The sequence below is a fragment of the Ochlerotatus camptorhynchus genome, unplaced genomic scaffold (assembly GCF_037179485.1).
Source record: "Ochlerotatus camptorhynchus isolate MF236.1 unplaced genomic scaffold, CSIRO-AGI_Acam_v1.1 ptg000060l, whole genome shotgun sequence".
NCBI lineage: Eukaryota > Metazoa > Arthropoda > Insecta > Diptera > Culicidae > Ochlerotatus > Ochlerotatus camptorhynchus.
Genome location: NW_027040550.1, coordinates 262,673 through 506,465, shown reverse-complemented (window position 1 = coordinate 506,465; position 243,793 = coordinate 262,673). Strand labels below are relative to the sequence as shown.

Genomic DNA, 243,793 nt, shown 5'->3' with positions numbered 1-243,793 from the left:
ATATTCGCACCTCTATCATCGAGGCCCTTGGTGTGGAGGTGGAGTCGTCGACTGGATACGTCCAGTTCATCGCCGTCTACTGCCCTCGACAGTGTGCCGCCAGCAGTGGACTAGCGGCTAAATTTAAGAAGGACCTGTCCACCATCACCCGTACCGGTTCCCGCTTCGTTGTTGGAGGAGATCTGAATGCTCGTCATGAGGCATGGCGGAACTACCAGCAGAACCAGAACGGTCGTCTGCTGTTCGACCATTCGCAGCATGGGCTGTACTCCGTTTGGTTCTCGGACGAGCCAACATTCATCTCACCGGCAGGCAACCCATCGACGCTAGACCTGTTTCTTTCAAATACCGGCTTGTCCAAGCCGGTAGCCTTAAACGAACTCAGCTCCGACCATCAACCGGTGGTGGCTGAACTGGGATACAACGTAGCTGCTGCTCCAAGCCTGCGCAAGGACTACCATCGCGTAAACTGGGCCCAGTTTGGACGCGTGGTAGACAGGCACATCATCGACAACCCGCCGCTTGACTCCGTGGAGGACATCGACCGAGCGTTGGAAGTACTCCACCAAGCCATAACCGTGGCTGACGAGGCGTGCGTCCGACGAGTTCCTGTGAGGGGTAAGTTTATTGCTATTGATTCCCACACCCAACTCTTAATTCGCCTGAGAAATGTTCGTAGACGCCAGTTTCAGAGGACTGGAGATCTAGCGAGGAAACGTGAAATGGCCAATCTGAACAAGGAGATTGCTTCCAGAATGGTCTCACTCCGGAACGAAAGTTTCGGGCGGCTTGTCCAGAATCTGGACGACCGCTCCAGACCATTCTGGAAAGTTGCCAAGGTCTTAAAGACGCACCCTAAACCCATTCCGCCACTAAAAGATGAAAATGATGACGATCGGCTCATAATCACCCCTCAGGAGAAAGCAAATGCGATTGGTGAGCATATTGCCAAATCGCACTTGTTTGGCTCCAACATCCAAAGTCCGCTCGAAGTTCAGGTTGAGCAATGCGTACTCAACCTTGATTCCTCCCCTTGTGCCATCCCTCCGGAGGATAGAATCACAGTGGAACAGATTTGCTCAGCGCTGAAATGCACCAAAAACATGAAGGCCCCCGGGTTTGACGGAATATTCAACCTAGTGTTGAAAAATCTCAGCATGAAGGTTCACTCTCTGCTGGCTGCTGTCTTCAACAGATGCTTGGAACTGCACTACTTTCCAAGTATCTGGAAGACAGCGAAAATCATACCTATCCGCAAACCCGGGAAGGACCCAACGCTAGCTTCAAGCTACAGACCAATCAGCCTCCTTTCAGCGCTGAGCAAATTGTTCGAGAAACTCATTCTCAATTGTTTGCTCAAGTTTGTCGAGGAAAATAACATTCTCCTTCCGGAACAGTTTGGGTTCAGAAAGGGGCACTCCACCAATCACCAGCTAGTGCGGGTGATGAATAACATCCGAAGTAACAAAGCTGTATCCAAGTCCACAGCCATGGCATTGTTAGACGTTGAGAAAGCGTTTGATAATGTCTGGCACAATGGGCTTGTATACAAGCTTTGTAACTTCAACTTTCCATTACATCTGGTTAAAATCACCCGTAGCTACCTCCAGCAAAGGTCGTTTAAGGTATCGTTGAATGGTTGTCTTTCCGACACGTTTTCCATCCCAGCAGGAGTCCCGCAAGGCAGTTTGCTGGGCCCCTTGCTTTACAGCATTTATACTTCCGACATTCCTCCCCTTGGAGACGGTTGCGTGTTTTTCCTGTTCGCAGATGATACCGCAATAGCCGTCAAAGGAAGGATGCCTCGCGAAATAACGAACAAACTTCAACGATGCCTTAACGCCTTTGCTGATTATGCCACCACGTGGAAAATCAAAATCAATGCTTCCAAAACACAAACAATCATGTTCCTCCATCGGCAATCACCCAAACTAAAACCGGCTCCCTCTTGTACTGTAATCATGGATGGCACAAGGGTTGAGTGGTCCGCCGAAGTAACCTATCTCGGGATGTTGTTTGACGAAAAGCTCCTATTCCGCTCGCATGTGGAGAAAACCGTAGTCAAGTGTTCCGCCTTGGTTAGGAGTCTGTATCCGCTGATTTGCCGCAGATCCCGCCTCTCAAGGGTGAACAAACTGGCCGTCTACAAACAAATCATAGCACCTGCGATCCTCTACGCAGCTCCGGTGTGGGAATCATGTGCACAGACTCACAGGAACAAAATCCAGGTCGCTCAGAATAGAGTGCTGAGGATGGTTCTTGATCGTCCTTTCGACACTAGAATAACAAATTTACATGAAGAGGCAGGCATTGCCAAAATAGATTCCAAAATTAACGAAATTAAGACTAAATTTACACAAAAATGTAATTTATCAGAACATGCTTTGATAAGCAATTTGTATATAGTAGGTTAGGTGTACATAGTAGTTGTAGGTTAGTTGTAGTTGTAAATAGTAGTTATAAGTAGTCTCCCTTTTCCAATTCAAATCAAACCAATCCCACCAAGGTGGTCATACTTTAAAATAGGCCTGATAGGACTAGGAACTGTAAATAATAATTAAAATCTCAAATGTACTAAAGTTGAAAAGACGCATCTGTGTCACTTAACAAATTCATACATGTAAACCACACAATCACAAGAAATAAAGATCATTTAAATGGCAAAAAAAAAAAAAAAAAAAAAATCACTTGCACCCCTGCTTCCAAGTTTGGTTACAAGATTACAACTCTGGAGAGCATTTTGTGTGGTCGTTGGGGGCTGCTTGTGGTTCTGAATATGGACAAACAAGCACAGATAAATTCTATTCCAACTCTTTACTGATGTAAGCTTGATGGCCCTGAAAAGGGCCGTTTTATTGAAGAGAACATCCATGGCCACTTACGCTTGGCGTGTTTAGTGTAGGTGTCAGCATCACGAACCTCATTTTCCAGGAACACATTCAGCACACCTCGTACATCAGACCGGAGCTACGTTTGACACCACAACGGCAAGCCAGACGACCGATGGCGGTTATCTCGAAGAACTTTGCTGTTCACCACGCCGTCCGAAGCGAAAATGAGCTAATGCCATACAGCAGCGCTCTTTTATATCTTTTTATGTTAAAGCAGAATGATGTGCAACCAAGTGGTATAAAAGCTACAAAGACTCCTCCCATTATGAGTAGTTTGCTATCAAGTAGCGACACTGGCTCTTTTCCTTTTGCGTACACGGCAAATGAGAACGACCCAAATTTGAGGTTAGTTCACTCATAATCGCCAAAAGTGCAGGAACTCAGCGATGAGTAAATTTGTCTCATGGTTTCCTATGAAAAACCTAAAATATCTGCCAGAAAAAATGAGGAAATTGACGAAAATTTTATTCAGTCTCGGAGTAGTACCAATAGACTGAGTGAATCCAATCTTTACTTTTCTCAAATTCGGGAATTTTTCCCTAGAAAATCCTGGAAAACCTGGGAAAACATGAGGCAAATTTACTCATCGCTGAGTTCCTGCACTTTATTTCTTATTTCTAAACTCAAATTTGGGTCGATCTCATTCGCCGTGATATCACCTTGAAAGATATCGGCGCCGGTGGTTAGCGTGATTACCTCTCACCCCAACAGGCCCGAGAGCAGGCCTGGGTCCAATCTCAGTCGGCACCACCGGCATGTTCTAAGGCATAACATCTCTGATCACGCCTTCCTTCGGGAAGTAAAGCCGTTGGTCCCCGGTTGAGTTGATGGGTCGATTGGTAGGGTCCAGGTGTGGGAGCTGCCTTCCTGGCGTCGGTAGCATTGGAGCTCAGTACGGAAAACAAATCTCGCGTCACTTTTCAATAGGTGCTATCTACATTGATCGATTCTCTTCTCGACACTCTCTTTCGTAAATAACTCGGCTTCGGCGAACAATACTCGGCGGAACATGGCAACTGGCGGCGTCGCATGAATCACGAGTTGTAACAAGTGTATAGCGGTACGGATATAGTGAAGCTTATAAACACGGCAGTCTATGGTGTGCTGGGCATGTAGTGCGGATGCCAGAAGAACGACAAACAAAGTTTATATTCAGCAGAGAACCCGGTAGAGGTCGTCGACTCTGGGGTAGACCTCGATCATTAATCGAATAATTAGACTTTTAGGCATCCCTAGAAAATAGTATAATTTCATGTAAAATAAAACAGCAAAAAAGGGTTATCTTCCATTTAATTCCAATACGTATTTCGACTACAATGTGCAGTATTCATCAGTGTAATTCCCCCTAAAGATTTATCAAAAACCAAGTCTTTAGTGGGAATGACACTGATGAAGACTGCACATTGTAGTCGAAATACGTTTCTGTCATGGATACCAAAATTATTTAAGTGCAATTAAATGGAAGATAACCCTTTTTTGCTGTTTTATTTAAGCATTCATTACTTCAGTATTTTCATGTGTTTTGGTGGTCCTTCAAAAATATCGAACAGCAGAATTGCAACCAGCAAGTGTTACTCAAGAACAACAAACGTATTAATGAATATTTTTGCCGTCGAGTAATTAACAAAACAGAAAGTCGATGAAGAGAATCGATCAAAATCACTTGCACCCCTACTTCCAAGTTTGGTTACAAGATTACAACTCTGGAGAGTATTGTATGGTTCTGAATATGGCGATGAGTGTGCAAAATGTTATGCAATTGCATCCTCCCTATTCGCACACGCCCGAAGATTGGAGGCGAACGCCACTTCGACTTGTTTCGTCTACTAACGACTCTCTGATGACTGTGTTGGGGAAGCAGCATATGCTGGTACGTAAATGGTAGATTTATTAGTTATTTCGAAACTTTTACACAATGTTTGACATTTACCACTTTTCCATAGTTTATTGTTGAAAATCAACAGTCGGAAGATGCGTAGACATATTTATGCTCGATTTGTGATAAAATTATTGAAATTGGTCCAAGGGAAGCTAAGTTATTAACGTTCAAAATCTTTCATAATTTCGTTACATGTTCCATTTTTGGTTTTCACAAAGTGTACCCCCATATAGAAATCACAGACGCAGTCCTACGTAAAAAAAGTAGACGACCCTATTTTCAATATTTTGCAATCAAAATTACCTTCAAATCCTAGGAATTCTAGTGGAACCACATTTTTTTGGGATTCATCAAGAAATGGCTAAGCTGTGTCAATGCACACTTGTGGCTTTCGAAGGCATCGTGTTCGGAGTGTTAAACGCATAAGTTACCGGGAATTTGATAAACTTTTAAGTTCGTAAAATTACAAGAATGTGAAAATGAGTGCATTCACTCGACCCCTGCTATGCCCATGAATAACCCAGTTTGGGCCTTCCCAGTCTGCTGAAATAGAATTTATGGATTTTCTTTCGGAACAAACGAAATCTTTTCTGATTGTAATGTTGTTTAATCAACTTCTCTCCTGCAGATTGATGACACGTTCTGATTTTATTTTTATCTTTGATGCTCGCGATCATAATTCTACCTTCATATGCTGGCTGCCACAAAACCCCGGCTGATCTTATGTTAGCTTAAATATTAGTCGAATACCTACTGATCGTTCACTGTGCGCTCCATTAATCGAGTAAATATCAGCCATCTCCAATTATGAGGACCGTCGAGAGGCATCGCAGCACTTTAACATTAAAAAGCGAGCAATAATAAATTTAAAAACACATGTAAAAAAATTGCCTTCTTTATTGGAAAATTTTGAAGGTGTTCTATTGCACAATTTTTAATTTTTTTGATGCTTATTTTTTAGTTTTTCATTGCTACTGCTAGAGTTTTAATTGGAAATTCATCAACTATTCATGGATCATTCATGTTTTTTGGATCATTGCTATTTTTGAATTTTCTGTTGCAACTTTTCATTTTACTGTTGCTTATTTTCGCAGTTTTACCAGTGAAACATATATTTTCTATTACTACTATCCACTTGTCTAGTGCTCATTTTCAAAGCTAATTACTCCTGACCAAGGTTTTTTGGACATTTTAAATGCAAGATGTGCATTCTTTAGGTGTCGTTTGTATTTTGTCTCGCTTTTTCCTAGTTCCAGTTCTTCAAATATTGTCTACGCTCTTGATCATAAAATTTTTTTGAGTACTCAAATTTAGGAAAATATCCTAGCCTGTGATCGTGAAATCAGAATTTAGTTTAGAATTCTAATTTATATTTATTGGGGTAAGATCTAAAAACAGTTTAGCATTTTGATATTTTTGATAAATTGCGAAACATTCATAATTTTCAAATTCAATATCCTTTCTCAGATAAAGGTCCTGAAAAAATCACAAAGTTACACTTCCAAGAAAAACTAATTTCAATCTTTCACGTTTCAAAATTCGCCCTAATGACTACATGGGCGTAAAAATGTATATCTTCATTAGGGTGCCAATGAATGTGTAGGGGAAATGTTTATTACCTCGAAAAAAAAAGACGCTGTGCGATATTTGGGCTCAATCGGACGTGATTTTAGTTGGCGCAAAATCGTTATTTTCTTTTACTATTCGGCCCGGAACTGTTTGTTATGATGAATGATATTTTAATCTAGGTTTAAAACTTTAGATTTATCGGTGAAATGAACGAAGTGCTCGTGTCCAAATTTTGTACGTGGGTATTACATAGTTGTATCTGATGAATCATCACCGGGTCACACAAATAACGCTTTGAACAATATGGGTGAGTGGCGATAGCATGAATTTCAGAGGTATTGCAAAACCTCAAGGTGCTAGTGATGCACGGAGCCAGTGTTGAGAAAATGAAAAAAAAAATCACCAATGCCCAAGATTACGCTTGATATTCGTAGACAAAAATCAACAAGCAAACATCTGCGGTTGATTTTGCACGCTCGGAATATCAACACGGCGAATGAGAACGACCCAAATTTGAGTTTAGTCAACTCATAATCGCCAAAAGCGCAGGTACTCAGCGATGAGTAAAATTTGTCTCATGTTTTCCCAGGTTTTTCCAGGATTTTTGTGGGAAAAATTCCCGAATTTGAGAAAAGTAAAGATTGGATTCACTCAGTCTATTGGTACTATTTCGAGACTGAATAAAATTTTCGTCAATTTCCTCATTTTCTGACAGATTTTTTAGGTTTTCCACAGGAAACCATGAGACAAATTTACTCATCGCTGAGTTCCTGCACTTTTGGTGATAATGAGTGAACTAAATTAAAATGTGGGTCGTTCTCATTGGCCGTGAAGCCAGCAAAACTCACCAGCTGCAAATCTGTGGAGAGATCGAGTTTCATGATTATTGCTTTACACCCGAACGCAACCGAAGCTTCCATAACGTCGGTGAAGAGTGAAAAGAGATAGCAAACTATACTTTCTCTTTCTAAGAAAACGATGTGCAACGGCATCATTTTAGTGTCGAGTCAACTTTCAGCTTGATTTTTTGCACGTTGTGAAGGAGCTTGTAAAATCATTATGAAGCATGATATTTTGTTCCAATATCACGCGTGATGTTGAGAGCGTATGAGAGCGGAAAAATGTAATTTCGTTCTCTTCCACAACCCCACCATTTTCCTCTTCATCCGTATATATCCGTATATATATATATGGGTATTGATTATGCTCTGCTAAGAGCTTTCAAGATACCTCGCGAATGCTTCTCGTTGACGGGCTGAGAGTACGTGTGGATCCTACTCCTGCGGTAGTCTAATCAGGCCCTGAAGACCTCTAAAGGTGAAATATGAGTTTGATAAATTTGTTTTTCTTTTATTTAACTGTATTCAAACGAAATTCCTATAACATGGAAATTTATGAACTCGAAATTTTCTGATTTAAACGAATCGAAACATGAAACAAAAATTCCGTTAAATTCCGATTCGAAGCGAAATGCACGGTATAACTCGATATATTGGGGCCTCCCTTAGCTCAGTCGGTAAAGGCGCAGCTACAAAGCAAGACCATGCTGGAGGTGGCTGGGTTCAATTCCCGGTCCGGTCTAGGAATTTTTCGGGTCGGAAAATTTCTCGACTTCCCTGGGCATAGAAGAATGATTGGACTTGCCACACAATTATACCAATGCAAAAATGGTACAGGCATCGAAAGCTCTCAATTAATAACTGTGGAAGTGCATCTAGAACACTAAGTTGAGAGCACGCAATAAGCTAATATGCGATATGCAATAAGCTTGAAATACGAAGAAGAAGAAGAAGAAGAAGAAGAAGAAGAACTCGATATACCGCATGCCCTTACAATACAGCCATTTTTGAACTTCTTTATCGAATCACCATGAAATTGAATGTTAAATTCGTGCGAACAGAAAATCTTTTCACGGTTTTATGCGAATTTTATACGGTTTTTTATACTCAAGAGATTATTGGCGTTGTCTTGAGCTGCGTAGTGAAGGGGTCTCGATCCGGATGAATCTTGTGCATCTATTTTGGAAGTTGATTGGGGAGAATTTTTGCTATTTCTAAATGCTCCCGTTCAATACCATCGTTATTTACCATGCTGGAATGCAGTTAATAAAAAATCATGAATATATTGTGGTGACCAATAGCCACTTTCACAGTTGAGAGGTGTTCTTTATTCGTCATTCTGATAAAGTTTAACCATTGCTAGATGCCCATTTTCACCTGCACCTACACATGTGTATAGTGGAGAGCTGTTTTATTATTTTTATCCAGATGATCCACAATGAACGTTGGCAGATCGATCGAGGAGAAGTTCAACAATTTATAGACGCCGCCTTTTACTTGCTATGTGGAAAGGTGTTCCTTTTACTTCATCCTGATGATCCACGTTGGCAGATCGATCGCGGAGAAGTTTAACAATTTCTAGATGCCCACTTTCACTTGCATAGTGGAGAGGTGTTTTATTATCTTCATCCTGATGATCCACCTTGGCAGATCGATCGAGGAGAAGTTTAACAATTTCTAGAAGCCCATTTTTACTTGCATAGTGGAGAGGTGTTCTATTATATTTATCCTGATGATCCACCTTGGCAGATCGATCGAGGAGAAGTTTAACAATTTCTAGATGCCTACTTTCACTTGCATAGTGGAGAGGTGTTTTATTATCTTCATCCTGATGATCCACCTTGGCAGATCGATCGAGGAGAAGTTTAACAATTTCTAGATGCCCATTTTTACTTGCATAGTGGAGAGGTGTTTTATTACCTTCATCCTGATGATCCACCTTGGCAGATCGATCGAGGAGAAGTTTAGCAATTTTTAAACACCCCCAGTCACTTGCATAGTGGAGAGGTGTTCTATTATATTTATCCTGATGATCCACCTTGGCAGATCGATCGAGGAGAAGTTTAACAATTTCTAGATGCCCATTTTTACTTGCATAGTGGAGAGGTGTTCTATTATATTTATCCTGATGATCCACCTTGGCAGATCGATCGAGGAGAAGTTTAACAATTTCTAGATGCCCACTTTCACTTGCATAGTGGAGAGGTGTTTTATTATCTTCATCCTGATGATCCACCTTGGCAGATCGATCGAGGAGAAGTTTAGCAATTTCTAAACACCCCCAGTCACTTGCATAGTGGAGAGGTGTTTTATTATCTTCATCCTGATGATCCACCTTGGCAGATCGATCGAGGAGAAGTTTAGCAATTTCTAAACACCTCCAGTCACTTGCATAGTGGAGAGGTGTTTTATTAAATCTATCCGGAAGATCCACCTTGGCAGATCGACCGAGGAGAAGTTTAACAATTTCTAGATGCCCACTTTCACTTGCATAGTGGAGAGGTGTTTTATTATATGTATCCTGATGATCCACCTTGGCAGATCGATCGAGGAGAAGTTTTAAAATGACTAGACGCCCCCTTTCGCTTGCATAGTGGAGAGGTGTTTTATTAAATCTATCCGGAAGATCCACCTTGGCAGATCGATCGAGGAGAAGTTTAACAATTTCTAGATGCCCACTTTCACTTGCATAGTGGAGAGGTGTTTTATTATCTTCATCCTGAAGATCCACCTTGGCAGATCGACCGAGGAGAAGTTTAGCAATTTCTAGATGTCCCCTTCGAATTGCACAGTGGAGAGGTGTTTTATTAAACATATCCGGAAGATCCACCTGGGCAGATCGATCGAGGAGAAGTTTAACAATTTCTAGATGTCCCATTCGAATTGCATAGTGGAGAGGTGTTTTATTAAACATATCCGGAAGATCCACCTGGGCAGATCGATCGAGGAGAAGTTTAACAATTTCTAGATGTCCCCTTCGAATTGCATAGTGGAGAGGTGTTTTATTACCTTCATTCTGATGATCCACCTTGGCAGATCGATCGAAGATAAGTTTTGCAATTTCTAGATTCCCCAATTCACTTGCATAGTGGAGAGGTGTGTTATTATAACTATCCGGAAGATTCACTTTGGCAGATCGATCGAGGAGAAGTTTAACAATTTCTAGACGCCCCCTTTCACTTGCATAGTGGAGAGGTGTTTTATTATCTTCATCCTGAAGATCCACCTTGGCAGATCGATCGAGGAGAAGTTTAACCATTTCTAGATTACCCAAGTCACTAGCCACGTGCAGCGGACTTTTATTTTTAACCATGGCCATCAAACTCACATCTATGCCATAATCAAGTAGAAGTAAAACCATCTCATAATGACCAGCACGCGTCGCAGTGTGCAATAACGATCCATATTTTTTGAGTGTTTTAGTTTTGTAATCATTCTTTTGTAGTAGCCCCTTTACTACTTTTACAAAGTTTGCTTTACATGCCCAGAATGCAACTTCAGGTTTTTTTTTACAAATATTGCTTAGAGCAATCATTTGCTCTGATTGTTCTGAAAACTGTTCTTCAAATAGCATAAAGAAAAATCTTCGAACTGTTTCATTATTATGAAGTGTTTCGTACAAAATTGCTTTGCATTTTTGGATATGATCATATAGATACGTTGCAACGAAAAATTCGGCATAGGATCGGTGTACGAATCTAAGCTCGCCTTTGGAGAATGTAAGCTGGCTAATTTTCAATAGAGGAGAATGCTCTTTCCCGTCTTTGATTCGTTTTTGGAGTTCTTCGTAAAGTGTTTCATATTCACCCGATGCGATTATTTCCTTATGTTTATCCGCAAAAAGCTCGTGCCAAGCAGCTATTTGATGCTCAATAGTAAAGTATTTCAACTGCCAGCGCTCTTCGTCATCACTTGACATGTCAATATTTCGGTAAGCATCTTGGTCTCTTTTTTTCTTCCATTTGATTTGACACGAAAATTCTACAAACTTTTTAAACAATGAGACAACATTAAATTTTTCTTTCGGGAAAATATCTGGTGCACGTTTATCTGGAACGGTATTTAAATATTGTTGGAAATCATCAGAATATACTTCCGCCAACAATCGAATTAAAAGTGGAATACCAAAGAATTCAGTGTGATAGCTATTTATGTCCGAGTAGAATTTTTCGAGCAATTGAGTTGAATAAATTTTAAATTCCCTTGAATCATCGGAAGCTTTCCATGAATTTTTCAAAACCATAATTTGTTCATTGTTTTTAAATGGAATCAATCTGATTGCCCATGTTTTAAATTTTTGTTCAAGAATATCTTTGACATGATATCTACCACTAACAATCACTTGAATATTCTCCTTTGACAATAATTGCCTAAATACGGCGATTGCCTCGTTATGAAAAGTGATCTCATCGAACCCATCAAACAGGATTATAGTTCGATTTGCGTTGCTTTCTAGATTGTTTCTCAATATTTTCCGGCTTGTTTCTGAAAGAGTCGATTGCAGAATTTTGAAAACCGCTTCAGAGTTTTCACAGCCTGATTTGAGCACTTCCTTTAAGTTATTCAAATATATCAAGAACACATCAATATCGGATTTCTTTTGAACTTCGAAGGCAATGTGTTGGAGGATAGTTGTTTTTCCCATACCAGGTTCTCCGATGAAGAGAGAAAATTTGTTTTCTGCTGGGTCGTCTATTAATTGTTTGATGAAATCATGGTCGCTAACAAAATCATAGTACTCAATTAATGTTCTTTCTATGTACGAGCTTCCAATATATTTACGTTGTGAAAAATTACTACTCAGCTCCCTCGTTATTTCTTCGACACAAGAGCGTCCCTCTTTATAAGATAAGTAACTCTTTTCTGGCTTATTGTTTTTTGTATCCTTGTAACTATTAGAATTGATCCAATTTTTAAAAAATTTATTAAATTTAAAGAAAGGCAGTTCTAATTGTGCTTTTCCAAGATCGTCCGGTGGAATCCAATCTCTCATCCATGAGCGAAGATCATTCTCGATGGTTTTTATAAGATCACTTGGTTGGTTAACACAGAAAGTTAGATGCTGAAAGAACTTGCTCACGCTATCTTCATTTAAATACGTTGGTAGTTGGGTGTTCCTAGATTTACCTTTAATAAATGATTGAATCTCTGGATTTTTTGCTATTAATTTTTCATCAATATCCTTTAGTAGCTCATTGTACAACCATTCATGGGTGAGACCACCGTCCTTGGAGAGCTTTAGATTTCCATTTGAAACTTCCAGGATCTTCTGCAACGGTGTTTTGTAGCCGATTAGTATTTCCGAAACTTTTCCACTTTTGAAGAGTTCAATGATCGCATCCCTAATGGCATTTAGTTCGGTGTTCATCAACTTCCGTAAATCTTCAATTTTATCCTTTTTTGGTCTGAATCTTTTGTAGCAATCGTTCGATTCAGCAAACTTCATTATTGGGTTCACTTCACCTTGTTCACAGTTCTCGATGTCCACCAACTCTTTAAGCTGACTATTACTATCGTCTAATGATTTATTGGTTAAGATAAAAAATCGCATCTTCAACTCCTTGAACTCATCTTTTTGAATAACGTCTAAATACGACTGTATGTACTTGATAATAGCAAAATCATTATTACCTTTACACGTCTTCGGAAACAAATTGTCGAACGATATTTTTTTTGTACCATCTGAGCTGTCTTCGTGTTTGGCTTGGAAAAACCACACTTCCTTCCGTTTTTCGAAAATTATGACCACATCATCGAATTTTCCAGCGTCCTTCATTTCTGAGGCCAGTATGAATTCAGATTTCTGCAAAGATGCTCGCTCAAACAGCGCAAATGCTAAATCTTCTTCGTATTTGTTGCCATGATTGCCAGTATTGCCACCCCATGCATAGCAGCGACTGACATCCTTGGTGTGCTCCATTATTTTCCCTAAAATAAAAAAAGCAAAATCTATTAGTAACATTTATCATTAGCATTTCATGTCTATTGATTCAAACAAATCTGAAGGCTGCTCAACTGGAGTTGCTCTTCTAGACACAGGAAAAGCATTCGACAGTGTTTGGCATGAAAAAGTTTCAGAGTTGGTTGGAAATGCTATCTAACATGAAGCTTTAGTGTGATAATTGATTAGCTAGCGAATAGTCTTTAGAAGAGAGTAGGTAGATAGTTCCGTTAGAGTACGGCAATATGGAAATTGAATAGAAGTTGAAAATGAGCGAAGGGCCTTTAGCTATTCCACAGCCGCAGACATTAATGAGCAACGGCAGTCGCACACTTTTTGCCTGTAGATTTGAAGACATACTTCAAATCTCCGCGTACTTCGTACGGGCTAGGCAAAGAGTGTGCGTTTGACTTTGTACTGTCGCATTAATGGCCCTTCACTCATTTCAACTTCTATTCAATTTTCATATTGCCGTACTCTAACGGAACTATCTACCGACCCTCTTCTAAAGACCATTATCTAGCTAATAAATTATCACACTAAAGCTTCATGTTCGATAGCATTTCCAACCAACTCTGAACATCGCAAACTTCGCGTATGAAGTAACATAAAAACACTTTGAATGAAAAAGTTTATTTTTCCACTCAATATTATGAAATTAATTTTTTGGTTTACGGTTTAGCGACTTGCAGTCAATTTAATTGTTTGTAACAAAGTTTGAACATACTGAGACGTAAGCACATATCATCGGTAAAAGACGTGTGTGTGAGAAAATTTGCGAAAAATCTAAGGGCACCGGTGGGATTCGAACCCACAATTCCCATTCAGTACACGGATGCATTACCAATTATACAACGGTGGACCTATATGGTCTATGGATGTATTTGTCTGATGAAATTTGAGTTTCGAATCCGTTTCCCACCCTAGTTTTTTTTTTGCGCAAGCGTTCTCTAATACACAACAAATGTCTATTATCGACGATATGTGCTTGTACCGCAACCACTCAGTATCAGTCGATGTGAACAAATACAGCTCTTTTTTGTTGTACCTACATCCTTACAAGTTTGGATATTTTCTCTTCTTATTTAAAAAAAAATGGAAGATTTTTCCCAACGCTTTCAAAACTCAGCTTATAATATTCCCATTTAATTTCTTGGTCATGTCAAGTGAAATATCTTGGATTAGTGCTTGACCAAAGATCACAGGGCATTATAAACCCCGGAAATCAAAACTCTGCCCGAAGAATAAACTAATAATATTTAATCAGGTTTTTAGTTAGACAAGGACAAAATCACCTCAAAGGATTCAGACTAAAGCTCTGAATTTGATTTTGAAGTTGCCTTCATGGTTCACTACTGCCGAAAAATCTAGAATTGATTGTCAATCCTCAATTGCAATGATTAATTCCCTTTACAATTAAGGCCTGTACTCGAAAAAAATGCACCAGACAAAAGTGTTCGCCAAAAATTTATTTTAAGTCGGATTTTCTTGAAACTTTCAGGGAATGAACTAATGGACACATGGATAATGTTTTGGCATAATTAATTTTTTAAATTTCCTTTCCATCGCTGAAAGCCCGCACCTTTCCCTTAAGACCCCCATTACATTTTGTGCAATGGTGGAGCCGACCTTTTTGGTCACTTTCATCCATTATTTCTTCAACTCCAGCTCGTTCTTAAGCACCTTGGACGATTTTCGAACTTTGGCCTTCATTATGGCCCAAAATCTTTCCACCGGACGAATCTGTGGTGAATTTGGGGGGGTTGGAGGTTTTTGGTACAAAAACAACGTTATTGTCTCTGTACCAATCCAACGTCGATCGCGCGTAATGGCATGATGCCAGGTCCGGCCAAAATAATGTTTCGTCTCCGTGGGATCGCAGGAAGGGCAACAGACGCTTCTGGAGGCACTCGGTGCGGTAAATTTCACTGTTGATGGTACCCATTGTGATGTACGGTTTACTCAATTTACCGCATTGGCATATGGCCTTCCAGAGCAAGTATTTTTTGGCGAGTTTGTCCACTTTCTTCTTCCTTATGTCTTCCGGAACATCACACCGTGATTTGGCAACGTAGAACTCCAGCCCCGGTATCTGCTTTGCGTCTGCCTTGATGTAGGTTTCGTCATCCATAACCACACACATCGGTTTCGTTAACCACTCTCGATACAGCTTCCTTGCGCGGGATTTGGCCGCCGTGTTTTGTTGATCACGCCGGTTCGGTGCCTTCCGGACTTTGAATACACGAAGCCCAGCTCGTTTCATGGTTTGCTGAACGAACCAGGCGAAACACTTTGCCTTCAGAGCCGCGGTTCGGATTACGCTTGAAATAATCCAACACCTTCCGGGCCTTCACAGGGTCAGCTGTCTTCGATTTTCTTCCACTTCCAGCCCGCCGCTCGGTCGTCTGGGACTTCTTAAACGATTTTACCACCCGAGAAACAGTTGTATGGGTGAATCCTAGTTGTCTTCCGATCCATCTCATGGTCGCAGTCGGATTTTCCATGACGGCGCGCAAAATTCTCCAGCGATTTTCTTCTTGTTTCGATAACCACTGAACCGATTGTTATGAAATTTTGCACATGTAAACAATTCACTCCAAACTAGTTATACCCAGATTTTCATTAATTTTTACCCACGGATAAAAAAGTTACACACGGATAAAAATGGTGCATTTTTTTCGAGTACAAGCCTTAGATAAGTTTTAGTTTTAGCTTTCAGTTTTAAGATTTCAATTGTTATACTGACATGCAGGTTTAGAAAACCTGTTTAAAACACTGAATTGCCAAAGCAGGAACAATGTAAATACACATAGCTATATATCAGAACAATTAAGGCTGGTAAGTTACTTTAGTAGCTGGAGCACCTAAAGGGTGATACGGTCAAAATTTGGTCAAGGGAAAACGCGTGTAAATCGGTGAAATCGTTTATTTAAAAAATCAAATTAAATTTCTTTTTCAAGTTCAATTAGTATAAAATTCAGGAAAAATATTCAGTTAGGCTTCCGCTTTTCCAAATCCGAATTGCCGAGCCTTACGCTTGACCCCTACCATCTGATTTTGTACAGCCACCTTGTCCACCTTCTTCGCCGCAGAAAGCCAGTTTGCCTTGAACTGCTGCTCGCCCTTAGCAGTTTTTTTGGTCTTCTTTAGGTTCCGCTTGACAATAGCCCAGTATTTCTCAATTGGGTGGAGCTCTGGCGTGTTTGGAGGGTTCTTGTCCTTGGGAACCACCTGAACGTTGTTGGCGGCGTACCACTCCATGGCCTTTTTACCGTAATGGCAAGATGCCAAATCCGGCCAAAACAGTACGGAACAACCGTGTTTCTTCAGGAAAGGCAGCAGACGTTTATTCAAACACTCTTTCACGTAAATTTTTTGGTTGACAGTCCCGGAAGCTATGAAAATGCTGCTTTTCAAGCCACAGGTACAGATGGCTTGCCAAACCAGATATTTCTTTGCGAACTTTGACAGTTTCAAGTGCTTGAAAACATCTGCTACCTTTCCCCTTCCTTTTGCCGTATAAAACTCCTGTCCCGGAAGCTGCTTGTAGCCGGCTTTGACGTAGGTTTCGTCGTCCATTACCACGCAGTCAAACTTCGTCAGCATCGTCGTGTACAGCCTCCGGGATCGCGCTTTGGCCGTCGTATTTTGTTTATCATCGCGATTTGGAGTCACTACCTTCTTGTAAGTCGATAGTCCGGCTCGTTTTTTGGCTCGATGCACGGTTGTAGACGATACACCCAGCTTATTTGCGGCATCTCGGAGAGAGAGGTTAGGGTTTCGCTTGAAACTACCGGCAACTCTCTTTGTCGTCTCAGCGGCTTCCGGTTTTCGATTTCCCCCCGATCCAGACTTCCTGGCTGTCGACAAACGTTCCCCGAACACTTTAATTACATTTGTAACGGTTGATTTGGCAACTTTTAGCGATTTTGCCAACTTTGTGTGCGAGTAGCTCGGATTTTCGCGATGCGCGAGCAAAATTTTGATACGCTGCTCTTCTTGCTTGGACGGCATTTTGACAACTGAAGAGTGAATTGCAAAATCAAAATAGGAGCAACATTCTACACACACACACCTTCAAAATGAGGGGTGTTCAGGTTTTTTAAATGCAAAATTGAAAGAAATACGTCAAGTTGATATTGACCAAATTTTGACCGTATCACCCTTTATATGAAAATGATATGTAATTAAAGAGTAATTTTCATTAAGAGGGAAAATGCCAACCGTCGATTAATTTCAGAGTGATTTATTAATAAATGTTTGGCGGCCATAAGGACGATGATGGCGTGACTCTTGGAGTGCGAGAATGGATATTGTTACCGATCCACTTGAAATCGGAACAATAGATGTTCATCTGACTGAATTTCTAGATTTGATTGACATCATTTCCTAGTAAATAGCTTATGCTGGTTCTCATTGAAAACTGCGAGTAGTTTATTCATTATAATAAAAAAAAATTAAAGGGGTAGTGTCCTGTGCATGACCACAGTTTGACGTAGAACCACGCAAAATTGATGTTTGTCATGCATTTTTGACTATTATACTTATTATTATAAATGGGCGGGGCAGAACGTTTCTTTTGTGCAAAATATGAAAAAAGGATGGACTTTGGATGTTAATCTAATTACATATATAGAGGTACCAGATATGTTTTACAGTTAGTTGTTGGTAATTCATCGAATGTATAAGGAGACATAAGCAATTTTTTTTTTGAAAATTTTGGCTCTGCGTGTGAAAAAATATTTTTACTTATAAGGAGCTGTTCACTACGTTGTCTTTTCAGAGTGTTGCTAAGGGGGGTTGGTAGGGTTGTTGTTAGGGGGGAGGGGGTTTTACATACATAATTTTCCAAGTCTCATTCTCATTGTGGTGATCATGGTCACGCCGTGATGCACCTTTAGCCGCTGAATTGGTCCTGCTTGCTGCAGGACCTAGTGACCAGGCTTCCAGTGCGCGTATCATCGCTTGTGAGACGCACGAACAATAATCTCGCTTTCATGGTCGAGTCGTGCACATGAGATGTATTTTTCTCTATATCACGATCATCCAATACGTCGCATCTCACATGCTCATAAAAGTTGTGCGACACACGACTTGGTAGCGCAATACATTTCCTAAAGGGTGTGTTTCATTGTACTAAATCGCATGCGATGTCTCATGGGACGAAGCTCATGAGATTATCTCACAAGATCTTCTCATGTACGTAGTTGTGCGTTGTGCTTTTAGATTTATATGCGAGAACAGTTTTACTTGGGTATGCTGATGGCACTATCATTTCTGATGCGATATTTCATATCTGATACACGATAAGATATCTGATACATGATCGCGTACTTTTTATATTTACGATACATGCAACTAAATAGAGGGTCATGTTTGTGTCCTAATATTATGTTATTTCGATTTATGTTGAGGTCCCCAATGAATGTGCCTAATTTCATGAATTCATGGAAAAATACATGAGAATCAGAATGAAAATAAACTTTTTTTTACCAACAACTTAAACATCACAATAAATTGCATGTAGTTGAGATAGCTATATTGGGAAAACCACGTAAACAAAACATTTTTTTTTTCTACTCTAAAAAAAAGGTTATGATTCATAAAATAAGCAATATCTTCTTCTTCTTCTTCTTCTTCTTCTTCTTCTTCTTCTTCTTTGGCTTTAACATCCCAATCTCAAATGAAGTTACACCTTCTTTGACCAAGCTCTCTACAAATAAATAAGGAAGTGCTTCCTTATTTATTTGTAGAGAGCTTTCTATACCTGTAGGGTAGAACAGGGGATAAATGTACCCCGGGAAAAGCACCCGATTTAGTTTTTCATGGCTATTCCACTCTTAATTCTGGGATTGTTTGTGCAAAAAAAAACTAGTTTAAGCACTAAAATAGCACTGTGACTTGTCAAATTTATGAATTAAAAATTGCCCCGGTGTGCATTTTGGGCTTTTTTCCTGACCATTTTTGCATGCGTATATTGTGTCGTGTGACAGGTATATGATATGATGATACTCTATGCCTGGGGAGTCCAACCCCGAAAAAATCCAAATAAAATTGATCATAGTTCGCCACAATTTGAGTTGTCAGATTGCAGTTTTGTGAAATGGAAGTGGAAAAATGTGCACTCATTGTTTTAAAAGTTTTGTTATTTTCCAACGCTAAAGGTTTTTTGAAGATTAAACCAAAAATTAAGATTCTTTTGGGACCAGTACAACGAAAAACGAAAGTTCAGTTTAAAATAGGATAAGAGTTAGTTACAGTCGTTTCCCAAACTAATGTTAAATTTTCTAGCTTTAGTGATTTTAAATAGCGACAAGCGACATTTGAAGATTCACGTTTTCCAAGGCTTAAAATATTGCATCAGCTGCCCATTAACTGCGAAGACTCCTTTTTTTGCTGTTCTAAATCATCCCTTGCCTCGCGTAGGCAGTTTTTTCGATACCCCATAGTTTTTAGTTTATTAATAGGCCTATACCGTAATCCGGTAAACAAGCCTTTACCCGTGAGACTAGTCCATAAAAAAGCAAAAATTCTCAGTGAATACCTTGTATCTGCAGCCACTTAAGCAGTATTACACGCTCGTCATTGTGTCCGACTTGGATTAAATTTCCTAAGAGTAAAGAACCTATCATCATCGCAGTAAATAAAAATACGATTATAATGGTGGAAAAGCAGCCGACAACAACGAAAAATTCATTGAAGAACTTTTTTCTAACGTGACTCCTTTGGGCCCTCCTGGATCTCAGCGAAAAACTTGCCGAGATTCAGCAAAATTTATCTTTGTTTACTAAGATCTCGGAAAAAATCCCGTTTGTTAGCTGAATCTCTGAGATCCAGCGAAATAAAATGCCGAGCTACTCGGTGGTGCCCATCTCGGCGAAAAAATCTAAGTGTGTAGTATCAAGCATTTGGTATTTTACTCATACGATGTGCAATACGTGACGTGATTCGAGTAGCTATCAATAAGTACTCGAATTACCGTTTTCATTAGTTTTGCAGCAACCAAGCAACTTAATTTGTTTTTGACTGCTTTCTATTACAGGAATCTCCCAAACGGTGGATTGTGCACCATGATGCCACCGTGGATTGGATTGCAAGATAGAATTTATATTTGTTTTAATAGTTAGTCATACGATTATTATATGCACAAAAGAGCACAAGGTTTTTCGTCACGAAGGGCCACTGTGATCAAACGGTATTCAAAGAGCCACTTTCGGTAACATACAATTATATTTGATTCAACGTAGAGAGTTCAAATAGTTATCCCTAAATACTTAAGAATCAGAGTGACAAGCCTGCAAACTATGTACCAATGTTGTGACACAGCACGACTGTTCCTTTTTCCGAGACGCGAGTTTGTGCACAGCATTAACTATCAGTTTGCAGGTTTGGTACTCTGATAGCCATAGAGTTCGGTAAAACGGATCACTGCAAAGAGCCAATGTCCTCTTCTGCCACGCTTAAACAGGGATCTCTAAACCAAATGACGCAATCAAAAAAAAAGAAGAGTTGCATCGCTCTCTGTTTCATAACTGTTTAAAAATTAGTTTGGCAAATAGGGATTTAGAGTAGATTTTTTTTAAATCAAACCTCTGAATGCAATCGGTTTTGTTCATCATCATGAATCTCATATCTTTGTAACTGTTTAAGCCATCCAGTGGTAGGTATTTGGGTTATTTTGATTTATCGTGTTGTTTATACGCAGAATGGAATAAAAATATAAGGGAGGGTGACGTTGGTGGTGTATTTGCCTTATTTTTATTGAAAATGAAGCACATATTAAACGCATGGGGCGTTAACTTTAGATTATCAATATCCCAAACAGCTCTCAAAACTCAGTTATATGCATGTACAGTCAGGAATCCTTATTGCCGGATTCCTTATTGCCGGTATCTCTTATTGCCGGATCCTTATTGCCGGGCTATCCGCGAATAAGGATACCCACAGCTTATGGGATTTTCACTAATGGGGGCTATAGTGGATTATCTCATTTGTTTCAATACATAAAGCTATACTGTCTTCGACAAAGTTACTGTACTGGGTTAGACCAACAAGCTTGTGCCATTGGATTTGGGTTAAATTGAGAACTACGCCGCTAGAGGCGCTTCACTTTTATGTTACTTATGACGGGCGCTATAATATATGGATCATATTTCCAACATAGAATATTTCGTGATCCTGACCATATAGAAAGTTACTGTCATCAGCAAAGTTCGGCAGGTAATCAAGTCCTTTTGGATGGTGGCCATATTAGTTCAGAACTCTCTCACTACGTAGCGCTAGTGTGCATGTGCAATTCTTATATAAACTGTATCTCGAGAGCCTGGCCATATAGAAAGTTGCTGTTTTCAGCAAAGTTGTGCAGGTGAGCAAGTCCTTTCGGATGATGTTCATATTAGTTCAGAACACGCTCACTACGCGTCGCTAGTGTGCAATTTTTTTTTTTTTTTCTTTATTATAGAGATTTTTAGCCATAGGCTAGTTCATCTCTTACTAGTGTGCAAGTGAATTTCCTGTATAAGCTGTATCTCGAGAACCTGGCCATATAGAAGGTTACTGTCTTCAGCACAGTTGTGCAGGTGATCAAGTCCTTTCGGATGATGGTCATATTAGTTCAAAACACGCTCACTACGCGGCGCTAGTGAGGAAGTAAATTTCCTGTATAAGCTGTATCTCGAGAACCTGGCCATATAGAAGGTTACTGTCTTCAGCAAAGTTGTTCAGATGATTAAGTCATTTCGGATGATGGTCATATTATTTCAGAACTCTCACACTACGCGGCGCTAGTGTACACATGAACTTCTTAATATGTTATGTCTCCAAAGCTTGTCCATATAAGATGTTGCTGTGCAATGTGAGAACAGGAACCGGGAAAGGGATGACGTGTAGAGGCCGGAAATCGATGTCAGATGCCATTTTGGAATCCAAGATGGCGGCCATCGGGTCAAGAAAAACTGTCAAATACCCTACAATATGGATATTTTTGGAAAGGAGACGACGTGTAGAGGCCAGAAATCGATGCCAGACGACATTTTGGGATCCAAGATGGTGGCCATCAGTTTAAGAAAAACTGTCAAATACACTACAATTTGGGAATTTCCGAAAATGGACGACGTGTAGCTGCCAGATATAGATTCCAGACGCTATTTCGGAATCCAATATGGCGGCAACATGTTTTCCATGGTCACTAGAGTGTTTCAGCGTTATATGGAAAAAAAAGTCAAAGTCTGGAATTTCAAACGCTACCCTCTGGAATGGTAGTTTGGGGGGTCAGAATCACCCTGCCAAAATTTGAAGTGATTTGGTTCACGGCAACCCCTCGCTCAAACGGCTTGAAGTTTGTATGGGGAAAATCGACAAAATGTATGGGGGAGCGAGCCACTTTCACATTCGCGGCTCTAGGTGGCGCTGTAGTGGGTCGATTTTCTTCGTATACAAAATGTATCACTTTTGGAGTATTGGGAACATCTTGGCTTAAGACCGGATGTGAATCCGAGTTACCCCCGAAAAGTTATTAGCGTTTCAAACGAACACCACCTGCTTTACTTCTGCGCTTGTGCAGTTTTTATTTTTACGAACAGGTATACGAATAGCAATGTTTGCATAGGTATAACTTTTTTGTTTAACCATGAAATTGGTTGAAATTTTCACAGTGAGTAGAAAAATGTTCGAAATTATGGTCTACTAAAAATTGGAAAAAAAATGGCCAAGTGGTTCTGGTTTTATTCCGAGTTTCCGAGAGGCCATCGTGGGGAGAAAAGGTACCAGTCGTCTACAACAAGGTGGTGCTGAAAATCCACAGCAACAGGCATCTATGGGTAGTGCTGATTAATATTTTAACAAAATCAACCCATAACCTGGTTCTAAATACTGAGCGTCCACCGGAAGGCCTTTCGATGACCTGGATCAACCTTAATCTAGATTATTATGTATTTTTGATCAAAGTAGGCCTTTATTTTACTCTGCAACTATGTGGAGTGTAGTAAAATGGTGATTTTAGATACATTAGCTGTTCAATGGCTCTGAGTAGTCACCAGATGGTCCGTGAGAAGATCCGGAACATCCGTAAAATTGTTTTTTGTGTAAATTTTACCAAAGCAGGCAACAACAACAACTGAAACCATCTTGGATTCCAAAATGGCGACTGGCATCGATTTACGGCCTCTGCACGTCGTTCCCTTTCCGGAAATACCCGTATTATAGGGTATTTGACAGTTTTTTCTTGACCCGATGGCCACCATCTTGGATTCCAAACTGACGTCTGACATCGATTTCCGGCCTCTACACGTCATCCCCTTTCCAAAAATATCCATATTGTACGGTATTTGACAGTTTTTCTTGAACCGATGGCCGCCATCTTGGATTCCAAAATGGCATGTGACACCGATTTCCGTCCTCTACACATCATCCTTTTTCCGGTTCCTGTTCTCACATTGCACAGCAACATCTTATATGGACAAGCTTTGGAGTCATAACATATTAAGAAGTTCATGTGCACACTAGCGCCGCGTAGTGTGAGGGTTCTGAAATAATATGACCATCATCCGAAAGGACTTAGTGACCTGAACAACTTTTCTCAAGACAGTAACCTTCTATATGGCCAGGTTCTCGAGATACAGCTTATACAGGAAATTCACTTGCACACTAGTAAGAGATGAACTAGCCTATGGCTAAAAATCTCTATAATAAAGAAAAAAAAAAAAAAAAATTGCACACTAGCGACGCGTAGTGAGCGTGTTCTGAACTAATATGAACATCATCCGAAAGGACTTGCTCACCTGCACAACTTTGCTGAAAACAGCAACTTTCTATATGGCCAGGCTCTCGAGATACAGTTTATATAAGAATTGCACATGCACACTAGCGCTACGTAGTGAGAGAGTTCTGAACTAATATGGCCACCATCCAAAAGGACTTGATTACCTGCCGAACTTTGCTGATGACAGTAACTTTCTATATGGTCAGGATCACGAAATATTCTATGTTGGAAATATGATCCATATATTATAGCGCCCGTCATAAGTAACATAAAAGTGAAGCGCCTCTAGCGGCGTAGTTCTCAATTTAACCCAAATCCAATGGCACAAGCTTGTTGGTCTAACCCAGTACAGTAACTTTGTCGAAGACAGTATAGCTTTATGTATTGAAACAAATGAGATAATCCACTACAGCCCCCATTAGTGAAAATCCCATAAGCTGTGGGTATCCTTATTCGCGGTTCCTTATTCACGCCCCCGTTACCCCGGCAATAAGGATTCCTGACTGTATGTATTTTGCCTCTCTGATTCCTGAAAAGGCCTTTATTAAAAAAAAAAAAAAAAAAAACATCTCATTTGAAGTATAACATTCAGATCATGACACTCATTCAAAGATACGTTTCTTTTTAAGTTTTACTAAAATCAACCTTCTTCAAAAGGTCAGAGTTAAGCCGAATGAGCACACACTTAGATTTTTTGGCCGGTATTTTATTTTGCTGGATCTCAGTGAAATACTTGCCGAGATTCAGTTAACAAATGAGAATTTTGCCGAGATATCAGCTAACAAACAAAAATTTTCCTGAATCTCTGCAAGTTTTTCACTGAAATCCACCAAAATAAAATACCGAGCTGCTCGGTGGTGCCCATCTGGGCAAAAAAAAATCTAAGTGTGTAGAATATTGTTCAGTGTCTCCTCCTTTAATTTAGCTCTAAACTTAGTTAGCACAATCGGCAGAGCACTGAAAGTGTGTTCAACGCTAACTTGCGAGCACGGGATCGCAAGGATGGTGGAAACTAAGGAAAACAAACTTGGTTTGTTAGCTTTCTATCCAAATAAGATAAATCGTTCAGCTCGTCGATTACTTCGGATTCCTCTTTATTGTTGGTTGCATCATCCAAGGATTGCAAATATGCCTCCAATGCATCGTTTGCAACATCTCTCTGTTGAGATGTTGATGCTAATGGAGTTCTACCGGAAAGATCTTGTAAATTGGTCCAGGTTTGCATTAAGAAATCCTATTGAATTGACAAAAGAGCATATTAATCGCAATTAACGTATAATCACATTTCACTTACCACACATAATTTGGGATTAATTTGCTTGGATTAGCATTAGCATTAGCATAAGCATCGAAAAAGTTGCACAATATCGTAAGTGGTACGAATTCAAAACTATTAAGAGCAAGTCGGATATCTATTACTGGATAGATAGTTAGTAGGAAATAATTACTATCTCCCAGATAAAGAAATATCCCGCTCCCACAGTTAAGGATTGTCCTGGCCACGTCCTAACAACTGGGATAGGAAATGTATGTTAGTCTAACATTTACTTAAGAGAGATGCAGAGAACTCTACGACCCCTCATAAATGTAATAAATTTCGGGAATTTAGGCATTATGTTAATAGGGAAGGTAAGCCATAGGATACACCCAGTCAGTGTTGCTGGCAAATGTAGTTTTTATTTTAATAAATGTTGAAATTGCTGTCCAGAGCGTCTGCTGGAAGATAATGTATTGCGTTCAAAACGAAATTCCTATACAAAAAATATTTGTTTGTATGAGAATTTCGTTTCGAACGAAATACAGGATTGGGGTGAAGGTTGCTGAAATAACATGAAGATATAACATAATGAAGTCACAATCGTTGTCACACCCGTAGCTAATTAAAAGGAAGGAATTATGTTGATGTTTTATCATTTTTTATGGATTAAGGGGAAGAGGAGTGAAAATAATTTTACTTCCTCTTCTCCCTGCTTGGATGTGTAAATATTCATTCCCAGGAAATTGAAACTGATTCAGCAACACACGCTTTTTTCAAATGGTAGCCTTGCTGTTTATTTTATTTTATTTGTCATTTCAAAGCCGTATAGAGACGTCGCATTGAGATGTCTCATTTGGATGTCTCACTGAGACGTCTCATTGAGACGTCTCATATATTTATCTCACTATATTCCACATGCATACATTGCGAGGGAAAAGAGATGAGACAAAAACTTGTGAGGTGCACGACAAAAATATGTGCGTGTGACGTGTCCCTCTCACAATAACAGTGTCGCGTCACCTCAGCTTGTGTTGCTCCTGACGAGACAAAGAGAAATGTGACAACCAGTTTCACAGCTCACTGTCGCATACAGTGCTGCCATTTATACAGATTTATCTGTATTATACAGATTTTTTAATCTTAATACAGACCCGATACAGAATACAGATTTATCACAGATTTTTAAATTACAATACCGATTTATACAGATTTTTATAAAATGCTTGAGAAAAAAAAAATTCAAAATTAATAAAAACAAAATAACTCGATTTTATCAGCGTACCCCCTTCTCTCCAAAATTAATTGTTGTGCTAAAAACCATATTTTTTGCAGTGGGATCTGCTCGAGGCGTTGCTGTTTCTTTTATGCTTTTCTCACTCCCTCCAACGGAAAACTCAGTCACGCCCGTCACGGTAGTTTCGTTGTAATACTTAGCTCTCATTTTTGTTCTGTTAGCCATCAACTCCATCAAAATGAAATCAATTTGAGTTATCAGGAATAATGAAAATAACATTATTCTTGTTTTCATTTTGTTCTCACCCTCTGCTCGGGAACCTATCAAATTTCCATCGACAATTAATCATGTTATGGTGTTTTTGACAGCATTGACAACCAGAGGACCAACCGCTTTCGGATGCATATGGAGCTGGTAGTAAACGATTTGAGATTGTATGGGGATTTACAGTATTAATTGAATATTTCCAATATAAGCATGTATGTTAAATACAAGAAAAGTGTTGAGATGGTAAAAATCAGGCAATTTCCTCTGTGTTATTTTTGACAGTGCATACGTTTGAGAGAGAGAGAGAAAGGTGAGCTTTCGCTCAAGAACAGAGAGCTCGGCAACTCAAGCAGCGCGACAAGAGAGCTTTTGCTTGATGGTAGGATTTGAAGAGATATCAATCACTAGTTTAACATGTTGCTTGGCAGTTAGGACGAAGAGAAGAAACATTGTAAAATCATTCTGTATTGGAAAAGCTGATCAATAAATATTGGTGAAAAGTATTGAATCTATTTTGTTCAATAGTGTTTATATCACTAGGTTGTGGTGAGTGTGCTCGGCGTGAGTTTTCACGAGAGTACTGTTCCCTTTGCTTTCCTCGGTTGAGGATTCGGCGTTGTGTTTGTAAGTTGTTTGAAGTCTGAGAGGGAATTCCTCAAGACTGTTCGATTCTCCATTTTGCTCATCTCAATAAAAAGTGCCCGAGCACATTAAAATGGTACAAATACAAGTACTTGTAAACATTTTACTTGCATTGAAAATGTATTTCGTAAGAAATTGCGGATTTTCTGATATTCTCCATACTGCAAAAATGATTTTACCAGCACTGGCGGGGCGACATCTCTCGACTTTTCGGTGTAACTACCACACAAATGATGTAATTAATTGTATTCATCTATATTAAAAATATCAAATAGTAATGAGCTCGTGAACTTTTTTGCAGTTAAAACTGCTTAACAGGAAGATAATGAATAGAAACTTAAATCTCCATACATTTTCAAATGGCTTCATATCACTCTTATAAATAAGTACGGACGATATCACAAATGGCGCAATTATATCCCGTATGGTTAGTACGATAGCCCGAATAGGTGGTTAAGCACTTTTTATGGTTATTTTGTATGCACTGTATTTGTAAAACAACAAAACATGATTAATTAAGAAAAAAAATCGTCAATACAGAAAATACAGATTTTTTAATAGAGTGGATACAGATTTTTTTAAAACCACCTGGCAGCTCTGGTCGCATATATGTGTGCATGAGATTTTCGGAAGCCTGCTAGTGACACGCCGCACGCTATGTCTGAAAGTACTTTTTTTGCAATTTTTATGTACCTCAGTTTTTACTTCACAGGAATTTAGTATTGATCGTAACAATCAAATCTGTGAAGGTTTTAAAATATTTCATCTTGGTTTTTTTGAGAAAAAGTGTTTTGAAGTACACTTAGCCGTTTATTAAGGCGTATATGGACTATTGACTATACAAAACTGTTACGGATAGAAACAAATTCAGCTAAAAATGATTCAAAAGTGATTAAAGTAGTCGAAATACTATGTCTCAACGGTATAGTAAGATTCCTTTTTCGGTACCATAAGATATCGTAGACTTGTTATGATCTCATGTTTAAATTAATAAAATAATTAAACTCTTTCAAAAATCTATGATTTCATATTTAACCATATGGAATTTCGGGGCTACCGGAGGTTTCGATAGATCAACTTTCACAAAAAAAACCTATGCACTCATCCATAAGTTTATCACCGAAACAAGTTCTCATAATAGCATCCATATTGTCCAAAACCTTTAGCTGATTATCAAAATTGCATCCTTCCAAAACTACACATTTATCAAGCAATGGCGTTTATCAAGTACCTACAATGGCAACCAGCGAATCCAAATTGCGCATGCCGAGTTGCATTTGTGGCAGCCACCCAATTTGAAGCGTTATTGGGATCATTTTTGGTCGCGTTGTCTATCCTCATAGCTGATTTGAGGCCTGGCTGGATAGTTATTAAATGCTGACCTTATTAACACTCAGATTAAGATCTCAGGTATAGCTGAGTAATTCTTCGTGAGAAATCTAAAACAAAAATCTGACTGTTTCAATTTTAAACCCACTGGTCTTCCTGCAACGTTTGAAAAACTAGCCTCGGCTTGTTTTTTTGCCTGATAACTGCAGTGGTTCTCAAGCTTTTTTCGATTGCGACCCACTTTTATAAATTGTATAAGCTTGTGACCCACCAATATTAGATGGAGATGTTATTAGGCCAAAATGATGTTTAAAATCCATGATACCCCAAGAGATAAAATGACTAGAATCGACAAATTTGTGGTAAATAGGTAATACCATCCAAACATTATCTGAAGACTCTGAAAGAGCTATCTAAACGCATGAGTAACATATAACATATAACAAGTATAAAACTACAGTCAACTCTCCACAACTCGATGTCCACTAGCTCGATATTGAGTTTTAGAACCATAGTAAACATTAGTTTCATGGCTGTAATACTGTAAAAGCGATTTTGTATGGCATTGTTATTCTATAACTCGATAATTCTATAACTCGATGGTCCCTTGAATTTCGAGCTGTAGAAAGTTCAACGTATTAAGAAAACCACCTCATAGCGATGTTAAAAAACAGAGTCAAGACCTACTTTTAACTTCAGACTGATTATTTAAAAAAAGCCAAAATAAAGGCTTTAAATCCCGAAAAAGGCCTCAAAACGCTAACATGACTTAGAAACGTCAGAACACCAACAAGGCCTCACAATCGCTAAACAAGATCGAAACTACCTAGAATTGCATCATAAACGCTTAATTGCTCTACAAATCTTATCAACAGCCTGAAAATGACAACTCCTATAATAATCATGACACGTTAAAATACCCAAAAATGGTCCAAATAAGTCAAAATGGCCTAGACTTTCCAAACTGGCTGTATTATGCCAAAATGGCTTTTAAATAGATTACCCTGCATAATTTAAAAATCAGAATTATTCTACATGCTTGTTAAAAAAAACCTATGATCAACAATCTGAATTTCTGCAACCCACCTGAGGGTAGCTTGCGACCCACTGATGGGTCGCTACCCATAGTTTGAGAAACGCTGCTATAATGCAAAGTTAACCTTAATTTCGCCAGCCAATTCGGAGATATTCTGAAGCTACCGGTTTTCACTACATACATGCCGTTTCTTAGGAGAAACCTGCGTCAGACATGATTTGCAAATTTCTACACACCTCGGCAGTTAAAATGGTTTGAACTTCGTTAACATCTTTCTTCTCGATATTTGTGAACCTCAATTTTCATATACTTATTGGTTATACAGGTAAACGGCAATGTAACATGCGTGAGCCGTAATCACGATATTGTTTTAGGTGGCGAACTCTCTTTTTTTACACCCTTCCACCCTGCTCATGCCGTTGATCACATTTCATAAGGAAAGCGTAAAAGAGAAAGATATATATCGCAACAAATTCTCTCTATTATACCTGTTTTCAAAGACATTGAGTGGAAATTGTTCCCGATGAGACAGTTTATAGAAGCTACATTCAAATTCAAATCCCTATTAAGAAGTTTTACCTTGAATTCGAAGAACTTCGAAGAAATTCTTCAAACTTTCCTGATGATCTTAGAATTTGTGTGTTGTGTGAGTTTGTCATTTGTTTCCCTGGATTTCTCAGATATTTCTTTAAGTTATTATTATTATTATTTAGCTTTATTAAGGAGGCTTTCAGCCTTGGGCTGGTTCACCTCCAAATTTCTTAAAGTTCACAGTACTTCCTAATGGTAGTAAATTTTCAATGAGCTTCTCTGAAAAATGCTCTGATTTTTTGGAAGAGCTTCTTTAAAGTTTGGAGAACTTTCCTTAAATTCACTACAGTTCCCTATAGTTCGCGGAGTTTCCTAGAAAGTTACTGAACCTTCCTGAAAGTTTCCTTAGACAAAATAAGGGAACTGCAAGAAGCTCTAAAAATTCAGTAGTAATTCAAGATAAGGGCTACTTAAACATACTGGGCAAGAGTAGCTTACCTCGTGTGGGTTTCATTCCTATATTATGAGCATTATCGGTTAAACGATTTTCAAACAAATTTGTCATGGTTACCAGAATTTATTTTCGATCTCGCCGTTGAGTCAAACACCTCTATTTATTTTAAAAAAAAACTAAGCAAATTTTCCACCCGTCCGAATTGCAAACGCCGCCTTCGCCACCTACTGAATACTTTATTGAGCTCCGATAAAAATCTTTCGACAATCGTTACTAAGCGGCATGAATTTTTTTTTGACGGAGTCGCTTTTCCGAAGTACAAAAAGCGAATTCTCTATATTCTTCGTGAACTCTTTTTAATTTTTCCAGATATTCTACACGATAAATCTACAAAAAAAAAAAACACTCGACACAGGACGAAAATCAATGCCTACTATGATTACGTAGATACGATATTATTGGTTCCGGGAGTCACGGAAATCGGTACTGTAGGCAGGTATGGAACATCATTTGCCTTCATTTAGTGCATTCATTTACATTCATTTGCCGCTAACTTTTTTCATCAGCAGAATTTTGCAAAATGATGTATCGAGATTTTGTAGGTTTTGTTATTAGCTACAACTTTTGTAAAACACTCAAATCCGTATCTCTTATGCATGACGATCCAGAGCAGACAGAATCCACTACTGTGTTTCAGTAAATGTATTTTACATTCACTGAAAAACAGTAACGAGTTCTGCCCGCTCTACTTCATGATGCATAAGAGATACAGATTTGAGCTACTGGCAAACATTTTAGTTAATAACAAAACCTACAAAAGCTCTATATTTCATTTTGCGGAATTCTGTTGATGAATAAAGTTAGGGGCAAATGAATGTAAATGAATGCATGAAATGAATGTAAATGATTTTTCATGCCTGACTGTAGGACATAGTAATATCTCAGGCAAAAGTGTCTTGTGGCATGTCAAATCATGGCAAATAGGTAGAATCAATGCCTACTATGATTACGTGGTTGTCTTGGATTGTCCTGCTCGTTTTTTCTTTCTTTTACTCATATGAGGGAAGAGAAATTAAACAAGAAGTTGTTCTAGCAACAAATATTAATTGATTTTGCGCAAACTCGTCATAACCAATACGAATCTTACTTGCGAGTCAAAGAGAGCTTTTTAACGCCATTTGGATTAATTAAATCATCTTTTGAGCCTTGCCTGACTGCATTTGATCAATTCGTAATAGTTTGGTATCGGCAATAGTCAATATACGCTTTCATAGTCGGCATTGTAAACTTCAAAACAGTCTTTCTCAAAAAACCCAAGATGGAATATTTTAAAACCAGCACAGATTTGTTTGTTAGGATCAATACAAACATCCTGTGAAGAAAAAACTGAGGTACATGAATGTTGCAAAAAAAAAGCCTTCAGACATAGCGTGCGCCGTCCGAAGCGGTAATGAGCAGAGTCAGTAGTAGTAAAATTCTTCTTTATTTTGATTTGTTATGTGGTTTACAATTGCTAATACAGGGCAAGAGGTTAGCCAAAAGGGCTTTTCAGCTTTAGTGGACTTTTTAATTTTGTGTTGTACATGTTGTTGTTTACTCTGTAATGTTTTTCAATTTTCTTCTTGTGAAGTATGTTGTTTGAATGTATTAATTTATTATTCTACCTACTTAACCTAACTTAACCTAACGCGCCAGATCCCTGACGATCTGTTGATCGGATCGCCTACAGCAATCTCTGAACCTTTCCAGGATGAATACTCTCCGTTCTTCTAATGTCTGATTTCCAGCCAGGAGGTGGATCTCAGAATTTCTAGTCCGCGGGGGACTGTTTAGGACCATCCTAAGGATCTTGTTCTGGATCGTTTGGAGTTTAAGGTGATGGCATTTGGCACAACTCTCCCAGATTGGTATCCCGTATTCTATTACGGGAAAGATGATTTGTTTATAGACAGAGCAAGCTTATTTTTCAGGGATAGAGTAGACCTCCTGTTGATGAGTGAATACAGTGATGTTACACTTGGTTTCGGTTTTATCAACGTGCTCCCTGAAAATCAGCTTGCTGTCTAGTGTTAAGCCGAGGTAGACTACCTCTTTCGACCATTCCACCACTGTGCCGTTCAGGCAGATCTTGTTATTCTCCGACGGAACAAGTATGGGAGATTTAGAGTGTGGAAAGATAATGACCTGGGTCTTTGCCGCGTTGATACGGATCTTCCAGCTGTTGAAATATTCAGACAGGAAGTCCAGGCCTCTCTATAGTTTGGCAGTCAGAGCTCCGATGACCCTACCCTTGTAGACGATGGATGTGTCATCTGCGAACAGAGACAACGATCCACCATCAGGGAGAGCCGGCATATCGGAGGTGAACAGGTTGAATAGGATGGGGCCAAGGATGCTTCCTTGTGGAACCCCGGCACCGATGTTGAAAGCATCCGATGTGATGCCATTCAGAGAGACTCGGAACGTCCTGTCTGATAGATAGTTGTTTATTATCTTCACTAGGAAGATTGGAAGACCGTACTGCTGCAATTTGAACACTAAGCCATCATGCCAGACTTTGTCGAACGCTTTTTTTACGTCCAACAACGCCATGGCAGATGTTTTCGAAACAGACTTGTTCCGTCTGAGAATGTTTGTTACTCGAGTCAGCTGGTGGACGGTCGAACGACCTTTCCGAAAACTAAACTGTTCCTCGAGTAACAAGTTGTTTTCATCAGCAGATGTTAGGAGCCGGTGGTACACTGCTCTTTCGAACATTTTTGATAACCCTGAGAGAAGGCTGATTGGTCGATAACTTGAAGGAGAGGACGGATCCTTCCCAGGTTTCCGGATGGGTATGACTTTAGCTGACTTCCAACACGAGGGGAAGTTGCCAAGTCTGAGGCATTGATTAAAAATCAGTGCCAGATGGTTGTAGAATCTGGAACTCAAGTGTTTGAGTTCCAGATTCAGGATGTTTTAGAAACCTGGGGCCTTCATGTTTTTAGATGATTTGATATAGGCCAACAGTTCGTCAGTCGTAATCTCGGATTCCTCTGGAAAAATATTAGGAATCTGATGAAGATTGGTTGCATTTTCAGCAACCTTAGATTCATGAGGGCTGACGATGTTTTGTCCGAGATTATGGGAGCTGACGAAGTGTTGACCTATCGCGGCAGCCTTCTCTTCAGGAGTTATCAGATGAACCACTGGGTCGCCGGGACGATCCAGTGGGGTCAGTGGTGGAATAGGTCTTGGCTTATTTTTAAGGATTTTCGTTAGTTTCCAGAAGGGCTTTGCACAATCTGGGAGAGAGTGGATCTTGTTAGCAAAATCTTGATTTCTGAGGTCCACCACCTGACTTGGATGGTTTTTGTAAGACGATTGCAATGGGTCTTCAAGACACGTAAACCAGAACGCTGGTATTGCCTTCGGATGGAGTTACGGAGCCTGATGAGATCTTTGGTAGGGCTGTCAAGGTTCAGAGTATTTTTCATCTGTCTGGATACTGGCACGTATTGTTCCCTGGCCCGGGATATCGCCTCCTCGATGCAACGCAGACACCGGTCAACGTCTTCGGGCGTCTCCGGACACCGTAGTCGACATTGGAGTTGACACAGTGTTGGAACTGCTCCCAGCTGACAGGATGGTAGTTGCGTCGGGAAGCTTGGATTCGGCTGACGAATGAGCCTACTTCGGCCACCACCGGATAGTAGTCCGAACTCAGCTCCTGGTGGGTCACAGGTTGCGAGATGTTGTCTCCCATGTTGCTGATGAAGATGTCTATCGTGGAGTGAACGCCAGACCGGCTCAACCGGGTGGTACAGTCCGGTGCTTATAGGGTGTAGCGAGCCTCTTGCAGTCCGTCGTTCAGGATGGTGCCGTTATGGTTGCGTCGACTGTTGCCCCAAGCCTGGTGTTTGGCGTTCAGGTCGCCAGCGATTATGTACTTTTCGCACCGTCGAGTTAGTCTGATGATATCCCTCCGTAGGTCTGCTGCCGACCCGTCCCTGATGGTGACTTGCTTGGGGCAGTAGGTCGCAATGATGGTGATAGGGCCGACAGGAGTGGAGACTTCTACCCCTAAAAAGCTTCAATGATTTTCAGTTGGAAACTCGGCAGAAGCCGACAGCAGATGTTTCTCCTTACAGCAATGGCCACTCCTCCTCCCCCGGAGCTGGTTCGATCAAGTCTTAGAAGCCGAAAGTCAGGAAGGTAGACGTTTACCTCTGATTTCAGGTGGGTTTCAGTGATGACGGCAATGTCTATGTTACGTTCATTGAGGAAATCAACGAACTCAATGATTTTGCTCTTGAGCGAGCAAGCGTTCCAGTTGGCTATTTTGATGGCTTCACGGTCCATACTTTTGCACGAGGGTCATATCTGCACAAAGCTGTTCAGGTAGTGTCTTGGTGGTGCGCAAGATTATGATCACCTCAGTCACGAGGATCACTAGTTCGTCGCTTGTGAGTGGAGAATTGTCTTCTGACTCACCTGACACAGCACGGGCGTACGATAATCCCGGGGCAGTAGAGCCATAGCTCGGCTGGGCCGCAGCATCAGTGAGGCGTTGATGAACTGAACGGTGGCTGGGACCCACTTGATCTGATGTTGGATTCACAACGGGGGGGCGTTGGTTTAGTGGAAGCGATGCTAGGTTCGGGACCATACGACGAGCCGGAAGTACAGGAAATGTGTCCTTGTTGACAATTGGAGCACGATTATTGCGGTAGCGACCAGGTTGGTTCCTCGTGGAAGCCTGTTGTCGGATCTGGATGAAGGCCGCTCGCTTGGGACAACTCCTATCGCTGCCCAGATGGTTAGAATTACAGTTCACGCATTTAGGTTCAGCTTCTTCATCCTTCTTGCAGGCGGTAGTATTGTGAGCCCCAGCACATTTGCCACAACGAACCTTAATGTGACAATTCTTCGTACCGTGCCCAAATGCCAGACAATTAGTGCACTGTGTCACGTCACGGTGCCGAGGGCGATACTGCTCCCACTGAATCACGATGTTTAACATCGCGCGAATCTGCCGCAGAGCAGCCACACTGGTGGAGTCCTTATCGAAGTGCACCAGGTACAACTGGTCCCGGAATGCACTGGTTTCATCACGTCTCGCAATGAGAAAAATTTTGATTGGCTGCAGATGAAGGAGCTCCAATTCCGCTTTAATCTCCGCAACAGGGAGATTTGGAAGACCACGGATCACCATTTTCAGTGGTTTGCTTCCAGGGACGTCGTGAGTGTAGAACTCAAACCGGTTCAGCTGAAGAAAATTGCCAACAGCATTGTAGTCCACCAGCGTCGAGCACAAGATTTTGATCCCCATGCTGCACAGCTTGAACAGCGGATGGATTTGATTTTTAGCCAGCTCATTCTCACTCAGCTGAGCAACATGAGTTCCTTCATCGAGGTGAACAGTGGGGGCACTTTTTCCCGTTTCTCGACTGGATCTACATCTGCTTCTTCGGGGAGTGCCGAGAACGGAATCAACCTTTCCGTGTGGTTGCTGCCACCAGCTTGCTTGCGAGGCCTTTTCGGGGCATCCACACTTTGGCGACCCATCACCTTTTGTTTTTTCAACGGGTGAGTGGAGGTATTCAATTGTTGCTCCACTACCGCCGATTTAGCGACTGCCACAAGAGAGGCGAGAACTGACGACACGTTGCTAGCCAAAGCGAAAACTCTCGACGGGTACCACGACCGACTTAAAACACTGAACTACTCGAGAGAGCAAACGAAAAGATAACCGGACTGTACAGCTTGATAGTCAAGCAGTGAATCAATAATGAGCAGAGTCAGGAAAGCAGCGCTGTTTTATATCTTTTCAGGTTCAAGCAGAATGATGTGCAACCAAGTGGTATTCGTTTATGATGACTGGGTTTGGGGAAAACGTTTAGTTATTGAAAATAGTGATAAAATTATCATTAGCGCATTTTTCAAAAGTTTTTTGATTAAAAATTGGAAAAGTATTTATTTCAGCAGATTCGTTAAGTAATATCCCATCGATTGGCGTATTTGTTTTTTAATTTCATCTCCAAATGCGTTCAAAACCTAATACTATTTCACCACATGTATTTTTTTATTTGTACCCCAGTATAATCGACAAAGACGTAGTTCTACGTCAAAAAACTAGCATTGTTAACATGAATTTAAAAATAGTTTTATTATTGAGCCACCGCCTAAAAGCAAGTCACATCAACACTGGATCCGGGAGGAAAAAGGAGAGGATGATGTGAGAAAAGAAAAAGGATGGAAGATGGAGGGCTTGGATAGCAGATTACCGAGGGAGCGATGGACACTCGAGTCGGGACTAGGAAACAAACCAGAAGCTAATTAAAACCCTCGCATTAAAAGGTTCGATCGATACGGTGAAGCTCCGAGGAGCAGCATAGTGAGTTGGTGATAAGATTACCCTAAGGAGTAATCCGGTGATTACACCAATAGCCCGAACACGGAAAAGATCGCGATTGTGAGGTCCGTTTTGTACCACACTACACGGTACGAAGTCAAGTAAATTACCGTTTGACTCACGACTCACTTCACCATCCTGTACACTGTTTCCCAGCGTGCCAGCAGGTGAATTTCATCCCGAACACCTCAGCTTGCGATCTACCGCTAACGATCCGCCGAGGTAATCCTTCTTGGATATCGATTTGGAAAATTCCTCTTCGATCCTTCAGATTCTTATAGCTTGGAAGTCGATTTGGATAAAAATTTACTGCCCCCATGGCGCCTAAACGCAAAAGAAAGGGGCAAACTCTTGATCCCCCTTCTGATGATATTAATTTGAGTAATCAATTTGATTTGCTCACGGATGATGAGAATGATCCATTATCCAAGAAAAATTCTAGTAAACTTTCCCGGCTTAATGCCAAGAAGGAAAAGATTGCTCCTATTGTGACCTCCACCTCCGATTTCCATGCTCTTCGCATGGAACTTTTGAACTTCGTGAAAGTTAAGTTTTCACTACAAATTGGACGTCGGGGTGAATGCCGTGTATTGACTGAAACCTTGGACGGATTTAAATGTCTTCTCAAGTATCTTACTGAGAAGCAGCATATTTTTTTTTACTTACAACACCAAAACTGAACGTGTGTTCAAGGTTGTCATGAAAGGACTACCCAGTGGTGAATTCCTGGATCAGATCAAAGATAAACTGGTAAAATTACTTGGAGTTGTGCCACTACAAATAATCAAAATGAAAATGAAATCCCGTCCTGGCGATTCGTGCAACGGAATTTCTAATGATTTTTATTTAGTTCACTTCAAGTCTAGTGAACTAAACAACCTTAAGGCCTTAGAAAAAGCTAGCCTTATGCTCCATGTCCGAGTGAAGTGGGAACACTTCAGGAAGACTGGAGGACATTTCCAAAACCTCACCCAGTGCCGTAAGTGCCAGGGATGGGGTCACGGAACTAAAATTGCTACATGCCAGCTAAATGCATGAATTGTGGTGATTCTTCTCACGCAAAGGACGACTGTCCTGTGCAGGAAGATCCTAAGAAATTTAAATGTTCAAATTGTGGTGAACAGGTACAAATTCCTCTGCTGCTAACAACGGTCAGCGAGAAACAAATTCTACATTCGTACCCGTAGGTACAAATATCACCCCTGCTTCAAATTTTTCATCTGTACCTACTCCCCTCGCTGCTAACAATGTTCAGCGAGTTAATGGAGCTACCTCTGCTGCTATTGCAGCGAGCAGAAATCAAAATACTAACCAACATAATTCTAACGAAAATTTTCACAATTTTGACATTACTGCCCCTAAAATGGAATTTTTACAGAAATCATTAATTGCCATGATTTCTGATATGCTGAAATCTAACTCCAATGCGTAGGCCAGCAAAAGAATTTTCTCAAGGGTGACCTCCAGAAACTTACCCGTCTTAGGTCTAAATTCTTCATTATTGGTGATTTTAATGCAAAGCACCGCTCATGGAATAATGCTCAAAGCAATTCCAATGGTGATATTCTGTTTGATGATTGTTATTACAGAGTATGTCTCCAAGTCTACATACTTCAAGTCTCCGCGTACATCGTACGGGTTAGGCAAAAGATGTGCGTCTTTCTTTAAAAACTGTCGCATTAATGGCCCTTTGCTCATTTTCAACTTCTATTCAATTTTCATACTGCCATACTCTAACGGAACTATCCACCTACCCTCTTCTAAATATCTTTCTCTAGCTAATAAATTATCACACTAAAGCTTCATGTTAGCATTTCCAACCAACTCTGAAAATCGCTAACTTCGCGTATGACGTAACATAAAAAACACTTTGAATGTATTTTTTCTTCTTATTTACAAAAATGGAAGATTTCTCCCAACGCTTCCAAAACTCAACTTATAATATTTCCACATAAGCCTAGAGCTTCGTTTTTGAAACCTAGCAGTAGACACATAGTCACTATGAACGGAGTTTCAATTTCTTGGTCATGTCAAGTGAAATATCTTGGATTAGTGCTTGACCAAAGATCACATTGAGGGCATTCAAGCCAAATGTAACAAATATATAAAATGTTGCCTCCCTGGTACAGTACTACCGAAGTGCATAGAATGTCGAATGTTGAGACTTTAGAACAAATGTCCGACAAAATAATTAATAATTTCAGGCAAAAATTGAGGATTGCAACGATTAATTCTCTTTATACTTAGATAAGATTTACTTTTAGTTTTTAGTTTTAAGATATCAATTGTTATACTGACATGCAGGTTTAAAAAACCTGTTTAAAATATTAAAATACTGAATTGCCAAGACAGGAACAATGTAAAAATACTTAGATATATATCATAACAATTAAGGCTGGTAAGTTACTGTAGTAACTGAAGCACCTAGGTTAAAATGAAATGTAATTTATTTTGAATTTGGAACAAATATAGAGTAAAAAAAAAATCAAGAAATAGGCTTTAATATATGAGTTATCAAACGTATCTCCAACCCTACGTAAGCAATATCATCATATTAGCACCGGCTAAGTCCAAAAGCTAATTGGTCAACACATATCGATCAGCTCACCAGCATATTGCTACATCAACATTTCAAGTGCACCGAGTATCATACTGCAGCATAAACACCTTGCGTGCAGTAAACCCAACGAGGGTATTGACATCATAAACCCATCGAACCATCCACGCATCGAGTCAGCATTCTAACCAGAGCGAAGTCCATCGACCACACGACATCGTTACCAAGGAGGACGGAAACCAGAGTCAGCAGAATGGATCACCACAGCCACGCGCCTTTGATAGGAACCATAGCTTAGCTTAGGGAATATTTCAATTAATAAAATCAGTCTTAATCCATCAGTTACTTGAGTCAGTTCCTTTTTTAAAAACGTATCCGCGGTCCCCTAACTTTTAATTGGCGCAGTCGTACGGAGACGATTATCTCCCAAGTGATAATTTGTTGAATCTTAAACAATTCAAATATTCCCCGAAAAAGGGAGAGTGAGTCTAACTAAATGTGATCAAACCGCTTTGCCAACCGTGATTGAACTGCTTTACTCGAGAAAACAGAAAAAGTGAAGTGAATGCAAGGCAAACAAGTGAACGTGATAAACAACAACTAGCCCTGAAAACCTAATGCAAATCATGTATGGCTAGTGAAATTTATTTGAGACAAAGTAGAAAACCCTTAAATGCACATTGACTAAATGTTCGTGAAATTTCGTGTTAACTCAATCGAAACTGTTGTGATTTCGAAGCCTAGGGCACATCATTAATTGCTAGTGAAAGTTCGTCGCTGTGAAGCTAGAAAACCCTTAAATGTACATTGACTAAATGTTCGTGAAATTTCGTGTTAACTCAATCGAAACTGTTGTGATTTCGAAGCCTAGGGCACATCATTAATTGCTAATGAAAGTTCGTCGCTGTGAAGCTAGAAAACCCTTAAATGCACATTGACTAATTGTTCGTGAAACTTCGTGTTAACTCAATTGATTACAAAGTCAATCATCGACCTTCCTATAAACATCAAACAAATGAACTATATTGTCTAACGAAGTGTCGGAGCATCAACGAAGAAAACAAATTCAACTACCAGCAGCATCGAACAGATTCGATACAGTCGACAGGCAACAAGACGGAAATGCTGCTTGGAATACTACTGTGAGTAACACCCCCTTTTATTCTTACTTTACTCCTTACTTCTTGTAAATAAACTACTCGCCAATGCGAAAATAGAAGATAAGCCAAAACAAAAAATTTAAAACCAATCCACCGGGTTAAAGGTGTAGAACCTAATCGTATAGCAGAGTGCATATCTGTTGTGAATACGATTAGCCCACGGAGAAATTCAATACATGCCACTGGCACAGTGATAAACTGACACAGTGTGCAATCTGATTCGCGTAGCAGAACGAATATCTGTTGTTAGACGTGTTCAGATACGAAAAGTATCCGTTTAAAATCAAAGAAAAACGAATAAACTTTCCCGGAGACCTTGCTCAAACCCAATCCACCGGGGTTACAGGTGTGTAATCGGTTAATGCAGAGCGAATATCTGACAGTGACCAGAACAAAAAGGCATCCGTTTAAAATAAATCAACCAGTCTAAGTGACGGTTTATAAATCATACCCCGACAGAGTGAATATCTGTTTAAATTGAAATAAAAGCAGAGCGCATATCTACATTCAGATTTTAAAGAATAGTCGTGTTTAACAATCCAATACAACTTTTTCTTGTATTTTTGAAGGTTTAATTAGCTTTTATGGACAGATACAGTCCATACAACCTGAGAAATCGAGAGAACATTGAAATGAATAATTCTCCAAATTCCAATCAAAACCCCATTCCACCACCACCTCCTCAACCTAACCCTCTGCCTTTACCGAACAGAAATATAAACATGGAACATGAACGGAATGAAACGGCTAGGCTATTTGACCAAGCCGACAAAATAATGAAGTCCCTTCAAACCCCGCAAGCCGTTAGAGAGCTTCAACCGTTTGACGGAAACCCCGTCAAACTACATAGCTTCATAAGGGCCGTAGAGAACCTAATGCCTTTTATTGAACCTTTAAAGAATACGCCCTTTGAAAAAATTTGGCTTCAAGCCATTAGAGCCAAAATAATTAATGATGCCGATCAAGTTTTAGAAACTTATGGCACAACTCTTGATTGGGACTCAATCAAAACCAATTTAATTGCATACTATAACGACAAACGTGACCCCGTCACGCTTACCAGAGAACTCTTCCAGACACAACAGATAGGGTCCATAGAACAGTTCTTTGGACAAGTACAGAATTTGCTATCCTTACTAATTAACAATACAAATATCTCAGCAAACAATGAACACGTAAAGGAAGACCGTATCCAAACCCATCGGGAAAACGCATTGCAAGTTTTCCTTGCTGGCTTAAAAGAGCCAATTGGGGGTAATGTCCGCGCAAGACAGCCTGTGAACATAAAACAGGCTTTCGACGCAGCCATTGAGGAGAGGAACTTCCAAAGCCGAAACGGGTTAGGAAGGCCAAATCTCTCTACACCTATACGACTTCCCAAACCAATCAACTTTCCCCAACAAGCAAGGCCCGCTCCACAACTCTCTCATCGTCAACCTTTCATACAACCAAGATCACAACCATACATACCTCATCGGTCTTCTCAATTTCAATCATACCCAGTAAGACCAAATTTCATACCCCCGCAACGCCCGAACAATGAAAACTCCAAACAACCTCAAAAAGCGTTACCAGCTCCAGAAAGGAGAGATGGCGACAGATCTATTCAATCTAGATACGTAAACTACGTTAATAGACCGCAATTCCCAAGACACCAATTCTCTCCCACAATTCCACCAAGACCAGCCAGAATAACTGAATTACGTAACATAGAGCAGGACTATGACCCCTTATACGGTCAAGTGTCTTATGACGCTCTGTACTATGATTACCCCATGACAAGTGAATCATATTATGACCATAATGATATGAATGAAAACTATTATGAAATCAATGACCCTGAGTCACAAGCAAATTCCAACCAAGAAACCACTAGGGATGATACCGAACAAGAACATACTGAGAATCCAACTGATAATCTAAATTTTCAGCTGGAAACGTCGATATACTACCAAAGATAGACGACAAAAATTTTATACCTTTTATAAAAATCCCAACTCGTCAGGGATTCGAACTTAAACTTTTAGTTGACACCGGGGCGAATAAAAATTATCTATGCCCTAAATTGGTGAAACATTCCCTGGTACTCCCTAACCCTACTGCCGTATCCAATATTTCTGGTAAGTTCATTATTGATCGGTACGTAGAGTTTAACCCTTTCCCAAATTTAACTGAGAAAAACTTCAAATTTCATGTGTTCGAATTTCATAAGTTCTTCCATGGTTTAATTGGATATGAAACTCTCCAAGAACTGAAAGCGAAAATTGACACAAGTGATAACACCATCACAGTGTTAGACACTAAAATTCAAATGTTTAAGAAATACCCCCAACCATTTTCGAAGGAGGTCTCGGGAGAATCCATTTACAACATGGAAATACCAGTGTCAGAAAAATCTGGCGACTTCTTGTTAGAGAAAAATTTAGAGATCACTTCCAACATTTTTATTCATGCTGGATTATACAAAGCACAAGATCATAAGGCAACAGTCAAAATACAAAACAACTCGACGGAAAATCAGACGTTGGTCTTAGATTATCCATTCGAAGTAACACTTAATAATTTTGAACATATACTAATGGAACATGACCTGAACAACACTGAATGTACGTCAAAACCAGACCGATACAAGAAGCTTGTGGATCAACTTCGTCTGGGACATTTAAATGACGAGGAAAAGGCAAAACTGATAACCGTCATTAAAGAAAATCAGGACATTTTCCATCTTGATAATGAACCACTTACAACGACCAACGTTGTCAAACATAAAATTTCTACACATGACGAAATACCTATGTATCAAAAAAGCTATAGATACCCTCATTGCCATAAAGAAGAGGTCTGTAGACAAATACAAAAAATGTTAAAAGAAAACATTATCCAACCTTCTACTTCTCCGTGGAATTCGCCCATATGGGTAGTGCCCAAGAAGATAGATGCCGCTGGAACACAGAAATGGAGAATTGTCGTGGACTATAGAAAGCTGAATGCAAAAACTATAGACGATAAATTCCCCATTCCAAACATCACAGATATCCTTGATAAATTAGGGAGAAGTAGATACTTCACCACCCTTGATTTAGCATCAGGATTCCATCAGATATTGATGGACGAAAGAGACATTCAGAAGACAGCATTTTCAACAGAAAATGGTCACTATGAATATCTGAGAATGCCGTTCGGGTTGAAAAACGCCCCAGCGACATTTCAAAGAACAATGAACGCGGTTCTTATAGGTCTAGCCGGAGTAATCTGCCTAGTCTATATGGATGACATCATTGTTTTTAGCTATAGCCTACAAGAACATTGCATCAACCTCAGTAAAGTTTTTGAAGCTTTGAAAAAAGCTAATTTAAAGATACAACTCGATAAAAGCGAGTTTTTGAAAAAAGAGGTCTCATTTCTTGGTCACATAGTGAACGAAGAAGGTGTAAAACCTAACCCGGAGAAAATAGAGGCAATTCAAAATTGGCCTATCCCCAACAATGAAAAAGAAATTAAAGCATTCTTAGGGACATTAGGGTACTACAGGAAATTCATTAAAGATTTTAGTAGAATTACCAAACCCTTAACACAATGTCTTCGAAAAGACAAAAAAGTAGTACACACACACGAATTTTTAAAAGCTTTCAACAAGTGTAAACAAATTTTAACTAGCAGTGCTATTTTAGTACATCCAGACTTTGAAAGTCCTTTTATACTGACAACAGATGCGTCAAAATATGCCATAGGAGCAGTATTATCTCAAGGACCTATTGGAAGAGATAAACCTATTGCATTTGCATCTAGAACTTTAAATAAAAGCGAAGAAAATTATTCCACTATAGAAAAGGAATTACTCGCCATTTACTGGGCGACCAAATACTTCCGACCCTATTTGTTTGGAAATAAATTTCTGCTTTTTACAGATCACAAACCACTCACGTGTGCAGTAAATCTAAAGGATCCATCAGGCAAAATTGGTAGATGGATGATAGCGCTACTAGACTACTCATACGATATCCGATACCGAGCAGGGAAACAAAACGTGGTTGCAGACGGTCTCTCCAGAATACCTCATGAGATTAATGCGAATATACAAGAAGATGATTCATCATCAGATGATGTTACTCAACACTCAGCAGACACTGATGACTCAGAATTCATCCCTTGTACGGAAAAACCCGTGAACATGTTTTCCAACCAGATTATTTTAAATATTGGACCCGATGAAAATGAAAATACCGGAGAACAAGTATTTCCTAAAGTTCTGAGGCATACATTCACGAAAATAAATTTTGGAGTGCCTACAATATTAAGAATTTTCAAAGAATTTATGGATCCTAGAAGGGTTAATTGTATCCATTGCCCAGAGAACTTAATAAATTCTATCCAGATGGTTTATAAAAACTATTTTTCACGGATAAAGACGTTTAAAATAGTAATCTCCCAAAAGTTCCTAATTGACCTTAGGACGGAAGCGGAACAAAACGCAGTTATAGAGGAAGTGCATACAAGAGCTCATAGAGGCATTGAAGAAAATTTAATGGTAATAAACCAAAAATATTTCTTCCCGAAATCGAAACACAAAATCAGAAGATATGTCCTATTATGCAAAAATTGCAACAAAGCAAAATATGAGAGACATCCGTATAAGTTAAGTCTAGCTCAAACCCCAATCCCGGAAAAACCACTAGACATAGTGCATATGGACATATTCATATGTAATCAAAATATTTTCTTATCAGCTTTAGATAAACTATCTAAATTTGGCATATTGATCCCTATCAAATCGCGGTCAATCCCTGATATACGATCAGGACTGACCAAGTTTTTTTCAACATACGGAATGCCAAAACTTATAGTGAGCGACAATGAACCCGCTATAAGGTCCATTGAGGTAAGAGGTATGTTGGAAGACTTAGGTGTTGAGATTTATTTCACTCCTTCAAATAAAAGCGAAGTTAATGGAATCGTTGAACGATTCCATTCAACGCTCAGTGAAATATTTCGATGCAACAAAGAGAAATATAATGAGTTAAACCAAAAAGAACTGTTTAGAATCAGTGTTGCTCTCTATAATGACACGGTTCACTCCTGTACAAAGATGAGACCCAAAGAAGTATTCTTTGGAATCAAAGAGGGAGAGGTGAGACCAAATAACATTGCAGAAATTATAGAAAAAAGAAACAAAATCTATGAGGAAGCCACTTTGGCCTTACGAAAGAAACAGAAAAAAGACCTGAATTTCCATAATAAGAATAAAGAAACGGATCCATCCTTAAATACAGACGAGCCTGTGTACATCGCACAACAAGGAGTGAAGAACAAAACCAAAGATAAGTATCGCCGATACCAGGTCATGAGGGACCACTCCAAAACATTCGAAGATCAAACAGGGAGGAAAATCCACAAGACAAAGATAAGAAGACAACGGAAATAATCATGAACCACTTTTCCTCCACAGCATAAATGATTTGTTAGAACAAAACGTAAGCATCTTTTCCATTCCAGATTCGTCCTCAATGGGATGGCAGAAGTAACTATTACGGATGTATCACGCCACGACGGATTCATAGCGTTTAGCGAGAAGGAAGCAAAGATAATTATATCACAACATTTCCACGTTCACATTGTGGACCTGGAAAAATTTGAGAGCAGTTTCCAAAACCTGCAATATACACTACACCAAATCGAACGACATAATACGACACAACCTTTTTTCAAAATGCTAAATATAAGGATGGAACGACTATCCGACAATTTCTACCGACTTAAACCAGTACACCGACAAAAAAGAGGACTTCTTAATCCTCTTGGAACGTTCATTAAATCACTGACTGGAAATTTAGACGACAACGACTTGCTACTCATCCGACAAAGCATGGAAAACTCTAGAACAAAGACTAATTTTCTAATAAATGAAAATAATAGGCAAATAAGAATCAATCAACAGTTTGAAGCAAAGGTCAATAACCTTATAAAACATGTTAATGAACATCAGATGGAAATCCTCAGGAAAATTTCTAGAATGAATAGCAATTCAAACGTTCAGAATGAAAATTACTTGAAAGGTATAGTTCATGATATATTATTCAATATACAATTATTAAATAATCAACTGAAAGACATCTTCGAAGTAGTTCAGTTATCTAGATTAGGGATCGTATCGAAAGCTATTCTTAATTATAACGAAACTAAATCCATATTAACCACACTAGAAGATCAAAATATCTCAATAAGTAGTACAGATCAGATTTATGAATTTTTAAGCATCCAAACCTACCACGAAAAATCAAAAATCGTATTTGTTATAAAAACTCCAATTTTTAAACAAGGGTACTACCAATATGTTAAATTCGAAACTTTACCAAAAGATCGTAAAATTATATCAACATTGTTCAACTCAGCTGTTTTGGGTAAATTTATGACGTTAGGAGTAAATCATGAATGTTCTATCATAGAGAAATATAGGATCTGTAAAGTCCAGGAGCTAACCAATCTAACAGGCGATGGCTGCATCGACAACGCTTTAAGAGGAAACAACGCATCCTGTCCTTACGAAGAGCAACGAGACGAGATGGACATCAAACAGATAAACGAACATACGCTGATAATAAGGAACGCCATCCAACCTATCCTTCTAACCTCGAGCTGCAACATTAAAACTCGAAAAATGACCGGAACTCTACTGATCAGCTACAATAATTGCACTATTTCCATCAACGGAATCAACTACGATGGCAGAAAAACCGTGGATCATCATGACATGAGAATAATCTCAACCATTGGAATAGACTTCCAAGCTACAACCATCCTGAAGAAAACTGACCTACATCAAGTCAACTTGCTAAGAATTGAAAATCTCAACCACATCAGTCAACTGAGAAAGGACCACACAACCCTGGAACACACCACAACTGGACTTCTCACCCTGTTTGCAGTAATAATTATCGGGTTAACTATTTGGAATCTAAGAGGACAATGTGGAACAAACATCAATCTACAAGAACCAACAATAGAGGTAAAATCATGTAAAACATTAAATACGCAATCTTCTTTATCTTCAGACGAAGAACATAAAGAATCCAACCCACCTTCTTTCGAGGGCTCACCAAACTCGATCCAAGTGATATATGAAAAAATTCATCTGGATAACAAACAGCAGCCGAGATTTCAGTTCTAGCATGCACGAATCATCAAAAACGTCAGGAGCACAAATAAGATTCGAGACGAATCTTCTCTAAAAGAAGGTTTAGTTATCAAACGTATCTCCAAATAAGATTCGGGACGAATCTTCTCTAAGGGAAGGTCTAGTTATCAAACGTATCTCCAACCCTACGTAAGCAATATCATCATATTAGCACCGGCTAAGTCCAAAAGCTAATTGGTCAACACATATCGATCAGCTCACCAGCATATTGCTACATCAACATTTCAAGTGCACCGAGTATCATACTGCAGCATAAACACCTTGCGTGCAGTAAACCCAACGAGGGTATTGACATCATAAACCCATCGAACCATCCACGCATCGAGTCAGCATTCTAACCAGAGCGAAGTCCATCGACCACACGACATCGTTACCAAGGAGGACGGAATTAGCGGCGCCGGTGGTGTAGTGGTAAGCGTGATTACTTCTCACCCCAGCAGGCCTGGGTTCAATCCCAGTCGGCGCCGCCGGGATGTTCTGAGGCATAACATCTCTGATCACGCCTTCCTTCGGAAGGGAAGTAAAGCCGTTGGTCCCCGGTTCATGAGTTGATGGGTCGATAGGTAGGGTCCAGGTGTGGGAGCTGCCTTCCTGGCGTCGGTAGCATTGGTGCTCAGCACGGAAAACAAGATCGACGGAAAACAAACCAAGGAAAAAAAAAAAAGGAGGACGGAAACCAGAGTCAGCAGAATGGATCACCACAGCCACGCGCCTTTGATAGGAACCATAGCTTAGCTTAGGGAATATTTCAATTAATAAAATCAGTCTTAATCCATCAGTTACTTGAGTCAGTTCCTTTTTTAAAAACGTATCCGCGGTCCCCTAACTTTTAATTTATGTAATTCAAACTTAAAACATTGCATGATGTCCTAAGTATAACATTGATGGATTCTCTTCGTCGACTCTTTCGTTAATAACTTTCTTGTTGTGTTTGTCGTATTAGATGCTAGATAAAAGCTTCTTTTATCGATCTGTGTTCTGAAAAAAAAACCTTCTTCTTCTTCTTATTCGCATTTCAAGCTTATTGCGTGCTCTTAACTTAGTGTTCTGAACGCACTTCCACAGTTATTAATTGAGAACTTTCGATGCCAATACCAATGCATGAATTTGTATATTGTGTGGCAAGCACAAGCAAGCACCGCGAATCGAACCCACCACCTCCAGCTTGGTAATACCGTGCCTTTACTGACTAGGCTATGAGGCCCACTGGCTGAAAATACCTGGGAATGTATTTACATGGCCGAGGGGATACAAGGAGAAAGTCGACGAAGAGAATCGGTCAATGTTATTTAGGACATAATGCAACGTTCAGCTTGAATTGTTTCGCTTAGCTATAGCAATGTAAAGAGAAAACCAATGAAGAGAACATTGCAACGCTCACTGTCGAATTTCAGTACCTAGCACTGCAAAAAAAAAAAACTCGACGGTACCTCTATTTATGCTAAGAGAATAACATTGTAAGTCCCTCCTACTTGGAGAATTATGCAATTGAACGGCTTGCTATGCCCCGCCTCCATCAACAAAACATCCGGGATTTTATAAACCGTTCTATAGCATAATTTCCCAAGTAGGATAGACTTACATAGCTAATCTAAAAGCATAAATGGAGGTAATGTCTGATAATTTCCATTTAATTATAATTTAATTTGCAAATTTTTATGAATTTCTTTTTTTTCTGTGGTGTTTTCTTCTTACAAATATCCACACACCCGCACAACTTTGACTGTCGAGTTTTGTTTGAATTTCGTGTTAACATCTTTCTGGATATTTGTGAACCTCAATTTTCATAAACTGCTCCCTTTTTATACCGGTAAACGGCAATGTAACATGTGTGAGCCAAACTCACGTTATTTTTTAGGTGGCGAACTTTCATTTTTACAACCTTCCTCCCGTGCTTATACCCTTGATCACATTTCATAAGGGAAGCATAAAAAAGAAAGAGATATCGCAAGAAATTTTCTCTATCATACCTGTTTTGTAAGACATTAAGTGGGAGTTGTTCCACCAATGACCCGATGAGACAGCTTATAGAAGTTACATTTAAATTCAAATCCCTGTTCATAAGTTTTTCCTTGATTTTGTTGAATTTCGATGAAAGTTTTCAAACTTTCCTGATGTTATTTGGACGTCTCTGAGTTTGGCATTTTTTTTCTGAAATTCTCAGATATTTCATAAAGTATACAGTACTTTCCTAATGTTATTTAATTTTCATCAAAAAATTTCTCACGTTTAAAGAATTTTTTGCAGAGCACCATTGAAATTTATATAATTATTATAGTTCACAGAAATCTTTTGAGGTTCGTAGAACCTACCAGAAGGACATTGAACCCCTAAAGCTCACAAAACATCCCTGAAGTATCCAAAAATGTTTCTGAAGTTCAAAGAACTGCTCAGAAGGTCGAATCACATCTTTAAAGTTTGAAGATTTTTTCTGAAGTTTGTAGAATTTCTCTAAAGTTCAATGAACTTCTCTGAAAGTTGTTTAATTTCTCTGCTTCTAACATCCTGTGTAGAAAAATCTGAGGTACATGAATGTTGTCGTGACCATCGAACGTGATACTTCTTACCTGCACGCAAGTGTGAACATTGAGGCTTGCTATATTGCAAACAGAAATTGTTCATACTCTATAGTATGACGCGCTTGACATAGATGACCCACAGCGATTCACGAAGAGCTACTGATTCCGATCAATAGCGGTGCGGCTTCTTCCTCTTTCTATGGATGCTCGTGTGGGGTGCAACTCGCTGCTTACAGGCAGCCTTTCGTTGTGTACTGGAGAACAATGTTCAACGCCATGTGTCAATAGCACTGCTGCTGCTGATGATGATGATGCCGACAACCGGACACCACCACACGCGGTGATTGGAAATGAATCCGATCAGCGGTTGAGGCCAGCCTTTATATCTAGCTGCTTGCGGGGAGCCTTTCATTGTGTACTGGAGAACACCACCACTCACCACGCGGTGATTGAATAAGAACCGTTTGGGGAGATCGGATGGAATTCAACTTCGAAATCTGTGTTAGGAAAATCGCTTTTCGCAGGCAATCGGTGATAATTTTAATTATCATAGCATAAATGGTAAAATCTTGAATTCAACAGATGTATATAAATATTTCTGATCCATCGGTGGTAAAATTATTGAAATTGCTCCAGGGGCAGCTGAGTAATTAACGTTCCAAATCTTTCATAATTTTGTTGCATGTTCCATTTTTGGTTTTCACAAAGTGTACCCCCATATAGAAATCACAGACGTAGTCCTACGTCAAAATTAATGTTTGATTGGGAATTAATCGTTGATCTGTCAATGTCAAAAGAAAAGGCGTTTAATATCCAGAAACTTTCCCAAAGACAACACTAGTCAAAAATACAAGATTCACGAGATAATGACGTTTGCCCGTCTTTGCACACTTCTGGACCACTGTGTGGCGGTGTCCAAATACAGTGCGCAGTGCTCTGTTGTGTTGGACATGCCTGAATTGAACTTTAGACCAGTCATAGCGGATCGATGCCACCTCGTTGATAATTTTGAAATTTGAATACTTTGTCCTCTTGATGTTCTCAATATGTGAATAATATACGATGATAATTTATGAACATGGTTACTCATGAAGACTCGAAAATGTCGAGTCGACATTCTCAAGTTCAGGGATATTACACTTACAGAGGGTCATTGCCACCTCGTTGATTATGTTGCAATTCTAATCCTTCGTTCTTATGAAGTTCACGATATGCAAATATTTGAATATTGCATACATGAGATCTTAAAATTCTTATGCTTCATCCTCATGATGTTCTTGACGTTCTTATTTCATGAATATATTCCTCCCAGAGGACCATTGCCAAATCATTGATATTTTTGAAATTCTAATAATTCGTCCTCACGAAGTTCTCTTTCTTATGTAATACAATGTCGCCCTTATATAGGGTTTTTGTCATACCGATCATTTCTAAATTCTATTGTTTCATCCTGGGGAAGCTCTCGATATGCACAGTTTTTGAAATTGTGACTTACCTGTTATTAATTTACTTTCACAGTACTGGGTGAATCCCCGAGATGAAGATCCTACGAAGGCTCGTTCGTCAATGATCCTGTAGAGCAAAAATGAAAATTAATATCACGTCAAATAGGATGCAGTACAACCGCGTCGAAAATATGGTGCATTTTATAATTTTCCTGTTTTACGATGTTGATGAAATGTTTTTGTAGTAGGAATTGATCGAGAAACCTTTGAATGTGGTTCATTCAGTTTTCCGGTGGATTATTGAAAGTAGCTTTTCGGTATAGCTTAGCTTAGCTTAGACGGACTGCACATATCAATGGTTGCTACTCCGTGATTGATCAGAATCAGTGAAATTGCACACTGAATCGAGAGCCTTAAGTATGCACCGTAAGAATTGATAAAACGATCCATAAAATATTGGAAAAAGTTACATCCAAATGATCCATAAAACATCGGAGAAAATCATTAAAAAATTGTGTATGATCCAGAAAAAAATATCACTTTTATCTATATTTTATGTGAAATTTAGAAACACAATTGTAAAAATGTACTCGTGAGCACTCATGTTTATTTCAGTTACCGTGGGGACACAATTTGTGATTAGCCCCGGTCCCTTTCAAATTGTATCATTATTTATGTACGGTCCTTATTGTGGGATAGAGGAATATCCACCTTTAGTTTATTGCACATCCTATTATGTACTCAACCCTGCGTCAGTACATCCCTGCTGTTCTTGGAGATTAGTGTAGACATTCGGTCAGAGTTGAGCTCGATTATCAGTGACGACTGCTGACTTTACTGGAGGTAAGACGTGTGTGCTATGAGCAATCCCACATTTCCATATGCTGGGTGATTACCGGTGAGAATCTTAAGGACCCACATTGGCGATCCTGCCAGAATCATAATTCTAACGAATAAACGGATTCATTTATACCTAATCTAGTCTGAATCTGAAAAAAAATTAAACTTCCAAGCCCAAGCGGTAATCACTCAGCGGGGAAAATTAAAAGTGAGGTTATATTCTACCGTGAGTAAGCGTATTTGCTGACTGAAAAAGCTACAGCTACGTGTGAAAAAAAAATCAGGTTGACGAAAACTAACTATCGTCAGAAATGCGTGCCTAAGGTGCGTTTCGGGACGAACGTAAGACAGTTTCAAGCATTCCACTAGCAATGTTGGCTATTTAGCGCGCTGGAAGAGCCGCTGAAGCTTGTGTTAATTTACAGGAAGGAAATTGACCACCGCGAAGGGTGGATGCCTAGGGTGTGTTTCGGGACGAACGTACGGCAGTTTTTAATATTTTTCAGTGTATAGATAAGAAATACTCCAGAAAAGAAAAGTGGAGAGTTTCGCTGGCAAAGTTTGTCAGCAAGATGTGGGAGGCTTGGAATAGATAGCATAGCATAGGTTACTTCTACTGTATTTTAAATCAATATCTAGAAAAATGCACGAGAATTTCACTACACAGCTTAACGTAGTCTACGTCAACCACTATTTTTTTTTTTATTTTTTAACTATTTTCACTTTTTGAACTGTACACCATAACATTTGCGATTTATCAGTAAACTGAATACAAATTTGGGTTGTTTTCATTGGCCGTGTAGTATAATAAAATAAGGCGTAGCCCGACGTAAAAAAAAGAACAAACACAAAAATCGCAAAATGCCTACCTTCACTTATCTCGGCACGATCTTGGTAAGCTTAGGATGGTGACGTGGCTGTAAACGGCTTGTTGAAACACTAACACACACTTGATCACTTTTAAACACTAAATGCATTGCTCGAACAAAAAATTCAACTTGCTTGGCCCAACGCTCGACTTAGAATGAATGTAACTAGTTGAAAAACCAAATTTTTTTATTAGACAGACCAGATAAGCTTATCAATTGATATCAGCAGCTTCGCCCAAGTTCGATAACAGTCTTCACACAACATAGACGGCGTTGAGCTCGAGCTACAATTGACCATTTTGTCAAGCAGTTTTGGCGTAACATTCTACCAGCGATTTCACAAAACTGGACCAACTAGAAGAAAAAATCTCAAAATAATGTTTTATTTCAAAGTTCGAGAGGTAGTAAACGTCATTTTAACTGCTCGAATGAAGTGGTTAATTTTTTCAGTGCACGTTCATGGAATGCGCGTGCTACCGTTCGAACTCAGGTGTATTCTGCACATCGAACGTGATACCAACCGGTGAGCACTCTTGTTTATTTCAGTTACCGTGGGGACATAATTTGTGATTAGCCCCGGTCCCTTTCAAATTGTACCATTATTTATGTATGGTCCTTATATTTGAAATGACGTTTCACATTCATCGAAAAATCGATTAATCGATTAACGAACCGAAAAGTAAAATATTTGTAATCGGTTATATCATGCCGATATAAGCATTAATTTCTCCAGAGGATTATCACCCATCGTTTCAAACATGTGCTGAACTCTCATTGGTTAAAAAATGACAGCACAGCGAAAAATACTAATCGATTAGTTGTTGATCGAGTAACTAAAACATAGAACATCTCTGATTTTGGTGTGATTGTTTTGATAAAAAGGTGCGCCAAATTTCATCTCAACCGAGGGGGCAGCAAAACCACAAAATTACCTTGCATACGGGGGGGTATTAATTGGATGAAAGAGACCGTGAAAGAGGGCACTTTAATTTTGGTTGCTTAGGAGTATTGAGGTAAATACATATTCGTTATCTGCATTACAAATGGAACCGAAATCCAAACTTTCATCAATTTTGGTACACTGGAACTATTTTACATAAGTACAATTACATTAGCAAAAATCACCATCTTAGAGCTCCTTGGTGCGAGCGAGCTGTCAACGAATAGATTTAGTGTCAATGGTCAAAAATTTAAATCTTGATTTAAAAATCTAAATGAATGTTTACGGGATCGATAAAAATATCCTTGTGCTCAGAAAACGAAGCTCAATAAGATAATGTATAAAAATCGGTACGCACCTCTCTGTCAGTCAAAATTGGATTCCTTAGCAACAAAATTAAGGAATGACACCGATAATGACCATGCATCAGAACCCTAGACTTAATCCCTTCAAACTAGGGAACAACGAATGGAAGATTAGGAATCACATAGATAAAGACTAACTAGCTCATTTTTTCCTTGTTTCAAGATCATCATCGGTGGGCAAAGCCGAGTCTTGTCACTATCAACAAGGCATAAAAAGTAACAAGGACTAAGATGTGTTCCTTGGTGTAGTGTCGATCATAGCATAATTACCTATACTTGTATTAATCTTGAAGATATTATACCTGAACCAAATAGATACATTGCTTCTACCGCTGAACATACCTTTGTATTAAGAAACCTTGAAGCAGAAATAAAATAGTTTTTGTCGATCCAAGGAACCGGAACGGACGCGTGTATTTATATATTAAAATTCCGATGAACCGAAACCCTACAGTGGCGACTAGGAAAATTTCGTTTACATTCAAGTCGTTAAAGTTGAAAACAGCGATTACCGAAGTGAACATTATTGGAATATTTCAAATTTAGTAATTGGATAAATTTCAAAGTTACACAGTTTAATTGAGTGAGCTGCGGTAAGTGAAATAGAAAAGGAATTGTTGTAAATACTTGCCTTCAAAGTGCTTTGTTCTATGTTTTTTTTTTGAATTGTTAAAATAATGAAAACAGAGAAATAATGGTCGTTTTAGTGAAAATCTGAGCAAAATTGTTGAGCGATGTGATTGCAAAAAACAAAATGGAGTCGTAAAATATTTTAATGAGTAATGAAAACATCGGAAGTTGAATGTGAAATATGGATGCTATGGCTTGTAACGGTGAAAAGCGACCAGCATGTAAATAAAGTACGCCATTCGGAGAAGCCATGGGTAAATGATTGAAGATAAAAGGCTCTTAGATATGGAAGCAGAAGCGCAAAACTGTTACATCATTTAGAAATGTGATACCCTTGAGAATAAATAACATGGCGTCATCGTTCATGAAATTTGGGATCAGAGAGGCAACAGAAAGGGAACGAGATGTAAAAAAAAGAAGGAACCTAAAATCAAAAGGGTACTGAAGAATATTATACGTGGGTCTGTGATGGTTGCCATTTTCACTGGGATGGTTGTGTTAGTTCACGCACAAGCTATGCAGAATGAAGATTCAAACTAGTATTGATGAAAACGAGTTAAATTGGAATAGTGAAAGTAAGAACAAAGCTATAGAGTATGGCTGGATGCTCTTGTGGTAAAAATTCCATGGTTTGGTGCTTGAAATTAAAATGTGTTTGAGCGGAAAATGCTGGTGTATGTGTATGTGTATGGAGAATTTTTTTGATGTTGCTACAGAGTTGAAGAGAAAAAAAAAACGAAAAATGGTTAAATGATAAAGTAAGTAAATGTGCAGCGGGTATATCCAATAAGATTTTCTATTGAATGTAAAATGGTGCAATGAGCGGAAGAAGCACTGTAAATAGGGAAACGGTAGATATTTCTATTATTGGCCAAAGCACATTAAGCCGGATGACAGGGTAAGTCCATTAATTTTCTTTATTTATGCCGTGGTAAAAATGGAAATTGTATTGAGGGTGAAATGGTAAGTTTTTGATTGATTCATGTAAAGTGAAACCAAGAAAGAGGTTTTGGTTCATAATGAGTCAAGGGCCGAGAGCCGGATTCTCAGTTGAAAAGCTTGCGAGAGTAAGGTGTAATGAGCCGAGTTCTGGATTCACCTGGAAATAATAGTACTGCAAAATTACATTGAGTTAATGGGACAACGGGCGAAAGTTTTGGATTGATTACACTAGTTTACAAAACAACATAAAAAGTGTGAACTTTAGTGGTTGACCAACGTTTCTAATGCAAAATCCTATGCTGAATTCAATGCCGTGGTCAGAAAAAAATAAAGTAGAGCCATTTTTGAGATATACAAAAATTTTGATTTTTTGAATTTTGGACAAAAGTACGATTACTAAAATGTCAATATCTTTGGAACTAGTGCACCAATTTTAAATCTTTTCTTATGAAAGTGAAGCGAAATAAATTTGCTATCGTTCACTCGAATATTATGTCTTAACTAAAAATTTAATTTTGAAGTCATTTAAAAATTTACAGCATTTTTTTTTTTATTTTTCCTGTGAATTTTCCTTTAAAATCTTGTTTTAATCAACATTTTTAATGGGATAAAAAGATTCAAAAAATCATTCCATAATTTATTCTTAAAGTCCATTAAAAATTGGGGAAAATGAGCCTTTAATGGATGAAATCGGTTGGAAATTGTCGAAGTTACGAAATTTTTTGTAAAATCATGGAAATTGAATGTTCCAAGATTGGCTGTTGTCTCGCTCCTAGGTTCATGCACCACTTCCAGTAAGCCTTTCTGCGGACGTGTACGCATACGGTGCATTTCACTAACACTACCAGCTGTCGCGCAAAATTAAATGGGATATTTTCAACAATATAATTTACGCTAGTGTTTGTGAGACCGCTCGGCGAGAACCTAACGCAACCAACTCAATTTGACAGCTTTCTTTCTTTAACATTGCTTAACGATGTATACGACAAAACGTGAATTCAAGTGTAAAAATGATCCTCAAAAGTTTTGTTACGCGTGTGGCAACTATATATTTACAAAATCGGTCAATTTCACTGCTTCGTTGCAAACTGCATACAGGCTTTATTTTAAAATTGATCCTGGAGACTTTGACGAACCGTGGATTCCAAAAGTATTATGTAGTTCGTGCAAAACGTGCTTGGCTAGGTGGATGTCAGGCGCAAGGTAAATTGATTTTTTGAATAACTTTCATATAAACAATTTATGTACAGCATGGTAGTGCTTTGTTCTTTCCTGATCGACATTATCTTACTTCATCTATTTTTGATAAGTGTTAATGTCTTACTTACTAACTCACTTATTTGTTATCTGTCAGTCGCTATTTGTCCTTTGACATGCCCACCATATGGCGTCGACCGTTTTGTCATGCAACGGATTGTTATTTCTGCTTGACAAAAGTTAAGCAACAAGGACGTCACAAAACAGTTGAGTATCCACAAGTGGCTTCTATGACAAAACCTGTTCCACATTCAAGTTCGGTCCCGTATCCTGTTTATCCAAAGCGGAAACGACCGCCCTCTGTTGAATCGACCGTTACAAAAAGTGAGGAGGAATTCAAGGAGGAATGCGAGGAAGACTTCGAGGTGGAATTGGAAAGAAACCCAAAACTGTTTACACAATCCGAATTTAATGATTTGGTGCGAGATCCCGACTTATCGAAGGAGAAATCCGAATTGCTGGCATCACGCTTGAAAGAACACAACATGCTGAGCAAGGAGGTCAAAATTTCTTGTCACAGGAATCGTCACAAGAAATTTGACAAATATTATTCTACAAAGGACAAGGCATGTTTTTGCCATGACGTAAACGGCTTGTTTGAAGAGTTTGGTGAGCCATATGATCCAGCTGAATGGCGTTTATTCATCGATAGCAGCAAGTTGAGCTTGAAAGCCGTTTTACTGCATCAAGGGAATGAGAAACCTTCTATTCCATTAGCTCATGCCGTCAATATGAAGGAAACGTATGAATCTATGGCTCTATTGCTCAATTTGATAAATTACAATCAACACAATTGGAAAATTTGTTCCGATCTTAAAATCTTAAAGTGGTTGCCATGTTGACTGGATTGCAACAGGGATACACAAAATATATGTGTTTTTTGTGTAAATGGGACAGTCGAGCTCGTAAGGAACACTACGTCCGAAAAGATTGGCCAAAACGGGATAATTTCACAATTGGTAAAGACAACGTTAAAAATGATCCTCTTGTGGTAAAAGAACGCATAATACTTCCACCACTACATATAAAACTTGGGCTATTCAAAAATTTCGTCAAAGCGTTGCAAAAAGAAGGGCAGGCATTCCAGTACTTGAAATCAGTATTTCCAAATTTATCTGACGCAAAGATAAAGGAAGGTGTATTTGCTGGCCCACAGATCAAAAAACTGCTCAATGATTCCGCATTCAATACAGTTTTGACACCAGATGAGGAAGAAGCGTGGAAATCGTTCCAGCGTGTTGTCACAACCTTTTTAGGAAATTTCAGAAGCCCAGATTATGAGGAAGCCGTCGATGAATTGCTCAAAAATTTTGAGAAAATAGGTATAAATCAAAAATATTGTGTTTGTTACATATAATTAATTTCAAATCCTTTTATTTCACTGAACACAGGTGTGAATATGTCTTTGAAGATACATTTGCTACATTCTCACATGGATTTTTTCCCGGAAAATCTTGGTGACGAGAGTGATGAGCACGGCGAACGTTTTCACCAACAAATGAAGATGATGGAACGTCGTAACCAAGGGTTTTGGGATAAAGCAATGATGGGTGACTATTTTTGTTTTCTGATTCGAGAAACAAGTTCAAAACATCGAAGACAAAGTCATTCGATTCTCAAGCATTTTTAATAAAACCTAAATAAATTTCTTTTGTATCAACTCGGTTTTAAATCCTGATATGCCTTAATCAAATTGATATGTAGAGAAAAGAATCTCCCATGAAAACTTTACATGCGATTTGGATGCTTACAACGACACCTAGAAAAGGAACTCTAAAGCTGTTGTATTTCAGCAACATTTTTAAGTGTTTTACAAAAATGCTCATAACTTCGACAATTTTCAACCGATTTCATCCATTAAAGGCTCATTTTCTCCGGTTTTGAATGGACTTTAAGAATAAATTATGGAATGATTTTTTGAATCTTTTCATCCCATTAAAAATGTTGATTAAAACAAGATTTTAATGGAAAATTCGCAGGAAAAATAAAAAAAAATGCTGTAAATTTTTAAATGACTTCGAAATTAAATTTTTAATTAAGACATAATATCCAAGTGAACGGTAGCAAATTTATTTAGCTTTATTTTCATAAAAAAAGATTTAAAATTAGTGCACTAGTTCAAAAGATATTGACATTTTAGTAATCGTACTTTTGTCCAAAATTCAAAAAATCAAAATTTTTGTATATCTCAAAAATGGCTCTACTTTATTTTTTTCTGACCACGGCATTGAATTCAGCGTAGGATTTTGCATTGGAAATGATCATCACCTTACCGAGTTCAAAAATGCTGTAAACTAGTGTTATATTACTACATTTTGTGTGAAGTAAAACTAAGAATGAAGTTTGGAGTCATGAACAGTCAAGAGTTGAGAACCGGATTCTCGGTAAAAAAAAAAGAAGTTTATGACAGTAAAGGTGAAATGAGTCGAGTTCTGGATTCACCTGGAAATAAGTATAACACAAAATACCTTGGCTAAATGGGACAACGGGTGAACGAAATATCGACTCAAATGTCAAATTGTGTGAAATGAGTTAAGCAAAATGGATTCACATTGGAAGAATTAAATCACAATAATAAGATTTAGATTGAATATGGACCCATAACGAATAGTATCTGGATAGGTATGAGGTCGTGGGTTCGATTCCCACTCTAGTTATGGCTAGACACTGGTACATTGAATGCATGTTGCGAAACTGGTATGTTATTATTTTGAACCACAAATGATCAAGACGGTTACAATCTTAATTTTTTTTTCTATAAACTTAAAGGGTTCGTAGTTCGTGCCTACTGATGAATCAAAAAAAAAAAAAACAGAATATCCAAATGGTTTAGGTATAACGAAAGGGAAATATTATCTGACAAAAATGTATATTATGTACCATAAACATACTTAATCCATATTACAGTGATCACCATTAAAACAGAGAGATAATTGCTTTTGTTTTATATGTTTTGGGGCTGCGGTTTTTTTGTTTAAATAAAAATCCTAATGATTCAACGAATAATGCACTTCCGAAGACAAACTAAAATTAAAAAATTAATGGTATTTTGGGCAAAGTGGCTTATGTTAATATTCTTTTCATAGAGATGGAGGCGTTTGGACCAGTCAAGCAATTTGACACCAAGGTAGACCAATATCAGTTGGCTACAGAATGGCGTAAATGGAAGCGCAGCTTGGAGTACTATTTAGCTGCCAGTGGACCAACGCGAGAAACGGAACCAATTGCTGCACCTCGGTGGACCAGATCTACAGGACATTTTTGACAATTTGCCTGGAGTTAATGACGTCCCTCATGTAACTCCCGACCCACCATTCTACGATGTGGCTGTAAAGCAGTTGGATTTACATTTCCAGCCATGTCGACGACGCACATACGAGAGACATGTTTTTCGGCAAATTTCACAGCAACCAGGAGAACGTTTTGGGGACTTCGTGGTGAAGCTACGGGTACAAGCAAGTCGGTGTGACTTTGACCAGGAAGGAAGCGTGGTTATGGAAAGCATGATTATTGATCAAATTGCAGAAAAGTGTCTCTCCTCGGCACTCCGTAAAAAAATTCTGGAGAAAGACCGGTCTCTAGGTGAAGTGGTAGCTATCGGAAAGACCATTGAAGACGTTGAACAACAATGTAAGGAACTGGTTCAAAAAGAAGGTGAAGTCAGAGCGTCGTCGATCGCGAATAAGGTGCATCAACAGCCTTCGCAGCTTTTGAGAGCTTCATACCAACCTAATACAGAACGCTGGTTCAATCCACGATTCAATCCTCAAGCGCAATTCCGGCGACAAAGCTCCTATGATCAACCACGATTCAAAGCAGAAGCAAAACGTTATTGGGGTATTCCTCGAAACCAAACATTTTCTGGACCTGCTGGAAGTTATCAGCATAACGCCGACAATAGAATTTGTTTTGCGTGCGGTCGTCGTGGACATTGCAAAGGCAGTCCAGCTTGTATCGCTCGAGATGCCCAATGTCTTAAATGTCGGACAGTTGGTTATTTTGCCAAGTGGTGCACGAAAAGGATAAACGAGCATTCTCTTCAAGATTTGACTCCAGCAAAACGCATTAAAACAGTAAATGAATCCACCGAAACGCAACATACCTATCAAGACGTGTCGGGGAAAGATCAAGATATTTGTTTCGTTATGGGAGAAAATGTGTTCCGTTTTAAGGTGGGAGGTATTGAAACCGTCATGACAATTGATTCTAGAGCAGCGGCAAATATAATCGATCTTCGTACTTGGGAAATGTTGCAAAGGTGCAGAGCTAAATTGGAATTTAGCCCTAAGGTTGATGGCACATTGAAAGCCTATGGCTCAACGAACCCGCTGAACATGATTGGAAAGTTTGTAGCAGTGATTGAGGCAGCCGACAATAAGGTGAAAGCAACATTCTACATAACTGAAAATGGAATGCAGAGCCTCCTCGGTGACGAAACAGCTAAAAAGCTGAATGTGCTTAAGATTGGATATAATGTTGGATCACTGCAAGAGATACCCAAAATCAAAGGGGTACTCGTAGAAATTCCTGTGGATCCTAACATCAAACCAGTTCAGCAACCGTACAGACGAGCACCGTTTGCCTTAGAAGATAAAGTTGCAGCGAAGCTCCAATATCTTCTCGACCAGGACATAATCGAACGTGTTCATCATCCGTCTGCGTGGGTGTCTCCCATTGTTCCTGTTTTGAAGGACAATGGGGAGATCCGCCTCTGTGTCGACATACGCAGAGCTAATCAGGCGATCATAAGGGAGACGCATCCGTTACCAATAAATTGAAGAACTTTTTGGTGGTATCAATGGAGCAGTCCGGTTCTCAAAACTGGACATACGTGAGGCGTATCATCAGGTTGAGATTTCCAAGCGTTCAAGAGACATCACAACTTTCATAACTAAACAGGTATTGTACAGGTAAAAAAAATTGTAGCCCGAGTAATTGTATATTCTATAGTATGGGAATGTTTTGTTTCTCTCTATTTAGATGCAAAAGGCTAATGTTTTTTTTTTTTTTTTTTTTTCTTTTTTTTTTTTTTTTTTGACCTTTCAACAGTTGTCATTCGGGTCCTTTAAACTGGATGTTTAATTACAGTTTTGTTTTTGATTTTAACCTCTCTCAGATTGTGTTTAAAAGCTGTATTTCCTCAAGAAATGTCAACACTTTTTTGGCCGTTTCCTCATCATCCGCAAGAGATTCTTTTAAGTTGTCCGTTAGCCCTACTTTTTTCCGCTCCCTTCCTAGGCTAATGTTTGGGATTAGCTGCGCTCCGGAATTGTTCCAAAAGGTAATGGAATCCATCGTTGCTGGTTTGGATGGAGTGGTTGTCTATTTGGACGATATAATGGTCACAGGGCGAACTCAACAGGAACATGCTGACAGATTAAAAGAACTTCTATCTCGCGTACAACAGTACGGAATATTGTTGAATGATGAGAAATGTGTATTCAATGCCTCTCGGATAGAATTTGTAGGTCACGAGTTGTCTAGTTCCGGTATTCGACCAACAGAAAGTAGGATTGCTGCTATTGAAAGATTCAGAGCACCTCGGAACGCTTCCGAACTGCGTAGCTCTCTGGGCTTAATAACATATGTGGGGCGGTTTATACTTTCTTTGGCAGACAAAACAGAGTCACTTCGGAACTTACTTCGTATAGGCGAAAGATTTGTCTGGGGACCGCAGCATTCACATGCATTCGAAGAAATCAAGAAAGCGGTAATTGAATCTGATTTTCTCGGCTATTACGATCCTAAGGATCTGTGTATAGTTATAGCCGATGCTAGTCCAACTGGATTGGGAGCTGTTTTGTTGCAGCAAGGTTCCGATGGACACAGAAGGATTATATCGTTTGCAAGCAAAGCTTTAACAGTAATTGAACAAAAATATTTTCAAACAGAAAAGAAGGCACTTTCTTTGGTGTGGGCGGCTGATAAATTTCAGTTGTATCTGCTGGGCAAACGATTCAAATTGATAACCGACTGTAAACCACTGCTTTTCTTGTTCAAAGAAAGATCTAAACCCTGTGCCCGAATTGAACGTTGGGTTTTGCGTTTGCAGACATACAATTTCGAGGTGATCTACGAACCTGGAGCGAACAATTTGGCTGATGCACTCTCTAGATTGTCGGTTTCCAAACCAGTGACTTTTACAACTAGCACTTACTGGAATTCCGTATGCCGTATCAGTACAGGAGGTTGAAGAAGAATCTTTGAAAGACGATGTTCTCCAAAACGTACTGCAATGTTTGGAAACTGGGATATGGAACGATGTCACCAGAGATTTCAAACCGTTTGCATCGGAACTTTGTCGAGTTGAAAACCTTCTGTTGAGAGGTGACAGATTAGTCATTCCGGTAAAATTAAGACCACGAATTCTAGACATTGCCCATGAAGCGCATCCGGGTATAGTTGTTATGAAAAGGAGGCTTCGACAAAAGGTGTGGTGGCCTCACATGGACATGGAGGTGGAGCTATACGTTAAGAGGTGTAAAAATTGTACTCTGGTTTCATTACCAAACCCGCCAGAACCACTGATTCGAACGAAACTGCCAGACAAAGCATGGGCAGATCTAGCAATCGATTTTGTTGGTCCACTACCATCCGGGCATAATCTACTTGTCATTGTAGACTATTACAGTCGTTTCACGGAAGTGATCATCATGCGGCAAATTACGGCAAGTCTCACTGTGAAGGCATTACACGAAACTTTTTGTCGGTTTGACATGCCGGAATCCATAAAATCTGATAATGGACCCCAATTCATCAGTATCGAGCTTCAAGATTTTTGCAAGCAGTTTGGCATCGAACACAGGAAAACAATACCCTACTGGCCTCAAGCCAATGGGGAAGTGGAAAGAATAAACCGTTCCATTGGGAAGAGATTAAAGATCAGCCAAGAAACGTCGGGATCCGATTGGCAGTGGGATCTCAGAACATTTGTTCTGATGCATAATTCCACACCACATTCTACAACCGGCGTTGCTCCATTCATCCTTATGTTTGGGAGAAAACTTAAAGACAAGCTACCAGGATTGCCAATGAAAGGTTCAAAAACTCTCGAGGAGATCCAAGATCGTGACCATGTACAGAAGGTGAAAGGAGCAGAATATACAGACAACCGACGCAGGGCAAAGCCAAATGATCTGGAGAAAAGTGATATAGGGTTACGGTATGTAATGTGGGTCTAGTCCTTTCATTCGGCCTATCACGCAAATAAATAATTAATTAAGGAATATTACACAAAAAATAAGGAAAATATTGATCACTGATGATTGATAAATGTGTACCACACACAAATCAATTTATATCACAACATTTCAATACATTTTCAGCTCTCGTAAGTAATAAAACTGGTTGAGAATATCACTCTGTTCGGAGTTTTTAGCCGCCATGACTTCTAAGGTTAAGATGGGAAGGTTGCACTGACGATCATCAAATGGCCTGATTATGGCATTTATTGAATGGAATTACCTGATAATACACACTAGACGTAAAACTCACAGTTACTGTTTGAATATTTTATGTTTATTTTAATTGTTTAACAACGTTTTCACAAGTAAATCATGGACCCAACTTTAGGGACACATTTCTTTTCTATGTTCCTAACTTTGGCCCATGAAATTCATTTGACAGCATATAGCAATAAGAGTAACGTCAACAATGTGGTTTGCATTTGGATGATAAGGAACGAACAGGAAGGGAGATTTTTTCTGCCAAATCTGTATAATGAACATCACAATGTTTTGATTTAGATATTCTGCGGTCGAAAGACGATAAGCGAAATTTTTAATTTTTAATTTTTAACTTGAGTGATTTAATGTAGTTTTCGTAAAATTTTCTCTAAGAAATGTTTTGAGGAATGAAGAGTATTAAGTTAACAGTGATAGTGATAAAAAAAATACATAAGAAAACGTTACCAAGAGCGTTTTTTTTGAGAATCAAACAGGATAGGACGAAGTTGCATCCATAAATAGACCCAATTTGGGGACAATAGACCGATATTACATACATTTCCCTGGTGAGTTTTTGTCTTAAAAAAAGTAAGTTTTTCAACTTTTTGCGGTTCCTGATAGCAAACGACATGATAAGCATATCTAAGCATACCATTTAGCAGTAGAATATCGTTTGCAGGTAAATTAATTGATGAGTTATGATTAAAAACGTAATCTATGGCTGCATATTAGACCGAGGTTAGGGACGTATACCCTAGTAGTAACAAAAAGTGTGCATAAAGAAAACAAACTGTCAACTACATTTGATCCTGAAGAATACATTGTTGTTTCTCGTACTGGCTCAGATGTGATTTTGAAGTCAAAGGAAAGTGGGAGGATAATTCACCGTAATGTATCACATCTTAAAAAGCTCGTTTCAGATGGTAACGATGCCACAATTGACTCGGAAACCTTAAACTCAGAAGACCAAAACGATCCATTGGAGTCCACACCTCCAAACACCGACGATGCACCATTAGGGGAGGATGAATCAAACCGATCAAGAATGGATATGGTTAGCCATCGTAATCTTCTGCGGAACAACTCACCAAACACAAGAAGTGAATTTAAATCTCGTCCAAAAAGGGAATTGAAACATCTATCATACTTAAAAGATTATACAGTTAATAACCTTGTTTAGCTTGTAGAAAATGAGGAATGTAGTGTCGATCATAGCATAATTACCTATACTTGTATTAATCTTGAAGATATTATACCTGAACCAAATAGATATATTGCTACTACCGCTGAACATACCGTTGTATTAAGAAACCTTGAAGCAGAAATAAAATAGTTTTTGTCGATCCACGAACCGGAACGGACGCGTGTATTTATGTATTAAAATTCCGATGAACCGAAACCCTGCACTTGGGTTACTGAAAAATCCTGTTACCCTAGTTTGAAGTAGTCAGGACTAGGAATCGGTGGTAGATCTTACATCCCGTAACGTGCCACAAAAAGGTGATCTACCCACGTTACGGGACTAATAATAATTTTTGATCCCCGGTCCCTTTCAAATTGTATCATTATATATGTACGGTCCTTATATTTGAAATGACGTTTCACATGCATCTAGGGATGACCGATTTTCATTCGAATAATCGATTAACCGATTAATCGATTAACGAACCGAAAAGTAAAATATTTGTAATCGGTTATATCATGCCGATATAAGCATTAACTTCTCCAGAGGCTCATCACCCATCGTTTCAATCATGTGCTGTACTCTAATTGGTGGAAAAATGACAGCACAGCGAACAAAAAATAACCGATTAGTTGTTAATCGAGTAGCTAAAAAATAGGACACCTCTGATTTTGGTGTGATTGTTTTGATAAAAAAGAGCGCAAAATTTCATCTCTACCGAGGGGGCACCAAAACCACAAAATTACCTTGAATACGGGGGTTATTCATCGGATGAAAGGGACCGTGAAAGAGGACACTAAAATAGAAAGTTTCTCTTCCGACAGTTTCATCTTAGTATTCATCTTTGGATAAACCTTGATATGAGCAGAAAAGCAGGTATGCTGATAGGGAATATTTCATAGTTTGCTTTGCCTGATTTTTACGTCTTACGGGAAGGTACTGGGGGTAAATCAAAAATCTAAAATTGCGACCATCACGAAAAGGTGTAAGGTTTTGAAAGCTTCTAACATTGTCATTTATAGATGAAATTTAAATACAAATACATCAATCGATAGGAAATAACTCTCGTAAGCTGTTACAATAAACGGTTTTTCAATTTTTCATTAAAAATGTACAACTAAAAAGAGATAATTTTATTACTGTTTTCTTCCCCTTCCCGTTGGTTATGTTGGTTTGCGTGGGCGTGCCTTAAATTTCGAGAAATAATCGATACAAGTCATTGTTAACAAAAGCTGTTACGCCCTAATTCCAGCTCTATCTACAAGTATCGGGAACGCCTTCTTAAGACAGCCTACCGATAACTACCGATAAAAGTTTTGAGAAGCTACCGATAATGAAAAAAAATAATCTGGCCACCCTAATTCCTACAGAGATTACAGTTTTCTGTACCAAGCACTGAAATTCTCAGACGGTACCTCTATTTATGGTTTTAGATTAGCTGGACTAGCTAAGCTCCTACTTGGACAATTATGCTATAGAACGGTTTATACAACCCCAGTTTTTTTGCTGATGGGGGCGAGGCATAGCAAGCCGTTCGATTGCATAATTCTTCAAGTAGGAGGGACTTGCAATGCTTATCTCTTAGCATGCTAGGTTCTGAAATTCGACAGTGAGCGTTCAAAAGGGCCTACTTGTAATGTTCGAATTCATCGATTTTCTGTTTACATTCACTAGCGTGCACAGGAATCTTGTTAAAGAGGGGCAATTTTTTCTTCTATGGTGTATTTATTCTGGGGATAGGGAGTACTCCAAAGTGCGTGGTGGATGGTGCTGTCCACCCACCACTGTTTCCCTACTGTTCAATTTAGCTAATTTTATCTATTTTTTGCTCCGGTGGTGGATCATCTTCTTCAATGCAAACTGCTCTCAGACAGCCCATCACTATCAATAAGCCTGATGACAATCGCCAACTGCTCGTGGTGGCCACAATCGCTCGTCTCATCTGCCATTGGTTTTCCTCGGAAGGTTTTCGCAATGTTCCGCAACAGTACATTACGAGTACGTTGAATTTGGTAATTTTCAGCGAAAATTGTAGTTCTAATTGGCATTGGCATTGCAAAGGCTTAAACAATATGTACAATATGAAACAAAATCACACAAAAGTTATTTTGACCAGCGAGTATAGAAATGTTAACGGATTTACGACTTGTGCGAAGGATTGACCTTGTCTCAAAGTACCGCCAGTCGGGATGACAGGAAATGATGCCGAACATTCAACATGTTGACGAATTTCACGCTAACTCGACAAATGGTTGGCAGCATCCTCTCAGATGTCAATGAAACTTTTTAAGTGTATAGATTTCGTCTACTTAAGCAACTTTGCATACTTATTTTCTTTAAAAAAAAATCTAGACCAACATTTGGAAAGGGCGGAATTTTTTTGTCATCATTTTCTTCAAAAAATTATAACTCATAAAGTCATAACTGAATGTACAGATGCGCATTTGTGAGTCATGCCGTGCATTGGTTCAGCACAATAGATATACATCCAAAAAAACCGCGCTCAGATCTGTGCGATCCACAACCATCCACAAGTGGGTATGAACCACCAACAAGTGATGAACAACCATCAACAAGTGGCCACCAACCAGATGTTATACCAGGTCAGAATACTCAGATCGATAATTTAAATTTACACCCTACAGCCTACAAATAAGGCTAAATAAATACTCGTTTAAATCTTGTACACTTATTAATTCATGTTTTACCTTCCTTGTCTTACAGAAGTACCGTCAATTCCATCATTAGAATCAATTGCATCAGCGGACCAGTTACAAGGACCATATAATGTGAAAATATTCACTAGCATCGTTCACACATTGAATGTTTCACCAATTTCATTAAGGAACATGAGGACCATGGATTCCCGTGTAACAAAATCTGCAAACATCACACAAGCAGTACGATAGAAATTTTGTAACATGGATCCAACAGACATCAGTAAAGCAGAAGCATTCGACGAAATGGTAACACAATTAAAAAATAAGTTTAATTCATCTCCTGATGATAGATATGAGTAGATAAAAGTTTTATCAGTGTTACCGCACTCTTGGTCACTAAACAAAATTGTAGAAGAGTTCAATGCACCGGTATATATGGTAAGACAAATGAAAAAAATAGTGCATGAAGTAGACACGGAATCAGTGAATTAGACAAAAAGACTGTTATAGATTTCTTTTATAGTAATAATATAAGCAGGCCAATGCCTGGAATTAACGATTACGTGTCTGAACTCCGAAATGGCCTAAAATTACGGGTTCAGAAGCGACTTCTTATGATGTCTCCCAAAGAGGCATATACAATATTTGAAGAAACGTATGCGAGTATTAAAACTGGCTTCACCTTATTTACAACGTTGAGACCTAAACATTGTAAGCTGCTTGATAGTAAAGGTACTCATAACGTATGTGTGTGCACAATCCACGAAAATGTAAAATTAATGCTAAATAGTTTAGGAATCGTATCCCAGGAAGAATTAATGGATAAACTACTATGTAATTTTTCTATTAGGACGACAGAGTGTTATTTTCGAGCTTGCAAGAAATGTGCAAGAAGTTGCAGACGAACTTGCTGCACTATTAGAAGAAAGTGGTAATTTTTAAACAGTGGCTAACTACGGATCGTTGTAACTTGGAGAACATTATGAAACCAGCAGATGAGTTTGCCACGTACTTCGTAGATAAAATTGATAAGTTAATCACTCATGACTTTATTTGTAAAGAACAATCTTTATTTCTAAAGAACAAAAAAGATTCTCTAAAAGAAGATGAATTAATTGTAATTTGCGATTTCTCTAAGAACTATTCATTTATTATTCAGAACGCTGCTCAGGGTTACCATTGGAATAACGCTCAGGCAACTATTCACTCTTCTGTGGTTTATTATATGAAGGACAGTAAAATAGAAAACGTTAGTTTTATAATAATATCAGATGTATTGGTCCATGATACAATAGCAGTTCAATTGTTCATTTCAAAACTGATAGAATTCTTGAAACTATCAATAGATTTCTCCAAAATTGTATTTATGTCAGATGGAGCAGCTGGTCCCTTTGATGCTATCGGTGGAACTTTAAAACGAATGGCAAAAAGAGCGGAAATACTATTACAACCCCACGAGAGCTCTACGACTGGGCAGTTAAACAAACAGAGAAAAGCATCACAAAATTGAATTTCTGTTTTATATCGAAAAAATGTCATAAGAACTAGAAGATTTGTTTCACCACGTTAAGACGATATCTTGTACACAAAAATTTCACAGTTTTCAGCCTGTTGCCGATAATCAAATTGCAGCTCAAAAATATTCTAATTCAATGGAGCATCAAAAAAAATTACTTTGTTTGACAAGGATAAGAAATAATATGTTTAAGTTATCTCTAAGTAAGATAAAATAAAAATTTATGAAATAAGAACACCATTTTTTCATACTCTGCCAATTAAACATAACATTAAAATTAAATTTTCTATATCATTCACATTAGGATTGAATACGTCTTCAATATCTTCATTTGTGTACCTTTCATTTGGAGTTTGTTGAGTAAAATCCGGTTGAGTGGTAGGTTTTACATGAGTCTCAACATTCCAATATTTTTCATGTCTACACTAAACAAAAGCATTGATTTTATTCAGTGTGAACACAAAAAAGTTTCTGTCATACAACATTTTTTCTTTAAAAGTGGTCATTTTGAGATATATGAGCGAGTTATAGATAAATGGTCTGCCTATCTGTAGAAAAAATTCCGATTTAAAAAAAAATGTAATTTCAAGAAATCGTTATTTTAAATTAAAAAAAAAAATTCTTCAGTGTAGCAATAATATGCAAGCTCATTTATTTATCTACAAATCATTTTTTGGCAAAATTTTTGTAGGACTTGCCATTATTGAGTTATTATCATTTATTTGGTCTTGAAATTTTCAGAGAAGATTCTAAGATGAAGTCTTAGTAAGACAACAATAGACCAAGGTTAAATGGCAAATTAATACTCACTTTTCAATAACGGAATCCAAAAGTTGTCTTTAAACTTTGTACAGTTGCAAAAAAGTCAATCCTCAGAATTCCTTGAGGTTCTTTTCGAAATTTTATGAACTCTATGAGCTCTTTTTTTTCGCAGAAGTCCTCTGGAATTATTTTTAGAACTCTTCTTGACTTTTACTCAGAACACCTTGCAACTGAAATTCCCTTAGAGTTTCAGAAGAATTACCTCAGTATTTTCTAGAAATTATTCCCGGAATGAGCTAGAAATTATCGGTACTCCCTTGAAATTTTCCTCAAAATCCCTTTGGAATTTTGCTCAAAATTTAATTTTCTCGGTATTCTTTTCGGAATTAGCTTGGGACTATCTGCAGGATTCACTAGAAATTATTCAAAGAATTTTCTTGGAATACTCTCCAGAAATGCTTTGGAACTGTCCTCAGAATTCAGTATGCTTGAGGTTCTTCTCAGATTTTTTTTAGAACTCCTAAGAGCTCTTTTGCAATTCATTCAGAAATTCCTTCAGATAGGGTGGCAAGTGAACCAGGAAAACCAGGAAAACCAGGAAAACCGGGAAAAGTTGGGAGTTTATTTTCACCAGGAAAAACCGAGAAAAACCCAGGAATTTCATAAGTCCACCAGGAAAATAATCTTGTTTGTATAATTTAAAAAGGTTTTAAATTTTATGTATGTCAAAGTTTCTTGTTATAATCAGGTCAAAACTATACATTTTGTTCAAGTTAAATCTTTCACACAACTAAACATTGATGAACAAAATTTACCCTGAGAATTTAGTCAATATATTGTGTATTTATTTTTAATTTAATTTAATATGATTTGTGCTTAATTGAAAGCAGACTTAAGCAGTGCCGACGCGTAACTACTTTGAAGTACCTGTTCAACATGTTCAATAAAAAAGTTCTATTTCTAAAAACTTCAGATAAGGCCTTCGAACTACATGCAAGTTCTACAAAATTCGAGAAAGTCTTACGAACTTCAGGAAAGTCCTTTAATCTTTGGGGAATAACTACGAATTTAACAGAATTTTCTACAGATTTAATGTATCTTCTACGACATTGAGGCATTGCTTAAAACCTAAGGATAATCCTATTAAAGTTATGGATTTTTTCCGAGCTTCAGAGAAGTCTTCAATACTCTTGGGAAGTCCTCTGAACTTAACATAGTTCTCCAAACTCAAAAAAGTTCCTAGAACTTCCAAGAAGTCGATTGAACTACAGGTAGTCCTACAAAATTCATGGGAGCTCTCCAAATTTAGAGTCCTCATATATTCAGTTAAGTCCTTTAAACTTCAGGGAAGTCCTCAGATCTTCGAGAAAGTTCGTTGAACTTGAAGGAAGTCTTACGAACTTCTGAGAATTTCTACGAACTTCGTGGTACTTCTACGATATTAAAGAAATTCCTAAGATCTTAAACAAAAAGTTCAATGAAATTCAGGCAATACATACTTCAATGAACCCTTCAGGAAAGACCTTAACGCTTAAGGGAAGTTTAGGGAGTTTCTATGAACTTCAGCAGTCACTCTTTTTAATAATAAGAGTTATTAAACCAGCGTTGTTTATGAAATCTTTTCATCATATGATTTTGAAATCATGTTGTTATCAAAATTGTTGACAATTTGCGGAAAATTTAAACAAACTGGAAATCCGTAAAATTGTTAGAAGCAATTTCGCAATTTCACCTTGAGATAAACTTGGCTAAAAATCTCAATAATAAAGTTAAAAAATCGCAGTTTCTAAAACAGAAATCTTAAGATTTAGGGACTTATAGATCTCTAAATTTCAGACATTAGATAGGGCTCTGCGCTAGTCCGTCGTATCTCAGCTTTTCTTCGTCATACACCCCTAAAATTGCTCATTTTACGTGTTATCGCAAATGTTTCAGTGTCAATCGTAATTAATCTTATAAGCAAAGATGTTTTTGCAAAAACATGAGTGAAAACGCTTACAATTTTGCTTAAAATCCCCTTTGGAAATTTACTCAAAATTTGATTTTCTCGGTATTATTTTCGAAACTATCTTGGAACTATTTGCAGGTTGCACTGAAAATTATCCACAGAATTTTCTTCGAGCTCTCCCCAGAAATATTTTGGAACTGCTCTAAGAATTCAATATCCTTGAGGTTCTTCTCGGAATATTTTAGAACTTTATTTTTTTCAGAACACTTTGGAGTTGAAATTCCCTTCAAGTTTCAGAAGAATTTACTCTGTATTTTACAAAAATTCTTCCCAGAATGAGCTTGAAATTATCCTCGGAATTCCCTTTAAATTTTCCTCTACATCTACCTGGAATTTTATTCAAAATTTGATTCTCTCGAAATAATCTTGGAACTATCTGCAGGAAATTATTAGCAGAATTTTCATGGAATCATACCCAGAAATATTTTCTTTTGGAACTGTCCTCAGAATTCAATACCCTTGAGGTTCTTCTCGGAAGCCAAGTTTAAGTTGTCCGTCCATTCACCAAAACGTTGTAGTTTTTCTACCAGAAATGTTCAATTCAGCTTGTTCTTCCATGCAGCAGATTGTTGTAAGTTTTACACCAAAAATTTTCAATACAAACTTGCCCTCAGGCAATTTTACACTGAAAATTTCAATTGACCAGAACGATGCAAATTTTCCACCGTTAATGTTCAATAAAAATTGCTTCTCCAATATTCTGATTGGTGCAGAATTCCTTTTCCATTTTCCACCAGAAATTTAAAAATGTCCTATCATCAGAATGTTGCAGGTTTTTCACCAAATTAAGCTTGCGCCTATTCATCATAAATTTTCAGTACAGCAACTTCGCTCCAATCATCAGAATAGTGCACGTTTTACACCAGAAATTATTATTAATTTTTTTCTCTATTCAGCAGAAGGATGCAAATTTAAGACCAAAAAATTTCCGTAAAGCTTGCCCATCCGTTCACCAGAACGGTGCAGATTTGTCACCAGAAATTTTCAATATGGCTTAATTTTAAATAAAGCTTTTATCTTCATTTACCAGACCAGTGCAAGTTTTCCACCGGAAGTTTTCTGTTCATTTCATTTATCATAGCGATGCAAATTTTGCACCAGAGATTTTCAATAAAGCATGCTCCTTCATTCACCAGAACGGTGCACCAAAAATTGTAAGTGAAGTTTGTTTCACCATGCACCTTTGTGGTGCAATTTTCAGGCTTTGCCTCTTCATGCGCCATCATAAATTTTCAATGAAGCTTGCATTCATCAGAATGATGCAAATTAACACCAGAAAAATTAATAAACCTTGCTTCTACATTCACCACAGTGTTGCGAACTTTCCACTAGAAATTTTCAGTTAAATGTGCACCTCCAAATTTTTAGCGTGATTCAATTTTTCCACCAGAGTTATTTATTTTGATTAGTCCTTCCATGCACCACCTTGATGATATTTTTACACCAGAAATATTCAATTAAAAAAAACTTTTTCATTGATTTACCACCACGAAGGTGAATTTTTTCAACCTTAAATTTACCCTCTTCTTTTAACCCTCCATGAACAACCGTGAAAAAAAAAATTAAACCAGAAATTTTTTGACCAAAAAAGTTCATTCAGGTATTGTCCCTACATGCACCTTTGTGGTGCAATTTTCAGGCACTATCTCAAAGGAGTTGACACAATATGCCATTATATTATGAAATAAAGTTATTCTACCTTCAAACCAAGTTATCAAGAAATCAAGTTATTTTATATTATTATTTTGTAAATGTGGAAATAAAAATCTTATTTATAAAGGGGGGGACGATTGCTCCACCTTGCCCTACCCTGTGCACGCTAGTGGTTTACATTGCTAAAGCTAAGCGAAACAATTCAAACTACTATTCCAGCAGACTTATTTCTGACAGACAAGGAATCAATTTTGACAGACGCTTTCTCGAAAATCGGCCGATCGACAACAGAGGGATTTTCGAACATCTTAATTTATTTTCGAAGTGTCAAATCTAAGTGAAAATTTTCCAAATGGAACACAGCCCTTAGTATTTTTTTTTTATTTGATTAATCGGTAGATAAAAGGTGTACCAAGAACTTATTGGAAGGATTCATGGCTAATTGAGATCATCCCGATTAACTATGAAATGTTGCATAACATTGGTGCCAAATTGTGTGTTTTTGTGTGTGCTTTTATTTTTATTTTACTTTTTGAAGTTGAATCGCTGATAAAACCTTATTTCTGATCAATTTCATTACCACATAAAACTTTCAAGAGTCAGATATCAGCTCTCACAAAACTTATAACAAAGAAACTGGAACTTCACGTTTGTTGCAGTCCAGTACACAAGGAGTTTCAATTTCATGAGTGATGTCACAACCGTCCAAGATTTGTGTCCTAGAAATCTTGAAGTGATAGGGAATATCAGCCCTCATGACGGTCATTGTTGGACGCTTCAATGAATCACCTCAAGAAAGCCTTACTCATATCTGATTGCAATTTAGGAACCAAATGTAATAGAATATGTATTCGCATTTTTATGAGGTCCTGAATTTCACCAAGTTCTACAAAGTAGGAAATACACAATATGTACATAGGACCGAAAACATAGGTTACTTCTACTGTATTTCAAATCGATATCTAGAAAATGCACGAGAATTTCACTACACAGCTTAACGTAGTCTACGTTAACCACCATTTATTTTTTTATTTTTTTACTATTTTCACTATTTGAGCTATGCACAAAAAAAAATTTGCGATTTATCAGTAAACTGAATTCAAATTTGGGGTGATTTCATTGGCCGTGTAGTATAGTAAAAAAAGGCGTAGCCCGACGTAAAAAAAGAGAAGAACAAACACAAAAATCGCAAAATGCCTACCTTCACTTATCTCGGCACGCTAGTATACAGCGTGTGGATGGTGGTGACGACGATCTTGGTAAGCTTAGGATGGTGACGTGGCTGTGAACGGCTTGTTGAAACACTTACACTCACTTTATCACTTTTAAACACTAAATGGATTGCTCGAACAAAAAATTCAACTAGTTTGGCCCAACGCTCGACTTAGAATGAATGTAACTAGTTGAAAAACCAATTTTTTTTATTAGACAGACCAGATAAGCTTATCAATTGATATCAGCAGCAAGCATTAGCAACAGCTTCGCCCAAGGCTGATATCAGTCTTCACGAAACATAAACGGCGTTAAGCTTGAGCTACAATTTCTTCAGTGCACGTTCATGGAACGCTGGTGCTACCGCGTGACCATCGAACGTGATACTTCTTACCTGCACGCAAGGATACTCAATAAGGCTTGCTATATTGCAACAGAACGGAACCGAAAATGGAATTTAGTAACAAATTAAGAAAGATTTTGAACGTTAATAACTCAGCTGACCCTGGTCCAATTTCAATAATTTTATCACCAATCGATTAGAAATATGGCTACGCTTCCGAATGTTGAAAACTGGTAAATGACCAGCATTGTCCAAAAGCGTCGAATTAACTAACAAATCCACCAATTACCTACATGCATATGCTGCTTCCCCAGCACAGTCGTCAGAGAGTAGTAAGTAGACGAAACAAGTCGAAATGGCATTCGCCTCCAATCCTCGGGCGCGTGCAAATAGGGAGGATAGAATTACGTAGGGTAATTGATTCTGGTTGGACCTATCCCTAACCTAAAACTGATGATGTTTGGACCTATTTTTTCAATCGCTAGTTTAGTCAATCTTCGCTAATTTTTTATTTTCAAAGATCACTTTACTATCATAAAAACTCTTTTTCTTCAATTTGCATGGGTGTTTTATTGAAAAAAAAACTTCAAAAAAAATGAGTTTCAATGTGTTTTCAAAACAGTTCACTTTCCACGCATTAGCTCGTCATCATGCCTTACTTTCAAACATACAAAAAAGGAATATTTTTACGTTTATTTTTATTTTCATGCAGTAAAATACTACTTTAAAGTTTAAACAACACGTTAGTACGTCATTTATCCATTGGTTTCACTAAAATGTTTGAATAATTGACGAAATTCGAATAGATAAATATGATCATGGTTGGACCTACGCATGATGATGGTTGGACCTATGTGTTTCCGAAGACGGTCGCTAGGTGCGCTTCGGTTTGTCTACATCCTTCATGCGCAGCTGATTTGAAATTCGATTTCGTTTTGGCCGAGTGATCAGTTGCTTCGATTGAAAAAATGGCTAAAGAAAAGAGTTATACAGTCGAAAATCTTCAAGAGGCTGTTATTTTAGTAAGAAATAAATTTACCGCGTATCAGGCACAGGAAAGATACAATAGTATTCCGAAAACGACACTTCACGCAAAAATTAAGGGAAGCCTCGTCAAGAAATATGGAAGGGAAATAGTGTTGAGTGTTGATTTGGAGAACCAGCTAGGGGATTGGGTTTGTATGTGCGCTGCTTCTGGCAGTCCCAAGACGACCAAAAAGATCTTGGAAGCTGCTAAAGACCTTGCGTCACTAGTTGGGCGTAAATTTAAAGGAGGAATCCCATCGTCAGGTTGGCTGAAAGGGTAACCACCGATTTCCGAACTACCACGAAAGCACCGAAAGAATCTGTTAATATGAATTTACCTTAAGCACTTCTCATACACCTTATGTGTGTAAATTAACTTGAAATAAAATGTTAACAAACTAAAAATTGCTAACTGAAACTTATTTCCGAAAAAAAAACTCATAGGAGAAAAAAAAACTATAAAACCGGAATTAAGTTCTGATATTCTGTCAAATTCCCCGGGGGCACCCAAAACATGCCCGGAAGTGGCGAATGTGGTCCAAGGCACTGAATTTTGTTATTGATCTTGTTATCGAATTTGGAAGTAATGTGAAGTGTCGCATGATAGGTTTTATTCCTTCCATGTCAAATTTAGGTCCATGGTCCATATACCCTGGAACTGGTTCTGGCCATATCTTCGGAACCAGTTGACCGATTCCAAAAATATTCGATAACTTTCAATGGGACCACAATACCCATAGTTTTACGTTAAAAAATTTCCAAATCAGGTCAATGATTTCCGAGAAAATGAGCCATGATGAATAGCTAATGCGTGGAAAGTGAACTTTTTTAAAGACGAAGTTAAACTAAAATTTCTTGATTTTTTTAAATAGCAAGTTCATAAAAACTGTATAAAAAGGGGGTTTTTTTTTATGATACCAATAAGCTCTAAACAAAGTTTTTGAACAAATATGAGCTAAACTAGCATTTGCAAAAATAGGTCCAACCATCATCATTTTTTAGGTCCAACCAACATCATAATTCTTTGCTGAATAAAAACGTTTTATAAAATCATTTGTTCATAATATTTAACTTTTTAGGCTATTATTAGAAACAAGAAATGTAGATCTTTTCCCTCATCATGCATTTTTTATAATTATATGTTGAATTCAAAAAAAAAATACGACATGAATGTTCGTGTAAAACCTGCCTAAATAGGTCCAACCATCATCAGTTACCCTAATATTTTGCACACTCATCGCCATACTCAGAACCACACGCTCCCAACGACCACACCACTGTGTGGTGGTGTTCGGTCGTCGAAATTAGTAGCAGCAGTAGCAGCAACAATCAATACGAAACTAACTATTGGTCCCAAGCAAGCGATTAACGTACCCCATTCTGGTTGAAATTCTAGTACTACACTATGTTTGTTTTGATTCGCTATGAAAGTTTGACAGATAAAATGAGGGGTTATTGGTTTCTCCTATGTTTCGAGGGGTGAATCGATTAGCTTGGGACCGAAGAGAGTACCAGAGCTGAGCCAAAAAGTTGAGCACGTTATTTCGGGACCTTCTAGTCTTAGAGTTACCTCTTTGGTAGCAGTGCTTTCGGCGTGTGGCGTTGAAAATTGTTCTCCAGTAACAACGAAGGGCTGCCTGCAAGCAGCGAGCTGCAGAACCCACATAAGCAACCATCAAAGGAGGAAGAAGCTGCACCGCTATGCTATGGATCGGAATCAGTAGCTCTTCGTGAGTCGCTGCGGGTCGGTCATCTATGCCCAGCTTGTCGCCCTCACTCCAAACGACATACAGCTCGACAGCCTCATCCGTGTTGAACACCCAGCTCAGAATTACTCAACCATCACTACAAAACTGTCCTTTTCAGGGCCACCAAAAATTTGTTAAAGAGCATTATTTGGACATTGGTCAAGGTCATCAGTTCCCGCAAGCAGCTAGCTATCAAGGCTCAACCTGTCTATAGGAGGTGTGGAATTGTAGGCCTGAATATATTGGTGCAATTAGTTTTTCCTCGGCTTTCATTCCGCACGATTCGTTTCTTTCGTTTAATCAATCACCCTTGTAGTGACGTCGAAAAGATTGTTTCAATCGGCGCTTACATATGAAATTTAATGTGGATTATAGAATTTTTTGTATGTTACCAAAATTTATGAGATGATGAAGGTAATTTATTGATTATTGGATTACCACACTGTATACCATGAAAAAGCAGCCTGTTTGTGAGTTTTTGCCTGTTTTCAAGTAAGGAGTTATCATCAAAAACAAATCGCCAGCGGGTATTTCGCGGCGACTTAACAAATAAATAAAATCAAACAAAATTTGATACAATTGCTTTCAAGTCTTAAGATATCGTCTCCCGCAAAGGTTACATTTTTTCCTCTACCAACACATACATCAGGGCTAGATAGATCTCCACAGGATCTTTAGAATCCACGCAATTTCAAAAAACTAAAATGCACAGCATTACGAAAAGAAGTCACGTTTCGACCAAAAGCAGATAGATTTTAATTCTAAACAAGCCAAACGATTGGAAATTTATCTACCAATCTGCTAAAATGAACACTTAGTTAATTTTCAATAGGTCACTATTGAAAAATACACAAATGTCCAACTGTTGCAATGGTGATCAAAATTATCACCGAATGTATGAAAACAGCGCATTCCCTAACACAGACGTAAAAATCGAATTCCATGCGGTCCCACTGAACGGTGCTCATTCAATCACCGTAAGTGGTGGTGTCCAGTCCAACAGCAGTAGAAGTAGCAGCAGCAGCAGCAGCAGGAGTGCTTTCAACAACAACAACAACGAAAGGCTTCCTGCAAGCAGCGAGCTGCAGAGCTCATATGAGCAACCATAGGGAAGGAGGAAGAAGTCCCACGGCTAGGATCGGAATCAGTAGCTTGTCGTGCTTAGCTCAGCATTACTCAACCATCACTACAAAACGGTCCAAAACCACCATAAATTTGTTAAGAGTATAATTTGGACATTTGTCAAGGTCATCAGTTCCCGCAAGCAGCTAGCTATCAAGACTCAACCTGGTCTCTATATAAGGTGTGGAATTGTAAGCCCGAATGTATTGGTGAGATTAATCATCGTCCGACCATTTTCCAGAACACACTGGTAGGAAGTGTTAAAAATCCATATAGAATTTGAGAGAAGTAGGAATAATTCGCTTTGGGTGTATATTCAGTCCCCAGAAAGCCAATCAAATCAAATTTGTGAGAAATTTAGTTCAAACGATACTTTCCGCCCCGCCCCATGCATATAATTCGGAAGGAAATCCTGTGAGGGGTGAATTGAATACACTTTAATACCAAAATGCTCAAAACTTAAAAATTCATAAATAACAAAAAATTCAAAATACATCTTTTAAAGTCGGGTAGATGAATCGAAAATATTCAAGTTGACAGTCTCTTGGATTCTCTTCATCAACTTTCTCTTTGAAATAAATACTACAAATTTGATACGCTTACAAATAAAAAAACGGAAAGAGTTATGATGATTGATCAATTAAAAGAACTAAATGTTCACATTTGGCACAGACCCTTCTACTTTTTAACTCCTTATTTGTTCCAAATTCAAAATAAATTACATTTCATTTTAACCTAGGTGCTCCAGTTACTACAGTAACTCACCAGCCTTAATTGTTATGATATATAGCTAAGTGTTTTTACATTGTTACTGCCTTGGCAATTCAGTATTTAAACAGGTATTTTAAACCTGCATGTCATTATAACAATTTAAATCTTAAAACTAAGAACTATAACTAAATCTTATCTAAGTATAAAGGGAATTAATCGTTGCAATTGAGGATTTCAACAATTTTCTATGTCTCAACGTTCGAAATTCTATGTTCCTCGGCAGTACTGTACAAGGGAGGCAACTGATACTGCAACAACTAGACCATATTGGCACAGCGTAAAGCATGGCCGGTCTAAAAACTTGTTTAAATATTAGAAGTTTATTCGTCAGGCAAAGTTTGGATTTCCTGTTTGTGATCTTTAAAAGTTAATTTTTGGTCAAGCACTAATCCAAGATTTTTCACTTGACAAGACCGAGAAATTGAAACTCCGTTAATAGTGACTATGTGACTACTGCTAGGTTTCAAAAACGAAGCTCTAGGCTTATGTGGAAATATTATAAGTTGAGTTTTTTAAGCGTTGGGAGAAATCTTCCATTTTTGTAAATAAGAAGAGAAAATCTCTAAACTTTTCTGCAGTCTACTGGCAAATAACACGAATACTTCTTCCTTTAGCGGAAATGCCTGTGTCATCAGCGAACAAAGATTGGTGGCAACCCTGAGGCAAATCAGGGAGGTCCGAAGTGAAAATGTTATACAATATAGGCCCAAGAATGCTACCTTGAGGAACTCCTGCTCTAACAGGTAGTCGATTAGATTTGGAATTTTGATAATTTACCTGCAGAGTTCTGTCAGTTAAATAATTTTGAACTAATTTCATAATATAAAGTGGAAAATTAAACTTTTTCAATTTAACAATCAAACCTTCTCGTTGAGTGGCCTTCAGATTTGTTTGAACGAATTAAATTGGTAACTCTTAAGAGTTGATGAGTAGTTGAATGCCCATGGCGAAATCCAAACTGCTGATCTGCAAAAAATGAGTTTGTTTTGATGTGAAGCATCATTCTATTTAAAATTATCTTTTCAAAAAGTTTACTTATTGAAGAAAGCAAACTTATTGGACGGTAGCTAGAAGCTTCAGCTGGATTTTTATCCGGCTTCAAAATTGGAACAACTTTTGCATTTTTCCATTTATCAGGAAAGTATGCCAAATGGAAACATCTATCAAATAATTTTACCAAGAAAGACAAGGTACTCTCTGGGAGTTTTTTTGATGAGGATATAGAAAATTCCATCATCACCTGGAGCTTTCATATTTTGAAACTTTCTAGTTATAAACCTTACTTCGTTCAGGAATCATCAAAAATATTTTCCCGAGAGAAAATATTCAGAAAATCCCGAGCAACCTGATTCTCAATAGGACTAGTTAGACCCAAACTGAAATTATGGATACTCTCGAATTGCTTAGCAAGTTTCTGAGCTTTTTCCAAATTTGTGATCAAAATTGTACCACCTTCTTTAAGCGCTGGAATTGGCTTTTGAGGTTTTTTCCAAATTTTTGTGAGTTTCCAAAAGGGTTTGGAACTCGGGTCTAATTTAGAAACAGTATTTTCAAAAGTTTTGTTCCTCAGGGCAGAGAATCGCTTTTTAATTAATTTTTGCAAATCCCGCCAGATAACTTTCATGGCAGGATCGCGTGTTCTTTGATATTGTCTCCTACGGACATTTTTAAGACGGATCAAGAGCTGAAGATCGTCGTCTATTATAATTGAATCGAATTTAACCTCGCATTTTGGTACTGAGGCAGCTCTTGCTTCAACTATAAAAGTAGTCAGAGATTCAAGAGCATAATTAATTTCATCTTTGGTTTGCAAAGGAAGGTTTGGATCGAAGTTATATTCCATAAATGTTCGAAATTGCTCCCAATCAGATCTATGGTAATTGAAGGTAGAGCTGTTGGAATTACAAATTATTTTTTGGGATATTTCAAAAGTTACTGGAAGGTGATCAGAACCGAAGTCAGCATGGGTAACCAATTGGCTACAAAGATGACATGAATCAGTTAAGACCAAATCAATAGTGGAGGGATTTCTTGCAGAAGAAAAGCATGTTGGGCTGTTTGGATATTGAATAGTGTAATAACCTGCAGAACAATCATCAAACAGAATATTACCATTGGAATTGCTTTGAGCATTATTCCATGAGCGGTGTTTTGCATTAAAATCACCAATAATGAAGAATTTAGACCTATGACGGGTAAATTTCTCAAGGTCACCCTTGGGAAAATTCTTTTGCTGGCCTACGCATTGGGATGACAAATAGGCAGCTAAAAACGTAAGTTGTCCAAATTTTGTTTCAACAGAAACTCCCAAAGTTTCAAAAACTTTGGTTTCAAATGAAGAAAGAATTCTATGTTTGATTCGTCTATGGACAATGATGGCAACGCCACCACAGGGTCCATCAAGACGATCATTTCTTTAAATGAAATAATTTGCGTCCTTCTTAACCTTATGGTCAGGTTTAAGGAACGTTTCAGTTATAACGGCAATATGCACGTTATGGATATTTATTAATATGTTAATTTGCTTTAAAATGCATTACTGAATTTCAAATTTATGACAATATTGTTTGCAAATTTTACTCCAGTTTGAATAGCATCAAACATGGAGCTAGATTTAAGCATATCAGAAAACATGTCAATTAATGATTTCTGTAAAAATTCCATTTTAGGAGCAGTACTGCTTGCTAAGTCAAAAATTTCAAAATTTCCGTTACAATATCGTTGGTTAGTATTTTGATTACCCGCTGCACTCACATTAACTCGCTGAACATTGTTGACAGCGATGGGAGTAGGTATAGATGAAAAATTTGAAGCAGGGGTGATACTTGTACCTACGGATACGAATGCAGAATTTGTTTCTCGCTGACCGTTGTTAACAGCTGAGTAATTTGTACCTGGACGGGAACGTGGAGTGGAGGTTTTGGAAATTGCCTCCAGTCTTCCTGAAGTGTTCCCACTTCACTCGGACATGGAGCATAAGGCTAGCTTTTTCTAAGGCCTTAAGGTTGCTTAGTTCACTAAACTTGAAGTGAACTAAATAAAAATCATTAGAAATCCCGTTGCGCATACCGCCAGGAAGGGATTTCATTTTCATTTTGATTACTTGGAGTGGCTCAACTCCAAGTAATTTTGCCAGTTCATCTTCGATCTGATCCAGGAATTCACCACTAGGCAGTCCTTTCATGACAACCTTGAGTACACGTTCAGTTTTGGTGTCGTAAGTAAAAAATTGTGCTGCTTCTCAGTAAGATACTTGAGAAGACATTTAAATCCGTCCAAGGTTTCAGCCAATACACGGCATTCACCCCGACGTCCAATTTGTAGTGAAAACTTAACTTTCACGAAGTTCAAAAGTTCCATGCGAAGAGCATGGAAATCGGAAGTGGTTATCACAATAGGAGGAATCTTTTCCTTCTTGGCATTAAGCCGGGAAAGTTTATTAGAATTTTTCTTGAATGATGGATCATTCTCATCGTCCGTGAGCAAATCAAATTGATTACTCGAATTAATTTCATCAGAAGGAGGATAAAGAGTTTGCCCCTTTCTTTTGCGTTTAGGCGCCATGGCGGCAGTAAATTTTTATCCAAATCGACTTCCAAGCAGATTACTATAAGCATCTGAAGGATCGAAGAGGAATTTTCCAAATCGATATCCACGAAGGATTACCTCGGGTAGGGTCCAAACAAGGATCGAAGAGGAATAAGAGTTGAAGAAGGTAGAAATTTTACAGGTTGAGCACTGAAAAGTGCTGTTTATATTTGTTGTAGCTTTAGGTAGTAGTAACACTTCCTTCAGCAAAAAGCAAATAGATCCGCACGGCAAGAAAGCACGATGCGGACTTTTGATGAACGCTTCTTATACGCCTTTAGCCTACACATCTATCAGAGTAATAATAGACGAGAGGTGAACATGCCAGTCCAAAACACTTAAAGATCATGGTTCGAGCTTGAATTGTTCCGTTTTATAATTCTTTTTAATAACATTCATTCTTTCCAACGCCAATGCCTGTTTGCTGCACAATCATCGACGGACATCGATTGCCATCCATTGCCGGCAATCGAATGTGCAGGAAGGCAGCTTCCGCACCTGCGTAGGATATCGCACCCATTTAAACACACATGGGCCGGGACTATTTTCTGAAGTTGTTACTAAGGAATCCGATTTTGACTGACAAACGGGTGTGCTCTAACTCTTCGAAGAGACATTTCAATTAAAATCGGTTCCTTGCTATGAAAACAAGAATGATCTATCGAAACCGAATGCCTCATCATTTCTCAATAGTAATGGAGTAAAACGATATGCAGAGGGAACAAAAAGTGGGGAGGGGCCTTACATGAAAAGTATGAAAAGATACGTGACATAAGAGAAGGGTTAACAATTTGGAAATATTGTGCCCGACATATTTCAAACGTCCTCTATACTTAACGTCAAAGTTCGTCGACTTCTTTTTTCAAGGTTTAGTAGAAAATTATGGTATTTATTTTTTGACGTAGGATTACGTCTTTCGGCAACAAATCGGGGGTGCAATTTAAAAAAAAGCCAAAAATGTTTGTACTCTGTTTTTCGGCATGGTTTCACAATCTTTCAGATTTTCTTTAACTGCATCTTTTACGACCAAATTAATCGTAATCAACGTAACAATGCAGGACTCGTTTCCATGGAGTAGAATTCCTTCAATTGCCTCTACCATCCCATCTACCTCTTCATCAAAAAACGTTTCAACATCATTCATCAAGGGTTCTTCATCTTCGTCTTCGTCGACTTCTGCGATTTGGTTATCGTATTCTGTAGTTAATCCAATTTCTGTATCAAGGGCTAACTGCTGAGGCTTGTTCAGCTCTTATCCACATTTAAGAACGTTCCTGCCATTTTCCGTAGTACAAGCATAAATATGCATCACGTTAGTGTTGTACACTTTCAACACATCTTCGATTCGATTTTTTAAGTTCTCGGCTGTCTGTCGGATTGTAATTTCCATCGTTGACAGAGTTCGTGTTTGGAATTCGCTGTAAGTATCTTTTGTGCAGAATATCTAAAAATGGATGGACTTTGGATGTCAATCTAATTGCATATATAGACGTACCAGATATAGTTTACAGTCGTCACATTCTCTGCTTATTCGTCAAGCAGTACAGTCCGGTATTTGCTCGCTCTGTCGAGTTGTTCGATAGTTTATTCCAAACGTTTATTCGCATCATCAGTAGTGTCGGTCGCATCGTGTGATGGGAAGACAGCAGGCTCCGTGAGAAAGCGGAGAAGAACAGTGGTGAGTGTAGCACGAGTGTACTTATTTCAAATAGGTACGCTACTCTTCCCACCGATGTTGGAAATACGACCTCCGCCACGGTGAAGCGATTCAAGAAGAGGAAGAAAAACCAAGGCCAGTCCGATGGTGTGAGTGGACGTGATGACGTCACAGCAACGAACGCCAGCGACATCGGTGATTTCGGCGACGCCATCGACAACGAAAATTCTGCCGGCCCGAGTGCGGCAAAAGTGAAGCTACCTCCATTGGTAGTGAAAAATGCTCATCTTAATGAGCTCATCGCGGATCTAGTGACGCTGGGTGTTAAAGCCGAATACAAGTTGGGCAGAGTCGGCACCAAGGGGGTGCTCCGTACCAAAGCGGAGTATGACTTGGTCGTCGCCCACCTGAGGACTTCCAAGGCGGAATTCTTCACCCACGACATTCCCGATGAGAAACCATTCAAGGTCGTCATCAGGGGCCTACCAAACTTCGACCCGAAGTTTATCGAAGCTGAAATCAGGGACCGGTACAAGCTGGCCCCAAGTGCCGTCTATCGGATGACAAGAAGAGACGAGAATGTGAAGGCGTATCCGGATTGCCTTTTCCTGGTACACTTCCAGAAGGGAACGGTGACGCTCAACGCACTGAAAGCCATCCGCTCCATCAATTGCATCATCGTCCGCTGGGAGCCATACCGTGGCGGCCATCGCGATGTGACTCAGTGCTAACGGTGTCTGAACTTTGGACACGGCACCCGCAACTGTAACATTAAGCCACGCTGCGGCAATTGCGCTCAAGACCACGCCACTTCCGACTGCTCTGCGGATACAGCCGTGGCGTTAAAATGCGCCAACTGTGGTGGTGCTCACCAAGGTTCCGACAGACAGTGCTCCAAACGCGAGGACTTCAAACGCATTCGAAAACAGGCGTCAGCTAACAACAAATCAGGACGCAAGAAGGACAAAGTCCCGGCATTTCGGACGGAGGATTTCCCGCCTCTTCGTGCTCCTCAGCAAAGGCAAGCGAATTCGCGGGTGCATTCCGCTCAAGCAACTTCTGGTGATTCTGCTGGCCAAAGCTCTCCATCCCCCCCTGGATTCTGGAGACAACCACCAGCGCAAAACAACAACCCCGATCTGTTTTCAGCGGATGAACTGATGGAAATTTTCGTCAATATGACCGGTGCTCTACGTAAGTGCCGCAATAAGCCCGAACAGATCCAAGTGCTCGGTAAGTTCATCATCCAGTATGGTGTCTAAACCGCTAACCATCGCTACCTGGAACGCTTGCTCTGTAAGAGCAAAACAGATTGAGCTTGCCGACTTCCTCCGCAAGCATAGCATCGACGAATTCCTCCGCAAGCATAGCATTATCAGGCTTGATCGCACCAACTCCAGGGGGGGTGGTGTAGTGGTCATCGTCAGAAAGGGAATCAAGTTTTGCACTCTGCCCCACATCCGCACTTCTATCATCGAAGCCATTAGTGTGGAGGTTGAATCACCAACTGGAAACGTCCGGTTTATCGCAGTTTACTGCCCACGTCAGTGTACCACAAGCAACGGCCTAGGCATCCAATTCAAGAACGACCTGACCGCCATCACTCGTACTAGCTCCCGATTCATCGTTGGGGGCGACCTGAACGCCCGCCATGAAGCTTGGCGGAACTACCAGAGGAACCGGAACGGATGTCTATTGTTCGACCACGCACAACATGGACTGTACACTGTGCAATTTCCGGACGAACCAACTTTCATCTCTCCGGCGGGAAATCCCTCCACGCTGGACTTTTTCCTGTCAAACATCGGACTATCCAAGCCGGAGGCGCACAACGATCTCAGCTCCGACCACCAACCGGTGGTGACTGAAGTCGGTGTCAACGTGGTTCCTGCTAGAAGCTGCCTGCGTAAAGACTACCACCATGTCAACTGGGTGCAGTACGGACGAATGGTGGACAGCAACATCAATGAAAATCCACCGCTAAACACCGTAGATGACATCGACCGGGCGTTGGAAGGACTCCAACAGGCCATATCCATGGCTGACGAGGCATACGTTCGACAAGTTCCTGTGAGGGGTAAGTTTGTTGCTATTGATTCCCACACCCAATTACTGATTCGGTTGAGAAATGTTCGTAAACGCCAGTTTCAGTGGACTGGAGATCTGGGCAAAAACCGTGAAATGGCCGATCTGAATAGGCAGATTGCTTCCACAATGGACTTACTCCGAGGTGAAAGTTTCGGGCGTGTTGTCCAGAACGACCGCTCCAGACCATTCTGGAAGGTAGCCAAGGTCCTGAAAACAGAGTCGAAAATGATGACGATCGGCTTTTAATCACCCCACAGGAGAAAGCAAATGCGATTGGCGAGCATCCCAACAAACAATTAACAGTCACAAATAAGCATACACATCGAATAAATGCTGTATAATAGTGTACAATGCTGAATCAAACAGGATGTCGAATTATGTGCTGAAAAATGCTCATTGAGATCGATAGATGCGCCTTTATTCCGCCGTTTGCCCTGATATGATTAATTTACTTATTAAAAGCTTTTTAAACGTTGACTGTCTTCCTGATTCAGAACCAGAAGTTTAATCTAATAACAAACTGAATAAGTGTAATTCGCACATACATTGTCGCTTTAATTCGACTGTTTTAAATTGATTTAATAAAATGCTTTATTAAACGTCTTATAAATGTTTTCTAGCTCCATTATTAGATATCATTGCATTGCTTTACAATATTGCTGTATTGTAAATACAGTCAGCAATATAGCTCTTATACCACTATGCGTTCATGTTTTAATTGAATGCTTTGTAAATGCTTTATAAACGACATATTAGATTCATTATTCCACAACACTGCCCAACAAACAATTCAGAGTCGCAAATAAGCATATAGATTGAATAAATTTTCGGAGACGAGCCAGCCAACGGCTGAAAGTCTCCTTAATAAAGATATAAAAAAAAAAAGATTGAATAAATGCTTTATAACAGTTTACAATGCTGATTAAAACGGGTTGTCAAATTATGTGCTCAGAAAACCTCATAGAGATCGATGATGCGCCTTTATTCCGCTGATTGCCCTGATTTGATTAATATACTTATTAAAATCTATACAAATGATGACTGTCTTCCTGATTCGACACCAGAAGTTTGATCTAATAACATACTGAATAAGTGTAATTTGCACATACAGTGACGCTTTAATTCGATTGTTTTAAATTGATTTAATAACATGCTTTATCATACGTCTAATAATTGTTTTCTAGCTCCATTACTAGATTACATTGCATTGCTTAACAATATTGCTGAATAAAGGTGAATACAGTCGGCATAATAGCTCTTATACCACTATGTGTCCATGTTTTAATTTCATGCTTTGTAAATGCTTCACAAACGGCGTATTCATTCATTATTCCACAACACTGCTTCAGGCTAACAACAAAACGAAATTGGTAGCATAGTGGTTACCGTTTCCGCTTTCCAAGTAGAAGGTCGCGAGTTCAATCCCAGCCTCAACCCTTTTTTTTTTTTACTTATTTTCTACGTGTAGAATTCGTGCCCTGGTCTCCTGGATGTTGTCCCGTCGTATCCTCCAGTCTCAGTGGCCTCCGTCCGTGCTTTTCCTCTCGTACGTTCAATCCCCTCTCCTCCTCCACCTTCGTCCGTCCCTCTCACTCCAAGAGCAAGGTCCCTTCCTCATAGGTGAGTATGGTTTACCTCTCTTTGGAGGTGAGCAATGTTGTATTAACAGTGTATGGTCAATACACTACAACCCCCCCTTAAGAATAAAGTTTGAACAATATTTATTAACGTCATGTTTTATTTCTTTCATTCAGATTGATTTGAACTTTATTGAGTTTCAATAAGATACATAGTCACGGTACTTTACATGCTGATTTCTAATCCGTTTTGCAACAGCACCTGGTTCACCAGAAGGCTCACAATCATCTTCAGGTGTTGTCTTATGCAAAGGAAGAGAATCCTCATTTACTTCATCGTTCACTGTACCAGAGCTGTCATCAGGTGTATCATCGCTGTCGCTATTCTCGGTTTCAAATCCACTGACTTTCTTAAGATGTGCAGTACTGCAGTGCGTTTAAACTGGACAATGGTATCTGTTCCTGACCTACGATTAACAATGTATTCCTCATTTTCAAAGTCTGTATCGAGCTTATTCTTCTTACGCATTCTTCTCAGCACAACCACATCCCCTTCACGTAAGTCACTTGTTTTCGCATGACGTCTCCGATCCGTATATTCCTTCCCTTTTTCTTTTGAAACCAAATCTTGTTCTCGAACGCTGGCATCCTCCTGGAAATTATGCAAAGTCGGAAGTTTACTCCTTATACGATGGCCAAACATGATTTCTCCAGGTGATTTTCCAGTGGACGGATGTTTGCTGGCATGATAAGTGAGCAGGTAAAGCCTTAACTCCTTTCTCCAGTCATGGCCCAACTCTTGTGCGATTTGTAGGCGCTTGAGAATTGAACGGTTTTGCCTTTCAACCTCCCTATTAGACTGGGGCCAGTAGGGAATAGTATTCAATAGCTTCGCTCCGTTGGCTTTACAAAACTCTCGGAATTCAGCACACTCGGAGCTGAATTGTGGAGCATTATCCGCCTTCAGAATTGAAGGAATTCCGAATCTACTGAATATGATCGATAGCTCACTGATAACGTCACTCGTGGTCGTACTCTCCATCTCGATGACCTCCATAAAACGGCTGTAACAATCAATAACAACCAGCAGATATTGTCCTTCTCGAAGTGGACCAAGAAAATCAAGAGCTACTGTTTCCCATGGAGCAGATGGGAGTTTGCTGCGGATCATTGGTTCCGGTGGATCAGGTGCCGCCACTTACGTGCAACCTCGGCAATTCTTCACGATTCTTTCAACAGCCTTGTCCATCGTTGGCCACCAAACATTTGACCTTAAATGGTTCTTCATCATAACGATCCCTGGATGTCCCTCATGAGCAGTCGATAACACTTTCATCCTGAAGGAACTGGGAACCACTATACGATCGCCCCTTAATAAAATGTAATTTAACTCGCATAATAACAAGAAAAATAAAACTAATTCAAAAGTTCGACAAATAAAAAAAAAACAATTTATGCTACCTTCTCCAGGCGTTCGTCGTGTTCCTTGATATCTTTTCCTTCGATGATGACATCGTCCAAATACCAGTAAGTTCCATCGCAGCCTAGCAAAATCTCGTCCATGGCCTTTTGGAACAGTTCTGGCACGGTCACTAGGCCGAATGGTAGACGGTTAAAGCGGAACAACCCACGATTCGTGATGAACGTAGTGGCATCACGTGACTCGATTTGTAGGAATGCCTCCTTTATGTCTAATTTGCTCCAAATTCCTCCTTTTCCCAAGCGCATGATGTAGTCATCGACAATCGGCATGGGATGATGCTCCCTCAAGACAGCCTCATTGACTCGACGAAGGTCAAGACAGAGACGCGGCTCGCCATTTTTCTTACCGACAACCACTAACGGAGACACCTAGCTAGTGGGCCCGGACTTGACATCAATAATGTCACGCTGTAACAGTTGATCCATTTTTCGGTTGACAGCTTCTCATCGGTTGGAATACTGGAACTGCATTTGGGTCCATGTGAATATGAGCCTTTATGCCTTTTATTTTGGTGAACGGCTTCAATGATTCGATCATTCGGTTGACCTGTATCCCCACACGTAGGACACCTAGCTCTTTAGCAGTGACGTCACCCAACAAGCAACGCTGGCCACCTTTCACAACAAGAAACTCTGCACGGACTTCACGTTCACCTACTGCTATGAGTGATACGAACGATCCCAAGATACTTAAAGGTTTATCAGTACCGTATGCTTTTAAGATTCGAGAGGATCCCTTTGTGGAAGAGGATACTGTGACATTGTGTGACTTGAGGTCAGTCCACGCGTCATCGCTTATCAAATTGACCCGAGTCTACGAACATTTCCAGCTTCACACCTCCAGCAACACATTCGATCACATTGGCCTCATTTCCAGAATAAAACGCGTAGTACACTTTATCCTGTTCACCATTTCCGGAATTTTTGCCTTCTGAGGTACATGCTTCTTCCAATTTTGTCACCACGCGAATTTGTGTTCCTGCCGATCCTTTGGAATCGTTACGCTTACGTTTTCGGCACATCTTCTCGAAGTATCCATGATTGCTGCAATTTCGGCACTGCTTGTTGCGAGCAGGGCATGCCATCGATGCCGAAACGTGACCCTTGCGTCCGCAGTTGTAGCAAACTAAAGCCGGCCTAATGAGCGATTTATTGCTGTGCTTTGGGTCTGGTGTCGACTGCCCTACCTTGTAAATCTTCTCTGGTGGTTTCGACGAAACAATTTCCTCCACCTGTTGATCAACTCCCTCTTGCGATATACCAAGTGCCTCAATCTCAGCAAACGGTAAAGCTTTCAACAGAATCCTTCTGCGAATCTCATTCGAAGTGCATCCTTCGACCATAGCGTCCGTCAAGTAGATCTCTGTGAGTATCTGAGCTAGTTCCGTTCCGTACTTCTCAAATCCACATTCCGTGGCCTGTTGTTTCAAACGGATGACATAATCAGCAAACCGCTCGTTTGACTTTTGCTTCATTTGTCGCAACTTCCTACGCTCAGATGTGCTCTGATGTCTTGGTCCAAAAAAATTCATCCAATCTTTCAACGGCGGCATCGAACCCCCAGTTGAGCGCTACCACCGGTACGTGGTCATAGTCCTTAAGATTTCTGAATACAGTTTGAAGAGCAGGACCGCCTAAGTGAAGCAGCTTTGCTCGCATGACCTTCTGGTCTGTAATTCCGTAAGCTGCAAAGTAGCACTCAAGTGACTCCTTCCACGCTCGCCATTCTTTGGCCAGTTTACTCGTCTCAATTCGGTTGCATCGAAACGGAGGAATAGGGCGTATTTCCTCCACCTGCAATAAAAACACAACTCAACAAGTGAATACCTAGTGTTCATCTTGGATATAAATTACATTTTTATAACCACGGATTTCATTTCATACGAACACTCGAACGAGAACAACATTGAGTTTAACGGTCGACACAATCTTGCCCATGACTGTTTTTCCGAATAAAACTAGGACTAGGACTTTCGCCAGATCCGTCAGGATGTACATATGTGTTACATACGCAGAAAATTCCAAAATTCTACTTTTACAACAGTTGATCTTCATCAATTCCAAGAGAATGCTTAACATTCTCTAACAAACAAGGAGAATTCCGGAAATTCTCGCTTCTCTGGGAAGGTCCAATTGACCTTCGCCACCTCCAAGAGAATGCTACTGATTCTTGACCCATCAAGGAGAATTCCGAAAGTTCTCGCTTCTGTATCTGTTCATCGGATATGGTTCATCATTTTATAGATTATACGATCAAAAACAAATCATAACCTAAAAACCACACCACAGAATATCTCACGTCACTCGCGAAACTGCTCTAATGACAGTGTTCCAAGCTTAGCGCTACACCCTGGCAGACCGAAACCGCATGAAAACAGAAAAAGAACGGGCACTATTATGGATGATTTATTTTCCTGGTTCGAAGATCATCCATAAATCTGTCGGTGTTCTGGATGTTGTCCCGTCGTATCCTCCAGTCTCAGTGGCCTCCGTCCGTGCTCTTCCTCTCGTACGTTCAATCCCCTCTCCTCCTCCACCTTCGTCCGTCCCTCTCACTCCAAGAGCAAGGTCCCTTCCTCATAGGTGAGTATGGTTTACCTCTCTCTTTGGAGGTGAGCAATGTTGTATTAACAGGGTATGGTCAATACACTACACTACGCCTAATTAATTTAAATCGTAATCATAGATCGTATCACTCACGACAACCAATTCATAGATCTATCGAAAAGAATAGCATCCTTTCCATCGAAATGAGAGAGATGGAGAGGTAACGTTGGTCTCATGTTAAACAACTATGAAGGAATTAATCATTCTCACATCTCCTTGGATTAGCTAGAGTTACGGCTGGGAGTGCTGATAGGTTTTCAGATTCAAGCTTTTATTACTTATTTAGCTGCCCATATGATGTATTCTAGGATAGCTCAGATGGCAAGGCACGCGGCTGGTGATCGGAAGGTCATGGTTCGAATCCTATCTAACGACATGTGTGTATGTGTATGTATGTATATAATAAATTTTCTAAGATCTAGGTGTGTGTGTAGGGTGCGTGCTTCGACAAAAATAATGACAACAACAATCACTAACGAGACAACCATGCCTCTGTCCCATTCTTATTTTCGGATTAATTATTCCGTAGTTGAATAATCGTTTGGTAAATGTATGATATACTGTCTAATTAAACATTATTTCACATGAGAATCAAGCGCTTATATATACACCTTTATACACCATCGCTGTTTAAGGAAGTAATGATGTCTAGTAAACGCTGAATAATCAAAAATTTGATCGAATAAGCTCTAATACAACTTTTGTAAGTCGAATAAAAGCTTCTCGACATACCTTATTTCAACACCAAATATTACCTTACCTCCAGCAAAGGTCGTTTAAGGTATCGTTGAATGGTTGTCTCTCAGACAAGTTTTCGATCCCAGCAGGAGTCCCGCAAGGTAGTCTGCTGGGCCCCTTGCTTTACAGCATTTACACTTCCGACATTCCTCCCCTCGGAGACGGTTGCGTGTTTTTCCTGTTCGCAGATGATACCGCAATAGCCGTCAAAGGAAGGATGCCTCGCGAAATAACGAACAAACTTCAACGATGCCTTAACGCCTTGCTGATTATGCCACCACGTGGAAAATTAAAATCAATCCCTCCAAAACACAAGCGATCATGTTCCTCCATCGGCAATCGCCCAAACTGAAAGCGGCTCCATTTTGTACTGTAATCATGGATGGCACAAGGGTTGAGTGGTCCGCCGAAGTAACCTATCTCGGGATGTTGATCGATGAAAAGCTCCTCTTCCGTTCGCATGTAGAGAAAACTGTAGTCAAGAGTTCCGCCTTGGTTAGGTGTCTGTATCCGCTGATTTGCCGCAGATCCCGCCTCTCAAGGGTGAACAAACTGGCCGTCTACAAACAAATCATAGCACCTGCGATCCTCTACGCAGCTCCGGTGTGGGAATCATGTGCACAGACTCACAGGAACAAAATTCAGGTCGCTCAGAATAGAGCGCTGAGGATGGTTCTTGATCGACCATTCGACACTAGAATAACAAATTTACACAAAGAAGCAGGCATTGCCAAAATAGATTTCAGAACTAACGAAATTAAAACTAAATTTGCACAAAAATGTAATTTATCAGAACATGCTTTAATAAGCAATTTGTATATAGTAGGTTAGGTGTATATAGTAGTTGTAGGTTAGTTGTAGTTGTAAATAGTAGTTATAAGTAGTCTCCTTTTTCAAATTTAAAACAAACCAATCCCACCAAGGTGGTCATTCTTAAAACAGGCCTGATGGGACTAGGAACTATAATGAATAATAATTGAAAATTCAAAATAACTAAAGTTGAAAAGACGCATCTGTGTCACTTGATAAGTAATACATGTAAAAAACACAAATACAAGAAATAAAGATCATTCACTGTCAAAAACAGTCAGCTTTAGGCTTAGTTTCGATTCACCCGTTCAACGACAAACAAGCATCAAGTAAGCAAAGGGAAGCAAAGGCTTGAAAAAGGAGGCGCCAAGCGTCATCGTAAGGTTCTGCGTGAAAACATCCAGGGTGTTCCCAAGCCTGCCATCCGTCGTCTGGCTCGACGTGGTTGTGTCAAGCGTCTCCGGTCTGATCTTCGAGGAAACCCGAGATGTGCTGAAGGTGTTCCTAGAAAATATGCGTGATGCCGTCACCTACACTGAACACGCCAAGCGCAAAACCGTCACGGCCATGGATGAAGCGACAGGGACGCACTCTGTACGGTTTTGGAGGTTAAAACTTATCACCAACGTAACAAAACGGCCCTTTTCAGGGCCACTAAGTTCATTTCAGTAAAGAGTTAGAATAGAATTTATATAGAGTAACCCATGATTCACACATTCAATTTGCCACTAAATACATCAAAATGATTCAAAAATCAAATAATTTGTTAGGGAAATGAATTATGTTCTATTTGTAGTCTTATCGGTGGGCTATTTTTTTCCGTTTCACTTTCATTAACTGAGAAACCCTCATCGTATGCATTCTCCTGCTGCGCGACATCTTCGAAAACGTCCGAACCGTAAAAAATTTCGTAGCCCTACGTCAACAATGCGGTTGTGTCTTGTAAACCACCACCCTCCAACTTTTTTTTCCTTGGTTTGTTTTCCGTCGATCTTGTTTTCCGTGCTGAGCACCAATGCTACCGACGCCAGGGAGGCACAGCTCCCACACCTGAACCCTACCTATCGACTCATCAACTCATGAACCAGGGACCAACGACTTTACTTCCCTTCCGAAAGAAGACGTGATCAGAGATGTTATGCCTCAGAACATTCCGGCGGTGCCGACTGGGATTGAATCCAGACCTGCTGGGGTGAGAGGTAATCACGCTTACCACTACACCACCGACGTCACTTTGTGGGAATATGATAGGTATGCAATTAGGATCACTTGTTCGTTCTGAGGCAATAAATTAGCCTTTCGAAATCTCTTGTGTGAAATGATGATGGTTGTCTTTGGTGTTAGAAAATTGGTTCTGGAAAATGTTGTTTTACGCTGGGAATGGATTGTTCGGAAAGTCTCGGATTGCAAACATGCATTTTATGAATTTGGGTCGATCGGGTCTTAAAGTAAATGTCTTTTGAAATTTATTGTCGTGGGAGATTTTTATCTGGTCATGACTTGATCGGTTTTGTGAGAACGAAATTTCATGCTTAATTGAAATAGAAAAAGATAAGATAAGGTTACAAATGCAGTAAAAAGCCAAATTACTGAAAGAATGCTTTGTGCAAAATCAAGCTAACAGAAAAAAGGTTTGCTCAGCTGAATATGAAGCATATCGATTCGATGATTCAGAACTGACTTTTTGTGCCTTTATCTAGCAAAATAAACAAGAGATATGAATGGAATTTGGAACGAACCGAGTGCAGACGCGAACCTTTTAATCAGTGTTTGATAGAAAAATATAAATTCATTTCTTAGAAAATGTTATCAGTAGGCAAAAATTCCCCGTAGTATAATCATTAATGCCATAGGTGTAACTAGGATGTTGGGCTAAATGGAGGCACACAGTGGTCGAACTTAATTGAATTAATGATTTCGTCTGGCCATTTTCCACAAAGATGGCGCTGTTCCACTGGTAGGAAGTGATAAAAATCCCCATATAGAAATTGAGAGAAGTGGGAATAATTCGCTTTCGGTACATATTCAGGTAAAAAAAAAGTGAACGACAACCTAAATAAATTAGTCAGGGATTTTGTCGTTCAGTTTTTCCGGAAATTATTGTTAAAGAAGCTACAATAATATAAAAATGATTTTTCTTTATACAGTTTTACCTGCTTTACTGCCAGTCCCCAGATAGCAAAAAAAAAATTAGAGAGAACTCAATTGCTCTCACAAGCTCAATTGCTCAACATGAAGAGTACCTTTTTTTTATCCATTTCGTTTATTTGGAAGGCTCAATCGCGTTAGCTTTACGGAGCCGATAATTCATTGTTCACTGTTTGTAACAAAATTCACTAAATTCTATGTCTAGTAGGAGTTGGGCCGATTACTCGCGGCTTACTCGAGGTTAGAAGGGTACATTTTCGAAGGATAGGATCAGGGGAGGAGCTTGGGGTAGGGTTTCGTTGTCACATCAGAGCGTTGTCGCCAGTATGAATGGTAGTGCTGTTCTAGCTTCGTCTGGAGTTCGACCGGCTATGGTGACCAGTGGGCGACGATGAGAATCATCGAGACGGGGGGACAAGACAAACAAAAACTAATAAAGAGAGACAAAAGACAAAGGAATTAAATTCTTATACTAGACATTTGAAGAAACACATAAACGGACTGCATATAGCAGAGATCACGGGTTGCCAACACGTCTCTGATAGGAACATAGAGCTGTCTTCCTTGGGCCTCGAGGGTATTCAAAAGTCGCTCTCTGGCGGCGTCATTATCCGTACATTGCCAAACTGCGTGTTCGATGTCATCGTAACCGTTTCCATACCGACAGATGTTGCTGTCCACGAGGTTTATTCTATTGAGATGAGCATCTAGCGAGTAGTGGTTGGACATAAGTCTACTCATCACCCGAATGAAGTCACGACTTAAGCCCACGCTCTCGAAGAAACATTAGGAATAATTGAATGTAACCACCGTCCAAGATTTCTAGTGTCCCAATCGGTTTGCCAACTCGAAAGGGTACTCTGACGCACTAAATGGTAAAATTCATCGTGTGAAATTTGCCTGTCATACAATTCGCCTTCCTGCGCGCCCACCTTTGCGAGAGAGTCCGCCTTCTCATTGCCTGGGATTGAGCAATGTGAGGGGACCCATACAAAGGTAATCATATATGATCTTTCGACCAGCACACACATCTGCTCCCTTACCTTTGAAAGGAAATAAGATGAGTGCCTACCTTGTTTCATCGACCGAATAGCCTCAATCGAACTGAGACTATCCGAGAAGATGAAGTAATGGTCTGTGGGCATATTGGAAATCATCCCCAATGCGAAGTTGATTGCTGCCAGCTCAGCAACAAAAACGGAACAAGGTTCCTGAAGTTTGCGGAAGGCGCTAGAGTTTTCATTGAAGACACCGAAGCCAGTGGATCCATTGAGACGGGACCCATCTGTAAAATATCTTTTTATGCAATTGACTTGTTGGTACTTTTCAGTAAAAATACGCGGAATAATAATAGGTCGAAGTTGATCGGGAATCCCATGAGTTGCTTGTTTCATGGTCAGATCATATTCAATTGAGGAACTGCGATTGGTGAAGTGAACACGGTCTGGAGTATAACAAGGAAGACACATATCCGACGATATGTAGTGGTGGTAGATTCTCATAAATCGAGATTGTGTGTTCAGCCCAAGAATTTCTTCAAAATTAGCAATTATAAGTGTGTTCGTCACTCCGCATTTGATTAGTATTCTGAGAGAGAGCTCCCAGAAACGGTTCTGGAGGGGTGTTACTCCTGCCAGAACCTCGAGACTCATGTTATGCGTTGAGTGCATACAGCCAAGAGCAATACGCAGACAACGATGTTTAATTCGTTTCAATTTTATTAGGTGACTTTTTCTTGCCGAGAGAAAGCAGAAAGAGCCGTACTCTAGAACAGAGAGAATAGTTGTTTTATAAAGCGTTATGAGGTCTCCCGGATGAGCACCCCCCCATGTGCCGCAAATTGAACGGAGAAAGTTGATCCTCTGCTGACATTTTTGCTTCAAATACGTAATATGGGTATTCCAAGTGCACTTTGAATCAAACCAGACCCCAAGGTACTTGAAAGACAATGATTGGGTAATGTTTCTGCCCAAAAGATTAAGCTGCATTTGGGCTGGGTACCGCTTTCGAGTAAACACTACCAGTTCAGTTTTCTGCGGCGAGAATTCGATCCCTAGATTCATAGCCCAAGAAGACAAGTTATCTAAGGAATTTTGCAATGGTCCTTGCAAGTCCACGGCATGTGGACCTCTTACGGAAACCACACCGTCATCTGCAAGTTGTCTTAGCGTGCATTGTTCTGCCAAACAGTTGTCGATATCTTTGACATAAAAGTTATAAAGAAGAGGGCTGAGACATGAGCCTTGGGGCAGGCCCATGTAACTAATTCTGGAAGTTGTCAGTTTTCCAAGAGAAAAGTTCATTTGCTTTTCTGACAACAAATTGTACAAGAAATTATTTAAAATTCCAGAAAGTCCACATCTGTGCAGATTGTCTGACAGCATTTCAATGGAAACTGAATCAAAAGCCCCCTTAATTTCCAAGAATACTGAAGCCAATTGCTCCTTGTGTGCAAAGGCCAGTTGAATATCTGTGGAAAGCAGCGCTAGACAATCGTTTGTTCCTTTGCTCTTGCGGAACCCAAACTGTGTATTTGATAGCAATTTATTTGATTCGACCCAGTGATCGAGTCTCCGAAGGATCATTTTCTCCAACAATTTCCTAATGCACGAAAGCATAGCAATCGGACGGTATGAGTTATGGTCAGACGCTGGTTTGCCAGGTTTTTTATAGCTATTACTTTGACCTGTCTCCATTCAGGCGGTACAATGTTGTTTTCTAGTAAGGAATTGAATAAGTCTAGCAAGCGTCTTTTAGCGATACCTGGGAGATTTTTCAGAAGATTGAATTTAATCATATCGCTTCCCGGTGAGGAGTTGTTCGATGAAAGAAGAGCCATAGAGAATTCCAGCATTGAGAATGGTCTATCCAGAGAGCCGCCGCTCGGAGACGCTTCTCGAAGAATATGTTGTGCTGGAACTGAGTCCGGACAGACCTTTTTAGCGAAATCGAATATCCATCGGTTGGAGTATTCTTCACTCTCATTGAAAGATGAGCGGTTACGCATGTTGCGAGCCACCCTCCACAAGGTGTTCAGTGAGGTTTCTCGTGAGAGTCCCTCGACGAAATTGCGCCAATAACCGCGTTTTTTTGCTTTGATTAATTGTTTCAGCTTTGTCTCAAGCTTTGAATATTCCTCGAAGTAAGTGGAGGTTTTGTGTCTACGAAAAGCTTTGAAAGGATCAGATTTTTCTACATACAATTTTGTGCATTCTTCGTCCCAACCAGGTGTGGCTGGTCTCCTTTTAAAGAGTGCATTAAGAACTTTTCTTTTTTGTGCTTCCAGTGAGCTTTTGTAAATCAAATCGGTGAGGAACCGATATTCTTCCAATGGTGGAAGTTTATCTATCGATTCGACACCGATTGTCACCGCCGTTGCATATTTCTGCCAGTCGATGTTCCTTGTAAGATCAAATGGAACCCGAGATGGTTCTGCAGAGTGAGAGCCACACTTAATTGAAATGATGATTGGCAAATGATCGCTACCATGGGGATCATTGATAACCTTCCACTGACAATCCAATGATAGCGATCTTGAACACAAAGATAGGTCGAGTCGGCTTTCTCGAGCCGGAGGTTTTGCTATACGTGTCGCTTCACCAGTGTTCAAAATAGTCAAATTGAAGTCGTCACATAAATCGTAAAAAATAGCCGCTCTATTGTCATCATATAGATCGCCCCACCCAGTACCATGGGAGTTCATATCACCCAGAATTAATACTGGGGATGGAAGAATCGAAACTAGATTCCAGAGTTGACTACGGCTAATGGAGGTCCTTGGTGGAACGTATACTGAAGCTATGCCAAGATCTTTGTTCTTCACATTTATTTGGCAAGCAACGATTTCGACGCCGGATAGAGCAGGAAGGGAAATTTTGTAGAAAGGGTAGCACTTTTTGATCCCTAAAAGTACTCCTCCATAAGAATCGTCTCTATCCAGGCGTATAATGTTAAAATCGTGGAAGTTGAGTTCTTTATCGGAAGAAAGCCATGTTTCACAGAGAGCAAATATATCACAATCAGAATTGTGAAGTAGAAATTTGAACGAGTCTAGTTTAGGAACTAGACTACGGCAGTTCCACTGTAGCACCGTGATCATATCTTCAACCTCGTTCGACGAATTATCCATCGAAAGATATGATTGATGCAAGGAGGGGCCATGAAACAGTCAATTGCTTAAGATATGATTCTAACGTTGGAAGCAAGGCAGAAACTAAGCTTCTTAGAGGGTCTTGTATGTTGAACATGTTTAATATGAATTCCACAATGTCCGAAAAAGCTAGCAAACCTCGTTCGGACTTGGATTTCTTTTGAGAAGTTTGAGGAGGAGCTTTTTTGTTTTTCTTATCTTTGTTGGGTAATGACGGAAAATCCTTACTGCAGCCAGGAAGTGGAGCAGTGGGAGCCTTCGATTTAATTTTTCCATCCCCATTACCCTGGGAATTTTGCAATCCTCTGGGAGTGACTTTAGTTTTCTTACGGCGCACTTTCGGGGAGGAGCATTTTCGTTTTGAGGATCCGTTTGTTTTCAAAGGTGCGTGTACCACCTTAGAGTCACCCTCATCGGATGAGTCAGAGTCCGATTCTTCAGCTGACAAAATCGAAAATTGGTTTTCATCTTGGACGGCTGATGCAGCCTTCACCATTTGTGCATATGACTGCTTGGAGCGTCCAGAGATTGAACGCTGCACTTTATCGGAGTGCTGTTTGTACATCGGGCATTCTGCAAGGGGTGAGGAGGACGGTTGATTTATTATCGTTCAAAATCTTTCAATTTTTTGTAACGCATCCAAAATGACTGTTTTCAATTTTGTACCCCCGTATGTTGCCGAAAGACGTTATCCAACGTCAAAAAAGGTTCGCTCAGCTGAATATGAAGCCTATCGATTCGATGATTCAGAACTGACTTTTTGTGCCTACTTGTTATCTAGCTAGATAAAGATAACAAGTTGAATGGAATTTGGAATGAACCGAACCTTTTAATCAGTGTTTGATAAAAAAATATAAATAAATCTCTTAGAAAATGTTATCAGTAGGCAAAAATTCCCCGTTGTTTAATCGTTAATGCCTTAGGTGTAACTTAGATGTTGAGCTAAGGGGAGGCACACAGTGGTCGGAGATGGCAAAATCACGAACTTAATTGAATTAATCATTTCGTCTGGACATTTTCCACAGAGATGGCGCTGTTCCGCTGGTAGGAAGTGATAAAAATCGACATTTATAAATTGAGAGAAGTGGGAATAATTCGCTTTCGGTACATATTCAGGTCAAAAAAAAGTGAACGACAACCCAAATAAATTAGTCAGGGACTTTGTCGTTCAGTTTTTTTCTCGGAAATTATTGTTAAACAAGGTACAATAAAATAAAATAAAATGATTTTTCTCCATACAGTTTTACCTATTTTACTACCAGTCAGCGTTGCCAGATTGTTTTAAAGCTTATCGGTAGCAAAGGTATTAAATAATCGGTGTTTATCGGTATTTACTATTTATTCAATTTTATATCATTGCCGTTTTTCAAAGCAAAACAAATAACGATGGTGACGACTGGGAATTGCTTTGTTTTAAGGCTTTCTCAGTCTTAAAACACTCTTTAATTTTTTTTATTTAATTTTTAAATTATCGTCCTCAAGTGGTGATCAAAATTGTGACCAAGTAGTGTTTTTTATTTCAATTAAATATCATTAAATGAAGCCAAAATATGGAAAATCAGCCACAACAACGATTAAACTATTGACAATAACGACAAACAATATTTTCCCTTGAAAAAAGCCACAACCTATGGTCAAAATGTCGGACAGATTGAAGTGCCTGAATTTTTATAAATTCAGGCTTTTTAAGGCAGATTACATCGTAGTCGTCGCAGTGTTTTAAGACTGAGAAAGCCGTTAATCAAAGCAAAATTTTAGCTTTTGAACTATGATTGGAAAATTCCGGAAAAAAAAACTCCGGGGAATGTATGAATTAGATTCTGAATGAAGCTGAGAAAAACGTTCAGAGAAAGACGAAAGAAGCTCCCCTGGATGAAGTTCGAGAAAAGCTGGAAAAACCTCCGGGAAACTTCCAAGACACGAATTGAGAAACTTGTGGCGAAAATTTAAATAAACTATCGGAAAAAATCGGATGTCACATCCAAAGGAAGCCAGAAAAGTTTCGAAAACCCGAAGTAAATTTCCAGAAGTAGCCATTTCCAGGGAAAGCCAGAAGAAGCTCGGAAAAACCTTCCATTAGAAGTCGAACAAAAAAAAAACTTTGGCTCATGGTCAAACTTCCAGAAGAAGACGAAAGAAATTTCTGGAAGAATTAATTGAACTTCCTGGAGAAGACGAAAGAAACTTCCTGGAGACGCTGGCAGAAACTTCCTAAGGTAGATTGGAAGAAACATCTGAAGAAAGTCGGAAGCCAGAGCGGAACAGTCGAAAGAAACAAGGACATAATTCCGAATGAAAGAGATTCCTGGGGGATGTTCTAATGATCCAGAAAAATTTTCTGATATTCAAAAAAGATCCCTGAAGATTCGAAATTTCCCTCTGTAGGTTTTGGGACATTTCTGAAATGCAGGAATGGAATATTCCATAATTCTCGAAATTCCTAAAAAGTTCTTGCAATTTTCTGAAATTAGGGACTGTTTTGGAGTTCTCTGGGCATCCTCGAAGCGCTAGGAACTTCCCTGATTATATTAAGACTACCGGAATATCTCTTATCATCTTAGAAGGTCTCTGGACTTTCTTGAAGATTATGAAATCTCTTAAGTGCTCTCACAATTTTCTTGAATTTATTGTAACATCAGCATTGACGTTCTCTGATATCCTCAATTTTTTTAATTTTTCAAAGTTATCGACACTGCCATTAAAAAGCATAGAATTTCCCATAAAATGTTCTCACAATGATCTAATTTTCATGTATCTTCCCTTACGTTTCCTAAATTTGCATGAACATTGCTGAAGTTTTCGGAAAATGCCTGAGTCTCTCGGAACTCCTTTATAATTCCAGCAATTGCATTGAAATTATTTGATCTGTCCTGATATTCTCTGAGCTTCACTAAAGTTCTTGAAAACCATTAAATTTCCCTGAAGTTCATTGGACTTGTAAAGTTTCCAAAATATTTATATTGTTTCTTTTAGTTCACTGGAGTTCTTACTGGACTTTTCTGAAGTTTCAGCGTCAGGAAAATACTGATAGGTGGATTGACCAATCAGGTAGTAAGGTTGGTTGGCGCGAAAACGTGGCGCATCACGCCACGTAGCTCCACCAATAGGAGACAGGTAACATCATTTTGTAATGTAAGCATATTTAGTCTTTAAAACGGTAGAGCACACGAGGCTCTACCTCTTTTTCATCATAAATGTTTAACGTGTAAGATCGGTAATAAATAGTGTTAGCATTAAAAGTTCTTTTTAAAAAGTGAACTACGAAGAAAGATCCCTTAACTAGTGTCAGAAGTGGGATCATCGTGAGTGTAACATAAAGAGACCGGAGTGAAAGTGCTTCGAGGATCAATGCATAGTGCATAGTTAGAGAACCTAAACCTCTGAACGCCGCAACGACATCGACTTTCGATAGAGCCGCATCACGTATAGCAACAGTTCGAGAAATTGGATCGTAAAATGCCGCAGCTACATCCCCGAAGACAGCAACTGCCAATCCGCTCACGAGGACTGGACTGGATGAAATTAATTGGTGTTATACTGTAAGTAATCTGTCCCTTTAAACCACTATTTAAATATGCCAGAAACACGCAACGCAGAAATTGAGCAGCTGAAGCAACAGGGAGCAGGAAATGTTTATTATATTCCTGACCCTATCAAACAACTGTCAGAGTATTCAGGCAGTAAGAAAGAACTGAACGCATGGCTTCAGGAAGTAGATGAGCTCTATAACGAGTTCAAAGTAAAGGGTGAACGGGGAGCCCCCGACACCTTCAACGCGCACTATTTTAGGGCGATCAAAAATAAAGTGAAAGGCGAGGCACGCGCAGTAGTATGTGCCAATGGAAATCCTGATACAATTGCACAATTGACGAAAGTTCTGAGAGAGAATTTTGGTGATCAACGTGATTTTGCCACCAATCTTCACAATTTATTTCATATGAAGAGAGGTGACAGAAACAACCAAAAAATTTATAACGATATAAAGGAATTAAACACTAAATTAATAGCAAACCTACAACTACACCCTATGATGCCTTCGCAAATGCTAAAATTAATGACGATAACAAAATTCTTAGACGGAGTGAGTGAACCACTTGCTTCTATCATCCGTAATTCTAAACCTAAAACGCTGGAATATGCCTTCCAGGCCGTCATAATAAATCAGAATGCAGAAGTGCAAAAACCAGTGGACAAACATAAACCATTTAATGCACCCCAGCAAAGTGCCGCGAGCAGTGCAACTAAATTTAAGAAACCGGATGCCATCGCACCGCGGCAACCGTTCCACCCAAAACCTCGAATTGAAACTAACAACACGGAGGAGGTGGACCCGGTAGAAGTGGAAGAAGAACAAGAAGAAGAGTTTGAAGAAGAAGTTCAATCGGAAAGTGATGAATTGAATTTTCAGCAGGTACGGTTGAAAAGCGTCCCATCCGCTGAAATCAATTTACAAGAACTATCGAATGAATGTCATCCTAATAATGAAATATACGGTTCGGAAATTGTCAACAAATTTCAAAATCAGCTTGTAATCAGGATTACTTCAGACAAAAGGAAAAGTCCACACATTATGTGTAGATTTTTTCCGGGTCAAATACGGCATGTATTCCACAAAGAAAGACTTTCAGACGATGAACTTAAAGAAATTTTAAGGAAATATTTGGATCCTACCTCCAGTAACTGCATATTCGCTCCGGTGGAGATTATACGCAGTTGCGATAAAATTATTAAAGCAAATCATAGCAAAAATTTAGAGGTACAACATTCTAATATTCTTCTACCAGATCTAATTTCAAGTGCGGACCAGCAAGAATTTATATCTAAGCATCATAACTTTAACCACAGAAATTATAAGCTGACATATGAGGAAATTAGGAAGTGCGCTTACTTTCCTGGTATGCTTGGCAAGGTTAAAGCATTTATCAAAAATTGTCAAGACTGTAATTCGCCAAATACGAGCGAAAACCATTTAAAATACCTATCGCTCGAAGGATTTACGAGAAACCTTTCGAAAACGTTTTCATTGACGTCTATGTCAAGGAGCGACACAAATTCCTCAGTCTCGTAGATTCTTTTTCCAAATTCGCACAAATATTTCAAATCGAAAATGAGACAGCGGACATACTGATACAAGACGTGGAGAAAAACCCGGTGGTAATCATCCCGATAGGAATAGCTAAAATCAGCAGCAGTTATTTGAGAATTGGACATCATATAAACCTTAATTCACTTGCAGAGACAATCAAAAATCTAGACTCAATAATCGAAAACCAAATTTCTAAACAACAAATGTTAAGTCCAATATTAAAAGTAAAGTCAGAAAAACTCTATCCAATGTTCAATAAATTTAGACCCTCTAGACAAAAGCGATCGCGCTTAGAAATATGTATCAGGCAGCCCGGATGCTGACGATCTAAAAATTATTAACGGTACAATTAATTCTCTTATTGATCAGAACAACAGACAAGTTAAAATCAATAGAATACTGGAAACTAGAATGAGAAATACCACATAATCAATCAAAACTTTCGTTTAATTTCATGATAGATTTCAAAATAAAACCATTGAAGGTTTTGAGTCAGTTAATTTGATATTTCATTTAGATGAGTTAATCGATCAGTTAGGACTAATAGAAGAAGCGATCACACTAGCCCGACGCAATATCCCCAGCAGCCGCATCATTTCACCAGACGAGATAACCATAGCCCAGGAATTCCTCAGCAGCAGTGGTCTTGGAACGGGTGCAGTCGACAACATATTAGATATATCCAGCGCCTACGTACTGTATGGTAAGGAAGAAATTATTTACACGCTCAAAATTCCACGAGTCAAAGATGTGGAATATCACTTAAACTACATAGAACCAGTAATTTCCAACAACCATCGAATCCATTTAACGGCAAAATACTACGTGAAAGGACTTAATTCCTTTTTAACCAACACTCCATGTAAACGGCATCGAAATCAATATATCTGCACAAATTCACAGCTAGAACCTCTGGGAAAATGCGTTCAACAGTTGATTGATGGCGAATCAGCTCAATCAGCTCCTATGGAGAAAGTATATGGACAAAACTTCATAAAGCGAATAGATGATGCAAACATATTGGTGAGTGCTAACAACGTCACCCTAACATCAAACTGTTCAAGGCAAGTAAGAGAGCTACGAGGATCATACCTTATCCAGTTCTCTGGCTGTACCATCAAGTTGAACGACGAGGAATACACCAACAACAACACCGACGTATTACAAAAACTTATCTTCCAACGATGGGACTAACGGTAACTTATTCAAAAATCATAAAAAAGATGCCTTTACAGTACTTACAGGAAATCAATCTGGAGCACCGGAGTCATATAGAGCATCTGAATATGACTACGGACAACATACACTGGCAACTACATCTGTATTAGTTACAAAGAAAGTTCTTTCATCCTTACCATGCAAATCGACGCCCTTCTGGATGCCAAGACGAACCAACACGGGAACCATCAACACGGAGAGACCTACAGGACCAGGGACTTCAGGACTAACGCAGGACAACGACACACACCAGCACATCAGGCAACCAAGATTCATCCCGCAGGAGCCAAGGATCGTGAAAGTCGGGGACGACTTTCCAGTAGAGGGGGAATCGTCAGGAAAATACTGATAGGTGGATTGACCAATCAGGCAGTAAGGTTGGTTGGCGCGAAAACGTGGTGCATCACGCCACGTAGCTCCACCAATAGGAGACAGGTAACATCATTTTGTAATGTAAGCATATTTAGTTTTTAAAACGGTAGAGCACACGAGGCTCTACCTCTTTTTCATCATAAATGTGTAAGTGTAAGATCGGTAATAAATAGTGTTAGCATTAAAAGTTCTTTTTAAAAAGTGAACTACGAAGAAAGATCCCTTAACTCAGAACTTCTCAAATGTGCCTGCAGCTAGTGTGGATCCGCAATAAATATCTGGTAACATCCTTGAAGCTCCGGGAAAGTTAAAAAAAAAACTGGCGGGAGAAGATGAAAGAATCATTCGATCGAAGGCTGAAGAAGCTTCCAAAGTTAGTCGAAAGAGTATCCAGCATAAGGCATCTTTAGGGATGGTTTTTTTAGAATTTTGAAGGCTAAAAAAATATGAGGTATTCAAAAAGATACTCATATAAATTTTCTCCGAAATTCGAGCGCGGGCAGGCAATAATAGTTTTGATTATTTAAAACAAAATGGTATAAATCGGTTTAAAATTTTAAAAATCGGTATTCTGAGGAACCTTATCTGTATATCGGTATCTAGTTTGGAAATCGGTATAAATACGCTGCTACCAGTCCCCAGATAACCAAACAAATCAAATTTGAGAGACAAAATTTTCTCTCACTTGTTCAATTTCTCAACATGTCATGAATTCCCTCTCACAGACTACAAAATAGAGTACCTGACACTGCAAAACACTTTGACTTTAATTGATCTTTCTTTCTTGTCTTTGTGTGGTCAACATGTTTGAATTCACAAGTGACACAGACGTGTCTTTCATCTTTAGTTAATTTGAAATTTGTATAATTATTGATTAATTTCCTAATCCAATCAGGTTTGTTTGAAATTGAAAAAAAAGGCTACTTATAACTATTATTTACAACTACAACTAACATACGACTACTATATACACCTAACCTATTCTATACAGATTGCTTATCAAAGCATGATCTGATGTATTACATTTTAGTTAGGTAGGTACAATAAACTTCGTGTTGTCGTCTCTAACCTGAAACAAGCTAACGAGATTGTTACCTCCCAGCTCTTTATACTCGAGTATAGAGCGTACATCCCAGCTCGTAATGTGGAGATCGAAGGTGTGGTCACCGAAGCGAGCCTGACCCCCGAGATCTTGGCGAAGCAAGCGGTTGGCCGTTTCAAGAACCCCTTGCTTCCCACGGTTGAGATACTGGAAGTCCAGAAGCAGGGATCAGTATCTTTCACAGCGAGGGTAAAAAGAGCTTTACCTCCACAGACTGCAAACATACGGCCTGTCACTGTGGCAGCAAGGCACGCTGTTCCAAATGCGGGGAGAAGCACGAGGATGGCGCCTGCACAGTCACTGCACCAAAATGCGTGTACTGTAAGGGAACTCCTCATGGTCTCTCGTCGTGCCCGGCCTACAAACAACGCGGAGAGAAACTAGAACGCTCTCTTAAGGAACGTTCTAGGCAGTCTTTTGCAGAAATGCTTAAGACAGTCACGCCATCGACCGACGACAAAAATCCCTTTGCTCTTTTGTCAGATGACGAGTCTGACTCTGACTTGGCTGAGGAGGGACCTTCCTTCAATTATTCACGGAAACGAAGACGCATCCTTTCGCGAAAAGTTGCAAATCAAGAACCCCAAATCAGCTTGCCCAAATCAAGGAATGGTGGAAAAAAGAAAGTTTCAACTCCTCCTGGTTGCCGCAGAACTGACTATAACCAGAATTTTCCATCAACCCCTGATGGCCCATTTTTAAGAACAGAAGCCCCTCCTTCATCTGGGTTGTTCTCATTTGATAACATTGTGGACGGTATCCTTAAGTACCTCGATATTTCTGATCCTCTGAAAAGCATTGTTCTAGCAATGCTTCCTACTGTGGCTTGACATTGAAGTGGCCCCTCCTTGCAGCAATCATTTCCTTCGATGGACAATTTTCCAAACGAGGTCGGGGATTTGATCACTGTTCTACAGTGGAATTGTCGATGTCTTATTCGTAAATTAGGCTCTTTTAAGTTTTTAGTTCACAATTCTCCTGTGGGGTGATTAAAAGGCGATCGCCATCATTTTCGACTCTGAGAGGTGGAACGGGTTTGGGATGCGTTTTCAGGACCTTGGCTACATTTTTTCCTTTAAATATATGAATTGAACTAGCAAAAGCAAAATAAAAAGATTTTTGTGATATGAATTTTGACTTTTTTTTAGTTGAAGTTGCTAATTTCGAATAACTGACTGAAGTGGTAATTTTTATACGATAGATGAGGAGAAGATGAAAGTATAGAATTGATAGTTCCGTTTAGATTACGGCAGCGTGAAAATTTCATACAGAAAAGTAGATAGCGAGCTAGGACAACTTCTAAGGAAGGTACAACTCGGTTTTATCATCTCTCTTTACCAAACTCCCCCTTTGGTAATACTAAACATATAGTCAAAGTCTTTATAGTCTTCCTCAACTCCCAACTCGGATGGAAGTGTTTACGAAAATGTACTATGTACCATTCTGCTAGTTTTTCTAGTCCGTTCTGCTGTTAGGCATACTCCTAAGTATTTAATGCGGTCACTGACCCTAAATGTTTTTCCATTTAATGTAACCTCTTCTGGGGGTGTTTTGCTTTATTGTTGAGATATCTAAACATAATCAGGCTTTTTTATCCTAATTGATACTCAAGCCTACTTTCTGCAACTTGAGACTAGATGATAATTTCTCAAAATTGTTTCTTATAGTCCAGAGCATAACAAAAGTAATTAACATAAAGGACTTTAAAAAATCTTCGTTGGTGGCCAATTCTTTTAATCACTGTTAAATAGTAGCATTGAACTTAACAAGTATGAAAAAATACCGGTGAGTCAAAAACAAACACCAACAATTCTGGAGGGGGCATATATAATTCTGGCCTGGCACCCTCATTAGTTACGCCAATGCCTGTCCCCGTTCATCTTATTTTCGGGTTAATTTTCCCACAGTTGAATAATCGTTTAGTAAATGTATAATAATGTCTAATTAAACGTTACTTCACATGAGAATCAAGCGTATACAGAGCATGACTGTTTTAAGGAAGCAGTGATGTCTAATAAACGCTGAATAATCAAAAAAAATTTTATCGTATAAACTCTGTTACAACTCATATAAGTCGAATAAAAGCTTCTCGACATACCTTATACAACACCAGTAGTTCAATATTGTGGTTGAATAAATTCTCCAGATTTGTGTGAACAAAGCCTGAACAGAAGTTATTATTAAAAATAGTACAAGTACTATTAAGCATGCAGTTGAATAAAATGGCCAAGAAGTCGTTTCTTCAATAGACGATTGTTTGTTGGGTAACTGGTCCAGGGATTGATATCTCAATATCCATGGGTTACTGGCCAACCGTGTTCCAAGCAGAAATTCAAGCAATTCTTGAATGCTCTGTAATATGCTTGCGCAGGAATTATAAACATTCGAATAACTGCATTATGTCTGATAGTCAAGCAGCATTAAATGCTTTAAAATCAGCAACATGCAATTCCAAACTTGTATGGGAATGTGCAATGTCACTTCAGAAATTGGCCTGTCAAAACCAAGTAAACTTATATTGGGTTCCTGGCCATTGTGGAATTGAAGGGCCGATACGTTAGCCAGACTAGGATCATCTCAGCAATTCATAGGACCAGAACCATTCTGTGGAGTTTCTACTTGTTCTTTTAAAATGGAAAAAAATGAAAGTGGAGACCAATTGGATCAACACTTTCATCGCTAGGCAGTCGAAACGGTTCATAATTCCGAACATTTCAATGACAAATAAAATTCTTGAATTATCAAAGAAAGATCTCAGTGTCTATACTGGTTTGATAACAGGACATTGTCCATGTAAATATCATTTGAAGCTAATAGGAAAACTTCAAGAGGATATGTGTCGATTCTGTGGTATGGAAAAGGAAGACTCTGAACACCTGCTATTCTCTTGTGCAGTAATCTTCAATAAAAGGTGTATTTTTGTGGATAAGGGGCTGGCAGAACCCTTTGATATTTGGAATGCATGTCCCAGTAAAGTAGTACATTTCATTCGAAATGTAATACCTGGCTGGGAAAATGCTTTTGGTCAGTCTATGTCGGTCGCTTCACAAAATAGTGATACGACATAACTGATAAAGCAATATAAAAACGGGGAATATGGTCGCAGTGATGAATATACCCAACACGGAAAAAAAAAACCTTGAAGAGAAATAATCAAATGAACCCGATGAATTCAAACCAATTTTTTTAAACTATGTAACTATGTGAAATTAGAAAGCGATCCAAAACTCACATTCCTTAATCGATCCACTTATACGCCAAATTTCAATAAAAATAAACTTATCTTATTTAAATCTTAAATCCGAACTAGAGTCTGAGCTTAAAGCTGCAAACAAACGTTCCAAAAATATATACAAGTTCCGGCAAGACCCGTTGGTTGGGCGCCAATGTAACAAGCGTGGAAGTTCAACAAAAACGAACCTTGCTGTCGCAAAGCCGCGATGTGACTTCCGAACATCTAGAACACGTGCAACCAAATATCCAACTAACTAGTCCAGAATTCTAACTGAAATCATTAAATACGAGTAATACGACAGCCCAACAAAGTTTAAAATTTTATAGCATATATTCTCGATCAGTCTAGTCAAGACGCACAATACATTCGCCTACGGTTATACTACTCAGCCTAACAAGTCTATTCCAATTGGATTGGATTCCTCTGGGTTTATTGTGTTGTAAACTAGTACATCACCTGAATGCTGGCTGGTTGGTGACACTCGATGACTCCGGAGGTGTAGTGTTGCGTACCGGTACGATGCGACGAGGCGATGAGAAAAGCATCAATGCCATGAACTCTCCACCCCGCGTGCTTTATACTGTGCAGCGGGCGGTGCTTGACGGTCGAATCAATACAGCCGGTGACCGGTTTCTCGACCGCTAATATTCTCTGCGGTGTATAAGGACGTTTTCGAGAAGGGAAGTACGGGTTGCAATCGTGACGTCCCTGGATATGTATGACGGATCGAATGGTGGAGTACAGGGGTACCGATGGCGTGCTTCCGGGGATGTAACAATCCTTCTCTCACGGCTGTCGTATGGAAATTACGGGCTTACGACCTGACCGTTCCCTGACGGTACTCTCCGGCTTTCAAGGGTGGTGGCTACCGGTGGCAATCCAGGTTATGCCCCAACCGGCGACCTTCGTTTATTGGCATTTAATTGTTCACAATTATTTCTTGCCTTTAATTTCTGACAATTGAAAATTCACTATACGTTTATATGATCAAACCGATCAAACTGAGCACGATTCTATGAATTTATTTTCCCAAACCCCTTTTGAGTTCTATTGTACATTCTACCGCGAGGACGTGTTCGTTTGTTATTGGTTGAATGTAACCCTATATGAACGTTATGATTTTTTTTTAGCTTTTCGCTACTCGCTACCAACGTGCTCGAGGGGACTGTAATTCTGTACATTTGAATTTAAATTTAATTTAATTTTATATCATTGTAAATATATATTTTTTGTAACCCCGTTATTGATACTATCTTTCGCAGCTCATCTTGATTTTTTTTTCTTAATTTGTTTCTGTTGATTTTTTTAGTCTTGTGACCTTTATGAGTATTTTTTTGTTGTCTAGTATAAGCCCTACAATGATCATTTTATGACCGGTTTTAATGTGAGTCCTAGCTCATATAGACCTGGATCAGCAAATCGGACCGGACAATCCCATATTCTTCGGTTCGGCCCGTCTGCTGCTGGACAGGTGTCTGCGACAGGTTGAAAGGCCGCAGAACATCAGTGTCCACCCAGCTAAAGCTCCTCCCCCTTTTAATTTTTCTCATTAAACTCCTTCTCTCAACAAGTTGGTAAATTTTAGCCTCTAGCAGAAAGACGCTTAACACTTTTTTCGGAGAAGTTATGATCCTGTTTCACGTTATGGTTCTTCTCTATGACTGTTCAAATAAATTAGTACTAGGGGAAATGGCTCTAAAGTTGGCCTATGGATCTAAGATTGGGCCCATCGCTAAAAATCTGCTATTTATCAATTTTATCTAGATGAACGCGTCATTGGGACGGTATTAATGGATATTTTTGGTCGCTATTGAAAATTTAGTTGATTGCTGAATTTATGTATGGGCCCAAATTGGGGGCATTTAGGCCGACATTACATTCATTTCCCGTCGATGTCGATCCCGGGATGTCGGTAACGTGTAATCGGAGATGCAAATGCGCAGGTTGGGAGGGAAGATTTCTTTCGTCCAATCATTGGTACAGAGAGCTTACATACAGTAACCAATGATAACGGCCTGAAACTAATTAATTCGCTGCTGCTAGAGGTATGGCCATCTGTAGCACCTACTTTGCACGCAAGAATATCCGAAAGCACACCTGGAGACATCCAAATGGCAAAACTTGCACTCAGATTGACCACATGTTGGTGGATGGTCGGCACCACTTCTCAGATGTTATCGATGTGAGAACTTTCAGGGGGCCTAACATTGACTCAGATCATTATCTTGTAGTTTGCAAAATTCGTGCGCGTCTGTCGACCGTTACGATTTCAACGAACCGGAGATCGATGCGTTTCAATATCGATCGCTTGTCAGCAGAAGGTGTTGCTGCAAAGTATCGCCAGAATCTTGATGAGCGGATTAGCAAAATCAACGTGAACGAGGACCTCAACAATCTGTGAAACGCAATCCACGGAGTGGTGAACACAACAGCAAAAGAAGTGATAGGTACAGCTCAAAGACGACCACGTTATTTATGGTTTGAGCAGGAGTGCCAGAGGTTGACGGATGAGAAGATCGTTGCCAGAAGCCGGATGTTAGTGTCTGATACCCGGCTGAACAGAGAGCGGTACAAGGTAGCAAGGGCAGCTGAGAAACGAACCCACCGCATAAAGAAAAGGCAATACGAAGAACGCGTGCTTGCTGAGGCGCAAGAAAGTATGGAGCAGTACGATATGCGAAGGTTCTACGCGAACTTGAAAGGAATTTTCTGACAGTGAGCAGCTGCATCAAGCAATGCACCGTATTCTATTGAAGATATGAGAGGACGAGGAACTGCCTGCTAGCTGGTTGGATGGTCTCATTGGCCCATTATTCAAAAAAGGGCACAGACTAGAGTGCACCAATTATCGAGGAATAACTCTTCTGAATTCGACGTCCAAAATACTGTCCCGCGTTTTGGTTAACAGATTGAGACCGCTTGTTTCGATCAACGACGGATCAAATGTTTACCCTGCGTCATATCCTTGACAAATTTCGGGAGTACAACTTGCAACGACACGATCTTTGGCAGATTATGCTAGAAAATGGCTTTCCGGCGAAACTGATTAGACTGATTCGCGCAACACTGGATGGATCGAAATCAAGTATGCGGGTTGCAGATGAGATTTCGACCTCATTCGTGACCTTAATGGATTGAAGCAGGGCGATGCACTTTCAAACTTACTATTCAACATTGCTCTTGAAGAGTGTGCAGAGGAACGGTACCATCATCACACGCCTTTGCGAACGACATCGATATCATCGGAATTGACCGTAGAGTAGTGGAAGAGGCCTTTGTGGCTTTTTAAGTGGGAGACGGCGAGGATTGGGCTCACGATAAGTTCTACCAAAACGAAGTACATGATAACCGGTAGACAGCAATAGTGGTTTTGGAAGAGAAATGTTGTTGGATGGTGAACAATTTGAGGTAGTGGAAGAATTGGTGTATCTTGGAATACCAGTGACATGCGATAATGTTGTTAGCCACCAGCTGAAGTTCCGTAACTTGCAAACGAAAACTAAAGACGCTGATACTTCCGGTGCCCCTCTAAGGCATTGAATCGTGGACGTTAAATGAGACTGACCGGAGAGCATTTGATGTCTTTGAGCGTAAGGTGCTGCGAACAATACTCGGCGGTAAGCAAGAAAATGGCATATGGCGGCGTCGCATGAATCACGAGTTGTAACAAGTGTATAGCGGTACGGATAAGGTGAAGCTTATAAACACGGCAGTCTATGGTGTGCTTGGCATGTAGGGCGGATGCCAGAAGAACGACAAACACAGTTTATATTCAGCAGAGAACCCGGCAGAGGTCGTCGACTCTGGGGTAGACCTCGATCATTAATCGAATAATTGGACTTTTAGGCATCCCTAGAAAATAGTATAATTTCATGTAAAATACCAAAAACCAAGTCTTTAGCGGGAATGACACTGATGAAGATTGCACATTGTAGTCGAAATACGTATCTGTCATGGATACCAAAATTATTTAAGTGCAATCAAATGGAAGATAACCCTTTTTTGCTGTTTTATTTAAGCATTCATTACTTCAGTATTTTCATGTGTTTTGGTGGTCCTTCAAAAATATCGAACAGCAGAATTGCAACCAGCAAGTGTTACTCAAGAACAACAAACGTATTAATGAATATGTTTGCCGTCGAGTAATTAACAAAACAGAAAGTCGATGAAGAGAATCGATCAAAATCACTTGCACCCCTACTTCCAAGTTTGGTTACAAGATTACAACTCTGGAGAGTATTTTGTGGGGTTCTGAATATGGCGATGAGTGTGCAAAATGTTATGCAATTGCATCCTCCCTATTCGCACACGCCCGAAAATTGGAGGCGAATGCCACTTCGACTTGTTTCGTCTACTAACGACTCTCTGATGACTGTGTTGGGGAAGCAGCATATGCTGGTACGTAAATGGTAGATTTATTAGTTATTTCGAAACTTTTACACAATGTTTACCACTTTTCCATAGTTTCTTGTTGAAAATCAACAGTCGGAAGATGCGTAGAAATATTTATGCTCGATTGGCGATAAACCTATTGAAATTGGTCCGAGGGAAGCTAAGTTATTAATGTTCAAAATCTTTCATAATTTCGTTACATGTTCCATTTTCGGTTTTCACCAATTGTACCCCCATATAGAAATCACAGACGTAGTCCTACGTAAAAAAAAGTAGACGACCCTATTTTCAATATTTTGCAATCAAAATTACCTTCAAATCCTAGGAGATCTAGTGGAACCACATTTTTTTGGGATTCATCAAGAAATGGCTAAGCTGTGTCAATGCACACTTGTGGCTTTCGAAGGCATCGTGTTCGGAGTGTTAAACGCATAAGTTACTCGGAATTTGATAAACTTTTAAGTTCTTAAATTTATAACAATGTGAAAATGAGTGCATTCACTCGACCCCTGCTATGCCCATGAATAACCCAGTTTGGGCCTTCCCAGTCTGCTGAAATAGAATTTATGGAGTTGGTTGGAAATGCTAACATGAAGCTTTAGTGTGATGATTTATTAGCTAGAGAATGATCTTTAGAAGAATGTAGGTGGATAGTTCCGTTAGAGTACGGCAGTATGAAAATTGAATAGAAGTTGAAAATGAGCGAAGGGCCATTAAAGCGACAGTTTTCAAGATGACGCACATTTTTGCCTAGCCCGTACGATGTACGCGGGGACTTGAAGTATGTCTCCAAGTCCACAGGCAAAAATGTGCGTCCTTCTTGTTGCTCATAAACTGACTGCGGCTGTGGAATAGTTCTAGCGACGTTTTCATCACTACCTAAAGCCCCACGTCGCGAGAGCATTTCCAGTCGATGGTGTGTTATAATGCAGTTCTTCTAACATAAAAAAACACTTTGAATGTAACAACTCAAGGCGGGAGTAGCCGTCAACAATGCTGATGATGGTACAGCACGCAACAACCACCCTACTGCTTTCTCTCTGAGATGATCACGTTGGTCATGACGAGAGGAGCAACACAATAGTTGGGTAAAGAAGAACTGCATTATAACACACCATCGACTGGAAATGCTCTCGCAAACGTGGGGCTTTAGGTAGTGATGAAAACGTCGCTAGAACTATTCCACAGCCGCAGTCAGTTTATGAGCAACAAGAGGCACGCACATTTTTGCCTGTGGACTTGGAGACATACTTCAAGTCCCCGCGTACATCGTACGGGCTAGGCAAAAATGTGCGTCATCTTGAAAACTGTCGCTTTAATGGCCCTTCGCTCATTTTCAACTTCTATTCAATTTTCATACTGCCGTACTCTAACGGAACTATCCACCTACCCTCTTCTACAGATCATTCTCTAGCTAATAAATCATCACACTAAAGCTTCATGTTAGCATTTCCAACCAACTCTGAAAATCGTTAACTTCGCGTATGAAGTAACATAAAAAACACTTTGAATGTAGAATTTATGGATTTTCTTTCGGAACAAACGAAATCTTTTCTGATTGTAATGTTATTTAATCAACTTCCCTCCTGCAGATTGATGACACGTTATGATTTTATTTTTATCTTTGATGCTCGTGATCATAATTCTATGCTGGCATATGCTGGTTGCCACAAAAACCCGGCTGATCTTATGTTAGCCTAAAAATTAGTCGAATACCTACTGATCGTTCGCTGTGCGCTCGAGTAAATATCAGCCATCTCCAATTCTGAGGACATTAACCGTCGAGAGGCATCGCAGCACTTTAACATTAAAAAGCGAGCAATAATAAATTTAAAAACACATGTAAAAAAATTGACGTCTTTATTGGAAAATTTTAAAGGTGTTCTATTGCACAATTTTTAATTTTTTTGATGCTTATTTTTTAGTTTTTCATTGCTACTGCTAGAGTTTTAATTGGAAATTCATCAACTATTCATGGATCATTCATGTTTTTTGGATCATTGCTATTTTTGAATTTTCTGTTGCAACTTTTCATTTTACTGTTGCTTATTTTCGCAGTTTTGCCAGTGAAACATATATTTTCTATTACTACTTTCCACTTGTCTATTGCTCATTTTCAAATCTAATTACTCCTGACCAAGGTTTTTTGGACATTTTAAGTGCAAGATGTGCATTCTTTAGGTGTCGTTTGTATTTTGTCTCGCATTTTCCTAGTCCCAGTTCTTCAAATATTGTCTACGCTCTTGATCATAAAATTTTTCTGAGTACTCAAATTTAGGAAAATATCCTAGCCTGTGATCGTGAAATCAGAATTTAGTTTAGAATCCTAATTTATATTTATTAGAGTGAGATCTAAAAACAGATTAGAATTTTGATATTTTTGACAAATTGCGAAACATTTAAAAATTTTAAAATTCAATATCCTTTCTCAGATCAAGGTCCTGAAAAAATCACAAAGTTACATTTCCAAGAAAAACTAATTTCAATCTTTCACGTTTCATAATTCGCCCTAATGACTACATGGGCGTAAAAATGTATATCTTCATTAGGGTGCCAATACTCTGGTCTCTCTTCAATTGTCGGATTAGGGTGCCAATGAATGTGTAGGGGAAATGTTTATTGCCTCGAAAAAAAAGACCCTGTGCGATATTTGGGCTCAATCGGACGTGATTTTAGGTGGCGCAAAATCGTTATTCTCTTTTACTATTCGGCCCGGAACTGTTTGTTATGATGAATGATATTTTAATCTAGGTTTAAAACTTTAGATTTATCGGTGAAATGAACGAAGCGCTCGTGTCCAAATTTTGTACGTGGGTATTACATAGTTTTATCTGATGAATCATCACCGGGTCACATAAATAACGCTTTGAACAATATGGGTGAGTGGCGATAGCATGAATTCCAGAGGTATTGCAAAACCTCAAGGTGCTAGTGATGCACGGAGCCAGTGTTGAGAAAATGAAAAAAAAATCACCAATGCCCAAGATTACGCTTGAACAAAATCGACAAGCAAACATCTGCAGTTGATTTTGCACGCTCGGAATATCAACACGGCGAATGAAAACGACCCAAATTTGAGTTTAGTCAACTCATAATCGCCAAAAGGGCAGGTACTCAGCGATGAGTAAAATTTGTCTCATGTTTTCCCAGGTTTTTCCAGGATTTTTGTGGGAAAAATTCCCGAATTTGAGAAAAGTAAAGATTGGATTCACTCAGTCTATTGGTACTACTTCGAGACTGAATGAAAGTTTCGTCAATTTCCTCATTTTCCGACAGATTTTTTAGGTTTTCCACAGGAAACCATGAGACAAATTTACTCATCGCTGAGTTCCTGCACTTTTGGCGATAATGAGTGAACTAAACTCAAATGTGGGTCGTTCTCATTCGCCGTGAAGCTAACAAAACTCACCAGCTGCAAATCTGTGGAGAGATCGAGTTTCATGATTATTGCTTTACACCCGAACGCAACCGAAGCTTCCATAACGTCGGTGAAGAGTGAAAAGAGATAGCAAACTATACTTTCTCTTTCTAAGAAAACGATGTGCAACGGCATCATTTTAGTTTCGAGTCAACTTTCAGCTTGATTTTTTGCACGTTGTGAAGGAGCTTGTAAAATCATTATCAAGCATGATATTTTGTTCCAATATCACGCGTGATGTTGAGAGCGTATGAGAGCGGAAAAATGTAATTTCGTTCATTCCACAACCCCACCATTTTCCTCTTCATCCGTATATATAGCAAAGTACTTTAGAATTTGCCTGCCTGGCGGCAGCTTTTGTATACAGTTTAAATTTTAGTTCAATGAAAATATTGGATTAGTTTCAAATTGGATATTTCGATGTGAAGTTATTCCAATTATAACAGAGCAAGGGTAGTGAATGGATTTCACTTTTTGAAAGGCATGCTTCTTGTTGGCTGGTTGGGAGTGGCTTCTGTCTGCTCCAAAACTCGTCTACCGAGACACTGGAGGGAGATCTTCATTGATACCTTGCGTATTCTTCTCGTTGGCGAGCTGAGCTGAATGTGGGTATTGATTAGAGCTTTCAAGATACCTCGCGAATGCTTCTCGTTGACGGGCTGAGAGTACGTGTGGATCCTACTCATGTGGTAGTCTAATCAGACCCTGAAGACCTCTAAAGGTCGTTTTTCTTGGATAGGTTCGTGACTAGTGTTGTTTGTTCGTTGGTTATTTTTAAAAGGTGAAATATGAGTTTGATAAATTTGTTTTTCTTTTATTTCACTGTATTCAAACGAAATTCCTATAACATGGAAATTTATTAACTAGAAATTTTCTGATTTAAACGAAACGAAACATGAAAACAAAAATTCCGTTAAATTCCGATTCGAAGCGAAATACACGGTATAACCAACAATCAATACGAAACTAACGATTTTAAATTGGCTCACTACTTGACTAGCCTATTGGTCCCAAGCAAACGATTAACGTACCCCATTCTAAGCGAAATTCTAGTACTACGCAATGTTTGTTTTGATTCGCTATGAATGTTTGACAGATAAAATGAGGGGCTCGTGGATTTTCCTATGTTTCGAGGGGTGAATCGATTAGCTTGGGACCAAAGCTGAGCCATAAAGTTGAGCTCGTTTCTTCGGGACCTTCTGGTCTTATAGTTACCTCTATGGTGTAACTCGATATACCACTTGCCCTTACAATACAGCCATTTTTGAACTTCTTTATCGAATCACCATGAAATTGAATTTTAAATTCGTGCGAACAGAAAAACTTTTCACGGTTTTATGCGAATTTTATACGGATTTTTATACTCAAGAGATTATTGGCGTTGTCTTGAGCTGCGTAGTGAAGGGGTCTCGATCCGGATGAATCTTATGCATCTATTTTGGAAGTTGATTGGGGAGAAGTTTTGCTATTTCTAAATGCTCCCGTTCAATACCATCGTTATTTACCATGCTCCAATGCAGTTCATAAAAATCATGAATATATTGTGGTGACCAATAGCCACTTTCACAGTTGAGAGGTGTTCTTTATTCGTCATTCTGATAAAGTTTAACCATTTCTAGATGCCCATTTTCACCTGCACCTACACATGTGAATAGTGGAGAGCTGTTTTATTATTTGTATCCAGATGATCCACCTTGGCAGATCGATCGAAGAGAAGTTCAACCATGTCTAGATGCCCCAATTCACTTGCATAGTGGAGAGGTGTTCTATTATCTTCATCCTGAAGATCCACGTTGGCAGATCGATCGAGGAGAAGTTTACAAATTTCTAGATGCCCCATGGCACTAGCCATGTGCATCGGACTTGTATTGGGGTCATCTATGCCATAATCAAGTAGAAATAAAACGATCTCATAATGACCAGCACGCGTCGCGGTGTGCAATAACCAGTGCAATAACGGTCCATTTTTTTCGTGTGTTTTAGTTTTGTAATCATTCTTTTGTAGTAGCTCCTTTACTACTTTTACAAAATTTGCTTCACATGCCCAGAATGCAACCTCAGGTTTTTCTTTACAAATATTGCTCAGAGCAATCATTTGCTCTGATTGTTCTGAAAACTGTTCTTCAGTTAGCATAAAGAAAAATCTTCGAACTGTTTCATTATTATGAAGTGTTTCGTACAAAATTGCTTTGCATTTTTGGATATGACCATATATATACGTTGCAACGAAAAATTCGGCATAGGATCGGTGTACGAATCTAAGCTCTCCTTCGGAAATATTAAATAGAGGAGAGTGCTCGTTTCCCTGTTTGACTTGCTAAGCAGCTATTTGATGCTCAATAGTAAAGTATTTCAACTGACGGCACTCTTCGTCATCACTTGACATGTCGATATTTCGGTAAGCATCTTGGTCTCTTTTTTTCTTCCATTTGATTTGAAACGAAAATTCTACAAACTTTTTAAACAATGTGACAACATTAAATTTTTCTTTCGGGAAAATATCTGGTGCACGTTTATCCAGAACAGTTTTTAAATATTGTTGGAAATCATCAGAATATACTTCCGCCAACAATCGAATTAAAAGTGGAATACCAAAGAATTCAGATTGATAGCTTTTTATGTCCGAGTAGAATTTTTCGAGCAATTGAGTTGAATAAATTTTAAATTCCCTTGAATCATCGGAAGCTTTCCATGAATTTTTCAAAACCATAATTTGTTTATCTTTTTTTAAATGGAATCAATCTGATTGCCCTTGCTTCAAATTCTTTTTCAAGAATATCTTTGACATGATATCTACCACTAACAATCACTCGAATATTCTCCTTTGACAATAATTGCCTAAATACGGCGATTGCTTCGTTATGAAAAGTGATCTCATCGAACCCATCAAACAGGATTATGGTTCGATTTGCGTTGCTTTCTAGATTTTTTTTCAATATTTTCCGGCTTGTTTCTGAAAGAGTCGATTGCAGAATTTTGAAAACCGCTTCTAAGTTTTCACAGCCTAATTTGAGCTCTTCCTTCAAGTTATTCAAATATATCAAGAACACATCAATATTGGATTTCTTTTGAACTTCGAAGGCAATGTGTTGGAGGATAGTTGTTTTTCCCATACCAGGCTCTCCAATCAGGAGAGAAAATTTGTTTTCTGCTGGGTCGTCTATTAATCGTTTGATGAAATCATGGTCGCTAACAATAAGATTGTCGTCAATTAATTTTCTTTCTATGTACGAGCTTCCAATATATTTACGTTGTGAAAAATTACGACTCAGTTCTTCCGTTATTTCTTCGACACAAGAGCGTCCCTCTTTATAAGATAAGTAACTCTTTTCTGGCTTATTATTTTTTGTATCCTTGTAACTATTAGAATTGATCCAATTTTTAAAACATTTATTAAATTTAAAGAAAGGCAGTGCTAATTGTGTTTTTCCAAGATCGTCCGGTGGAATCCAATCTCTCATCCATGAGCGAAGATCATTCTCGATGGTTTTTATAAGATCACTGGGTTGGTTAACACAGAAAGTTAGATGCTGAAAGAACTTGCTCACGCTATCTTCATTTAAATACGTTGGTAGTTGAGTGTTCCTAGATTTACCATTCATAAAATTTTTAATCGTTGGATTTTCTGCTATTAATTTACCTTTAATATCCTTTAGTAGCTCATTGTGCAACCATTCATGGGTGAGACCACCGTCCTTGGAGAGCTTTAGATTTTTATCTGAAACTTCTAGGATCTTCTGCAACGGTGTTTTGTAGCCGATTAGTATTTCCGAAACTTTTCCGCTTTTGAAGAGTTCAATGATCGCATCCCTAATGGCAATTAGTTCGGTGTTCATCAACTTTAGTAAATCTTCAATTTTATCCTTTTTTGGTCTGAATCTTTTGTAGCAATCGTTCGATTCAGCAAACTTCATTATTGGATTCACTTCACCTTGTTCACAGTCCTCGATGTCCACCAACTCTTTAAGCTGACTATTACTATCGTCTAATGATTTATTGGTTAAGATAAAAAATCGCATATTCAACTCCTTGAACTCATCTTTTTGAATAACGTCTAAATACGACTGCATGTACTTGATAATAGCAAAATCATAATTTTCCTTACACGTCTTCGGAAACAAATTGTCGAACGATATTTTGTTTGTACCATCTGAGCTGTCTTTGTGTTTGGCTTGGAAAAACCACACTTCCTTCCGTTTTTCGAAAATTATGACCACATCATCGAATTTTCCAGCGTCCTTCATTTCTGAGGCCAGTATGAATTCAGATTTCTGCAAAGATGCTCGTTCAAACAGCGCAAATGCTAAATCTTCTTCGTATTTGTTTCCATGATTGCCAGTATTGCCACCCCATGCATAGCGGCGACTGACATCCTTTGTGTGCTCCATTATTTTCCCTAAAAAAAACACAATCTTTTAGTTTTTAGACACAGGAAAAGCATTTGACAGTGTTTGGCATGAAAAAGTTTCAGAGTTGGTTGGAAATGCTATCTAACATGAAGCTTTAGTGTGATAATTGATTAGCTAGAGAATGGTCATTAGAAGAGAGTAGGTAGATAGTTCCGTTAGAGTACGGCAATATGAAAATTGAATAGAAGTTGAAAATGAGCGAAGGGCCTTTGGCTATTCCATAGCCGCAGACATTAATGAGCGGGCTAGGCAAAGAGTGTGCGTTTGACTTTGTACTGTCGCATTAATAGCCCTTCGTCAATTTCAACTTCTATTCAATTTTCATACTGCCTTACTCTAACGGAACTATCTACCTGCTTTATAGTATGACGCGCTTGACATAGATGGCCCACAGCGACTCACGAAGCGCTACTGATTCCGATCAATAGCGGTGCGGTTTTTTCCTCCTTCTTTGGATGCTCATGTGGGCTGCAGCTCGCTGCTTGCAGGCAGTCTTTCGTTGTGTACTGGAGAACAATGTTCAACGCCACGTGTCAATAGCACTGCTGCTGCTGCTGATGATGATGCCGACAACCGGACACCACCACAAGCGGTGATTGGAAATGAATCCGATCAGCGGTTGAGGCCAGCCTTGATAGCTAGCTGCTTGCGGGGAGCCTTTCGTTGTGTGCTGGAGAACAACACCACTCACCACGCGGTGATTGAATAAACACCGTTTGGGGAGACCGGATTGAATTCAACTTTGAAATCTGTGTTAGAAAAATCGGGATTCGCAGGCAATCGGTGATAATTTTAATTATCATAGCATAAATGGTAAAATCTTGAATTCAACAGATGTATATAAATATTTCTGATCCATCGGTGGTAAAATTATTGAAATTGCTCCAGGGGCAGCTGAGTAATTAACGTTCCAAATCTTTCATAATTTTGTTGCATGTTCCATTTTTGGTTTTCACAAAGTGTACCCCCATATAGAAATCACAGACGTAGTCCTACGTCAAAATTAATGTTTGATTGGGAATTAATCGTTGATCTGTCAATGTCAAAAGAAAAGACGTTTAATATCCAGAAACTTTCCCAAAGACAACACTAGTCAAAAATGCAAGATTCACGAGATAATGACGTTTGCCCGTCTTTGTACACTTTTGGACCACTGTGTGGCGGTGTCCAAATACAGTGCGCAGTGCCCTGTTGTGTTGGACATGCCTGAATTGAACTTTAGACCAGTAATAGCGGATCGATGCCACCTCGTTGATAATTTTGTAATTTGAATACTTTGTCCTCTTGATGTTCTCAATATGTGAATAATATACGATGATAATTTATGAACATGGTTACTCATGAAGTACTCGAAAATGTCGAGTCGACATTCTCAAGTTCAGGGATATTACACTTACAGAGGGTCATTGCCAGCTCGTTGATTATTTTGCAATTCTAATCCTTCGTTCTTATGAAGTTCACGATATGCAAATATTTGGAATATCGCCTACATGAGATCTTAAAATTCTTATGCTTCATCCTCATGATGTTCTTGACGTTCTTATTTCAGGAATATATCCCTTCCAGAGGACCATAGCCAAATCATTGATATTTTTGAAATTCTAATAATCCGTCCTCACGAAGTTCTCTTTCTTAAATATGTAATACAATGTCGCCCTTATATAGGGTTTTTGTCATACCGATCATTTCTAAATTCTATTGCTTCATCCTGGTGAAGCTCTCGATGTGCATATTTTTTTGAAATTGCGACTTACCTGTTATTAATTTACTTTCACAGTACTGGGTGAATCCCCGAGATGAAGATCCTACGAAGGCTCGTTCGTCAATGATCCTGCAGAGCAAAAATGAAAATTAATATCACGTCAAATAGGATGCAGTACAACCGCGTCGAAAATATGGTGCATTTTATAATTTTCCTGTTTTACGATGTTGATGAAATGTTTTTGTAGTAGGAATTGATCGAGAAACCTTTGAATGTGGTTCATTCAGTTTTCCGGTGGATTATTGAAAATAGCTTTTCGGTATAGCTTAGCTTAGTTTAGACGGACTGCACATATCAATGGTTGCTACTCCGTGATTGATCAGAATCAGTGAAATTGCACACTGAATCGGTAGCCTTAAGTATGCACCTTAAGAATTGATAAAACGATCCATAAAATATTGGAAAACGTTGGATGATCCATAAAACATCGGAGAAAATCATTAAAAAATTGTGGATGATCCATAAAAAAATATCACTTTTATCTATATTTTATGTGAAATTTAGAAACACAATTGTAAAAATGTACTCGTGAGCACTCGTGTTTATTTCAGTTAGCGTGGGGACACAATTTGTGATTAGCCCCGGTCCCTTTCAAATTGTATCATTATTTATGTACGGTCCTTATTGTGGGATAGAGGAATATCCACCTTTAGTTTATTGTACGTCCTAATATGTACAGTCAGGAATCCTTATTGCCGGATTCCTTATTGCCGGTATCTCTTATTGCCGGATCCTTATTGCCAGGCTATCCGCGAATAAGGATACCCACAGCTTATGGGATTTTCACTAATGGGGGCTGTAGTGGATTATCTCATTTGTTTCAATACATAAAGCTATACTGTCTTCGACAAAGTTGCTGTACTGGGTTAGACCAACAAGCCTGTGCCATTGGATTCGGGTTAAATTGAGAACTACGCCGCTAGAGGCGCTTCACTTTTATGTTACTTATGACGGGCGCTATAATATATGGATCATATTTCCAACATAGAATATTTCGTGATCCTGACCATACAGAAAGTTACTGTCTTCAGCAAAGTTGTTCAGGTGACCAAGTCCTTTCGGATGGTGGCCATATTAGTTCAAAACACGCTCACTACGCGGCGCTAGTGAGCAAGTAAATTTCCTGTATAAGCTGTATCTCGAGAACCTGGCCATATAGAAAGTTACTGTCTTCAGCAAAGTTTTTCAGATGATTAAGTCCTTTCGGATGATCGTCATATTATTTCAGAACTCTCACACTACGCGGCGCTCGTGTACACATGAACTTCTTAATATGTTATGTCTCCAAAGCTTGTCCATATAAGATGTTGCTGTGCAATGTGAGAACAGGAACCGGAAAAGGGATGACGTGTAGAGGCCGGAAATCGATGTCAGATGCCATTTTGGAATCCAAGATGGTGGCCATCGGTTCAAGAAAAACTGTCAAATACCCTACAATATGGATATTTTTGGAAAGGGGACGACGTGTAGAGGCCGGAAATCGATGCCAGACGTCATTTTGGAATCCAAGATGGCGGACATAGGGTCAAGAAAAACTGTCAAATACCCTATAATACGGGTATTTCCAGAGAGGGAACGACGTGTAGGGGCCAGAAATCGATGCCAGACGCCATTTTGGAATCCAAGATGGCGACCATCGGGTCAAGAAAAACTGTCAAATACCCTACAATATGGATATTTCCGGATAAGGAACGACGTGTAGAGACCGAAAATCGATGTCAGACGCCATTTTGGAATCCAAGATGGTTGCCATCGTTTCAAGAAAACTGTAAAATACCCAACAACATGGGTATTTTCGGATAGGAGATGACGTGTAGAGACCGGAAATCGATGTTAGATGCCATTTTGGGATCCAAGATGGTGACCATAGGTTCAAGAAAAACTGTAAAATACCCTACAATATGGATATTTTTGGAAGGAGACGACGTGTAGAGGCCGGAAATAGATTCCAGACGACATTTTCGTATCCAAGATGGTGGCCATCAGTTGAAGAAAAACTGTCAAATACACTACAATGTGGGAATTTCCGAAAATGGACGACGTGTAGAGGCCAGATATAGATTCCAGACGCTATTTTGGAATCCAATATGGCGGCAACATGTTTTCCATGGTCACTAGAGTGTTTCAGCGTTATATTGAAAAAAAAATTAAAGTCTGGAATTTCAAACGCTACCCTCTGGAATGGTAGTTTGGGGGGTCAGAATCACCCTGCCAAAATTTGAAGTCATTTGGTTCACGGGAACCCCTCGCTCAAACGGCTTGCAGTTTGTATGGGGAAAATCGACAAAATGTATGGGGGAGCGAGCCACTTTCACATTCGCGGCTCTAGGTGGCGCTGTAGTGGGTCGATTTTCTTCGTGTACAAAATGTATCACTTTTGGAGTATTGGGAACATCTTGGCTCAAGACTGGATGTGAATCCGAGTTACCCCCGAAAAGTTATTAGCGTTTCAAACGAACACCACCTGCTTTACTTCTGGGGAGGGCCTAACGCGCTTGTGCAGTTTTTATATTTACGAACAGGTATACGAATAGCAATGTTTGCATAGGTATAACTTTTTTGTTTAACCATGAAATTGGTTGAAATTTTCACAGTGATTGGAAAATGTCGAAATTATGGTCTACTATAAATTGGAAAAAAATGGCCAAGTGGTTCTGGTTTTATTCCGAGTTTCCGAGAGGCCATCGTGGGGAGAAAAGGTACCAGTCGTCTACAACAAGGTGGTGCTGAAAATCCACAGCAACAGGCATCTATGGGTAGTGCTGATTAATATTTTAACAAAATCAACCCATAACCTGGTTCTAAATACTGAGCGTCCACCGGAAGGCCTTCCGATGACCTGGATCAACCTTAATCTGGATTATTATGTATTTTTGATCAAAGTAGGCCTTGATTATTCTCTGCAACTATATGAAATGTAGTAAATTAATGATTTTAGATATTTAAGCGTTTCAATGGCTCCAAGTGGTCACCAGATGATCCGCCGGAAGATCCGAAACATCCGTAAAATTTAGTGATACATAAATTCGATCAAAGTAGGCCTTGATTTTCTCTGCAACAATGAGAAATGTTGTAAAATGGTGATCTTTGATATGTTAGCTGTTCAATGGCTCCGAGTTATCACCAGATGGTCCGCTGGTAGATACGGAACATCCGTAAAATTGATTGCTGTATAAATTTGATCAAAGTAGGCCTTGATTTTCCTCCGCAATTATATGGAATACAGTAAAATTGTGATTTCTGAAATATTAGCTGGTCATTGGCTCCAAATGGTCACCAGATGACCCACCGAAAGATCTGGAACATCCGTAAAATTGGTTGCTAAGTAAATTTCATCAAAGTATGCCTTGATTTTTAATTGCAACTGTATATAATGTAGTAATATTATGATTTTTTTTATATATTAGCTGTTCACTGGCTCCAAGTGGCTCGCCGAAAGATCCGGAACATGTATTGCTGCGCAAATTTGATTAAAGTAGGCCTTGATTTTGCTCTGCAACTACGTGAAATGTAGTAAAATGGTGATTTTTGTTATATTAGCGGTTCAATTGTTCCGAGTGGTCACGACATAACCCGCTGGAAGATCCGGAAAATCTGATAAATTTATTGCTGCGTAAATTTGATCAAAGTAGGCCTTGATTTTACTCTGAAACTATGTGGAGTGTAGTAAAATGGTAATTTTAGATACATTAGCTGTTCAATGGCTCTGAGTAGTCACCAGATGGTCCGTGAGAAGATCCGGAACATCCGTAAAATTGATTTATGTGTAAATTTTATCAAAGCAGGAAACATTAACAACTGCAACCATCTTGGATTCCAAAATGGCGTCTGATATCGATTTCCGGCCTCTACACGTCATCCCCTTTCCAAAAATATCCATATTGTACGGTATTTGACAGTTTTTCTTGAACCGATGGCCGCCATCTTGGATTCCAAAATTGCATCTGACATCGATTTCCGGCCCCTACACGTCGTTCCCTCTCTGGAAATACCCGTATTATAGGGTATTTGACAGTTTTTCTTGACCCTATGGCCGCCATCTTGGATTCCAAAATGACGTCTGGCATCGATTTCCGGCCTCTACACGTCGTCCCCTTTCCAAAAATATCCATATTGTAGGGTATTTGACAGTTTTTCTTGAACCGATGGCCACCATCTTGGATTCCAAAATGGCATCTGACATCGATTTCCGGCCTCTACACGTCATCCCTTTTCCGGTTCCTGTTCTCACATTGCACAGCAACATCTTATATGGACAAGCTTTGGAGACATAACATATTAAGAAGTTCATGTGTACACGAGCGCCGCGTAGTGTGAGAGTTCTGAAATAATATGACGATCATCCGAAAGGACTTAATCATCTGAAAAACTTTGCTGAAGACAGTAACTTTCTATATGGCCAGGTTCTCGAGATACAGCTTATACAGGAAATTTACTTGCTCACTAGCGCCGCGTAGTGAGCGTGTTTTGAACTAATATGACAATCATCCGAAAGGACTTGATCACCTGCACAACTGTGCTGAAGACAGTAACCTTCTATATGGCCAGGTTCTCGAGATACAGCTTATACAGGAAATTCACTTGCACACTAGCGCCGCGTAGTGAGCGTGTTTTGAACTAATATGGCCACCATCCAAAAGGACTTGATCACCTGCCCAACTTTGCTGACAACAGCAACTTTCTATATGGCCAGGCTCTCGAGATACAGTTTATATAGGAATGCACATGCACACTAGCGCTGCGTAGTGAGAGAGTTCTGAACTAATATGGCCACCATCCGAAAGGACTTGGTCACCTGAACAACTTTGCTGAAGACAGTAACTTTCTGTATGGTCAGGATCACGAAATATTCTGTGTTGGAAATATGATCCATATATTATAGCGCCCGTCATAAGTAACATAAAAGTGAAGCGCCTCTAGCGGCGTAGTTCTCAATTTAACCAAAATCCAATGGCACAGGCTTGTTGGTCTAACCCAGTACAGCAACTTTGTCGAAGACAGTATAGCTTTATGTATTGAAACAAATGAGATAATCCACTACAGCCCCCATTAGTGAAAATCCCATAAGCTGTGGGTATCCTTATTCGCGGTTCCTTATTCACGCCCCCGTTACCCCGGCAATAAGGATTCCTGACTGTACTCAACCCTGCGTCAGTACATCCCTGCTGTTCTTGGAAATTAGTGTAGACATTCGGTCAGAGTTGAGCTCGATTATCAGTGACGACTGCTGACTTTACTGGAGGTAAGACGTGTGTGCTATGAGAAATCCCACATTTCCATATGCTGGGTGATTACCGGTGAGAATCTTAAGGACCCACATTGGCGATCCTGCCAGAATCACAATTCTAACGAATAAACGGATTGATTTATACCTAATCTAGTCTGAATCTGAAAAAAATTAAACTTCCAAGCCCAAGCGGTAATCACTCAGCGGGGAAAATTAAAAGTGAGGTTATATTCTACCGTAAGTAAGCGCATTTGCTGACTGAAACAGCTACAGCTACGTGTGAAAAAAAAATCAGGTTGACGAAAACTAACTATCGTAAGAAATGCGTGCCTAGGGTGCGTTTCGGGACGAACGTAAGACAGTTTCAAGCATTCCACTAGCAATGTTGGCTATTTAGCGCGCTGGAAGAGCCGCTGAAGCTTTTGTTAATTTACAGGAAGGAAATTGACCACCGCGAAGGGTGGATGCCTAGGGTGCGTTTCGGGACGAACGTACGGCAGTTTTTTAATATTTTTCAGTGTATAGATAAGAAATACTCCAGAAAAGAAAAGTGGAGAGTTTCGCTGGCAAAGTTTGCCAGCAAGATGTGGGAGGCTTGGAATAGATAGCATAGCATAGGTTATTTCTACTGTATTTTAAATCAATATCTAGAAAAATGCACGAGAATTTCACTACACAGCTTAACGTAGTCTACGTCAAACACAATTTTTTTATAAATTTTTAACTATTTTCACTATTTGAACTGTACACCATAAAATTTGCGATTTATCACTAAACTGAATTCAATGGGTTGATTTCATTGGCCGTGTAGTATATATAGTAAAAAAAGGCGTAGCCCGACGTAAAAAAAAAAGAACAAACACAAAAATCGCAAAATGCCTACCTTCACTTATCTCGGCACGCTAGTATACATCGTGTGGATGGTGGTGACGACGATCTTGGTAAGCTTATGATGGTGACGTGGCTGTGAACGGCTTGTTGAAACACTAACACGCACTTTATCACTTTTAGACACTAAATGCATTGCTCGAACAAAAAAAATCAACTAGCTTGGCCCAACGCTCGACTTAGAATGAATGTAACTAGTTGAAAAACCAAATTTTTTTATTAGACAGACCAGATAAGCTTATCAATTGATATCAGTAGCTTCGCCCAAGTTCGATAACAGTCTTCACACAACATAGACGGCGTTGAGCTCGAACTACAATTGACCATTTTGTCAAGCAGTTTTGGCGTAACATTCTACCAGCGATTTCACAAAACTGGACCAACTAGAAGAAAAAATCTCAAAATAATGTTTTATTTCAAAGTTCGAGTGGTAGTAAACGTCATTTTAACTGCTCGAATGATGTGGTTAATTTTTTCAGTGCACGTTCATGGAATGCGCGTGCTACCGTTCGAATTCAGGTGTATTCTGCACATCGAACGTGATACCAACCAGTGAGCACTCTTGTTTATTTCAGTTACCGTGGGGACATAATTTGTGATTAGCCCCGGTCCCTTTCAAATTGTATCATCATTTATGTACGGTCCTTATATTTGGAATAACGTTTCACATTCATCGAAAAATCGATTAATCGATTAACGAAGCGAAAAATAAAATATTTGTAATCGGTTATATCAAGCCGATACAAGCATTAATTTCTCCAGAGGATTATCACCTATCGTTTCAAACATGTACTGAACTCTCATTGGTGGAAAAATGACAGCGCAGTGAAAAATACTAATCGATTAGTTGTTGATCGAGTAACTAAAACATAGGACATCTCTGATTTTGGTGTGATTGTTTTGATAAAAAGGTGCGCCAAATTTCATCTCAACCGAGGGGGCAGCAAAACCACAAAATTACCTTGCATGCGGGGGGGGGGGGGTATTAATTGGATGAAAGAGACCGTGAAAGAGGGCACTTTAATTTTGGTTGTTTAGGATAGAGTCGGTGTATAATGAGTCACGCCAAGAGTGAAGCCAAGTCTACCTATTGAACTGTCAAATCGGCTACCTATCGTGTAAAGTAAATAAACATTACGATGCTATGAAAGGTCTACGAAAGGTATTGCAATGAAATATAAAATAAAATTGAAGAAATCATCATAAACACGCAGCGAGCATTAAATTGTCATGGGATACGTACGGTTTTGATCAGTAATGAGAATTTCTACTATTTTTTGATAAGATAATTTGACAAAATCACTGATATTATGATTCACTACAGCCGTTATGTTTGGTTCTCGCTAGAAGTCATTTAAAGTTGATGTAGAAGTCCTCTGTTGCCAAGTGAAAAGAAAGGGAATCCTTCGGAAACCGTGATGCGAGTTCAACTGTTTTTCTCTTGGCGTGACTCATTATACACCGACTCTAGTTTAGGAGTATTGAGGTAAATACATATTCGTTATCTGCATTAAAAATGGAACCGAAATCCAAACTTTCATCAATTTTGGTACACTGGAACTATTTTACATAAGTACAATTATATTAGCAAAAATCACCATCTTAGAGCCCCTTGGTGGGAGCGAGCTGTCAACGAATAGATTTAGTGTCAACGGTCAAAAATTTAAATCTTGATTTAAAAATCTAAATGAATGTTTACGGGATCAACAAAAATATCCTTGTGCTTAGAAAACGAAGCTCTATCAGATGATGTATGTAAAAATCGGTATATTTTTCGAAGTTAAACAACCCAATTGAAAGTTTTTCTTCTGACAGTTTCATCTTAGTATTATTCTTTGGTGATACTTTGTACCTGCACGCAAGTGTGAACATTGAGGCTTGCTATATTGTAACATAAAGGGCAGACGAAAATGATGAACGCATCTTATACGCCTTTAGCCTACACATCTATCAGAGTAATAATAGACGACAGGTGAACATTAGGGTGTTTCAATCTTGGAAAAAAGATTGATATTTTTGATTAGCCACCTCCTAGTTCAGTTCATAACACTAAAACAAACATCTGTGCAAAGAATCAGCTGAATTGGTCAACGTTAAGAGTTCGCGTCAACGATTTCAATTTTGTTCGAGTTTTTCGTCAAATTAGTATGGGAGATAATGATGACCCACTAAAATCATTCTAACTTTTTTACTAATGAACCGATTTGCATTAAATTAAAATATGTTATACTTAAAACTATAATAAATAACTGCAAGTCAATTTGATGCTTCAAAAGACAGAAATTGGCTTTCGCAACTCAGATTGCAGATAAACCAACCGGTGAACACTCGTGTTTATTTCAGTTACCGTGGGGACGTAATTTGTGATTTTTTTCCTCTACACCACTGCACACTGGGCCAGGCACAGAAATTAGCAAGACAAAACCTCTAGCACATTGGGTTTGCATTATATTGAAATGGTGTCTTTGGCAAAGTTTCTCGGTTTAACATGCGCCTTCATCTGGTAATGAAAATTAGTTCCAATTTTATCCGCATAGTTGGTGCTGCGATACTAACTTTCTTATTTCACATGCTAGAGGTTTTTTGTCTTCAGCACAGTTGTAGAACATTAAAAAATGTAAAAAAATGCCCAAGAATTCAAAGTTCTAGGTCTTCAAACAACAAAGATATAGTGAATATTGTAAAATTTAACTGAAATTTACGTTTTTTGTACTATTTTCCATACAAACGACAAATCCTTCATTTTGAACGCCGTGTATCTTTTAAGTCGGATAATTTGCAAGTTTTAAGGAAGAGTTCCCAATGTTTTGGGTCAATACAAGCGAAATATTAGCCAAAATAGTGAAAATTACCATGATTTTTATAATCCGGTTTCTCGAAAAGTAGCAAGTTTTAGCAAAAAGTCATTTACTTTCTGAAATGTACCATTTATCGTCAATCAAAGGTGAAAGTTTGCCAGACATATAATTTTATATATTTGAGATATCTGAATTCATAGACTACAAAGTTTATTCAAGCAGCGTTCGCCAACGCACCGCTTGCTGGCTGCATGCGATAGAAACGATGGAATATGTCTCTTATGCTTCGCTAGCTGCACGTTGGCGAACGCTGTACTAATGTATGCACAAAGTTTCTTCATGTTCATGTTCATCCTAGAACATGTGTGCGTGAGACAAAAGTCGATGATGATAGTTGATAGAGCAGTGCACGGTCCCTAACCTCACTTTTTAGTTCCAATAATTTTGTCTTTGAATAAAAGAGATGGCAACGAATGGAAGCCAAAACAAACCACCCAAAACTGTCAACATTTACGGATGAGAAAAGAGTGCAGCAAATCTTCGTGCACTGATCTAATGTTGAAATGAGAACACACATGTACTACTTACTGATTGACTAACTGAAAATGTAAGTACGAAAACGGAAGCTCTGTTATTTCGAAGTAATGTTGACTCTTCCGGTGGATTATATTTTGTGTTATTTTGAAGTATATAACTGATAATTATGGCATAAGGTAGGTTATTTTTAATTGTTCAGAAGGTATTTATTTCACTGTGACCAGTAATTTTATCAATTGTAGTATATCCCGTGTCCTTAGTTTAGTGAATGTCGTATTACTCCATCACTATTGAGAAATGATGAAGTATTCGATTTTTTTACAGTTGTCATTCTTGCATTTATCGCAAGGATCCGATTCTAATTGAAGGTCCCGCTATTTATACCCTTCGGAGTGTTGAAACACCCTCCAAAGGCGCGCCCCTCTGTCAGTCAAAATTGGATTCCTTAGCAACAAAATTAAGGAATGACACCGATAATGACCATGCATAAGAACCCTAGACTTAATCCCTTCAAACTAGGGAACAACGAATAGAAGATTAGGAATCACATAGATGAAGACTAACTAGCACATTTTTTCCTTGTTTCAAGATCATCATCGGTGGGCAAAACCGAGTCTTGTCACTATCAACAAGGCATAAAAAGTAACAAGGACTAAGATGTGTTCCTTGGATTACTGAAAAATCCTGTTCCCCTAGCTTGAAGAAGTCAGGACTAGGAATCAGTGGTAGATCTTACATCCCGTAACGTACCACGAAAAGGTGATCTACCCACGTTACGGGACTAATAATACTTTTTAATTAGCCCCGGTCCCTTTCAAATTGTATCATTATTTATGTACGGTCCTTATATTTGAAATGACGTTTCACATGCATCTAGGGATGACCGATTTTCATTCGAATAATCGATTAATCGAACCGAAAAGTAAAATATTTGTAATCGGTTAACTCTACCGAGCAAAACCACAAAATTACCTTGAATACGGGGGGTATTCATCGGATGAAAGGGACCGTGAAAGAAGACACTAAAATAGAAAGTTTTTCTTCCGTCAGTTTCATCTTTATATAAACCTTGATATGAGCACAAAAGCAGGTATGCTGATAGGGCATATTTCATAGTTTGCTTTGCCTGATTTTTTGACGTAGACTACGTCTTACGGGAAGGTACTGGGGGTAAATCGAAAATCTAAAATTGCGTCCATCACGAAAAGGTGTAAGGCTTTGAACGCTTATAACTTTGTCATTTATGGATGAAATTAAAATCCAAATACACCCAGCGATAGGAAATAACTCTCGTAAGCTGTTACAATAAACGTTTTTTTTTCAATTTTTCATAAAACATGTACAACTAAAAAGAGATAATTTTATTACTGTTTTCTTCCTCTTCCCGTTGGTTATGTTGGTTTGCGTGGGAGTGCCTTAAATTTCGAGAAATAATCGATACAAGTCATTGTTAACAAAAGCTGTTACGCCCTAATTCCAGCTCTATCTACAAGTATCGGGAACGCCTTCTTAAGACAGCCTACCGATAACTACCGATAAAAGTTTTGAGAAGCTACCGATAATGAAAAAAATAATCTGGCCACCCTAATTCCTACAAAGATTACAGTTTTCTGTACCAAGCACTGAAATTCTCAGACGGTACCTCTATTTATGGTTTTAGATTAGCTAGTCCCTCCTACTTGGACAATTATGCTGTAGAACGGTTTATACAACCCCAGTTTTTTCGCTGATGGGGGCGAGGCATAGCAAGCCGTTCGGTTGCATAATTCTTCAAGTAGGAGGGACTTGCAATGCTTATCTCTTAGCATGCTAGGTTCTGAAATTCGACAGTGAGCGTTCAAAAGGGCCTACTTGTAATGTTCGAATTCATCGATTTTCTGTTTACATTCACTAGCGTGCACGGGAATCTTGTTTTTCTTTTTTCTTCTATGGTGTATTTATTCTGGGGATAGGGAGTACTCCAAAGTGCGTGGTGGATGGTGCTGTCCACCCACCACTGTTTCCCTACTGTTCAATTTAGCTAATTTTATCTATTTTTTGCTCCGGTGGTGGATCATCTTCTTCAATGCAAACTGCTCTCAGACAGCCCATCATTATCAATAAGCCTGATGACAATCGCCAACTGCTCGTGGTGGCCACAATCGCTCGTCTCATCTGCCATTGGTTTTCCTCGGAAGGTTTTCGCAATGTTCCGCAACAGTACAGTACGAGTACGTTGAATTTGGTCATTTTCAGCGAAAATTGTAGTTCTAATTGGCATTGGCATTGCAAAGGCTTAAACAATATGTACAATATGAAACAAAATAGCACAAAAGTTATTTTGACCAGCGAGTACAGAAATGTTAACGGAATTACGACTTGTGCGAAGGATTGACCTTGTCTCAAAGTACCGCCAGTCGGGATGACAGGAAATGATGCCGAACATTCAACATGTTGACGAATTTCACGCTAACTCGACAAATGGTTGGCAGCATCCTCTCAGATGTCAATGAAACTTTGTAAGTGTATAGATTTCGTCTACTTAAGCAACTTTGCATACTTATTTTCTTTAAACAAAATCTAGACCAACATTTGGAAAGGGCGGAATGTTTTTGTCATCATTTTCTTCAAAAAATTATAACTCAATAAAGTCAAGTCCTACAAAAATGTTGCCACAGGATGATTTGTAGAGAAATAAATGAGCTTTTGCGATTTTTTTGTTCAGGGTTGGAACGACAAATTTACGTTACTTAACACCAGCATAAATTCAAAAAATGCAATCTATGGGATATACTCACCAACTGAATGTACAGATGCACATTTGTGAGTCATGTCGTCCATTGGTTCAGCACAATAGATATACATCCAAAAAAACCGCGCTCAGATCTGTGCGATCCACAACCATCCACAAGTGGGTATGAACCACCAACAAGTGATGAACAACCATCAACAAGTGACCACCAACCTGATGTTATACCAGGTCAGAATACTCAGATCGATAATTTAAATTTACACCTTTTTTATTTGTAGGCTAAATAAATACTCGTTTAAATCTTGCACACTTATTAATTCATGTTTTACCTTTCTTGTCTTACAGAAGTACCGTCAATTCCATCATTAGAATCAATTGCATCAGCGGACCAGTTACAAGGACCATATAATGTGAAAATATTCACTAGCATCGTTCACACATTGAATGTTTCACCAATTTCATTAAGGAACATGAGGACCATGGATTCCCGTGTAACAAAATCTGCAAACATCACACAAGCAGTACGATAGAAATTTTGTAATATGGATCCAACAGACATCAGTAAAGCAGAAGCATTCGACGAAATGGTATCACAATTAAAAAATAAGTTTAATTCATCTCCTGATGATAGAAATGAGTAGATAAAAGTTTTATCAGTGTTACCGCACTCTTGATCAATAAACAAAATTGTAGAAGAGTTCGTTGCACCGGTATATATGGTAAGATAAATGAAAAAATAGTGCACGAAGTAGACACGGAATCAGTGAATTAGACAAAAAGACTGTTATAGATTTCTTTTATAGTAATAATATAAGCAGGCCAATGCCTGGAATTAACGATTACGTGTCTGAACTCCGAAATGGCCTAAAATTACGGGTTCAGAAGCGACTTCTTATGATGTCTCCCAAAGAGGCATATACAATATTTGAAGAAACGTATGCGAGTATTAAAACTGGCTTCACCTTATTTACAACGTTGAGACCTAAACATTGTAAGCTGCTTGATAGTAAAGGTACTCATAACGTATGTGTGTGCACAATCCACGAAAATGTAAAATTAATGCTAAATAGTTTAGGAATCGTATCCCAGAAAGAATTAATGGATAACCTACTTTGTAATTTTTCTATTAGGACGACAGAGTGTTATTTTCGAGCTTGCAAGAAATGTGCCACCAATCAAAAAGTTGCAGACGAACTTGCTGCACTATTAGAAGAAAGTGGTAATTTTTAAACAGTGGCTAACTACGGATCGTTGTAACTTGGAGAACATTATGAAACCAGCAGATGAGTTTGCCACGTACTTCGTAGATAAAATTGATAAGTTAATCACTCATGACTTTATTTGTAAAGAACAATCTTTATTTCTAAGGAACAAAAAAGATTCTTTAAAAGAAGATGAATTAATTTTAATTTGCGATTTCTCTGAGAACTATTAATTTATTGTTCAGAACGCTGCTCAGCTTTACCATTGGAATAACGCTCAGGCAACTATTCACTCTTTTGTGGTTTATTATATGAAGGACAGTAAAATAGAAAACGTTAGTTTTATAATAATATCAGAGGTATTTGGTCCATGATACAATAGCAGTTCAATTGTTCATTTCAAAACTGATAGAATTCTTGAAACTATCAATAGATTTCTCCAAAATTGTATTTATGTCAGATGGAGCAGCTGGTCCCTGTGATGCTATCGGTGGAACTTTAAAACGAATGGCAAAAAGAGCGGAAATACTATTACAACCCCACGAGAGCTCTACGACTGGGCAGAGAAAAGCATCACAAAATTGAATTTCTGTTTTATATCGAAAAAATGTCATAAGAACTAGAAGATTTGTTTCACCACGTTAAGACGATATCTTGTACACAAAAATTTCACAGTTTTCAGCCTGTTGCCGATAATCAAATTGCAGCTCAAAAATATTCTAATTCAATGGAGCATCAAAAAAAATTACTTTGTTTGACAAGGATAAGAAATAATATGTTTAAGTTATCTCTAAGTAAAATCAAATAAAAATTTATGAAATAAGAACACCATTTTTTCATACTCTGCCAATTAAACATAACATTAAAATTAAATTTTCTATATCATTCACATTAGGATTGAATACGTCTTCAATATCTTCATTTGTGTACCTTTCATTTGGAGCTTGTTGAGTAAAATCCGGTTGAGTGGCAGGTTTCACATGAGTCTCAACATTCCAATATTTTTCATGTCTACACTAAACAAAAGCATTGATTTTATTCAGTGCGAACACGAAAAAGTTTTTGTTATACAACATTTTTTTCTTTAAAAGTGGCCATTTTGAGATATATGAGCGAGTTATAGATAAATGGTCTGCCTATCTGTAGAAAAAATTCCGATATAAAAAAAAAATGTAATTTCAAGAAATCGTTATTTAAAATTAAAAAAAAAAAAATCTTCAGTGTAGCAATAATATGCAAGCTCATTTATTTATCTACAAATCATTTTTTGGCAAAATTTTGGTACATTATTGAGTAATTATCATTTATTTGGTCTTGAAATTTTCAGAGAAGATTCTAAGATGAAGTCTTAGTAAGACAACAATAGACCAATGTTAAATGGCAAATTAATACTCACTTTTCAATTACGGAATCCAAAAGTTGTCTTTAAACTTTGTACAGTTGCAAAAAAGTCAATCCTCAGAATTCCTTGAGGTTCTTTTCGAAATTTTATGAACTCTATGAGCTCTTTTTTTTTTCGCAGAAGTCCTCTGGAATTATTTTTAGAACTCTTCTTGACTTTTACTCAGAACACCTTGCAACTGAAATTCCCTTAGAGTTTCAGAAGAATTACCTCAGTATTATCTAGAAATTATTCCCGGAATGAGCTAGAAATTATCGGTACTCCCTTGAAATTTTCCTCAAAATCCCTTTGGAATTTTGAACAAAATTTAATTTTCTCGGTATTCTTTCGGAATTATCTTGGAACTATCTGCAGGATTCAATATAAATTATTTAAAGTATTTTCTTGGAATACTCTCCAGAAATGCTTTGGAACTGTCCTCAGAATTCAGTATGCTTGAGGTTCTTCTCAGATTTTTTAGAACTCTCCTAAGAGCTCTTTTGAAATTCATTTAGAAATTCCTTCAGACAGGGTGGCAAGTGAACCAAGAAAACCAGGAAAACCGGGAAAAGTCGGGAGTTTATTTTCACCAGGAAAAACCGAGAAAAACCCAGGAATTTCATAAGTCCACCAGGAAAATAATCTTGTTTGTATAATTTAAAAAGGTTTTAAATTTTATGTATGTCAAAGTTTCTTGTTATAATCAGGTCAAAACTAACCATTTTGTTCAAGTTAAATCTTTCACACAACTAAACATTGATGAACAAAATTTACCCTGAGAATTTAGTCAATATATTGTGTATTTATTTTTAATTTAATTTAATATGATTTGTGCTTAATTGAAAGCAGACAGACGCGTAACTACTTTGAAGTACCTGTTCAACATGTTCAATAAAAAAGTTCTATTTCTAAAAACTTCAGATAAGGCCTTCGAACTTCATGCAAGTTCTACAAAATTCGAGAAAGTCTTACGAACTTCAGGAAAGTCCTTTAATCTTTGGGGAATAACTACGAATTTAACAGAATTTTCTACAGATTTAATGTATCTTCTACGACATTTAGGCCTCAACCTAAGGATAATCCTATTACAGTTATGGATTTTTTCCGAGCTTCAGAGAAGTCTTCAATACTCTTGGGAAGTCCTCTGAACTTAACATAGTTCTCCAAACTCAAAAAAGTTCCTAGAACTTCCAAGAAGTCGATTGAACTACAGGTAGTCCTACAAAATTCATGGGAGCTCTCCAAATTTAGAGTCCTCATATATTCAGTTAAGTCCTTTAAACTTCAGGGAAGTCCTCAGATCTTCGAGAAAGTTCTTTGAACTTGAAGGAAGTCTTACGAACTTCTGAGAATTTCTACGAACTTCGTGGTACTTCTACGATATTAAAGAAATTCCTATGAATTTCAAAAAACTCCGAACTTCAAGGAAGTCCTAAGATCTTAAAAAAAAGCTCAATGAAATTCGGGCAATACATACTTCAATGAACCTCTCAGGAAAGACCTTAAGGCTTAAGGGAAGTTTAGGGAGTTTCTATGAACTTCAGCAGTCACTCTTTTTAATAATAAGAGTTATTAAACCAGCGTTGTTTATGAAATCTTTTAATCATATGATTTTGAAATCATGTTGTAATCAAAATTCCGCTAAATAAGATCCTTAATCGTTGACAATTTGCGGAAAATTTAAACAAACTGGAAATCCGTAAAATTGTTAGAAGCAATTTCGCAATTTCACCTTGAGATAAACTTGGCTAAAAATCTCAATAATAAAGTTAAAAAATCGCAGTTTCTAAAACAGAAATCTTAAGATTTAGGGACTTATAGATCTCTAAATTTCAGACATTAGATAGGGCTCTGCGCTAGTCCATCGTATCTCAGCTTTTCTTCGTCATACACCCCTAAAATAGCTCATTTTACGTGTTATCGCAAATGTTTCAGTGTCAATCGTAATTAATCTTGTAAGCAAAGATGTTTTTGCAAAAACATGAGTGAAAACGCTTGAAATTTTGCTTAAAATCCCCTTTGGAATTTTACACAAAATTTGATTTTCTCGGTATTATTTTCGAAACTATCTTGGAACTATTTGCAGGATGCACTGAAAATTATCCACAGAATTTTCTTTGAACTCTCCCCAGAAATATTTTGGAACTGCTCTAAGAATTCAATATCCTTGAGGTTCTTCTCGGAATATTTTAGAACTTTTTTTTTTCTCAGAACACCTTGGAGTTGAAATTCCCTTCAAGTTTCAGAAGAATTTACTCTGTATTTTCCAAAAATTCTTCCCAGAATGAGCTTGACATTATCCTCGGAATTCCCTTTAAATTTTCCTCTACATCTACCTGGAATTTCATTCAAAATTTGATTCTCTCGAAATAATCTTGGAACTATCTGCAGGAAATTATTAACAGAATTTTCATGGAATCATACCCAGAAATATTTTTTTTTGGAACTGTCCTCAGAATTCAATACCCTTGAGGTTCTTCTCGGAAGTCAAGTTTAAGTTGTCCGTCCATTCACCAAAACGTTGTAGTTTTTCTACCAGAAATGTTCAATTCAGCTTGTTCTTCCATGCAGCAGATTGTTGTAAGTTTTACACCAGAAATTTTCAATACAAACTTGCCCTCAGGTAATTTTACACTGAAAATTTCAATTGACCAGAACGATGCAAATTTTCCACCGTTAATGTTCAATAAAAATTGCTTCTCCAATATTCTGATTGGTGCAGAATTCCTTTTCCATTTTCCACCAGAAATTTTCAATATGTCCTATCATCAGAATGTTGCAGGTTTTTCACCAAATTAAGCTTGCGCCTATTCATCATAAATTTTCAGTACAGCAACTTTCCTCCAATCATCAGAATAGTGCACGTTTTACACCAGAAATTATTATTATTTTTTTTTCTCTATTCAGCAGAAGGATGCAAATTTAAGACCAAAAAATTTCCGTAAAGCTTGCCCATCCGTTCACCAGAACGGTACAGATTTTTCACCAGAAATTTTCAATATGGCTTAATTTTAAATAAACCTTTTATCTTCATTTACCAGACCAGTGCAAGTTTTCCACCGGAAGTTTTCTGTTCATTTCATTTATCATAGCGATGCTAATTTTGCACCAGAGATTTTCAATAAAGCATGCTCCACCAGAACGGTGCACCAAAAATTGTAAGTGAAGTTTGTTTCACCATGCACCTTTGTGGTGCAATTTTCAGGCTTTGCCTCTTCATGCGCCATCATAAATTTTCAATGAAGCTTGCATTCATCAGAACGATGCAAATTAACACCAGAAACCTTGCTTCTACATTCACCACAGTGTTGCGAACTTTCCACTTGAAATTTTCAGTTAAATGTGCACCTCCAAATTTTTAGCGTGATTCAATTTTTCCACCAGAGTTATTTATTTTGATTAGTCCTTCCATGCACCACCTTGATGATATTTTTACACCAGAAATATTCAATTAAAAAAAACTTTTTCATTAATTTACCACCACGAAGGTGAATTTTTTCAACCTTAAATTTACCCTCTTCTTTAAACCCTCCATGAATAACCTTGAAAAAAAAAAATTAAACCAGAAATTTTTGGACCAAAAAAGTTCATTCAGGTATTGTCCTTACATGCACCTTTGTGGTGCAATTTTCAGGCACTATCTCAAAGGAGTTGACACAATATGCCATTATATTATGAAATAAAGTTATTCTACCTTCAAACCAAGTTATCAAGAAATCAAGTTATTTTATATTATTATTTGGTAAATGTGGAAATAAAAATCTTATTTATAAAGGGGGGGACGATTGCTCCACCTTGCCCCACCCTGTGCACGCTAGTGGTTTACATTGCTAAAGCTAAGCGAAACAATTCAAACTACTATTCCAGCAGACTTATTTCTGACAGACAAGGAATCAATTTTGACAGACGCTTTCTCGAAAATCGGCCGATCGACAACAGAGGGATTTTCGAACATTTTAATTTATTTTCGAAGTGTCAAATCTAAGTGAAAATTTTCCAAATGGAACACAGCCTTAGTATTTTTTTTTATTTGATTAATCGGTAGATAAAGGATGTACCAAGAACTTATTGGAGGGATTCATGGCTAATTGAGATCATCCCGATTAACTATGAAATGTTGCATAACATTGGTGCAAAATTGTGCACTCCGTTTTTGTGTGTGCATTTATTTTCATTTTATTTTTTGAAGTTCGCTGATGAAACCTTATTTCTAATCAATCTCATTACCACATAAAAATTTCAAGAGTACAGATATCAGCTCTCACAAAACTTACAACAAAGAAACTGGAACTTTACGTTTGTTGCAGTCCAGTACACAAGGAGTTTCAATTTCATGAGTGATGTCACAACCGTCCAAGATTTGTGTCCTAGAAATCTTGAAGTGATAGGGAATATCAGCCCTCATGACGGTCATTGTTGGACGCTTCAATGAATCACCTGAAGAAAGCCTTACTCATATCTGATTGCAATTTTGGAACCAAATGTAATAGAATATGTATTCGCAATTTTATGAGGTCCTGAATTTCACCAAGTTCTACTCAGTAGGAAATCCAAAATATGTACATAGGACCGAAAACATAGGTTACTTCTACTGTATTTCAAATCATTATCTAGAAAAATGCACGAGAATTTCACTACACAGCTTAACGTAGTCTACGTCAACCACCATTTTTTTTTAATTTTTAACTATTTGCACTATTTGCACTATTTGAACTATACACCAAAAAAATTTGCGATTTATCAGTAAAATGAATTCAAATTTGGGTTGATTTCATTGGCCGTGTAGTATAGTAAAAAAAGGCGTAGCCCGACGTAAAAAAAGATAAGAACAAACACAAAAATCGCAAAATGCTTACCTTCACTTATCTTGGCACGCTAGTATACAGCGTGTGGATGGTGGTGACGACGATCTTGGTAAGCTTAGGATGGTGACGTGGCTGTGAACGGCTTGTTGAAACACTTACACGCACTTTATCACTTTTAAACACTAAATGGATTGCTCGAACAAAAAAATCAACTAGTTTGGCCCAACGCTCGACTTAGAATGAATGTAACTAGTTGAAAAACCAAATTTTTTTTTATTAGACAGACCAGATAAGCTTATCAATTGATATCAGCAGCAAGCATTAGCAACAGCTTCGCCCAAGGCTGATATCAGTCTTCACGAAACATAAACGGCGTTAAGCTTGAGCTACAATTTCTTCAGTGCACGTTCATGGAACGCTGGTGCTACCGCGTGACCATCGAACGTGATACTTCTTACCTGCACGCAAGGATACTCAATGAGGCTTGCTATATTGCAACAGAACGGAACCGAAAATGGAACTTAGTAACAAATTAAGAAAGATTTTGAACGTTAATAACTCAGCTGACCCTGGTCCAATTTCAATAATTTTATCACCAATCGATCAGAAATATGGCTACGCTTCCGAATGTTGAAAACTGGTAAATGTCCAGCATTGTCCAAAAGCGTCGAATTAACTAACAAATCCACCAATTACCTACATGCATATGCTGCTTCCCCAGCACAGTCGTCAGAGAGTAGTAAGTAGACAAAACAAGTCGAAATGGCATTCGCCTCCAATCCTCGCGCGCGTGCGAATAGGGAGGATAGAATTGCGTAGGGTAATTGATTCTGGTTGGACCTATCCAAAAACTGATGAAGGTTGGACCTATATTTTCAATCGCAGGTTTAGTCAATCTTCGCTAATTTTTTATTTTCAAAGATCACTTTACTATCATAAAAACTCTTTTTCTTCAATTTGCATGGATGTTTTATTGAAAAAAAAAAAACCTCAAAACAATTGAGTTTCAATGTGTTTTCAAAAAAGTTCACTTTCCACGCATTAGCTCGTCATCATGCCTTACTTTCAAACATACAAAAAAGGAATATTTTTTACGTTTATTTTTATTTTCATGCAGTAAAATACTACTTTAAAGTGTAAACAACACGTTAGTACGTCATTTATCCATTGGTTTCACTAAAATGTTTGAATAATTGACGAAATTCGAATAGATAAATGTGATCATGGTTGGACCTACGCATGATGATGGTTGGACCTATGTGTTTCCGAAGACGGCCGCTAGGTGCGCTTCGGTTTGTCTACATCCTTCATGCGCAGCTGATTTGAAATTCGATTTCGTTTTGGCCGAGTGATCAGTTGCTTCGATTGAAAAAATGGCTAAAGAAAAGAGTTATACAGTCGAAAATCTTCAAGAGGCTGTTCTTTTAGTAAGAAATAAATTTACCGCGTATCAGGCACAGGAAAGATACAATATTCCGAAAACGACACTTCACGCAAAAATTAAGGGAAGCCACGGCAAGAAATATGGAAGAGAAATAGTGTTGAGTGTTGATTTGGAGAACCAGCTAGGGGATTGTGTTTGTATGTGCGCTGCTTCTGGCAGTCCCAAGACGACCAAAAAGATCTTGGAAGCTGCTAAAGACTTTGCGTCACTAGTTGGGCGTAAATTTAAAGGAGGAATCCCATCGTCAGGTTGGCTGAAAGGGTAACCACCGATTTCCGAACTACCACGAAAGCGCCGAAAGAATCTGTTAGTATGAATTTACCTTAAGCACTTCTCATACACCTTATGTGTGTAAATTAACTTGAAATAAAATGTTAACAAACTAAAAATTGCTAACTGAAACTTATTTCCGAGAAAAAAAACTCATAGGAGAAAAAAAAAACTATAAAACCGGAATTAAGTTCTGATATTCTGTCAAATTCCTCGGGGGCACCTAAAAAATGCCCGGAAGTGGCGAATGTGGTCCAAGGCACTGAATTTTGTTATTGATCTTGTTATCGAATTTGGAAGTAATGTGAAGTGTCGCATGATAGGTTTTATTCCTTCCATGTCAAATTTAGGTCCATGGTCCATATACCCTGGAACTGGTTCTGGCCATATCTCCGGAACCAGTTGACCGATTCCAAAAATATTCGATAGCTTTCAATGGGACCACAATACCTATAGTTTGACGTTAAAAAATTCAAAATCGGGTCAATGATTTCCGAGAAAATGAGCCATGATGAATAGCTAATGCGTGGAAAGTGAACTTTTTCAAAGACGAAGTTAAACTAAAATTTCTTGATTTTTTTAAATAGCAAGTTCATAAAAACTGTATGACAAGGGTTTTTTTTTATGATACCAATAAGCTCTAAACAAAGTTTTTGAACAAATATGGTCCCTGTTGAAAACGAGTCGTCACAGGCATCTGTCAATGAGAAATGTCATACAGTGCTTTTGCTTTTTGCTCTCTTCTGCTTTTCTCGAGGTTTTTTTTTTTTCATCGTTTGCGTACAAATTCTAAAATTATTGTTACTTTTTGTTGGTGGAAAAGTAAAATAAAATACGGTGCTTTGTGAAACATTGTGGTCGTAGCAAATTATTCTACCCGGAACTCCAGTTTTTTCGGTTTTAAAAAGACCAGGATATCAGGCGGACGTGGATTCGTTTGTGCGTAGATAACGAAAAGGACATCAAATATTTTGTTGTGAAATCCAGCACTAGAATTTGCAGCGTAAGTAGAACATTGCACTAGTTTTCAAATCAATACTTAAATCTTGTTTTGTACAGGCTCATTTTCCGGACGGAAAACTTAATGCGGATCGTATCTCTAAAATTCCAGTGGAGGTTCCTGGATTAACTGCTGAGTCGGTGGAGCGCATGGAAACTGTTGAGAACGATAACAACGAAGCGAAAGCATCTGAGGACACCGGTAATCAGCTGAGTACAACTTGTTCATCAAGCGCCGAGGACAGTAAGGAAGAACAAGGAAAACATCTCTGCGGTGAAATCCTGCGGCTGAGAGGACAAGTCTCCAGGTTGAATAGGTAAAATAAGTAATACTTTCCAGTAGGGCTGTTTATTACATAAAAAAATGAGGGAAAGCTTTTCTTTCTTAGGCTTTTCTTAAGAAAGTATCGAGGGCAAAGACAGAGACGATTTTGTTTTTGCTGCTGTGAGATCCAAAGTTTAAGTTGAGGATTTCCTGCTTCAATAATCTGCCCGAGTGAATAGATTTAGATATGCGCGTAGCCAGAGTGATAGTAGCGTAAAATAAATACCAGCGGGTTAAAAGGAAAGAGGTGTAAGTGAGACTTTAATGTACCGTGACCTCTCCATGTTCTGCGTGGTTCCTAATGCGTAATCATAGATTATTTTAGTTCGTATCTCGAGATTGGCGAAGGATTTTTAAAAAGTTTGTTGAGTTTTTTTCCCCTTTTCCCTAGAGCACGAGAAATAATATTTCCAGTAGCTACATTTCAAAAATATTAATGGGAAATATTCGGAAGTTAACATTGCGATGATATTCAAAAAAATATTGCAATTTCGCCCTCGGTCTTTTTCTTGACTGGAATAAGATCCCTATGAACCCTAAACCCATCACCCTATTTTCCAAAATATACGCTGTATTAATGTATGAATTTTCTTAATTATGTAAAGACTCGCTATGCGCTGGAAGAAAAAGTTTGAAAAACTTGTGGTATAGCAGACGACAGCGAATAAAAGAGCTGACCGGAAAATTTTCCGTTCTGATCAAATGAAGTTATTGTCCGGTGAAGTTCTGAAAGTGAAGAAGTGGTCGGATGAAACGGTTACCGACAGCTTGCAAATACGTTTCATGTGCCGTGGTGGTTATGACAAGCTTATAAAACGTGGTTTTCCATTCCCCTCGACCAGAACGTTGCTGAGGAATGTTGAAGGTATCCATTTTAGACCAGGTAAGCTTGATACTAAAATACAATCGTTGCTTTTTTGTTTTATGTGTGTAATAAACAATTTTCAATTACCTATAGGGATTCTGGACGATATTTTTAAGTTGTTGGAGTGCAAAGTAGCAACGATGAGCGAACGAGATAAAGATTATGGGATTGTGCTCGACGAAATGAGCTTGGACGAAGCTAAGGAGTTTTGCCAGAATACAAAACAGTTAATCGGAACTACAAGTCTCCCCATAACAGACGAGCTGGCATCAAAAGGCCTAGTTTTTATGGCGGTTGGCGTGTCAGCACGGTGGAAACAAGTGGTTGGTTTTGAGTATACAGGTAGCTCAATTCCAAAAACGTACATGAAAGCCATCGTGGTGCTCTTAATCGAGAGAGCAGAAGTAATTGGCCTAAAAGTTCACTTCATTACCTCTGAGTCCGGTTCCGAAAATCAGAAAATGTGGAACGATTTCAGAGTTAACTTTGGCAAAGAAAACGTTCAAAACGATTTGTCCATTCCTCATCCGAACGACAGCACACGCAAGATCCATATAATCCCGGACCCCGTTCACGTGTTCAAGAATATGGTAAACGGTTGGATCAACAACAAATACCTAACTGTCCCGGAATGGTATGTAAAGAAGAAGGGCCTGATATCCAGTATTGTACATCGTGACCATCTTAAAGTTATGGTTGATTATGAGGGAGGAAACCAGCTGCGGATGTGCCACAAGCTGTCATTCCGTGATGTGTGCTTTGACAGGCCAGTACCTTCAGTCGACAAGATGAAGGTGTGCAACTCGACAAAGTACTGTAATTTAGCAGTACCTGCTGGGCTTCGGGTTGTAGCAGCAAGGACAAATCGACCGGAGCTGGAAACTACTGCAAGCGTAATCGAGGATTTGGCAGTTTGGTTCGACCGAATGAATAACCGGAACGATGAAAGGGGGCTGCGTCGGAATGATGCTGAAATTGTTGACCAGCTGAACAGTACGGTTAGACTAGTGTACGACCTGAAAGTTGGAGAGGATCAGCGCTGGAAACCGTGGAAAACTGGAGTTGCGATGTGTACAAACGCTGTCCTCCAACTTACAAGCTTCCTCCTCGATAACGGACACAATCAAATTCTGACCGCAAGATTCGTACAGGATTGCTTGGAAAGCTTGTTTTCCTTGATTCGCTATAGGCAACGTCGTCCAACACCTCTTCAATTTACTCAAAACTTAAAATTAATTACGCTCTCCCAGTACATGCAAGCTGTCCCAAACGCTTCGTATGACACAGATGATCAAGAACACTTGGTCGGGATGATGGATCTACTGTCGAAGCGTAGGGCAGAGTGCGCAAAGGAGAAAATACATAACAAAAGCACAATTAGCACAGATGCGGTATCAGAAGTTTTTGATGTTTCTCAAGTCACCGTATTGGAAACCGACGAATATTCCGAGAATATCGATATCGACTACGATTCACTGGTCGAAGATGGTAAGTTTGTTTTGGATAGTGCCGAACAAAATACACTGTACCATATCGCAGGATATATTTTCGGCAAGATTCGGAAGCGTGTGCCGACTTGCACGGAATGTTTCAAAAAGTGTATAAGCGCTAATACTCCAGAGAGTGGTCCCGCACTTTACTCAACTCTTCGCGCCAGAACATCTACTATCGAGTACCATTTAGTGACAGATGAGGTATATAACTTTTTCATTGCCATGGAGATCATCTTTCGAAATTTCAAAGCAATCCTCAGTCCAGATGCCAATAATTTGCCTCACAGATTTTGTCAAGAAATGAGCATTTTACCGAGCGAAGCGTTTCACTGCCCAAATTTCAAGGAAATGTTGATCAAAAAGTTTGTGGTGTTCCGGTTGAAATCAGGGGAGGCTAAAAAAACACGAAAGAAAAAGTTCGATAGCAGAAGCATGCTATCATAGTTCACTGTTCCACCAAATCTGCTTCGACCATAGCCCGCTTCACCCACCGTGACCATCTAACGTCCAGCATTAGTCACCGCGGGCCGTCAGTGCTTCTACCGTCCGTCACCATCTTTATCGTCCAACATTAGTCGCTAACCACAACTGACGCCCCGTTCCGAATCAGTGGAAGAGAATCCGACCTCCTAACCGGCTGTCCCACGTCCTATTTGCTGACTAAAGACCGGCCATCATTGCTTCTACCGTCCGTCACCATCTAACGTCCAATACTAGTCACGCGCTGACTGCTTGATTTCACCGATCAAAGCTTTCGAGATCACAGTTAGGTATTTTTTTAATTGCTAGACAAAGCTAGCAATGTTTTACCACACAGAAATTTTATTTTTCCAAGAATAATTTCCGAACACCGACGCCCCCGGTTGAAATCCGCGGAAGATAAGATTGCTCGCACGAAGATAGCTGTCCATGGATTCTGAGCATACGCCGTTGGAATCATCGGAAAATATGAAAACCCGCAAGAAGTAGTTCGGTAGCAGAAATTGAAGTATAACTTCCGTCTCAGCTGGGTGGCCATCTTCTCCGAAACATTCACCTTCGCATTGACAGATTGAAGGCGTTTCCTTTGCTTTCCATGATTCTTCTTATGACTGGCCAGGTACGTGGAAATCAGAAGGTACTTGGCGAAGAATAGAAGTGCAAGGTTCTGAGTGAGCAGCTTCATGGTTTGTTCCTGATCGACCGATATCGCAGATTCGAGAGGTGGACGAAGCACTTCATGGTGGACATTCCCCATTCGCATATAGATTGTACTGAGGGCCAGCTTCATCGTTTGGTCACATCGTCCAGAGCAAATGATCCATCCAGTCCAGGTTCGCAGTATTTGCAGAAACACTCGAACGATACCAGCTGCAGTTCTTTTAGATCGGGGCACACCTTCAGGAAGATGTTTAGGTAGTTTTCATAAATCTCCGGCGTCAGATCCAACAGTATTTTGACTCGCTCTTCGATTCTGAAATTCAATAATTAAATAGAATAGTTCTATGCCAAAAACTTCTCTATCCCTCACCATAAACCAGCTCCACGTTCAATCTTAACTCCTCCTGCACCTTCTCGAACCCCTGCATCATTATCACTTATTTTTCTTGCTGTACTGCAAAACAAACACCTTCATCACCGGTGGCAATTCCGTCCGGATTAAGAACTTCTCAAACAGCAAATCAAATAATCACGTATCCACATTCTCCGTCCATCCTTCGCAACCTTCCAAATGGTTGATAATCGTTCCAAACAGTCTCCAGATTCTCCAGATGCGGCACATTCAGGATCGATCCGAATCGGAAAATTGCTTGTTTTGGAATTGTTATGTTTGTTATCAATAATAATTATACAGAATAATCTGTTAGAGAATAATAATTATTCCTTGGCTTGTCGGTTTGTCTTTGTAAACAGAAGAACAGAACGAAATTGAATTGTGTTCCCTGTTGTAATTTTGTTCAATTTTACGCTTAGGGTGCAAAACTTCAAATCGACCAATCAGGAAGTGGTTCGCGTTTGACAGAAAAGTGTTTTTTTTCGCCCCCGTATTGTCACCTCTTCTCTTAGATATTTTGCACACTCATCGCCATACTCAGAACCACACGCTCCCAACGACCACACAACTGTGTGGTGGTGTTTGGTTGTCGAAATTAGTAGCAGCAACAATCAATACGAAACTAACGATTTTAAATTGGCTCACTACTTGACTCGCCAATTGGTCCCAAGCAAACGATTAACGTACCCCATTCTAGTCGAAATTCTAGTACTACGCAATGTTTGTTTTGATTCGCTATGAAAGTTTGACAGATAAAATGAGGGGTTATTGGTTTCTCCTATGTTTCGAGGGGTGAATCGATTAGCTTGGGACCGAAGAGAGTACCAGAGCTGAGCCAAAAAGTTGAGCACGTTATTTCGGGACCTTTCTAGTCTTAGAGTTACCTCTTTGGTAGCAGTGCTTTCGGCGTGTGGCGTTGAAAATTGTTCTCCAGTAACAACGAAAGGCTGCCTGCAAGCAGCGAGCTGCAGAACCCACATAAGCAACCATCAAAGGAGGAAGAAGCTGCACCGCTATGCTATGGATCGGAATCAGTAGCTCTTCGTGAGTCGCTGCGGGTCGGTCATCTATGCCCAGCTTGTCGCCCTCACTCCAAACGACATACAGCTCGACAGCCTCATCCGTGTTGAACACCCAACTCAGAATTACTCAACCATCACTACAAAACTGTCCTTTTCAGCGCCACCAAAAATTTGTTAAAGAGTATTATTTGGACATTGGTCAAGGTCATCAGTTTCCGCAAGCAGCTAGCTATCAAGGCTCAACCTGTCTATAGAAGGTGTGGAATTGTAGGCCTGAATATATTGGTGCAATTAGTTTTTCCTCGGCTTTCATTCCGCACGATTCGTTTCTTTCGTTTAATCAATCACCCTTGTATTGACGTCGAAAAGATTGTTTCAATCGGCGCTTACATACGAAATTTAATGTGGATTATAGAATTTTTTGTATGTTACCAAAATTTATGAGATGATGAAGATAATTTATTGATTATTGGATTATCACACTGTATACCATGAAAAAGCAGCCTGTTTGTGAGTTTTTGCCTGTTTTCAAGTAAGGAGTTATCATCAAAAACAAATCGCCAGCGCGTATTTCCCGGCGATTTTACAAATAAATAAAATCAAACAAAATCATCATGCAGAACTAGCTAGGATTTGTTTTACTTCATATTTCACAAAATTGCTTTCGAGTCTTAAGATATCGTCTCCCGCAAAGGTTACATTTTTCCCTCTACCAACACATACATCAGGGCTAGATAGATCTCCACAGGATCTATAGAATCCACGCAATTTCAAAAAAACCAAAATGCACAGGATTACGAAAAGAAGTCAGGTTTCGACCAAAAGCAGATAGATTTTAATTCTAAACAAGTCAAACGATTGGAAATTTATCTACCAAAATGCTAAAATGAACACCTAGTTAATTTTCAATAGGTCACTATTGAAAAATACACAAATGTCCAACTGTTGCAATGGTGCTCAAAATTATCACCGAATGTCTGAAAACAGCGCATTCCCTAACACAGACGTAAAAATCGAATTCCATGCGGTCCCACTGAACGCTGCTCATTCAATCACCGTAAGTGGTGGTGTCCAGTCCAGCAGCAGTAGTAGTAGCAGCAGCAGCAGCAGCAGGAGTGCTTTCAACAACAACAACAACAACGAAAGGCTTCCTGCAAGCAGCGAGCTGCAGAGCTCATATGAGCAACCATAGAGAAGGAGGAAGAAGTCCCACGGCTAGGATCGGAATCAGTAGCTCGTCGTGCTCAGCTCAGCATTACTCAACCATCACTACAAAACGGTCCTTTTCAGGACCACCATAAATATGTTAAGAGTATTATTTGGACATTTGTCAAGGTCATCAGTTCCCGCAAGCAGCTAGCTATCGCTCAACCTGGTCTCTATATAAGGTGTGGAATTGTAGGACCGAATGTATTGGTGAGATTAATCATCGTCCGACCATTTTCCAGAACACGCTGGTAGGAAGTGTTAAAAATCCATATAGAATTTGAGAGAAGTGGGAATAATTCGCTTTGGGTGTATATTCAGTCCCCAGAAAGCCAATAAAATCAAATTTGTGAGAAATTTAGTTCAAACGATACTTTCCGGGGTGGGGCGCCCCATGCATATAATTCGGAAGGAAATCCTGTGAGGGGTGAATTGAATACACTTTAATACCAAAATGCACAAAACTTAAAAATTCATAAATAACAAAAAATTCAAAATACACCTTTTAAAGTCGGGTAGATGAATCGAAAATACTCAAGTTGACAGTCTCTTGGATTCTCTTCATCAACTTTCTCTTTGAAATAAATACTACAAATTTGATACGCTTACAAATAAAAAACGGAAAGAGTTATGATGATTGATCAATTAAAAGAACTAAATGTTCACATTTGGCACAGACCCTTCTACTTTTAAGCTCCTTATTTGTTCCAAATTCAAAATAAATTACATTTCATTTTAACCTAGGTGCTCCAGTTACTACAGTAACTTACCAGCCTTAATTGTTATGATCTATAGCTAAGTGTTTTTACATTGTTACTGCCTTGGCAATTCAGTATTTAAACAGGTATTTTAAACCTGCATGTCATTATAACAATTTAAATCTTAAAACTAAGAACTATAACTAAATCTTATCTAAGTATAAAGGGAATTAATCGTTGCAATTGAGGATTTCAACAATTTTCTATGTCTCAACGTTCGAAATTCTATGTTCCTCGGCAGTACTGTACAAGGGAGGCAACTGATACTGCAACAACTAGACCATATTGGCACAGCGTAAAGCATGGCCGGTCTAAAAACTTGTTTAAATATTAGAAGTTTATTCGTCAGGCAAAGTTTGGATTTCCTGTTTGTGATCTTTAAAAGTTAATTTTTGGTCAAGCACTAATCCAAGATTTTTCACTTGACAAGACCGAGAAATTGAAACTCCGTTAATAGTGACTATGTGACTACTGCTAGGTTTCAAAAACGAAGCTCTAGGCTTATGTGGAAATATTATAAGTTGAGTTTTGTATTAAGTTTTGTAGTATTGAGAAATCTTCCATTTTTGTAAATAACAAGAGAAAATATTTAAACTTTTCTGCAGTCTACTGGCAAATAACACGAAGACTTCTTCCTTTAGCGGAAATGCCTGTGTCATCAGCGAACAAAGATTGGTGGCAACCCTGAGGCAAATCAGGGAGGTCCGAAGTGAAAATGTTATACAATATAGGCCCAAGAATGCTACCCTGAGGAACTCCTGCTCTAACAGGTAGTCGATTAGATTTGGAATTTTGATAATTTACCTGCAGAGTTCTGTCAGTTAAATAATTTTGAACTAATTTCATAATATAAAGTGGAAAATTAAACTTTTTCAATTTAACTATCAAACCTTCATGCCAAACACTGTCGAATTCTTTTTCTATGTCTAGAAGAGCAACTCCAGTTGAGTGGCCTTCAGATTTGTTTGAACGAATTAAATTGGTAACTCTTAAGAGTTGATGAGTAGTTGAATGCCCATGGCGAAATCCAAACTGCTGATCTGCAAAAAATGAGTTTGTTTTGATGTGAAGCATCATTCTATTTAAAATTATCTTTTCAAAAAGTTTACTTATTGAAGAAAGCAAACTTATTGGACGGTAGCTAGAAGCTTCAGCTGGATTTTTATCCGGCTTCAAAATTGGAACAACTTTTGCATTTTCCCATTTATCAGGAAAGTATGCCAAATGGAAACATCTATCAAATAATTTTACCAAGAAAGACAAGGGACTCTCTGGGAGTTTTTTGATGAGGATATAGAAAATTCCATCATCACCTGGAGCTTTCATATTTTGAAACTTTTTAGTTATAAACCTTACTTCGTTCAGGAATCATCAAAAATATTTTCCCGAGAGAAAATATTCCGAAAATCCCGAGCAACCTGATTCTCAATAGGACTAGTAAGACCTAAACTGAAATTATGGGAACTCTCGAATTGCTTAGCAAGTTTCTGAGCTTTTTCCAAATTTGTGATCAAAATTTTACCACCTTCTTTAAGCGCTGGAATAGGCTTTTGAGGTTTTTTCAAATTTTTTTGTGAGTTTCCAAAAGGGTTTGGAACTCGGGTCTAATTTAGAAACAGTATTTTTAAAAGTTTTCTTCGTCAGGGCAGATAATCGTTTTTTAATTAATTTTTGCAAATCCCGCCAGATGATTTTCATGGCAGGATCGCGTGTTCTTTGATATTGTCTCCTACGGACATTTTTAAGACGGATCAAGAGCTGAAGATCGTCGTCTAGCATAATTGAATCGAATTTAACCTCGCATTTTGGTACTGAGGCAGCTCTTGCTTCAACTATAGAAGTAGTCAGAGATTCAAGAGCATAATTAATTTCATCTTTGGTTAAATATATGTTCGAAATTGCTCCCAATCAGCTCTATGGTAATGGAAAGTGGAGCTGTTGGGATTACAAATTATTTCTTGGGATATTTCAAAAGTTACTGGAAGGTAATCAGAACCGAAGTCAGCATGGGTAACCAATTGGCTACAAAGTTGACATGAATCAGTTCAGACCAAATCAATAGTGGAGGGATTTCTTGCAGAAGATTAGCATGTTGGACTGTTTGGATATTGAATAGTGTAATAACGTGCAGAACAATCATCATACAGAATATTACCATTGGAATTGCTTTGAGCATTATTCCATGAGCGGTGTTTTGCATTAAAATCACCAATAATGAAGAATTTAGACCTATGACGGGTAAGTTTCTCAAGGTCACCCTTGAGAAAATTCTTTTGCTGGCCTACGCATTGGAATGGCAAATAGGCAACTATAAACGTAAGTTGTCCGAATTTTGTTTCAAATGAAGAAAGAATTTTATGTTTGATTCATCTATGAATAATGATGGCAACGCCACCACAGGGTCCATCAAGACGATCATTTCTATAAATCAAGTAATTTGCGTCCTTCTTAACCTTATGGTCAGGCTTAAGGAACGTTTCAGTTATAACAGCAATATGCACGTTATGAACTCTCAAAAAGTTAAATAGCTCGTCTTCATTATCTTTAAGAGATCGAGCATTCCAATTTAAAATATTTAATGCTTTAAAATCCATTACTGAATTTCAAATTTATGACAATATTGTTTGCAAATTTTACTCCAGTTTGGAGTAAAGATGGAGTTAGATTCAAGCATATCAGAAATCATGTCAATTAATGGTTTCTGTAAAAATTCCATTCTAGGAGCAGTAATACTTGCTTAGTCAAAAATTTCAAAATTTCCGTTAGAATATCGTTGGTTAGTATTTTGATTACCCGCTGCACTCGCATTAACTCGCTGAACATTGTTGGCAGCGAAGGGAGTAGGTATAGATGAAAAATTTGAAGCAGGGGTGATACTTGTACCTACGGGTATGAATGCAGAATTTGTTTCTCGCTGACCGTTGTTAACAGCTGAGTAATTTGTACCTGGACGGGAACGTGGAGCGGAGGTTTTGGAAATGTCCTCCAGTCTTCCTGTAGTGTTCCCACTTCACTCGGACATGGAGCATAAGGCTAGCTTTTTCTAAGGCCTTAAGGTTGTTTCGTTCACTAGACTTCTTCTTTCCTTTATTTAACGTCGGTCTCTGTTCCGCAATCTAGTGCCAATCACCGACGGACATCGATTGCCATCCATTGACGGCAATCGAATGTGCAGGAAGGCAGCTTTCCACACCTGCGTAGGATATCGCACCCATTCAACATACATGGGCCGGGACCAACGGCTTTACTTCCCTTCCGAAGGAAGACGTGACCAGAGATTTTTATGCCTCAGATCCTACCGACCTCGGCTGGGATTGAACCCAGACCCATTGGGGTGTTAGAAAGCAGTCACGCTTACCACTACACCACCGGCGCCGGCAGTTCACTAGACTTGAACTAAATAATAATCATTAGAAATGCCGTTGCGCGAATCGCCAGGACGGGATTTCATTTTCATTTTCATTATTTGGAGTGGCACAACTTGCCAGTTCATCTTTGATCTGATCCAGGGATTCACCACTGGGCAGTCCTTTCATGACAACCTTGAGTACACGTTCAGTTTTGGTGTCGTAAGTAAAAAATTTGTGCTGCTTCTTAGTATGATACTTGAGAAGACATTTAAATCCGTCCAAGGTTTCAGCCAATACACGGCATTCACCCCGACGTCCAATTTGTAGTGAAAACTTAACTTTCACGAAATTCAAAAGTTCCATGCGAAGAGCATGGAAATCGGAAGTGGTTATCACAAAAGGGGGAATCTTTTCCTTCTTGGCATTAAGCCGGGAAAGTTTACTAGAATTTTTCTTGGATGATGGATCATTCTTATCATCCGTGAGCAAATCAAATTGATTACTCAAATTAATTTCATCACAAGGGGGGTCAAGAGTTTGCCCCTTTCTTTTGCGTTTAGGCGCCATGGCGGCAGTCAATTTTTATCCAAATCGACTTCCAAGAAGGATTACCTCGGGTAGGGTCCAAACAAGGATCGAAGAGGAATAAGATTTGAACAAGGTAGAATTTTTTTTACAGGTTGAGCACTGAAAAGTGCTGTTTAAATTTGTTGTAGCTTTAGGAAGTAGTAACACTTCCTTCAGTAAATAGCAAATAGATTCGCACGGCAAGAGAGCACGATGCGGACTGAGGAACATTATTAATTTAGTGCTTCCAATTGTGAAAACTCTTTTGAAGCAACTAGCTTCTAGGTGGTCCTTCCTTGTATCGATCATATCCTTTGATGGATAATTTTCCGAATGAGGTCGGGGATATGATCTCTGTTCTTCAGTGGAACTGTAGAAGTCTTATACCGAAACTTGACACATTCAAATTTTTAGTTCACAACTCACTTTATGATGCATTTGCTCTTTGTGAAACATGGCTTTCTTCAGACACCGATCTCCCTTTCCACGATTTTAACATTATTCGCCTTGATCGAGCAGATTCGTATGGAGGGGTGCTTCTCGGGATTAATAAGCTTCACTCCTTTTATAGAATCTATCTGCTTTAAGTGACAGTCATTGAAGTTGTCGCATGTCAGGTAAATATTCAAGGTAGAAGCCTCAGTATATCTTCCTCCAAGAACTGCGATTTCTCGCCAAGGTCTTTCAGATATCTGCTCAGCTTTATTTGAGCCTCGGTGCGATAACTTCAATATGACAATTCTAAACACTGGGGAAGTAACACGAGTGGCCAAACCTCCAGTAAGAGAAAGTAGATTAGACCTCTCCCTCAGTTCGAGTTCACTGTCGTTGGATTGCTCGTGGAAAGTAATTCAAGGTCCCTACGGTGGTGACCACTTGCCAATCAAAATTTCTATTACCAATGGTTCATCTTCCACTCACTCGGTTGACATCGCGTACGACCTCACGAAAAACATCGACTGGCAAAAATTTGCGGCCACGGTTCTCGGTGGTATTGAATCGGTTGAGATACTCCCTTCGCTGGATGAGTGCTCCTTTTTATCGTGACTTATCGTTGATTGCGCTCTTCAATCACAAACGAAACGCGTTCCGGGTGTTTCCGTTCGCCATTGACCTCTCACTCCGTGGTGGGATAAGGATTGCACTGATGCGAACAGTGAGAAGTCCGCCGCGTTTAAACGCTTCCGCAAACACGGTAAGGTCGGGGATTTCGAGTGGCACACCGACCTCGAGCAAAATTTTAAGGGCTTGATTGACGCGGTTACTGGCGTCGGTTCGTCGATGGCTTGTCGCGAAAAACTTCCTTGAGAACACTCTGGAATGTCGGCAGGAGAATGCGAAACGCGTCATCACCGGTCAACGAAGACAAGGAGTACTCAGACAGTTGGATATTCAGCTTTGCGCGGAAAGTTTGCCCGGATTCGGTGTCGGTTCAAACCAACGTTCGTGATCGTCCGTCATGTTGTAACGAAATAGATCCTCTCATGTAACAACTCAGCTCCAGGAACGGATAGAATCAAGTTCAACTTGCTTAAAAATCTCCCAGACGTCAATTTCTGGAGCACAACATTGTTCCGGATGATTGGAGGCAAGTAAGAGTTATCGCCATTCGAAAACCCGGTAAACCCGCGTCGGATTATAACTCGTACCGTTCCATCGCGATGCTGTCCTGTATACGGAAATTGTTGGAGAAAATGATTCTTTTTCGTCTAGACAAATGGGTCGAGTCGAATGGTTTACTTTCAGATACGCAATTTGGATTTCGGAGAGGTAAAGTAACGAGCGGCTGTCTTGCGTTCCTTTCAACTGAAATTCAACTGGCCTATGCGCAAAAACAGCAAATGGGTTCAGTTTTCTCCACGATAGTGGGCTTTCACCAATTATGAACAACTATTTGAGCAACTTGTTGTCTGAGAAATATATGAGCTTTTCTCATGGAAGCTCGACAACTTCACGAGAATTAGTTACATGGGTCTTCCCATGGCTCTTGTTTAAGCCCCCTTCTTTGTAAAAGACATTGATGGTTGTCTTGATGAAAATTGCACGCTAAGGCAGCTTGCAGATGACGGCGTTGTGTCCGTTATAGGGCCAAGTGCACCGGACCTGCAATGACCATTGCAAGATACCTTAGACAATTTGTCTACTTGGGCTATGAAGCTAGGTATCGAATTCTCTCCGCTTCGACTAAAGGGTAGAACAATCACTCAAAGTATATCTTTCAAGTATTTAGGTATCTGGTTCGATTCCAAATATTGCGTATCTGAAACAAAAATGCCAGCAAATGATTAATTTTCTTCGTACAATTACCGGAACTTGGTGGGCAGCACACCCGGAAGATCTAATCAGGTTGTACCGAACAACCATCCTTTCGGTTTTAGAGTACGCCAGCTTTTCCACATCCTTAAGCTGTAACGGATTCAATACCGTTGCCTCCGAATCGCGCTTGGCTGTATGCACTCGACTCATACGATGAGCCTCGAAGTACTCGCGGGTGTTCTCCCACTGACAGATCGCTCCGTTGAGCTGTCTTTCCGGTTTCTCATCCGTTGTGAAGCTATGAATCCTTTGGTAATAGAAAACTTTGAGAAGCTGCTCGACCGAAATCCTCAAACAAGATTCATGAGTTTGTACTATGAGTACATTACGCTGGAGGTTGGTCCATCTTTATTAATCTCCAATCGTGATTGCTTTCAAGCCTTCTATAGTTACTCTGTAAATTTTGATCTGACCATGATGCAAGAAATCCATGGAATACCAGATCACCATCGGTCGATGGTTGCTCCCTCAATTTTTGCAATCACTTCCACTGGATTTGGTGTATTTAATCAATTTCATAGTGCCTCCTATAAACCATGCTCCGTACAAGTTGCGGAACTCGCAGCTAAATTTTACGCAGTAGAGCGCTACCTTCTGACCATTATGTCATTTTTAGGGATTGTCTTAGCTCATTGGAGGCTATTCGTTCAATGAGGCCGATGAAGCACTCCTCGTATTTCCTGTCTGAAATACGATCTAAACTGAGTGCTTTATCTAACTGCTCCTATACTATCACCTTAGCTTGGGTCCCATCTCATTGCTCAATTCCGGGTAATGAGAAAGCGGACTCGTTGGCTAAGGTAGGACGATATTTTTGAGTGACAAATCGCCTTCAACGAATTTTTCTCCATTGCTCGTCAGCAAGTTCTCATCATTTGGCAACAAAAATGAAATGATGGTGATTTGGGAAGATGGTTACATTCTATTCTATAAAGGTGTCGAACAAACCATGGTTCAAATGGTTGGACATGAGCCGTGACTTCATACGCGTTATGTCCAATCAGTTCGTTAGACTCGCACTTCTATCGAATTGGGCTCTCAGGCAGCAATTTATGTGCGTGTGGCAGTGGTTATCATGATATCGAGCATGTTGTTTGGTCATGTACCTTACACCGTGTTGCCAGATCTGAGTTATCCACATCCCTCAGGGCCCGAGGAAAACAACCCGCGATACCCGTTAGAGATGTCTTGGCGAGCCGAGATCTCAACTATTTGAATTTAATTTATGTGTCTTTAAAACGGACAAATCTTTAGTAGTTAGTGTCAGCTTATGTTCTCCCAAGTTGTTAGCTGCCCATCGGTGTACCCCCATGTTTGATTGCTCGAATTGCAAACATGCATTTTGTGAATTTGGATCGATCGGGTCTTAACGTTTATGTCTTTTGAAATTTATTGTCGTGGGAGATTTTTGTCTGGTCATGACTTGGTCGGTTTTGTGGGAACGTAATTTGCATGCCTAATTGAAATATAAAATAATAAGGTTCGTCAAATTACGGAAAGAATGCTTTGTGCAAAATCAAGCTAACAGAAAAAAAAGGTTCGCTCAGCTGAATATGAAGCCTATCGGTTCGATGATTCAGAACTGACTTTTTGTGCCTAATTGTTATCTAGCAAGATAAAGATTACAAGTTGAATGGAATTTGGAATAAACCGAACCTTTTAATCAGTGTTTGATAAAAAATATAAATTAATTTCTTAGAAAATGTTATCAGTAGGCAAAAATTCCCCGTTGTATAATCATTAATGCCTTAGGTGTAACTTAGATGTTGGGCTAAGAGGAGGCACACAGTGGTCGGAGATGGCAAAATCACGAACTTAATTGAATTAATCATTTCGTCTGGCCATTTTCCACATAGATGGCGCTGTTCCACTGGTAGGAAGTGATAAAAATCGACCTATATAAATTGAGAGAAGTGGGAATAATTCGCTTTCGGTACATATTCAGGTCAAAAAAAAGTGAACGACAACCCAAATAAATTAGTCAGGGACTTTGTCGTTCAGTTTTTTCTCGGAAATTCATGTTAAACAAGGTACAATAAAATAAAATAAAATGATTTTTCTCCATACAGTTTTACCTGTTTTACTACCAATCAACAATCAATTCAAAACTAACGATTTTAAATTGGCCCACTACTTGATTGGTCCAAGCAAATCGATTAACATACTCCATTCTAGTCGAAATTCTAGTACTACACAATGTTTGTTTTGATTCGCTATGAATGTTTGACAGATAAAATGAGGGGCTCGTGAATTTTCCTGTGTTTCGAGGGGTGAATCGATTAGCTTGGGACCGAAGAGAGTACCAGAGCTGAGCCAAAAAGTTGAGCACGTTTCTTCGGGACCTACTAGTCTAGAGTTACCTCTATGACTATATCGTTTTGCAAAAGAATGGCTGAATAATCGTAAATTTAGAGACTACACAATTGCTTAATTATTTTATTTATTTAAACATTATGAGATCATGACAAAGCTACGATATCTTACGGTACCAAAAAGGGAATCTAGACAACTTTAGTCCCATTTTGAAACATTTTCAGCTGAATTTGTTTCGATTCGTAACAGTTTTGTATCATCAATAGTTCGTATAGGGGAAACGCTCCTTTAGTTGCGGTACGTTTTTTTTACTTTGATTTGTTTTCCGTCGATCTTGTTTTCCATGCTGAGCACCAATGCTACCGACGCCACACCTGGATCCTACCTATTGACCCATCAACTCATGAACCGGGGACCAACGGCTTTACTTCCCTTCCGAAGGAAGGCGTTATCAGGGATGTTATGCCACAGAATATCCCGGCGGCACCGACTGGGATTGAACCCAGGCCTGTTGGGGTGAGAGGTAATCACGCTTACCACTACACCACCGGCGCCGCTAGTTGCGGTACGTTAGAAGCGTTAGGTTCCTATAGTTGTGCATGGAGACACAATACACAACTATAGGAACCTAACGCTTCTAACGTACCGCTACTATAGGAGCGTTTACCCTAAGTAAACTTCAAAACATCTTTTCTCTAAAAACCCAAGATGAAATATTTTAAAACCATCACAGATTTGATTGTTAGGATCAATGCTAACATCTTGTGAAGAAAAATATGAGATACATTAATTTTGCAAAAAAGTGCATTCAGACATAGCGTGAGACGTGACACTCGCTACTGCACAGTGAACAGCTGTTCATTGTTCGCCTGAGTTCTAGAGCAGACGTGATAGCCAGCCAACTGTCCACGGCATGACAGGACAGATGTGACCGCTTACCAGCTGCGTGTGCTGCGACTTGGTCAGAGTCGTCTACACTCTAAGAACCCGGTGTCACTCCTGCCTTTGCACAACGAGGGTTTGTGCAGGGTTTATCGACCTCCTGGGACGAGCTGGATGGGGCTCCAGCGTCCTTACTTTGCTGTAGTTCGTTTAGCCGCATATATGATCGTATTTCTGACATGTTACGTCCAATTTTCGTTCATATCCCCAAATATGGGAATTGATTTACAAAAAATTTACATTTCTTAAAGTTGACTTTAACATTCACTTCCGATAATCTGTCCAACACTAAAGTAACTCATCTGTAACAGTCGTCAAAATCCTTGCCAGCAATGAGGACATCGTCTAAGTAACAATGAACGTATTCAATTTCGTCCAAAATGGTTTCCATAACTTGTTGAAATATGGCTGCACTTCAAGCCCTTAAGGTAGCCGATTGTAGGTGAAAAGTCCTTTTATTGTATTAATGATTAATCCAAGATCGAAAAATGAACGTAAAATGAGAGATCATTGAACAAAGCATATTTGCATGGTTTTTTGGGGGTGTCCTTAAACTTATGATCGGTAGTGTATATATATTAGAATCACATTTTTCTCATTTTCTTTTCAGGTCATTTCATCGCGCAGCATCTGACAGTAAGAAACTTCAAATTCAACTTATCGTTGGGTACGTTTGTAGTGCGCGTTCACCATTCGTATCATGCGTTCACAGTAGAGTGCGTTCATTAGGGATACCATTTGAGGTTTTTTTTTCTTAGAACTGGATAGTACCAAATAATGTTGGTCATTGAATTATGATTTTCGGTAGTAATTTACTCGGAAAAGCTCCGGGTGGTACAAGCATTAGGATTTAGTTTTTTTTTTCTTTTTTTTTTTGAGACAGTTCTCGAGTATAACTCAAAATAGAAGAAATAGCTATACATACACGCAAACCAAAAATCTATTACAGTGAATGTTAGTTCCGTTTCCTATCATCCTCTGTTCATGAACATCGCAGCGAATGTTAGAAGTTGACCTTACAGGCGATGTAATGGTTTTTTGTCTTTTTTTTATTTCGTGTTCCATCTACGCTTTCGACTATACCAGTAAGCTTGTATAACGACGCACATTGTAGAACAATGTACAATGACACACACACACTTGCCTAGAATCTCTCCAGCAGAAAAAGCATACGAAGTCAAGTATGCGAGAAAATGAGCGCTTCATGTTTGCTTTTAGGCTATCCATATTCAGGAGCATGGAGAGAACAGTGGAGAAAGCACAGGTCTGATAATCGAAGCGTTCTTGGTTCGAGTCCAGTCGGCAATCGGATTCCTATTTTTTTCGACATAACTAATTTACCTCACAAATCAGTTCGCTCGCGTCGTTCGTCAGGAACGGTTGTCTTGAGTCAAAGAGTCTGGATTTTGTTTTGTTTTGTGTCTTCAAGATTTTCTATCGGTTCTGCTTTCAATTGTGTGCCGAAATTATTTAACAAGTCTGATTTTCATTGTTTAATCAAATTATCGAGTGAAATGTTAGAATTATTAATAATGGTTTATGCTAGAGTAGAGTGAATGAACATGAAAAAAGAGCAGAACAGTGTTAATTTTGTTTGATCTGACTAAGTGCATGGACAGGATGGAGAGCTGTACATAAAATTAAGTTGAGGATTTTGCTTTCAAATCATTTTCATGAAGAAAGTTGTGAACATTATTGAAATTGTGTTTTCATTGAAGAATAAAAGCGCATATCGTGGAGCTAGGTTGTATTGGTGAGAAGAAGAGTAATCGATGTGCAACATGAAATGCAAACGGTAAAAGCATTATGAAAGATGTCGCACACGTACGTGGAACGAGACAGTGTGAGTGAGTATGCATAGCTGAAAATTCTCAGCGTCTAGAGAGAAGATTGAGATAGCGCAAACCGAAGGAGTATTTCCGCTTTTACATAGATGTTGCCAGATTTAATGTGCGGATTAAAAGATAAGTAAATTGTTTTTGTTTGATCGGAATAATTATGTTAAAATATGAAGCTTTATTTATAAAAATGATTAATGAATTTGAATTTAGCAAACTAATCCATGTCCAGCAAGAAGTGGCACTACAACAAGCATCATCGTCACTGTTTTTATTTCAATATACAGCATTTTCAGAGCAGGTATTTCAGCAACGAGGATGTCGAAACACCAGCTTTTTAGGGACCAGCCATAAATGACGTAGCATAGTTATTGCCAACTTTAGACACCCTCCCTCCTCGCAGCGTATTTTGCTATGCCTAATACGTGACTTGTCACAACTTCTGAAACTAAAAAAAAAACCGTTCCCCATCAAATGCTACGTGGTTTATGGATGTTCCCGTACAGCGTTTCGAAATCAGTAACGAAATAAGTACTGTATGTGTGAGAGAGTATTCTCCGCAGATTGATTTCGCGCGGCACTTTTCAATGGATGATGTCTGCATTGATCGGTTCTCTTCATCGACTTTCTCTTTGTATCGCCATGGCCATGTTAAGATATTTCCGGAGATTTTCGACACACAGTTCCATAGAAGAAACAACAATCTAGCATTTCATAAAACAAATACGACAGGGAACATTTTTGTATCCGAGTTATTTGCGAAAGATACGGTAGATGAAGATAATCGTTAAATGTGGACTGGTCTATTGAGGGGAGATTTGATCTCCGAATGGTGTTTATTCTTAAGTGTATTGGATGGCACAACCGGGAGAGGCGCACCGCTCAATGAAGCTTTCAAGTAAGACTTTTATGCGTGTGTGAGAGTACTCCAATGGAATAGAATAAGCGTGAATGCAAACTGCGCTGTAAAGTCAGAGATGCATATGCCGTGTTCCCAGTTCGACAGATGATATCGATTACTAGTATATTAAAAGGTACTTCCGTATTTACGATTAGCTCAGATAAAAGGTCATATAATTTGAAGCTGCTTATATTTCTACATTTCAATGAAGTACAACGAGCAAAGCATCTTGGGTGATGCACCACCGAGCTTAGTAACTGGCAAATACCATTTGAATTTTGAGGATTTCACCGCAAGGCACACTTAATTCAATAAATGTAGGCAGATACATCATATGTTGTTTGGCATTATTTCACTATCTTTCTGCGTTTCTAGATTTCATAATCAAAATTGACAATGATTTTTTTCGTATCTAATTTGCAGTTAATAATAAGAAATTATTATCTATTTTATATTTAGCATAATGAAAATATACGAAACACATGAGCGTCAATCGAAGAACATCCATGCAACTTTTAACATAAATTGTATAACCCCATTTTTTAAATTGTTTTAGTAGCATAGAACCTGTCTTAAAAGCCAACTCATAAAAGTATCGATATTGGTATAATGCGAAAACGAATACATTACATGAAATTATATTTATTTTTTTCAAAATAATTAATTAATTGTTCAAATATTTACAAACAGGATATAAATACGTCTGGAAGTAAACAGCATAGCATCATTTGAGATCATTTCAAATTGCCTTAATATAACCTTACATTACAGTGTAATAACCAAATAATTTTACTTTTACAGGCTTTTCACTATATAAAACCATTGTTGATTATTCATTAGTATACTTGCAAAAGTATTGTTTTATGTCCAAATAACCTAGATTTTTCGGTCTATTGATTCATTGCTAAAAATAGTATCAATATTTTCAAAATATAAAAAAAAAAGTGCAATTGTAAAAATTTAAAATCTACGTTATTTGAACATTTTCATGCTTATTTTCTCTTATACTTTGCAATTCACTATATATTTAATAAACTTCAAATAATGCATGTTATATATTTAAAATTATATTGTATACTCATAAAATGCGGGGACGGGAGGGAGCATCAAAGTATCATTGAAGTTGTAACTGGACAATGGAGTGGAGTGCCAGCCGGAGTCTAGGAGGAAATGTTCTGTCATTTTAGATAGTTGCATTTTTTTTTTTGCCCACCACTAACCCCCACACCAAAAAGCTCTTTTGAGCCCCCTGGTAGTGGACTCATCTCAAACTTAACGTAAGGTATACAAAAAAATAATAATAATACAATCAAATAAACATATGCTTCATTGGTGTGTGCACGAAAGTGATGAACACTAAACAAAAGCTAAATAAAGAAGGGAAGCCCAGTGGAACTATGTTCCTTTAAAGGGATCCCAGAAAAAAACGGAAATTAAAAAAACTTTTTTTTTAGATGGTTACATTTACTAATTATCAATATTTAAAACAACGTGTTGAATAACATTTATAGAGTGCAATTGATTTTTTTTTTTGCGGTTGATACAGATTTAGATTAATAATGCATTGATTTTAGATCTGTAGTACTGTTTCAAACTGGTTTTGAATAACATTCTGTTGTTGATCAATTTCAATCGCTCTGGCAGTGTGTTATATACAGAAGGGCCGTAAAAAGATATTCGCATTTGACCAATACTACTGAAACATCTAGTTCTCCCTAAATTATTTGCATATCTCGTGTTGTGACCATGAGAATTAATAGGTAAAATCAAATTATGATGCATGTTTGGATTTTTTATTATATCATAAATAAATAAACATGTTTGTAGCTCACACAACCCTCGTATTGGTAAAGCGTTTTGCATGACGTTAGTATATAGTAGAAGTGTAGAATGTAACCGTGATAGTGAATACACAATTTTTAAACATCTGTTTTGCAAAATTTGCAGTTTTTTAAGTTTATATTTGCAGGCATGGCCCCATACAATGATCAGATACTGAAGATGCGAGTGTATGCACCCAAAATAAAATTTAAGGAGTGCACCACGAGGAACAAAATGTCTAACTCGGTACATTAAGCCACAAAGTGATGAAACTTTACTTTGAATGTGTTCAATATGACTTCCCCAAGAGAGCACAGGATCTAAAACTAGACCAAGATATTTGAGTTTGAACACTTTTTCGACAATTGTCTGTCCAACAGACGGATTCGAGTGTGGAGGAATTTTTTTCCGTGGAGAATGGAATAACATGTATTTAGTCTTTACCAAATTTAAAGATAATAAATTTGAATCATTTTTTTTGGGTAGAAGATTGCTGTATCATCAGCGAATAACCTTGGTATTCCTTTAAGAGACAGATTCCCAAGATCGTTTATGTAAATAAGGAATAAAAGAGGGCCAATATTGCTGCCTTGAGGGACACCAATATTAAACGTTCGCAAAGAGCTTCTTGAATCCTCGATAGCTACATATTGCTGCCTATTAGTTAAATAACTTCGAATAATGTCATTTGCTGCACCTCGTATTCCATAGTATTCTAATTTTTGCAAAAGAATGCTATGGTTCAGAGTATCGAATGCCTTTTTTAGGTCAATAAAGAGGCCACCAACAACGCATTTACTGTCAATTTTACTAGATAGGTACTCTACCAGTTCTACTATGGCTGTAGAAGTGCTGCATCCCTTTCTGAAACCGTATTGAAATTTGTAAAGAATATCATATTGATTCATAAAATTAACTAATCTATTGATCAACAATTTTTCAAAAATTTTGCTAAAGACAGAAATAGTAGAGATGGGTCGAAAATTACAGGAATCAGACGAGTCTCCGGATTTGAATATAGGAGTTACCTTTGCTATTTTGAGACACTCAGGATATGTACCTTGTACTAGTATTTGATTGAAAAGGTGAACAAGAATGTCTGAAAATTTAGTTCCATTACTTTTTATGACACTAGCAGGAAAATTATCAGGTCCACTGCTTTTTTTTACATTCAACTCGTTTATAATTCCTGTCACTTCATTCACATTTGCAGGTCTCAGAAAGACAGAACGTTCCAATCGAGTAACGTTGTTCAAAGGATTTAAGTTATTTTTCGGTATTTTATCAGCAAGGTTGGTTCCAATTTGAGAAAAGAAATTATTGAAAATTTCACAAACTTCAGAATTTTTAGATGTTTTTGAACCATTGTTATTAAGCTCAAAACGAGACACTGGTTTTGAACGGCCCATAATCTCGTTTAAGTTTTTCCATAATTTGGCATGACAAGTACTTTCTAACAAATGTTTATAATAATCTATTTTACATCCTTTTTTGGCATCATCTGTTCTTTTAGACACATGTTTTAACAAATTCTTTAAGTTGTTATTGTGAGGATCATTTTTAACTTTTTTAAGATATTTGTGTTTAAGTTTTATCCATTGCCATACGTAGTAATTGAGCCAAGGACAATGTTTAGATTTCATTTTGACTTGTTCACTTTTAGTTTTCGTACATTGGGCTAAAAATCTACTGTATGTATTTGTTAAAGTGTTGATTGAATCATTCACATCGTCACTGCAAACGAAATCATTCAAAAAACGAGTGAAAAGATTATTTAGCTTGATTTTGTCAACAATTTTTCTAGTCAAAACAATACATTCTTTAGGTCTTTTAATTTTGAAGGAAGAAACTACTAGCAAGTGATCACTCACATCGGTAAAAATAGTATCATTTCTTATGCTTCCCAAATTATCATTACTGCATACAAAATGATCCAAGATGTTTTTACTAATTGGTCGAGTTACAAATGTATTTGAACAAACATAATCATAGGATTCTAATAGGGTTTTATAACGAACGACAACATTGTTAGTTGATAAATTGATGGGAATATTCATATCACCAACGAAGAAACGAGAACGCGTGTTTTGAACTGACAATATGTTTTCAAATTCATCATGGAACCGGTTAAAATCAAAAGATGGCGGTCTGTATAAACCAACCACTTCATAATAAAAATCCAATTCTCTTAACTTCAAGATGTAGAAGATGAAAACCGTCAGTTGTAACGTCTTTCAATACATTAAAACTCAATCCATCTTTCACATAAATAGCGAGACCACCAGAAGACGAATCACGACAAGAAAATACAGAGTTATATCCTAATATTTTGTATAAAACACAATTATTTGATTTTAGCTACGTTTCGCCAACAACTAACACATCAATTGGGATTTTAATACTATCTAAAAATAGAGGAATACTATCAAACTTTTGCAAACTATTCATACCTCTTATGTTCCATTGAGCAATTCGGAAATGGCCATCAATGCTTTCAGTATAATTCAAATTAAAATCACTTATACAATCATGATACACATTTATTGAATCAGCCATTCAAGTACGCAAACATTCAAAGAAGACAAAATTTACAAACTTACAATTATTATATTACTTGCTGCTACTATTGATACCGCGCTTTCTTTTGGGCGAAGGAGATTCTTTTTCCGGTGATTTATTACCGTAACGGTTAATCAGTTCATACAAATCATCGCGTGTTTTGATCATTTCCGGCTTAGAGTGTTCATTTTTCTTCACTAAAATGTTTCCGCCTCTACTTGCCCAGACGTACTTGATGTTAAGCTTTCCTTGGTACTCTCGCATTTCACTCAACAGCTCTAACGACAATGGAGTTAATTCGTCGCGCATTGTAATTGTGGTCGGATTACCATTTATCTCGTAGTTTTCATCAACTGAAGAAGAGAGTAGTTTTCCAAACTCCTTCTTTTTCGCAAAAACATTCTCCTTTACATCATTGTCCTTGAAAGTTACGCGAATAGGAATCAACGAGTTCTTAGTTTTATTTTTCCCACTGAGTCTAACAGCTGAGATAATCGAATCAGTGCCAATGCTCAAACCATAGCAAGAGATAACATCCCGAACAATTTTCACAGTATCTTCATCAGGAATGAAAGGGACCCCGAGAACTACAGCGTTGTTACAATTCGCTTGACGAGCACTGTTATCAACGTTGTGTTCCAAATTATGGACGATTTTCGACATAGCATGTTGCGTGTTCTTGAGCCTATCTATTTCCAGTTTTAAATGCTCGTTTTCTTTCTTCAACTCTTGAAAATCAGTTACAATGGCATCAAATTTGTCAGAAAGGAATTGCTGAGATTTTTCAATAGCAGTTGTTATCTGCTGTACTTCGCACCTAACAGTCTTCATTTCCTGGGAGACAGCATTACAAACTGCTCCCTTAAGTTCAGCGGCTAGCGTATCAACTAGGGGAATTTACGTATTCTCGTCAATCTAAGCAGCGTCTGCACTTCTACTAGCATTTTCTCAGCGTCACGCACATATATGATGTGTCTGTTTGCTTACATTCATCTGCTGCTTGCTTCTCTATCCATTCCAATCGACAGAATTTTTCAAAACGTTTTGGAAGCGTTTTTACAACGCTCCAAACTTCTCAGGTGAGTGTGACTATTGTGGGCAGCCTCTTTTTCTTCGGCAACCTTCCCATTAGAACTGCGTGTTAACCAGCTGTTCTATTATCGGCAACTCGAAATCAACCCCATTTTGTAGTGCGTATGCTTTATTTGAAGAAAAATGTAGCATTACTGGATTGCTCGATCGTTCAAATATAATCAGATTGAAGCTGAAAGGCTAAACAATCGTTTGGACACATTCAAGGAAGTGCGTTGATGGGAAAACATAGTGAAATTAACGTTTAAATTTAGGTTGCCGAAAACAGTCAATGGGTGCCGAAGCCAACATTTACCCTATTGAGGATTTTTGATTTTGCATTTCAGTGATTTGTTGGTAAATACTGGAACAGTTATGCGAGCAGAAATACATCCTGTCTTTTATACGCCGGGCTGCATTACCAACGAGATTTCGGCATTTGTAGTGCGCCTCAGAGAAACAGTACATGCAAGTAACCAATTTATTAGCATCTTTCTCAACTTTTTTACATTCGACACATATGCTGTCTTCACCTTCCATCAGTGCGAGTTTAAAACAACAACAACAGACCCAAAATCAATCGCTGGTGGTAACCAAAAATACACAGCTGCAATAACGAAACAAACGTTACACACACCAATTCAACAAACTCAATCGACAGTTCATAAATCAGTATATCAGTAGATGGCTAAAAACACAAAAAAGCATCCACAATTGAGTCTGGCAGTACAACAGAACAGTTACGGATATTTTCTGAAAAATTTAGATATCGTTGCTAACATGCTACACATGGAACTACTGCATGAATGTTTATGAAACTCTTAGCTCCTACTCCAAAACTGCACATGTAATCAGTGTGTGAGGTGCCCGTTCATTCAGATTTGGCTGAATCTGCTAACCCAGTCAGAGTTACTCAGACTTGCATGCAAGGCTTGCACGCAACCGATTTCACTCTTGCCAGAAGCAACAGAACCACTCAGAGTGTTACTATTCGAACTACTACAGCACCAATACACCAAAGCACGAACCAACGGCGAGATTGTGTACGACGCCCGTTCGTTCAGAATTTCACCTAATGAACCAGAGCTATTCAAGCATGCATTTCATCAGTTTTATCAAAACCACAGCCTGTGCTACTGATCGAACTACTTCAGCACCAGTACACCAGAGCACGAACCAACGGCTAGATTGTGCAAGACGCCTGTTCATTCGATTTTCGCTGAATCTGTCTAACAAAATAGCATGTATTTCACATCTAAGTACATAGTACATAGAACCACTTTGTGTGCACTATCCGAAATACTTCAGCACCAATACACTAAGTTCTGTCCAATTTATTTTCGCGCCACAGAGCAAACAACCAACCATACAGCAACAGCAACAGCAGCAGACAACGATACAGTCAGTACCACCACAACACTACAAACTATGACTTTTTTTATAACAGTTGCATCATACCATCCAATATAAGTTGCTAATTTGTTTATTTTTAGCACAACACCCATATAACTGATTCATGAACGGCAAATTAGTGCTACTCACGGTTCAAATAAGTGATAAAATATAATTATTGGAAGAAATTACACTCTATAAATGAAGATCAAAAATTTCATATAACAAGAGAACGTATCAACCAAACAAGCAGTGTTGCCAATCCACAGTTGCAATGAATTTGACGCGCTCTTCTCAAACAAACCATCCCGTGGAAAGCGTATCATGTATTGCGAATTTCGTGGTTCGTTTTGTTGGATCATATTGCTGGAAGGAGATTCTTTTATTCCCGCGAGTGTCGCGTAAGTGTATCTGCTTACGGGCCCGCCCAATCCTTTTTGGCCCTTCATACAGCAATATGTTGAATTCAGAATGATTACGAAATTTGATCTTGCTGTTAAGTGGAGCCGCATGCAGGGCAAGACCCAAGCTAGGATGGTGGCTTCTTACATACATACATACATACATAACTAATTTACCTCACTAATACACTCTACATTTTTCGGTCTCCAATTTTCTTGCATTGGACCGCAGCTAGGTATATCGCATCCTCGGTTCATGCGGTCTCCACTAACATCCTCTGATGATGAATCCCACACAGTTCGAAAAGTGTTGTAAATTTCTGTTCAATATGATGCACACAAATGGAGCGTCATATATCATATAAGTTTACATTATATATCATGTAAAGTTCTAGCACAATTCATGCAATGGAGCAAATATTGTATACAAACGCCCATCTTTGTAAGCAACATTGTTTACAAGTTGCTCGGTTGTGTGAAATTAAATTTAAGTTTACGTGAATGAATGTTTACATCACAATTAAAATTCAGAATTTTTATCTGTGTGCACATAATTGTAAGCGAATCTTACATCCCTCGGTTGGGTGAAGGCACGCAGGTTTATGTTCTGGTAGATCTAGAACGGGTCCAATTAAGACTTAAGTAGGACAAACAGGAGTGTTTGGTATTTATATTTTTTGATCTCAATAGCATTAGCATTAGCATTATTGACCGCCCACGGTTGCTGCTCTGTTATTACCAGATCAGCTGCAATTACACAGAGAACCAGCAGATGATGTTTGGGACTAACATTCATCCTCAATGTGTAAAAACTGAAGATCGAATATTTAGCAATACCAGCGCCGGCCGTGTCCGAATGCAGCTCCAATAGGGAATGGGAAGGAATGTGTTGACGTGATACTCGCTGTGAAGGAAACCGAGAAATCCTCTGCGCTTCCACGAGAAATCACTGGGATGTTGGATGTGGGGAAAGGTTTGCAGCAGCCGGGATCGTTTTTGGTAAACTAATGCTGATTGTAGTGATTTATAATAGGTACACAAACACAAAAACGCGCGCATACACACGCAATCACACTCGCACTCGTGAGTATAAACAGAATATAAAATTATATTAACTTTATTTTAACTTAATTATGTTAAAGTTCAACTTAACTTTAACATAATTTTAACTTAACTTTGACTTAACTTTAACATAACTTTAACATAACTTCAACTTAACTTTAACTTAACTTTAACTTAACTTTAACTTAACTTTAACTTAACTTTAACTTAACTTTAACTTAACTTCAACTTAACTTTAACTTAGCTTTAACTTAACTTTAACTTAACTTAACTTTAACTTAACTTTAACTTAACTTTAATTTTACTTTAACTTTACTTTAACTTTACATTAGCTTTAACTTAACTTTACATTAACTTTACTTTAACTTTTGTAGGCTAGTTCATCTCTAAGCTGAAAAAGGGAATATTTATAATATAAATGCAAAATTCAATAATATAAATGAAATATTATAATATAATCCTAGAGGTGTTTCATCATCGAAGAGCTGAAAGCAAGCTTAAATAATTAAAATCCATACATCCCGCATGAATGAAAACTGAAAAAAAGTGTATTATTATTTTGTAAATCTAATGATGTCATATATTCAAATATTCAACGATCTGAAAATAAACTTATCTTATTTAAAACAATGGATCTAACTTGAGTGAAGACTGAGAAAAACTAATCATTACGTTATAAATCCAAAGATGTTCCGTCATCAACGAACTCAAAAGATGTTTCATCATTAAAGAGCAGAAAATAAATTTTTAAATAATAATATTTCTTCAAGTGTCCGTCGCAGCAAAGCTATGCAAATAAAATGGCGTCCCCGAAAGCTGTTTATAATTTCACTTTAATAATGAATCAATAGTAAGAAAAATCGAGGTTATTTGGACAGTTAACAGTTTTCATGCACTTGTTATTATGGATTACAATATTTTTTTGTATTTTCCTGAACGAAAGCTGAAAAAGTGAACCATTATAATATTATTCTAAAAAAATTCCATCATCGAAGAGCTGAAAATAAACTTAAAGATTCAAATCACTAAATCCAGCCTAAACGGAGGACTCGCGAACACAATAAGCTCCCCGATCACTCATATTCCAAATCTGATTAAATGAGTATTTACAAGCATACAATTAAATATATCAACAAGTAATGTAATTTTCTCTCCGGGAATGGAAAAATAAAATGATTAATTGCTCTGTCATATAAACGTTGAACATACATTAGAGAAAATCAAACAATGTTACGTTGCTTCTTCCAGTTGTGTTTTGATCCTGTTTTAAATATTTGTCATTGAATATATAATAATAATATAATAGGACCTAGGATTTACTCAAACTCAAGCCTCTGCTACCAATGATCTTTTAACCTGGAGACAAAAAAGCTACGAAAAAGCGCTTATGCCTTCATTAAATTCTACTCTTAAGCGACGTTAATAAAAAATAATAAGATTCTTGAATTGGTCGCGTCGCGTTAGCAATTATGCACGGCCCACACAAATAAAAAAAATGCATGGACAATTGTCTACGCAGGGGGGGGGGGGGTAAAGAATCCCAAAATCCTGTCTACGTAGTTAATGAACAGCCCCTAAGAGCAATCTTCAACTGGAACATACTCACCAAATCAATATATCCGGGAGCACATTCCCGATGCTTATTTTCCTCTCGCAAACCCGTCGTCGTCGACGGGAACTCGGTGAGCAGTTTTGAGATACGGAATTTTCACGAATTTCACCACACCCAACTGCGAAACACGTTTAGATGCACTTTTGGTACACTTTCGATATCAATTTCGTACGAAAACACTTTTTTGACGTAGGACTACGTCTTTGATTTCTATATGGGGGTACACTTTGTGAAAACCGAAAATGGAACATGTAACAAATTAAGAAAGATTTTGAACGTTAATAACTCAGCTGCCCCTGGTCCAATTTCAATAATTTTATCACCAATCGATCAGAAATATGGCTACGCATCGATAACAATATTTCCGAATGTTGATTTTCAACAAGAAACTATTGAAAAACTGGTAAATGTCCAGCATTGTCCAAAAGCGTCGAATTAACTAACAAATCCACCAATTACCTACATGCATATGCTGCTTCCCCAGCACAGTCGTCAGAGAGTAGTAAGTAGACGAAACAAGTCGAAGTGGCATTCGCCTCCGATCCTCGGGCGCGTGCGAATAGGGAGGATGGAATTGCGTAATATTTTGCACACTCATCGCCATATTCAGAACCACACGCTCCCAACGACCACACAAAATGCTCTCCAGAGTTGTAATCTTGTAACCAAACTTGGAAACAGGGGATACACTCAAAAAATATATCACATAGGGGATTAACATTTGAAGTTCCTCCCATTTTGCATATTCTGCATAAAAAATACATAAAAATTCCCTCCCTTTTAACACATTATGCAAGAAAATACTATTCAACCAAAATTTCTAGGAAAAAACTGAAAGGATAATTTCTTTTGACTTTTTTTTGACCATAATATGCATCCAAAGCGTTCCACCACTTTTCCAAATTTCTAACTTACTATCAAAGGTGCCATCACTAAGAAAAAATAGCCTTGACTTAATGGTGCAAACTATTTTTGTAGTTCTTTAAAAATTCTACTCTAACTCTTTTCTTAAATGAACTTGGTGGCCCTGAAAAGGGCCGTTTTCTACATCAGATCGGTCTTGAAGTCCTGGGAAATTTCACGTATCAGACGCTGGAAAGGCAACTTGCAGTTCGGTCAATTTCTAATAACGACGGATCTCACGTAGGGCGACGGTGCCTGGCCGGTAGCGATGAGGCTTCTTTGCTCCTCCGGTGGCTGGAGCGCTTTTGCGAGCAGCCTTCGTTGCAAACTGCTTGCGAGGAGCCTTTCCTCCAGTGGACTTGCGAGCGGTCTGCTTGGTGCGAGCCTTGGGTACGATATGGAGTCGATGAAAGCAAACTGTGGAATAAAAAATAAAAACTTACTTAAAAATGATCTTTATTTCTTGTGTTTGTGTGGTTTACATTGATGAATTTTTCAAGTGACACAGATGCGTCTTTTCAACTTTAGTTCATTTGAGATTTTAATTATTATTTACAGTTACTAGTCCTATCAGGCCTATTTTAAAGTATGACCACCTTGGTGGGATTGGTTTGATTTGAATTGGAAAAAAAAGGAGACTACTTATAACTACTATTTACAACTACAACTAACCTACAGCTACTATATACACCTAACCTACTATATACAAATTGCTTATCAAAGCATGTTCTGATAAATTACATTTTTCTGCAAATTTAGTCTTAATTTCGTTAATTCTTAAATCTATTTTGGCAATTCCTGCCTCTTCGTGTAAATTTGTTATTCTAGTGTCGAAAGGACGATCAAGAACCATCCTCAGCACTCTATTCTGAGCGACCTGAATTTTGTTCCTGTGAGTCTGTGCACATGATTCCCACACCGGAGCTGCGTAGAGGATCGCAGGTGCTATGATTTGTTTGTAGACGGCCAGTTTGTTCACCCTTGAGAGGCGAGATCTGCGGCAAATCAGCGGATACAGACACCTAACCAAGGCAGAACACTTGACTACTGTTTTCTCTACATGCGAACGGAAGAGGAGCTTTTCATCGAACAACATCCCGAGATAGGTTACTTCGGCGGACCACTCAACCCTTGTGCCATCCATGATTACAGTACAAGATGGAGCCGGTTTCAGTTTGGGCGATTGCCGATGGAGGAACATGATCGCTTGTGTTTTGGTGGCATTGATTTTGATTTTCCACGTGGTGGCATAATCAGCAAAGGCGTTAAGGCATCGTTGAAGTTTGTTCGTTATTTCGCGAGGCATCCTTCCTTTGACGGCTATTGCGGTATCATCTGCGAACAGGAAAAACACGCAACCGTCTCCAAGGGGAGGAATGTCGGAAGTGTAAATGCTGTAAAGCAAGGGGCCCAGCAGACTGCCTTGCGGGACTCCTGCTGGGATGGAAAACGTGTCGGAAAGACAACCATTCAACGATACCTTAAACGACCTTTGCTGGAGGTAGTTACGGGTGATTTTAATAAGATGTAAAGGAAAGTTGAAGTTACAAAGCTTGTACACAAGTCCATCATGCCAAACATTGTCAAACGCCTTTTCAACGTCTAACAAGGCCATGGCTGTGGACTTGGATACAGCTTTGTTACTTCGGATGTTATTCATCACCCGTACTAGCTGGTGATTGGTGGAGTGCCCCTTTCTGAACCCAAACTGTTCCGGAAGGAGAATGTTATTTTCCTCGACAAACTTGAGCAAACGATTGAGAATGAGTTTCTCGAACAATTTGCTCAGCGCTGAAAGGAGGCTGATTGGTCTGTAGCTTGAAGACAATGTTGGATCCTTACCGGGTTTGCGGATTGGTATGATTTTTGCTACTTTCCAGATGCTTGGAAAGTAGTGCAGTTCCAAACATCTGTTGAAGATAGCGGTTAGAAGAGACTGCACTTTCATGCTGAGTCTCTTCAAGATCAAGTTGAATATACCGTCAAACCCGGGAGCCTTCATGTTCTTGGTGCATTTCAGCGCTGAGCAAATCTGTTGTACTGTAATCATATCCGCCGGAGGCACGACACAAGGGGAGGTATCTAGGTTTTGAACGCATTGCGCAGCCTGATCATCGAGCGGACTTTGGATAGTCGAGCCAAGCAAATGCGATGAAGCGACATGCTCGCCGATCGCATTTGCTTTCTCCTGTGGGGTAATTAAAAGCCGATCGTCATCATTTTCGACTTTGAGAGGTGGAACGGGTTTGGGATGATTTTTCAGGACCTTGGCTACCTTCCAGAATGGTCTGGAGCGGTCATCCAGATTCTGGACAACACGCCCGAAACTTTCATTTCGAAGTGAGTCCATTCTGGAAGCAATCTGCCTATTCAGATCGGCCATTTCACGTTTTTTACCCAGGTCTCCAGTCCTCTGAAACTGGCGTCTACGAACATTTCTCAACCGAATCAGTAATTGGGTGTGGGAATCAATAGCAACAAACTTACCCCTCACAGGAACTTGTCGAACGTATGCCTCGTCAGCCATGGATATGGCCTGTTGGAGCCCTTCCAACGTCCGGTCGATGTCATCTACGGTGTTGAGCAGTGGATTTTCATCGATGTTGCTGTCCACCATTCGTCCGTACTGCACCCAGTTGACATGGTGGTAGTCTTTACGCAGGCAGCTTCTAGCAGGAACCACGTTGACACCGACTTCAGTCACCACCGGTTGGTGGTCGGAGCTGAGATCGTTGTGCGCCTCCGGCTTGGATAGTCCGATGTTTGACAGGAAAAAGTCCAGCGTGGAGGGATTTCCCGCCGGAGAGATGAAAGTTGGTTCGTCCGGAAATTGCACAGTGTACAATCCATGTTGTGCGTGGTCGAACAATAGACATCCGTTCCGGTTCCTCTGGTAGTTCCGCCAAGCTTCATGGCGGGCGTTCAGGTCGCCCCCAACGATGAATCGGGAGCTAGTACGGGTGATGGCGGTCAGGTCCTTCTTGAATTGGATTCCTAATCCGTTGCTTGCGGTACACTGGCGTGGGCAGTAAACAGCGATGAACCGGACGTTTCCAGTTGGTGATTCCACCTCCACACTAATGGCTTCGATGATAGAAGTGCGGATGTGGGGCAGAGTGCAAAACTTGATTCCCTTTCTGACGATGACCGCTACACCACCCCCCCTGGAGCTGGTGCGATCAAGCCGGATAATGTTGTGGTCAGGCAACCAGAAGCTGTCACCGGACTTTAGGTGGGTCTCAGTTAGAAGGCCCACGTCGATGCTATGCTTGCGGAGGAAGTCGGCAAGCTCAATATGTTTTGCTCTTACAGAGCAAGCGTTCCAGGTAGCGATGGTTAGCGGTTTAGACACCATACTGGATGATGAACTTACCGAGCACTTGGATCTGTTCGGGCTTATTGCGGCACTTACGTAGAGCACCGGTCATGTTGACGAAAATTTCCATCAGTTCATCCGCTGAAAACAGATCGGGGTTGTTGTTTTGCGCTGGTGGTTGTCTCCAGAATCCAGGGGGGGATGGAGAGCTTTGGCCAGCAGAATCACCAGAAGTTGCTTGAACGGAATGCACCCGCGAATTCGCTTGCCTTTGCTGAGGAGCACGAAGAGGCGGGAAATCCTCCGTCCGAAATGCCGGGACTTTGTCCTTCTTGCGTCCTGGTTGGCTGTTAGCTGCCGCCTGTTTTCGGATCCGTTTGAAGTCCTCGCGTTTGGAGCACTGTCTGTCGGAACCTTGGTGAGCACCACCACAGTTGGCGCATTTTAACACCACAGCTCCATCCGCAGGGCAGTCGGAAGTGGCGTGGTCTTGAGCGCAATTGCCGCAGCGTGGCTTAATGTTGCAGTTGCGGGTGCCGTGTCCAAAGTTCAGACACCGTTGGCACTGAGTCACATCGCGATGGCCGCCACGGTATGGCTCCCAGCGGACGATGATGCAATTGATGGAGCGGATGGCTTTCAGCGCGTTGAGTGTCACCGTTCCCTTCTGGAAGTGTACCAGGAAAAGGCTATCCGGATACGCCTTCACATTCTCGTCTCTTCTTGTCATCCGATAGACGGCACTTGGGGCCAGCTTGTACCGGTCCCTGATTTCAGCTTCGATAAACTTCGGGTCAAAGTTTGGTAGGCCCCTGATGACGACCTTGAATGGTTTCTCACCGGGAATGTCGTGGGTGAAGAATTCCACCTTGGAAGTCCTCAGGTGGGCGACGACCAAGTCATACTCCGCTTTGGTACGGAGCACCACCTTGGTGCCGACTCTGCCCAACTTGTATTCGGCTTTAACGCCCAGCGTCGCTAGATCCGCGATGAGCTCATTAAGATGAGCATTTTTCACTACCAACGGAGGTAGCTTCACTTTTGCCGCACTCGGGCCGGCAGAATTTTCGTTGTCGATGGCGTCGCCGAAATCACCGATGTCGCTGGCGTTCGTTGCTGTGACGTCATCACGTCCACTCGCACCATCGGACTGGCCTTGGTTTTTCTTCCTCTTCTTGGATCGCTTCACCGTGGCGGTGGTGGTATTTCCAACATCGGTGGGAAGAGTAGCGTACCTATTTGAAATAGGTACACTCGTGCTACACTCACCACTGTTCTTCTCCGCTTTCTCACGGAGCCTGCTCCGGGAGCGCTGTCTTCCCATCACACGATGCGACCGACACTACTGACGACGCGAATAAACGTTTGGAATAAGCTATCGAACAACTCGACAGAGCGAGCAAATACCGGACTGTACTGCTTGACGAACAAGCAGAGCACTCTAAAAAATAAAAACGACTTCCACTCTCTTTTATAACATGCGTTTGCTGTGTTCAACCAATCAGAAACGATGAAAGAACAAGAACACAACTACTAAAAAGAAGAATTTAACCGAGTAGGTATTAAAAAGCCGAAATTTTGAATTTTCGTTCACTTTCGTTTCAACCTTCACCGAAGATACATCTACCAATAATTGGCAATGGCTGGACGCGGCAATGGAGGAGAAGAACTCGGCGTCATCGAAAAGTGCTGCGTGATAACATTCATGGCATAACTAAACCTGCCATCCGTTGTCTGGCTCGTCGTGGTGGAGTCAAGTGAATTTCCGGGCTTATTTACGAGGAAACCAGAGGCGTGTTGAAGGTGTTTTTGGAAAACATTATTCGTGACGCCATTACTTACACCGAACACGCCAAGAGGAAGACCGTCACCGTAATGGATGTCATTTACGCTCTGAAGCGGCAGGGACGCACTCTGTACTATAGTCGCTATATTCATAGTCTGGCGGATAGAATTTCGATCTATCAAAAAGCGGAACCAATTCAATATATTTTAGACCAACAATGGAAAAGGTACTATCAACATTTATAAACAAACGTAAATTATTCTTTCCACGCCAATCGAACGCAAACTACCGGCATCACCGGATAAGGGAAACTTTCCACAACCCAAAGATAATATTAGTTTGCGTAGGCGAGCCTTGAGTCACGAGAAAATGGTTTCCGACGTTTTGTTCGCAATAGCTGATGTGCTATTTTCTGTTGTTAGTCGTGATTTGCTCAATTGGTTCCGCTATTTGACAGCTCAATTGGTTCCCGAGATTCTATCCGCCAGACTATGAATATAGCAACTATACTCTGTACGGATACGGAGGATAAATTAGCATCATCGACTCAGACAAAAAAACGGTCATTTTCAGGGCCACCAAATGAATTAAAAAGGTGTTTTTGATTAACTTTCTTGTCGGGATTTGAAAGGTGGTAGTGATGTGATCGAATGATGATTTTTTTCAGTTTAAGGTTGTTAGATTTAACCGAAGTTGGTCGTTACTTGTATGAGATCTACCACTACTAATCCAGTACCGACTATCATTTGCATTCATTTGTTGTGTTGGGGTAGTTCCAGGTAAGTAGTGCGTTTCCACCTAGGTTGTACGCGCCTTGGTTAATCTGAGGGCAATCATAGTCATACTAAAGAAAATAAACAGAGAGAACCCCGCTAAAATTCCTATTCCTACACAAAACACAAGCTCCTGCTGCAGTTAACAAAACTATTTATTATATCATACCACGTAGTCCTACGTCATCATTGCGCACAACCCCATTGGGCTGTCCCTTGTAGTTTTTTTTCATAGTTTGCGTACAAATTCTAAAATTATTGTTACTTTTTGTTGGTGGAAAAGTAAAATAAAATACGGTGCTTTGTGAAACATTGTGGTCGTAGCAAATTATTCTACCCGGAACTCCAGTTTTTTCGGTTTTAAAAAGACCAGGATATCAGGCGGACGTGGATTCGTTTGTGCGTAGATAACGAAAAGGACATCAAATATTTTGTTGTGAAATCCAGCACTAGAATTTGCAGCGTAAGTAGAACATTGCACTAGTTTTCAAATCAATACTTAAATCTTGTTTTGTACAGGCTCATTTTCCGGACGGAAAACTTAATGCGGATCGTATCTCTAAAATTCCAGTGGAGGTTCCTGGATTAACTGCTGAGTCGGTGGAGCGCATGGAAACTGTTGAGAACGATAACAACGAAGCGAAAGCATCTGAGGACACCGGTAATCAGCTGAGTACAACTTGTTCATCAAGCGCCGAGGACAGTAAGGAAGAACAAGGAAAACATCTCTGCGGTGAAATCCTGCGGCTGAGAGGACAAGTCTCCAGGTTGAATAGGTAAAATAAGTAATACTTTCCAGTAGGGCTGTTTATTACATAAAAAAAATGAGGGAAAGCTTTTCTTTCTTAGGCTTTTCTTAAGAAAGTATCGAGGGCAAAGACAGAGACGATTTTGTTTTTGCTGCTGTGAGATCCAAAGTTTAAGTTGAGGATTTCCTGCTTCAATAATCTGCCCGAGTGAATAGATTTAGATATGCGCGTAGTCAGAGTGACAGTAGCGTAAAATAAATACCAGCGGGTTAAAAGGAAAGAGGTGTAAGTGAGACTTTAATGTACCGTGACCTCTCCATGTTCTGCGTGGTTCCTAATGCGTAATCATAGATTATTTTAGTTCGTATCTCGAGATTGGCGAAGAATTTTTAAAAAGTTTGTTGAGTTCTTTTCCCCTTTTCCCTAGAGCACGAGAAATAATATTTCCAGTAGCTACATTTCAAAAATATTAATGGGAAATATTCGGAAGTTAACATTGCGATGATATTCAAAAAAATATTGCAATTTCGCCCTCGGTCTTTTTCTTGACTGGAATAAGATCCCTATGAACCCTAAACCCATCACCCTATTTTCCAAAATATACGCTGTATTAATGTATGAATTTTCTTAATTATGTCAAGACTCGCTATGCGCTGGAAGAAAAAGTTTGAACAACTTGTGGTAAAGCAGACGACAGCGAATAAAAGAGCTGACCGGAAAATTTTCCGTTCTGATCAAATGAAGTTATTGTCCGGTGAAGTTCTGAAAGTGAAGAAGTGGTCGGATGAAACGGTTACCGACAGCTTGCAAATACGTTTCATCGTGGTGGTTATGACAAGCTTATAAAACGTGGTTTTCCATTCCCCTCGACCAGAACGTTTGAACGTTGCTGAGGAATGTTGAAGGTATCCATTTTAGACCAGGTAAGCTTGATACTAAAATACAATCGTTGCTTTTTTGTTTTATGTGTGTAATAAACAATTTTCAATTACCTATAGGGATTCTGGACGATATTTTTAAGTTGTTGGAGTGCAAAGTAGCAACGATGAGCGAACGAGATAAAGATTATGGGATTGTGCTCGACGAAATGAGCTTGGACGAAGCTAAGGAGTTTTGCCAGAATACAAAACAGTTAATCGGAACTACAAGTCTCCCCATAACAGACGAGCTGGCATCAAAAGGCCTAGTTTTTATGGCGGTTGGCGTGTCAGCACGGTGGAAACAAGTGGTTGGTTTTGAGTATACAGGTAGCTCAATTCCAAAAACGTACATGAAAGCCATCGTGGTGCTCTTAATCGAGAGAGCAGAAGTAATTGGCCTAAAAGTTCACTTCATTACCTCTGAGTCCGGTTCCGAAAATCAGAAAATGTGGAACGATTTCAGAGTTAACTTTGGCAAAGAAATTCCTCATCCGAACGACAGCACACGCAAGATCCATATAATCCCGGACCCCGTTCACGTGTTCAAGAATATGGTAAACGGTTTGATCAACAACAAATACCTAACTGTCCCGGAATGGTATGTAAAGAAGAAGGGCCTGATATCCAATATTGTACATCGTGACCATCTTAAAGTTATGGTTGATTATGAGGGAGGAAACCAGCTGCGGATGTGCCACAAGCTGTCATTCCGTGATGTGTGCTTTGACAGGCCAGTACCTTCAGTCGACAAGATGAAGGTGTGCAACTCGACAAAGTACTGTAATTTAGCAGTATCTGCTGGGCTTCGGGTTGTAGCAGCAAGGACAAATCGACCGGAGCTGGAAACTACTGCAAGCGTAATCGAGGATTTGGCAGTTTGGTTCGACCGAATGAATAACCGGAACGATGAAAGGGCGCTGCGTCGGAATGATGCTGAAATTGTTGACCAGCTGAACAGTACGGTTAGACTAGTGTACGACCTGAAAGTTGGAGAGGATCAGCGCTGGAAACCGTGGAAAACTGGAGTTGCGATGTGTACAAACGCTGTCCTCCAACTTACAAGCTTCCTCCTCGATAACGGACACAATCAAATTCTGACCGCAAGATTCGTACAGGATTGCTTGGAAAGCTTGTTTTCCTTGATTCGCTATAGGCAACGTCGTCCAACACCTCTTCTATTTACTCAAAACTTAAAATTAATTACGCTCTCCCAGTACATGCAAGCTGTCCCAAACGCTTCGTATGACACAGATGATCAAGAACACTTGGTCGGGATGATGGATCTACTGTCAAAGCGTAGGGCAGAGTGCGCAAAGGAGAAAATACATAACAAAAGCACAATTAGCACAGATGCGGTATCAGAAGTTTTTGATGTTTCTCAAGTCACCGTATTGGAAACCGACGAATATTCCGAGAATATCGATATCGACTACGATTCACTGGTCGAAGATGGTAAGTTTGTTTTGGATAGTGCCGAACAAAATACACTGTACCATATCGCAGGATATATTTTCAGCAAGATTCGGAAGCGTGTGCCAACTTGCACGGAATGTTTCAAAAAGTGTATAAGCGCTAATACTCCAGAGAGTGGTCCCGCACTTTACTCAACTCTTCGCGCCAGAACATCTACTATCGAGTACCATTTAGTGACAGATGAGGTATATAACTTTTTCATTGCCATGGAGATCATCTTTCGAAATTTCAAAGCAATCCTCAGTCCAGATGCCAATAATTTGCCTCACAGATTTTGTCAAGAAATGAGCATTTTACCGAGCGAAGCGTTTCACTGCCCAAATTTCAAGGAAATGTTGATCAAAAAGTTTGTGGTGTTCCGGTTGAAATCAGGGGAGGCTAAAAAAACACGAAAGAAAAAGTTCGATAGCAGAAGCATGCTATCATAGTTCACTGTTCCACCAAATCTGCTTCGACCATAGCCCGCTTCACCCACCGTGACCATCTAACGTCCAGCATCAGTAATTTTAGAAATGGTAAAGATGGCTCCATTATTGTTGAGTGTGCAACAGGAGCAAATGTAAGTGATGTCAAAAATGGTATTGAAAGCAATCTGGGTGAAAACTATAGTGCTGTTGTTCCCACTTCGGTGCCGAGATTGAAAATAGTGGGCATGAGCGATCAGTATTCCTCCGATGTCTTCATTGACTATTTAAAAAGTCAAAATGAAGACATCGCTATAAATCATGTAAAAGTAGTTAACATGTTTGAAAATCCACGCTTCACGTACAACAAGTTCAGTGTTGTGATTGAAGTCGATTTCGATAAGTATAAATGATTGATATGGGCGAAAAAAGTAAATGTAGGGTTTGATCGGTGCTCAATAGTTCCAGCGATTAATGTATTGAGGTGTTTCAAATGTGGAGAATTTGGGCACAAGAGCATGGATTGCAAAAATTGTGATAGATGCTCTAGGTGCAGCCAACAACACAAAACATCAGAGTGTACGTCAACTGTATTGAAATGTGTTAATTGTTTGAAAATGAATAAAGAACGAAAAATGAACTTGGACGTCAACCATGCCGCATTTAGCTCGGAATGTTTGCTCTATAAAAGACTTTTTGATCAGAAGAAAAGCAGCTTGTGTTTCAATAAATAGCAGCCAAGTTCCAGGAATGTGAATCAATTCGATTTTTTATACTTGAATATTGCGGGGTTGTCAACAAACTACGTAACTTTACGTCAGATTGTTGATGAAAAACGTCCTCTTTTAGTTTTATTATCTGAAACTCATATTGTAGAAACTGAAGCTTTTGATCAGTATAGTATTCCGGGATATATTGTTGCTGCTTGTTTATCACATTCTAGACACACTGGCGGTGTTGCTATTTATGTCAAAGAATCAATTCAATTCGACCTTCGAATCAACGAAGTTATCGATGGTAACTGGTTCTTGGGCATTACAGTTGTGCGTGGCATGAAGATGGGTAATTATGGTGTTTTGTATCATTCTCCCAGTTCTAGTGACCAGCGTTTTGTTGATGTTTTAGAGAACTGGCTAGAGACATTCCTTGATTCAAGTAAATTAAATATATTAGCTGGTGATTTTAATATTAATTGGCGTGACAACCATAATTCGAATCATTTGAAGCGTTTAGCTGATTTTTTCAATTTAAAACAAACGGTAGATGAGTATACGCGTATTTCCAGGCACAGTAGAACTTTAATTGACCACGTTTATTCCAATTTTGATTCCATTTGTTCAGTTCCGGATGCTGATTTGAAAATAACCGATCATGAGACCTTAGTGATTAATGTATTAGATAATATCAATAATAACGATGACTTAGTCAAATTGAAGTGCTGGAGGAAATATTCGAAACAGGCTGTTTCAAATCTTGTTGAGAGAAGCGTGGATTTTCCATTCGCGGCCGGTAATTTAGATGAATCTGCAGCTGTTCTAACTAACACTTTGAAAACGTGTACCAATCAATTAGTTGAGCAAAAGTTTGTTTCTTTGAAAAACTCGAACAGCTGGTACAATTTGGAACTTTTGCGTCTTAAACGTAAGAGGGACAAATGGTACAAAAAGTTTTGCAGATCAAATAATGATAATCATTGGAATAGGTACACAATCGCGCGTAATAAATATTCACAATCGATAAAACAAACTCGTTGTGAATATGTCCAGAGGAAGATTGATCAGCATCAAAACAACAGCAAAGAGTTATGGAAAATTTTGAAATCTTTATTAAAACCTAGTAATTGCAAACCGCGGTCCATAACTTTTAATGGCACATTAGAACAGTCAGGACCAGTAATTGCATCTATGTTTAATGATTATTTTGTCGAAAGTGTTTCATTGATTAATCAATCCATTGAATTGGTCGATGAACCTGACGAAATAAAACAGCCAGTTAATAGTAGTTGTAGATTTGAAGGTTTTCACCAAATTACTTTAGATGAACTTAGAGTTATTTGCTTTTCATTAGGAAAATCGGCTGGAGTAGATAATGTTAATTCTAGAGTTATTCAAGATTGCTTTCATGTCATTGGCCACATCTTGCTGGACCTTATTAATGAATCTTTGCAGACTGGACATGTGCCACAAATTTGGAAGGAATCCTTAGTGGTTCCTATTCAAAAAGTTGCTGGAACGATTAAAGCCGAAGAGTTTCGTCCCATCAACATGTTGCACACATTAGAGAAAATTTTAGAACTTGTTGTTAAAGGCCAGCTGTTGGAGTATTTGAATAGCAACTCTTTGTTGATACCAGAACAATCAGGATATCGGGAAGGTCATTCCTGTGAAACTGCGTTGAATTTGGTGTTAGCAAAGTGGAAAGACAACTTGGAGCGTAATGATACGACTGTTGCTGTTTTTTTGGATCTGAAACGCGCTTTTGAAACAATTTCTAGGCCCTTACTGTTAAGTACAATCAAGCGCTTTGGAATTACGAGTACTGCTTATAAATGGTTTGAAAGCTATTTATCTGACAGAACTCAACGGACTGTTTTTAATGATTCTGTTTCCAGTCCCGTGGGGAATAACCTTGGAGTGCCCCAGGGAAGTGTATTAGGGCCTCTTTTATTTATTATGTATATTAATGATTTGCGACGCGTTTTACGATTTTGCGACATTAATCTTTTTGCAGATGATACTGTGTTATTCATTGCAGCTAAGGATTTAGAAGTTGCCGTCTCACATTTGAATGAAGATTTGCGTTCTCTAAGTAGATGGTTGAAGTGTAAGCAGTTGAAATTAAATACAAGTAAAACTAAATTCATGGTAATTTCGCGGAACCGAGTAAATGATAATGTCTCCGTGGTAATTGATGATGAGGCTATTGATCGCGTTCGGGAGATTAAATATCTTGGCGTGATTATTGATGACAAACTTAAGTTCAACTCTCACATTGACAATGTCATCAAGAAAATTGCCAAGAAGTATGGAATTCTATGTCGACTGAAAAACGATTTAACTATTGCCAGTAAAATACAGCTATACAAATCAATCATCTCTCCTCATCTAGACTTTTGCCCATCCATTTTATTTCTAGCCAATGAAACACAAATATCGAGATTACAGCGTTTGCAGAATAAAATAATGCGTTTGATTTTGCGATGTAATAGATTCACTTCCTCAACTTTGATGCTGGACGCTTTAAAATGGCTGTCAGTGAAGCAAAGAATAGTTTATTTGACTATGGTGTTCATTTTTAAAGTAGTAAATGGTTTGCTGCCTCGATATTTGTGTGATCGAATTGAAAGAGGAAGTGATTTTCATAGATATAATACTAGAAACGCGGATGAAATAAGAACACCACATTTCTTGACTTGCGCTTCACAGAATTCATTGTATTTTAAAGGAGTAAATGTTTTCAATTCGATGCCTAGACATATTAAACGTGCAACAACATTAGCAGAATTCAAGAGACATGGTATTTCACACGTTAAAACTGTCTTTTGAACAGTTATCCAGTGATTTTTATTTTTTTTTTTTTATGAATGGACGAAGTATGTATCTTGACGAAGTTATTTATAACGGATTATTTTGTATGGATAGCTGTCATAACGACTTTTTAATAATTATTGTAGCACTGCAAAAACTATTTTGTTCGCCACGATGGTGATGATGGATTTTTTTTTATATTTGAATTAAAGTAGTAGTTAAAAAAAAAGTAGTAGTCTACAAAGGTTTGAGCCTCGCGCGCGTATTACGGATATAGAGGACTGAATTTAACATTTGATAAAAAAAAAATGCAACTTTGAAGCTTATTTGGAAGATACTTTGAGTTAGTATTAAGTTTTCTGGCTGAATGTCGGGGGTTCGTGAGCATTCCTGACATTGCTGAAAATTATAATAGCATCATTGCGGGGTTGCTAGTGTATAGGATGCTTTGTTGATTGTTCATTAACTCTTGATTGCTTGTAATACTTATGAATATTCTAGGTGGACAAAAAGGCGAACTAAGAGCTGGACGCCTAAGCTTTTTCACATTTATGTATATTGCTGTGAAGCAACTGTAAAGTCTAGAGGGAATTTATATCTGTAACTGTAACCAGCTCGTTTTTGTTTGCTAACCTGGTTAAAATGTTTATATTTAATTATCTTAAAGATAAATCGTCCAGCTCAAACCTTTGTAGGGGTAAGAGGTGGGACCATCATCATCATCATTAGTCACCGCGGGCCGTCAGTGCTTCTACCGTCCGTCACCATCTTTATCGTCCAACATTAGTCGCTAACCACAACTGACGCCCCGTTCCGAATCAGTGGAAGAGAATCCGACCGCCTGACCGGCTGTCCCACGTCCTATTTGCTGACTAAAGACCGGCCATCATTGCTTCTACCGTCCGTCACCATCTAACGTCCAATACTAGTCACGCGCTGACTGCTTGATTTCACCGATCAAAGCTTTCGAGATCACAGTTAGGTATTTTTTTAATTGCTAGACAAAGCTAGCAATGTTTTACCACACAGAAATTTTATTTTTCCAAGAATAATTTCCGAACACCGACGCCCCCGGTTGAAATCCGCGGAAGATAAGATTGCTCGCACGAAGATAGCTGTCAATGGATTCTGAGCATACGCCGTTGGAATCATCGGAAAATATGAAAACCCGCAAGAAGTAGTTCGGTAGCAGAAATTGAAGTATAACTTCCGTCTCAGCTGGGTGGCCATCTTCTCCGAAACATTCACCTTCGCATTGACAGATTGAAGGCGTTTCCTTTGCTTTCCATGATTCTTCTTATGACTGGCCAGGTACGTGGAAATCAGAAGGTACTTGGCGAAGAATAGAATGATCGACCGATATCGCAGATTCGAGAGGTGGACGAAGCACTTCATGGTGGCCATTCCCCATTCGCATATAGATTGTACTGAGGGGCAGCTTCATCGTTTGGTCACATCGTCCAGAGCAAATGATCCATCCAGTCCAGGTTCGCAGTATTTACAGAAACACTCGAACGATACCAGCTGCAGTTCTTTTAGATCGGGGCACACCTTCAGGAAGATGTTTAGGTAGTTTTCATAAATCTCCGGCGTCAGATCCAACAGTATTTTGACTCGCTCTTCGATTCTGAAATTCAATAATTCAATAGTTCTATGCCAAAAACTTCTCTATCCCTCACCATAAACCAGCTCCAAGTTCAATCTTAATTCCTCCTGCACCTTCTCGAACCCCTGCATCATTATCACTTATTTTTCTTGCTGTACTGCAAAACAAACACCTTCATCACCGGTGGCAATTCCGTCCAGATTAAGAACTTTTCAAACAGCAAATCAAATAATCACGTATCCACATTCTCCGTCCATCCTTCGCAACCTTCCAAATGCTTGATAATCGTTCCAAACAGTCTCCAGATTCTCCAGATGCGGCACATTCAGGATCGATCCGAATCGGAAAATTGCTTGTTTTGGAATTGTTATGTTTGTTATCAATAATAATTATACAGAATAATCTGTTAGAGAATAATAATTATTCCTTGGCTTGTCGGCTTGTCTTTGTAAAGAGAAGAACAGAACGAAATTGAATTGTGTTCCCTGTTGTAATTTTGTTCAATTTTACGCTTAGGGCGCAAAACTTCAAATCGACCAATCAGGAAGTGGTTCGCTTTTGACAGAAAAGTGGTTTTTTTTTCGCCCCCGTATTGTCACCTCTTCTCTTAGATATTTTGCACACTCATCGCCATACTCAGAACCACACGCTCCCAACGACCACACCACTGTGTGGTGGTGTTTGGTCGTCGAAATTAGTAGCAGCAACAATCAATACGAAACTAACGATTTTAAATTGGCTCACTAGTTGACTCGCCAATTGGTCCCAAGCAAACGATTAACGTACCCCATTCTAGTCGAAATTCTAGTACTACGCAATGTTTGTTTTGATTCGCTATGAAAGTTTGACAGATAAAATGAGGGGTTATTTGTTTCTCCTATGTTTCGAGGGGTGAATCGATTAGCTTGGGACCGAAGAGAGTACCAGAGCTGAGCCAAAAAGTTGAGCACGTTATTTCGGGACCTTCTAGTCTTAGAGTTATCTCTATGGTAGCAGTGCAGCGAGCTGCAGAACCCACATAAGCAACCATCAAAGGAGGAAGAAGCTGCACCGCTATGCTATGGATCGGAATCAGTAGCTCTTCGTGAGTCGCTGCGGGTCGGTCATCTATGCCCAGCTTGTCGCCCTCACTCCAAACGACATACAGCTCGACAGCCTCATCCGTGTTGAACACCCAGCTCAGAATTACTCAACCATCACTACAAAACTGTCCTTTTCAGGGCCACCAAAAATTTGTTAAAGAGTATTATTTGGACATTGGTCAAGGTCATCAGTTTCCGCAGCTATCAAGGCTCAACCTGTCTATAGAAGGTGTGGAATTGTAGGCCTGAATATATTGGTGCAATTAGTTTTTCCTCGGCTTTCATTCCGCACGATTCGTTTCTTTCGTTTAATCAATCACCCTTGTAGTGACGTCGAAAAGATTGTTTCAATCGGCGCTTACATATGAAATTTAATGTGGATTTTTTGTATGTTACCAAAATTTATGAAATGATGAAGATAATTTATTGATTATTGGATTATCACACTGTATACCATGAAAAAGCAGCCTGTTTGTGAGTTTTTGCCTGTTTTCAAGTAAGAAGTTATCATCAAAAACAAATCGCCAGCGGGTATTTCCCGGCGACTTTACAAATAAATAAAATCAAACAAAATCATCATGCAAAACTAGCTAGGATTTGAAACAATTGCTTTCAAGTCTTAAGATATCGTCTCCCGCAAAGGTTACATTTTTTCCCTCTACCAACACATACATCAGGGCTAGATAGATCTCCACAGGATCTTTAGAATCCACGCAATTTCAAAAAACTAAAATGCACAGCATTACGAAAAGAAGTCAGGTTTCGACCAAAAGCAGATAGATTTTAATTCTAAACAAGCCAAACGATTGGAAATTTATCTACCAATCTGCTAAAATGAACACTTAGTTAATTTTCAATAGGTCACTATTGAAAAATACACAAATGTCCAACTGTTGCAATGGTGATCAAAATTATCACCGAATGTATGAAAACAGCGCATTCCCTAACACAGACGTAAAAATCGAATTCCATGCGGTCCCACTGAACGGTGCTCATTCAATCACCGTAAGTGGTGGTGTCCAGTCCAGCAGCAGTAGTAGTAGCAGCAGCAGCAGCAGCAGGAGTGCTTTCAACAACAACAACAACGAAAGGCTTCCTGCAAGCAGCGAGCTGCAGAGCTCATATGAGCAACCATAGGGAAGGAGGAAGAAGTCCCACGGCTAGGATCGGAATCAGTAGCTTGTCGTGCTTAGCTCAGCATTACTCAACCATCACTACAAAACGGTCCTTTTCAGGACCACCATAAATTTGTTAAGAGTATTATTTGGACATTTGTCAAGGTTATCAGTTCCCGCAAGCAGCTAGCTATCGCTCAACCTGGTCTCTATATAAGGTGTGGAATGTATTGGTGAGATTAATCATCGTCCGACCATTTTCCAGAACACGCTGGTAGGAAGTGTTAAAAATCCATATAGAATTTGAGAGAAGTGGGAATAATTCGCTTTGGGTGTATATTCAGTCCCCAGAAAGCCAATAAAATCAAATTTGTGAGAAATTTAGTTCAAACGATACTTTCCGGCCCGCCCCATTCATATAGGTCGGAAGGAAATCCTGTGAGGGGTGAATTGAATACACTTTAATACCAAAATGCACAAAACTTAAAAATTCATAAATAACAAAACATTCAAAATACACCTTTTAAAGTCGGGTAGATGAATCGAAAATACTCAAGTTGACAGTCTCTTGGATTCTCTTCATCAACTTTCTCTTTGAAATAAATACTACAAATTTGATACGCTTACAAATAAAAACGGAAAGAGTTATGATGATTGATCAATTAAAAGAACTAAATGTTCACATTTGACACAGACCCTTCTACTTTTTAGCTCCTTATTTGTTCCAAATTCAAAATAAATTACATTTTATTTTAACCTAGGTGCTCCATTTACTACAGTAACTTACCAGCCTTAATTGTTATGATCTATAGCTAAGTGTTTTTACATTGTTACTGCCTTGGCAATTCAGTATTTTAAACAGGCTTTTTTTAAACCTTCTTGTCATTATAACAATTTAAATCTTAAAACTAAGAACTATAACTAAATCTTATCTAAGTATAAAGGGAATTAATCGTTGCAATTGAGGATTTCAACAATTTTCTATGTCTCAACGTTCGAAATTCTATGTTCCTCGGCAGTACTGTACAAGGGAGGCAACTGATACTGCAACAACTAGACCATATTGGCACAGCGTAAAGCATGGCCGGTCTAAAAACTTGTTTAAATATTAGAAGTTTATTCGTCAGGCAAAGTTTGGATTTCCTGTTTGTGATCTTTAAAAGATAATTTTTGGTCAAGCACTAATCCAAGATTTTTCACTTGACAAGACCGAAAAATTGGAACTCCGTTAATAGTGACTATTTGACTACTGCTAGGTTTCAAAAACGAAGCTCTAGGCTTATGTGGAAATATTATAAGTTGAGTTTTGGAAGCGTTGGGAGAAATCTTCCATTTTTGTAAATAAGAAGAGAAAATATCTAAACTTTTCTGCAGTCTGCTGCAAATAACACGAATACTTCTTCCTTTAGCGGAAATGCCTGTGTCATAAGCGAACAAAGATTGGTGGCAACCCTGAGGCAAATCAGGGAGGTCCGAAGTGAAAATGTTATACAATATAGGCCCAAGAATGCTACCCTGAGGAACTCCTGCTCTAACAGGTAGTCGATTAGATTTAGAATTTTGATAATTTACCTGCAGAGTTCTGTCAGTTAAATAATTTTGAACTAATTTCATAATGTAAAGTGAAAAATTAAACTTTTTCAATTTAGCAATCAAACCTTCATGCCAAACACTGTCAAATGCTTTTTCTATGTTTAGAAGAGCAACTCCAGTTGAGTGGCCTTCAGATTTGTTTGAACGAATTAAATTGGTAACTCTTAAGAGTTGATGAGTAGTTGAATGCCCATGGCGAAATCCAAACTGCTCATCTGCAAAAATTGAGCTTCAGCTGGATTTTTATCCGGTTTCAAAATTGGAACAACTTTTGCATTTTTCCATTTATCAGGAAAGTATGCCAAATGGAAACATCTGTTAAATAATTTGACCAAGAAAGACAAGGTACTCTCTGGGAGTTTTTTGATGAGGATATAGAAAATTCCATCATCACCTGGAGCTTTCATATTTTGAAACTTTTTAGTTACAAACCTTACTTCGTCCAGGAATCATCAAAAATATTTTCCCGAGAGAAAATATTCAGAAAATCCCGAGCAACCTGATTCTCAATAGGACTAGTAAGACCTAAACTGAAATTATGGGAACTCTCGAATTGCTTAGCAAGTTTCTGAGCTTTTTCCAAATTTGTGATCAAAATTTTACCACCTTCTTTAAGCGCTGGAATTGGCTTTAGAGGTTTTTTAAAATTTTTTGTGAGTTTCCAAAAGGGTTTGGAACTCGGGTCTAATTTAGAAACAGTATTTTTTAAAGTTTTCTTCCTCAGGGCAGAGAATCGTTTTTTAATTAATTTTTGCAAATCCCGCCAGATAATTTTCATGGCAGGATCGCGTTTTCTTTAATATTGTCTCCTACGGACATTTTTAAGACGGATCAAGAGCTGAAGATCGTCGTCTATTATAATTGAATCGAATTTAACCTCGCATTTTGGTACTGAGGCAGCTCTTGCTTCAACTATAGAAGTAGTCAGAGATTCAAGAGCATAATTAATTTCATCTTTGGTTTGCAATCGAAGTTATAGTCTATAAATGTTCGAAATTGCTCCCAATCAGCTCTAGTGAAGGTAGAGCTGTTGGGATTAGAAATTATTTCTTGGGATATTTCAAAAGTTACTGGAAGGTAATCAGAACCGAAGTCAGCATGGGTAACCAATTGGCTACAAAGTTGACATGAATTAGTTTAGACCAAATCAATAGTAGAGGGATTTCTTGCAGAAGAAAAGCATGTTGGACTGTTTGGATATTGAATAGTGTAATAACGTGCAGAACAATCATCATACAGAATATTACCATTGGAATTGCTTTGAGCATTATTCCATGAGCGGTGTTTTGCATTAAAATCACCAATAATGAAGAATTTAGACCTATGACGGGTAAGTTTCTGAAGGTCACCCTTGAGAAAATTCTTTTGCTGGCCTACGCATTGGAATGGCAAATAGGCAGCTATAAACGTAAGTTGTCCAAATTTTGTTTCAACAGAAACTCCCAAAGTTTCAAAAACTTTGGTTTCAAATGAAGAAAGAATTTTATGTTTGATTCGTCTATGAACAATGATGGCAACGCCACCACAGGGTCCATCAAGACGATCATTTCTATAAATCAAATAATTTGAGTCCTTCTTAACCTTATGGTCAGGTTTAAGGAACGTTTCAGTTATAACGGCAATATGCACGTTATGAACTCTCAAAAAGTTAAACAGCTCGTCTTCAATTATCTTTAAGAGATCGAGCATTCCAATTTAAAATATTTAATGCTTTAAAATCCATTACTGAATTTCAAATTTATGACAATCTTGTTTGCAAATTTTACTCCAGTTTGGAGTAAACGTGAAGTTAGATTTAAGCATATCAGAAATCATGTCAATTAATGATTTCTGTAAAAATTCCATTCTAGGAGCAGTAATGCTTGCTAAGTCAAAAATTTCAAAATTTACGTTAGAATATCGTTGGTTAGTATTTTGATTACCCGCTGCACTCGCATTAACTCGCTGAACATTGTTGGCAGCGAAGGGAGTAGGTATAGATGAGAAATTTGAAGCAGGGGTGATACTTGTACCTACGGGTACGAATGCAGAATTTGTTTCTCGCTGACCGTTGTTAACAGCTGAGTAATTTGTACCTGGACGGGAACGTGGAGCGGAGGTTTTGGAAATGTCCTCCAGTCTTCCTGAAGTGTTCCCACTTCACTCGGACATGGAGCATAAGGTTAGCTTTTAAGGCCTTAAGGTTGTTTCGTTCACTAGACTTCTTCTTTCCTTTATTTAACGTCGCTCTCTGTTCCGCAATCTAGTGCCAATCACCGACGGACATCGATTGCCATCCATTGACGGCAATCGAATGTGCAGGAAGGCAGCTTTCCACACCTGCGTAGGATATCGCACCCATTCAACATACATGGGCCGGGACCAACGGCTTTACTTCCCTTCCGAAGGAAGACCGTGACCAGAGATTTTTATGCCTCAGATCCTACCGACCTCGGCTGGGATTGAACCCAGACCCATTGAAAACAGTCACGCTTACCACTACACCACCGGCGCAGGCTGTTCACTAAACTTGAAGTGAACTAAATAATAATCATTAGAAATGCCGTTGCGCGAATCGCCAGGACGGGATTTCATTTTCATTTTCATTATTTGGAGTGGCACAACTCCAAGTAATTTTGCCAGTTCATCTTTGATCTGATCCAAGGATTCACCACTGGGCAGTCCTTTCATGACAACCTTGAACACACGTTCAGTTTTGGTGTCGTAAGTAAAAAATTTGTGCTGCTTCTTAGTAAGATACTAGAGAAGACATTCAAAGCCGTCCAAGATTTCAGCCAATACACGGCATTCACCCCGACGTCTAATTTGTAGTGAAAACTTAACTTTCACGAAGTTCAAAAGTTCCATGCGAAGAGCATGGAAATCGGAAGTGGTTATCACAATAGGAGCAATCTTTTCCTTCTTGGCATTAAGCCGGGAAAGTTTACTAGAATTTTTCTTGGATGGTGGATCATTCTCATCATCCGTGAGCAAATCAAATTGATTACTCAAATTAATTTCATCAGAAGGGGGGTCAAGAGTTTGCCCCTTTCTTTTGCGTTTAGGCGCCATGGCTGCAGTAAATTTTTATCCAAATCGACTTCCAAGCAGATTACTATAAGAATCTGAAGGATCGAAGAGGAATTTTCCAAATCGATATCCAAGAAAGATTACCTCGGGTAGGGTCCAAACAAGGATCGAAGAGGAATAAGATTTGAACAAAGTAGAAATTTTTTTTACAGGTTGAGCACTGAAAAGTGCTGTTTAAATTAGTTGTAGCTTTAGGAAGTAGTAACACTTCCTTCAGCAAAAAGCAAATAGATCCGCACGGCAAGAGAGCACGATGCGGACTGAGGAACATTATTAATTTAGTGCTTCCAATTGTGAAAACTCTTTTGAAGCAACTAGCTTCTAGGTGGTCCTTCCTTGCATCGATCATATCCTTTGATGGATAACTCTCCGAATGAGGTCGAGGATATGATCTCTGTTCTTCAGTGGAACTGTAGAAGTCTTATACCGAAACTTGAAACATTCAAATGTTTAGTTCACAACTCACTTTGTGATGCATTTGCTCTTTGTGAAACATGGCTTTCTTCAGACACCGATCTCCCTCTCCACGATTTTAACATTATTCGCCTTAATCGAGCAGATTCGTATGGAGGGGTGCTTTTCGGGATTAATAAGGTCCATTCCTTTTATAGAATCTATCTGCTTTAAGTGACAGTCATTGAAGTTGTCGCATGTCAGGTAAATATTCGAGGTAAAAGCCTCAGTATATCTTCCTCCAAGAACTGCGATTTCTCGCCAAGGTCTTTCAGATATCTGCTCAGCTTTATCTGAGCCTCGGTGCGATAACTTCAATATGACAATTCTAAACACTGGGGACGTAAAACGAGTGGCCAAACCTCCAGTAAGAGAAAGTAGATTAGACCTCTCCCTCAGTTCGAGTTCACTGTCGTTGGATTGCTCGTGGAAAGTAATTCAAGATCCCTACGGTGGTGACCACTTGCCCATCAAAATTTCTATTACCAATGGTTCATCTTCCACTCGCTCGCTCGGTTGACATCGCGTACGACCTCACGAAAAACATAGACTGGCAAAAATTTGCGGCCACGGTTCTCGGTGGTATTGAATCGGTTGAGATACTCCCTTCGCTGGATGAGTGCTCCTTTTTATCGTGACTTATCGTTGATTGCGCTCTTCAATCACAAACGAAACGCGTTCCGGGTGTTTCCGTTCGCCATCGACCTCTCACTCCGTGGTGGGATAAGGATTGCACTGATGCGAACAGTGAGAAGTCCGCCGCGTTTAAACGCTTCCGCAAACACGGCAAGGTCGGGGATTTCGAGTGGCACACCGACCTCGAGCAAACTTTTAAGGGCTTGATTGACGCGGTTACTGGCGTCGGTTCGTCGATGGCTTGTCGCGAAAAACTTCCTTGAGAACACTCTGGAATGTCGGCAGTAGAATGCGAAACGCGTCATCACCGGTCAACGAAGACAAGGAGTACTCAGACAGTTGGATATTCAGCTTTGCGCGGAAAGTTTGCCCGGATTCGGTGTCGGTTCAAACCAACGTTCGTGATCGTCCGTCATGTAGTAACGAAATAGATCCTCTCATGTAACAACTCAGCTCCAGGAATGGATAGAATCAAGTTCAACTTGCTTAAAAATCTCCCAGACTTCGCGAAGAGACGCTTGTTGAACTTGTTCAATCAATTTCTGGAGCACAACATTGTTCCGGATGACTGGAGGTAGGTAAGAGTTATCGCCATTCGAAAACCCGGTAGACCCGCGTTGGATTATAACTCGTACCGTCCCATCGCGATGCTGTCCTGTATACGGAAGTTATTGGAGAAAATGATTTTTTTTCCCTAGACAAATGGGTCGAGTCGAATGGTTTACTTTCAGATACGCAATTTGGATTTCGGAGAGGCAAAGGAACGAGCGGCTGTCTTGCGTTCCTTTCAACTGAAATTCAACTGGCCTATGCGCAAAAACAGCAAATGGGTTCAGTTTTCTCCACGATAGTGGGCTTTCACCAATTATGAACAACTATTTGAGCAACTTGTTGTCTGAGAAATATATGAGCTTTTCTCATGGAAACTCGACAACTTCACGAGAATTACTTACATGGGTCTTCCCCATGGCTCTTGTTTAAGCCCCCTTATTTGTAAAAGACATTGATGGTTGTCTTGATGAAAATTGCACGCTAAGGCAGCTTGCAGATGACGGCGTTGTGTCCGTTATAGGGCCAAGTGCACCGGACCTGCAATGACCATTGCAAGATACCTTAGACAATTTGTCTACTTGGGCTATGAAGCTAGGTATCGAATTCTCTCCGCTTCGACTAAAGGGTAGAACAATCACTCAAAGTATATCTTTCAAGTATTTAGGTATCTGGTTCGATTCCAAATATTGCGTATCTGAAACAAAAATGCCAGCAAATGATTATTTTTCTTCGTACAATTACCGAAACTTGGTGGGCAGCACACCCGGAAGATCTGATCAGGTTGTACCGAACAACCATCCTTTCGGTTTTAGATTACGGAAGCTTTTCCACATCCTTAAGCTGCAACGGATTCAATTCCGTTGCCTCCGAATCGCGCTTGGCTGTATGCACTCGACTCATACGATGAGCCTCAAAGTACTCGTGGGTGTTCTCCCACTGACAGATCGCTCCGTTGAGCTGTCTTTCCGGTTTCTCATCCGTTGTGAAGCTATGAATCCTTTGGTAATAGAAAACTTTGAGAAGCTGCTCGACAGAAAGCCTCAAACAAGATTCATGAGTTTGTACTATGAGTACATGACGCTGGAGGTTGGTCCATCTTTATTAATCTCCAATCGTGATTGCTTTCAAGCCTTCTATAGTTACTCTGTAAATTTTGATCTGACCATGATGCAAGAAATCCATGGAATACCAGATCACCATCGGTCGATGGTTGCTCCCTCAATTTTTGCAATCAAGTACCACCATGTAAGTAACGATAAATGATTTTTCACAGATGGGTCAACCATAAATGCCTCCACTGGATTTGGTGTATTTAATCAATTTCATAGTGCCTCCTATAAACCATGCTCCGTATAAGTTGCGGAACTCGCAGCTACATTTTACGCAGTAGAGCGCTACCTTCTGACCATTATGTCATTTTTAGGGATAGTCTTAGCTCATTGGAGGCTATTCGTTCAATGAGGCTGATCTAACTGCTCCTATACTATCACCTTAGCTTGGGTCCCATCTTATTGCTCAATTCCGGGTAATGAGAAAGCGGACTCGTTGGCTAAGATAGGACGATATTTTTGAGCGACAAATTGCCTTCAACGAATTTTTCTCCATTGCTCGTCAGCAAGTTCTCATCATTTGGCAACAAAAATGAAATGATGGTGATTTGGGAAGATGGTTACATTCTATTCTATAAAGGTTTCGAACAAACCATGGTTCAAATGGTTGGACATGAGTCGTGATTTTATACGCGTTATGTCCAATCAGTTCGTTAGACTCGCACTTCTATCGAATTGGGCTCTCAGGCAGCAATTTATGTGCGTGTGGCAGTGGTTATCATGATATCGAGCATGTTGTTTGGTCATGTACCTTACACCGTGTTGCCAGATCTGAGTTATCCACATCCCTCAGGGCCCGAGGAAAACAACCCGCGATACCCGTTAGAGATGTCTTGGCGAGCCGAGATCTCAACTATTTGAATTTAATTTATGTGTCTTTAAAACGGATAAATCTGAAGATTTAGTAGTTAGTGTCAGCTTATGTTCTCCCAAGTTGTTAGCTGCCCATCGGTGTACCCCCATGTTTGATTGCTCGAATTGCAAACATGCATTTTGTGAATTTGGATCGATCGGGTCTTAACGTTTATGTCTTTTGAAATTTATTGTCGTGGGAGATTTTTGTCTGGTCATTACTTGGTCGGTTTTGTGGGAACGTAATTTGCATGCCTAATTGAAATATAAAATAATAAGGTTTGTCAAATTACGGAAAGAATGCTTTGTGCAAAACCAAGCTAACAGAAAAAAAAGGTTCGCTCAGCTGAATATGAAGCCTATCGGTTCGATGATTCAGAACTGACTTTTTGTGCCTACTTGTTATCTAGCTAGATAAAGATAACAAGTTGAATGGAATTTGGAAAGAACCGAACCTTTTAATCAGTGTTTGATAAAAAAAATATAAATTAATTTCTTAGAAAATGTTATCAGTAAGCAAAAATTCCCCGTTGTATAATCATTAATGCCTTAGGTGGAACTAAGATGTTGGGCTAAGGGGAGGCACACAGTGGTCGGAGATGGCAAAATAACGAACTTAATTGAATTACTCATTACGTCTGGCCATTTTCCACAGAGATGGCGCTGTTCCGCTGGTAGGAAGTGATAAAAATCGACATATATAAATTGAGAGAAGTGGGAATAATTCGCTTTCGGTACATATTCTGGTCAAAAAAAAAGTGAACGACAACCTAAATAAATTAGTCAGGGACTTTGGCGTTCAGTTTTTTCTCGGAAATTATTGTTAAAGAAGGTACAATAAAATAAAATAAAATGATTTTTCTCCATACAGTTTTACCTGTTTTACTACCAATCAACAATCAATTCAAAACTAACGATTTTAAATTGGCCCACTTCTTGACTAGTCTATTGGTCCAAGCAGATCGATTAGCATATCCCATTCTAGTCGACATTCTAGTACTACACAATGTTTGTTTTGATTCGCTATGAAAGTTTGACAGATAAAATGAGGGGCTCGTGAATTTTCCTGTGTTTCGAGGGGTGAATCGATTAGCTTGGGACCGAAGAGAGTACCAGAGCTGAGCCAAAAAGTTGAGCACGTTTCTTCGGAACCTACTAGTCTAGAGTTACCTCTATGACTATATCGTTTTGCAATAGAATGGCTGAATAATAGTAAATTTAGAGACTACACAATTGTTTAATTATTTTATTTATTTAAACATTATGAGATCATGACAAAGCTACGATATCTTACGGTACCGAAAAGGGAATCTTACTTTACCAGTATTTTGACAACTTTAGTCCCATTTAGAATCATTTTCAGCTGAATTTGTTTCGATCCGTAACAGTTTTGTATCATCAATAGTTCGTATAGGGGAAACGCTCCTTTAGTTGCGGTACGTTTTTTTTTACTTTGATTTGTTTTCCGTCGATCTTGTTTTCCATGCTGAGCACCAATGCTACCGACGCCACACCTGGATCCTACCTATCGACCCATCAACTCATGAACCGGGGACCAACGGTTTTACTTCCCTTCCGAAGGAAGGCGTGATCAGGGATGTTATGCCACAGAATATCCCGGCGGCGCCGACTGGGATTGAACCCAGGCCTGTTGGGGTGAGAGGTAATCACGCTTACCGCTACACCACCGGCGCCACTAGTTGCGGTACGTTAGAAGCGTTAGGTTCCTATAGTTGTGCATGGAGACACAATACACAACTATAGGAACCTAACGCTTCTAACGTACCGCAACTATAGGAGCGTTTACCCTAAGTAAACTTCAAAACATCTTTTCTCTAAAAACCCAAGATGAAATATTTTAAAACCATCACAGATTTGATTGTTAGGATCAATGCTAACATCTTGTGAAGAAAAATATCAGATACATGAATTTTGCAAAAAAGTGCATTCAGACATAGCGTGAGACGTGACACTCGCTACTGCACAGTGAACAGCTGTTCATTGTTCGCCTGAGTTCTAGAGCAGACGTGATAGCCAGCCAACTGTCCACGGCATGACAGGACAGATGTGACCGCTTACCAGCTGCGTGTGCTGCGACTTGGTCAGAGTCGTCTACACTCTAAGAACCCGGTGTCACTCCTGCCTTTGCACAACGAGGATTTGTGCAGGGCTTATCGACCTCCTGGGACGAGCTGGATGGGGCTCCAGCGTCCTTACTATGCTGTAGTTCGTTTAGCCGCATATATGATCGTATTTCTGACATGTTACGTCCAATTTTCGTTCATATGCCCCAAATATGGCAATTGAGTCACAAAAAATTACATTCCATAAAGTTGACTTTAACATTCACTTCCGATAATCTGTCCAACACTAAAGTAACTCGTCTGTAACAGTCGTCAAAATCCTTGCCAGCAATGAGGACATCGTCTAAGTAACAATGAACGTATTCAATTTCGTCCAAAATGGTTTCCATAACTTGTTGAAATATGGCTGCGCTTGAAGACGCACCTTGAGGTAGCCGATTGTAGGTGAAAAGTCCTTTTATTGTATTAATGATTGCTTAATGAATGCTCCAAGATCGAAAATTGAACGTAAAATGAGAGATCATTGAACAAAGCATATTTGCATGGTTTTTTGGGGGTGTCCTTAAACTTATGATCGGTAGTGTATATATATTAGAATCACATTTTTCTCATTTTCTTTTCAGGTCATTTCATCGCGCAGCATCTGACAGTAAGAAACTTCAAATTCAACTTATCGTTGGGTACGTTTGTAGTGCGCGTTCACCATTCGTATCATGCGTTCACAGTAGAGTGCGTTCATTAGGGATACCATTTGAGGTTTTTTTTTTCTTAGAACTGGATAGTACCAAATAATGTTGGTCATTGAATTATGATTTTCGGTAGTAATTTACTCGGAAAAGCTCCGGGTGGTACAAGCATTAGGATTTAGTTTTTTTTTTGAGACAGTTCTCGAGTATAACTCAAAATAGAAGAAATAGCTATACATACACGCAAACCAAAAATCTATTACAGTGAATGTTAGTTCCGTTTCCTATCATCCTTTGTTCATGAACATCGCAGCGAATGTTAGAAGTTGATCTTACAGGCGATGTAATGGTTTTTTGTCTTTTTCATTTCGTGTTCTATCTACGCTTTCGACTATACCAGTAAGCTTGTAGAACGACGCACATTGTAGAACAATGTAGAATGACACACACACTTGCCTAGAATATCTCCAGCAGAAAACGCATACGAAGTTAAGTATGCCAGAAAATAAGCGCTTCATGTTTGCTTTTAGGCTATCCATATTCAGGAGCATGGAGAGAACAGTGGAGAAAGCACAGGTCTGATAATCGAAGCGTTCTTGGTTCGAGTCCAGTCGGCAATCGGATTCCTATTTTTTCGACATAACTAATTTACCTCACTAATACACTCTACATTTTTCGGTCTCCAATTTTCTTGCATTGGACCGCAGCTAGGTATATCGCATCCTCGGTTCATGCGGTCTCCACTAACATCCTCTGATGATGAATCCCACATAATTGTAAGCGAATCTTACATTCCTCGGTTGGGTGTAGGCACGCAGGTTTATGTTCTGGTAGATCTAGAACGGGTCCAATTAAGACTTAAGTAGGACAAACAGGAGTGTTTGGTATTTATATTTTTTGATCTCAATAGCATTAGCATTAGCATTATTGACCGCCCACGGTTGCTACTCTGTTATTACCAGATCAGCTGCAATTACACAGAGAACCAACAGATGATGTTTGGGACTAACATTCATCCTCAATGTGTAAAAACTGAAGATCGAATATTTAGCAATACCAGCGCCGGCCATGTCCGAATGCAGGTCCAATAGGGAATGGGAAGGAATGTGTTGACGTGATACTCGCTGTGAAGGAAACCGAGAAATCCTCTGCGCTTCCACGAGAAATCACTGGGATGTTGGATGTGGGGAAAGGTTTGCAGCAGCCGGGATCGTTTTTGGTAAACTAATGCTGATTGTAGTGATTTATAATAGGTACACAAACACAAAAACGCGCGCATACACACGCAATCACACTCGCACTCGTGAGTATAAACAGAATATAAAATTATATTAACTTTATTTTAACTTAACTTTAACATATCTTCAACTTAACTTTAACTTAACTTTAACTTAACTTTGACTTAACTTTAACATAACTTCAACTTAACTTTAACTTAACTTTAACTTAACTTCAACTTAACTTTAAATTAACTTTAACTTAACTTTAACTTAGCTTTAACTTAACTTTAACTTAACTTTAACTTAACTTTAATTTTACTTTAACTTTACTTTAACTTTACATTAATGTTCGACACTGGGGTGGACTGTACCACCGGACGGACAGTTTCTTCGGAATTCGGTACTTTGCACACGCGACGTTTGGTAAAACATAAAAATACTTTTATTGCGGTCAAGAGGTATATCGGAAACTGTTTATTCCCAATTATTACTACTCAATACTGATCGGTGATCTTCTCCTACCTACTGCTTGCGATCGTGTAGTGGATGAGAGAAAATGAGAGTGAGTGCCTATTGTTTGTGTGTAGTGTGATATTAGGGTGTGATAACAGAGATAGTGTGCTTATGTGCTATGGGAAACGAGCTGATTGTTGTATAGCTGTAAAACACATTAGGATAGGGTGACCAAGTTCTTATTTTGTGCCAACAATTAACTTTACTTTAACTTTTGTAGGCTAGTTCATCTCTAAGCTGAAAAAGTGAATATTTATGATATAAATGCAAAATTCAATAATATAAATGAAATATTATAATATAATCCTAGAGGTGTTTCATCACCGAAGAGCTGAAAGCAAGCTTAAATAATTAAAATCCATACATCCCGCATGAATGAAAACTAAAAAAAGTGTATTATTATTTTGTAAATCTAATGATGTCATACATTCAAATATTCAACGATCTGAAAATAAACTTATCTTATTTAAAACAATGGATCTAACTTGAGTGAAGACTGAGAAAAACTAATCATTACGTTATAAATCCAAAGATGTTCCGTCATCAACGAACTCAAAAGATGTTTCATCATTGAAGAGCAGAAAATAAATTTTTAAATAATAATATTTCTTCAAGTGTCCGTCGCAGCAAAGCTATGCAAATAAAACGGCATCCCCGAAAGCTGTTTATAATTTCACTTTAATAATGAATCAATAGTAAGAAAAATCGAGGTTATTTGGACAGTTAACAGTTTTCATGCACTTGTTATTATGGATTACAATATTTTTTTGTATTTTCCTGAACGAAAGCTGAAAAAGTGAACCATTATAATATTATTCTAAAAAAATTCCATCATCGAAGAGCTGAAAATAAACTTAAAGATTCAAATCACAAAATCCAGCCTAAACGGAGGACTCGCGAACACAATAAGCTCCCCGATCACTCATATTCCAAATCTGATTAAATGAGTATTTACAAGCATACAATTAAATATATCAACAAGTAATGTAATTTTCTCTCCGGGAATGGAAAAATAAAATGATTAATTGCTCTGTCATATAAACGTTGAACATACATTAGAGAAAATCAAACAATGTTACGTTGCTTCTTCCAGTTGTGGTTTGATCCTGTTTTAAATATTTGTCATTGAATATATAATAATAATATAATAGGACCTAGGATTTATTCAAACTCAAGCCTCTGCTACCGATGATCTATTAACCTGGAGACAAAAAAGCTACGAAAAAGCGCTTATGCCTTCATTAAATTCTACTCTTAAGCGACGTTAATAAAAAATAATAAGATTCTTGAATTGGTCGCGTCGCGTTAGCAATTATGCACGGCCCACACAAATAAAAAAAAATGCATGGACAATTGTCTACGCAGGGGGGTAAAGAATCCCAAAATCCTGTCTACGTAGTTAATGAACAGCCCCTAAGAGCAATCTTCAACTGGAACATACTCACCAAATCAATATATCCGGGAGCACATTCCCGATGCTTATTTTCCTCTCGCAAACCCGTCGTCGTCGACGGGAACTCGGTGAGCAGTTTTGTGATACGGAATTTTCACTGAAAAAAAACCGCGAATTCACGAATTTCACCACACCCAACTGCGAAACACGTTTAGATGCACTTTTGGTACACTTTCGATATCAATTTCGTACGAAAACACTTTTTTTTTTTGCAAAAATAGTTGCAAGCGAACTAACATCAACACCGATCGTACCTTTATATTTTTTGATCTCAATGGTATCCAAAACTAATGAATGCTTCATATTTAATCGTACGTACGTTCTTTTTGTTCCACGTAAAAAAAACACACACAATAAATAAAATATAAACAATAATTCTGGAATGGTCAAGTTGTTAAAAATTTTAAGTAATTTCAAGTATTAATGCAGCAACAAAAATTTGAAAATAAGGAATTTAATAACTATTTTAGTTTGTTGGAAACAATTAGCAAATCAACTAACAATAATAGAAAAATATATAATTCTGAAGAAAAAAAAATTCAGAAAACTTCATTTATTTTTTTACCGTTAGTAGGGGGTAATGTACCGATGTTACAATTACACAAACAGTAAACAAATAAGGGATTAAAATTATTAAATGTATGTCATACTTTCTCCTTGTAGCAAACTCGTGTTCCGCGTTTTAGACTTATTGAGATCTTTTAATCTGTGCGTTTGAAAACGGATACACACGAAAAAGGACGAAGAAAAACGATCTCGGGAATCGTCGGAATATTCGGGGTAAAGGCCCATGAGTTTGCAATAGGCGGTCTCTCAAGCCCAGACCGCGGAAAAGCTACGATCAAAAAGTTCGGTAGGCTGAGCAAACTCTAGTGCAAGCCAATAGTACTGGAATTGTGCGACATAGTGAGTGCCAGAAAAAACAATATTACCGTTAATCCTTTAAATTTGTCGAACCTCTTAACGGAATCCCTTTATGAAGAGCTTTGAGTGGGTTGGTTTATTTCCTTTTAATTCCGTTATAATTGCTTATCTTTTGACACTAGTGGTGTTGAGTACTTGGCACTGATGAAGTCTGCAAGTAGTAGACGAAATACGCGTATCTGTCAAAAGATAAGCAATTATAACGGAATTAAAAGGAAATAAACCAACCCACTCAAAGCTCTTCATAAATATTACCGTGCTATTGCACGTAATGCTAGAATTTTTAAAGAACGATTTTCAGTGCTAATGTAAGAAAAAAAAAACCTGTTTAAAAAAGTTTAAAACCAATCAGTAAAAAGACAAATTACGGAAAGAATGCTTTGTGCAAAATCAAGCTAACAGAAAAAAAGGTTCGCTCAGCTGAATATGAAGCCTATCGATTCGATGATTCAGAACTGACTTTTTGTGCCTACTTGTTATCTAGCTAGATAAAGATAACAAGTTGAATGGAATTTGGAATTAACCGAACCTTTTAATCAGTGTTTGATAAAAAAAATATAAATTAATTTCTTAGAAAATGTTATCAGTAGGCAAAAATTCCGCGTTGTATAATCGTTAATGCCTTAGGTGTAATTAGGATGTTGGGATAAGGGGAGGCACACAGTGGTCGGAGATGACAAAATCACGAACTTAATTGAATTACTCATTACGTCTGGCCATTTTCCACAGAGATGGCGCTGTTCCGCTGGTAGGAAGTGATAAAAATCGACATATATAAATTGAGAGAAGTGGGAATAATTCGCTTTTGGTGCATATTCAGGTCAAAAAAAAGTGAACGACAACCCAAATAAATTAGTCAGGGTTTTTTTCAACTTTGTTCTGTAGTTAATTGGTTATTCTGTAACCGTTGGTTCCAATGTTTACTTGTTGGCTCCTCCACAAGTCCAAAACCTCCCTCCCTGTAACAGTCCCACCTGAAATAAAATAAATAAACTAACACCCTGGAACAGTGGCTCTCATTTGTAGGCTTAGCAAGTGAGAGAGCCTGTTCCACTCTCACGATTCTCCATTGACGAGTGCACGGATGAATTTGAGTTCACTCACTCGACAAAAAGTGACACAACAGCGGGGCCCTGTTTACTAAAAATGAACACATATATCCAGAACAACATGTGAAAAGGGCATACAAGCTTTTTGTAAACAAACCTTCTTATGCCCTTTTCTCGCCACCCATATGACACCAACGCAAACCTTTAACATCACCGGGTAGGGGACACTTTCCCCTTCCCGATGATATTGCTGGTTTGCGTGGGCGACCCTCGGTTGGTGAGAAAAGGGCCTACAAAGGTTTGTTTACAAAAAGCTTGTATGCCCTTTTCACATGTTGTTCTGGATATGTTCATTTTTAGTAAACAGGGCCCCGCTGTTGTGTCACTTTTTGTCGAGTGAGTGAACTCAAATTCATCCGTGCACTCGTCAATGTGTGTGTTGCAAGTGTCAAGGAGTTTGAACGAACGGGCGAAATACTTCCCCGCCCAGTTGTTTAGCTCAATCACAGGTGGCGCATGAGGAAAAAAAAGGAACAAACCAGGCCGAAATGTCAAACATCGGCATTTCATCGGCCCTGTGGTGCCGAAAAGCAGTTAAAAGAAATAAAAGTCCAAAAGCAGGAGGCTACCTAGTTTCAACTCTCGAAAGGAGAAGTGCGCGCGAAAGTCAAATTGATTATTTTGCGACTTCGGTGAAAGTGGCGTGACCATTGTGCTAGCAGGTGGTCAAAGGAACAAAGGAATTTTCATTGTTCTAGTGGTAGTTTTTTGTGTAAATTATTAAAAAAAAAATAGAATGAGTAAGGAGATTCCTACGAATAGAAGTAAAGGAACATAAGGAAAAAGGTCCAGGAAGTGGGCCTTTTTTCTTTCTGTTTGGAATTATTTGGCAGGATAAGGAGAAGTACGTGGACGACTGGCGTGTGTGGCAAACGGCGTATCATACTCATCGGCAGACCGCCGATAACGTCCACCAGTCATCTCGGTGGAACCTCCAGACAGTCCCAGCATTGTTCATGCCGGCATCCTTTGTGCGGAGCACAAATACCAACCGCACCGCCGTTGCCATCCCGCTGCCCAGTTCACCATCGTCACTGTCAGTACGTCTATCACACCGCCGTCGCCACCCGATTGTCCAGTTCATCGTAGTCGTTGGCCTTTCGGCGATTGCCTCGCTGAAGCTAGTTTCCATCCGCAATGAATACCGGCCAGCAAACAACATCATCAGCTCCACCACCCGTCGAAAACCGCCACCATCAGCAACACAACCAGATCACCAACTACATCATCAACCAGAAGCAGTATGCCCGCAGGTAACCCTTTTCAATGTGACGTCACAAAATAAATGTTAAAATGAAAAGTTGCATCTATAGCTTTATTAGGTAGAGCACATCCTTAGGTCATAGCACTTCCACTTCTTCTTGTTGTTCCGCTTCTTTCCGGGCTCACAAAGGAGCCATTAAGCCTCGCCGTTCCCGAATTGATTTGGAAAGCCTTCGTATTAGTTTTTTTAAACACACACTTTGGTACAGCCTGGTGGGTTTATTTGTGTCTGAATCTAGCAACACCTTTGAAAGGGTACCTTCATTTCACGTGTTCCTACTTGATGTGAGCGACCTTACGTGGATGAGAGTTATAAGCAGTTTAACGACCCTGATATCCTTCAATCCCTGAGCAAGCAGGTAACAATTCTAATGTGATTATTGCTTTTATCGTTAATGTACAGGATATAGGATAGGCCCAATCAGGCTACACTGAGGTACCCCTGCATAAACGTTGCACGTATCAGAGGGGACATTGTTCAAGTAGACCTGGAATGATCTGCCCGACAAGTAGTTTTTGATGATCTTCACGAGGTAGATCGGTAAGTTGTATCGATGCAGTTTGTACACTAGGCCATCATGCCAGACATTGTCAAACGCCTTCTCAACGTCCAACAATGCCAAATCAGATGTTTTTGTAACGGACTTGTTCCGCCTGATGATGGTAATAACTCTACTTAGTTGGTGGATCGTTTAATGGCATTTCATAAACCCGAATTGCTCCTTGAGTAAGACGTTATTTTCATTAGAGAACTCCAGCAACCGGCAGAGTATCATCTTTTCGAATAGCTTCGAAATGGAGGACAAGAGGCTGATGGGGCGATAGCTTTTGACACTGGTAGGATCTTTGCCAGGCTTGTGTATTGGAATCACTTTGACTAACTTCTAGCATGCAGACAAGTAGCCAAGCTCCAAACATTTGTTGAAGATAACGGTAAGATGGTTGAAGAAGTCAATATACTCAAGTTTTTCAACTCGAGGTTGGCTACACCTACACTAAATTGCAACACTATGCCGCAACTTAATTTTTTTTATATCATATGAGATATGGTAGATAACACATTAAGCTTTGCTATGAAAGTTGTTACAGCAGTTTTCGTTGTTTCAGTCGCGAGATACAAAAACGAAACATGTATGGTACCTCTATTTTTGTATTTTGATTAACATCCGTAGATACGTTCATAGAAATCGGTGGGAAATCCTGTGAGGGTTGAGCTATTTTATGTGCAGAATGTGTAAAAAAGGAGGGACTTCGGTTGTGCTATATTCCCACTATGGCGTTTAAAAACTTATTCCAGAGACTTCTTTAAACGAATAACTGTAGGCACGACTGGTTCAGTTGATAGTCAAACTACTTATAACTTTATTCACGGACTGTACAAATCCAGAGCATCTGCTCCATTCTATCTTCTCTCGCTTCGCCTATGCTCTCAGTGCCCGACTAGCGGGTTCCTCCATTTTACCGAACGTGGAGGCTTTTCGCCTTGCCACTACAGTTCCTTTCCCCTTGAGAAAATGCTTGATCCATGCTAGTAAACTACAATTCATTTTCAACTTTCTAAAAATCAAAACCATAACAATTCAGAAAGCAAACTATTATTTTCACGCTTGCAAATTCGAAATTTCATGCTAATTCACAGTAATCCTAACTAAATATTCGACAATTCAAAACAATTACTTATATCAATAAACCACATAATCATGCTTCTTTCTATTCTTCGCGATCCTTTTACTACGTCTATAATCTACTGCACCCGGAGAGATTCGATGATAACGAGCTCTGGTTCACCAGCATGATTATGCTCCGTTGCTCTCCTCACAACTTCGTTGATGCGATCCGATTGTACATCACCTATAGGAGAAAAGCCCCTCTCAGGAACCTGTTCCTCATCGTACAAGGAGGAATCGGCGGCAAAGCCGTAAAAATCCTACTCAGAATCATCGGATACTTCTTCCTCATTCCTTTTTCGTTTGTTGCTGTGGCTTGTGCTGGCGGTATTATTATTATCATTGCTATTGCTGTTGCTGCTGATACTACAAGGCTGTGCTGATGTGCTGGGACTCTCTCCATTAAAAACAAAACGGCGAGATGAACCTCGGCGAGAGTCCACAGGGATCTTGAGTTGACGCTTATGCGCCGAAACGATCCGACCACTCAGTGAAATCTGTAAAACATTTGGTGAAATGTGCATTAGATATCTAGCTGATAACCATTATTGTCTTATGTCTGTTTTGTTTAGGTTTTTATAGAATAGCAAGTCTCCTTTGCGCAAATTAGTCAGGTTGTAGGTGTTTTTCATGTTGGTAGAGCATGCAGTTTGGTTATCTTCATTTGATTCTGTCAGGTTATACTTAAAACTGTGTTTTGGGTTAATTAAATCCAACGTCGTTTTTGGTTTGTATGAGAGAAGGCGCTCTGAGGGGAAGGTGTTGTCTGATCCTAAGCAAATGTTCCTGTAATTCATAAGGAAATACGAAATCTGCTCATCCATGTCTAATTTTCTAATTTCAGGATCTAGCAGATCTATCCGTTCTGCCTGTCCGTTGCTTTCCGGATGATATGCAGAACTTTTCATCACGATTATGCCCTGCTGCTTAAAGAAATTGACAAAATATTCAGAATTAAACGGTGGGCCACCGTCTGTGACCAACACGTCTGGCAAAACATATCTTGAAAAAATTGCAAGAAAAACCTTGATGACTTTCTTGTGGTCTGAACCGTATTTCATTTCCTCAACTTCCACCCATTTAGTGAAGCTATCTACAACCACTAAGAAAACTTTTCTCTCGAAAAAGAAAAAATCAGCGTGAATCCTGCTGAAAGGCTTTTTCGTAGGTATCCATGGTGAATAGGGCGGACGCTTAGAAATTGTGGTAGTTTCTTGGCAAACTCTGCATGACCTAACATATTCCTCAATATCTCTGTTCATGCCGAACCAATACACGGTTTTCCTAGCCAGCTGTTTGATCTTATGCATGCCAGTATGGTTACGATGAAGCAGCTTCAGGACATCTCTCTTCATGGATTCTGGAACCACAACTCAATCCTGAAAGAGTAAGCATCCGTCGACCTCCTCTAGATCCTGGTAATGTGAGTAGACTTCCCTGAACCGTCTTTCTAAACGATCTGGCCATCCTTTCCGCAGGTACTGCACAATGCTTACAAGAAAATTATCTTTTCCTGTCTCAGATGCAATTCTTTTATAACACTAGTTTACAGCATTTTTGAACTCGGTAAGGTGATGATCATTTCCAATGCAAAATCGTACGCTGAATTCAATGCCGTGGTCAGAAAAAATTAAAGTAGAGCCATTTTTGAGAGATACAAAAATGTATCTTCAAAGACATATTCACACCTGTGTTCAGTGAAATAAAAGGATTTGAAATTAATTATATGTAACAAACACAATATTTTTGATTTATACCTATTTTCTCAAAATTTTTGAGCAATTCATCGACGGCTTCCTCATAATCTGGGCTTCTGAAATTTCCTAAAAAGGTTGTGACAACACGCTGGAACGATTTCCACGCTTCTTCCTCATCTGGTGTCAAAACTGTATTGAATGCGGAATCATTGAGCAGTTTTTGATCTGTGGGCCAGCAAATACACCTTCCTTTATCTTTGCGTCAGATAAATTTGGAAATACTGATTTCAAGTACTGGAATGCCGGCCCTTATTTTTGCAACGCTTTGACGAAATTTTTGAATAGCCCAAGTTTTATATGTAGTGGTGGAAGTATTAAAGGGTGATACGGTCAAAATTTGGTCAATATCAACTTGACGTATTTCTTTCAATTTTGCATTTAAAAAACCTGAACACCCCTCATTTTGAAGGTGTGTGTGTGTAGAATGTTGCTCCTATTTTGATTTTGGAATTCACTCTTCCGTTGTCAAAATGCCGTCCAAGCAAGAAGAGCAGCGTATCAAAATTTTGCTCGCGCATCGCGAAAATCCGAGCTACTCGCACGCAAAGTTGGCAAAATCGCTAAAAGTTGCCAAATCAACCGTTACAAATGTAATTAAAGTGTTTGGGGAACGTTTGTCGACAGCCAGGAAGTCTGGATCGGGGGGAAATCGAAAACCGGAAGCCGCTGAGACGACAAAGAGAGTTGCCGGGAGTTTCAAGCGAAACCCTAACCTCTCTCTCCGAGATGCCGCAAATAAGCTGGGTGTATCGTCTACAACCGTGCATCGAGCCAAAAAACGAGCCGGACTATCGACTTACAAGAAGGTAGTGACTCCAAATCACGATGATAAACAAAATACGACGGCCAAAGCGCGATCCCGGAGGCTGTACACGACGATGCTGACGAAGTTTGACTGCGTGGTAATGGACGACGAAACCTACGTCAAAGCCGACTACAAGCAGCTTCCGGGACAGGAGTTTTATACGGCAAAAGGAAGGGGAAAGGTAGCAGATGTTTTCAAGCACATGAAACTGTCAAAGTTCGCAAAGAAATATCTGGTTTGGCAAGCCATCTGTACCTGTGGCTTAAAAAGCAGCATTTTCATAGCTTCCGGGACTGTCAACAAAGAAATTTACGTGAAAGAGTGTTTGAATAAACGTCTGCTGCCTTTCCTGAAGAAACACGGTTGTTCCGTACTGTTTTGGCCGGATTTGGCATCTTGCCATTACGGTAAAAAGGCCATGGAGTGGTACGCCGCCAACAACGTGCAGGTGGTTCCCAAGGACAAGAACCCTCCCAACACGCCAGAGCTCCGCCCAATTGAGAAATACTGGGCTATTGTCAAGCGGAACCTAAAGAAGACCAAAAAAACTGCTAAGGGCGAGCAGCAGTTCAAGGCAAACTGGCTTTCTGCGGCGAAGAAGGTGGACAAGGTGGCTGTACAAAATCTGATGGCAGGGGTCAAGCGTAAGGCCCGGCAATTCGGATTTGGAAAAGCGGAAGCCTAACTGAATATTTTTCCTGAATTTTATACTAATTGAACTTGAAAAAGAAATTTAATTTGATTTTTTAAATAAACGATTTCACCGATTTACACGCGTTTTCCCTTGACCAATTTTTGACCGTATCACCCTTTATGCGTTCTTTTACCACAAGAGGATCATTTTTAACGTTGTCTTTACCAATTGTGAAATTATCCCGTTTTGGCCAATCTTTTCGGACGTAGTGTTCCTTACGAGCTCGACTGTCCCATTTACACAAAAAACACATATATTTTGTGTATCCCTGTTGCAATCCAGTCAACATGGCAACCACTTTAAGATCGGAACAAATTTTCCAATTGTGTTGATTGTAATTTATCAAATTGAGCAATATAGCCATTGATTCATACGTTTCCTTCATATTCACGGCATGAGCTAATGGAATAGAAGGTTTCTCATTCCCTTGATGCAGTAAAACGGCTTTCAAGCTCAACTTGCTGCTATCGATGAATAAACGCCATTCAGCTGGATCATATGGCTCACCAAACTCTTCAAACAAGCCGTTTACGTCATGGCAAAAACATGCCTTGTCCTTTGTAGAATAATATTTGTCAAATTTCTTGTGACGATTCCTGTGACAAGAAATTTTGACCTTCTTGCTCAGCATGTTGTGTTCTTTCAAGCATGATGCCAGCAATTCGGATTTCTCCTTCGATAAGTCGAGATCTCGCACCAAATCATTAAATTCGGATTGTGTAAACAGTTTTGGGTTTCTTTCCAATTCCACCTCGAAGTCTTCCTCGCATTCCCCCTTGAATTCCTCCTCACTTTTTGTAACGGTCGATTCAACAGAGGGCGGTCGTTTCCGCTTTGGATAAACAGGATACGGGACCGAACTTGAATGTGGAACAGGTTTTGTCATAGAAGCCACTTGTGGATACTCAACTGTTTTGTGACGTCCTTGTTGCTTAACTTTTGTCAAGCAGAAATAACAATCCGTTGCATGACAAAACGGTCGACGCCATATGGTGGGCATGTCAAAGGACAAATAGCGACTGACAGATAACAAATAAGTGAGTTAGTAAGTAAGACATTAACACTTATCAAAAATAGATGAAGTAAGATAATGTCGATCAGGAAAGAACAAAGCACTACCATGCTGTACATAAATTGTTTATATCAAAGTTATTCAAAAAATCAATTTACCTTGCGCCTGACATCCACCTAGCCAAGCACGTTTTGCACGAACTACATAATACTTTTGGAATCCACGGTTCGTCAAAGTCTCCAGGATCAATTTTAAAATAAAGCCTGTATGCAGTTTGCAACGAAGCAGTGAAATTTACCGATTTTGTAAATATATAGTTGCCACACGCGTAACAAAACTTTTGAGGATCATTTTTACACTTGAATTCACGTTTTGTCGTATACATCGTTAAGCAATGTTAAAGAAAGAAAGCTGTCAAATTGAGTTGGTTGCGTTAGGTTCTCGCCGAGCGGTCTCACAAACACTAGCGTAAATTATATTGTTGAAAATATCCCATTTAATTTTGCGTGACAGCTGGTAGTGTTAGTGAAATGCACCGTATGCGTACACGTCCGCAGAAAGGCTTACTGGAAGTGGTGCATGAACCTAGGAGCGAGACAACGGCCAATCTTGGAACATTCAATTTCCATGATTTTACAAAAAATTTCATAACGTCGACAATTTCCAACCGATTTCATCCATTAAAGGCTCATTTTCCCCAGTTTTAATGGACTTTAAGAATAAATTATGGAATGATTTTTTGAATCTTTTTATCCCATTAAAAATGTTGATTAAAACAAGATTTTTATGGAAAATTCGCAGGAAAAATAAAAAAAAATGCTGTAAATTTTTAAATGACTTCAAAATTCAATTCTTAATTAAGACATAATATTCTAGTGAACGATAGAAAATTTATTTAGCTTCACTTTCATAAAAAAAGATTTAAAATTGGTGCATTAGTTCCAAAGATATTGACATTTTAGTAATCGTACTTTTGTCCAAAATTCAAAAAATCAAAATTTTTGTATATCTCAAAAATGGCTCTACTTTAATTTTTTCTGACCACGGCATTGAATTCAGCATAGAATTTTGCATTAGAAACGTTGGTCAACCACTAAAGTTCACACTTTTTATGTTGTTTTGTAAACTAGTGAATCACCCCTCAGGAGAAAGCAAATGCGATTGGTGAGCATATTGCCAAATCGCACTTGCTTGGCTTCAACATCCAAAGTCCGCTCGAAGTTCAGGTTGAGCAATGCGTACTCAACCTTGATTCCTCCCCTTGTGCCATCCCTCCGGAGGATAGAATCACTGTGGAACAGATTTGCTCAACGCTGAAATGCACCAAAAACATGAAGGCCCCCGGGTTTGACGGAATATTCAACCTAGTATTGAAAAATCTCAGCATGAAGGTTCACTCTCTGCTGGCTGCTGTCTTCAACAGATGCTTGGAACTGCACTACTTTCCAAGTATCTGGAAAACAGCGAAAATCATACCTATCCGCAAACCCGGGAAGGACCCAACGCTAGCTTCAAGCTACGGACCAATCAGCCTCCTTTCAGCGCTGAGCAAATTGTTCGAGAAACTTATGCTCAATCGTTTGCTCAAGTTTGTCGAGGAAAATAACATTCTCCTTCCGGAACAGTTTGGGTTCAGAAAGGGGCACTCCACCAATCACCAGCTAGTGCGGGTGATGAATAACATCCGAAGTAACAAAGCTGTATCCAAGTCTACAGCCATGGCATTGTTAGACGTTGAGAAAGCGTTTGATAATGTCTGGCACAATGGGCTTGTATACAAGCTTTGTAACTTCAACTTTCCTTTGCATCTTGTTAAAATCACCCGTGGCTACCTCCAGCAAAGGTCGTTTAAGGTATCGTTGAATGGTTGTCTTTCGAACACGTTTTCCACCCCAGCAGGTGTTCCGCAAGGAATTCTGTTGGGCCCGTTGCTTTACAGCATTTACACTTCCGATATTCCTCCCCTCGGAGACGGTTGCGTGTTTTTCCTGTTCGCAGATGATACCGCAATAGCCGTCAAAGGAAGGATGCCTCGCGAAATAACGAACAAACTTCAACGATGCCTTAACGCCTTGCTGATTATGCCACCACGTGGAAAATCAAAATCAATGCCTCCAAAACACAAGCGATCATGTTTCTCCATCGGCAATCGCCCAAACTAAAACCGGCTCCATCTTGTACTGTAATCATGGATGGCACAAAGGTTGAGTGGTCCGCCGAAGTAACCTATCTCGGGATGTTGTTTGATGAAAAGCTCCTCTTCCGTTCGCATGTAGAGAAAACAGTAGTCAAGTGTTCTACCTTGGTTAGGAGTCTGTATCCGCTGATTTGCCGCAGATCCCACCTCTCAAGGGTGAACAAACTGGCCGTCTACAAACAAATCATAGCACCTGCGATCCTCTACGCAGCTCCGGTGTGGGAATCATATGCACAGACTCACAGGAACAAAATTCAGGTCGCTCAGAATAGAGTGCTGAGGATGGTTCTTGATCGACCATTCGACACTAGAATAACAAATTTACACGAAGAAGCAGGCATTGCCAAAATAGATTTCAGAACTAAAGAAATTAAAACTAAATTTGCACAAAAATGTAATTTATCAGAACATGCTTTAATAAGCAATTTGTATATAGTAGGTTAGGTGTATATAGTAGTTGTAGGTTAGTTGTAGTTGTAAATAGTAGTTATAAGTAGGCTCCTTTTTCAAATTTTAAAACAAACCAATCGCACCAAGGTGGTCATTCTCTAAAACAGGCCTGATAGGACTAGGAACTGTTATTAATAATAATTGAAATTTCACTGGAACTAAAGTTGAAAAGACGCATCTGTGTCACTTGATAAGTTATACATGTAAACCACACAAATTCAGGAAATATAGATCATTTAAAGTCAAAAAAAAAAATGAAACGACTATCAGTTATTCTCTTCCGAAGTGAACGAGAAAGCTACCGGAGCGAAGAAGCCAGCAGGTGAGAAAAAAGCCAAGGTTGCCGTTGCCAAGACCGCGAAGAAGGCCGGAGGCGTGAAGAAGGCTGCTACTCCCAAGCAAAAGGCCACCAAGCCCTCAAAGACCGCTGCCAAGAAGCCAAAGACCCCGAAGCCGAAGAGAACCGCCCCAGCCAAGAAAGCGGCCCCGAAGAAGGTCGTCAAGAAGTAAACTTCGAACGTGTTGTTGATGTAAAACGACACAGAATTACCCAAAACAGTCCTTTTCAGGACTACCAATAATGCAGATAAAGAGTTCTGTTTCAAGAATTTCGACATCACATTAATTTATTAATCATATCATTAATCGATATAATTCATCAACATAGGTTTCATTTAATATTGCAACATGTGCAGAACTTAAAAATGTGCCAGTGATGCAATATTTCTATATGGAATAAGAAGAAACGGAGTTATTTCAAAAATGGGAGGCGAAAATTCCACTACCTTTAAAATTAACCCGATGACCATAATTGAAGTCACTAAAACCGAAATCAGTAATAATATGCCTTCAAAATTCTAAAAAACCATCCCTAAAGATGCCTTATGCTGGATACTCTTTCGACTAACTTTCATCTTCTCCCGCCAGTTTTTTTTTAACTTTCCCGGAGCTTCAAGGATGTTATCAGATTTTTATTGCGGATCCACACTAGCTGCAGGCACATTTAAGAATTTCTGAAACTTCACAAAAGTCCAGTAAGAACTCCAGTGAACTTAAAGAAACAATATAAATATTTTGGAAACTTTACAAGTCCAATGAATTTCAGGGAAATTTAATGGTTTTCAAGAACTTTAGTGAAGCTCAGAGAATATCAGGACAGATCAAATAACTTCAATGCAATTGCTGGAATTATAAAGGAGTTCCGAGAGACTCAGGCAATTTCCGAAAACTTCAGCAATGTTCATGCAAATTTAGGAAACGTAAGGGAAGTTACATGAAAATTAGATCATTGTGAGAACATTTTATGGGAAATTCTATGCTTTTTAATGGCAGTGTCGATAACTTTGAAAAATTAAAATAATTGAGGAGATCAGAGAACGTCAATGCTGATGTTACAATAAATTCAAGAAAATTGTGAGAGCACTTAAGAGATTTCATAATCTTCAAGAAAGTCCAGAGACCTTCTAAGATGATAAGAGATATTCCGTTAGTCTTAATATAATCAGGGAAGTTCCTAGCGCTTCGAGGATGCCCAGAGAACTCCAAAAACAGTCCCTAATTTCAGGAAATTACAAGAACTTTTAAGGAATTTCGAGAATTATGGAATATTCCATTCCTGCATTTCAGGAATGTCCCAAAACCTACAGAGGGAAATTTCGAATCTTCAGGGATCTTTTTTGAATATCAGGAAATTTTTCTGGATCATTAGAACATCCCCCAGGAATCTCTTTCATTCGGAATTATGTCCTTGTTTCTTTCGACTGTTCCGCTCTGGCTTCCGACTTTCTTCAGATGTTTCTTCCAATCTACCTTAGGAAGTTTCTGCCAGCGTCTCCAGGAAATTTCTTTCGTCTTCTTCTGGAAGTTTGACCATGAGCCAAAGTTTTTTTTTGTTCGACTTCTAATGGAAGGTTTTTCCGAGCTTCTTCTGGCTTTCCCTGGAAATGGCTACTTCTGGAAATTTACTTCGGGTTTTCGGAACTTTTCTGGCTTCCTTTGGATGTGACATCCGATTTTTTTCGATAGTCTATTTAAATTTTCGCCACAAGTTTCTCAATTCGTGTCTTGGAAGTTTCCCGGAGGTTTTTCCAGCTTTTTTCGAACTTCATCCAGGAGAGCTTCTTTCGTCTTTCTCTGAACGTTTTTCTCAGCTCCATTCAGAATCTAATTCAAACATTCCCCGGAGTTTTTTTTTCCGGAATTTTCCGATCATAGTTCAAAAGCTAAAATTTTGCTTTGATTAACGGCTTTCTCAGTCTTAAAACACTGCGACGACTACGATGTAATCTGCCCTAAAAAGCCTGAATTTATAAAAATTCAGGCTCTTTAATCTGTTCGACATTTTGACCATAGGTTGTGGCTTTTTTCAAGGGAAAATATTGTTTGTCGTTATTGTCAATAGTTTCATCGTTATTATGGCTGATTTTCCATATTTTGGCTTCATTTAATGATATTTAATTGAAATAAAAAACACTACTTGGTCACAATTTTGATCACCACTTGAGGACGATAATTTAAAAAATTAAATTTAAAAAAAATTAAAGAGTGTTTTAAGACTGAGAAAGCCCTAAAACAAAGCAATTCCCCTCAAATCTCAGTCGTAACCATCGTTATTTGTTTTGCTTTGAAAAACGGCAATGATATAAAATTAAATAAATAGTAAATACCGATAAACACCGATTATTTAATACCTTTGATACCGATAAGCTTTAAAACAATCTGGCAACGCTGACTGGTAGTAAAATAGGCTGAATATGTACCGAAAGCGAATTATTCCCACTTATCTCAATTTATATATGTCGATTTTTATTACTTCCTACCAGCGGAACAGCGCCATCTCTGTGGAAAATGGCCAGACCAAATGAGTAATTCGATTAAGTTCGTGATTTTGTCATCTCCGACCACTGTGTGCCTCCCCTTAGCCCAACATCTTAGTTACACCTAAGGCATTAATGATTATACAACGGGGAATTTTTGCCTACTGATAACCTTTTCTAAGAGATTTATTTATATTTTTTATCAAACACTGATAAAAAGGTTCGGTTAGTTCCAAATTCCATTCAACTTGTTATCTTTATCTAGCTAGATAACAAGTAGGCACAAAAAGTCAGTTCTGAATCATCGAATCGATAGGCTTCATATTCAGCTGAGCGAACCTTTTTTGACGTTGGATAACGTCTTTCGGCAACATACGGGGGTACAAAATTGAAAACAGTCATTTTGGATGCGTTACAAAAAATTGAAAGATTTTGAACGATAATAAATCAACCGTCTCTCGATAGATTTACGAGATAATGGCATCAATCGATTGGAAATATTTCTAGCAATTTGCTGAATGTTTTAAAACTATTGATTTCATTCTGTAAACTATTGAAAAATGGTTAAAAGTAAACCATTGTCTAAAGATGGTGAAAATCGATTGATTTTTTTTTATATTCTTATACTTTCTCCAACCGAGACATCAGATGCGAATATCTGACACCTCTGATATTTTCTGTTCTACTATATAAGCGTCCAACAAGGTCGCCTAACACGAAAAAAAAACCTTGAAGAGAAATAATCAAATGAACCCGATGAATTCAAACCAATTTTTTTAAACTATGTAACTATGTGAAAATAGAAAGCGATCCAAAACTCACATTCCTTAATCGATCCACTTATACGCCAAATTTCAATAAAAATAAACTTATCTTATTTAAATCTTAAATCCGAACTAGAGTCTGAGCTTAAAGCTGCAAACAAACGTTCCAAAAATATATGCAAGCTCCGGCAAGACCCGTTGGTTGGGCGCCAATGTAACAAGCGTGGAAGTTCAACAAAAACGAACCTTGCTGTCGCAAAGCCGCGATGTGACTTCCGAACACCTAGAACACGTGCTACCAAATATCCAACTAACTAGTCCAGAATTCTAACTGAAATCATTAAATACGAGTAATACGACAGCCCAACAAAGTTTAAAATTTTATAGCATATATTCTCAATCAGTCTAGTCAAGACGCACAATACATTCGCCTACGGTTATACTACTCAGCCTAACAAGTCTATTCCAATTGGATTGGATTCCTCTGGGTTTATTGTGTTGTAAACTAGTACATCACCTGAATGCTGGCTGGTTGGTGACACTCGATGACTCCGGAGGTGTAGTGTTGCGTACCGGTACGATGCGACGAGGCGATGAGAAAAGCATCAATGCGATGAACTCTCCACCCCGCGTGCTTTATGCTGTGCAGCGGGCGGTGCTTGACGGTCGAATCAATACAGCCGGTGACCGGTTTCTCGACGGCTAATATTCTCTGCGGTGTATAAGGACGTTTTCGAGAAGGGAAGTACGGGTTGCAATCGTGACGTCCCTGGATATGTATGACGGATCGAATGGTGGAGTTCAGGGACCGCAATTTTCCGTACCGATGGCGTGCTTCCGGGGATGTAACAATCCTTCTCTCACGGCTGTCGTATGGAAATTATGGGCATACGACGTGACCGTTCCCTGACGGTACTCTCCGGCTTTCAAGGGTGGTGGCTACCGGTGGCAATTCAGGTTATGCCCCAACCGGCGACCTTCGTTTATTGGCATTTAATTGTTCACAATTATTTCTTGCCTTTAATTTCTGACAATTGAAAATTCACTATACGTTCATATGATCAAACCGGACTGAGCACGATTCTATGAATTTATTTTCCCAAACCCCTTTTGAGTTCTATTGTACATTCTACCGCGAGGACGTGTTCGTTTGTTATTGGTTGAATGTAACCCCATATGAACGTTATGATTTTTTTTTAGCTTTTCGCTACTCGCTACCAACGTGCTCGAGGGGACTGTAATTCTGTACATTTGAATTTAAATTTAATTTAATTTTATATCATTGTAAATATATTATTTGTAACCCCGTTATTGATACTATCTTTCGCAGCTCATCTTGATTTTTTTTTCTTAATTTGTTTCTGTTGATTTTTTTAGTCTTGTGATCTTTATTAGTATTTTTTCTAGTATAAGTCCCACAATGATCATTTTATGACCGGTTTTAATGTGAGTCCTATCTCCTTTAATAAACCTTATTTTGAATGTTGTTACTTGTGGGCTTAAAACGTGATCTATTTGACTTTCTTTGTTGGCGCTCCTCCACGTTATGTTAGTGTTGAAGCCTATCTTAGAAGAAACATTCTTCAGATTTGCCATTTTAAAGGGTGTCCACGATGAAATTGCCACACTATGAAATTGCTCTAACTTTTTAACCGTTGGGTAGAATTTAATGAAAATTTGGGTGGATTTAGTTCATAGTGCATTATTTACATCCTGCAAGTTTTAAAGTCCTGTGATCAAAACTCGCGGAAATGGAGTCGAAAGAACAGCTCGTGCGTGATAAAATCTTGCGCATTCATCACGACAACAAGGATCTCTCGCATCGTTCCATCGCTAAAACGTTGGGAATCGCGAATTCCACTGTGTCGCGAGTGATTAAGCGGTTCGAGGAACGGTTGACCACCGATCGGAAGCCCAGAAGTGAAGGAAAAAGTATTCCGTACAACACCAAAAATCACAACCGCGTAGTTGGGGCCTTCAACCGAAATCCGAACGCCTCCGTTAGGGATGTGGCTAAGAAGCTGCACCTAAGCCGAAGTTTTGTCCAGAAGGCCAAAACTAAGGCTGGGCTTCGAACGTTCAAGGTACAAAAGGCCCCTAATCGCGACGAGAAGCAGAACAAGTCCGCCAAAACCCGTGCCAGGAAGTTGTACCTCAACATGCTGACGAAAGTTGAATGCTGCATCATGGACGACGAAACATATGTGAAGGCCGACTTCAAACAGATCCCCGGCAACCTGTTTTTCACGGCCAAGGATAAGTTCAGCGTTCCGGAGCATGTCCGCACTCAGAAGATGTCCAAATTTGCGAAGAAATTCCTGGTTTGGCAAGCCATCTGCACGTGCGGGAAGCGGAGTGCACCTTTCGTGACCCAGGACACGATGAACGGACATGTGTACATAAAAGAGTGCCTCCAGAAGCGGCTGCTTCCTTTCCTGAAGGCCCACAACGTCCCAACAATCTTCTGGCCGGATTTGGCCTCATGCCACTACTCCAAGGACGTGCTGAAGTGGTATGCGGACAATAAGGTCAATTTCGTGCCGAAAATGTTCAACCCTCCCAACACTCCGGAGCTCCGCCCCATCGAGAAGTACTGGGCGATTATGAAGCAGCACCTTCTTAAACGACCTAAGGTAGTGAAGACAGTCGAGGAACTGAAGAAAGTATGGGTTTACATGCAAAAAACGGTTGATTCACAGGTTGTGCAGAATCTTATGGCCGGGGTTAAGGCCAAGGTGCGAGCATTTGCGTGTGGACTATAAATAAAATACGAGTAAAATGGTAAAATGAAGTTTAATAGTTATTTCTCAATCGCTGAAAATTTGATGGCAATCGGATGAAAACTCGAATTTTGCGAATCAATTTTGTGTGTGGCAATTTCATCGTGGACACCCTTTAAATATTATCCCTATCCACTATCCACGAATTCTATCCGGATAATTTTAACTCGGATGTTATCCATTTTAAATATCATCCGGATAGGGATAGGGATAATATCCAATGGATAATGGATAATGGATAAAGACAAAATCAGTTTCGTGGATTGACCACTCTTCCAGAAGACCGTTCCGTTGTCTCCATGATCCATATATAGGAACCATGACTGTATTCTGGCTAGTTATGAACATTTATGCTCATTAATCAAATTTATAGATCTTAAGCCATTTGGAAAACCTATAGACAAACTTTAAAAAAAAACGTGTAGCAACTCTTTTCACTTTAAAAAAAATACAAGGGACAGCCCTATGGGGTTGTACGCAATGTACACGCAAACCAAAAATTTATTACAATGAATGTTAGTTCCATTTCCTATCATCCTCTGTTCATGTACATCGCAGCGAATGTTAGAAGTTGATCTTGCAGGCGATGTAATGGTTTTTTGCCTTTTTTATTTCGTGTTCTGTCTGTGCTTTCACCTACACAAGCAAGCATTTGCCTTGATTTTTATGTATAACATGGTAGAACGACGCACACACTTGCCTCGAATCTCTCCATCAGAAAAAGCATACGAAGTCAAGTGTGAGAGGAAATGAGCGCTTGTTGTTTGCTTTTAGGATATTCATATTCAGAAGCATGGAGAGAGCAGTGGAGAAAGCACAGGTCTGAAAATCGCAACGTTCATTGTTCGAGTCCAGTCGGCAACCTTCTTCCTATTTTTTTCGACATAATTAATTTCACTCACTAATACACTCCACATTTTTCGGTCTCCAATTTTCTTGCATTGGACCGCAGCTAGGTATATTGCATCCTCGGTTCATGCGGTCTCCACTTACATCCTCTGATGATGAATCCCACATAATTGTAAGCGAATCTTACATCCACCGGTTGGGTGTAGGACTACGTGGTCTTATATAATAACTGTTATTTGCTAACTGCTGCAGGATTTTGTGTTTTGTGCAGGAATAGGAATTTGAGCGAGGTTCTCTCTGTTTTTACTCTTTAGTATGACTATTAGAGTGATGCAAAATTTGAAATTTACGCTCCACAATACTTAAACGATTCCAAATCGGATCCTGACTAACCTCTCAAAATTTGAACCCATTTGGTGAGAAACTGATGTCTTATGATCATGCTCAATCAACTGCTCAGCAGGCAACATTGGTGTTTCTGGGGCGTTGAATAGGACACAAAAATTATGGCTACTATTTCACACTGCAAAATACAGTGTTGCCTACAGAGCAGCTGCTTGATCATGTCATAAGTCTACAAATCTCTTAAATAATTAATAACTATTTCCTGTCTCGTTTTACATAGAAACGATTTTCAGCAAAGTTGTAGCTCAGAAAATTTTCTATAAGAATAGCTATCGAGCTGTTTTGCTGCTCAATATGGAAAAAGACTAGAAGGCAATGAACAAAAAGTTGAGATTTCCCATAGCAATTTACATGTAAACTTCAAATGGTTTGTGCGAAGTCTGTTTCTAACCAAATGAGTTGTAACTTTTGGGGGCTAATCACGACCCGATTTGAAACCATTTAAGCACTGTGGAGCGAAAAAGTCAAATTTTGCATCAGTCTAATGACTATGATTGCCCTGAAAGGAACCTTTTGATATGAATTTGAGTTGAGACATGTTCAGAAATTTAACTCTTTTGGAAAATCTTGGTGGATGGTAGTACAGGCTTTAAGCCTTTGGAAGATGATACTGACGTGTAGGCAGCTGGATCAGCAAATCGGACCGGACAATCCCATATTCTTCGGTTCGGCCCGTCTGCTGCTGGACAGGTGTCTGCGACAGGTTGAAAGGCCGCAGAACATCAGTGTCCACCCAGCTAAAGCTCCTCCCCCTTTTAATTTTTCTCATTAAACTCCTTCTCTCAACAAGTTGGTAAATTTTAGCCTCTAGCAGAAAGACGCTTAACACTTTTTTCGGAGAAGTTATGATCCTGTTTCACGTTATGGTTCTTCTCTATGCCTGTTCAAATAAATTAGTACTAGGGGAAATGGCTCTAAAGTTGGCCTATGGATCTAAGATTGGGCCCATCGCTAAAAATCTGCTATTTATCAATTTTATCTAGATGAACGCGTCATTGGGACTGGATATTTTTGGTCACTATTGAAAATTTAGTCCATTGCTGAATTTTATTTATGGGCCCAAATTTGGGGCATTTAGGCCGACATTACATTCATTTCCCGTCGATTTCGATCCCGGGATGTCGCTAACGTGTAATCGGAGATGCAAATGCGCAGGTTGGGAGGGAAGATTTCTTTCGTCCAATCATTGGTACAGAGAGCTTACATACAGTAACCAATGATAACGGCCTGAAACTAATTAATTCGCTGCTGCTAGAGGTATGGCCATCTGTAGCACCTACTTTGCACGCAAGAATATCCGAAAGCACACCTGGAGACATCCAAATGGCAAAACTTGCACTCAGATTGACCACATGTTGGTGGATGGTCGGCACCACTTCTCAGATGTTATCGATGTGAAAACTTTCAGGGGGCCTAACATTGACTCAGATCATTATCTTGTAGTCTGCAAAATTCGTGCGCGTCTGTCGACCGTTACGATTTCAACGAACCGGAGATCGATGCGTTTCAATATCGATCGCTTGTCAGCAGAAGGTGTTGCTGCAAAGTATCGCCAGAAGCTTGATGAGCGGATTAGCAAAATCAACGTGAACGAGGACCTCAACAATCTGTGAAACGCAATCCACGAAGTGGTGAACACAACAGCAAAAGAAGTGATAGGTACAGCTCGAAGACGACCACGTAATGGATGGTTTGAGCAGGAGTGCCAGAGGTTGACGGATGAGAAGATCGTTGCCAGAAGCCGGATGTTAGTGTCTGGTACCCGGCTGAACAGAGAGCGGTATAAGGTAGCAAGGGCAGCTGAGAAACGAACCCACCGCAGAAAGAAAAGGCAATACGAAGAACGCGTGATTGCTGAGGCACAATAAAGTATGAAGCAGTACGATATGCGAAGGTTCTACGCGACCTTGAAAGGAATTTTCTGACAGTGAGCAGCTGCATCAAGCAATGCACCGTATTCTAATGAAGATATGGGAGGACTAAGAACTGCCTGCTAGCTGGTTGGATGGTCTCATTGGCTCATTATTAAAAAAGGGCATAGACTAGAGTGCACCAATTATCGAGGAATAACTCTTCTGAATTCGGCGTCTAAAATACTGTCCCGCGTTTTGTTTAACAGATTGAGACCGCTTGTTTTCGTGAGGGCCGATCAACGACGGATCAAATGTTTACCCTGCAACAACACGATCTTTGGCAGATTATGCTAGAAAATGGCTTTCCGGCGAAACTGATTAGACTGATTCGCGCAACACTGGATGGATCGAAATCAAGTATGCGGGTTGCAGATGAGATTTCGACCTCATTCGTGACCTTAATGGATTGAAGCAGGGCGATGCACTTTCAAACTTACTATTCAACATTGCTCTTGAAGAGTGTGCAGAGGAATGGTACCATCATCACACGCCTTTGCGAACGACATCGATATCATCGGAATTGACCGTAGAGTAGTGGAAGAGGCCTTTGTGGCTTTTTAAGTGGGAGACGGCGAGGATTGGGCTCACGATAAGTTCTACCAAAACGAAGTACATGATAACCGGTAGACAGCAATAGTGGTTTTGGAAGAGAAATGTTGTGAACAATTTGAGGTAGTGGAAGAATTGGTGTATCTTGGAATACCAGTGACATGCGATAATGATGTTAGCCACCAGCTGAAGTCCCGTAGCTTGCAAACGAAAACTAAAGACGCTGATACTTCCGGTGCCCCTCTAAGGCATTGAATCGTGGACGTTAAATGAGACTGTCCGGAGAGCATTTGATGTCTTTGAGCGTAAGGTGCTGCGAACAATACTCGGCGGTAAACAAGAAAATGGCATCTGGCGGCGTCGCATGAATCACGAGTTGTAACAAGTGTATAGCGGTACGGATATAGTGAAGCTTATAAACACGGCAGTCTATGGTGTGCTGGGCATGTAGTGCGGATGCCAGAAGAACGACAAACACAGTTTATATTCAGCAGAGAACCCGGCAGAGGTCGTCGACTCTGGGGTAGACCTCGATCATTAATCGAATAATTGGACTTTTAGGCATCCCTAGAAAATAGTGTAATTTTATGTAAAATACCAAAAACCAAGTCTTTAGTGGGAATGACACTGATGAAGACTGCACATTGTAGTCGAAATACGTATCTGTCATGGATACCAAAATTATTTAAGTGCAATTAAATGGAAGATAACCCTTTTTTGCTGTTTTATTCAAGCATTCATTACTTCAGTATTTTCATGTGTTTTGGTGGTCCTTCAAAAATATCGAACAGCAGAATTGCAACCAGCAAGTGTTACTCAAGAACAACAAACGTATTAATGAATATGTTTGCCGTCGAGTAATTAACAAAACAGAAAGTCGATGAAGAGAATCGATCAAAATCACTTGCACCCCTACTTCCAAGTTTGGTTACAAGATTACAACTCTGGAGAGTATTTTGTGTGGTTCTGAATATGGCGATGAGTGTGCAAAATGTTATGCAATTGCATCCTCCCTATTCGCACACGCCCGAAGATTGGAGGCGAATGCCACTTCGACTTGTTTCGTCTACTAACGACTCTCTGATGACTGTGTTGGGGAAACAGCATATGCATGTACGTAAATGGTAGATTTGCTAGTAATTTCGAAACTTTTACACAATGCTTGACATTTACCACTTTTCCATAGTTTCTTGTTGAAAATCAACAGTCGAAAGATGCGTAGAAATATTTATGCTCGATTTGTGATAAAATTATTGAAATTGGTCCGAGGGAAGCTAAGTTATTAACGTTCAAAATCTTTCATAATTTCGTTACATGTTCCATTTTCGGTTTTCACAAATTGTACCCCCATATAGAAATCACAGACGTAGTCCTACGTAAAAAAGTAGACGACCCTATTTTCAATATTTTGCAATCAAAATTACCTTCAAATCCTAGGAGATCTAGTGGAACCACATTTTTTTGGGATTCATCTAGAAATGGCTAAGCTGTGTCAATGCACACTTGTGGCCTTCGAAGGCATCGTGTTCGGAGTGTTAAACGCATAAGTTACTCGGAATTTGATAAACTTTTAAGTTCTTAAATTTATAACAATGTGAAAATCAGTGCATTCACTCGACCCCTGCTATGCCCATGAATAACCCAGTTTGGGCCTTCCCAGTCTGCTGAAATAGAATTTATGGATTTTCTTTCGGAACAAACGAAATCTTTTCTGATTGTAATGTTATTTAATTAAATTTCCTCCTGCAGATTGATGACACGTTCTGATTTTATTTTTATCTTTGATGCTCGCGATCATAATTCTACCTTCATATGCTGGTTGCCACAAAAACCCGGCTGATCTTATGTTAGCTTAAATATTAGTCGAATACCTACTGATCGTTCACTGTGCGCTCCATTAATCGAGTAAATATCAGCCATCTCCAATTCTGAGGACATTAACCGTCGAGAGGCATCGCAGCACTTTAACATTAAAAAGCGAGCAATAATAAATTTAAAAAACACATGTAAAAAAATTGACGTCTTTATTGGAAAATTTTGAAGGTGTTCTATTGCACAATTTTTAATTTTTGTATGCTTATTTTTTAGTTTTTCATTGCTACTACTAGAGTTTTAATTGGAAATTCATCAACTATTCATGGATCATTCATGTTTTTTGGATCTTTGCTATTTTTGAATTTTCTGTTGCAACTTTTCATTTTACTGTTGCTTATTTTCGCAGTTTTACCAGTGAAACATATATTTTCTATTACTACTATATTGTCTAGTGCTCATTTTCAAAGCTAATTACTCCTGACCAAGGTTTTTTGGACATTTTAAGTGCAAGATGTGCATTCTTTAGGTGTCGTTTGTATTTTGTCCCGCTTATTCCTAGTCCCAGTTCTTCAAATATTGTCTACGCTCTTGATCATAAAATTTTTCTGAGTACTCAAATTTAGGAAAATATCCTAGCCTGTGATCGTGAAATCAGAATTTAGTTTAGAATTCTAATTTATAATTATTAGGGTGAGATCTAAAAACAGATTATCATTTTGATATTTTTGACAAATTGCGAAACATTCACAATTTTAAAATTCAATATCCATTCTCAGATAAAGGTCCTGAAAAAATCACAAAGTTACATTTCCAAGAAAAACTAATTTCAATCTTTCACGTTTCAAAATTCGCCCTAATGACTACACGGGCGTAAAAATGTATATCTTCATTAGGGTGCCAATGAATGTGTAGGGGAAATGTTTATTGCCCCGAAAATAAAAAGACCCTGTGCGATATTTGGACTCAATCGGACGTGATTTTAGGTGACGCAAAATCGTTATTTTCTTTTATTATTGACCCGGAACTGTTTGTTATGATGAATGATATTTTAATCTAGGTTTAGAACATTAGATTTATCCAGAGGTACTCGGTGAAATGAACGAAGCGCTCGTGGGTATTACATAGTTTTATCTGATGAATCAACATCGGGTCACACAAATAACGCTTTGAACAATATGGGTGAGTGACTATAGCATGAATTTCATAGGTATTGCAAAACCTCAAGGGGCTAGTCATGCACGGAGCCAGTGTTGAGAAAATGAAAAAAAAAATCACCAATGCCCAAGATTACGCTTGAACAAAATCGACAAGCAAACATCTGCAGTTGATTTTGCACGCTCGGAATATCAACACGGCGAATGAAAACGACCCAAATTTGAGTTTAGTCAACTCATAATCGCCAAAAGGGCAGGAACTCAGCGATGAGTAAAATTTGTCTCATATTTTCCCAGGTTTTTCCAGGATTTTTAAGGGAAAAATTCCCGAATTTGAGAAAAGTAAAGATTGGATTCACTCAGTCTATTGGTACTTCTTCGAGACTGAATAAAATTTTCGTCAATTTCCTCATTTTCCGACAGATTGTTTAGGTTTTCCACAGGAAACCATGAGACAAATTTACTCATCGCTGAGTTCCTGCACTTTTGGCGATTATGAGTGAACTAAACTCAAATGTGGGTCGTTCTCATTCGCCGTGAAGCTAACAAAACTCACCAGCTGTAAATCTGTGAAGAGATTGAGTTTCATGATTATTGCTTTACACCCGAACGCAACCGAAGCTTCCATAACGTCGTTGAAGAGTGAAAAGAGATAGCAAACTATACTTTCTCTTTCTAAGAAAACGATGTGCAACGGCATCATTTTAGTGTCGAGTCAACTTTCAGCTTGATTTTTTGCACGTTGTGAAGGAGCTTGTAAAATCATTATCAAGCATGATATTTTGTTCCAATATCACGCGTGATGTTGAGAGCGTATGAGAGCGGAAAAATGTAATTTCGTTCTCTTCCACAACCCCACCATTTTCCTCTTCATCCGTATATACCTATAACAAAGTATTTTAGAATTTGCCTGCCTGGCGGCAGCTTTTGTATACAGTTTAAATTTAAGTTCAATGAAAATATTGGATTAGTTTCAAATTGGATATTTCGATGTGAAGTTATTCCAGTTATAACAGAGCAAGGGTAGTGAATGGACTCCACTTTTTGAAAGGCATGCTTGTTGTTGGCTGGTTGGGAGTGGCTTCTGTCTGCGCCAAAACTCGTCTACCGAGAGACTGGAGGGAGATCTTCATAGATACCTCGCGAATGCTTCTCGTTGGTGAGCTGAGCTGAATGTGGGTATTGATTAGAGCTTTCAAGATACCTCGCGAATGCTTCTCGTTGACGGGCTGAGAGTACGTGTGGATCCTACTCCTGCGGTAGTCTAATCAGGCCCTGAAGACCTCTAAAGGTGAAATATGAGTATGATAAATTTGTTTTTCTTTTATTTAACTGTATTCAAACGAAATTCCTTTGCATGGAAATTTATGAACTCGAAATTTTCTGATTTAAACGAAACGAAACATGAAAACAAAAATTCCGTTAAACGATGGTATTGAACGGGAGCATTTAGAAATAGCAAAACTTCTCCCCAATCAACTTCCAAAATAGATGCACAAGATTCATCCGGATCGAGACCCCTTCACTACGCAGCTCAAGACAACGCCAATAATCTCTTGAGTATAAAAAACCGTATAAAATTCGCATAAAACCGTGAAAAGATTTTCTGTTCGCACGAATTTAACATTCAATTTCATGGTGGTTCGATAAAGAAGTTCAAAAATAGCTGTATTGTAAGGGCATGCGGTATATCGAGTTATACCGTGTATTTCGCTTCGAATCGGAATTTAACGGAATTTTTGTTTTCATGTTTCGTTTCGTTTAAATCAGAAAATTTCTAGTTCATAAATTTCCATGTTATAGGAATTTCGTTTGAATACAGTTAAATAAAAGAAAAACAAATTGATCAAACTCATATTTCACCTTTTCAAAATAACCAACGAACAAACAACACTAGTCAAGAACCTATCCAAGAAAAACGACCTTTAGAGGTCTTCAGGGCACGATTAGACTACCGCAGGAGTAGGATCCACACGTACTCTCAGCCCGTCAACGAGAAGCATTCGCGAGGTATCTTGAAAGCTCTAATCAATACCCACATTCAGCTCAGCTCGCCAACGAGAAGAATACGCAAGGTATCAATGAAGATCTCCCTCCAGTGTCTCGGTAGACGAGTTTTGGAGCAGACAGAAGCCACTCCCAACCAGCCAACAAGAAGCATGTCTTTCAAAAAGTGAAGTCCATTCACTACCCTTGCTCTGTTATAACTGGAATAACTGCACATCGAAATATCCAATTTGAAACTAATCCAATATTTTCATTGAACTAAAATTTAAACTGTATACAAAAGCTGCCGCCAAGCAGGCAAATCTAAAATACTTTGCTATAGGTATATACGGATGAAGAGGAAAATGGTGGGGTTGTGGAAGAGAACGAAATTACATTTTTCCGCTCTCATACGCTCTCAACATCACGCGTGATATTGGAACAAAATATCATGCTTCATAATGATTTTACAAGCTCCTTCACAACGTGCAAAAAATCAAGCTGAAAGTTGACTCGACACTAAAATGATGCCGTTGCACATCGTTTTCTTAGAAAGAGAAAGTATAGTTTGCTATCTCTTTTCACTCTTCACCGACGTTATGGAAGCTTCGGTTGCGTTCGGGTGTAAAGCAATAATCATGAAACTCAATCTCTTCACAGATTTGCAGCTGGTGAGTTTTGTTAGCTTCACGGCGAATGAGAACGACCCACATTTGAGTTTAGTTCACTCATTATCGCCAAAAGTGCAGGAACTCAGCGATGAGTAAATTTATCTCATGGTTTCCTGTGGAAAACCTAAAAAATCTGTCGGAAAATGAGGAAATTGACGAAACTTTCATTCAGTCTCGAAGAAGTACCAATAGACTGAGTGAATCCAATCTTTACTTTTCTCAAATTCGGGAATTTTTCCCTTAAAAATCCTGGAAAAACCTGGGAAAACATGAGACAAATTTTACTCATCGCTGAGTTCCTGCACTTTTGGCGATTATGAGTGAACTAAACTCAAATGTGGGTCGTTCTCATTCGCCGTTTATGAACTCGAAATTTTCTGATTTAAACGAAACGAAACATGAAACAAAAATTCCGTTAAATTCCGAATTGAAGCGAAATACACGGTATAACTCGATATACCGCATGCCCTTACAATACAGCCATTTTTGAACTTTATCGAATCATTATGAATTTGAATGTTAAATTCGTGCGAACAGAAAAACTTTTCACGGTTTTATGCGAATTTTATACGGTTTTTTATACTCAAGAGATTATTGGCGTTGTCTTGAGCTGCGTAGTGAAGGGGTCTCGATCCTTGAATCTTGTGCATCTATTTTGGAAGTTGATTGGGGAGAAGTTTTGCTATTTCTAAATGCTCCCGTTCAATACCATCGTCCATTTCACTGCGTCCTAGCAAGAAGTACGGTCGACTTGTTTCGCGCTCCGTTGTTTTGGAAGTTTTCTCGGTATTCGCTTGATATAAATTATCAGTTTTTTCTCACTAAGTGACTCCTGGCATAGTTCCCGGTAAATTGATCGAAAAGTGAGTTTTTTTTTAGTAGAAAGTGTCATTTTCGGAAAGAGTAATCCGTGCTATTGGAAATTCGCGAACCAATTTGGGCATCATCGTTGCGTGGTCACGCATACGCGCTTACGCATACCCGCTCACGTATCATCATCATCGAGTGTGAGCACCCGTTTCTACATCTACATCGTTCATCAATCATCGTGCGCCTGTGTGCGCTGAGTACCGAGCCTCGATCAAGTGCACCACAACGAAGGTCATCCACGCAGCGCGTCTCTTCCAGCCATCTGCGTAAACGCCTACACATATAACGCTCGGTGGTAGTAGTATAGAATTATCAGATAAGTTTTTGTTTTTTTTTGTTTCTTTTCCTCCTCCATTAGTTAAATTTTCATTTTGTATTTCTGTGTTTGTAGTGTTTTCTGTGTATTGCGTCTGTGCGTTCAGTGGGAGAGCGTTTTGCGCTCCCACTAGTTGAACAAAATGGATGTTTTGTCAGAAGACGACATGGATGACCATTCATCTCAGAATAATGATGATGTCATCCCTGGTTCGTCGTCTCAGTCTGTCAATGGGCAGGATGAGAAAAGCTCCAGATTGCGGGCCTACCCGAATGACTCGACTGGCCCATGGGTTGTCTATTTTCAGCCCAAAAACAAACCCTTGAATGTTGTTCAGATATCTGATGATCTGACAAAGCGATTCTCTGCCGTGACCGAAATAACGAAGGTTAGGCACAACAAACTTCGTGTGACCGTCGCTAACCTGAAACAGGCCAATGAAATTGCTGTTTCCCAGTTTTTCACACTGGAATATAGGGTGTACATTCCAGCCTCTGATGTGGAGATCGAAAGCGTGGTCACTGAGGCGAGCCTGAACCCCGAGATACTGGAGAAGCAAGCGGTTGGCCGATTCAAGAACCCCTTGCTTCCTCCGGTAAAGATACTGGCCGTTCATAGAATGAAGTCAGTATCGCTCAGCGAGGGTAAAAAGAGTTTTACCCCCACAGACTCGTTTCGGGTGACCTTTTCGGGATCTGCCCTTCCTCAATACATCGAGCTGGGAAAACTTCGTCTTCCTGTGCGGTTGTTTGTACCTCGGGTCATGAACTGCCAGAATTGTAAGCGGTTGGGACATACGGCCTCCCACTGCGGCAACAAGGCACGCTGCTCCACATGCGGGGAGAAGCATGAGGATGGCGCTTGCGCAGCTACTGCACCAAAATGCGTGTACTGTAATGGAACTGCTCCTCATGCTCTCTCGTCGTGCCCGGCGTACAAACAGCTCGGGGACAAAATGAAACGCTCCCTTAAGGAACGTTCCAGGCGGTCTTTTGCAGAAATGCTTAAGACAGCCAAGCCATCGACCAACGAAACAAATCCCTTCGCTCTTTTGTCAGATGACGAGTCTGGCTCTGACTTGGCTGAGGAGGGAGTTTCTTTCAGTTTTCCGGAAGGTTCTGCCCGGAAACGAAAACGCATCCGTTCGCGGAAAGTTGCAGATCAAGAACCCCAAATCAGCTTGCCCAAATCAAGGAGTGGTGGAAAAAAGGAGACTTCTACTCCTCCTGGATTCCGCAGAACTGATTATACCCAGGATTTTCCACCTCTTCCGGGGACATCCAAAACCCCTGATGCCCCAATTTTAAGAACAGAAACCCCTTCTTCATCTGGGCTGTTCTCATTTGATGACATTGTGGACGGTATTCTCAAATACCTCAACATTTCTGATCCTCTGAAAAACAATGTCCTCACATTGCTTCCCACTGTGAAATCCTTCTTGAAGCAATTGACTTCAAAATGGCCCCTTCTTGCAGCTATCATCTCCTTCGATGGATAATTTTCCAAACGAGGTCGGGGATTTGATCACTGTTCTACAGTGGAATTGTCGAAGTCTTATTCCGAAATTAGATTCGTTCAAGTATTTAGTCCATAACAATAATTGCGATGCATTTGCCCTCTGTGAAACATGGCTCTCTTCAGAAATTGATCTCCCTTTTTACGATTTTAACATTATTCGATTGGATCGTGAGGATTCACGTGGAGGAGGGGTACTTTTGGGGATCAAAAAGTGCCATTCCTTCTATAGAGTGAATCTTCCCGAATTCCCCGGTATTGAAGTTGTCGCATGTCAGGCTACCATTAAAGGTAAGAGCCTTTGTATTGCTTCTGTATATATTGCTCCTAGAGTCTCTGTTAATCGCAAACAACTTTTCGACATATGTGCGGTACTTCCCGCTCCATGGTTGATCATGGGAGATTTTAACTCCCACGGTACAGGCTGGGGGGAACTGTACGATGATAACCGTTCTACTTTGATTTATGATCTCTGTGACAACTTCAACATGACAATCCTTAACAATGGAGAAGTAACACGTTTGGCTGGTCCATCCTCGAATGGTAGCAGATTAGACCTCACCTTTTGCTCCAATTCACTATCGTTGGATTGCACTTGGCATGTAATCCAGGATCCGGACGGTAGTGATCATCTGCCGATCAAAATTTCGATTGCCAGTGAGTTCAACTCGTCAGAATCCGTTAACGTCGCGTATGATCTAACCCGTAACATCGATTGGACTAAGTTCCAATCCGCGATAGACGATACAGCATCGTCAGTGGAAGAGCTTCCGCCGTTGGAGGAATATAATTTCCTCTCTAATCTCATCGTCGACAGCGCACTTCAAGCTCAAACACGACCGGTGCCGCGATCGTCTATTCGTAAGAAAACACCATCGCTCTGGTGGGATCAACAATGCACGGAGGTTTACCGTAAAAAGTCCGACGCGTTTAAACTTTTTCGGAAACGCGGAACACGCGAGCATTTCGACGCATACACATCTCTTGAACGCGAACTCAAGAGCCTCATCAAGGCCAAAAAACGGGGTTACTGGCGGCAGTTTGTAGACGGATTGTCGCGCGAAACGTCTATGAATACGCTTTGGAGTACGGCGCGAAGAATGCGTAACCGGTCTACTAACAACGAAAGCGAGGAATGCTCGGATCAATGGATTCTTAAATTCGCGCGAAAAGTGTGTCCAGATTCCGTGCCGTCGCAGTTGATTCCTCGCGAAACCGCGAATTCGGTAGACGAAATCAGTCAGCCTTTTTCAATGGTGGAACTTTCACTCGCTCTCCTTTCGTGTGGCAATTCTGCCCCGGGATCTGATAGAATCAAGTTCAACTTGCTGAAAAACCTCCCAGACGTCGCTAAGAGGCGCATGTTGAACTTGTACAATCAGTTCTTGGAGCTCAATATTGTTCCCGACGATTGGAGACGAGTGAGGGTGATAGCCATTAAAAAGCCTGATAAACCCGCGTCGGATCACAATTCGTATCGGCCCATCGCGATGCTGTCGTGTATTCGGAAATTGATGGAGAAAATGATCCTTTTTCGCCTCGACAAATGGGTTGAGACGAACCACCTTCTTTCAGATACTCAATTTGGTTTCCGTAGGGGTAAGGGAACGAACGACTGTCTCGCGTTGCTTTCCTCGGAAATTCAGTTAGCTTTTGCTAAGAAAGAGCAAATGGCTTCTGTGTTCTTGGATATCAAGGGGGCTTTTGATTCAGTATCCGTTGAAGTTCTTTCAGAGAAACTCCACGCTTGTGGATTGTCTCCATTAATGAATAATTTTTTGTACAATTTGCTGTCAGAAAAACATATGAGCTTTTCTCATGGAAACTCTACAGCTTTTCGATTTAGCTACATGGGTCTCCCCCAAGGCTCATGTTTAAGCCCCCTTTTGTACAATTTCTACGTTAGAGAAATTGACAATTGTCTGAGTGACAATTGCACGTTGAGACAACTTGCAGATGATGGCGTAGTGTCTATCACAGGGCCAAAAGAGGTTGACCTGCAAGGACCCTTACAGGATACCTTGGACAATTTGTCTACTTGGGCTATTCAGCTAGGTATCGAATTCTCCACGGAGAAAACTGAGTTGGTCGTTTTTTCTAGGAAGCATAGCCCAGCACAACCGAAGCTTCAACTTTTGGGTAAACCGATCACTCATTCCATGTCCTTTAAATATCTTGGGGTCTGGTTCGATTCCAAATGCACCTGGAGATCCCACATTGAGTATCTGAGACGAAAATGCCAACTAAGGATCAATTTCCTTCGATCAATTACCGGAACGTGGTGGGGAGCCCATCCACAAGATCTTCTGACGTTGTACCGGACAACGATTTTATCGGTTTTAGAGTACGGTAGTTTTTGCTTCCAGTCGGCAGCTAAAACGCACATCATCAAGCTGGAACGGATCCAGTATCGTTGTCTTCGTATCGCGTTAGGATGCATGCACTCGACTCATACTATGAGTCTCGAAGTGCTGGCGGGCATGTTGCCTCTATCCGTCCGTTTTTCAGAGTTATCTCTGAGGCTCCTCACCCGTTGCGAAGTAATGAACCCACTGGTGATCGAAAATTTTGAGAAGCTTCTGGAGCTAAATCCTCAAACATGTTTTATGACTTTGTACTACCTATATTTAACACAGGATGTCAGCCCTTCAAGAAATATTCCCAATCGTGTAATATTCTCCGATTTCGGCAATTCAGTGAATTTTGATTTATCTATGACGCAGGAAATCCGCGGAATTCCAGAGCATCATCGTTCTATGATTGCTCCGTCATTATACGCTGCAAAGTTTGGCCATGTTGATTCTGCAAGAACGTTTTTCACAGATGGATCTCTAATAGAGGAGTCCGCTGGTTTTGGTGTATTTAATGAATTTCATAGCGCCTCTCGAAAACTTGAAGCTCCTTGTTCTGTGTATGTGGCTGAACTGGCAGCAATTCACTACACTTTGGAAACTATTGCTTCACTTCTTCCAGACCACTAC

The 243,793-nt window shown here is 39.2% G+C and overlaps 1 protein-coding gene, 1 long non-coding RNA gene and 1 pseudogene across 2 annotated transcripts; all 3 read right to left on the bottom strand.

Annotated features, from left to right (window-relative positions):
• Nucleotides 1–8,134: 8,134 nt before the first annotated feature.
• LOC135717523 (ankyrin-1-like) lies at nt 8,135–10,193 on the bottom strand (annotated as a pseudogene).
• A 194-nt stretch (nt 10,194–10,387) lies between these two features.
• On the bottom strand, nt 10,388–125,164 carry LOC135717522 (uncharacterized). The gene is made up of 3 exons (XM_065239653.1): nt 124,497–125,164; nt 10,449–12,295; nt 10,388–10,404 (listed from the first exon to the last, which is right to left on the bottom strand). Exons 2-3 carry the CDS (start codon nt 12,169–12,171, stop codon nt 10,388–10,390), a joined length of 1,740 nt encoding a protein of 579 aa, XP_065095725.1. The 5' UTR covers nt 12,172–12,295; nt 124,497–125,164.
• A 111,914-nt stretch (nt 125,165–237,078) lies between these two features.
• Nucleotides 237,079–238,802, bottom strand: LOC135717510 (uncharacterized). The gene is made up of 2 exons (XR_010520321.1): nt 237,378–238,802; nt 237,079–237,317 (listed from the first exon to the last, which is right to left on the bottom strand). It is a non-coding gene; the product is annotated as an uncharacterized LOC135717510 (long non-coding RNA).
• Nucleotides 238,803–243,793: the final 4,991 nt, after the last annotated feature.

Bases quoted from the DNA above. Each gene is read 5' to 3' on its own strand.
- LOC135717522 (XM_065239653.1), bottom strand. From the start codon at position 12,171: ATGAGAGATTGGATTCCACCGGACGATCTTGGAAAAGCACAATTAGAA.